Here is a 272670-nt window from a genome sequence, read left to right as displayed (position 1 = left end):
TGGGGGGGGGGGGGGGGGAAGGAGGGGGGTGGCTTCCATGACATTTATCTTAAATGTGCTGTTGTAATTATAAAATTATTTCCCCCCTTTTTATTAGTAATTAGTAATTACTCTTGGTAACTATTTAAATGACACTAGGAAAGACAGAATTCAACTTTGTTAGTTCTGCAATACCTAACTTTTGTCTTTTTATTTTTCCTCAATTATGAGTATATTATAAATAACACCAGCTGGCCAGCAACATGCTCTCACGGGTTATGATGTCATTCAAATCCCTCAACTGTGTTAGTGGCTTGCAATGTGCTCCAAGCCAGCTGTTTTTCTATTTATAATGTATGCTTGCATTTCAATACTTAGCTATTGAAAATAAACTTGTGATGCTGTTTTATAGATATAATTTGTACTTGTAACCCTTTGGGTTTGGAAGATGACATTCAAAAGTAGAGAATTAAACAAGGCTGCAGCTCCAGAGACCAAATACAAACGGTGCATGATTTGCATAAAAGATGTTTCATATCATTGCATGTTGTTCCTCTCTCCTTCCACTCAAGTGAGAGTTGCATGCTGAGGTGCTAGCTGTACTTTATTATTGAAAATAGCAATTGAGATCATAATGGCCCAGGTCAATTTGCAGTTTTCCAATCCACCTTGAACTATATGGTGCTTGTCAGGCAGAAAGGACACATTTAGTTATTTGCATCCTCTATGAGTGGCTAATACTCTGCTCTGTGCAGTTTTAAACAGTGTATGGTTAACTAAGCTGAGTGATCTTTGGAAGGGATTTCTTCTAATGTAGCAGAATGGCAGAATCAAATTTACTTTGAGGTAAATTTGCTTAGTTCAGGTGATACCAATATTTCAAGTATTCTGATACATATTTGTACTGCAGGTACTGTATGTTAATATTCTGGTCTGTTTTATTCTTCTCTCTGCTTTTCAGAATTTAGTGGCACCATTCTACGCATAGCTTGACGTAGCCTGCTGCAATTTGTAGCACATGTATCACTTATTTCACCAGCCTAATAGAAGAATGTGGGAAGACATGTTATCAAAGCTCTGATATTCTTTATTTTTTACTTTTACAGTACTACAGATGGGTGCACATACTTCTGCCTTTTTCTTCCTAAACAACAGAAGGAATCCACTCATTCATTACTTCCCCACTGCCTGAGCTTCAAACCTTCGTTTCACTCCCCTGCTTTCTCTCTCCTAGGTTTCGCCAGGACTCTCCTGGTCATGACAGCAGCATGCAGTAAATGCAATTTTGGGCTTTCATGGTAGCCAGAGAATCGGGGTGTCTCTACACAATTGCTAATCCTGTTTCTTTCCATGGAGCCATTCTGAACTCCTACCCTCATTCCATCTAACCAGCCTAAGTTTCTGATGCTCTTCACTTCTTTCTTTTGGTTCTCATTTTAAAGTGGTATTTTATTTTTTTTTATTTTTAAGTGAAAAGGCAGGGAAAAAAATAGATTCAAGAGAGGTTTTTGGTAGTAAGTTTTAGATTTACTGTTAGTGCAGTGCTCTTCTTCACTTACAAATAATGCTGTTTTTCTTCTAGAAATTTAAACATCCTTCAGGACATATTGATCTGGGGTTCACTGCTTTCCTAAAATGTAGCTTCTGTTCTGATGAAAATATTCTAGTCAGTATAGCAGTCTGTTTACTAATGAGGATTTGTTCATTTCTCCCTTGTTAAATATAATTGTTTTACTATATAAACCTTTTAGAATAAAGTACTGTATGATTATTACTTTATGATTGAGTCCTTATGCAATTACATACATTCCCTTTAACAAAATGCACCTGTAAACTACAGAGTTTATGTTATTTATAAAAATACTCACAAAAGATGTCCAGGTCAGACAAAATTATTTAATTGACATGTGTACGGCTATTCTACATTAAAAGGCAATCAGCAGATACATTTTTGTTTGGCTTCTCAAGTATCACCTGCAGTGATACCATGGCCACAAAGATATATGAAATGTGTGAGAGAGATAATCAGAAATTTAGAAATTTATGTGTTCTGATCCTCATCTTTTGCACTTTAACACTCCTATGATATCACTAACGTGCTGTAATGCTGTAGAGCTCTTGGATTGTTTTTTCTGCAGAGAACTCAATAGAAGAAAGCAAAACTACAAGTAATCAATTATCCTAATTAATATATTATCCCTCCTTAAATCCTTCCTCAGAGGTAGAAATGTTGTCACAATGCCTGAAAAAAATCTGAACTATGGTAAGGCAACCGGTATGCCATCCTCTTGCATCCTTCTATATTAGATGACTCTTACCTATGTGCAGTTATTTGTTATCTGGAACTGTTATTTCTTTTCTTACATGGGATTATAAGTTTTCTGGAACCAAGATAGAACCATTATAAAAGATATCACCTGAGAGGGTGATAGGGCTGAGAGCATGGTGGAAGGCAGGATGCAAGAAGACAGCAAGTGGCTGGTGAACAGCTGTTCTTCATTATATGAAAATAACAGAGACAAGATTGACTTTTATTACGTTGTTTTAAGGACAGCCGTCCTGCATAGAACATACACAGATGCAGTAAGATTCATGCAGTGTGAAGAGATGATTGAGCTATATTGAATACCATGGGTAATGTGTCGCCCCTCCTCTCCACTCCCCACCAAAAAGCAGAAGAGCCTTTTGAAGGAATGATGTCTTATTTGTCTTCCCTTATCTTACTGACTAGTTACTGAATCCAGTTCACTGGGCTAATGGGAACTTTATTTTTTGTGTCTTTTTTTTTTTTTAGGTCCCAACCATGATATTAGACATGAAAGGCATTATTAATTTGCCTAAATCTAGGCATCTAGTGTCATTTTTAGTGCTAAGGCATATCTTGCATTGCTCCTAGCTTCTACTGCAGAGTGATACTTCTTTCCCATAAGTCTCTATGTCCTAGCTGCTGACCTCATATAGATTTCTTATATACTTTAGGGCATTTCTAATGGCCTTCAGCACCTGCAGGTAACTGAACCCCACCATAAGGCCTTCTTTTGGCATGCTAACCTGGGATTATCGTAAGTACAGCCATTGGCCTGAGTATTACTTTTGGCTTCTTCATAAATAGAGATACTCTGTCATGTACTGTTTTTGGGATCCATTGATGAAGAGGTTTTGGAAGTGGAAAACACTACAGTTCTCATTGAATTTCAGTATGGTCTGAGTCTGTATCTTCCTTATTCTTCTTTGCTTAGCCTCCAGCTTAAGCTCTTTGGGTTTTGAGCTGTCTCTTTTTATTTGCTTCATAAATCATCTTGCTTGCTTTTGGAGAAGATAAAATGTTGTTTACAATGTTAGTATTATTTCCTGAAGCACACAAATGATTGTTTAGCTCTTATGGTCTCTCGTGAAAGATTTGTAAAAAAAATTGTGTTTAGTATTGGAGAAGTTTGGCTTTCTTTTCTAGGAAACAACTTTGGAGAAAGGGATGAAAGAGAATATTTTATTAATACAGAATGTTGTGTTGAAGTTAGTGATAAGTCAAGTATATGGTAGAAAATTCCTTTCATCAAGGGAAAAGTTAGGAAATCAAGACAGAAATCATTTTACTAATTCATTTGAGCTAATGAACTGTTTAAAAAAGCCCCAAACACCTTTTCTCATGGTGGCCTAAATAACATCATCACTAAATGGGAAACAAAGAACAAATTTGATGGGGAAGATGAGGGCATGCAATCTGAACTGTCGTTACAGTAATAATAATGACTGTCATTATTGAAAAGACACCAAGGCGAGCACAGTACCATGAAAAGCAGTTTCTCACTTGGGCAAAACTGGGAAAGTGCAAGTTTCATGATTAAAGGAGAATCAAGTAAATCAAAAACCTTTCACACTTGCTGATCAGGAAAAACATGAGTGTTTCAAGAGCAGGATGGAGGTGTGAGAACCTCAGTCCAGAATTACTACTTATAGGTATCAGTGGTAGAAACAATCAGTGTTAATAACTGGTCAGAATAAATCCAGGGACTTGTAAAGTGGAAGTAGCGAGTACTTCACAATGTGTGGAGTAAAGAATAATAGCTTTGCTAAGATCACAAGAAGGCAAGGACTTTATTGCTTGCAACTAGGATGCAGAGAAAGCATGTGGTTAGAATGCCGCGATTAATATAATGAAGTACTGTCTTATTTTAATTTATGGTGTAAGTTAAAGTGGCTACCATTTTGAATATCCTTGTATCAGTATGAGGTTTTTTCCATAGGTTTTAGAAACAACTGCTGCTAAAAATAGTACAGAGCCAAATACTGATCTGATTTTCCTACTCAAATGAAATATACATCAACTACGGGATATTTTTTCACAATTTAAATACTTCCTTTTTGGAAGAATTATAGTATATTATGGAAATTACTTATCAATTATTGTTAATTAACATGGCATGAGATGACATGTACTTATGACTGGTGTAAAAAAATACAAAATATGAAAAGTAATATTAATTAAAACTATTAATTAAAAGCTCAGACAAAATGTGTTTCAACATTTTTGAAAGCTTTTTTTTCAGTTTTTTTAATTTCTGTTTTGTGGGAAATTTTGAAATAGTTTGTTCTGATTCAGAATAATCAGAATACCAGAATTTTCCATTAAACTGGAAATTCCCAGCTTCAGCTGTCTGTAGCCTTGCTCTCCCTTTCTTAATGTTAAGCACTGAACAGATCATCTTTGCTCCAAAAAGTTACTTTCTTTCTTATTCCTAAAGACAGCAAAAGGTCAGAATTAACAAAAAAGAAAACTGAGAATTATGACTGCATAACCTCTGTGCTTGCATGCAGAGAAAAAAGGCAAAACAAGTGGGAACGGTGATAGGCTGGCATTTGCATATATGCATATAACTTTCTGGTGGATTAAGGGTGATTTCCAAGAGTCATTTAAATATCTGTATCACAGGAAGAAAAATGCATGGCCTTAGATATTCCTTTTATTTCCTAAACTTTTACTTCCAAATTTAGATGAAATGCAGAGACACATTAATTTTTTCCTGAGTCTTCTCAAGGGTTAATTCGTGATCATAGTTCTTTATAAAATATGGTCTAGCAGATATATTTAATGGTGTTTTGTTTTTTTCCATAAATTAGATCCATGAATGCTAATGTCTATGTGTGACTTCTTTTTTGTTTGTTTACTGTCTCAGAAAGAACTGTACAAGAGAACAAACTGAAAAGTGTGAATTTTATCACAAGCAGGTTGCATATTTCAATACAAAGCAAACAGCATGAGCACATGGCAAAAAAGCCTACATATTTTATCTTGACCTGAAGAGTTTTTGCATGAGTTACAATAAGGAATATTTTCTGAAGTCTGTACTTATGAACAAACACTATTTGAAGATGAAACAAGATGTGTCTAAACAAAAATAACATCTGCTTAGTCCATTTTTAATTTCTTTAATTCGCGATTAATCTGGCTGTTGCTGCATCACTTAGGACTCTTGCTTCTGAGTTCATTTCTCTTCACTTCTGTGTTTTACTACACAGAAGGGGCTTATCTCATAAAATTTATACAGTCTTGTGTGTACTATAGCCAGAAAGTTCTGCACCTTCAAAGACTAAGCGCCCTCATTGACATTTTAATTCCTGTTTTCTTCAGATAGAAGTTACAGACACATCGGTCATCTCTACTCTGGCCTATTAGTTACAGTGATACTTCAGTTTATTTTGATCAAAATATTAAAAGCCAATGAAAAAAATAACCCAAACCCATAAACAGCCTCACCTAATTATAATTTTTAGATTTTGGTCAACTATGCTTTCATTAAGAAACTACTGATTAATTCATTTAACTACTAAACTACTAAAAAGAACTCACAGAATGACAAAGTTGCCACAAATAAAAGCTATATTGATTGTTTTATGAGTGCTAATCTGTAATAAAGGCTTAACCAGTGTCATTTAAAGCTCAGACCTCAGTCTACACTAGTAGCCCTAGGATATATCAACAGTTCTTCAACCGTCATCTTGAATGTTATTGTCTGATCAAATGACTAAATCAGAATTTCTTTCCCTCTTTTCATCTCAAAATATGAAGTATGTTAGAATATAGCAGAATGAGGCTCTGCATTTAGCAAAATAGGAGTGAATCTCTCTTAACTCATGCATGGATTCAGTGGTTCTGAACAATATCTGCTTAGTAAGCTTGATGTATTTTTCACCCTTTATTTTAATCCATGTTGCCTTTGATAACACTTTGTCATTTGATATGTTTTTAGGTTTTCTGAAAGGTGATGGCAGCTTAGGCCATTGAGACTGATCTTGCAAATGTGTGATTTCTGATTTCAGGGCATCCTGTATGTGAATACATTAAAATAAACAAAAATGCATCCTTGATCTGTAACAGATCTTAAATACAATTGTGTTGAACTTGGCTTTTATTATCATTTCTACCTCTGAATTACTGTATTACTTTGAGCCAGTCAAGCCATTTCTCCAATCATTTCCATATTTTCCTGTCTGTGAAACAGGAATAATAGTTCTGAAATGTTTTGTAATGTACTTTGAGACTCATAGAGGGAAAGCAGAGGAAGCCACGTTATGTATTTTTTGGAAAACATCATCGTGGCTAAAAAACACCTCTGTATGTTTATAGGAAGTGACAAGTTACTGTGTTAGCCCTGCGCATATTATGTCTGTCATGTTCCAAAAGTGTTAAGCATAGCTGGAAGAATTCCCAACAGATGCTTCCTTTTACTTACTTTCTTATTTTTTCTTTTACACCATTCACAAGTGTTCTTGTCGAAGACCTTCTTTGCAAAACTGTGTCTGGAATGATTGTTCTTTATACGATGCTAATATTAAAGTTAGATAAAAGTTTATGCTTCATTGCTGTTAAGAAAGAGATGCTGTTATTTAAACTTATGTGTTTCAATGTGTTTCAGTAAACTGAAAACAGTGAAGTATAACTGGAAAGGGAATTTCATTCCATGAAGTGGCAGACACCAATGGCTAGCTATGTATTACTTGGGATGTATAAGGAACAATTTAATAAATAAACCTTATTCTAAATATGTACACATGGCTGATTTATAGAATAGGGTTCTGAATCTACAAGCAGACTCGTTAGTATGAAACTTTTCCAATCTGTGAACCTGCCTGTAGGCTGAGCCATGACCCTGTGCAGAAAAAATATCTGCTGGCAAAGGGGTTACTCTCTGGGTTGCTTACAGTGGTAATGAGCATCTGCAGCGCTGACTTCACTTCTTTTGGTGCTAATAGGTGATTAACATTTAACATTGGTAAGATCAATTTGAATCTTACTTACCCTTTCCGTAACAGTTTAACCTCTTTTCCTTCAGTGTTATGTAGAAGATCAAGTCTTGTTAAAAAAATAAAATAAAACATCATGAATAGGAAAGGTTTTATTGCATGAAAAAACACTGGAACAAAACATGCTTTATCTTTGCTAAAGGGGCACGTTCTGTAGGAAGTATCATGCATTAGAAGTTTAGATGATGTAAAGAAATAAGAGTCTTAAGACAAATTATTTCATTGTTTAGAATTTTAGCTTTTCTCACAAAAGATTAAGAAAAGGAAAATACATTTACTTCATATTCTGTGTTATCTGTTTAAACAGGACTTTCCTGTTTCTGTGTCTACTTTTACAGCTATCACATCTTTAGTTTGCTAAATCTTTATTTTTCTTGTATGGTTTTTGTTACATCAAATACTTTCTAGATCAAAATTATTGCGTCTAGAGAAAAATGTTACTGTTTAAAATCTCTCTTTTTTTATGGGCAACAGCATCATCATTATGATAATGAACTAAATATTGGTGCAGTTTTGAGATTCTTCCAAACATCATCATTGTTTCAAAATACCCCTTTAAGATTTAAAATGTGTAGCAGGCTGTGTAGCAGATTTTATCAGTGGAACAAAAATCTTCACTTATTGTTTGATTTAAAAGGTTTCTCTTTCTTTATCACTTTCTATCACTATCTTTTGACAGAAAAGAAAGCATACATACAAACATTGTATCTACCTACACTTTGCAATGCTTGTAGAGGTTTTTTTAATACTTATCTGTCATTTGGTGAATGATTCAGACTTTTTAACAGATTTTTCACAGACTTTTCTTTAATGTTTCTATTATCATTAATACTTGATCTATATGCTACTGGGTCATTCAGAAACACAAGTCTGAGCCAGATCAGCTGTGAACACAAGATCACATTTCAGCTGAACAAGGCAGAGAAGAATTCAGCATTGATGTGGGTTTTATGCTGATTGCAGAAGGAGACATGGTACTTTATTCTTCATAACATTAGAGGGGTGCAGGCAATTGTTATGTGAGCTGGCATAAAGACTGCAGGTACAAAATTAACCTGTCAAAACTTGAGCAAATTTTAACAGGCACAGTGAGTTTTGTTTGAAGCTTTGTGTCATGTGTGCTTGGAATATTTTTATATAGTATTAGAAGCCCTAAAACTGAGTGTACTAATCTCACTGAACCATGGGCTCTAGCACGATGGAAACATACTGGGTTGGAATCTGTTGCTTTTTTTTTTTTTTTTTTTTTTTTTTAATTTTAAAGATTGTCTTTGAATCATTTTGTAGAACAATACAGTGCTCTGATAGGCATGTCAGGTTTCTGTTTCATTCTAATCTTTACTGATAATTTTTGTCTTGCCTTCTTTTCTTATTTTATGAACATATATTGTTTATATGGAAACAAAAGGATGCTAGGGACTTTTTTTGTCTACTTTTTGTTGTGATATGCTACGTGATTCTAGTCATATTGAAATGTAAACACTGTTTTGTTCTTCACTGGAACAACATTTGTCTGTTTTGCCTGTATTTCTTCCATCAGAAGAATCTATAACTTTACTACTATGTAAAAATAACATTCCCTCCTCTCTAAATTAAAAAAAAGAAAGGGATTTTATGGTTGAAAAATCAAGCACATGATATGAAAACACCCAACAATATACAGTTGCACCTGAACCTTTTCATCAGATGAATAAGGAATTCTTCAGGTGAAGTACTCTGTGGTCATGTAATTGCAATTTAATAAATGGACGGACTCAAGTCTACATGAGTGGCCACATGTTGGGCGTTTCCAAGACCACTTTCCAGTCTTGCAAAGCATCCATCTGAGTAGCAAACATGTCGTTTCTTGGGCTTTGAGCATGAGACTCACTCCTTTTGCTCATACTTCTCCTGCCACAAAAGTGGTATCTCATTGCCATTTAGTAAAATTATTATTGCTTTTCTGTGGCTGCACATAGCATGTAGTGCCCAAAGACAGGGAAAACAGCCTGTATTGTTGCGTTTAGTGCAGTACTTACCGGCTATGTTGTTTTGGGAGGCTGCGTCTACACTTCACAGGGCAGGCAACCTAGGCACCACCTTTCTTTGGAAATTACAGCAAAGAAGAGTGCATGCATAGGTCTTGACTCAAGTCTTTGGATGTGGATAGGATGTTCACCTTTACTAGGGAACTTAGAAGTCCTTCTTAATTTCACTGTCCATAGGTAGTCACAGGAACCTCTTTGACTAAATATTGCCTGGGAAACAGCCTCCTGTAATTTTAATGTGGCTTAGTCTTCCTGGAGGCAATCGTTATGTGACCTTGTGTGTAAGATCTGACATGATCTAGTTGCATTGTGTACTAATTATTTGTACTTACTAACTACTACTGTCAGGCTGTCAGGTGAGTTGGGAAATCTAGAACAATCTTCATTTCAAACACATGAAACTCTTTCGTAGCTCAGCAGCCATGTGGCCTTTGGCTATCACACTGCTGTGTATGACAAACTAACCAAGGTATTCTCATCGTTTAGTTGGGAAGCTCTGTCGAGAAGGCCTGTCTGATACAAGAAATGGCTTAGTTGATACTGTTATTCCCATGAAGGTGTGACGGCATACACTGATGCCAAAAGAGAAGGTTTTAGCAGATGTTAGTGATAGGTCCTAGGTTCCCGCTTTTTTCCTTGCAGTTACAGATGTTTGTTTTTCCTTCCTTCCTGTCTTGCACTGATACACCATGCTGTGCATAGTGAAAAGAAAAGCTGTCATGTTACATGGGAACTGTAACGTTCTTATAGACCCTTCACTGTAACATTCTTATAGACCCTTCAAGACACATACTGGTTATGAACATTACTTAATTTATTTCAAAACTAATTAAGTTTATATTTCATTTAGATCATTAGATCATGTGTAATTCCTTTTTAAAGACAGTGTTTAAATAACAGGTGAGACAATGGTTTGATAAAAAGAAAAAAACCTATGTTTTTGTCTCTTCCATCCAAAATGATGGGTGGCTTCCTTACCACCTACAGAACTGTAAACATGTTTACATTTACATGCTTAAATATTGTTCAGTGTGATATGGGTAGTGAAATCTGTCCTCAAAATAGCTGCTGGGACTAGTAAGTAATCCTAGTATTAATGAAAATGTTCTCAAAATCATGTTTTACAATACGGTATTTTAAATATGCATTATGTGAACACTTCTGGTTTGAGTTGATTCATGTGTTATAAGAACCAGCTGAAGTTCATGATGTAACCATGTTAACACTTTTTAATAGCTTTTTGAGAACACAACACAATTGTGTTAATGATAATCAGTTAAAGACTCTATTTGTTCCAGATGTTGCTTTCCTAGGCAAAAGAAAAGATTTTTAAAAATGTATTTTCTTCTATGCCCCTGTTTAATATCAGTTACTCAGAAACGTCCTAATGTACACCTAATCTCTTTCTTCAGATAACATACTAGCAAGCCATAGCTTGAGTTGGATACGTGAATACAATTGTGAAAGAAACAGAGATACCTAGACAAGCATTTTCTTTTTCTGGCATGGGCCTTTAGTTCCCAGTGCCCTAAAGTCCCACACCACAAAATCACTATAACTGGCATGGCTGGCAACTTCTTCTCTCATTGTCAAATAGATCTTTTACAGTAAATTTGTAGGAACTCTGAAACTGAGCTAATACCAAAAGTATCAAAAGGAAAAAAGAAAGCAAACCACACACAGATTCAAGCATGACATTAAATGACTGGCTTTTGATAAACCATAAGATTAAGTGATTTATATTAACAAAAAAAGAAGACAAAAACCAAAAAAAGCATTCATTTATTAGTTGCTTATATTTGAAAGGTTCCTCCAAGAGAAATTTGACATTTGGTGCCTCATAAGCAACATCAATATGTTTTACTAGACTTATGTTAGATAGACATGTCCAGGCTTGTTCATAATGTTAACTAAACATTGATCTTAAGGGTTATAACTTCAGGAAAGAAAGGAATCAGGATCTGGGGAGGTGGCAAAACATTACACATATATCTATATGTTGTGGTAACAGCTGGAAAATATCTTTAGTCATTACAATAGGCTGTAAGAAATACCTCCTTTTAGGACTTTTCCCCCCCTAAATAAATTAGGAAAAGGTATAATGGCTCAGAAACTCTCCTGCACTAGGACAAGCTCAAGGAAAGAGGGAAGATATTTATAGCTCCTGGATTGCTACATTTATGTAGATCCAGAGGATCTTCACAATAAGGATATCTCAGGCAGAGGACCTGTACAAGACCACAATGAATATCCCATGATTTTCAGCCACAGTATTCATGTTCACAGGATGTCCTTGGGGTACAGTCTCTTTCAGCACCTCTTGTAAAGGATACTTGCTTTCTTCTTCGCTCTACACTGCAAACACCCTGTGGCCCATCATGCTGCTGTTCATAAGGGAGCTTTCTCACTGTTCCTCTTCAACATTGCCATTGATCTTTGTGTGACTGCATGTTCTGATTAGTCATGACTAGCAAGGTTGGAGAGGACTGAGGAAGGAAGCAGGAAGCTCTAAGGAAGTAGGTGAACCTACTGCCCAGAGGTAAAGCAACACTCTTCTGCTCTCTGCATATGCGGTTACTGTATCTTGAGGGCTGTGCCCTTTTGAAAAGTCCTTCTTCTAGTCAAATCACAGTGTGCCTTTGCAGCATCAAGAACATAACAGTTTTAGTCAACGGTGTCTTGTTCAATCTGGGCATGCATTATGAGCATCCTTGGTACTATCATATGATAAGACTATGAGGAATTTAGCTACATGAAACAGCTGCCATGTAACTGCTGAGTTTTCCTCTGGTTGGCTCAAAACACGAAGGCATTGCCTATGGATCAGGTGGACTGGCAGTGTAGAGACTGCTATAAGGATCACTCAGGACTATAGAGTTCTTCAAAATGCCTGCAGGGAGCGCGTGGACTGTCACTGTTTATTCCAGTGCAGTAAAGACCTTGACCTTGGTAGATACTGCTCTTGCAAGGTAAGGGAAATACATCATCTGTATCAACATATATTGACCATTGGACCAAAATAATAGCCTTTTTGTAAACAGCAAAACCATTTTTTTTTTTTGGTTAAGTGTAAAAGTCACTTCTGTTTTCCAATTTAAGCAGGTTTGATTAGCCTTACAGGGAGAAAGAGAGTCTTAAAAAGCAGTGAAACCTGAAAGACAGATTTTTTTTCTCTATTGTTAAACAAAAACACCTCCCTACAAAAGGCAGAAAATGTTTTTTGACAGTGCAGTCAGAATCTGCATAAAAAGGCTACCTATATTAATCACAGTCAGATTAAGCATTGACTTTTTGCAGAAGCACTGTGACACATTCATGCCCTTGATGGGCTGCCTTATTCTGATGCTTTCATGGTGTTAATGAATTTTTGCAGTCTGATCAGGGAAAACCAGAAAATTTAATACAAGTCATGTAGTGACAAGTTTGTTTCAAAGTATTTAAGAAAAAAAAACATCCCCTAACAGCAACATGTGTTTGTGGAAGAACAATGGGAAAAAGGGGAGTGCCATTAGCTTTCTCTGTTATACAGACTGTTGAAATCTCCACTGACTATTCATCAAAAAATGTCTGTTATCACTGTTCCTGTATATGATTGCAAACAGAACATCCTGCCTTACAAAAAAACCAACCAAAATCAAGAGTCAAGAGGATCCCCTGCTCCATGTCTGTCAATAATCCTTTGGAACACCTGCACCTAGGAGTCAATTTTACCGCCCAGTATTGAGGATATTCTGGATGCCTCCTCTGTATTCTTCTCTTGGTTATGTGGGTAAAATCACTTGCCTGGACTCCCCAGTGCTGTACAGGTGTAGAAGTGCAGTAAACAGACAGGTGAGCTGAGCTGGAGTAGTGCTGCTCTGTGTTTAATCCTATTAACGGTGGCCAGTTCAGTCTGTGCTGACTGTTTATTTTTGCTGAATGGTGATCCTGCCTACCAAGGCAGTCCTTGTGCCTTAGAGGGAAAGGGAACGTGGTCATATAGATAGGAGAGGTGTTCCACTGCCTTTATTTGCATCCTCATGACTGTAGACCTGGGTATCTGCCTCGTCACATTTCCTCTCTCAGGGTATGATGTAGTCCACTTCCTCTTGCTTCTCCCAGAGGTCATGATCACACCCTTCTCCCAGTGGTGAACATCTTGTATCCAAGGGAAAAAATGCCTGCCTTATGAGTTTGGTCGGTTCAACAGGGTTTTGGAAGCAACATATCTTGTGCAGAAGTACAGGGGTTAAGCAGTCTGATATGAGATTGGAGCAGAAAAGGCTATGCTCTGTTAGGCATGATGTTTTGGAATACTAGGGTGGGCTGGCAGGAGTGCAGACCATCTAAGCCGTGTAAAGAATTCAGAGCATGCTGGAGGAGAGCTCTCTTAAGGTTTATTTCTTGACATGAAAACTGCAATGCTCTCAGTTTCCCATAAAGGAGATTCAAAGTGCTAGACAATGTGAGCAGTCGGAGAATCTGGTCTTGAGTGTGCTGCTGAAACTGTAACAAGACAAACTGTAACTGCAACGCAGCAGTTGACTCGTTCTGGCCATAGCCCTGGCATGGCTGTTTTAACATGTGCCAAGCTGATTATAGTCTGCAGGAGACTATGTGCCAACTGAGAATTGCTGGAAGGCAGGCCAACATCAAAACAGTTAGAGGGTAAACTGCTTGTTGACTTTGTGAGTGACTTCTGGGAAGAGGGGCAGCCTCTGGCAGCCTCTGAAATTGCTGCCTCTGAAATGGAAGTGAGTAGTGTCCTCTCAGAAATGCAGTTTGAGGTGGTTATGAGAAAAAATAACCCTTGTGTCTTTTTGAGACATGAGCTGTGGGAAAGATAGAGTGAGTTCATGGACTTAGTGTGGGGGAAGGGAGTGAAGAAACTTGCTGGTTTTGTTAGGAAATTAGTTAGTTTTGCCTTGCTCACTCCAGTTCAATCCAGAGGATTAGGGTCCTATATGAGCCAATGAAGTCAGGATGGTTTGGAGTACATTGCCCTTATTGGCCACAAAAGCCAAAAAGGGAAGGTATTTAAGTCCACCCCTTTAAATAAAAATGGATACATAACATGCAGATACCCCTGGACTTTATTCTTTCTGCTGATAATAGGTTGACCAACACCCCTCTGATCATTATCATTCTTCTTAATAGAGACTGAAATTCATAAGCCATAGCTGTATTTCTTGGCTTTGGTCTGTGCTTAAAAGCTTTACAGATGGAGCAGGAGTTGATAGGTAAACTTGTGGCACTGAAGTCAAGGCACTTATTAATGATAAAATGCATTTAGTTTATTAAATCAATCTCTAAGCATTTTTACTTCTGCCCTCAATTCCCTGTATCATTATGACCAAAAGGAGCTGTAGTGTCTGCATGTTTTTAAAATAAACAGAAAAATCCTTGATGGTGCTGGACTAGATGTTCCTGATAACACGTTGCCAACAGAGAAGTTCTCATCCTTGAAGAAAGTTTTTCAAGTGGTCATGACACTCTCAATCACGTAAGCCTTTCTTCAGAACAGACATTCGGTGCCCTCAAATGACTCCAGACTTGGCTCAGAAGCAGGCTGACACAAAAGGGCTAATTAACACACACATTTTCATGTGGAGGAATCTGGTTTCCAAACAGATTTTTACCAGTAATATAGCTGACGAGCTGAATCTGCTAGGGCTGTTTCTTCCGTCCAATTTGAATGAAAATGAAAACAAAGGATAGGACAGACATTTCATTCCAGTGACGATACAGATATGATTAATTCCTTTGAGCCCAACTTCTGTCGTGCTATATTTCTTCTTAAAAGAAGCAAGGCAAATAATATCAGAGGAAATAAATTAAAATATAGATAAATGTTACATGTTCTATGTACATATCCACAGGAAATGTAGGTATGTGCATTTCTGAAGTACATATGTACTTATGGAGAAGAGGCAGAAAGGGGGTGGAAAGACAGTCCTACACTATAGCACTGGACTAGAATCATGAAGACAACCCTCCCTTTTTCACTTCTGCTATTGACTTCATATCCTGTAATTCCCTTATAATGACTGAAGTAGTGTAGCCCTGCTCTGCACAAAGGTTTTAAGGCAGCATGTACCTCTGTCCAGACAATTGTGACAGAACAGTGAGACAAAAGCAGCGAATTTGGTAGAACCTAGAAATCAAACACCACCACCTCTACTCCCTCACACTCCCCAACACTGGTTGGTTAGGAGAAGATGCCCTTAATGTACAAGGGCCTCAGATTCTCCTGCTTTCATAAGTTACCTGTTCTACCTGGATTGATTCTGAACCAATTATTATTTTACTGTCATCGTTATAGGAAATTATATATGCCTGTCTACCCACCATCACAACAACTACCGAGTGTTGATAGCTAATTGCTCCAGACTAATCCACTGCATGTACCCTTGTATCTGGCAGGGTATTGTAGTGGCTGCTAGCAAAGGGCTCTGAAGATAAAAACAGATTTACAAACGTTTTAGTGTATCACAAGGAGTCCATTGTAACATTGTACTCTTTGGATTAACATTAAAGAAATGATTTTTTGTCAGTTTATCAAAGGAAAATTAAAGTTCCTTAGACATCAGTTACACTGAATCTGAGCCTTTAATCATACTGACAAGAAAAGATAGAGAATTTGAGCTAAAGAATGTGTTCATAGCCTTAATGTTGGATGGCTGGTATTTAACTCTGTGTAAGCTACTGATTTTTACAGGGAAGTTTTATCTCACTGAAGATATCTACTTCTGTATCATTTAAGTTTAAAATATTCTATTCCACATAGGTCTACATGTTTATCCCATGTGGTAGACTGGCTTTTTTTCACTCCAAAGGCTATTAGATAAATTGCTAGAAATGGTTCATTCAGAAATCAGTTTGGTTTGCATCCAGAAATACAAGGAACTCAAGCAGAAGTCCTGATTCTCAGTGATACTGCCCGATCAGTCTTTAGTTCATGTGAAACACTATTTGCAGCATTACCAAACATTAATGTACTGAAAGCTGTTATAAATGGGTACTGGACCAACTCCCAGAAAAACCTTTAGGAAATGCTTAATGAAAAAAAGTGCTGACATGAAACTTCTCTTTAAGAAAGTAAGAGAATGCTAAGTGAAAATCACATGCAAACAGAAGGTGATCTGGTCAGTATATGAGTTACTGTACAGTTATTTGGGATTAGAGGCTTTTCCACATCCGACCATTAGAAAAATGAACGAACAAGTTAAAGTTCTAGAAAGAAAGCCTCCTGCACAAACAGCTGGGGGTAATTATAAGACCATGACCAAGCCATCAACAGTGTAGGTGTTACTTTCAGTTTGGAGCCAAAGGGAAAAGGAGGCAGTTAAAGATATGCTCTGGGGAGAAGGAGTAGAAAAGAGCTGTGAATATAATAACATAAAGGGCCACCTTAAAAAAAGTCATAGGAGTAAGTAGAGTGCATACAAGGAATAGAAAATATACATGTTCAAAAGAAAAGCACAGTTTTAGAAGCAGAAAAGTGTAGAAATAGCTTGAAAGTTGTCAAAAGTCAAGCTTAATCAGATGTTACAAATAAAACCCCACAAAGCCTAAATAAAATGCTTATCTGATTTTCTCTTCTACTTTTCCTATAGTGGGATTATGGCACCTGTTTTCTGTCTTGCTATATAATTTTCTGTTTTCTCCTTCTATAAATTTTGCAGTGCAGCAAGTATTTTGTAGTTCTCATGTGTTGTGTGCTCTTCTTCAGTTTTATTAATGTGTACTTCTGTAGGTGTTTTGCCTCCTTTAGCTTAATTTCTCCTTTTCATTGCTGTCTACTAAATGCAACCACGTTGAGTATCTGGGGTAGAGAACTTCAGGTAGAAGGTGGTATACAAGAGATTTTTCTTGGAAAAGGTTTGCTTCTAATTAAACAATATTTTTGCTATGAGGGATGTCCAGCCATTGGATGCCATGAGATAATCTGTCCCAGGTGTTGTGGTTTAACCCCAGCCGGCAGCCAGGCACCAAGCAGTCACTCACTCACTCCCCCTCACCCGGAGGGATAGGGAGGAGAATCAGAAAAGAATGTAAAACTTGAGGGTTGAGATAAAAAAAATTCAACAGGTAAAGCAAAAGCCATGCATGCAAGCAAAGCAAAACAAGGAATTCATTCACCACTTCCCATGGGCAGGCAGGTGTTCAGCCATCCCCAGGAAAGCAGGGCTCCGTCATTGTAACAGTTACACAGGAAGACAGATGCCATAATGCCAAATGTCCCCACCTTCCTCCTTCTTCCCCCAGTTTATATACTCAGCCTGACATCATATGGTATGGAATAACTCTTTGGCTAGTTCAGGTCAGCTGTCCTGGCTGTGTCCCCTCCCAATTTCCCGTGCCCCTCCAGCCCTCTCGCTGGCAGGGCCCGAGAAACCAAAAAGTCCTTGGCTTGGTATGAACGTTACCCAGAATCAACTAAAACCATCAGTGTGCTATCAACATTGTTCTCACACCAAATCCAAAACACAGCGCTGCACCAGCTACTAAGACAAAAATTGACTCTATCCCAGCTGAAACCAGGACACCAGGAAAAGTACTCCCTTAGCATTAAGACTCTGAATCCCAAAGCCTAACGGGAGGCAGATTTGTGTGGTATGACCACTGAAGAAGTGATAGCTGAAATCTTGTGAGATAAAGGGGAAATACTGAGATGTGGGATCAGTGTTGTAATTAGCCTAGGAGGAATGACAGCAAGGATTGTGGTTTTATGTTGCTTTAAAATAGTATGGTGTGTCTTCAGTGTCTTGCTGAAGTATTAATCAAAACTAAAAAGAAAGAAAAATAACCAGCAAATTAATTAAGTTCACATACTTCATGTAACAGTGCAGGTATTCACTGGAAGCCTAATAGCTACATTTTGTACTGATACAGTCACGCATTTAACATTTCTCCTGGTCTTAACAGAATAGGGTTATAGTCAGTATCATTAAATAGCTAAGAGGACTAGAACTGATCCTCTTTAAGCTTCCATTCATATATTGGCCTACAGTTCGGCAGTGATGTAAGGTGTAGAAAGAGGTTTATCAGTTTTTCTGATTGAGAAAGAGTAATTTTTCAGTATGAACCCTTAAAAATGTAAGCAAGACTGACAAGTTCCAAGCCCTGGAGGAACTATGAGATGAAATTCAGTCTCATTCAAATCCAAAGAAAATAATGATGAAAGGAGGTCAATATGCATCTGTACCAAAAAATGGGTAATGAGAATGAAAGAGGTTAAGACCTGTCACTAAGAAGTCTTATCTGAAACACCTGGTGCAAGCAGACCTGTAGTTTTGTTACAGCTTGACTAAAGCACAGCTAAATTTTAGCTGATTTCAAATTTACAGACTTTCTAATATGTTGTCTGCTCTCAAGATAGTTAATTTTTTCCCCCTTTCATAAACTGATGACCTGTTCAGATTGTGGAACATGCTTTTTACCTTTGGAACTACAGTTTAATGCTCTGGAATTCTGATTTATGATTTGAACAACACTAGGAGGCATCAGGTATAGGTTTGAGCATTTTTAAATGTATGTTCTTGTGGAAAGCACCATACAAACACCACAAAAGCTTTTGACAAATCTTGAAGGCTGTTGAAAGAACTTGTTGAGTCATATGGAACAAAAAAAAAAAAAGAATGTGTAACTTTAACTTGCGTTGGTGTGGACTGAGCATGTATTCCTCTGTTTGGGAGGTGTCAAGTTGAGCATGCTATCTAACCACAGCCCTTTATAGTGGCTGAGGTCTAAACTTGACCCAAGTGCATGTTTAGCCAGATGTCATTTGCGATTACAGGAATTTGGACTGACTTTCAGCTAAACCACAAACCTGGATGAATGGATGTTGTTCCAGATGCATTATCTCATAATCCTAAAGAAAATAAGATCTCAGATGAAAGGACTATAGAACTTTCCTTTGTATGGGCTTTTGAAAGCCAAGGCTAATCCCTAGATCATTGAAAAGGTTTAACCTACCACTGTGTGAAATTTTAGCCAAACAGAACTTAAGAGCTTTAATACTTTTAGAATCCTCTCAAATTAGTAAGGGAATATCCAAAATTAATTGAACTGGTTCAATGATCTTGAAATGTATAACTATTTCTCACCTTTAAATGCTCTAGTATATTATTATGTGTTTGTGAGCTTACATTGTGCTAACATCTTGATCATGTATGGAATACTCTTCATTGTAGGGAACTTTTTACACGTAATGTTATCCAGAAAGATCACAGAGATACTATAGTTCAATAATACCTTGATGTAAAGACTTGTATTGAATATCTGGAGGAAAAGGAACTAGCAGAAAGAAAGTGAATCTTTTTAGGAGGTGTATTTTATCTCAAATCAATAAATAACCACTGCACGTGTCTGAGTGACATATATAATGAATACTGGCACTCTCAATCTTACTCTTCTGTGCTACAGAAGGCAATCCAGGATACTAGTTGAGTTACTAACTTTTAGCTAATTCAATATCTTGGGTGACACCTCCTCCTCTACAAAATATTCTTGAAGACAAAAATAAGCAGGGCTTTCAAATAGCAGTGAAAGCTGCTTCTGCACAGCTGAAGGTCCAATATTGTCAGTGCTACTCTACCACCCTTGATTTCATATCAGGTTCTGGTGTGTTAACATGCTATAGTCTGTCAGTTGAACTGTGGCAAATATAAGTGGGTCTTCTTAGCCAGTTGCATGAGCAAAAATGAGTCTCAGTTTAAGTTGTTTTCTTTGTGGACTGAGCTAAGTCACATGTTGTATGATAGTTTGTCAAGCAACTTGTGTGTCTGAGTCCTTATTGAGAGATATTCTAAATATTCTAAAAAGCTTTATGCGTGGTAGAACTTACAAAGCAAGATGTTTCATATGCAGATACAATAACTAACAAAATCAGTCCCATTTTTTAATGATGCGACATTTTACTAAATTGCTGGAATCACAGAATTTAAACAGGCAAATTAATATATATGTCCCTAAAAGACTATGAGTATGATTGTTGGTTTCCTTGGTGTCACCAGAGAGATTAATGGTTTTGAACTCCATTTGTGGAAGCAGCCAGAAAATGAACAGATACAGAGCTATGGGAAACAGTGACATGGAATAAATATGCAGGAACTGAAAATTAGTTATGTTGAAGATATTACTCTTAATAACTCAGAAAAATATTTGGCTCTGCTCACAGTACATATATCTTTGAGATGTCTGTATTAGCCTAATGATGAAGCATTAGTAAGCTTCTTCTAGGTAGCTAATTAATACAGGTTTGTGTCAAAAAAGAATTATATTCTTTCAGTTTGGGATTTGACACCTTGTTGTATGTTTTAGAGTGTGAGAAAGAACTGTACTTTTGATGCCAAATGGCAGTCTCCAGTAATGGCCAGCATTGTCATAATGAAGATCACAGATCTGAAGAGTTCCTCGTTCCAACTATACTCTTTCAGGATGAGAAGTGAGAGTCTACTAACATGATAAAAAAATATTTGATTACCTTTTTAACATTTAACCTGCAGCAGCGAAGTTGGCCTTATCACCTGTTGACCTTTTACATAGCTAATCCTTTCCTACCATGGACACTTAAAAAAATAAAAGGCACCTATTTAGTGAAATTAACTTGCTTTTGCTTTTGTTTTATGATTTATTTGAACTCAGGTGATACTTTTATCATCTTGGGAAGAATAGGGAGAATAAGTAATTACTGGCATTCTGAGGATGGCTAGTGAGAATCATCTGAAGTGGATTTAAATTTTTTACCTGTGCAACATAAAGCAGGAAACATCTCTGTCACCCACTTCAAGGTTTGTTTTCCATGGATGCATACCAATTAGCTACAGGAATGCTTTGATAGTGTTTTCTAAATGTGTTGTGATACTGCTGAGGAAATTGTCATTTAGGAGTGCTGAGGTAGCTGGCCAATGTCATTGAAGGATGCTTGAAAAAAATCTTTGAAAAGTCATGGCAGTTGGGCAAGATTCCTAAGGACTGGCAGACGGCAAAGACACTCCTGTTTTCAAGAAAGACAAAAAGAAAGGGTAGATGATATAATTTATTTTTACTTTAGTAAGGCTTTCAACACTGTCTTCCATAATATCTGCATTGAAAAACTGATATTTTGACAGTTTTGACAACAGACAGTGAGGTGGAGAAGACTGGCTGAACTGCTGGGATCAAAGTGTAGGAGCATGAAGTCCTGCTGGAGGGTAACCACTGTGTCCTTCAGGACTGGATACTGGAGTTGATACTCCAGTTTAACATCTTCACTTAAAATCTGGATAAAGGGGCAGAGTGCACATACAGCAAGTTTGTGGATGATGCAAAATTAATATAGCTGATACACAAATGGGTGGTGCTGCCTTTCAGAGAGTCCTTGACAGTCTGGAGAAGTGGGTCAACAGGAAAGTCATGATTTGTAACAAAGGGAGATGTAAAGTCCTTCACCTGGGAAGGAATAACCTCACTCACCAGCACAAACTGGAGACCAGCCAGCTGGAAATCAGCTTTGCAGAACAGACCTGGTGACCTGGGGATCCTGGTGCGCAATTGGACCGTGAGCTGAGAATGTGCCCTTACGGCAAAGCAGCTCTACAGTGTCCTGGGCTATATTAAGCAAAGCATTGCCAGCAGTTGGAGGGAGGTGACCCTTTCCCTTTTTCCACTGCAGTTCTGGACTCCTCCATATACAAAAAACACACTGGAGTGAGTCCAGTGAAGGGCATGAAGATGATTTAGGGACTGGAGCATCTGACATGTGGATGAGAGACAGAAAGCTAGGATTTTTAAGCCTGGAGAAGGGAATGCTTAGGGAGATCTTCTCAAAGTGGTAAGGGGGAGAGGGAATAAAGAAGATGAAGCAAGATTCTTCTCAGTAATATCCTGTGAAAGGGTAAGAAGCAAAGAAGCAAACTGAAACACAGTATATTCAGATTAAGCGTTAAAAAAAAAAGACTTTTACAGTGAGAGTGTTCAAAAGTTGGAAGAGGTTGTCCACAGAGATTGTGGAGTCTCTATCCTAGCAGATATTAAAAACCTGAATGGATATATTATTAAGCAACCTGCTTTAGTTGACCCTGCTTAGACCAGAGGGGTGGTGGAAGAAGGGAGAGCAGCTGATCTTGTTAGAGGATTGATAGACAATATCCAGAGGTCCCTTCCAACTCCAACAATTTCATGATTCTGTGAAATGACACTGTCCACACACTATGTAGACCAGTATGTCTGCATAAAATGTCACAACTTACATGACCAAAACAATCAGAAAATGTGTCTGGCAAGGCAAAATGTTGTTTTATGAACCACAGTATATGAGAATTTAGCCTCAACCTTTTTCCTGGGGTTGTGAGGAATTGGTTGGGTATACAGGTAGCAGCAGAGAAGTATGGTTAGGGTAGGTGGTTGGACAAAGCCTGTTTTGTTTCCTTTTCTACCCCTTAAGAAGGTTTTGGCAGTTGTCTTGGCATTCAGTTGTTTATAGGAAACAACACACAGGGTCTGTAAAGCATAAGTCTGAAACTCTTGAGCATTCCTCACAGTCCTACAGGCAAAGTAGACCACATATGTTGACTAAAAAATAAAGAAGATGTTTAGTATTTGTCTTCATAGATAAGATTTCTGCTAAAGTAAATCTCCCATTCCCTGTGACATACCTAACAAGGTATGTCAAAAATTGAGAAGAGCTACATTTCTAGTTCTCAGTATTGACTTGTTGGGGACAACATATCTATTTCTTGTATGGATACAAATGCTGGAAAAAGCATACTGTTATTACTAACTTGGCTCAAGTCACAATTATGATGTTCAAAACTAGACAGTACTTCTACAAATATCTTGCTTTTTTTACTGTCTGAAGTTTTATATGCTTTAACTTTCAGCAGTAAATGTGTCACTCATCCAGAAGCTTCACCCAGAAGTTGTAGTTGGCACACACTCCATTATACCAAATAATACTAAATAATGAAGAAGAATGGAGACTGATTATTAATGCAAAATGACTTGAATAAGCGAATGAATAGAATGACAAAAATAGATTAAATAATTGAGTCTCAGAAAGGATGTTAAAATGTACGTCTTACATAAATCAAAAATGAAGTGTGTACGACACAGAATGAGTCATCCTGTGAATAAGGGGAAGATGAATTCAAATGTTATTTGCCAGTAGTAATAGATGGTACCACTCTGGTTCTGTCAATCTGCTAAATAATAAAGATGGACCTAATACAGGAAGTCAGTAGGAGTTTTGCTTGGCTAAGGAATGTAGCATAGAGCACTAGGAAAGTAATGAATTTAAATAAGAAATATCTATTGTGTTGGCTTGCGTTCTAAATTTGCCTCTAGTGAATTTAATAACAAAATACTTATCAGCATCACTGGGAACAGGGAAGAAACCCCTCTCCTCTGATACAAATTAATTCCTTTTTTAGCATCAAACTAAAATGTAAGGTAACCTGCAAATAGCCTATAACATGTTATTTTTGCTCAAAATAGTAAGAGCTTTAACAGACCTTTTTTAGTAATGTCCATCAGTGAAGGACAACGTAGGAATGTTGTTCATTTTAGAGGCAGAATAAATTTAAATTTTTATCATATACCACAGTACATATGAAAGAAATAGCAAATCTATAGAAGAGACTTTTGTAAGAATTAACATACAGATGATACCACATTATCAAATTCGAGTTGTATTATTACGTTCCTCAGTGACTATGGATAAGATATCACAGATAAGACATGAAAGTTTCTATTGTTTTTAATGGTGTCTAGATTGGGTCCATTTTTAAAAGCCTTCCTCTTTCCTGTACATACTAGGGTGAAAAAAAATATGATAATGACTGTTATTTCATTATGCTTACAAATCTGAATTCTTAAATTTTATTTTGCCACTGATAAGGGGGGGGGGGGGGGCGGGCAGAAATAGTGGCATAGTTTTAGTGCACTGAGAGTGGAAAAAAGAGTAGAGAACTAAAAAGAGACTCAAAAGACAGAGGGGAAATAAACTTGGCAAAAAAGTCTTGAAGTGCAGGAAGGTCAGAACAGGAGAGAAAGCTTGGAGGAGACAGATGTGCTTGGGAACAAAAAGGGCAAATGCAGTTTCTGGAGTAGAGCGAAGCCTTGGACTCTAAAAGCAGAACAAAACAATCAAGAAGGAGACTTTGGGGAGCAAAGAAAGCAATCACACCTTGGAAAGAAAAAGAGAAAGAAACTGGGAAGAGGGCCTGAAAGAGGAGAGCAGAGGAGAGTTGAGAAATGAGGTTTTGGGAGAAGAGATAGGGCTTTGTTAGGATGGAGTTAAGCAAAAAATATTGCTAAAGGCTCCAACTCTGAAATGTCAGCCAAGGTGGCTGTCTGTAAATCTCTGGGTTTATTTATTTGTCTTGCCACAATATATAAAGGAATTTATTTAGTTAGTGAAACGCATTTTTATTGCATTCTTCAGAGCCTATTCTCCCTTCAGTGTACATGCTAATGGGAAATTGTTGAATAAATGGAGGGAGAACAGATGTCTCTGAGTAGTTTTCCATTGACAATTTTTTCTTAATACTTAGAATTTTTAAGAATATGCAAACTTTTATAAAAGTCCACATAGAATGTGCCTAATTCATGCAGGCTAGAAATGCAGAAATTCATACCTAATTGTGAAATATAGAGGGCTCATATACAGCTAGATGATATAACTCTGAATCACTTAATCACTAACATGGTCAGATTGTCAGTGACGTTACTCCAACAGAAAGTACTCCCCTACGTGAAAAACAATAGTACACTGTACTCCCAAAGACTATCTTGGACAGTGAATTAAACAGTCTGAGTGATTAATGGATTCGGAGAAAACTGGAATAGATTAATCAGTCTTTGATTATAGTGTGTTCAGAGGAGTAAAGAAGTTATGCAGAAAAAAAAAAAAAAAAGGAGTTCTGCTAACAGTATAGTTCTTCTGTTGACAGCTATGAATTTTTGTAGAATTTGTCCAGTTATACATATTCAATCAGATGCATCACATTAGGAAAAAAGCCTGCTTCCTTTGTTAGTAAGAGTTAGTATGTCACTCTTCAGGTGGGATACCTGAAAGCAGCAGAAGGCCTTGAGAAGTAATACACTGTTCTTCATATAAAGATGAGGAGGAAATAATGTGTTTAAAAACTTCTTTCATTATTTTCCTTTTTTCACTGTGAATCAGCACAGTGCTTAGAAAAGTTTCCTCCTTTGTTTAATCTGATTTTTGGCTTGCATCACCATGCTGCAGCCTGAGCTAAGCCAAAACAACCTAAACCCCAATGAATCTGTAGTATCTCATCTACTAATACCCATATTTATTTCACTAGTTTCATAGTTAGCTAACTACGCAAGAATGTTGTTTGTACCTGCTGGCAAATCTATAGTTCATATGTTTTGAAAACAAAAATGAGGAAAGCAAAATGTCTTCACAGCAACTACCAAAATATGATTTTTCTTCTAATATGATGTGACAATTGTTGTTAAATTTTGGACAGGGATATTAGTAATCAAATTTTAAAATCCTTGTTGTACTTAGGAAACACTCATTGTTTGGGACCACCTCCTAACCGTGTTGTCTCATTCTGTTCAGTAAAAATACACTCACACATGCTATATACACACACACATATATATATATATGTATATAAAGTTATTTCCTTCTTTTAGTGTTGACACTGACACACACACACATATATCTGTGTAAAAAGAAGCAGCAGGGTGTGTTACAAAGCTTCTTATAGTTTGAGGTGATGTAGGTAAAGAAGATAAAACATACCCCAAAAACAGAAGAATGGTTCTCTGCCACGTCATTGATTGGAGGAAAGGGCAGACTTAGATGCACTAGATAGAGGAATTGCCAGGTTACATGTGTTGAACTAGCTGCCATGAACACAGTTATTTCTGGCATCTTGTAAGAAACCCACTGGTGATTGGTACATGGAGGGGTAACATCCATATCAAAAAGATGGAAACTTTGTCTGTTTGGAGTCTATTTGAATGCTGACAATTGTAAAGAGTGTCCTTGTCAGGGGTCACAACCCACGATGAAGAGAGTCCTGAACTATTAATTGAAATCTTGGCTACAGGAAAGATTTTTTTCATTATTTTGACTAGTCTCAGAAAAAGTGGGTACAAACCTTGTTTTGAATTGCAGCACGTTGGGGTACCCGTCTGAAAACCAGACCCAGAAACTTAGACGTGGTGTGCTTGAGAGTAATCGATGCACAAGAGGCCTGTATCACAAGACTTGCCTTGCAATTGACCTCTGTGAGGCTTCATCCACAGCCTCCCATAGGGATCTGAGTGAATACTAGACCTCCTGCAGGTCAGAGAGTTCCGCCAACTTGCATCAAGTTTACATTAAAACAAGAAAGGAAAAATAAATTCTCAAACCTTTCAAATGGAGAAATATTTTTTTGAATTAAGATTTATTACTTGGTTTCATAATCTGTTACTTGACAGCGGCTGGCTATACAAAGTGTGGAGTCTATTGAATTAGTTTATATAACAGATGGTTCTGTTTTCAAATTTACTCCAAATGTTCAGATCCTTTAGTAAATTAATATTTCCCATCTGATAATATCCCATGGGCTCAGCTTTAATCTTTGGTCTTTCAACAACAAAACAAAACAAAATAACAACAAAAAAAAGAGTTAAGGCAGGCCACTGGGAATCATTGACACTTGATTTGAAAATGACAGCCTGGGGAGTGACAAGACTAGCGTAAAATGCATAAGCAATGGCAATAAGAGTATTGTACTGAGGTTTAAGCTAAAATCACAATGTATGAAGTGTTGCAGTTTACTTCTCAGAATAATTTTATGGGAAGGTTTCAAAACCTGTTCCATGTGTTAGACAGGTGTGTATGTTTCTTCACTATCCAAAAGTTCCACTTGAGTAACAACTGGTCTTGAAAGTGCATAAAGAAAGCAAGACCAGGCCAATAAATTCACTAATCCTCATGAAAGCTCTGTAAAATGGGTGAGATCATCAGTGTAGCACAACACCTTATTGCAGTGTATTAATTGCAATAAATAGTTCATCTGATGTGGTTTTGGATCATTGGAAGAAAAAAAAAGATAACTTCTAAAGACCTGCAGACAGTAGCCTGTGTTGACTGTTTCTTGTTCAGTAGACAGAGATGCTCTATATCCGCATGTTAACCTTATATCAACCTTCAACAATTTTCTTTCTTTCCCTAACTGAAATCTGAAAAATAACTTACTAATGGATATTAAGAAAATAGGAACTGAAAACAGTGAAGTTCTTGTTTTAACATGAATTTTCCCTCTGTACATATACATGTGATATGATACCAGTTTCAATTACATAATAGCACTTTTAATTAGACAGCCACATCCAGCTTTTCCTACAGAACTCCAACCTTATTAATGGCTATGACAAATGGTGCTCATTGAAGATTGGTCTTTATTCAGTAGTTCTTCACAGTCTCATTTTTCAATATATGACCCTATGCATTATGTATCATGTGCCATCCAAACCCTGTCCTGAATATAGAACTTTTATTCTGTATGGAAATATTTCTAATGGGCTCTTGCATTAGCACCAATGGATTAGTTTAAAAGGAATATGTGACCGTAAGACAGGATTCCAGAACCCTGGAGTTATGTGACCAGACTCTGTATGTGATGTAAAGAGAGAGTAAAGATATTTCAGAGGGCTATGCAGATTGATTGTCAAGTTGAGTAAACCACTGTCCAGGGATGACACGTAGAGGATTATTGAAAGCAAAAGTGCAGTTTAAGTCTTTCCACCATGGAAAGTTAAGAACCTTACTCAAGTATACAGGAAGGCATATCCTTGGACTTTGGACAAAAGCCCTATCCCTCACTCTTGGTGGGGTATCTAAGTTCTTGCTTTCAGTAAAGAGTAGGGAATATTGTTATTTCCAAATTTAACTAGAGGAAGAGGAGGCAGCAAAGGCATTGGTGGTACTGTTGCAGTGATGTTGGTGATGCAATAGTTTACTAATAAAGCTTTCACTTGACACATCAGAAATCCAGGTTTAGTTAATGTCCATCTCTCTCTGACAGAAGAATCAAATGTGTGCTCAACAGCCATTCAACTGCCCAAAAAAACATTCAAGTTTTACTTGATTAGACAAGAAAGAGGCCAAGGTGAACCACGATTCTTTAGTTTAATGGCTAGAACATGCAGTTGAGAATGGGAGAGCAAATGAGTGAGCAACTGGTGGCTAAGATAGGGAATATCTATTTTGGGGTTTTCCTAATAAGGAATCCTTTAAAAATATGAAAAACCTGCAGTGGAAAGCAAGGTTTTCTAATCCAGCCCTGCAGTTGCCTGGAGCCTAACAACTTGTCCAGAAAGTTTATATGCATTGTCCTTTCATGTTGTGGCACAGTCCCAAAAGGAACCAGTATTTCTACCCTCCCTTCCTTGCATTACCCAGAAGTCAATTGTGTGGGAGCTCTGAGTATGGCTCACCTCAGAAGAAGGGGGAAATTGAGTCTGTACCTCCTACATCCCTAAGAAATGCCATACTGACTAGACTATTACCTAACAAAAGGCACCACCTTCTTGGCCAGTTAGATTTTGACAGAAATCAGTGGGAGTAAGCCTTTTAGTAGACATAGATGAAAGTTTATAGATTCAAGTCAGGCTGAGAAAAGCATTTATATTGAATAAGCCCTGTATTACAGTGACATACCTCTCCGTGAATACGCAGAAGCAGAATTGTAGATACTTGTTACACTAGGAGGTATTTGAGACTCTTATGGAGATGAAGTATTTTCAAAATTGGGTGGAAATGGAAATGGATGTTAAAGAATCTCAGAATTAGAAGTATGCTCTGCTTTAAATTTACATGAAGACCTACTGTCATTATTCCTTTCAACCTGTCCATAGCACTTCAAAAATATTAATGATTTTATTTTAGTGGCAGTACTGAGACTATCATCACACACAGAACTGTGACAGATTGTAGCTAAACCAATGAAAGAACATAAGGTGGCCAGTCTGACACAGATGAGTTGACATTATAAGAACAGTCTAAGTGAAGAGTAGAGCTCATCTTGAAACCTCTTTGGTCTCACTGATCTCAGTTACAGCAGTAAGAGCTCAGCATACTTGCTGTGTGGTTTTACACTGAACAACAAACAGCAACCACCTTGTCCACAAAATTTCAGATAAATATTCTGAAATGCTGAGACTTGCCCAGCAGCACCTAAGAGCTGCACAGGAGCTGAGACAGAATCCACTTAACCAAGGAAGCTTTAGCTTCTCTAGCCTTGAGGACATCCCTTTGCCTTCTGAATGTTCCAGTCTCAATGTTACGCTCTATGGCAAGATTCTGGTAGCTCTCATTCACCAGCCAGCCTTGAGCACCATGTGCGACATAAGGCCTGGCTTCACTTGGAAGAACTGTATCGTCATGGCCTTTGATTGTATCCATGTATGTATGTACAAGGGAGGCACATCACAGCTTCATAAAGAAATTTACGTTACAGTAACAAACCAGGAACAAAAATTACACTAAAAATCCAGTGATCTTTCAATCCTGTGAAATACGGTGGATCCTCACGCAAGTCATCAGTGGGTCTGGGTTCGTGAAATGCCTAACACAGCTGTTTAACACTTGAGCTAACGAAGTAATTTGTAGTAGCAGAAGGCTTTTATTTTCCACTAGGGGGGAATGGATACACATACTTTGCTGGTGAGTTTAACAAATCTTTGCAAGCTCATGAAGAAATTATGAGGTTTGGGGGTAGTAGGTTAACTCGTCCTAAAGAAAAGATTAAGAAAGTCTTAGCCTGGAAATTTAAATACACCCCAAGAATGACGCCTAGTTTCCTTTTATCTGTGTCTGGATTTCTGAGAGTTTTGGGATATGCTCAGGTCAAACATTTTCCTGAAACTAAGATGGGGAAAAATTGAAAAAGCAGGACTTTAGGAACACCAATTATTACAAGACGCATGATAAAAGTGTCTGTGTAGGTGAAATACAGTAACATATTTGGTGACTGAAAGCAGAGTCATCAGTTCAAAAGCACTGAGCTGCCTCCACCACAGACCTCAGTTCCTGTGCTACACACACGGCTCAAAGTCTCCTGGTGCTGCCCTTATTCCATTCACTACAGTCAATAGCAGCTTACCTGACAAAGAGTCCCAGTGCTTTCTACATTAAATTTCTGTGAAGCAAAGGTGACAGGACCTGACATTGCTGAAAAAACTTCCCAAAATCTCTAACAGTGTGAAGACCCTAGTTCTGGGATCTTTGACTGCCAAAGCTGGGAGGGCTTTTGAGTTTGGGTCTCAGCCAGGCCCTCAGTCCTGTGATGTACTGAGGGCCTTCAGCTCCCTAACAGCCTTGGCTATGGATGCTCTTCTGACTGTGTCACCTTGGGCCTCAATTACTGCTCTCAGTTTTTATTTTCCCTACCCCTGTTCATTCTTCCATTAATGCTGGTTCTCCTCCTTTTCCCTCCCTTGTGGCAATGGATTTTCATTCACTGTGGGCCTCTCCAGCTCCCACTGAATTCAACGAGTGCTTTGCCATTGACTTCCGTGGGAAAAAGATCTGGCCTTTCCTATTCTTTCTCTCTCTTCACCCACCCACAGCTGTCATCTATCTATTCTTCTGCTGCTTCTCTATTTTCTTTTTTAATTCTCTGTCCAATATTATAAATTTTTTCATATTTCTCTGGCCTCTTTACATAATGTAATCTGAACCTTTTGCAATTTAACCTCCCTAACATTTCACACACCCATTTCCACATCCCTCTTTCATTTTGTTTCTTTTCCAACTTTTGGCTTTCTTATTTTAACCTCTCTGACTGAAATAGGAAACAGAAAAATAAACGAAAGTACTAAGAACTTCATACAGTAGCTGGGTGAGGTGGTGGTTTAGATTCATCAAAGGGTATTCGTTTTTCAAATTTTAATAGCCTAGATAAGAATCTTGTTCATTATTCATCTGTGTTAGAATTGTAATGAAATGCTGCAGTGGGGGGAATTAAATTTCTAGACAGATGCTTCATAAATAAAGAAGCATTTCATAAATATCAAATTATGCCACTATCTTAGCATGTTCTCTGTCATTACAGAAATGTAATAATTATCTCTGATTATTCATTATAATTTAAGAATGGATAATGAGTAGAAAATGTATGCGTGAAGGAGGGAGACACCTGTAGCACTGAGGTTTTACCTTTTCTCTTATATATGTGAGTTTGGGGGGGGTGTTGGAGCATTAATTCAGCACTCATATCAGGAGGGAAAATTAATAAGTGGTTAAGTAGTATCTGTTCAACAGTGCATTTAACTGTATGTTTCACTAACTGCTGAATAGTACCTTTACCTTGCAAGAGGCTTTCTGCAAGAGGCTTTCTCCTTGAACAGTACTCTGTTCACACATGCACTTTCATAGATATGGACAACATGAAAACTTATTTTGTTGGTTTAAAATATATTTTATGAACAGAATTAAATAATTATATTTCCCAGTATTCTTTAGTATTCCAGACAGAAATAATCTATTCATTGCCTAAATAGGTTCATGACAGGCAACAGCAATACGAAATTCTCGCTTTCTTTCATGCCAAAGTACCTCCTTTTTACCCAAAGGGCTACTTAGAGGAATGAGAGGTGAGACAACTAGCCAAGGTAAAGTCATTTGGTGAAATTTCTACAGAAAAGGGTCCCAGTCATGGTGGTGGCTGTTGACCTGTAGTACTCGTCACAAGTATTTGACAGACATTCCTTAACTTATTTGATAAAGGAAGGTGAACTGCTCATGGGGTGCTCTATAGTGAATAATATATTTCTGTTACGACCTACCTAATCTAGATTAGAGCTGTGGTCAAATTTAAGAGACATGTGGACAGGTAATAAGTCTGTGAGTAGTAGTGAAAGTTCATTTCAACAGAGGAAGAAGTTTCCAGTGTGATGGTTGTAATTTCTTAGGATTCCAGGGAGTATGGTGCAAGGCCTAAAGGGAAGGTAAAAGAATAAGAGAAAAGCATGGCATAGGGAAAATTTCTTTTTTCATAAATGAAGGGGTAATAGAATACGCTGACATATCTTCAGTAGCTCAGCTGAGCTAGCACAAGTAGCACAGGTGACAAAAAGGAAAGAATAAGAAGAAAGAAAACATGAGGCACATGACTCCTGGACTTGGTGTTCTAGAAAATCAGGTTTGAAGAATCTTCAGGAGAGCATCTAATCATGCTCTTTACAACCGTGAAGGAAATGCCATCTTGGAGGTGCTCTGAATGGCAGATGAAACATGAAGCAGTCTTGTGATTGCTTGTTTCAGAGCCCTGCTGTGATTAGGCACAAAGGAATTTTTTAATGGAAGCGAGACATGAACTAAGGAGGGTTGAGAAAAACTGCGTTTTAGTTCAGTATTCATTTCCTCAGCAGATTTCACTATCCCCAACTTATTCCTAACATAATATTTCCAATCATTTATGTCTTTTACATTGATTACACTTTTATTTCATAAGAAAATGTCTTATTCCTTGTCCATATCATATCTAGAATGTAATGAGATCTTTTATAGTTTAATAATAGGGTTGTTTCAGAAGAACAGGCTGCAAGCCGTACTGTATGCTGTAAGATACCATATGAAATCTGTATGCATACAGTATTTTATTACCACATAATCAGATAGGAAACTTAGGCTATTCATCATTAAGCTATTTGGGAAGTAAATAGAGAGATAAGAAATTATTTTCTGCAAAGTGCCATAACAGTTACATATTACCAAAGTGTTTACAGTAAGGTCCATTTTGTGAACTGAAGAGAGTTTCCAGTTATGCATCACCTGCATGCAATATTCCTATATCATATTTGCATATAACTATAGCAGTAGACTTATATTGTATTAACGTTAACATTTTGTGTGTGCACAGGTGTGCTTAGTTATTGTATAACTCCACATCATGTGGCAAAGTCCAGTCAACGCTCTCTTGTGGATTTAAATGCAAATCAAGTAGTTCTGGCATTTAATTTTTATTAATCACAAAGTACTGTAAACTTTCTCAGACTCTGATCTTTTCACCCTAAGCTTATTTGATCTTCATCCAAGTAACCAGCATGATTCAGTATTCTCCCAGGATATAATATTATAGTTTGCAAAGTGATTGTTAAATGCATTAATAATTTCAATGGGATCATTAATAACACCTCGTCAGTGACCTGGCTCGGATAATAACTTTCTTGTGACTTGCATGAAGTAATTTCTTTTCTTTTGGGGGGTGGCGTGGGTTTTCTTTTTTAAAAACCTTTTCCAGAGGTTTTTAGATGTCTTTCAGTTGTTTTCCAGTGACTGAAATAGCTTTCAACTGCAGTATGTCTTGAGGTTTATGCATTCATTTCTACGAAAATGTGATAATTGGTTAACCAACCATTCCTCTGTAGTTGGCCTGATTGCTTAACCTAACAACTCCACCAATATTTTTTGTAAATAACAGTAATGAGATGTATTTTTTGTGATAAAGTCCTGTTGTTACAGACTGTTAAGGCAGCAAGTGTCTATTGACACAAGTCATATAAATCTATTAAAACAGTATGGCAAAGAGACCTCTTCTGGACTGAAAATTAATATGGCAGAATTTCAGTTTATGAAAGCAATATATCATCATTTCTAGTATTTTCATGTCAGGATAGTCATGACTGCAAAGGGTAATTCTCTGGCTATTGGCATACAATTAAGAGCCCCAAAACGCATTGTAACTTGGAGATAGACATTAATCATCTTTGTCTCCCTATTTACCCCTGTCAGTTTGATGGATCGCTGTCTTGCAGCATTCATCTTGCAGATCACCATATCCTCCTGCAACGATAGCAAGCTATCTCTGTATATCTGTGCATTCCCTGTATTGCTCTCTCCTGTTTTCCAAGTGGAGAATAAAGAAAGTCCAACTATTTGTTGGCCCTGCAAAGAGATTGACACTGTTCGAGCAAGGATCATTCTTCTTTTTGCTTTATCTACATTGGTAATGTGTAGTGGTATGATGGTACCAAGGGCCAAGGTGACATTTTTTTATGAAAGAAAGTAGGTTAAGAAAAAAAATCAGTTGTGGAAACAACAATATAGCCTGCTAAAACTATGAGGGGGAATTCTTTTCCAAACATTGATGTAACTCATTAGCAACCAGTTCATAAATAGTTGCCTCTGTGCATTGTCTGGTGTGAGAACGCCAGTTTTCACTGTCATAAGAAAACAAGAGAGTCTTTAGTTAGATCTGCTCATAACTGTCCTCCAATGAAACATTCTGGCTGCTCTTCTTTTCTATCTCCTTTCATGTGGTACATCCAGTGTTGTTTGTATACCTGATAAGCAAGATTTATTGTGTATTACCAGCTGCAGTCCCACCTTTGACTCTTTTGCACATATATTGAAAGATTAGAATAGGGTCCATAGCAGCAGACTAGAATGTTTACTACGGCTGGACAATGAACAAGGTAGCTACACTAATGTGAAGCTAATTACATTTACATGACCATTCATTTTGCTGCATGTCTTCTGTTTTTCTAGACCTACAAATTTTAATAACATTTTTCAGACTCATATTATTACTATCTGACTTTTGGGAGATTATCGTAAACTTGGAGCTATTATTCTTCAGTCCATTCCCTAGGTCAGGTTAGAGTCACCTGTAGGAATCTCCATCTTCAGTCAGCAACTAGTGGCTGTAACTGAGCTGGTTGTAACAGCCAGGAAATGCAGGCATTCGTACAGTGACTGTGTCATTGTACGCATTGGCATAAGCACAATGTAAGTAAGGAAATGTTGCACTTACCCGCTTCTCTTACCTTTCCCAGAAGAGAAAAAAAGCCCACCATTGCCTAGTTTGGTGGTTCCTTTGCCCTTCTGAAACATTCTAGTGAAGCAAGGCCTAAACACAACAGAGGGGACCCCAGATTGCTACAGACAGAATTTTCCAACAAACTCCAGCTAGGGCAATGATTAGTAGAGAGAAAAGGAGTCTATTCAATCTGCCCTTGTGTTGTGCAGTCCCTATAGGTGTTGTTGATTAACAAGATACTAAACAAGGTGCTAATTGTGCATTGTAGCTTCAGTCCTGTGAAGTCCCATGTCCTACAACTTCAATTCTTCCTCCTGTGCAGGCAGACTGGGTAAGTGCTCATCTCCTGTCTTATATGAGAGTCTGAAACTTAGGTTGTTAGCATTACAGAATCATAGAAATTAAAGATGGAAAAATTTTATTAGATCATCTACAGTAGTTCGTCATCTTGCCAATACAAGCATTTTACTATAGAACAATCACTCCTTGCCCAAAGCCGCAGAGAGAATCAGTGTCAGAGCCAGGATTAAAACTCAAGGAGTTTCTGGCTTCCTGTCCTCTACTCAGACGGCAAAAGCATACTGCAGAAAAACTAGATTGTACAAACATTAACAAAAAACAGCAGGGATGATTTGATTAATTCAGATTCCTTGCTAAAAGGCCTGTAGTGGTTTTGATTAGCCCTTGGGCCCTCATCAGGCTTATAGGGGTGTGTGTGGTAAATTTCCTTTTACCAATATATTACCTAGAAGATCTAGAACTGATAGGTGTTCTTGAGAAACATGCAATTAAAACACTACTTCAAGCAAATCCCTATGAATATCTGGATCAGCATCTTTATGATAAATAGGTCAGACTTAATCCTGTAAGCTCTTGAAGGCAGGGGCTGTGTTTTCAATATCTCCATACAGTGCCTTACTGGATGCTCTATGCAGTACTGTGATATAAATTAATAATAATTAGTATTTATTTATTGAACATAGGAGCTAATTTTAGAAGCTATTTCTGAGGTGTAGCTTCACTTGTTCATAAGCAATGACACCATGATAGTTCTATGTGCTTAGCCCACAGGGCTATTTGTATCAGTTGGTTTTGTATCTCATATATATTTGCGAGCATGAGTATTACATGGGATGGGCTTATTAGTTTTATTGTTGCATAGCACTTGGTATATGTATTTCTATAGATGCTCATGTAGCACCTATAGAAAGTACACTTAAAAACTCAATATTTGCTGCACAGCTTGGTTTCCACTTCAACACCAGAATTTTCATACGTAGGTTTCTACAGTAAACGTATTATTATTGGGACTGGAAACACTGCTTAATAGTACAGTTTTCAGATGTGTCTCATTATAAAATCTCGTTTTCAGTAGCTAAACTTTAACTATTTAAGGAAACTTTTTAGTGATATATATCTACCTCAGACAGGATTTTTTAGAGAAAATTTTACTGTGAATAATCCAGTTATTTCTAATAAACCAAGAAAAAATATTGCAACTATTTTAGTGAGAAGATTTGAACCCCTGTGTTTTGGAGCAGGGATATAAAATTTGTCACCAGGTGATCTTTATGTTGGATGTCTGTTTTCTTCCTGTTTTGGACAAAAATTCCAGGATGTTATGAGTTGTTCTGGCAGCAGTTTTTTCTCCACTTAACTTGTTCTTACTTAAAAATGAAGCTTTCCACTGATCTCATTCTGTTTACTGTTGAACACCAAGGTTTTTACCTCTTCAGTGCTCTTTTGGTCCTTCCCCAGCTGTCAGATGACTTCTCAGACACAAACAAATGACATTCAGTGTTGAGTTTTACATTGCATTTTAGCAGGAATCTGAGAATATGTCATTACACGCTGTGGCAATGCAAAAGATAATGGCAATTAGCTCTCTGCATGTAGCTAAGGTTGTGCTTTCACAATCACTTCAAGATGATCTAAGTAGATGCTTCTGCCAAAAGTGGTGACTTCACCTATCCCTAGACAATGGTGGCATATTCCTGCTTCTTGACTTTTAGAGAACTAATCCAGATAAAGAATACTAACTTTTTGGCTAAATTAGCTTGCTCATGCTGTAGCTATGCAGATGCTAGCACAGGCCTGAGAGTAAGACTGCTTGCCTGTGGCAGCGACAGGGAATGCTAGTTCATGTAGTCAGCAGCTGAAAATTATCTTCAACTCATTACTAGCAGTCAAGTCCTCTTCACCTTTCCATTGACTATACATAATCCTTGAATTCAGCCAACAGTTAGTACAGAGATTAATTGATAAGACATGGCTGGTAAACATCAACAACTTTTGAATATGTCACTAGCAAACCTTGTCTGCTGCTTGAAAATTATTAGGGATCGTCACAGGGATTTTGTTTTATGCCTGTACTTCTTTTATTGAATTCCAGACCACCAATTTGCACATGTAATTTGGCCATGAAGGATGGAATTCATTTTGCTTAAATTTAGATGTCTATAATGCAAACTTTGAAAAGTGAGCTGACCATCTAGGCTCCCTTCAATTGTCAATGAAATATTATTGGGACTTCTAGATTGGGACTGTTTCAATAATCTGCCTTTAGAAGGATTAATAATGCTCTAAAAATGCTCTACCTGGCTCTATTGATTAAATAAAAAAATTAACCCTCTGCAGATGAATAGTCATGTGACAACATATACACTGTTAAATGAGATGAATCCAATCAAAAAGTCTGTCTAACCTGGTAAACTCAAGGACTGGTTAGGCAACGTGATTTGGTCAGAGAGAGACTGGGATTGGTTGGCAAACCCATGATGCAGCTAGGAATGAAGGGGACTGAAGGCAAGAACAAGTAAAAACAGTCAACTATCAGCTCCCTTCCTCTTCTAGATGGTAGTGGTCTGTGCCAAGAAGCAAGATGTATCAGCCCTACTCATGATTCAATGATTTATGTGGGTATCTAAATAGTGTAACTTGATGGATGTTGCCAATTTCCTACTTTGCTGTTATAAAAACATAGACATTTATTCAAAGTCAAGAACTCGAAAGAATTACCATTAAGTTCATCCATAGAGGGTCATCAGCCATGCTACATTCACCGTGAGATGGAGATCTCAGGTGGGAGTTTACACTGCTCCTATTCAACATCATCATATTTCCCTGAATTTAAAGATTGTACATGCCTATGTAAAAAAACAAAACCAGACATGCCTGAAAGAATGAAATCAGTAACCTCTCCCCACATTCCAAGAGGAAGAAAAAACAAACAAGTAAGAACATAAAAGTCAGTCAAGCATGCTGTTATACTGCTACATGCAAATAACTTGAAAGGATTTAAACAAATAGAAAGTATTTTTTAGAAAAAAACAAAACTTTAGAAAAAAATAATCCTTGCGAAATGTAAACAACTGTTTCTAAAAGCTTTATAAGTATTTTTGTTTGGGTTTAAACTAAATCTGACATCTAACTGTGTACAGTAATATTGTCATGCTTTGTTTGGTGTTATGTATTATGGACCAACTGAATCAGAGATCTATCTACATAAGAAAAATTAGACAAATTTTAAGTATTCATTGAACTGAGGTGAAAGCAGTAATGTTAACTTACAGTTCAATTAAATTGTGTTTTAAATATAAAAAGTAGAAATATATTAACTGCAGTTGAGTAATATGTAAGAAATAAACAGCTAACTTTCCAGCTGGCATTTACAACCTTTGGCATGTAACAGCAACTTAGTGAGATTTAAGTGGGTAGGTTAAGCACTATGCATAGGAGCATGAATCAGGAGAACAACTTCAGTGTATGAGAACAGGGGATGGTCCCAATGAAAAGCACATCTGTAAATTTCATATACTGTAAATTCCCTGGCTCCAGTTGCAGATCATGCATTGTTTCTAAACAGCTCTGAGATTCTTCCCTGTGTCAGTGCAAAGCATTGTTAAAGTTTAATGCTACTTCTGTGCTGCTCAGTTTTTTAATTTTCTTGGCGCACCACTGAGGAAGAGGAATGCTTAAGGCTGAAAATGAATAACTTTAATTAGAGTAGGGCCTTCTATTACTGGGCCAAATTCTGAGTCCTTCAGCTGAGCAGAACTCCCACTAATTTCAGAGGAACTTTTGTTCTACTGACTGCATAACTTGAATCATTGTCCCATGTTACCCTCTGGTAGCTTAGTTAGTCTCATGGCAAGATACACAGGAAAAGCCATCTTAATCCTGAGGAGCTGAGTCTAAAAATGGGTCACTAAGAGCTCTCTTCTGAAAGAGTTTTTATGTCCTAGCTTTCAGCTTGGTGTAATATTCTCAACTGCTCAGAGTACCTCTTTTATAGTAGTTAAGGGTTTGTTTTTGAGTTACTACTACTGCATTCTGGTAGAGCAAAAGTGAAATTCTTGACTGTTTTTCAGTAAAAAATCTAGTTGGAAATAACTTGCATATTCTTGCAAGATGATTGCTTTTGCTAATGCAGCTAACTACCTCAAATTCTCTATAACTTCAGATGAGCAAGCCACTGGGGAATTTTGTTCCATTGCACTCAAGGATGGTTGCATTTCAGTGATGGATAAAGGAGGGGCTTCTCCTTCCACTTCTATATATATGACCATCAGTAAACAATATGGTCTGGAATACTTGTGGAAGATAGGAATAGTGCTGCAAAAACAGGGCTTTAAAAAATATTTTCTAAGGCTTTTAACTGGCTGCATGAATTGTTACTTTTCTCAAAGCAGAAGTACCTTATGGGAGAACTATTATTAGCATTTTTATTGCTTAAGGAACCTGTTATTAAAAGAATGTAAAGGAGAAAAACAGCCAGCTCCTTGTCAAATGTCAGCTTTTGTGACAGTAAGGGTAAGATTTTCAGAAGTCCTCAAATTTATTTTATACTACATCTTTTCAAATCAGTGGGAAAAGTTGTATTGACTTTGGTGGAATTTAGACCAGAGTGAAAAAAACCATTAGAAACTTCAGAAATAATTAGAAAAATAATTAGAAAAGTTGCTTTTTCTTCTGTTGGTCTTATATACTGACATTTATGGAAATTTCTCCATTCTGTATTTCATTGCATTGTGATTGAGGTTATCACAATCTTATTTTAAATTTATCTCAATAACTTTAGTGTTAAGCCCCTTTTGATGGATTTAGGAAAAATGGTTTAAGATATTTCTTTTTCAGTCAATGATTTAAAGTGGTGAATAACTTCACCAGAACACTTGTAAGTAACTTGCTTTTACCTTCATAATCCAGAACAGGTACCTTATTTTTATTCTCAATTTGTCAAGCTTCAATTTCTGGCTAGTAGTTCTCGATGTTTATCTTTTTTTAATTTAAAAATCACTATTGAAAGTCTCCTCATTTAATTACTAATAAGCTATTATCAGGTCACACAGTTGGCTTCTCTTGGGTAAGTTAACTAGACTAAGCCTTTCTGTTCTGTCATTTTACAACTAGTTTTCCACACCATGATTCATTCTTATTTTGCTTTCCCGAGCCCTGTGCAATTTTTTAATATCTTTTTTTAAGTGTGGGCATTAGGATTACACACACTATTCCAGTAATGGCCTCACTGGTGAGAATCATGTGTAAAAATCACTGCAAAATACATTATTCAGATACTATTGCGATAGGGGCCAGATAGTAACTAGCTACCCTGAGAGATATAAAAGCTGTAATAACATTCCATTTCAACTTTTTCTTTGGTTTTGGTTCCTGTGGTTCTATGCACTCACCATGTTCATTTTACTTTGTGTCTTGGTTGTTCCAAAACTGTAAAGTGAAACTCATCTCAGCCCACAGTTCTTCCCCTTCTGCCCCCTCAATTTTGTGCTGAAACTATGCAAAAATGTGCATCTTTGTTATTTTTATTTAAACACAAAAATATCTTGGCGCAACTGTGCTGAAAACTGGGTCATGACTTGTTCAGAATATTTGTAGCCCTTTCAAGGAATATCAGTTCTACTTAGAGCTTGTAATGAAATCCAAATTTAACACTTTCAGGTGGTAGGTGTGAACACTGTCCGGAGTTAAATGACTATGTTTTTTAATGATTCAGAATATGCTACTGTAAGTTAATTCCTGTTCATTTTCTTCTGGTGAGTTACTGATTGAAGCTAAAAGTTAAAATATTTTCATAGTTGGAAGGTAAGTGGCAGATTGAATGTAGTTCATTTGAATTAAGTTTACTGAATGTGGAAGTGGCTCCATGGGGAATTAAACTGAGGTCTGTTTATCAATAACATTTGTCATTGTGATTTCCTCAAAATAGTGCCTTATACAAATTGAGTTTAGCATGGTGAGTCTGAGGACCCACAACAAAGTCACATGAGCTGAACAAGAAATAATGCATCAGCAGAGCAATAGTTACAGCATAGGAGGATGTTTTCTGCTCAGAGCAAATATAGGGTCATCCAGCATGAACATTAGGGCACTTGGTTGAATTATAGAAGCTCATATATATATATATATATATACATATATATACATATATATATACATATGATTATAGAAGCTGTAATATACTCATAAACTAATGAAATATGGATTATTTGCAAGGATGCGGGAATTACTCAGTATTTGCTAGAATGATTCAAAGGCTGGTCAAACCTAAGTGGAAATGCTGAATATTTCTCAGCTTATGATAGCAAACATACAAAAGCTTTGAGTGTTCCAGAAAATAGTGACCCTTCTCTTCAGCATGCATAACATAAGCAAAGCTAAATAAAATGTGCATATGCGTCTCTGTTTCTCTTTCATCTCAACTTCAACTCAAAGTCATGCAAGTCATACTCTTCTTGGGTACCAGAGAAAAACTTCAGCTCACTTCTGTGGCTAATTTTCTTTTAGTTACTTCTTGAACTCATCTTTTAATCTGTTATTGCTTCATAAGTGTCCTTTTTGTTGAATCTCACCACTTTCATCAAATGATCGCATATTCTCTATTAGAGATTACTACAAGTTATCAACCCACTTTGTTGCATCTGTGTTTTGGTTGCTATCTGCAGTGTATTCAAATACTAGTCACGGTGATCACCTACCCGCTTACTCAGTCCAGACCCGTATACATGACACGTTAGCCCACTGATCATATGACTCCCAGCAAACGTCTCCAGAAGAAATTAACTCTCTGAAGTCCATGAACACAGATCACAAAGTTAATCAGGTAAAGGGAAGCAACAATTCTGCTATTAATACTTAATGCAAAGATCTAGTTTATTCGTCATATAATCTTCCACTCCATGAGAAGGCTTTGTCAGCTCTAGCTTAACTGGCAAACCCTACCCAGCACAGATGAATGCCAGATTTTGTGCTAACCCTTGTAAACCAAAACCATCATGTTTCATGTAGATCTTTTCATATCTGCTATAATACCTAAACAAAATGGGGTGAGTTGAGGACAAAGTTGCAGCCCTAACTCTGAATTTCCTAGCTTTTGCGGGCTTAAGTCATACCCTTAATGTTATTTGAAAGTATTTTTCTGTGGTTTAATATATACTATAACTTGTTCTTTTGTGACAACTAGATTTATACTGGCTTCATCCCTAATACCACTGGAAACTGGAAGCAGGTCATAGTGTGAGCCTGTCTTCCAAATATTTGAAACAGAAAGTCACCATTCTGCTCTCATTGCTCTTGTTCTCCAATAAAAGTTCAGTGTTCTGTATTAATTAGAATGATACCTCTTATGTCAATACCACATCTAACTTGCAGACTATTTGTCCTCCTGAATGTTAAAGGTGAACAAATGAACAAAAATCTCTTTGTACTTTTTCTCCTTTCTTTTTTATTCATATGGAAAGACCTGGTTTTAATGAAAAAAGGGATTGTTTTTTTACAGTAGAAATTATTTTCTTGTCTTTTAATTTGATTTTCCTTGGCTTATTCCATAGTTGTTTTATTCTATGTTTGAATTTTTTAATGCTACAGGCTGCATTTGCATTGACAAGAGTCTACCTATCTCTACCTATAAGTAACCTATCTCTACCTATAAGTATTGTCTGTTATGTCTTCATATTAAAACCATAGGCCTTAGTTATCTGAGTAACATTATATCACATAGCAAAATAAGTTCGTGTTTACATGTGAATGTTGACATAAAATCTGGGTTGAAGTTCTGCTTCCTAATGACCGCTCAGGTCACAGACCTGAACCCTGTTGCTGGAAGTCAAAGCACTTCCAGCAGAATTCTTTGCCTCCCACACATGTAGGTGAGTTTTTAATTAAAATAATAATAATAATAATCCTGTTGTTCTTGTCACACCGATCCTGTGTAGGATTGTCTGCCTGCAGAACAACATATGTACTGAATCCATAAGCTTCTTTCATGAGGAGAAAGATGCTGGACCTTCTGCATGGATAGAATGCAGCTTCATGAGAATCAAAGGAGTAGAGCCATCCATGGGAGAAAATGAGTGAGGGGAACAGGGGAAAGACGACTGGAGAGGGAAGAGATCTTGGAGTCCATGGGTACTACTTGCATCCCTATACAAGCAGAGAACAAGAAGTTCCAAACCCACCACTTCACCCCACCGCTATGCCATACACTGCTTTTCTCTCAGGGAGATATTTTTATGGTCATTTAAATGCAACATGAGTGAGGGCTGTCACTGAAACTGCAAGCTCTCCCTTCCCAGCCTTGTCAATGTTCCTGTCCTGTCACTTCCCCTTCACAGGCATTAGGGAGGGACCATTTGTTCAGTAAGCCAGCTCAGGAACTGTCTGCAGATGGACCCTTTTTTGCCACCTTTTTTGCTATCTTTTTCCGTGCCAGCTTGAGTTGGGCTAAAAATGTGTGGAACTTCAACCTCTGTTCTGCTGACACAGCTATATGGGTGGCCTTTTTTTTGTTTGTTTCAGTGATCTGTTTACAATGCAACACCATAAACAGTTGAGATAAGAATGAGGGGGAAGCAGACAGGAACACTGTAATTCTACTTTACCACTGAATGAACTGTAACATTCACATTCATACAGCATTCATTCATACAGCATGCACATAGCCACAGAGGGAAGATGGATAAAAGGAAGTATTCCAGAGACAGAGAGATCAGAAAAATCTTGAACAGCTAATCTGCTTTCTGTTTGACTAAAAAAACCCTTTGCTGAAGTGACTTCTGTAACTCAAAAGCTTTTGTTGTATATCCAGAAAGTCAATAAACATTGACTTTTTTTAGGAAAGGCAGCTGTTGTTGGCAATTCACTTAGTTCCTTATCTTTTCATAAAGTTAGCATTTCAAAGTATATTGAGACAAGAGATTTTAGGAGCTGTGATTTTCAGTCCTGTTCTCAGAAGATCTGGAAGGCCTTACCCCCCTGCCAGCCACTGGCTAAAAGGGTTTGCTCAGAACACTTGTAAGGTCTGTATTTGCAGAAGAAATCCCTTTTAGACAGATCTGGATCTCAGCTCAATACTGTCTCATTTAATTAAGGAGCATGTATGAAATCATTTTTGTAGCCGTCTTAAGGTTTTTCCCGCCATTAAAATAAACTGGTATGAAACCCCTCTTTCTTTGTTGTTTGATGTAACTTCCACTTGGCAGAACATCTCTAATAAGGGGAAGAAACAATACCTTTTTGCTCTTGAAAGTCAGAGTTGTGATATGTTAGTTGTGGATATGATAGCAGGGATTTGGCAGATTGTTATTTTTTTGTCGTTTTATTGGACACCGTTTTTTCTCACCTATTCTGAGGCGCATGTACTTACCCCTTTTATCACTTCCTTGTACCTTTCTGACAATGCAAAGAAATCAAGCTGTTTTGCTTAATATGGGGGAATTCCAAATACATGTGAAGCTGCCATAGTGAACCACATGTTGCCAGACCCATTTCTTCCACCTTTTCTTCCTTTTTGGTGGCTAGCAGAAGTGTGCACAGGGCTCTGGCAATCCCAAACTGAGAAAATAGCTTCCTCATAACATTGGTGCAAGCTACATTAAACTTAAGTGTTTCTTCCATACAGTTTTTCTGAGAACAATAAAAGTTCACAAAACTCTGAATCTGCCAAAAATAAGGTGACGTCCTGGTAAAGGGGACATCTGCCTAAATTCTCAAAGTTGGAAGACCACACCAAAATGTCTGTGGTGATATTGTGGCAGATAAACAGTAGTAAGGTCGTTCTCTTGCTGCTTGTCCAGGAGACAAATCATCTTTTTATTATTGTCAAAGGTATTAAAATGTATATGTGCATCTCGCTTCCATTCTTTTGGGGTGGACTGTAAGTAGCAAAATTTATTTGTGCTTGCTACCTCAGAATACAATCTGAGAACAGTAAGAAGTTTCCAGGCTTTCATGTATGGAAATAACAGATGAGTCAATGGGTGTTCTCCGTGCTAGCTGCTTCCAGAGCTACTTTCTCCATGTCAGCAGCATTGCCTTATAACGTTTCTAAAGGCCGCCTAGTATCCATAGCCACCACTGATTTAACTGGAGCTTTGGGTACTCAGTACCCCTGAAATTACCCCTGAAACTGGGCATGTGGCTTCCATGATGCTTCAGGAAAGGCAGTCACACAAAAACAGTTTAGGGAAATTAACATCTGGCATTTGGGTTAATGTAAGATTTGCTCAAGGTGACAATTCCTGGTAAAAATTTACACTAGAGAGGAAAAATAAAAAAAAAAAAAAAAGAAAAAAAAAAAGAAAAAAAAAAGAAAACCTGACTTACTCATAGTGTAATAACACTGTGCTTTTAAAATGCTTTTAACCACAAACAGTTTGGAACAACCAACTGCAATCTATTAAGTTTCACCTCACAGGGATTTTACTTTTTCCTCAAGGCTTTCTTGTATGTTATATAAGTATTTTTAGGAAATTCACAGTTCTTTCTGAATTTAAAAGAAATATCAACTTTATGGGGGGAAACCAACAAATATCCATAGCTTTTAAGATAGAAAGAAGAATAATTTACTATAGGGCACATCAGCAGTGAAAAATCTCTACTGATGTGCTTTATAATAAATTATTTTTCTTTGTCCTTCTGGGAGTTATTTCACTTTAACTTCAGGGTCAAATTCAGCCTAATTTATACAAATGCCATTATGTAGAATACTGAAGCTTTTATTGCATTTCTTGCTTTGGAATGAGTAAAGTAAGCAAAAGTTGCCTTAGAATGTATATCTATTCAGAACAAGAATTTTTTTCAGTATCTAGCTTATATAGGAGAGATTTTTATATATAATATACATTTATCCTTCTCAAATTATAACCACAGCAATTCTTTCTTTATCCACATTGACCTTTCAAGAGTTCCAGTGAGAACTGAAACTTGTTCCTCTCAATGGTTGATAAATTGATACGAAAAATTGAATTAAATTCTTATTGAAGTACCATGCCCACATATTTTTCCATCTCAGTTTTAGGATGTGGTTATTTTTTTCTTATGTGCATAGGCTATGTTTTTTGGATAACCTGTTTGGGAAGTCAACAAGCAATGAAATCTAACAAGTAAACCCTACTTTCCATGGATTTACTGGGCTAGCCCATTATCTGCTATTCTACTTTACATTAAATATTTTATGAAGAAGGCTTATTTCACATTGTATCAGACTATGTTAGGATAGCAGATCTTGTTTCTAGGAATAGAAGCATGCTTAATGGCTAGAAGTGTTCTATAATACTTTTTAGAAGCTGATTAAAGACAATTAGTGTTTGCTTTGGGACTGTAATGATTTTATGCCTTATTAAAGGATTCACCTAGTATTCTTCATCTTCCCATCATTCCTTTCTTGGTTATGCAGGACACAGACAGCTGAATCATTCACAACATGAAATTTATGAACCAAATTTCAGCATGGTTGCTGTCAAAACAATATTCGGTTGTGTCAGAAGATGGGGATGTGATGGTGAAGACTGGGCCTTTCCTCACATGAGGGACATAGTGTTTCAGGTAACAAGTCTGAGATGACAGGAACGAAGGAAGAGAAGGGCTTCTTGGTGAACAAAGTGCTAATAGTATAGTAGCTGGGAGTAGAGTCAGTAGGAACAGGAGAAAGATCTAGCTTGGAAACTTCTGATTTTGTTATCTAAATCAGAACAAAACTGTCTTCAGCTTGGACCTGGTGGTTAACTGGTGGAAGATTTTAAAGAAAATATAAGTAGTGGAAAAGCAATACTTGGGAGCATCTCTGCCTACTTGTTTTGCCAGAAGAATACCATTAGACTTGGTTTCTATGTCATGAAAACTTTGATAGGATATAATTTGCAATGATGGGCATAGTGCTAAGTGTATAATTTGGGGATGTTCTAGGATCTGTCTCTTTTAAAGCTGCCTGCAAATATTGTTTTATAAACTGTATAACTGAACAATAATCATCAGTGTCACATAAATGGAAGCCTAGCTCTTCTCCCACTTCAAAAAACTGAAATTGTTAATCTGATGCAGAATGGTCAAATGTCATCTGTACTACACATGCCATTTGAAAACGAAGTGCATTGAGTTTTAGAAATAAATTAGTAACTCAGTCCTCACACAAAACTCTCCTGAACTCAATAGAAATGCTCTGCATAACAAAGTGAATGGATCTTAAGCCTCCAACCTTCCCATCTGCTTTTCTAGGGATAAATTCAGACAGAGGTCTGTATGCCTAATACAGAGTCTACAATCCATGAGGAATTAACATCTTACATAGCATTCTAAACTCTCCTGATTAAAGCTGATGCATATTTTTCTGGGAAAAAACACAAGTATATTTTCAAATTAATTCTCACTACTACTGTAGTTTAGTATATTAATAAAGTAATGTTATTAAATTCTTCTAGTAATGAAGATCGTCTACAGTATGACATCATCTTGTGGTTTATGGAGCTTGGCATACTGAATACTAAAGCCAAAAAACATAATTTGGAAGCGTGGCACGTGCAGATCATCATATTAATGCTGTAAAGCTTATCAAATATCTCTAAGAAATTTCCAGGAACTATCTTCCTGTGTAAAAAAGGTGGTAAAGGAACATTTTCTGCTGATACTAAGGTTACTGGGGAAAGGGAAAAGTTCATGGACTCAGGGAGACTGTCAGGGTGATTAACCTTAGTTGCTAAAGGTGATTCATAGACTTTTTTCTCTGAGAAATAACCCATACTGATCTGATTAGACTAAAGAGGTCTGGCAGATCATGATCTTAAAAATGTCTGTACCAGCTCTTATGGATGAAAAGCTGACATTGTATATGTCAGATTATGAGAAAGGTCTGCAGCAGACAAAGAGACAGGTGAAAAGATCTGAAATAATTTAATCAGGCTCTCCAATACTTCTATATGGGTTTCTCATGTGGAAGATGATTGCCTGCCTGATAAACTAGATCTGCATAGTAGTTTTTCATTGCTTTCTGAATTGTTTTCTCTGAACCTTTTATTGTCCTAAGTAGGTCATAACTAGCACTGTTACAGATGACTTTGCACTTATTAGTCCTGACATTGTCCCAGCAAGAACATGGATAGAAGTTCCTCCCTAAAGTCAGAATTGCAGAGATCACCTCAAAGACTCACAGCCTCAATCTCCTCCTGGGTGGAGGGAAAATAAAGAGCTCCTTTCCAAAAATTTGTGTCATTTCAAGGTTTTAAGATTAAATAGGATCACTGAAAGAGACACAACAGATTAGAGGTGCATTAAACTCAGGAACTGTAACAGAAACACTCCAGGACACACCGATCCATGAGGATTTTGTGAAGAGGAAAGACAAAAGAAAGGTTAGATGGATCTTTGGTGTGCTGAATGTGCCTCACAGTTTTTATAGGATAATATAACTGAACTGTGCTTAACTCAATTTAAGATTTTACTTTGTGGTTGACCTTTTCCAGATTAATGACACAGCTTCAGTGGTAGGATGCAGGAGGCATGCCAGTTACAGTGACTAAATAAAAACATTAAGAAAAACTATATATATTGTTGCCTAGCAGAGAACCAAAACATTTTTTCCTGAAAGCCACATTAACTTGTTTTCCAGGTCTGAAAAATGTCTGTGCATTAGACATCAATAGAAAGGAACTGGGAGAGGTGATTTGTAGTAGTTGTGCTTTGGATGGTGATGATAATTATTATAATACCCCCAAATATTTTGTATATGAAAATAAATACTGAATTTGAAAAATAGTGCCAGACCATTAAGGTCAAATTCCAGTTAGATATTTTAAAATGTGCTTCGTTTTACTGACTTTAAATACTGTCTCTTTAAGATCTTTCTACCAATTTCCAGATGTTACCTCAAATCTGATATGGATAAATGAAGACTCTTAATCTTTTCCCTGTTAATCCCTTTTACCTTCTTTCTAATCAGTATGAATAATGCTAATCTGTTTACTCAGTCCCAGAACCCAGGCATAACCTTTGGATTGGGCTTTATTCCAGATCTTCACATCCAGGCTCTTCATGTGTCTTTGCCATCAGAGATCTGTTCTGGGCTGGGATAAATCTGTCTCTGAACATGCTGGTTTGTGTACCCTAACTATATATAGACAACAAAAGCAAGTAGTTTGGATTAGGTAAATTTTTAGCAGGCCACAGCTGGATAAGGTGAATCCCCATATAAGATGATGAGGGCTTGGATCAAGGATTTAGCAACGTGGAAGAATATAAAAGGTGGAATATGAAAGATGATCTGGAGAAGGGACTTTCAGGCATAACATCGTTTTGAGACATTTAGACAAAAAAGTTGTTTTCATTCTCTCTGGACTTGATAAGAGCTGCTGCTTTCCTTTTTTTCTGAAGAAAAGCAGATCCATGAAGTTTGTTCTCTTCAGAACAGAATTAAGATACATGTGTTGGAAGAATACTACTAAAAAGGAGTTGCCCAAAGTGTGAGTATGCAAACAACAATGAGCTTTGAAGATGGCAATGAAAACTGCAGTGTTTACACTAGACAAGTAATGGGCTCAGTAAATAAAACCCCAGTCAGAGGATCCTGTTAACTTTTGCTAGCAGAAGGAATGGCTGAATGCGGCAGTTCATATGCTTTTCAGTCCCTGATGACTTGGGGCTGTAGGAGTAGGCTACCACCCATGAAGATTATGCTGTGTTCATGGCCTAGTATGCAGACTTATTTTCATATGAACTGGAGAATTGCTTTTGAATCAATAAATTTTGTAAAGCAGCAGGGCATTTCCTTCTTTTTGGTGACAGTGGAAGTTAATAATCTGTCAATGCAAATGTTTCATTTTCAAAATACAATGTTATTAGACATATGAACTGTGACGATTTTTGTTTATCATTGTCTATGACATACAAAGCCTGCAACTGTGTGTGTAGAGGGGGAGAAAGGCCTCTAATTTGCTGATATTTTGTATTTTAAATGCTCTCTTATATTTCTGTGAAAAGAGCAGGACTTTTAATAATAACTTTTTTTCCTTTTTTTGGAAAATGATCAAAATAGAAACTTAAAACTAAGCAGGAAGTAATCAGTTGAGCTATCCTCTCATTTCTTTGAAACTTCATCCCAAGATCAGCTATCCTTTCCTGAAGATCTTCAAGGAGCTTTCTTCTTTTCTTTCTATTTAAAATTGGGTGACTGCTCTGTCTTCTCCAAAAACCTGATGGTAAGCATACTAGCAATAGTGGCACACTTACCAGACTGAAGATACAGTTGCTTCTGTACCTTATGGAGGTGTCTCTAGAATGCCTCCATACAAGCAATATATCTAGCTTTACAAATATATCCAGTGTACATCCATGTACGTTGCAACTGTTGGTGTTGTGATTCCTTCTCAAGTGGAACTTCTTCTGCTCTAAAATCACTCCATCAATACAAGCAGAGGGTTGTAGGCTGATAGAGCCAGAGACTTCAATTTCTTCAACACCAGGCCTATGCATATGAGGTACTGATTTGCATTTGAGGATTATTTTTTGGTTTGCTTATTTGGACTCTAATTACTATTAAAATGGATTTTTATTTATTTGAAAAAGGGCTATGAATATTAATAGGATATTTAGATTACCTAAACGAATGTAATTTCTTCATGCAGGCAAGGCACATAAATGTATTCCATGTTTCCAGAGAGTTTTCTGCTTCTCTGGCAATTAGAAATACCAAGTTCTCATCTGCCCCTTTCAAACTTACTGACCTCCATCACATTGTGATAAAAAACCCCAACAAACTGCATGAAATCTATTTTTTTTCCTTTCTGACTGAATATTCAAACAAGCCGTGTTGTCCAGATATCTAAAATCTCCATGTGGTTACTGAAAAGGTTAATTCCATTTCAGAAAGACTGGAGTTAATAGATTTCATAGGCATTACTTAAGTAAAATTACCACCTAAGTGAAATGGGAAAACATCACATGAAAAACAAACAAATCTGTCTTGTAAAAAGATGTTTTAAGCCCAAATGAAACAAGAATATCATTGAGTCTAGTTAAAAATTGAGGTGAAAAATTGGAAGAAATTTGCAGGGAACTTTGCCATTTTGTTTTACAGAAAATGAATGGATGTGTTCCCATTTCTGTGGAAATTTTGGAGCTACCTCACATAATTTATAATTGATTTTCCACTAAACTGTTGAAAAATCTTTTTTTGCTTCTGCTGTTAAAGTGCAGCACCAGCAAAAATCTGCAGAACATCTTGGCAAATTCTTCAGAAATTAACTCTACCTCAAAAACCTGAAAGTATGATGTCTTTTTGCTTTTTTTTTTTTTATTTGAAAAAGAGAATACCATGAACGTGTGGAATACATTAGTTCCATAATTCAGTAAAAGGCCATAGTACTGTAGTTATAGCAGTACATTTTAGCAGAACATTTCATATGACACTTTGAAGTAAATTTTATACTTTTTAGATTTGAAATATAATAGTGACTTTTATAGCTCTTGGTCCTAATCTATGACTTAGACGCCACACACCAAGTGTCAAACATGCAGTCAGTTTGCTGTTTTCTAGATTTCTAAAAGTCTGGGTATTAGAACTTCTTAAAGAATCATCTCATGGGTTTTATTACTGTATAATGAGTCTTTCAACTGTGAATTGCTGACTGAATTTTCTGTACTAATGAAAATGTTTTGTTACCTGGAGAGCAGTTAAAGAAATCAGAAGTTTCATTTACTGTGTGAAAACTTTGCCCACAACTAGAATGCAGTACAAAGAGCCATTAGAATTAACCTTAATTGACAAGTTCACCAGAAATCAAGGAGAAACAGTTGTAATTTCCTTTAAAGTGTAGTTCTATCTGCACTGTTTTGAGGTGTCATTTCCGATATAGACAGGAGTGAGATGTACATTTTTACTGCACATACTGTAGCTGTGCTGTGGAGGAAGAGGTCTACAGCTAAAGCTGAAGGTCCTTTGGAATGAAATGCACATTTTGCTGCTAATGTCAGTGGGGCCAGCATTTTGCCCTTAAGTTCCATAAAAATCAACCTGGAACCATTCCCAATGCACTACACTGGTTTTTCAAAACTATATCCACAATATCTTTTGCAAAATTACTCAGTAGGCTCTAGGAACAGCTAAAATGAAAGGGTTTCACTTGCTTTCTCAAGCTACAGGCAGTAAGCTACTGTTTGTCTGCTAAAGCCCTTGAGAATGTGGTCTAGTATAGCTACAGTATTAGTTCTGGTCATAGCACTGATACGAAAAAAACCATGTAAGATTAGTTTCACTGCTAGTAGTCTTAAATTTATACTTGCACTGGTGAGATTTTCACATACTCTTCAAAAAAGATTTCTGCCAGTATTTTCTCTCATTGTAGATCCATTAAATAGCTTGAAAAGTACTGGTTAAGAGTCAGGTATACACCTTTGTTTCTCATCTCCTAACAGCTAATACTAGATTATGCATATTACATTGCTAAGACCTAGTTTTGCTCATGTTTATTTTCAAAATGCCCATTTCCATCTCTGTCTTGTTAAAGATCCAAAACTGCATATTGTCATGTTTTCTGATTTGGAAACCTTCAAGCACATACTAGAATATTAACTGAAAATTCTCAACTGAAATCCTAATTACCTGACAATATCTTTACCACATGACATCCAAGCCAAAGTTGACAACCTTCTACATCTAAACGCTTAAAGCATATGGATTATAGCCAGTTTCATACTTCAAACAGAATATTACTGGTTTAGAGATAATCTAGAATGAGGAAGTTGATTCCTGCCTTCAAAACTGATTATTTAGTATTATTTAATTTGAGAAAAAAAAATCTACTTGATCTTTGACATACAATTTATGGTTTTCTTCCTTGCAATGGTCTTCTACACCAGGTGTATCTGTTATGCATGCTTTTGTTCACTTTTGGTCAAGATTACTCATTTGCTTAAGCTCTAAACACATGTTCATATGATGCAGATCAACTGAGCTTCACTGTATTCAATGTAACACCTGTCTGTGAGACACTAAATGGACAGTATGAAATCAGACTTCTTTAACTATCTATTCTCATATTATTTCAAGTTTCAAACTAATTGTCAGAGAAGCATCCATGCTCTAGAATCTGATTTAATGATTCAAGGTTTCTATGCTCATATATTTTTGCTACAGTATAATTTGGCTGTGAAGCTTCTCATGCTGGTATTTATGTGTGACATGGCTCTGTTTACTAAATCCACACCAGAAGCTTACTTGATTTACATGACATATTTATAATTACTGAGGATGTTAATTTAACTTCTTTAAATTTGCTGAGTTTCAAGGCTTGATAGATACCATAAAAAGAGTCCTTTTAGTTTATTAATTTATTAATTCTGTAATAATCAGATGCTACTTCATAATTAAATTGGTTTATATGTTCACAAAAGCAAAATTGTATAGGAAATTAGTAGCAAAAGAAATCTTAGCCCTCTCCCCTCTATTTAAAAGAGAAAATTTTATCAATTTTCAAGGTAGTATATCCCAAAGGAAATTTGCTATGTAACTTGTAATCCCTCTCAAAAAAAGCTCTTCATTCAGTTTCAAAATAATAGCCAAAGATTATTCTATAGCTTCTGAAGACTAATTCAATGCATAGAAAAATAAAATAATACAAGTACCTTACTAAAAGCTGAATATTAGTGTTATTTTCACATTTTTATTAGTTCTTTTTAGTTATGCCATTTTAAACTGATTCAAGAGAGGTAATTTGGATGCAAATTTCTTTGTGTAATTTGTGTTGGGTTTTTTGCTTTTTAAGAAAGAGAAACTTTATAACATAATGAATTATATCCTGGAGGAGACCTTTGACTCAGATAAATACACAGGTTGGGAGTAGGAGAGTGCACTTAAATATAGGACTTAAGAGTATATGACCTGATTCTCTGCTGTTTTAAATGTGTCTCTGAACAGATGCAAATTGGTGAAAATAATCCTGGTTGTAAAAGTGGTAACATCAGCTAACCCACGTTTTTGTTGGTTTTTTTTTTTCTTTATAAAACCCTTTGGTAGGTGCCAAAGAAAGGTTAAATGCTCCGTACAAAATTATTTTCCCTTCTTATCTCTCATATTTTCATCTGCTGTGTTGTCCCTAAGGTGTACTATGTCATTCTAATTCAAATGGCTGGTTTTTCTTCTCATTCTAATTTCACTTTGCTTTCACCTTTGTTACTCTTTTCTGCCACAAAATGTGAAAACACTTTCTATCCTTTCAGAGTCAGTGATTTTCTTTGACCTAAATTTATACCCAAGATACTACAAGCAATGAGGTGAAACAAATATCAAATAATACAATGTTAAGTTCTGCACCATGATTTGAGACCTGGAAGGAAAATTATTTGTGTTCTGTACAGCATCAGAGAAATTATTTTTACTTAGTCATGTGCAGCAGAAATTTGGAGTACAGATAGCTTAAAATCTTTTGACATCTTAGAGACATTATATGCAAGAAAATTCTGACATTTTCTATTATAAGATGCTTTTTAAAATTGTTTATAAGTTTTCTAAAATTAAACTGCTCATGTTGGAATTTCCTTGTCTGACTGGAGCTGGTTTTGCTCATTTTAAGTTTCAGTTTCTTAGAAGATAAGTTTTACACGTTGTCTTACACTTGTTGCCATGACAGTGATCACAAGTCTATACTTTCAAGCAGGGACTTGTTACGTGTGAGAACTGTTTGGGTTTTAGGCATGGACCATTTACTTGTCCTTGAAAATGTGTTCAGTTTTATCCAACATGTAATTCTTTGAATAGTCTTGATTTACACATCCTCAAGTGTTAATGAAACTTCACACAGTTTCATTAACAGATTTTCACACACATTTATTGAACGTTTCCTGTGTTTTAGGCATGCCTTGTCTGTTCAGAGAGCCAATGGACAAATAAAGCTCTTTGAAACATTTTCAGTATCATTGAGGAAATTGTTCAAACTGATTCCCTATGCAGTTGTTTCCGGAACACTACTTGAAGAACACTGTCTACACCATGCAAAATTTCAGTGGTTCCCATGCTAGCTTGAAAGGACTGGCTATATCTGCCTTGCATAGGGCAAATATGGCTATTCTTGCCTCTACACAGGGTTGACCTGCACTACTTTTGATCCTGGGTTAGGTAGTTACAGTTTCCATATCGCTGCATTTTCCTCCCTTACCTGTTTTTATTGTATCCATAGCCTATCTGTATTCTCCATAATCTTGCTCTTGCTCCTGAGACATCATGGAGAAGGTAAAGAGGAGGAAGGATGTACAAGAAAGAACAGAGGCTAGGGGTGTACTGCTGGAATCCTGGAGGTGTAGAGAGAAGAGCAGCACAGGGAGGGCAGGGAGGTGTGCTGAGCAGAGAAGTCTCCGGAGATTGGGAGAGAAGGACCTGCATATACAAAAACAAATGTCTTAGACACTCTAGTCCTTGCATTCTATGTTGTCTGTTAAGCAGGTATGGAAACCCTTAGCAGACTGTATCTCTTGACATTCATCAATGTCAGGCTCAGAGAGAGGGCGATATGCTTTCTACAACAGAGCAACTGTATCAGTGGACAAGGTAAGACCTACAGATGTCATCTATCTAGACCTCTGTAAGGCCTTTGATATGGTCAATGACAACATTGTTGCTGCTAAATTGGAGAGATACGGGTTTGGTGGCTAGACTGTTAGACGGATGAGGAATTGGCTGGATGGACATGTCCAAAAAGTTATATTGGCTCACTGTCCACATGGAAACCAGTAACAAGTGGTGTCCCTCAGGAATCTGTACTGGGACCAATACTATTTAATATCTTCATCACTGACATAGTGGGATTGAGTGCATTCTCAGCAAGTTTGCAGACAACATTAAGCTGAGTGATGCAGTTGATTGGCTAAAGGAAAGGGATATCATCCAGAGGAACTTCACAGGCTTGAGGAGTAGGCCTGTGTAAACCTCATGAAGTTCAACAAGGCCAAGTGAAAGGTCCCACACCTGGGCTGGGGCAATCCCCACTATCAGTACAGACATGCTGATGAATGGTTTGAAAGCAGCCCTGCAAAGAGGGACTTGGATCTACTAGTAGATGAAAAACTGGACACGAGCCAGCAATGTACACTTGCAGCACAGAAAGCCAATTGTATCCTAGGTTGCATCAAAAAACACGTGGCCAGCATGTCAAGGGAAGGGATTTTCCCCCTCTACTCTGCTCCTGTGAGACCCCAGCTGGAGTACTGCATCCAGCTCTGGAGTCCCCTGTACAAGAAAGACATGGACTTTCTAGAGAGAGTCCACAGGAGGGCCACAAAAATTGTTAGGGAGGCTAGACCATCTCTTCTATGAAGAAAGGCTGAAAGAGTTGGGTTTGTTCAACTTGGAGAAGAGAAGGCTCCAAGGACACCATATTGCATCTTTTCAATATGTAAAGGGTCTTGTAAGAAAGATGAAGAAAGAATTGTTAACAAGGTCTGTAGTGACAGGACAAGGGGCAATGGTTTTAAACTGATAGATTTAGATTGGACATAAGGAAGAAATTTTTTACAATGAGGGTAATAAGACACTGGAACAGGTGGCCAAAGAAGTTGTGGGTGCCCCATCATTGGAAGTGTTCAACATCAGGTTGGATGGAGCTTTGAGCAGTCTGTTAGTGAAGATGTCCCTGGGAGGTTGGACTAGACTATCTTCTAAGATCTTTTCCAACCCAAACCATTTTAGATTTCTCTAATTATAAGTTTCTACTCCTGCTATTTGTTGTGTTAGCTCAGGTTTTAAAGGACTGTGTTGTGATTCTAAAAGCTGTGATTCAGATGAAGACCAACAGACTATTTCAGGTCAGACCTCTAGTTTTTAAGATGAATTTCAGGAAATTGCACTAAAAATACTGTAAGAGTGTTGGAGTTTCAAAGTCAAGTACTTCAAAGCTGTGCCAAAACTGAAAATTTTGAAGTTCTTTTTCCAGTAGACCTGTTTATATATATTACAATGATGCTTTTTTACCTGTGCTTTTGAGTGCTAAACACTTTTCTTCATTCCACTGGTAAGGCAAAGTTGTTAATAAATGGCCAGACAAAAGCTGGATATTTTGACTACTAGAAAGGATGGATTAAACAAGATCAGGTTCTGTGTACTCAGAGAAGCAGCAATCTAGATTTTTGCAATGAGCACATTACCTCTCTCTGTCTGACAAATAACAGGGAAATAATTCTTTATATTGCCATTCAAATGATCACCTTCCAGTTTCAGTGTCAACTTCTTCAAATGAACAGGGCAACCTATACTTTTCAGAGCTATTGTTTCACAATCGACTTATCCTCCAGAAGAAAAATAATATAATAGGCATTTTACTTACCTATTTTGCTAGCTATGAGAACTAGTGAGAAACTATGAGCTAGCTATGAGAAACTGTGGTTCTGGATTACAACTATAGAAGTAGAGAGTGTAGAAAATCCAGAACGTGATAGATTGTAGACTGCATAAATTACCTGTTTTAGCAAGTATGCATTGCTATACAAATAGATTAGCAAAGCAAAGCACTTTGTGCTGAGGATCCAACATACATACTATCCACATTTCCAAGATCTCACTTTGCACAAGACTTAGCAAGGTTCCCTGGACCATAACCATGTAATCTGAAAAAGAGCAATCTGAAAACTAGACCTTCACTGACTTTCTGTTCTTGCACCTTATGGAGGGCATTGATAGGATGCACATTCCATTCTGGTGCCCAGCCCAGGACAGCTAAACTTCTACAAAATGGCAATGTTTTGAATTAACTGGGTGGGGGGAAAAAAAAACAGTTGAAAAACTGCTGCACACCAAGTGGTGCTTTCTTACCAGGAAAGCAAGAGAGGAGAGGAGCATTGCTTACCCTTCATTTCACTGGCACATAGTAGGGGAGAAGGGGGTGTTAGGGCAGGGAAGTGGGATAAAGCTAGTATTGGTTTTGCATGACTTTGTGTAAGGCTTTATGAAAGACAGATGCACAGAGCCATCTGATTACTCCCTGTGGGGTGGAAAGGTACCCTCAGAAAGGAAACTTTTTGCCCCTACTGAAACAAGAGCTTCTCTACTTCTGTTCCCCTTTTTTTTCAGTACTTCAGTGAAATGATTTATCTGTCCTGTGCTTATGCTTTTGGCTGAAGCACCTATTCCTGGAGCTGCTTCTCCCTTCCAGCCTAATGATGGGCTATTAACACCCCATGTCTTGCATACCCGTCCTTAAAGGTCCTCACAGCTGGACCTCCTCAGTCCCAGCAACTACCTCCATCCTCCCACTCACAATGCATTCAGCAGCCAAGCTCTCTGCATGCCTATCCCCATGCAAAGTCAGAGAGGGACCACTGTTCAACAGCCCATGGCCCAGGCATGTAGCTTTAAGCAACAGCCAAAAATCTGAGTGGGAGGAACACCTGCAGCTCAACAGAAATGGGTCAGCAAAAGTGTTCAAACAATTTTTTTATTCCCTGAGATGGCCAACATGACCCATACCTTGTCAGGAGATGAAGAGAGAGGGAGATTGGTGGGGGGTGGGGGATGGGTGGGGAGGTATGAGTAAATAGGAAAAAGAAAAGGAAGTAGGGAAACCAGTATGCCCACAACACAGAAATTCCTTAGTAAGATTGTATGGTCTGCTAAGGACTGAAAATACCCTGAAAATGCCAGTGTAGCAGTTCTTACACATCCATGATTATTGGGAAGACTAGAAAGGACTCAGAAGATGCCCTGCTGTGTCAAGCCTGGTGACATGCCTTGCTCCCCTGAGACAATTTGGATGCCTAAGGAGGGGGTTATGAGTACTGAGGACCGACAGCATTCATTTTGGAGGGACGGAGATCCCATGTCAGGGTTCAGCTGACCTTTCTCCTCTGGTGTCTCCTGTAGCTGACTCAGTCATTGTAGCCAAGGAGCAGGGTTTTGGAGGAGCACCAAAGGTATCACAAGAGCCACTGCACACACAATTTCTTCAAAGCTTCCTGCTCTCAAGCCTATGGGCAAGTGTGCTGCAGTCTGTTCTCTAGGTGGCCAGAGAACTGCTGTGGGATGTGCTTGATTCTGTCTCTTATTCCCACCATTCTCAGCACCCTCAGGTCTTAAATACTGCATCAGGCCTCTGAGGTTAAACTTCTGTGACTGCCTCCTGCCTGCACCAGTGAGGAGGTAAGGCACCAGGGAGGCAGATGGGGCTCCCAGTAGGAGCTCTTCTTCAGCAGTGGAGTCTGAGGCACTAAGAAAAACAAGTCTTAGTCCTTGATTCAATGTGAAGATAGAACACAGCTCTCTGTTGCCTTTAGCCCTTCCCTATGCCAGCAGCAGGTTCTAAAGCTTGTGACCTGCTCTGTTTAGGAAGGGTCATGGTCTTTGGACAGACATCTTGGGCACTGCATTAGCATAGCATGTTCTATATGTGACTTTTTCAGTCACTGAGACAGAAAAAAGGCATCCATGCAGGGTGAGGAATGGCTTCTGACATCACCGGTTGCTGAATGCAAGATAACTCTCACAGCTCTAATTGAGTTGTGTGCAAAGGCATTAAAGTCCCTGCAGAGAAATAAAAAAGCACAAGACTGTAGCACAAATTGGGTTGGTGGGGACCTCAGGAGGTTATCCAGTTCAACCTCCTGCTGAAATCAGGGTCAGATATGAGATCAAACTCAGGGGTTTAATCTCCATTGCTGATCTAAGATCAATGCCTTCGTTCTACCAGAAAAGTTTTAGTATCCTTTCCTTCCACTGCAAGAACAGTGTGAAGAAGCTGTACCCTTCCCCAGACTGGAATCCCAGCCACTGGCACAGGGTGTTGTTGATGCCAGCTGTGGCAAGGAGCAGGCTTTTCCAGATGTTGATCTTTCTTTGCAGGGCTGTTTTGCAGCGTCTGGTGGTAGGGCTCCTGGACCGGTGTGAAAGGCTGCACTGTTATCTAGAGTATCCTATGTGAAGATCTTGCAAGACAGGGTGGGAGATGTTCAACTACATGTCAGGCTCAGGGGAGTGCTTCCAACCAGAAGAGGTCAAGATTTCCATAACAGAGGGATGTCGTTGTACCATCTCCAAGATCTCTTTGTTACCCTGCCTTCAGGAAAATGCCAGTCTTCTTCATTAACTTAATTGAGCATTGGTCACCAGTTCTCTAAGACCCAGAAGCAGTTGTACAGTTAGCCGTAATCCTGCTGCTGGAGAAACATTTGGACTTCTAGTGCAGGCTGACAGGTGTCATGTTCTTGGAGGCTTAGGTGACACCTTGAAGGGTTTTCTGAAAAGCTTTCCCTTGCCATTAGGGAAAATAGTATTTGAAAATGTGGTGGGAAGGAAAGAGAAGGTAATAAAAAGAGTCTAAGTACAGAAACAAAAACAGCAAGTTCAGGTAAAAAAGAAGGGATACTGAGGCAGGAGAAAGATTGGATAGATTAAGTGCAGTTGCAGAGTCTTGAGAGCTGGTGTACAACAGCAACATAAAAGCCAGAGATGTATTTTGTCATTTTATATTGTATGAGAAGTGTTCCAGAGTGTTAGAACACAACAGTAAGAAAGCATTGTATTATTTATTGTATGTGTGGTTGATACAATCTGAAGAACATTACAGTAATGCAGTCTCCTCATCAACAGTTGCTGTGCATTGGTGGGTAGTCACCTGGACCAGAGTTTCTGACTTGGCTCCACAATCAGAACTGATACCTGGTAAGCTGAGACGAGTGTGGTACTTGCTTCAGATGCCACAATAGGACTCTAGTATAGATGTATATAGGATACTTGTCTGTCCATCCCTGAGGTCTGTTGTTTGATCTGATTTACTATCAGTTTTTATCTTCCCTTTCAGGTGGATGTTTAGATTATTGGAATTTACCATTACATTTTCTAAGAAGCAATGGTAGAAAGAAAATGACAGCTGATTTAATTGTTTAATGAGAAATATCTGTGCTTGTATTATTTAATTACTGGAGTCACAATTTCTTTCTGAAAGAGTCTCAGTTTCTTTTTTCAAAACAAGCTAATTGTCTTTACTATGTAATACTAAGATGTAGATTTCAGATTTTTGTTTTAATGAAGCTGTTTTCATCAGCACCATTGTAAAGTTTGTAAGGTTTTTTTGCTTATTGTTGTAGCATTTCATGAGGTTCTTTCTGGTTTTGTTTTATTTTTCATTTGATTTTATCTTCTAAGGCAAAGTCATTAATTTCTTTAGTGCCACCCTTCAGGTGTCTGCTGTTCACATTTTGCACCTTACACACCTTCAAAACAGAATCATAGAATCATTTAGGTTGGAAAAGACCTTTGAGATTATCAAGTCCAACTGTTAACCCAGGACTGCCAAGTCTACCACTAAGACATGTCCGTATGCACAACATCTACATTTTTTTTAAACACCTCCAGGGATGGTGATTTCATTACCTCCCTGGGAAGCCTGTTCCAATGCTTGACCACCATTCCAATGAAGAAATTTTTCCTAATATCCAATCTAAGTCTCCCCTGGTGGTTTTAAACTTGAGGCCATTTCCTCTTGTGTTGCTGCCTATTATCTGGGAGAAGAGACTGACACCCATCTCACTACAACCTCCTTTCAGGCTGTTGTAGAGAACAATAGGGTCCCCCCTGAGTCTCCTCCTCTCTAGACTAAAAACCCCAGCACCCTCAGGTGCTCCTCATAACACTTGGGCTCCAGACCCTTCACCAGTTCCATTGCCCTTCACTGGACATGCTCCAGCACCTCAGTGTCCCTCTTGAAGTGAGCGGCCCAAAAATGGACACAGTATTCAAGGTGCGGCCTCACCAGTGCCAAGTACAGGGGGGAAATCTCTTCCCTAGTCCTGCTGGCCACACTGGAAATGATACAAGCCAGCATGCTATTGGCCTTCTTGGCCACCTGGGCACACTGCTGGCTCGTGTTCAGCCAGCTGTCAACCAGCACCCTCAGGTATTTTTCGGCCAGGCAGCTTTCCAGCCACTGTTCCCCAAGCCTGTAGCACTGTGTGGGGTTGTTCTGACCCCAGTGCAGGACCCAGCACTCCTCCTTGCTGAACCTCATATGACTGGCCTCAGCTCATTGGTCCCACCTGTCCCAATCCCTCTGCAGAGCCTTCCTGCCCTCAAGCCAATCAACACTCCCCCACAACTTGGGGTCATCTGCAAACTTATTGAGGATGCATTCAATCACCTCATTCAGACAGTCAATAAAGATATTAAACAGAACTGGCCCCAACACCGAGCCCTGGGGAACACCACTTGTGATCAGCCACCAGCTGGATGTAACTCCATTTACTACCGCTCTCTGGGCTCGGCCAGCCAGCCAGCCAGCCAGCTTTTTACACAGTGTAAAGTACAATGGTCCAAACCAGTGTAGTCAGTATTTTGCCTCAGTAAAATTAACTCTTTTGCTCAGGATGATGAAGATATACTACAAGATTCTCTCTATGACTATGTTGACAATTTTTCAATGTTCTGGAATCTGTCTAGTGCTCTTTAGTGTTTGCCAGAAAATTATTTTAGTAACTTAAAGGTTTCCTCAGCTAATTTATTTAAGACTCTTGAACTTAAGATATCTGAGTCTGTGGGTTTCTAAATATTTAATTGTCAGAGACTACCTCGCATCCTCCTTTGTTACTCATGGCTAATTTTTTGATCTACCAGTAATACCTTAAGAAGTAGATACATAACTTGGTTCATTACAAATGCCACTGGAATACCTAGTGAGCATTTCTGCTTTTCCTTCATCACACTTCACCGTCTCGTTGTCTAAATCTAGCTATTGATATAATAAAGTCACTGAATTTACTGCTTCTGGAATGTTTTTAAAATGCCTTACTATTTAAAATTTTTTGATTTATGGTAACTTATTCATTCAACTTACTGACCTCATTACCCACATATTTTTATTTGTAGTTTATAACCATCTTAATTTCATGGGGTTTTTTAATGCCTCTCCATGTATGTATGCACTACATGTATGCATGCACATGTACTATATGCTTGTGTATTTATATAGGTGTAAATACACAATTTCTGTCATTGCTTTCACCATGAAAGATCTTCTTGGCTCAAGTATCTTTTTTTGAATCTAAGGAATCTTGGCTTCTTGGGCATCCAGCAAGATGTTCCTTAAAAATTCCCAGTTGTTTTAGCACTTCTTCAGTTAAATGCATGTTCCCAACTCTAATCTCAGCTGTTCTTCTAAGTTTCAAAAACTGCAGGTTTTAAAAGATCCAACAAGAAATATTTCAGGTTGGTGACATATCTTGTTTGCATTAAATAAATCAAACCTTATTTCACTAGGCATTTTTTCAGTTTTTCAATTTTTATAAAAGCCATTAACTGTTCCTTTTTTGTCATAATGAGGTCCATTATGGTGAGTAATTGATAATGGACATTACTGAGTTACTTGATATCCCATGCAGGATTTCTGTGTTAAGAAAAAATCCATTATTTTTAGAAATTTCTGAAGTTGTATTACTGGCAGTGTAGACTGAGAAAATGATCTGCAGGATGAAAGACACAGTAACAGAATTTTTCTTTCTGCTCTTAATAACCAGATTTTTGTAGTGGAAGTTTGTCCTATATTTTTGTGAAATGTGGTGGTCTGTTACAGATACCTCCTAGTATGATTTTGTTTGTTTAACTAATTAATACTTTAACCACAAATGCTGGGGAGTCCTGTCAGTCATCTATGACTTTCTGATCATGTAACAGGATATTGGATGCAAAATATCACCACCATCTGACCTGCTTTTCCACTGTAACTTTCATGGAACATATTAGACTTGAAATGCAATCCTCCGAAACCCATAGGATATACCCCATCAAGTTTCTCTATTACTAATCACATAATTTCTTGTCTCCTACATGGCCACTTTGAACTACTCTTATTGACTCTCCAGACTCCACATGATAGCATTCATAATACCTCTCAGCATACTTATTTGCTTTTTGGTTTGTCATAAAAAATTATGCTTTTAGTTGGCTTATGTGCTTGGATATGTATGTCTTATTCTGTTATCATGATTCTCCCCTTTCATGTAGTTTGAGAAGATTAAGTCTTCCTGACTACATCTGTCAACCAGAACACTGGTACATATTTTGCTGAGATGAAGGCCACAAACCCATGTGATCTTTTATTTCCCTAGAGGTTACCTTGCTGTTTTATTGAACCACAATCATCCCTTACTTCACCCACTACTCCTGCTATGTTATCTTCTCTCTGCTTTTCAATCTTACTTGAAAAATAGCTTAACATTTCTAAGTTATTGGATGGGTTAGTTTTTTCAGCTTTTCTCAGCTCCCTGTTTGATGAATGTTGTTAGTGGCTGAAAATCATCTGAAAAAAATAAATATCCCTAGCTTCAAAGCTTTTTAATTGCCTTTAGTGTTTCCTGTTGGATGGGAGAAATGATCCTGCTGTCTGTGGTGTATTGTGGAATATATCTTAGGCACATGCCCAGGATGCTGCTGGGACCCTTCTGAGTATCCTGATTTGAGCTGAACATCATGCCTCTGAATTTTCCTCTGCAAAAGTAATAGATTCGTTCTTACTGGCTGTTCTTTTCTGATGTCTTACTCAGTATCATGCAGTTATTTGATACTTCCAGCTGGGACAATAGACTCTAGAGACTCTTAAAACTGGGAGGGAGAAGAGACTAACTTGACTTAGTCACTTGTCATTGGAAGACTGGAAGATCCGTGACATTGACCCAGCTGATCCACTGGGGAATCCCACATGTGCATAGTATATGAACTTCAACATCATGGACTTCTTCCCCATTTTGGCTACCAGGCTGAACCTCATGCAGAGTTTAAATCATTTTTCTTCACAAGTCAGGACACAGATAATACTAGATTTGGTGTTGGTCATAGAAAATGATGGCTTCATTTTTGTTGCTATAGCAAACCCACATATATACAGCAAAGATTATAAACACTGCTCTGCAAATTCTGATGGAAGTTCTGCTACTAAATCTCCTATTTATACTTTGCAGTATCTATATTAGCTAGCTTTTATTCATCATTTAAGTCAGCCCCATTCTGTGTCAAGAATTGTCAGCGAAATTCAAACACAGATGAAGATCGCACACCTCAGGCGATATGCATGAAAATCAATTCCTGTGATTGTTCATAAAAGATCCAAACAGGAGGGTTTTACTGGGCCATACATTCAGCTCTTTCCTCTCATGACGACATACTGCTTAAACTCTACCTTTGGTCTCTCCCTGTTTGCTGCCCTGGCTGCTCTACAGCCTGGTTCCGCTCCTTGTTGTGGAAGCATTTTGAAATCATTATGCTTTTGTTTTCTGCGAGGCAAGGTTTATAGGGAAGGTAATGTCCTTTATTAGACCGTTTGGTTCATTTGGAAAAAATGGACATCTTTGCAGGGTCAGAGTTTCTTCATTACACTTGTTTTCTGCCTGCTTGGTTTTTCCATTTCTGAGAGCTCTGCTTAGAGAAAGCAGGCCTGCTCATTTCATCTTTTTCAATAACTACATTTTCTTCCAGTGTAATAGAGAGAACACATGTACTTGTGTTCTTTTCTGGAGACTTGTGTGCTTGTTTTTCCAAAATCCAAAATAAAAATAATAAAAACAATTTTAGGCCAAACATCTGTATTTTGGCCCTGGTATATGGAAACCTCACTCCCTCCAGGTTTTTTGGACAAAGCATGTACTGATACAATCAACTTCTTTTTTCTTAAAGGAAAAGTAAAAATCTGCTTTACCAGTTACATAAGAGGCATAGAAACACCCTATAGAGAATAACAAGATATATGTATTAATTTTAAAATGACAAATAGAAACATTCCAAATATTTGCAGATTATTTGTTCTGCTGCTTACCCCCCAAGTAAAGGAAAAACAATCTGTGATGAGTAAGAGACTGTAGGTTGTGAATATTTTTAAGGTCCAATGCAGTCCTGAATTCCAGACCCATGCAACTTCTCAGATGTCTAGCAGAGTTTATGTAAGTTTTGACTGAGTTAAATACCAATATATTTTTGCTTGACAGCATGACCTGTACATAGTGGGCAAAGAGTTCTTACACTCTTCTAGTAATTCCTTTCTCACTCTGTTTACTTCTCCCTGAAATGACCGTGACCTTCTGCCAGATTTTCTTGAAGGTTATGCTAATCTTTATTGGCAAGAGAAACAGTAGCTGGAGCAAAAAAGTGAAAGAGAATGCCACATGAGAATGAACAGCATGCAGAGCGTGAGAAGTTTCTGCAATAGCTGGAACTGGAGCCGCTTTGTCAGCATGCAGTCCCTGGAGCAGTAAGTGGGGATGTACATGCTGAAATATCCTAGAATGAAATCTTAATTAATTTTCTGGTACTCAAAAAGGCATTTGGGATAAATCCTTTGCCATGGTAGATGGGTGTACCTCAGGTACTTTCTATGAAGTTTTGCGCATTTCACCCAGCCCTTCATTTGACTCCAAATCTCATTTATTTTGTGTTTAAATCCAAATGAATGTGTATATTTGTTTGTGTGAACAAATGGAGGAAGATCTCCATATCCATGTCCCTTTTTCTTGAGAATTCTGTGTATAATCTTTCACATGTAAATGGCAAATGTGTTTATGTGCAGGGTCAAAATAACTTCTCTTAAAACTTTCTGACCCAATATCAAATAACTGCAGTTTAAAATGAGGCAAAAATTAAATTACCTCATGTCAGATTCATGCTGATGAATATATTTAACAAGATGGGAGTAGTCTCATGGAGTGAGGGGAAGGGGTTAATGCCACTCTCTTTAAGGAGCTGGAATTGCTGCTGCTTCCTAGTAGATCCCCAACATTGCACTTTAAGCCACTTCAGGTTCTTGAACATTGCAACATCTGTAGTGTGGTTCAGGGCCAAAATGCAAACAGTTATGTCACATCTACTTTACAAGATGGAACGTGGTTTAACCAAGTTGAGGGACAGGCATGCTGTAACGAGGCCCCACAATATGTTTGTTTTTGTTGAGCTGATGAACCCTAAATTAGTACCAGATGTCAGTACTAGACCTGCTGTATAGGGAACACAACAGGGAACTAGCAATTATGGTGGAGCCACTGTGAGGCCATATTCAAGTTTGCATTCTGTTTTACACTTACAGTGATCACTCAGTCTTTTCCTGTTATGGTAAAACACCATATTTCTCTTTCTAGTGTTGATCCATATGTGTATCCACTATGGGATGACAAAGTGACTTTTGCTCTCAAGCCAAGGTACTTTTTGCCTTTGGAGTGCCCAAACAGCACACATATGCCCTATTTCTATTTGTGCTTTGCACTGGGGTCATGAAGTGTGGTGCGAGTTCTTTCTTGATTTGCTTCAACTGCCTTTGGCTTGAGATGTAGCTCTGTTCTCATCACAGGCTGCAATGTTTTTGGCCTTGTGATCATTTTTCTGTCATTTTGCTTGTTAGTTTGTTCATTAGTTACTTAGCAATTTTCTTTGTTTCCCTGGACTTCTTTTGTTGCCAAGAACTTCCCTCTTGGCAAATAGGAAGAAGAGGAGATTTTTGGTTTGAGTTAAGCCACGTGGCTTCCAATAGCCTTTTAGTTTTCTACCTCAGAACAGTTTAGTCCCCTATCCCACATGCTGTTTTCTCCATGACAAAGTCTTCTCACTTGCATCTCCCATGACATGTGTTGAGGGCATGTCCTCATGAATCCTTATTGTCAGGAAGACTATTCCTTATTGTCAGGAAGAATCCCTTATTCTGGAGATTCTGCTACCTCCAAGTCCTTCACTTCCCTAGCTAGAAAAGATCTTGAGTGTGGTCTCTTGATCTCAAATGGAAAGCTGCAAGGACAACTTCAGACACCAGTGGGACAATTCAGAGGGAAAGGACTACATGCTTGGAGGGTCTGTTTTATCATTAATATCTGAGTAGTTTTCCTTTGGTACAAAAGAGCACATGGGGAGTTCAAGGAAGATAATTCAATCCCAAGTCTTCAAATAAATGTCTCTTGTTTCTTCCTTGCTTTTTAACTTCCATGACTTAGTGGTCCCTCAGGCTACATCTATAGTAGTATACTGTAAAGGGACATGATTTAGGATTTGACTACCATTCTCTTACAGTCCACAGTGCTTAGTTATTAAAACCTTTGCACAGTTTTTATGCATGCCAACTAGTACTCTCCAAAGGAGTACTCAGTTTAATAAGGGCCAGGGAGCGTTCCTAGAAAACAATATGGATAGGACCACCTTGTTTTGGGTAGGTATAGATCATAGCTATGAGGGCACAAGTTTTCTCCTGAGAACATGCACTTGTTCCAAAGAATGGCCCCTGGGGTGTTTTATTTGCTAATGCAGCTGTAGCCGTGTTGGTCCTGAAAAGGTTCAGATGTCTATTTGTATGAATAACTCAATCCAGATATATGGCAGTGGTCTCCTGTGATGAAGCAAAATCATCAGAAACAGCAGGAAGCCTTTGGTATTGACACACTGCGGTAAAAATTGTATCTTCTGGCACTGTTCATCCAACTGCTTAGAACCTTTTGGTCTCTCCATGACTGCACAGAGACCTGTTGTCATTCAGAGACAGGTCTCCACATTGTTTTACCCACTGGCAATCATTGTCCTGGTGACATATAATCATTTCACAGGATCAGGAAAACTTATTTTGTTAGAACCAGATTTTATTCCTCTCTTCACTCTTCTCACTGTAATTGAAAAGATTCTTAGGCTATTGTCCCCACACACTGCATAAGTCTTCATTAGCACTGGGACCTCCATCACTACCTACCATCAGTCTTTTCTGATTCCTCCTTGAACTCACTCCTTGAGTGAGGAACAAGTCCTCCTAGAATATTCACAACCACATCATTAAAGCTGACTCAGCCCCTCAGAATTGATAAAAAGTGCTTTTTGCATCTAAGATTCCGAGGAGAGAGACACTTATACTCAGTTGCCTGGGCTCAGGGTCCGCTGATATGTGTCTTCAGACCTTAGCAGCCTAGTCTTTTCCACAGGCAGGCAAACTCAGGGGTAGGTTGTCCATGTCAGGGTTCTGGGTTTGTGAACACAGCCTTGCAATCTGTTAATCATCTTTTCCAGCTCGAGTGAAACTTGAGTGCAAGGTCATTTAGAGATAAGTGCCATCTAATGAACTACACTGGTCTGAATATATGAACTTCATTTCCTCTAGATGAGTCTGTAGTCTCTCCTGACATCTAAGAAATTATTTAAAGTGGTTCCAGAAACTCATAAGGTGGTCCAGGCTTTTTTTGATCATAATGGAGGAGTAGAAGGTTGTATTCTGCTTTAAACTCATTCATTCCATTTTTTTTTACAGTCAAACATAATATATCTGTGAAGACTTACAGCTCTTTAATCCATGAGTAAAATCTGAACAGTTTGAGAAGCTTCAAAAAATGGATCAATGAATGTCTGAAAGAATCAATTCAAAATTGTTCTTCAGTATGTCACATTCAGAAATGCATGCTTTTCCAGGACCCTCTGCCTTACCATTTCAAAAGTAAAAGACTTGTATGGAATGAAATTGTGATAGATTTGCTGAGGTTACAATGTATTTTTTCTCTTTCTTAATCAACAAAGTTTTATTTTTCAGAAGCAATTTTATCTATGCTACAGTAAGCTAATGGTAAAAACATTCTGCTCAACTTCTGTCCTCTGATTCAATTTCAAGAGACAAGAAGGGAAATCTTAAAAAAAAAAAAAACACAAACCCTAGTAATACATTACTTTAGTTGCTATTCCCTGTATCCTTCAGGATAAACCCCAGATTTTTCCTGGTTGGAGATAAAAGCAATGAGGGAGTTCACAACTTATGCAAAGAAAATATTGGTTATTGAACATCATGTTTAGGTAGGAGACAATTCTAAAGATGTGCCAGCAGGCAAATCACTTGCCCTGCTTGTGGAGACAAAGTATTGATGAATTTTAGGGAAGGCAGCCCTGAACAAGCAAAATTGGCTGTGCTATCAGGGAGATGTGCCTCTGTTTGTGAAACAAAGCTGTGTGCTACTGATAGCCTTACCTTTCCATGTTTTTCTTTTCTGTTTTGCATTAAATGTGTTACATGAGTAACTGTAACACCCTTATAATGTGGTATGGTGACACATTAATCTAAGGGAGCTATGGAAACAGATACTGCCTCAGAAGGGAAGGAGGTTCACCTTCAACGTAAGAGATGTTAATTTGAAGAACATTCTGTAGATTTTCAGTGAATGATGAATATTGTTCATGACTACTCTGAAAATAAGACATTTCTACCAAGATTTGAAGGATCCTGTTCTAGGTCCATGTTTTTATAAGAGTTTTAGCATGCAAAGGAGGCAAAGAACTGCAGGTAACCGTGCCTGGCATGCCAGAGCCTGGTCTGCACAGAGGTATTGTGCAAGGAGCTTGCCAAATGCTGATTCCATGGAAATTGGTCATTAGTCCAGGTTAATGGAAGGCTTTTACAGGGTTAGAGAAAAACAGGCATAACACCAGTGCTGGTGAAATACATGGTGTGACTCATCCTGAGCAAATGCTTCCCAACTGAGGGATTAAAGAGTGGGATTTCTGACACTTCTGCTAATTAAATGAGGGCGAGGGTATTCTGAATATTGATTTATTGGATGATGTTCCAGTTGATAACCATGCAGATGAATGAGATAAGGCAGGGGTCCTCAAACTATGGACCATGGGCTGGATATGGACCCCCAGGGTCCTCTATCTGGCCCCCGGTATTTACAGACACACACACCCCCACCCCCAACCCACACCCACACCCCCCTCCACCAGGGGTTGGGGGGGGGAAACCAAGCAGCTGCAGATGACTGCCTGCCACTGCATCCACGCATCGGCCCCCTGGTTAAAAAGTTTGAGGACCCCTGAGATAAGGGAATAGGGGAGATACAGCCTTGCACGATATCTCTTGAAAAACCCATGGCACAGTTATAATACACAGTAAAGTAAAATTAGTCCTGGAGCTGTTAAAGGTTTAAAGCGCATATAACACTTAACAGCTCACTTAAATTTTCACTTGTCTGTGAGAGAGAAAAGAAGAAACTCCCAAAATAGGTTGTAGTTAGTGTCTCAGATGTTTTTTGCTTTGGTTACTGTAAGCTTCTCCTGTCTGGCCCCACAGTTCCTCTGTTATCTCCCTCACATCTGTCCTAAACGTTTCTGCTAAAGTCATATTTGTTTCCTCCCACACACTAACACTCCATTGATTTCCTGTCACTTGCCATGACAAATTCAAGCTGTTCATCTTTACCTACAAGGCCCTTACTGTGTGCCCCCACCTATATATCCAGTTTAATTTCCTCCGACTCCCCCGTCCCACACCCCTTATCCGGAAGTGACCTCAGTTCACAGGATTTGTGGCCCACAAAAGAAAAGGCAGGAGTAAGACTGTTTTTAATCAAAGGCCTGGTTTCCATAGCAAGTCATACCTGACTAACTGCAAGTACACTTTTAGGCCAATATAATCACAGCAGGGTGGCTTTCTTTTGGGGTATTACTTTTATTGTTGTTTATGCTTATAATACATACATTAGTTGGCATTGTCGTGTGGAAGCTAATCTGATAAAATGATTTTGAGAGCCAATATGGCTGTTAAGAGTTGAAAGGAAAATAATTTTCTTCCATTGTACATTTTTAAGATTTCAAAAAACCAGAAAAATCCTGTCTTCCCATTGGAACAGAGCTCTCAGCATTGCTAGAAATGACAAAATACTGCACCAGTAACACAGCAGCGAGGCATGATAAGGAGTTTCATTCCTTGTGAATGAAACAGAAGGAAGTCTTGATCCTGGATATTTCCCAATTTCTCCACTTTGCCTACTTATGAAGTTTTTTATTGGTCTGTGATCTGGATGGAAGCTGCCGCTTCCTCTATCTCTTGCTCAGTTCCTCTTCCTAACTTCCCAGTATGTCTTTTCTACTTTTCGTCTTTTTGCTTATTGCCTTTTTAGGCATGATATAGAAGAGATGGGCATCCAGAGCAGTATAAAGGCAAAACTGGTGTAAAGAAGAGCTTTGTGAGGTACACTTTACTAACTGCAACTGTGTTCATTTTGCCCAGAGATCTGTTTAAATGTAGCAATCTAATTACCCTGTATCCCATCTCTGCATGTCCCTGTAGACAGCTACACCTGATCTTTGCTATGTCCTAATATGCAGTATGTTGTCTTCTGCCATTGTAGATGTGTCTTTGTATCTAGTTAATTCAGGATAACAACTAACTTCTAAAATCACTCAAACTTTCTCATTTCCCTAGCACTTTTCCCACAGTGAAATCTGATTACACGGGAGATAGGGGCACTGGCCTTTTTTCTTCTGTCTACACTGAAACAGAAGGCTACACCTACCTATACATACACAGGTAATACTTCAGCTCCTAGTAACTCCCTCTTTAACTTTATGTACCTAGTCACATCACCTAAATGTTTGTATGCAGGTTTTATGTTTAACACCTGTTGATTCTTTCTTTTTCTCATTGACCAGAAGTTACACATTTGGGAAGGCTTTTCTTGTTTAGAGAACCTAGAGTCAAACAATGGCTGAGTAAATTTGACACTGTTTTTCTTAGAAAACTCCTGCAAAATGTGTTACAAGGTGGGACTAAGTGTCTTGACTGCTGTCATGCTACTGATGATGGCATAGGTGTGACTGTAAGTATAGAGCTCGCTTGAAATAAACCAAATGAAGGGAGAAGCCAAAAACACACTGCATCCTGCAAGTGTGTGCATGTTTGTATGGTGGTTAGGGTGGTTTTCTTCTGATTTTGTTTGCTTTGAGACTGAAGGTGAAAACAAGTTGCCCTGTCTTTTATTAAAGACAGAACAGGTCAAATTCACCCACAGTGTAAATGTGCTTTGGCTTCCTACTTCTTCCCACCTGAGCTAGCAGTGACTGTTTTTCCAGCACATTTATTCCAGTATCAGCAGAGATAAAGCAAGCTGAGGAAGAAGGGGTGGGGGTTACACTAGAGGCCAAGGGCAGGGAGCTTTTCGTGCAGCCTCTCATTGTAGTTTAGGATTTTTCAAAGCTGCACATGTTGAGTAATATCTGCCAATAAACACAGCTCAGTGGGTGAGAAATCTGTCTGCCTCTTGCTGAGGATTAGAAGAGAAAAGACACCAAATGAGCAGTTTCTTCACATGTGGGTCATGCCCCTCACTGGGGTACTTGCCCCTGACCTAATTCTGTTCCACTTTGTCTCCCTCATTCCCTCCTGTCTTCCTTCCCTCTTCTACTCCTCCACTGCTGCACTACTGGTGGTCTGGTGCATGCTGCACAGATGTTTTCCCCATGCTATTATAAGATTATTTTTCAAGTGGCTTCTTGGAACAGATGTTCCAGTGTGTGCACTCTCCTTCCCTTGGCTGAAAGTGCTCTGCACAAAGAGCAGATTGCATTGCTGCTCTCCTTTTGATCTAAAGAGCAAGTGTGAGAAAAAAAAGCTCACAAATGATGCTGGTTTTCATTTCAGGCTGCTTGGCAATGGTGCACCTGGGTGTGTGTCTCCTTCTTCTTTTCTCCCCCATCACTAGTGCTGCTTGCAGATGTTTTTTTCTGTGCCTTTCTTCTTCAGCCCATTTTTTTCCCTCTGTGACCCAATACTTTACTCCCACTGCTTTTAAATTTTCTTTCATCTAACACTCCGGTATGCATGCTTCCAAAATAATTCTCTACCCATTGCCAGCACCTCATCTTCATCTTCTCCTTCCTTTGGCAATCCCTGGACTGTTAGGATGGATAATTCTCATGTGTTTGGGTACGAGGCGTGTCCCCTTTTTAATCTTTTCATTTTGATTTCAGATTCATTGCTTAGTTTCTCCTTCATTGCCCCAGTGAATTCACCTGAATATTGCTGCTTCAACTTTTTAATTTTATTTCTCCCTTTGGGTCAGGGACATTTCAGAGAGTCAGAGGTCTTATGACATCAAGGGAGCATCTTTTTCAAGTGCCACTTAATTTATGGATACAACAAAAGCATGACACAAGGAGGTTGTGAAACGTATGCTATATTTCACGATCCTCTATCTAGGCTTAACCAACTGAAACTCATCTTTTGGGATTAAAAAAATTTAAAAAATCTTTATTTGCTCACATCCAGTCTTTCAGATAAATGGTATATCAGCTTTAATTCTGGGTGTTGGCTTTCCTTAGAAATTCAACTTACATGAATGCTGTCTTTAGGGAGAAAAATAAATATTGCAAATCTTTTCTGAGCCAATAAGGTAGAATTTGGGATTGGGTTCCTAGCCCAATATTAATCAGCTTCAGTTGATTCAGGATGATTTACATCAGTGGAGAATTTGGTTTGGATATGTGTTCTAAAAAATCTGCCCATTGTTATTCTTGTTTTGGTATGTCCAGCACTGTATGTACCCATTACTTTTGTTATAATGTCCTCTTATGGAAAAGTCCTGCAGAATTTATTGAGGAATGATAACCTTGTATAAGATTGTATAGGATTCTCTAACAGGGAAACTATTTCATTGCATTCACAGTCTGTCCTAGATTCCTCCAGAAATGTAAATCCTCTTTGCTGATTTATAGACTTGCAGGGAAATTTCTCTAGAACTCAATGGGGTTAAACTTATTAAATATCATACCGTCCCAGGGATGATTTAAACCACAGTTATAACCTTATGAACTCTTTCCTTCTCTAGCTTCTCTTGTAAGATTGTTCTATGGCATTGTGTTGCAGTGTGTATCAGCAAATCAGCAACAGATAAATAAACAAACAAACAAATAAATAAATAGGGTGATATATGCTGCGGCAGCGCTTTCCATCCACTAAACTACTTCCACCTGTGAGCTGAGGCTGCAAGCACAGCTTTAGTTGTGGTGCACTGCTTTCAAACCAAAAATACCTGTAAATCTGACCTATGGTTATAAATTCACCTACAATCCAAATAATCCATTACAGGTAAATGACTCTATTTCCATTCACATTTGAGACCAGTCTACCACACATCCTCTGGAAACTCAGAAAACTGGCCTTTCAGTGCTATTGCTGGCAGCTTACTTCTTGCTGGCCTTGCATTCTGCACTGAAGTATTAGAAAGCTGTCTTAGTCACCTCAGCATTGTTGGTATCTAAAAGGGTAGTGGAAGGGAGAATGTAAAGAGAACCAACTGGTTTAATGATGATTGTCAACAAGCTTATGAAAGAGGATCATATGATATAAAGCACATGATAGTAGGAAAGCAGATTCTCATATTACAGGAAATCCTATTTCCTGACCTTTGTATGTGATGGGTGTAGCAGGTGACATTGTAAACATAGTCACATCCAGTGTGAACCCAAAGTTTGCAAAAAAACAATAATCTATATTTTCACTCAAAAAGTTAATTTAAAATAGGCTGAAAAACAACCCCATGCTGGCCATTTAGGACGTTTCTTCTGTCCGAAGGCCAGACCCACATGTCATTCTGGACAAACTTTTTTGCTTTCTTGTTAAAATTCTTTGTTGGCAGAGATGCCATAGGCTTACCAGCCTATTCCAGTGTTCAACCATTCCTTCCGTCCATATAGTTTTTCAAGTGCTGAATGACATTTGTGGTATGGTTGCCATTGTACAAGCAGCTGCAGTAGGCTTTCTTCAAAAACTCACTGTAGGAATTTCTAGACTATGTCTGCTGGGCTTCTTTAAACCTCTGATTTAGGTGTAACCTGTTATCTTAAACCCTGGGGCAGCAGGCAGGGTGTTGCTTTGGTTTGATTTTTTTTCATCTAGATTACCAGAGAGGATATGATAAGATGGTTTTATTTTCTTTTTTATAAATACATATTTATATAATTATGTCAAATAAAAGGGGGGGTGTGGTGTGGTGTTAGTTCTTGCTTTGCCTTTTAGCAGACCTAAAAATAAAACCTGTGGATTTATTATTTTTAAAGTATGAAAAAACTCAGTGTCACTGACACTAATCTCTAGCTGACAATGTTCTCTGTGAGGATGGTATTTTAGCTGCCTTTCTGTTTATTCTTCTTCAAAAGGATTTGGAGTGCTAAAGAGGGTCTTTTGGCAGAGCCTGCTGTTTAAACTATACCTTTCATGAAGGTGGAATCACAGATGGCTGATGAAGACCTGCCTCTGCATTGAATATCATCCTTGCTTTAGGGTCCAAGGAAGAGGTAATCTTAAAATACTTTTGACGTGAACTGATCTGTGTAGACAGAAAAATGCAAAGAAACAAGATTCCACTTGCAGTGGACCTGTGCAGAGGTAAGCAGGCATGAACCAGCAAGACTCAAAAGCTGCACAGCCCCTGCAGAGCTGCTTCAAGATTTGCTACCACTTCTAATGATAATTTAGACAAAATAATAATCTAACCTGTAACAATTGGTGGTTAACTGGATTTGAATGAGCTGTCAACAGTCTTATGACTTTATTCTGCCTGTGCAGTTTGCTTTTAGTACATAGATTGTCAAAGTTTTATGATACGCTTCTATATATCTCCCTTTAGGAGTCCTTTACAGGATAAATTGCATTTCTCTGCCTCCAGATGTGACCACCTCAAAATTTCCTGTGAGAGGCAGTGCTAACAGAGCTAGGGTAAAAGAAGTCGTGAGAAGGTGTCTTTCCCAGTGCATTCAGCTAATTAATGAATGACAGGACAAAGGAGTGGTAGTTCTTGGGTGCAAAAATGGATAGCATAGATCCCAAATGATTGAAACTCACCACTTGAAGAAAGCCTAAAAGTGGCAAAATCCTCTATCTTCTACCCTCCTGACATTTAACAATGTAGGAAAACAACAACAAAGTAAAAAGTCAAGAAAACATTATTATTCACAATAGACTGCTTTCAGTAACTTGAACTAATTTTGTGTATTAACAGTCATACTTGATCAGAGTACTTTGAAAGAAGATTGCAAACCTTGTCTTATTTTACCTGAGAAGGGAGAAGGGACAAACTCATCATAACTAAGGAAAAAAGAAGTATTGTCATAACTTGGAGTTTTGAACTCCAGTCTCTAAAGTGAACTGAATAGTCCTCCATGGGAGACTTGTATTTACCTCTGATTTGCATCAGGGCCTCTGTGTCATGGCTTCTGTCACAGATACACCTAAAAATACACAGGCACCTTGGACCTCAATCCCACAATTTACAGGCTGTGGGTGAGGTGGAGTTCCAAGGACTTGTTCATCTTCCATGGTGACAGATTTGTGCTCTTGGACTGAGATCTCTGTACTGTGTCTTTCTGAGGCATAAAATTACTTGTTTTCCTCTGACCAGCATTGTGACACTTACAATGTTCCTGAAGGGCACAAAAAAGAACATTTGCTGTTACCACCAATTGTCTTTTCTGTTTTTTCCTTTTATTCTACAATTGCCTTTTTATTCTGTTGTGCATGTTTTATAATATTTACACCTTGTCATGGTTCAGAGCTTCCATACAGTTACGGTCTTAACAGAGGCCTGAAAGAGTAACTCACAATTGGCCTGACATAACATCCCTGTGTATCTTTTTTGATTTCCACCCTATCTGTCCACAGCTTCCTAGGCCTCCCCAGGCAATCTCTTTCTGCATTGTGTAATGGGCTTGTTTGAGATGACCTTACAAATCTTACAAATACAGTTGTTAATTTTGACTTGTAATTACAACTAACTATAAAATAAACCCAAAAATAGTAAAAAATCCCACACCAAACATTGCAATGATAAACTAAGAATAAATACCATGTTCCAGAAAGTTTTTCTGTCCAGCAGGTCTGAACACTCCTTTTCCTTCACAGATCAGGCTGGACATTAATGTCCTCAGTTTCCCACAGGCTTTGGGATACCAGATTTTTGTCACACTCGTCTCCAAACATTCTTCCTATCCCCATTCTTTTCCTCACTTCTGCATAGCTCTGGACATACCTTTCCCTTTTCCAAGCAAGCTCTGATCTGGTATCAGTGCTGATGCTAAGCTTGCTGGAACTGTATTGTCCCTGGAAGTCTGATGGTGTGATGTAAAACTACCTTGTAGGAATGATAGGGTTAAAAAGCATTGTGGGGTGCACAGGTAAGTATTCTGTGGTCAGGGATAAGGCACATCTAATATACAGGATGGTCTTGTGTCATTATATCTTATATGTCGTTCTACAGGGCCAATTATAGGTAGTTCTGCAATCACCAGATGGGAGATAATTTTAATCACAAACCTTACTCTCTAAGCTTCTGTGTCCCTTCTCCCTGGACAAAGATGTGACAATTGATTAATATTAAACCATATGTTGTTTCTTTAACTGATAAATGGAAAACACATTATTGGTTAACAGCTCGGTTTGGAAACAGTTGTTTAGTCATGATCGTGTAACAAAATGGGAGGAAACCCAAGTGGCAGCATAGAGCGTTAAGGTTGAGGCTGGTAACAACTGCAGTCATTCAGCAAGGCAAGGCTGTCAGAACTTACGAAGAGATGAGAACAGGGCTGTTTGATTTGGAAGTCAGGATTTAAGCCACATTTTTTGATTGCACAATTGAACTTAACTCTTAACTAACAAGTAGACTTAGCATTTGAAGTTGCAAAGTCCATCTGTTCAGAGTCATCACGCAGGAACTTTTCCTCCTGGCTGGGAAGTCTTACAGAGCAGGCTTGTTTTGCCACTGCAGTGCAGTTGATTTCAGAGAAGGCTTAAATGACATTGCAGAAGTCTTCCTTTCTAAGGGACAGCCAAAACTTCCTTGGCTCACCTGCCAGCTCTGTTCTGACTCTTGTGTGTCACACATCTGTCTGCTCACACCACACTGTTGGATGACTACTGAGTTTATGGGAATATTTGTGACCACTCTTAATTGAGATGAAGGCTATGACTCCAGCAGCCAACAGCAGGCAAACATCAGCTGTCTAAAAGATATGAGCGTGCTCTTTTATAAAAATGCATTATAGTTTCTGGCACTTGCTAGATGGCTGAGCTCAAGTGTTGGAGAATGTGAGGGTGGGACATTATGACTCAGCTGTTTTCTGTATTGCATTCATTAATATCTTGTATATTTTCCTGCAAGGACAGTTATAAATAGTTTTGTAGTGATCAGATGGGAAACAGTAAGCACAGCCCTTACTCAGCACCACTGGGGAAAAAGCTTTCCATCATCCGTCCCCAGCTTGCTTTCTCTGACACCTTTGTTGCTCCCTAACCACTTTTACTACTGGGATAGTAGCCCCAGCCCGCATGCTGGTGGTGCCGGGACTCCTCACCTAATAGGGTGAACAGGAAGGCAAAGAACTGTGAGGAATGCAATGAACCCAGCTCTGCCCCCACCTCCACATGCCAGCTAGATTAGATGGCTATGGGTCTGATTCAGGGTGCTCTGAAGTCCATGCAAATATTTGTGTTGATTTCGGTGGCTTTGGTTCAGCACCTGTGTACACAGATAAAAGTAAGCTTTCTTTCCCGAAGAGGGACAAAGTCATGTTTTCCTTTCATAGAGAGAAGTGCTGATACCATCTTCTCTGCTCTGCTCCTGGGACGGTCCATCTAGACGTTGTTGTGCATCCTGCTCCATTGTTAGAGTTCTAGCTGATCCCTAGAAATTCTTCCTCATGTATACACCTCCATTCTTGTTATAAGACAAAGGGACCATGCATAATGTTTTCTGCTTCATAGTTTTGAATGTTAAAGGGGTAATCTAAGACCAGAAACATTTTGTGGAATGTGTCCATTCCAAGAAAGGAAAAATTCAAGAAAAATTTAAGGAAAACTTTATTACCCGCAGCAGCTATATGTCAGTGTGAGTGGCAGTAGACCTTAATTCTTTAAAAGTGCATTCTACTTGTGCTACCATTGAATTTCTGACTTTTCTTTAAAGCCTTTGTACCCAAAGTTGTGTGATTTAATTGATTTTTTTTTTCTTTTCTTGGAAGAATATAGATAAGGAACTCACAAGCAAATAAATACTAAGGCTACTGTCCAGGTAAGTTTACTGTTTCACAAGTCATTTAAGTTCATGTCCCTGCATCTCTCTGACAGTGTGCATCCTCCCCTAACGTGATGTAGAATGTAGTTATTTACAATAATTATGTGTATTGCACGTTCTAGACATCAGCATCAGTGCAAAAAAAAGTGTAATAACATCAAGCCCCAGGGGTTTGCATGATTAAAAAAAAAAACAAAACAAAAAAAGATTTTATAGCCCATGTTTTGTCAGTTTGATTGCTGTTGAGGTAATTGTCTGTGTTTAATCCACCTTCTTCACTTTAATTCTGTGATTTCACAGTCTTCTCAAATTTTGAGAAAGTCCCTTATTATGAAATGCTGCTTTGAAACTTGGACCACAAAAAATTTCTTTTATATGCTGTCAAGGTAATAATGAAATAGAAATTAAAAAGATTATGGCAGTAATTCCGTGGGATTGAAAACTCCTCCATGTTGTTGTTTTTCATCTGAAAGGAAAAGATGGCAGTTTTTTTCTTTTGAAATGCAAAAGAATTCAGTTATTCTACCCCTGGAATATGTTTCTTTTGATCTTTTATGATTAATCTCTAGAAGATGACTCTGGCTAAAATGCTTCTAAATAAAAAACTTGTAGGTTTGGAGAAAATGTACGGTAATGGGGTTTTGAGAACTCCTGCGATGCTTTCATAAGTGACAGTATTTCGACAAAAGCTAAGGTTCTGTGTTCTGGTCAATAGTACAAAATTTTCCAACTCTTTATGGAATGCCAGCCCTATCCGGGGCAAAGTCCTTCTAACTGGTTGCCTGCCTGGGAGAGCACTCAGGAAGGTCTGCTGGAAGAAAGAGGCAAAGGTCTTTGCACCTCCCCTTAACAAGAAGGAAATGGGAAGACCACAACATGCGGGAATATCTCCATGTATTCCCATTCTCTCTTAGTCTGAGCGATAAAATTGTTTTTTTGCTTCGCTACTTAACTAGTCCTCCTGAAAACATCTGAAGCTGCTTTTCATTAAGCAAAAAGGAAGAAAGAACCCAGAGAGAATTGCTTCCTAAGCTCTTGTAGTAGCAGTGAAGGATTTCAGGAGGTGATGAAGGTGGGCATGTTCGTATGCAAATCACATGAAATTAGGGAGATGCTGGCAACAGGACTGACTGTGCAGCAATGACATATGTGGAGGTCAGAGAACTGTGGAGAGTCAAAGATCACAGAAATTTAAAGAAGCATGTGGGATAGTGAACAGCATCACTTTGGAAGCCAGGAGGGTAGGTTAATCACAGAGAGGGGAACGAGTGTATGTGAGGAATGAGATTTCTTGACCCAAAGGCCAAAATCCTGCGTAACCACAGGAGAAACATGAAGGGTGTTTGGCTAAATAATGAATGAATACTTGGAGAAGGAGACCAGATAAACTTGTGAGATATGCCCTTGATCAGAGCAGAAATTGGTCCCATGTGATTTCTGCCAGGTTTCTGGAACAGTCAGGGCAGAAACTGCTGACAGATGTCCTTGCTCTTCAGCTCTCTACAGGCAACTCTTTACAATCCCCAGACCTTTGTGAACCACTTTCAAGGCCATTTCTGGCACTGTCCAGAATCCATGAGAGGTACTAAGGGTGAGGGTAAAAGTATCTGCTGAGCACAGGAAAGGGACTGGACCAAAAGACTGAAAGACCACTTCAGAGTTAATTGTTGGGTGGGTTTTGGTGGGCTTTTTTTTATTATTTTGCATGTTAGAGCACAAGTAAGGGTTAGACTTGGAGAGGCTTCTCTTTATTTTCTGTGTGTTCTCAAGGACAGTTAGCTGTCCTCAAGTTAGCTGAGGACCCAGCAAGCCCAATTTGTAAGCTCCTTAATAGTTCCAGAGAATTCTCAGACAGACCAGGAGAAACAATTTCACTGTATTAAGTACCTGGTGTAATTCTCCCCTTTTTCAGCCTGGACTCTGTGTTCCTCACGCTGGTAAACTCTGCTGCTTCTGGTCCAAGTCTTGTGATTGCCTCTAAGGAAAGGCTGGTTGAAGCCCAGACATATGGTAGGGAGTGGGCAGAGAGCACAGCAGACAGCAATGGCTCCAAGGTCTCACAAGGTAGCATGTAGTTGACATATTACACTTAAGTATGGAGAAGGAGTTCATTTTGGCTGATGTTGTCTAGCTACCACAGGTGTAATCAAGCCACAGAGAAGTAAGAAAGGCAGAGTGAAGAGGTATAAGCAAAGCAGCCCAATGATTTTGGTGCCACCTCTGTAGGACTAAATGAAACCAGCAGCATGTGTTTGTGATCTAGTAGGAGACTAGGCTAATAACAGCATTATTGACCCCATTCCTGGACTGAACTTTGGTTTGAGGGGGTACCAAGTGTCAGGTTCTGCTTGTCAGAAATTCTAAAGCGAGGGCTCAAGAAATGCTTCGTTGGGAGTCCATCAAAGTTCTGTGTGTTGCCCTCAGAGCTTACATATGTACCTGTCTTCTTCACAGAGCGAAAGCATGAGCCTCTATGGCCAAACTTGCCTTGTCCACTGGAGAGAGTTGCTCTTTGAAACATCCTGATGGTTCTAAGTTGAGTCAAACCTTTGATATAAGGCAGAGTTGGAGGTTTTAAAGTTGGAGAGGTGCAAATATATCAGGGGAAAAAAAAAAAAAAAAAAAAAGGCAGTCAGTTGTGCATAAAAGGTTTGAGACTATCCCTAAGACTACCTGTCAGTGAAAAAATTAAATAAACTTGGCCCCTTTTGAGGTGCACTACAGGCCTGCACTGTGAGGATAGACGGGGCATTTTAGCCAAATACTTTAACAAGAGCAGTGCTTGGGAACACTACTTTAACAGTGTAGATGTGACCAAAGGGGAATTCATGGTGACTGCCAGAATCACAGTGCTTTCTAAAGGAGTGATTTTCTAGAGGGGAACAGCATATTACTGTGACAAAATACTTGTACTGCCTTATCCAACTGTCTTAGCTCACAATCTATGCATGTAAGAGACAAAAATAGGAGATGTTAGAAATAATGTAAAGTGTCTAGCATATGACAAAAAAAGATCATAATGATCATGGGAAATGAAAGTGAGATATGACTTTATCTGATTATGAAATTACATAGTGGAAGGAGGGTTACACTACTAACCTACTATGTTCAGTGGGCTGTTAATGATGGACAGCTTAAGAGGATGGAAAAACTTAAGAGGCATGGCTGTAAATCTGGTTCAGGAGGAACACTGAAGATCAGCTAAATGTCACAGAGTCCTGATCTGTCTGGAGTTTTTGGGGATAAGTCGGAGCTGGACTGTGCACAGGTCCAGCAGCCTTGCAGACAAATAAAGATGTTCAGGTCGTCACGGGTATGACAGGACCAAAATGTCACTCTTGACTCTCTTGCAAGTGACCAACAAAGGGAGGGCTTGCAGTTCTGGTTACCTCTCACCTCTGCTGCCAGAGTTGCCTGAACATGCTTGCAAAATTATATTGTGCCCCAATAAGGCTACAGCAACTGTCTACCTTCCTAGTGCTACTTTGGTACCAGCTGGTCTCTGCTTTTTGTACCCACTCATCCTTGCCCCCTGCTTCTCTAAGAAAGACACTAGTGCTGCATATAAAGTAACTGTGTGTTCAAAATAAGAAACCATAGCCTTTTTTAATATGTTCTTTAGGAAGATGAATTATCCATAAAAAGACAAGCACATTTATTTTAAATAAAATGTCTGCCAAGGTGACATTTGCCAGTTTCTGGTACGATGGGGTTATTTTTGAGTGTGGAACTTTTCTCCCAGAAATGTAGAACTTTGGATTATTTTTTTGAGAAACAAGAGTCAGATATTGAACAGATACTCCAGAATGTAGAAGTCTTCTTAAAGCCTGGTTTGGATGATGGAGTAAGAATGGACAACATGGGCTCTTCTAAAAAGTATGCCCTAAATCAAAAGCGAGGAATTAGAATTTCCATTCACATTGAAGAATTCCTTCTTATAAGTCCAGTCTTTCAGCAGGGTCTGGACAGGCTCATCCTTGCAGACTCTTTCAGATGTACTCTGATAGTAGAAAGAATAGAATGAGGAATTGGTCCTTTAATACAACACGACACAGTTTACAAGGCCAGCTACAATTTCACATGTCCAAGGTAGGTAGGTAAAGGCCAAATAAATACCTGGAATAATTACTCAGCAGGGAGGGTTTTGCAGGGAGTGGGGGGAAAATAATTCTGGCAGTAGTCTCAGATAAGGAAGATGTGGGCAACCAAGCCATGATTCTTTCAAGCATCAGATTATTGCTTTGCAGAATGTTCACAGTAAATCACTCCTTCCATCAATGCATATAGGGATATTAAGGGTTATAAAATTCATTTAAGAATTAAGAAAGTAGCTCAAAATGAGGCTCCAACAGTAGTCTGAAATGATTAAATGAGCCAGACCAAAGTCTTAAGACTGGGAAAATAAGAATTAGGAGAAAGAATTGAGATGAACGGACAGTATTTAAAAGCACAGATTCTAGAAGACCTGTGATGAAAATTAAACTCGGGAAATATTTCATACTTCAAGAACACAGAATTACAGATCCTGCTAAGGTAAGATAGATTTGAGTCTTTGGTAGGACATTATTGCTTGGAATTATCTTTTCTCACCTCCCTTAAGATTCTGTGTTTGAGTGAGTTATTCCTAGCACTTATTTGGAATCTAAGGTCTGGAAATTCTTCTTTGCTAAAGAGATTTTTCTGGGGAAAAAATTTGCTATGTTGCTATCTTAGTTTAATTTTTTAATGTTCTGCCTGTCATTGTGATGTTTAAATACCATATGCAAAATAAAAAAAAAAATCAAGGCAAACAGATGACATGGAACTAGTGAATATACCTGAAAAATGATGCCTTTATGTAAGCAAAACTCTATTTTAAAGAAAGCAATATAATAATTAAAACAAGAATGAAAATAATACATCTGTAATTTCACTATTTTTCATGTTGAAACTTAAAACATTTTAGACATTGGACAGATATGTAGGAAAATACAGTCTTTATTTTACACTGTGATATCTGTGAATGGTTTTTCTCACGAGTAACTTATTTCAATGTGTAAGACCCCAGTTCTGCAAACACTTCAGTATGCAGCTTAGACCATTTTGTTTAGGAGGGGCACCAACCTAAATGAGTTGCATATTTATGGTCAAATTTCCAAAAAGGGATACAAAAGTTAAAGCTACTCACATATATAATAGGTTCAGTGTAAGTGCTCAAATATGGACAGATATTTATGAGTAAGAATTTTCAGAAGAGTGTTATTAGATCTGAATCTTATTTTAGATTCTGGTCCAGTTTATTACTTTCTGTCCAGAACTAAATGCATGTTTTAGATCTTAGGTCCAAATCTTGCAAATACTTAATGCATGTTTAATTTCACTGTATCTGAAAAAGTTTTAATGTACGTTAATATTAGCAGGATAAGGTTCTCTAGGAAAGGGTGAAAACCTGACTTTCTCATTGAATTCCCATTGGTATCAGCAGAGTCAAGATTTGCACTGGTATCCATGATATATGAGCTTTCATAAACCATAAGGAATACACATATGTTTTTAAATTTTCTTTTTGGACTTCCAGACCACTTTCTTATAATCTTGTATTCTGTTTCAGACTTTGCTTTTTTGGCATATTTCTACTCTAAAACCAAGATGCAAAAAGTTTATAGAAAGTAATAACTATCTGATTTGTTCTCTGAATGAACATAATAATGGGTCAGTAATCAGAGAAAGAGTACTGTGCTTCGTGTTGTGTAAAGGGGATACATCTGTGCATTTTAGCTGACACATCCCTAACAGATACCCAGATTGCTAATAGCCACAGCTGATTGCAATGCTAGGTCTGAATAAAGAAAATTAAGACGGGCTACCTCAAGATATGCTGGGAAGATGGAATTTCTAGGAGGGTTGCCATGGTTAAATTTGTGATTTTGCTCTAACCTCAGTAATGAAGGAGTTATAACTTCATGACATCTTGAAATGTAGAATTATGGAAAAATTCAGGAAATGGGCTTCTTGCTCAAAGTACAGCCAGCTCTGAGATCAGACCAGGTTGCTCAGAGCTTTATCCAGTCTGGTCTTCAAAACCTCCAACCTCCCTAGGTAACCTGGTCCATTCCTTCACTGTCCTGATATGGAACACTTCTGTGATGAAGTAGGAACTGCTGAGCAGAGTTTACGTGCCTTCTTGGAGCATGCAAGGGAGCAAGAGAAAATGGCTTTTGCACATGAAAGTTTCAAGAACCAGGGTGAGAAGCGTCCCTGGAAGAATACAGAGGAAAGAGAGGTGAGTCTCGATCTGTTTCTGTGCATCCTGTTTCTATGGGTGATCAGAGCTTGGATGTGGAGCAGCTGTAGGGTGCAATGGACGTGATTATTCTCTGCTGGGATGTGATTATTCTCTGCTGTGGTATATCTGCTTTCTTCAAAATAGTGTTTTGTGATACTAACAGTACCTGGAGAGTCAATTTTGAAATAGTGCAATTGAAATATCAAATAATTAACAGAAAGGTTAGTGGTTACTTAGTATCAAAACTGCAAAGCTATTCTTATGCAGCAAAGATAATAGGCAAAAATCATGCTAACGTAGTAAGGTTAAATGGACATCACTCAGGTTTTAAAATAGTGGAAAAGAAATTTGAATGCAATTCTGATAACCAGCAGGTGTTTAGCAGATCTACTGAATAGGACATAAATAGTCTTAAAAATGTGTCATTTAATGGTGAGCAATGTACTAAGGATGTAATCAACAACAATACAGATCCCAGTTTTCTGCCAAAACTCATGTGCAGAACAAACAATCCTTTCAGTGCCTTGTGGAAGAAAGTAAAAGTGTTAGTAGAACTAGAATGCACTGAATGGAGTTAGATGCTAGCTGACTGAAGTGATGGTATGGCCACCATACACGTGCATAGAATGAGGCAAAGATATCAAGGTATCTCTTAGCCTTTGAGAATAGATGTGAAGGCCAAATCTAGATTTTATTATTACTACTATTTTATTTTTTAATGTTTCGGGTTTTTTTCTCCAGCCTATGGTTTTGGCATTGTGAGTTAGTCTTCTCCTTGGGCAGATAAATTCAAGTGTTTTCACTGCAGGGTTCCATTGACACATAAGATGTACCAAAATCTCTTGGACTGGAAATAATGATTGATGATGTGCTTACTTGAGACAGAAATTATTAAGTGTTATAAAAATCTATGGAATGTATGCCAAGCAAAAAAAGCTTTACATTGAGTGAGAACTAATATCCGATTGGGATGAGTAAGGCTGGTTGTTTAGGAAACCTACTATGATTTGTGTGTCATGATAAAGGAGTTTGACTGAATATAAGTAAGGTAATTGAACAAGTGGAAAGACTTCAAAAGAAAAAGGCCACCCTGAGATTCACAGAATCACTACAGTTTCTAAGCAAACCTATTCCCTGATTTATCAAAAATATTCCAATGAGTGTATTGCTAGTGGGTAATAGCAAATGCTGCTGTGATTACAAGGGGAAAGGCTTGGGAAAATACCACAGAGGACCTGAAACTAATGTTTCTTAGTTTAACAAAACCCCAATTTGATATAAGTTTGTGTGAATTAGAGTGCCGTTCTGAAAGAGGACAATCTGGGGGCATATCCTTTCAACACACAGATTGAGCCGCAACAGAACTATATTCAGATTGGGAAATACAACTGCTGGTTATTGGATTGACTTATGAGTGGTTTCATGAATATGTTTGTAAATCACTCGAGGTAAAAACAAGCCATATACCACAGGAATCTATATCATAGAAACCACTGTACAAATAGCCCTTTTACCCTCGGAAAGTGTCCATGAAAATGAAAAAAAACTTTAATTTGAAATCCTGGCTTGAAAAGGGCATGATTAGAATACCCATGATTAGGAGAGGAAACAAGAAGTGGTCTATGAGGGCTCTTTTCAGGGAGATCCTTTGCAAAAATCTGTGCTTAGAAAAGGTGTTGGATGTGTAATGGAACATGGTGATATGGGGAAGGTGTCACTAGGTAGTATCAAAATGTCTCTGCGCTGACTGTTGGAAAAGTGCTAACAGAATTTTAAATAATCTTCTGCTTCTTAAGGCTCACAATGTGCAGCTTGCTTTACTCCAAGGACCTGAGCACATTATCAAGGTTTAAGCATTAACATGTTTCTAAGAAACAGAATGCTGGAAAACAAACAAGAAGTTGAAACAATAGGAAGATCATGCTCACTTTTGTCTGAATTTGATTCATTATTTTTATGGGCTATGTTTTAATGAAAAAGGTCTTGTTTAAATTTAAATTGCTGTATGTTACATTTCATAAAGCAACCATTTATAAATTTGTAGTATAACCCTCCTTCCCCCACGTACAGGATTCCAGATGAATTAATAACCAATTGTGTTCAGCAGTCCATAAATTTCTACTCTTTTTCAGCCAACCTCTTATGAACATTTGCATGGGTTAGCAGAAATAGTTTGGTTATGAGAATATATTCTGGAGAGTTTAATAAATTTATTCACATGGAGCATTATTGCAAAACATATCCTACATCTCACTGTACAAAGATGATGTTAGAGACTTAGGGGAAGAAGAACAAAAGTTTCTGTGCCAGAATGTAATGGGTTTCTTGAACTGAAGGTGGTTAGCCGTGGTTAGCCAAAAGAACTATACATCAAGAATGACGAATAGGGCAGAAAACTTACTCCAAGAATGTACAATAGTTACCGTTAGTGTGTCTGAGAATATTTCAAGCAAAGCAATGGGACTTCTGCTAGGGAATAAGTTGATGTTCTTAACAATGCCCTTTCTTATAAGTACTCATGATGGTGAATGCTCTCAGAAGAGAACATCAGGAGTCACTGGCTTTCTGTTTCTTGAGAACAAATGTAAAGAAGCCAATGCAGCCATTAGAAATGGAAAGCCACAGGAACAGTAAGTATGAACCTCCAGCAGTGCTTCCACTTTGAGTTGGTCAGGCAGATTCATGAGCTTCAGAATGCATAGTGACACTGTGATGGTAAACATGGAGGATCAGAGGTGAATTTTGCTAATAGAGATCCAAAAGGCATCAGTACAGTCTGCTTACGGGTGTGGGGAATTCTGAGAGTTTACCCTGTCTTCTCTTCTATAGCTATTGATTTGTGGTTTACTAATTGCTTGAATTAATCTGTGTTAGTTGTTGGTTTTGGTCGAAACATTTGCTTCTCTTATCTAATTTTCTGAGATTAAAAATATCTGGAGGGTAAGGAGGTATAATTTAGCTACTAAATCCTGTGGTTGGGTCTTTTATGACCCAACCCATATCCGATGGTTAATGCCAGGAAATACCAGCACTCCTTTGTGTTACATTACAATGTGTAACATGCTGAATGAATATTGTCTTTCATTAAATGAAACAATCTTTCAGCAGCTCTTCAAATAAGTCATATCATCAGTAATATTTTGTTCCACAGTAAAGGCAGAGATGCTCATTTGCAGTTCAGAATCATCGTCCAGCTTCTAAGCCATAATAGTAGGGCTTTTTTAATGGGTAATCTGTTTTGCTCCAATATTACTGGTGCCCACTGGCAGAGGACTACTGGTGTCACATAACCCTAAGGAGTTGTTCGTAGTCCCTCTGGCACATCACACACCTTTTCAATGAAGCAATGTATGTATTTGGAAAAAAACCAACCACTTTTAACTCTTCAGTGGTGTTCTGCCTGTGCTGCTTCTTAGATTCAAACAACTTTGCCTAGAATTATTTTAAAATATTTTTCCAGATATATTAGGACAAAATTATGCTTATATCATATTCCTGTATTATTGATCAGTATTCTTAATATTATGAGACAGCCGTAGTCTTTTCCAATAAACTTGTTCTTTAGAGTGTATCTAAGCGATCTACTGCAGAACTTTCCTTCTTTCTGAGTGTACATACGTTCATCTGTGTTGAAAACCTTTAATATATATATATTAAAGTGTATATAATATACTTTAAAGTGTAAACCTGACATTATAGTAAAGAACAGTAGCAATTGTATATCTAGAAAATCAGAAAGTACTTTCTGTTTGTAAATAAAAATGACAGAAGCAGTTTCTCCTTTGCAGATATGGGAAAGAAAAGTAAAATCTGGTCCTGACGGATTCAGAAAGGTTAAAGTGTAGTATTTTACCTTTATCAATGGTGTAGCAGTATTTGTAACAACTGTAATGGTGAAAACAGTGTCTTTAACAGGGACAATAAACTTTCTGAGGGAAGGTTGATTTAGTTTTCAGATAAATGGGAAAACGATGTACTCTATCACTAAACTAAATTGTGGCATGCTACAGCAACACAGATTTCAGCCTTCAGTCATCAATGGAAATTTTCTTATCTCAGTTAAGAAATAAAGGTAAGCTAAACCATATTTATTTGTCTGCCAATTCTGAGATGTTTAGGAAAAAAATGGAAATTCTGCATGCAGTCTGAGATGAACATTATAAGTTATTTTGGGAGCTAGTGAGATAAACCTGACTGTATTTTGTAAGTACTACTGCATCAGGTCAGACAAAATCTATCTGTCCCAGTCTTCTTTCCCCAGCAGATGACACGTACTTAGGGGAAGCATATAAAAAGGTAGTTCACAGACAGATACTTCCACTGGTATAACTCCCTGAGACAGAAGCTTACAAGCCCAGACACTGCTTCTCTGTATTTAATGGCATTTGATTTATTTGCCTTTTATATATCAAAACCCTTCATGAGCCCATGTATGCAATTATTTTTTGTAAATCCTGCAGCAAGGAGTTCCATAGTTAAATTGCACCTTATTAATTACTGTACTTATTTTCATTTACTTCATTTGGTTACTTAACACTATTTTGATGACCCCCCTGGGGTGCTTGTTTTTTTTATTTTTTTTTAATTATGAACAGTGACATTCATGACTTTATGGAATGCCTTACATATATTTAGCTTTCATTTTGTGTCTTTTTTATTTGTGTCTTTTTTTTTTCTTTTTTTTAAGGCCGAAGAGCTCTAGGCTGCTTTCTCCTTAAACATAGGCTACCCCAAACTTCTGATCCATCTTGTCATCTTTTTTTTGTACTGTTTCTAGTTTTGGCATATTCTCTTTGAGAAGCCACCAGAACTATACTCGCATGGTGGCTTCATGGTGTTTTCTGTTTCGTTTTTTTGACAGCAGATGCTTAGGGAAGTACATTAGAGAAAGTTATCATGAAGAACTGCCCTATTCCCCCAGTAACTAGAGTTTAGCTGGTAGCAGAATAGCTCTTTTGTCAGTTAGAAATGTCTACTGCAAAGACTAACTGCAATTCTCTTATCTGATTTACTGTGTGGGCCTGCATTTTTTCAGAGCAAAAATGGTTGGGTGTAGAAAGGAGGAAAAGATCAGGAACTCCTTAATTTAGAGGAAGGAAGCAGTGTGAAACTCTGGCCTAAAAAGCAAAAATGCAGTCTGGATTAGAATTGTAGAAGTTGATACTATTAATATCTATCTCTCTCTTTTTCTTCTTTCTTCCTTTCTTCTTTCTTCCTTTCTTCTTTCTTCCTTTCTTCTTTCTTCCTTTCTTCTTTCTTCCTTTCTTCTTTCTTCCTTTCTTCTTTCTTCCTTTCTTCTTTCTTCCTTTCTTCTTTCTTCCTTTCTTCTTTCTTCCTTTCTTCTTTCTTCCTTTCTTCTTTCTTCCTTTCTTCTTTCTTCCTTTCTTCTTTCTTCCTTTCTTCTTTCTTCCTTTCTTCTTTCTTCCTTTCTTCTTTCTTCCTTTCTTCTTTCTTCCTTTCTTCTTTCTTCCTTTCTTCTTTCTTCCTTTCTTCTTTCTTCCTTTCTTCTTTCTTCCTTTCTTCTTTCTTCCTTTCTTCTTTCTTCCTTTCTTCTTTCTTCCTTTCTTCTTTCTTCCTTTCTTCTTTCTTCCTTTCTTCTTTCTTCCTTTCTTCTTTCTTCCTTTCTTCTTTCTTCCTTTCTTCTTTCTTCCTTTCTTCTTTCTTCCTTTCTTCTTTCTTCCTTTCTTTCTTTTTTTTTTAATAGCTACTTGGGGCTGGAGGGGGGAGGTTCAGTGGTTGAACCCAAAATAAATAAGTACTTGCGGTCAGCCCAAAATCAAATTTTTGTGTGAATTGAAATAAAGTCATTGCCAGTAGAAATGTTCAAACCCATATGGAGCAAATGCAGTTTCTAGGGTCTGATCTCTACAGGAGAGGCTCTCAACAAATATTCACCTTTTGCAGCATATGCTTTCATGACCCATTATAACCCCACATCCTGTTGCTGTGAATAGGAATAAAGGCTTTGCTATACGTGTTTTCATTTTTCCCTGTTTCTGAAAGAAATGAGATGTTGTTTAACAGCAAATCTAATTTGGATGTGATTACTACTGTTGAGAGAATAAGTGCTGGCTGGCTGGGTAGGAAGCCAAGAAAGGTTTCTAGCCACAAGCAAAGAAAACAACAAGATGGGACTCAGGAACTCCATTCCCTTGCCAAAAAGGTAACACCAAGTTTGAGGGACGATCTCTCTTGCAGGCATAGAGAAAAGACATTTGCATAATGGGTACAGGAGTATGCCACTGATGAATTACAGTCCCAAAAGTCCTGTAAGCAAGTGGGAAGAGGTCATAAGCCTATGGCATTTGTAATGAAAAGACAGACAGGAAAGGCACAGGACTGTTGTTATTTCTTTAAGCTTTTGTTTACCTGCAAAAGAATCAGGGGCTTGTAATTCCTTTCTGAGGGAGAAGATTCAGATGCTTTGCTCCATTCACTAGGACAGTCTTGGCTGTCATTGGTCTGGAGTAACTGGGAAAAAGGGCCTCCCCCACCCCCACTGGTACTGCAACTGTATCTAACTCTGAGCAAAAATATCCTAGGATGAGAAAAGTAAGTAACCATACAGTAACTATGTGGTTGGGGGGAAGAGAATGAGGAAATCAGGGTATAGGTTTACCTCCTCACCCCTGCATCCTGGTGATAGAGGACCACATGTGTAAACTAGCAGACTCTAAGCCAGCAAGCTATAACATTTTAGGCACTGATAAGTAAAATATTTAACTCCACCCTGAAATTCCTCTGATTGCACACAGACCCCAGATTCCCAGGTTCCTTAGAAATTTTCTTTGGCAAAAATTTTAATGGCAGTGGAGAACAAGTGCAAGACAAAGTGAATGTAATGGAAGACTGCCAAAAATTAGTGTCCAGCATATGCAGTCAATACGTTGTATAACCTCCATGATTCCAAAAGTTATGTTTCACTTTAGATACAACGGGCTTGCTCTGAGTCAGTTATAATCTCTTCTGCATTGCTTACGCCTCCATTGCATGCTTGTATCGCTACAGTGGCAAACTACAGTTTGTGCTAAGCCAAAAGCTAACTGTTGCTTTACGTGCCTGGAGTAGTAGCATGACAGAGAAATATCCCTCAGTTAAGTTGAAATAGAGGATGTTCAGTAGCTCACTGTGGGACTGTGTTACTTATAAAATAGCAGGCATTACTTACAACAAAAAATGTGATTGCCTGTGCGCATCCATTAACTTATAAAGGTTATGAAGAACTTGCGATTGAAATTATTTAAATAGTTCAGTTGGAAATACTTTTCCTTTAGAAGATTCAGCCAGAAGTGAAAAATGGATGTATTTTTAAATTTAAATTAAAAAAAAACCAAACAAAAAACCACTAAAAAATCCCCTACAGAAAGCAAATATCCTTGCAAAAAGTTGTTTTTTTGGTTTTTGTTTTTTCTTGCCAAATTCCCAACTTTCTATCACATAGTTCCAACAAAAATTTTTCAGACAGCCCTAAGAACAAAAAAGATCAAATGAAATCTGTGAAGTGGTCTTAAAACTGAAAGGAGGAGTAAAATCCTACAAAGAAAGAAATTTTAAGCTGTTTGGACCACAAAGGAATATTTGAGGAGTGTACTAAGACTTGTCTGTGTCTTGTTAATTTGCCCTGAAACTGCTAAAGAGCTAATGAAGCAAAAGTTCAACTTGAATAGTTTAATCTAGAGCTGACTGAAAAAATACTTGGAGTAAAACATTTCCATATAAAATGGCTTTTTTCCAAAACCAGAACTTTCAGGAAAAGCTTTCAGTTTCTTTTAAATTCCTATACTTTTATTAGAACCAAATATTTTGCTCTTCTATTCCTCTCTTTTTTGGTTTCTGGTGGGGGTTTTTGTTTGGTTTTTTTTCCTCCCTACACTCTACTTTCTTTTGCCAATGAATGCAATGTAAAGACTGATGTCTAGAGACTCTTCACTCCCAAAATTTTCTGAAAGTTTTTCTTGTTGCTGTGGTTGTTCTTCATTTGTGATCTTCCAAAACATTCAACTCTGGAAATGTTGAAGAGTAACAAAAGGGTGAAAAAATGTGTATTTATTTGTAACCCTGCAACTTTTTCAAAGTAAAGAAAGCTTTGAAAAGTTGCAGGATACCAGATTTTCTGCTGAATAAAATCAGTTGTGTTCACAGGAAAATAGAAATTTAATTTAAAATTTGACAAAACCCTCATACTTCAAACCATATATGAAATAGCAGTATCAATATCTTCTGTAAATTTATTTTTTTTTCCAGAGCCATAGTTTTCAGTGTCAGAAAGGACTGTCAGATTATCCAGTCTTCCTGTAGATTGTAGGCCATAAGATGTCACCGGTTATTCCTGTTTGAGCTTAGTAACTGTTCCCAATTAACATGGTGCTTCTGGGATTGCTAATTGGCCTCCATCTTGTTCATAAACATTCTGAGGTTGGCAGGTGCTGTTGGCAACCATTTGACTTGCCTAATAATCTTGCCATTGGCCAGCAAAGACTGGAGAGGTATAGGCATGCTACATATTTCCCTCAAATCTTACAATGCATCCACAGTAATGGCCAAATTTCAGTATAGACGTGCCTGGGCTCCTTCAGAAACAGTTAGCTTTGATAACAGGATTTGTGGCCTCAAAACAGACCCAAGGACCTGGAGAAATGCTTAGGCATTTGGTCGGCACCGAACTCCAGCCTACTGCAGATGAACTCCTGCCTAAGACATCTCAGCTCTTTCTGTACTTACTGTTCTTACTGCTGAACAGAGATTTCTTTAGGTACAAGCCTAAATATTTTACTGACTCTAAACCTTAGTTAATGTAAAATATCAGTCAGAGGATTAATTGAGATTCTGAGAAAACAATAAAATGGGATAATCTACGGACTGAATGCAGATGAACATGGATGCTAATAGCAAGGTCACACTGATTGAGACATCTGAAGCAGACCCCCAAAGAGGGCGAGTAAATTACCACTGGAGCTTCCTGAGTGGAAGTAGGTGTCAGGCTGTGAATGTGCCAGGATCTCACTGAAATCTCACTACAAATTTCAAGCTTTGCCAAGTTTTCCAACCTGCCAGTTGGCAAGCAACAACTGCAGGACACCATTGCTATGGTCGCACCATGATGAAACCCACTGACTTTGGTGGAAGCATTCTCCTCTGTTTCCCTTGGCTGTGAAAGACTTTGGTGTTCACCATTACTGTTGATTTTATTAGAGAATGGATAGCGGAAAGCCTGAGAGAAGAGTCAAGAAGCACCGAGACAAGACAATGGAATGGGGATATGATTATGAAATTGACAAGAAAGGGTCTTGTGGTATCCTGAATTTTAAGGAATAGGTGCAGGAAAAGTATGTCAAGAGGAGGCAGCAAGTAACTGTGAGACTAGGAAGAAGTCCAAGAATGATACTAGACTTTAAACAATATGTGATCAAGATTAAAAGTTAAAGGAAGAAAACAATTCAAAGGAGCAAGAGAATCAAACAGAAGAGCTTTTTGTAGTTGTGAGGAAGGAGGAAAAACATGTAGGAGAGGAGAATTTAAAGTAGAGAAACATAACATAGGAAAGCGAAGTAATGATTTGAGAAATGTGTGTCAAATTTGATTCAGAAATAATAGCTTTGAGTAGGTGTGAAGGGAAGAAAAAAGATCACAGAGGAAGCATCAGGGGATACAGAAAACACGTGGGGATGAAAAAAAAAGTCAGGAGCTTAGAGAAATATAACAAAGAATTGTGAGAAGGAATATTTTGGGGTAAAAGGAAAGCTAATGCTGGCATGCAAAGGAGCCATTCTTCCCCTCACACACGCACCCCTTATTTCTTCTCTGCTGTTTGTTTATATCCCACTGAGGGCAGTGGGATCTTTCTATCTCTATCAATGCTGTTGAACCTCTAGCTTTACTGGTTTGATAGCCATACCTATCACTGGAAGATTTGATATGCAGAAACTAGAAGAATATGACTGAACACACTGTCAACCACATGTGCTTAGCTAACAGCACAGGAATCAAGCCTAGACTGACTCTAGCAAATTAAGCAATGCCAGGGAATGTTCCTGAGAGTTGAAGACCACTTTTCTCTATTAAATTGTTAGCATGGATGCTGGCAACACTCTGACCCAGGTCAGATAGCACTCTCCTAGACAATTCCCAAGTATGGCTCAGGAGTTAGTGCATGCCAAGGGCAGTTCCCAGTAGGCAGTTTGGATGCACTCACCCCACTTTGGCAGGTAAGGGAAGTGAATGGGACTGAGGCAGCCTGTTCTCTGCCAGATGTACTGTTGGCCAGGGAACATTCCTTAGTACATTTCGTTTACTAGCATGGATGCAGCCAAGGGGTGCATTGTTTCCTCTCTTGAAAAGAAAGGATGCAGCTACTCCTTAGCTTAGAACAAGACCAGCTTTCTTTAGATAGGAAAAGGTAAAGTGTTAGAAAGCTGCTGGAAGAACAGCCCCGAGTCTCTGAACGGGAAGATGCAAGATACACACAGAACAGCAGAGGCACGTCCAGGCAATGGAAGAATAAAAGACTGAAATTAGAAGTGTCTATATAATCTCTGGGAGTGGGGGGTAGGGGACCTAAACAAGACAGAGCTGTATCTGGATGTGCTGAAATCATTGTCTGCCATGCTGAGAAGTATTAGTGCTGCATTTGTACAGGTGATAACATACGGGGTCTTGTCCATGTCAATGCTTATAGGCACTAGGGCAGAATATTATACATGGGAGTGAGCAGCGTTACTTGTTTAGCATCTTCTCTAATGGCTATGGTACATGGAAGTACATGTAGTGCTATATAGGCAGTACACACAGTCTTGAAGCAACATGAATCTAGTGTGAAATGTGCAAATGCTGAACCTGCAAATTGGCAGATGATCTCATGGAGAGACCTGGAAGTTAGGTACAACTAGATCTGCAAGTAAGTACACAGCTTTCAGGTCTCTCCTCGCCTCCTGTGAGCATTAGTTAATGCCTACAACATATTGAAGATTCAAGGTGCTTTATAAACTTAAAAAAATCATTTTCTTTTACTGACTTATGTCAGTTGTGACTTTGTGCCTACATCTGACCAGTCAGCTGAAATAGCATACTGCGTAAAACTAACCTTTAAATGTGAATACTGTGTCAATGAATACAGCCTTCTGTTGTGGGAGAAGTGTTGTTCTTCTGTGTTAGCAAGCAGAGTCTACAGGAAGATTCTGAACTTTTGTGGGACGTTGGAGCACAGTGCTGTGATCTTGTCAAATTAAATCCTCTGGACTTGAATTCCGAATCTCTTTCCATTCAGGTCAAGTACACATGCTTTTCCCTTATTATTGTCATCTGCATGACAGAAACACCTAGACACCCGCCCTGAGATCAGCTCCTGCCAATTCTAGATACTGTATGGTGTAGTCTAGATACTGTACTGTATAGTCCAAATGGCTATGACAAAAAAAAGGGTTATATAAATGCCTTCAGGTGGAAGATCAAGAGCTACAATGCAAGCAGATTAAGATGAAATCCTGGCGTCATGTCAATAAGAGTTTTGTCATTCATTTCCATGTGACCTGGATTTGTTCCCTGGCTGACTTGTCCGAAACTATAGGGGAAGTCTGCATCAGAGACAGGAATTGAACTCTGAGTCCCTGTCTGGTGACATACCCCTTTCTGCCAAAGGGTGGGATGATTTAGGTATGCTCCTAGCATGGCACTTTCAACAAAATGCGTGGAAGCTGTGCGCATCGGAGGCTTACAGGCTTGGGCCATTCAGCCCTTGTACATCCTTTCCCTTCACCTCTTTGTAGAACCTCTGAATTCTGACTGTGAGAGACGAGTAAACTCAGCAGGTTCACAAAGAAGGCATGTATGAACCTTTTGCAGCTCGAGTTTAGGGTTGGAAGGAATCCAAAACCTCAAAAGGAAATTCAGCTGAAATGACCAACTTTTGCCTGGTTTGGGGTCAAACCCTAGTGAAAACAACACTTCAGATGGTTTCTATATAAAAAAACATTAAGCCACCCAGGTTTGTAGAAAACCACCTCAAATTTTCTTACTGTACAGCCAGGTTCAGAAAGAAGGTATGGAAAATTGGGTAATACTGCTCAAGTTCCAGGTTGATGGCAAAGGTTCAAAATATTTTAAACTTGCTCTCTGCTAGGTTCATTTCACTTCTAAAGCTTGGCATAAATCCGGCAGCCACCTAAAATGGTGTAGTACCAAGATACTTACCAGACATTTGTAGTGTCTTCTACAAACCATTTGCTAAGCTGACTTTTTTTTTTTTTTTTTTTTTGGCACTTACATTTAAAATTCCTTCCTCAGGTACCTGTGTTGATCCTTTCAGAAAACTCATGACTTACAGTGTTCCTTGGATTTTTATTCTCGAAAATATAATTCCAGACATGTGCATCCCTGCAAAGGAGAAATTAAATGTTGTCCAAAAGTTCTCCTTCACAGGCCACTAGCCTGTGCCTGTAAAAAGACAAAGCTATAGAAATGCAGTAAATCAGTCATTCTAGTAGAGCTGGAGCTCATGAAATTTTGTTCTTGCAACAGTTGACAGCTTCAGCTTCAGTATTCTATGAGGTCCTTATTTTCTTGGTGAAATGTGAGACAATAAGCCTTTCTGTGGACTAAAAATGTGCTTACTGAAACTTGATAGTGTTAGATAAAGATCTGCAAACAATTATATGTCAGCCATTTAAGCACAGCAAGACCCCTGGAAAAGAACAAATTTACCTCTTGACAGAAAAGGGTCCTGGTTCAAATCTCACTGAAGGTACGTGCACTGCTTCATAGAATGTGAGTACTCTGCTTAGGTCCAAACTAGATAGTCACTAGCTTGTAATTAAGACAAGTTAAAATAATTACTATGGTTTTTATAAAGTCTTTCTTCTTGGGAAACTATACTAATGGTGACACTTCAATGAAGTATTCAAATTTCGGAATTTGAATTCACTAAATATGATTGCAAGCTCCTTTCTGAATGTAAATTTGTATGCCAGACATGCTTGAAGAATTCTGCATAGTACTAGTAGTCCTAGTACCTCTGGTTCTTGTGCTGCCTGTTATCCATAATGAGCTAAAAGCTACGTGTCATGGCATTTGAGCAATGTTCTTATCACAAATGTGAATCAGGATAGTATCTTTAGTCCAGGAATAAAACACAAAAGCAGATAACAGGGAGATGAAAAGTAACTTCTGCACAAGGCAATACATTAGTCACTCCATGTGTATTTTCAGTAGTCTTCTGGTTGTCCTTAGTATACTCTGAATCAAGAACAAGGTTTTCCTGGGAAAAGCAATATGGTGTTTTCAGTTTTACTCAGTTTAAAGCCTGCTAAAGTTAACAGTAGCAGTTACATTAGATGAATATCATTCCCTTTTATAATGATGGGAAACAAAATTATGGTGGAGGAGAAAGAAATAAGGAGGATATAAATTGTAAGTGAACTAGGTGACATCTAAACCGTAAAAGAAGAGGGCCCATCTTAGATTGTTTTACTTAAGATTTGTATTGTGTTTGCTGTCAGATAATACAGTAGCTGATGGGGGGGAATTACCTGCAATCAGATCCTACAAATATTACAAAAGAGGAATTTTGTCCAACCTATGAAAGTGATAAGTGCTTTGATAAAAGAACTTCTGATTTCATTTCAGTGCTACCATCTGGTGGGCAAAATGCAGACAGCAAAAACCACATTGTTATAACGCTGGAACATTCTGATACAGTGAGTTTTTGTTTTATTTTGTGAAGGAAACATAAGATATTAAAACAACTTGAACATCTGGTTTGGGGATAAAGTCATTTTGCAGTGTTGCTGCCAAACCTCAGGGCCAAGCGCAAAGAGAACAACCTTCCCTTCCAGCCTCTCCATAACGCGTAACACCAAACTGTAAAATTTCATGTCCAACACAAATGAAGAACAAAATACACAGGAGCTATAGCTGTACACATCTAGAGAAATTCACCTGTTAGCTTGAAAGCCAGGGAACTGTATGAGATTAAAGCTGCAGAATTTTAAAAGCCAACAGCAGGGAAGTGGAATCATGTTTATTTTAGTATGGGTAAGTTAAAGTCAAAGTTACATCAGGCATTCTAAGGAAAAGAAGTGGAAAGGACAATCACTAGGAAATCTTTGTAATTAGCTATTGAAAGGCTCTGCTAAGATGCCGTAATGAAGACCAGTGCTGCTTTCTTTGGTACACTTAGAACTTACAATGTGAAGGTGGAAACAAGGGTCAGATTCGATGTTCTACATCTACTGCCTGAACTTTTGCAATCTGGAAGAAGAGGGACTAATTGTTCCAATTTTGTATTACTTTCAAATTAATCTGGCCCCAAACCTCAAACATTTATGCAAACTTCTTGCCTGTTAAAATGTATGTAACTGTCACAACCACATGACTCTAATTTTTAGAAAACCTTGGGAGAGATTTTACTGAAAACACTTATTCAGGATGGAAGTTCTGGCGTCGGTAACCATAGTGTGGCTGAGATTTTACCCCTGGCATTCTTCATCTTTCCTATACTGTCTTTTCTCAGATGTAAATAAGAACTAACCACTGACATTTCAAATGCTTCCAGTCCCTACTCAAATGCTCTCTTTGGCCATCTGCCTGCACCCAGTAATGAACTGTCTTTTAAAATGTGATTGAAGTTGTATTATACCATCTGGGATCACTGTGACCTTTAACCTGGCATAAATCTATGAAAATGAAACCCAGCTTAGCAAAATTTAATCAATAATGGTTTTCTTGGAGCAGGTGTGAATACACCATTACCGGTCTCTGAGACCGATACATTAAATCCTTTGATTTAACTCGGCAGACTTTATATAATAATCATCTGTGTTTCAGTGCTGATATTGGTATTTTTTGAGTCTTGGGTAATGTAAATCTTCTACTGCAGAAGGTCAGCCAGTAGGTGACTTAATGTCTCTAAGAACTTCCACTAATGAGTACAACAGTAATTCATGATAATTTCAACCTTGGTAATAAGGTTCACAGAGATCTGGTCAAGCATTCCAAAACTCCAGCTTCATCAGGAAATCTGTACTGCGGTTGAACGAGAATAAATAACCTTTTTCTGAGATTTGTCTCATATATTGCTCTTCTGAGTTCCTGCTGGCCTGTCGACTAGAACAAATATCCATTCTTCCAGTATAGATTAAAGTGACTTCTATTTTTCCTAGTACAGTCTTGGCCCTTGACTTACAAGTGATAGTGATCAGATGCAAGAAAGACTGAGATGAGTTACCATGTTCTATGTAAAGAAATGGAAACCATTTTCGGGCTTCTGACACATTATGTTCCTGAGGTTTCTGAGATTTGAGCAAATCTACACATTTTACATTGAAAAGGTGAACAAATATTAGAAATTCTCAGATTTTAATGCCAGAAGAGCAGAAAGAACAACTGCTGTTCATTTGATTTTATTTCCTACTGCAAATATTTCAAATGCATATGGAAGTTTGGGGGGTGTTTTGGTTTGCTTTTTTTTTTTCTTTCTCTTCCCCCCCCGCCAAGTGTATTATCATTATTTGTGGAAAGATCTCTTTTTGCAGTACCCCAGAAATTCAGCATTTGCTCCTATGAAGACCTTCTATACATAGGAAATTACACATGCTGGGTCAGAGATGCTGCTTCTCTGAGCCAGCATGTGTCAAAAAATACACAGTTCTGCATTTTTTGAGTGGTAATACTGATTTGATTGGAGCAACTTTTGCCACATCTGAGCTTGAAAGAACCTTGGTGTCTATCTGTGAGTTTGATACTGTATGCTTTCCCTGGGCTTAAACGGTTAACTGGGCATCTCTTGTCAGAGACAGGCTACTGGTCTAGGCAGTGCTTATGTGAGCCTGCACAGGTGTTCTTGTGGTTTTTAGCATGCTTATGTGACAGCCAGTTACCTAGGAGGCAATTTTTTTTTTTTTTCCTTTATGGCAAAATCACTTCAAAACCCCAGAGCCCAAAAGAGGAGCTGTTGCAATCCTGTATGGCATGGTCCTCCCGCTGTGTGGGAAGCGTGGCTGTCTGTGTCCCTGGACTGAGACCTTAGAGGAATCTGGGGGCCAGGAGCAGCTGCCTCATGCCAGAGGCCATATCCTGACTCCATGGTACAGCTCTCAGTTCCAGCTGCATTCAAAGTTTACCATATGCCCTAACTCCCATAGGGATGGAGTATTCTCTGTGTGAGAGACAAATGATTTTGGCTCCCCCTTATACTGAACTATACTGATTTCATATCTTTCCCCTCTCATTTCAAGCCCTTCCTGTATAACATCAGCCATAAATTATTTCCTATACATTCCTTTATTTAACATATTTCTTCTTTTTGATTGCTATGGTAGCTTTTAGAAGGAGATCCAGTTCTAATTTGAAGACTTGATCTGATCAGTTTTTCTTCCCCTCCTCAGCATTCAGTGACCCTACTACATACATGTGTATGTATTTATTTATTCCTTGGCTTTGAGATATGATAGTGCATGGCCAGGAAAAAGATGTAAATAACATGCCCAAAAGAAAAGCAAAGATTCCTTACTTGGGGTTTAGTGCCTTTTGAAGAAAAATTGGTTTTGACATTTTTCACAATTTCTGGCTTGCTCCTCGTGGTAGTTTACAATAACCATTGTGAGCTGAGTATTCCTTATAGACCAGGACTAGAAACAACATCTCTTTGTCACAATGAGATTCTGGTAGTACCATAGGAACAACATTCCTTTGACGTGATCCACGAGATCTGCTAGATTTTCTCTTCCATCATACCATTTTTTCTGATGACCCACACAGATGGGTACACGAAAGTTGTCTTGAGCTCTGGTCTTCTCTAGGCAGCACGATTGTCACCATTGCAATGACCTGCTACTTTATGAAGCTATTCTCACCTTCATAATTTTCTTCATTGCAGACCACAGTAATATCAGTCTTTCTGCCAGTATCCGTGTCATTAAGTATACTCACAGGTATTCCAAAAATAAGCAGAGGCACTTGCCTCCTCCACAGGGAGTTCAAGCTGATTTTTAAACTGAGAGTAGCAAAGATGGAGTCCTGCAAAGACCGTGTATTTTTTGATACATCTAGCAATACTAGATTTGAAAGGCAATTTCCCGTATTTAATATTTTAGCGTGCTGAGTGGTGAAGTAATGGCTATTTTCAATAACAGCACTTTTTTTTTTCCAGTGGAAGCTCATTCTCTTTTCATACAGCAGCTGCTTCCTACAGGATGACTTTAAGGGTGCACACATTACAAAGAGGTAGTGAAAGTGACAATGGCTGGATGTGCGTCAAGTATGTTGGAAGAGAACCCTATTGGCCCTCAAAGTGCCTGGGATGGGTGGCATGGGATCAGAAGGTGCACAATGGCACTCCTGTTGGAACTAAAGCTGCTAGAGTCCATCTGCTCTGGGCTTTTGTTATTAATCTGTGCATTAGTAATAATTTCATATATATTCTGCCAATTCCTTAGGCTTGTCTGGTCGTAGGGTTCCTTCCGCCAGATTTTTCGGCCTGTCTTCTGGAGCCTTTCTCTGGGGGATCACTCCCACCTCCTTTATGTCAGAACGGATAACAAGTCACTTATCTCAGTGAGCCAGCAAAGTTTATACATTTCCCAGCAGGCTTCACTTTGGATAACAAGGCAGGTTGTCTCTGGCAAGGACTAGTGGCTTGTGATACAGTCCTTTTAAAAGCTTTTGGTAAAATGGGGTTTACAGTGATACCAGCTATTGAGAATTTGATTTCTCTGGTGCTGTTAATAGGTTTTTTTTCTCCTTCAGCTTTTTGTCTCTTAGGAATAGTATCCAGTCATTTTATGAACTTATGAATGCTTTCATTATCCTTTTGTAGCCAGCAATGATGTCTGGCACTAGAACATTTGATTACAGACAGCAGAAAAGAAAGTGAAAATGTAACCTCCCTATAGAAATTATAGAGATTTCAGGGGAGAAGATGTATTGAATATACAGATTAGAGGAGAACCTTCCTGTGCAACTGGCTGGCTTCCCAGTCTATTGCTATTGGTGCAGTATATAATAAATGGCGCTATATCACCATTTACCTTCTTTCTGCTGATTTTTTTAACAGTACCAGAGCATAATGAGTTAAATTCTTGGATTTCTGCACTAACATTTTCAGAACCCAGTAGACTCTAGTGAAATTCCTTCTTTTTTTTTTTCTTTTCTATAGCATCAAGCTACAGACAAGCATTTCACCAGACCTATGGAACATATTGTAATAACTTTCTTGAGCTTGCCATTACACTTCAACTCTACAGATGAGGGGGAAAAGGGCATTTTTTTAAAAGACTGTGTCCACTAATCCCAGTCTTGGGGCAGAATTGGTTATGACTGTTGACATTTTCAAATGTGGGACTCCCAGATTCTAAGAGTTGCTCCATGCCTTGCTATCTGTAATAGGACAAGGAAAACACAAGAGTTTCATGCTCATTTTGTTAAAGCATCATTCTCATAAGCCCAAAACTGTCAGTGGTATGTAGGCTGAGTATATTCCTATGGAAGTAGGTGATTATGGTTGCGCGTTGTCAGTAGGAACTAAACCATGGCATTTTACACACTTCTAGCTAGAACCTGTTTTACAGCAAGAGAAAAAGTTCAGGTTTTTGATTCATGGGAAAGGTAATTAATAGTTTGGGGCAAACCTCAAAAGAATGCCCTCAGATTAAACTAATCCTGTTCTTTGGGAGATTTAAAAGCTAATCTCTCCTGATCAAATTTGTGCTTAAGGGGTGGCATGAGAACAAATTTTCCCTGTACCACTTCCTGATAGTTATCAAGCTTGGAGAAAATTTCCCATCTTTCCTAATTTATTTAAAAGATGCAGATAATCCCAGTGAAATCAGAGGGTCTCCTGGCCTCCTTAACCATGTATACAGGAGCAGGGCCTTGTGCATTAAAATCCAGTTGAAGCACAGAAGTTCACATTATGTAGAGGACTAAAGAAAAACAAATATCATGTCACACACACAAAAAAAAAGTTAATTTCACGGACCTCTCACATAAAGTTTCACTGGCATTTCAGTTAGGTCTTGCCACTCAAGGATCCTGAGAGAGCACATTTGCATGTCATATTTATATGGGTTTCTGTTAAGGCTAATAATTACACACAGGCCTCCTGGCACTGCATTTGCAATCACACATACCCTTCCCTGTGCCTCTCTATGCTGAAATCAGTTAAAGTCTAAGTCTGGGACAAACCACATTGCCTTCTTTTAAATGTCAACACGATAGTTTGATTATTCATTTGTCACTGGTAGTTTATTCAGAACAGTGGAAATCTTTTTTTTTTTTTTTTTTCCTTTGGAAGTTCCTAATTGATTGGAATAAAAAGAAAGCATTATGTAGTGTTACATACGATCTTGTTTATTTGGCAGAGTTCTTCCTTAGCTGCAGCACCATTCCTTGCTCTACAGGTAGTGTGTGGCCTAAATGAAACCTTCACATCAGAGACCCTACAGAAGATGAACTTCTGATCTGTGCTTCATGCCTCAGGCCAATCTCTTTTAGAAGGTTTAATTAAAAATACATTGAGTGGGTGAAAGGTGCTTCTGACTTCGCTGGACTTGGGATCAGGAAGATAATTATATAATATTTATATAATATAAAATCCTTTTATATACCTATGTTTGTAGATATAGTGTCTTCATTTGTAACGTAGGAATACTCAACAAGTCACAGGCATCTGTAACACAGACAGTAGACAAAACTACAAGCAAGCAACTAAACTAAAAAAAAAAAAAAAAGAACCATAGACAATAAATTTCCATAAAGGCAAGATAAAGTTCAAAGAGAAAGCTAGACTCAGACATTCAGTTATAACAGAGATTTATGACTGTATTGGAGAAATATTTAAATATGACAGTTCCCATGTTTATGAGCAAAATAACAAGTTCCCATGCAGCTAAATAAAATGCATCTTAATACCCTTATGCTAGTCTCTGTTTATATGAGTTTATACTAGTATTCAGACTGATGATAAGGGTTTGCTACTGCAAATAACTGAAGATTGATCCAGATGTCGGTGTTGGTTCTTAAAGGAGTAGAAAGCAGTGTTTGTACTGAAGTATTGAAAGCAGTGAAGCTGCTGTTGATGGTTTCTTATCTTTGGTATTACATTTTATAATGTGTGGTAGGGATGAAAGCAGTGCACAGAATGGGTGAATGATATTTCAGTAGTTGGTATGGAGCGGTTATTAGGAAACAAATTTTATACTGGATGGTGGATAATCTTAAAGCATCCAGCCTATCTTCGATCCTTATGTAGATTCTATATCCTTATTAAAAATCTGATTCTCCCTTTGTCTTTTGTGTTGTTATAGGGAAAAACTTAGTGGCTTTGCTGTTAAGACTTGCTTTTTTATCATATCTGGGGAAAAAAAATTGTTGTTTTATTGCGTGAATGTGATGGAATGTAATCCCTTTGACTCTACTACGGATTACAGGATAGTGTAGGGCAAAAACTGCTCACTTGTAGTGCACAGAAGGACAGCTGCTACTCAGAGTGTAACCTCCTGGGAACTGTGGAAGCTAGGGGCACCATTCAGTTCAATAACCAGTTTGTGCTGCTACATCAGATTTGCATGGGAGAAATAGCAGTAGCAACTAGAGGAGACCATGAAGACTGAGAGTAGGGAATGCAAGGAGAGAAGCACCAAAGCTCCACTCATTTTTCCAAAAGTTTGAAACCTTCTAATTTCTAGCCTAAATTTAGTCCTAGCCAATTTACAACTACTAATACTGTTATTGTCTTTAGATTTTCAAAGTTCTTCTCTGTATCTACTTTTATACCTTCCCTTATGTCTGCTGAACTTACAGTCCCTGGGACATCCAGCAGCCTTTCTTTTCCTAGACTGAACAACCCACTGGTTTAAGTCCCCTTCTGAGGCAGGCTCTGATCAGCTGTGTGGCCATTCTCTGTACCTGCTTCATTTTCAATACATGTTTGTTGCACATGGGTGGTCAGAATTGTATTGTTCTCATAATGGAGGCTTGCCAAAGCTTTTAGCAATGACATTAATACTTCCCTTTCTTTAGCAAGACATGCCAGAGTCATAGCTGTCATCTTCTTTGTGGCTGCATCTTGTTAATGACTAATCATCAACCCTTTCCCTCTTCTGCCCTGTTAGAGCTGTCCTAATAAAATCTGTAGCTGTGCACTGAAACTAACAAGAGGGATTTTGTTGCAAGGCTATGCTTGGATATTGCCATTAAAATTTCAAATAAGAAGTTCCTTCTGTTTGCATTTTTCAGGCAAAATTCACTGCTCACTCTGACCTCAGTAGCCAAAAGATTATTTTAACAGGTGTGGTATTTATGGGTAAAGAGTCAAACAAATGAGGTTGGTTGTGTGGTTGTTTTTTCCCTGTTTTTTATCCTTTCCTGTGATTATGACAAAAGATCCAGGGAATAAGAAGGGTAGAGTCAGCCTATGCCAGATTGTCCCACTTGATTTGGAGAGCAGAAAGGATTCACCAGCTGAGTAGCAGGACCACGTTATTTAGCTGATCTACATCTTCCTCACAACCATTTGACTCTGTGACTAGCAAACTACAGAATGCTCTGGTGGCAGGTCCTCACCTCGTGCCATGGTGCCACTTGGCAACTGTGCGCATGGTCACAGCAGGTGCCTGCTCAGCCCTGCCTGCTTCCCATCACACCCGCCTGCAGGAGCTGCCTGGGCCAGGCATCAGTGCTGGTCTTAAGGAATGCACAAAAACTCTCAGGCATGGTGGAATAGAAAAGCAAAACAGTAGTGGTCTCCTCTTTCTCTCACTAGCACACACCTTGATGTCCCCTGCTATCCCAAATCACCATCTGCTCCCTAATGGACCCCAATGCCCATCTCTCAAATATGCAGCTCCAGAATGCCTATGCAACTGCAGGGATCATAGATTGGTTTGGATTGGAAGGGACCTTTGAAGGTCATCTAGTCCAATCCCCCTGATGTGGACCATGTGTTGATTCAACTCGGCTCTGGGAAACATGTTTAAATCGGTCCGTGTTGTTCTGTATGTTGCAGACGCAACCATTCACCGTAAACCAACGTTTGGGACATTTGAGTAATTGCTGCAAACTTTTACTGATAGCTCCATTGGAACGGTGCCACCAGTATTTGGTTCCTGGTTGATATAATGCCCTGAGACTGTTTCCTTGTATTTGCAGGGAAGAAGTATCCATGTTACTTGCAAGGATTCTGGAGACAGTGATGCTTCACAAGGAAGACAGAGTCAGTGGAAAGAAAGACTGGATCTTTTGCTAGTTTCTAAAGACACCCTCCTCTCTCCCTTAACCTCAGAACAACTGCAGACATTTCTAGAGTGCACCCCAGTCTGCCTGTGTCTATCCTTCTCCAATGAAAGTACAGGGAAGCAAGAGGAAAGATCAGGCCAGAATATCTAACAGCCCACTAATCTGGCCCAGAGGGTAGCAGAGGACAGGCAAGAACAGCACCTACTTGCCCCTGCCTTTGCCTAACTCTTCGCTGGTTAGAGGATTTTAAGAAGCCTGGATAATCCTCTGCCCCTACTTCCAGTGTTAGGAGCTTAACATTCAGAAAATAAGCCATAGCTAATGTCCTCAAAATGGATCAGGTGGAATCTATTAGGATTCACCAGAACTTCATTAGGAATAGAGTTTATCTCTTCAGAGCCTATTGATATATTAACGCTGCTACTACTACTACTATAAGCATCAATAATCGTAAATATCACAGCTTATACAGTATCTGAACGACACCTAAGGATGATATAAAATTTTGTGTATGTTTTGTATAACACTTCATTCAATATTTAATCTACTGCATGTCCACTTTTTCTTGGACATTTGTTGTTGATGGTTATCTTGCCACTGTAGCCCAAGTTGTTCTTCGAGGCATGATTCTCTGCCTTCCTCTCATGATTAATTTGTTTTGCTTTCCAGCTTTTTTCCCTGTGGGTGGAAAATTCAGCCATCAGCAACAACTGACTCTTTTGCTTTTAAGACACAGGGTGCTCTTTTGTGGTAAGACTACTGTGTTTGTGCAAAAGTAGCTTTACTGCTATGCTCACACACTATGATCAGACATGATCCTAAAGCATTTGACCAAGTCCCTAGGTGGTTTCTCTGTCACTGTCAGGTCCTTGTGTCACACTGCTCATAGCTCCTAAGGGGCTGTTTCCCTAGCTGAGAAGCAAAAAGAGTATAAGGTCTTTTCCAAGGCAGGGAGGTGAGCGGAGTGCTACAATATTCTCAAAATGCCATCCTTTATATTATTAGAGAAATCTTCCCAAAGGCTGTGAAGCCAGGTGTGAGGTGTGTTTGTGTCACTGGCCTGCTGCATGGTAGTCTGGCTGGAGCTGGCAGGCTGGCCTGGACCAGAAGTGTATTCCGAGAGGCAGGCAATTCAGAAACTCAGGAGCCACTTCTCTGTGTGCTGGCCACAGTTCCTGCTTCCCCTGCCAATATGCTTATGGTTTGGCATTTGCAGACACACCACAGCTGTCCAGTTGATAAACTGACACACTCTGGGTGGCCCTCATCTCTTGAGATTTTACAACTGCTGTTTGCTCCACCAGACATGAATTGAAGTCTTCCAAACTCTCCCACAGAGACTTTCCTGGTACTCTGGTGTCAAGTTCAGAACAAGAATCCAGAGCAGACCTTTTATTCCTAATAACACTTGTTTTCTTATACTGCTGCTCTCCTTTGTCCAGCTGGTGCCGGCAATGAACCCACACTTCTGTTCACTGGTTTGCCCTGCTCAGCAGTAGTCAGGAGTTATTTTACGGTATCCCTCCAGTCCAGTAGCCCTCTACCCTTGAAGGAGGAAAGGCTGTGTGTGCTCTACAGTCAAACTCAGGATTCCAAATCAAATGTACTGCTGCGCATATACATTTATAAGATCCTTGTACCTCTTCCTGGTGTTTCCTGCATGTTTGTTGTGCAGGTTGAAGAAACATCTATCACCCACTTATGTGCAGTAGAACACTGAAAAACACAATATCCCTAGTAGAGATGTTGAGAAATGCAACTGCTGGGTAAATTGTGTAGTAGCTTATAGTGACTGGTATGTGTCTTGGATCTCTTGTGCAATTCTTGATTTACTCACACATACTCCTGGAATATGTAGCTACTGCACCTAGGAGAAAAGGAGAAAAAAGATGTAACACCCATAGAAGGTGCTGTTTTAAGCACAAGGAACTGAAAGTTTCAGCTTTTAGTGGCCACCATCAAAATCTTGTCAGTATCTTTCTTTTCTAGCTTCCACATCACAGCATTCAGGTAGCAATGAAAACAGATTTACAGATAACTCTAATTTCATGCCAAATTGATACCATAGTAGAGCAACTGTTCGATTGTGGACAGAAGGAGAGGTATTCATTTCCATTTGCTTCTGCAGTAGATTCATTGAAATGTGTTCACTCAGCTGTGTGCATATATGCTGATGTAATCAAGCCAGGTGCATGCATAGGATTTTCTAACAGGAGGTGGAGATGAGTCTGGATCATGTAAAGAGGAGATGGAGAGCTGTGCAGGATGTTTAAAGGTCACAAGGATGCTTAACATTTTGTACTAGACACATGAGGAGGGAAAATAGCACAGGAGCACAGAGTTGTTAATACACTGAATAGCAAGAGGGGCACGAGTTAGGCATTTAACAGTCCTGAGTTCCAGATCATGTATGCTGCAAGGGAGAGGGGAGGAGACTGAACCTCTGTGCGTTCAGATTAGAAAAGACTAGGGAACCTGGGCTACTTATAGGAAAGGCAGAGAATGGAGTAAGGACTAGCGGGAACATTTTAGAAAAGACTAGGGAACCTGGGCTACTTATAGGAAAGGCAGAGAATGGAGTAAGGACTAGCAGGAACATTTTACTGTCCCACTTGAAATCAACCAGACTTTTTAGTGGGCAAATGTTTGCTTCCAGCAAAACAGACCCAGAAGTAGCTCTCATAAAATGTGTAAGGTTTTTTTCAGTCAACCGAATACTGCATTCTAGTTCAGTCTGTCATTTTTCAAGGGAATGTGGTTTTTCTTTGCCTTCTCATGAGCAGAGAGAGATATGAGACAAAGTTGTACAGGACACACTGATAAACAAGGCTGAGCTTGCAGAGAAAGCTTTCCAGCTTGATTTTTGCCACCAGAGACTCGTATACCATTGAACTTCCTAGATAGCCTCTCAGATTGTATAAGTGAAAAAGACATTACATAAACTGCCAACATTTTTCTCTTTTTCACTTTGAGAACCACCCTTGTGGGATAGTTATAAGGAATTTAGTAGGGTTGGCTCTAATAAGTTCTTGCAGATAGTACTCTAAAAATACAGACAGAAGAGGAAGCAATGCTCTTTTTTTCTGTTGGTTGTTTTTTTTTTAACAGTTACCAAATTTTACAAAAGGGATACAATTCTTTTAAACTTTGTATATGATATTGTGGAAAACCTTTCAATTTTCACTGCATTCTATTACACTTTCAGCATAGAGGAGGTGCTGTCAGGTATTTCCAGTGGAAGTATGTGCTTTCTCACCAAAACCTAGTTGGATTATGTGCTTAATCCTCAACCCACCTGTGACCTGATAACTATAGGGCGCTTCAGTTTTCCCTTCTTAACAACAGTCCACCACTTTGACAGGGTAAAAGAAATGACATATTGCTGCAGCCCCAGGAAACCTGCTTGTCCAACTGTAGGTTCACTGATAAAGCAGTTGAACAAGGAAGTCATGTGTCTTCATGTTGGCCATCAAGAGTAACCATCAAAAATTATTATCACCTTTGACCACCCAAGCAATAACTCCCTATGTTCACCCTTTCTTCTAGATGACAGCTGCAGTCTCTTAATATTGACTTCTCATTAATGTCTCCAGTTCAGATCCCAATGGAAATAGTCTGAGATAGGGGAAATCCTTTTTTTGTCTAGTTTCAGTAAAAGTTTCATAACACATGAATACTTGCATGAAATCCAAATCCAGTTAAATTAGTTGCCAGGTTATATGGAGGTCTGAGATCAATTTCTCCCAAAGAAGTGGAGTTTGACATACCAAGTAATGGGCATGAAAAGCACCACCCTCATTTGTTTCCATCTAGAAGCTGCCACGCTAGTGCCTGCCACTGACCTTCATGGAGGATGCAGGGCAGTGCACAGCCTCCCACAGAGCTCTGCCACCAGGTCACATAGGAAAGCCCTGGCTCTCACCTGTGCCACGTCAGGTCCCTCTCTTGCTCGCCCATGGGGTTGCTCAAAATCAACTGAATTATGCAATGAAAGCTGATTGAGGTCTCTTTTGGTAAATCCAGCATTACAGGCCTTTGCATAATAATTCCAGGACCAGTCTTTCTCTCCATCTTTCAAAAAATTTGATAGCAAAAGATTATGACATCTCTTTAGAGTGACTTTTCCAGATCAGTGACCATTCCCTATGAAGGTTTCATCTGTCACTGAATGTTTACAATGACTTCAGAAACAATTTCTTCTATCCCTTTATACCTACACCAGTTTGGTATTGCCCCTTCCAAGGTCAAATCTATAGTAGCATTCATTTTCATGAGAATCACTATCTATAGTAGCATTCATTTTCCTGAGAATCACTAGTAATCTCTTAAAAAAAAATGACCTCATAAATTACAATCTTTGTCAAAGTCATTTGGAGGAGAACAGTACCATAGCCACACACACACACACACACTCTGCAGCTGGGGAAAAAAGGCTTTCCTCAGCACTCTTCTTCATGTGTAATTTTTATAGCCAAAAACTAGAGTGGGAAAGGAAAAGATAACATCTGAGTTGGGATGACCAAAGTACATAGAGAGAACAATTTAGTCTCTTAAAACAATGCAAGAAGTTAGATTCCAGTAGTAATTCAAGTGAAGGCAGGGGGCTGGGCCACGAGCCAAACATCTATGCAGTCCCAGTGACCCAAGCTATCACATGAGATACACCTCACTTCTTTATTTGCTTGTTTATTCTGAATGACTACAAGGGCACTTGATGTGATAAAACGTGGACAATGTCCTGAGTTCAGCTGGAGGGAGTTAGGATATTATCTTTCTGGAGCTTCTCTCTGCAGTAATGATGATACCCGTTTTGGGGTTAATTTTCTGTTGAATAAGCATGTCAGGTTTTAAGGCACTGGTCCAGACTGTAAACAAGTCAGTCTCTTTGGAGCCTGCTTTGGCAGCTCTGCTGAGGTTACTATTTGTATTACAATATTTGCTAACCTATTCTTCATAAAGGCAGGTATGTTTCTGTGAAAAGGAGAAGCAATGTTGACATCTGTCTTCTTGCCAGCAGCAGCAATCATGTTACCTTGTTATGTCAGATAGCCCTCCCCCATGCTGTGATGCACTAAATAAGGGACTGCTGAAATTCTGGCCCAGGGCTGATTACATTTCTGCTCCACACACAACTCTGAGTAGCTATACAAAAGGCAGGAGCAGCTCGGTCCCACCATTCCAGTGGCACTGAGACCAAAAGAAACTTTACTGCTGAGAGAAATCAGTGATAGAAAGCTCTGGAATGTAAATTTTAGATGAGGTAAAGGTTTTCACATATGGCTGACAAGTAATTTAAAGCACTAAGGAGAGTTCAAGAGGGAGTTAAGTGGTCCATGTAGATATACAGATACTAGAATAATTTGGATGCATTTAGGATGCAGGATAGACAAAGAATTCATCTCATCCCCAAGCTGTTTGGAGCTGTGACTGTGTTTTGGTTCTCAGCTTGTACAAAGTTTTCTATAGTGAGACTGGCCCCAACTATAATAGATCATTGTAATAGCTCTGTTCATATTACGAGGTTGGGGAGTGGAAACCAAACAATCTAAACAATGTAAGACCACCACAATTACTTCTAATGTTTTTATAGGTTACCCATAAACTTGTGGGCACTTTTCAGACTAGAAAAAGGCATAGACTTGGACTTAGATCTTATAGCCCAAGGCTCTAGTCCAGTGCGTGCTCCTTGCACTTTCAAAACTCCCATTGACTGCAGTAGTAGATCTAGGATAACATTTAGGAAGTTCAGGATTATTATTTGTGCTGCAAGATTAAATGAGGTGTTTGCAAGAAGAAAAAGGACTAGCTTCTGGTGGACAGAAGGTTGCTGTCCCTTTTCTGAAGGCATAGGAGGTTTTAGCTGGTTGGGGTTCTGATCATTAGTGATAACTTTGCTTTCCTGTTTTCCATTTCTTTGCATTTGATTATGCAGTTCAAACTCTGACGAGGAGATGTTAGAAATAATTGATGTTGTACACACAAATAAGGAGTTAATTCATGCAATCTATTGCCTCATTCTCAAATGATGGGAGAATTACCCCTATAAGGCAGAGAATGTTTTCTTTGAAATAGGTAAGATTTTTCAAAACATCTAGGGCTGGCCTCATGCTGCTCCCACCAAAGCTGAAGGTTAAAGCTTCCATTCGCTTCAATAAGAGCAAAAGTAGATACACAATGAGCACATTGGGGACCTGTCAGGCAATTAGGACTAAACATGCCTCTGGCCAGATCCTGAAGTGATTTATCAACTCATGAAAATAGATGTGCATTCACTTTACTCAGTGTAGCTGCATCAGTTTATATCTGACCCTGTGTTCTGGGAATTCCAAGTGACAATATTGATATATTGGCAGTATAGCTATGGTGGGGTAAGTGTATAGGCCAGATCAGCTTTGCGGGAAGAGGTGGTACGCTTGTTACTCCAGCTTATATTGTTTGAAAACCAGAAAACCTTCAGGGCATACAAAACCTTTTTTCCATTTCATACCTGAAGGTTGGCCCGTATTTGTGAAGGCATGCTTGCTTTTTTCTGATGGTATTAGGTGGACTGGTGGAAGATACTATATTTTTCTGCAAACGTAGATACAGAGATTTCTTCAAGACATGACTCCGTTGCAGCTCTTTCTCAGGTATCCACCTAGCACAAAGCTGTCTCTTTCTTTTCACTCACTATTCACTTTTGCTAATTTCTGCACTTTTTCTTCTCTTCTTCCTACTTCTGCCCATTCCCACCCTTTATGGTTCCTTTACTGTAATCATCATGCTGAACTCCTATTTAACTTTTTCCCTTATTTGGTGGTATGGATAGGCTTGCTCCACAAAAGACAAAGCAATTCCACAGTATCTTTATTATTGTGTTTTGACATTTTTCGATGCTCATGTAATTATAGGCTGGGTTACTTTGATATGGACCTGATCCAACATCTGAGTATTTGATTGGTTTGCACACTGTCAGTGTTAAAAATTACTCTTCTCTTTTAAAGTGACAAACTTCCCTTATTTTTCCCATCTTGTTTTCATTAGCTTTTCTTGACAGTAGGTCATGTTAGGTGCTTTGCCATGTCTGCTGCTGCTGTCATCTCCTAATGTCAAAGCTGACTTTTACAGACACTGTTGTTCCTATCTTTGAGCTTTCAGAGCAAGGTTTGTATGTGGGGTAGATTTTGTTTTTTCTCTCTCTGTCTTCATTGCTGTCTCTGCTTCTTGTCTTCTTGGTTTGCCTTTGGCTTTTGTCTTTCTGGTTTTTTGGCTCAGCTGTTCAGTAGCAGAGGCAAAGTTATTGTTAGTGCTGACTGAGAGAAAATACAAGATGGAGAGATGCTTCTTTCTTCCACAGTTTAGTATGATGAAAGATCTTCCATAATGAGCCTGACTTTGAGTCCCACGCTGACTTTTTCAAGCTGAAATTAATCCACCTGAAATTGTACAGGCAAAATTCTATGTCAGACTATAAGCTTTCAGCAAAACGACTGATATTAGCCAAAACATTTGGGAGATAGGAAGATACTTCAGAAAGCGGGGTGATCTCACTTTTTGGATAATTTCCTAATGTTTATTTTAAAGAAATGTCATGACTCAAAACTATCTCAACCAAGAAACTCCATATTTGGGTTACTTTGTTGTCCCTGGCAAGGATAGGTGCTTTGGACTCAGTCTGGAAGGTGTGGGGGGGTTATAATTTAGATATTAGTAACAATGTCTACTTACATTAAAAACACATTGGTTTTCTAAATACCACATTCTGGCTTGTGCATTGCTTATTAACCACATACCAACAGCCTTTGTGCTCTTTAAGCAGTATGCAGTAATATACACTCTTTAGGAAGCACATAGCCAAAGGCTACCAGATGCCTGAACAGTTGCTATTATATCCATCAAGCAGGATGTTAAGAAGCACTCAGTTTGAAGCATCTTCTGATCTCCACAGGAGTTTCTACAGTCTCTGTCAACTTCATGGGCATTCTTGGGATTGTGCTGACTGAGAAGACCCCTCAGTGCCTCTCTGGGCATATCCCAAAAGTGAGGTCTCAATGCACCCTGCTTCTAGCCTACTGCTTGATTGTGAGTAGCTCCCTGCGCTAACTATGGCTTTTAGGCAAGCACTTACATGTTTCTCCTAAGCCCCAGAATGCTGAAATGTGGCAGTTCCCTGTCTAGAATTAAGTCCAAGGAAAAAGCAGTAGTTAAAAGGGTAGGTGGGGATGTGGAAGTGCTTGTGGATAAAAGGGTAATCCTGAGGTGATGTCATTACCTGGACTCCTCAGTTACTGGCAAATAAACATACAAGAAGTGCAGAATTAGGGTAAACTGCCCCGAACATCTTGATAGAGAGAATGACTTTGCTATGCCTGAATCTTAGTACATTCAAAGGCAACTCGGTCTGCCATGTAAGCTCTGCACAGCCTCTAAACACTCTGGTCCATAATTCCTGGAGTCCCAAGTCTCGGTTTTGGGGTGTTCTGCTCTTAATCAAAACTGATGTAGGTCAGGCAAGTACTTTATTAACTGGCATTACTGTGGCACATACTAGGACATCTGAAGAGTGAACTTAGATTCCACCGAGACATCAAGGCAGCAGACTTGGCCTCCGGCTGCAGATGAGTGCCAGCAGGGAGAGTCTGGTCATGGGAGCAGGGAATTCAGCAGAGGCTGCAAAACTCTCCCAAGATGGGCAAAGTAGCCCTTACCAAGCTCCTTGCTGGCACAATGAGACAGCTACCAGTGCGCAAGCAAGGCAGCTTAGGTTAGGTAAGTTTACATTACAAAACCATTCTGTCTGCCATGTAGAGAAATGCTAAAACATTTTGAAATTCCTTAATAGCAGTACCTTTATTCAGAATGAGTCTGGGATATTGTACCACCTAGAAAAACCATAGTCCAGACTTATTCAGAGTTTAAATACAGTAATTAAATCAAACTAGTGAAATCAAATCCAGTTCTAAAAAAGGAGACCAGCACACTAAGGTACTAAGGTACCACTTTGAATGCTTCTCTTTCGAACATCCCAGTTGTCATGGGGAAAGTAGTGAACCTGGATATGAAATGCTGCTTCTGAAATCCTCCTCGGAGCAGTGAACTGAGGAAGGTAAGTCTTCTTATCATGAAATGCATGTATATGCTATTTTGGACCCAAAACTTCTTTTCCACTCTGGAGGAACAAGAAACAAATTTATTAAACTAGAGAAATGGGCAATAGGTACATCTTCAGTAAAGACCTTGTGTACTTCAGTGGTTAGATTTGGGGTAAGTTGTCCAGGCCAAAGGTAAATTGAGCTAATAAATTTAGGTGGACCTTCTAAGAAGCACTAACTACCTTTTACCTTTGGGAGTGTGAATTTTTTGACAGGTTAAGATTTTCTAGAGCACAGAATATATCTTTCCTCTGTGTTTGCTGTCTCTTTCAGGAAACATCAGAAACATTTTAGGGATAAAGGGTCATTTTCTAGAGAACAGTTTGGTAAAACAAGGGGTCTCTAGCCAAATATGACAATAGTCAACATAGTTCCTTGTGTACTTCACAGTTAAGAAATCTTACTCAAAGTTCAAAGGACCGGATCAAATTCCTCTTGGATTTCCTGTGATAATCTCAGTTGGATCATCTGCTCTTACATGTTAGAGCTCAGCGATGTCTGACTCTGTTAAGGAAAAATGACATTTATTAGGCATAACTTTCTTTTACAAACCTTCCTCATCTGGCTGGGACAACGCACGCTATTCAAAGGGCTGTCTTGCAGCTGATGAAAATTTTGTACAGAGAACCAAAAAAATAATATCAGATGGGAAAGAATGAACTGTGTTAACCCTTTATCTTAAAAAAAATGGTGATTTTGGACTTGTCTTCTCTCTCTCCCCATATGTTGGAGTCCATTTAACGTATACTGCAATTTCAGGTTTTGTTAGCAATGGTTAAATTCATTCTGCTTTGCATTGCTGCAGGACGTGGTTTGAAACACTCATACGTTACCCAGATTCCTTACCAGCATGCTCAGGAGCAGTTGCACAGAATGATCATTTTCAGCACCTGTGTGCCAGTCTAAAGGTCCAAAAGGAGGTTCAGGACAAGTAATCTGGTTGACCTTAAGGGTCAGAGTCCTTGGATATAGACTTGTATTTCAAGAGATGCAATTTGTGGGTATTGAAGGATAGAACACAAATCAAATGGAACGATACTTCTTTTGGGCAGACGAGTTATTCCTTGCATTTGCTAGTCATATCTTTATCAGCATCCCTCATTAGCTATTTTTTAAGGGCATATATACTTGGAAAGGATGCTTATATGTTTCTTGTGTTAAAATATAATTAGGCAAGTACTAAATGTTCAGCTAATAGAGATCATCCTAGCTCCACTGATATCAAGTTAATTCAACTCGGCATCTGTTCTGGTCTATATGAAGCCATTGCAAGTTTTACTGTTGAATTTAGAGGACCAGATTTCACTCACTCTTAAATATTTAAAGGACGGTATTTAGGAATTGTGACCTGGGGTGAGTGCTTTGAACACATGTAATAAAGGGAATAAGTTTGTGATGTGTTGTACTATGTGGTGAGAATGCATACATTGTGATTTTGTTTGGTTTAGTCTATTTTTATAGAGTACTTGAGGAGAAATCCATAAATTTGAGTAGTTTAGTCAACTAGCTAAGCAAATGTAGTGACCTTTTTCAAGCCAGAGCTTCTATTTATTTCTAATGCAGAAGTTCTCTTGTAGATTTACCTATATGACAGAGGCAAGGTTCCTAATTCTGTCTATTAGCAGATGTGGATTTTGCTTGAGCAAGGTTAAGTGACTGATAATGATCTATGTCATGACTCAAGCACAAGCATGGAAGAAAGTTTGTGCTGGCTTCCCTGAAAGAATGCCTTTGCTGGTTTTTATAGGCTTCATCCAAAACCCAATAAGAGAACTCTTCAGCGCCGTTAGTGAGGCAGAAGCATTTCCAAGAAAAAGGAAAATTTGAAAATCTGCATTTTCAGCAGTGACTAGTATTGGCTATTCCTCAGTTTCAAAGTTCACAAGCAGAGAAATCAAAGCAAAATTTGGAAGGAAATCCAAATGAAACGGGGCCCCAGTTTCAGGTTGTTGGTACTTTCAGCTTTTCAGACTCCTCTTCTGAAGTGTATCCAGTCAGGCAACTGAATCGCTAGTCATTTTAGAACTCTCGGGCTCATTCTTTTCTTTTTCCTCATCTTTTTCTCTTTTCCTCTTCTCTTTTCTATTAAGGTCAAATCCTGCTTCTCCTGATGCCAATAATAAAACTCCCATTGATTTCAACATGAGCAGGAAATATGCAGTTTGCTATTTACCACAACCACCACAATGAATCTCTGGGAAGAATTCATTTATATTCATTCCAACGATGCCATGAAAAATGGGGTTTTGCTATTTTATCACATCCAAACTGTTGCTCTAACTCTAACATCCTAGCTGTTGCTAACAAGTCAGTGATGATTTGTAAACCAACAATTTATGGTAACCACATTCCATCCCCATTATGATGTGTGGTTTGGAAATGGAAAAGTAATCAAGACCTCCTGTTAAGAGACTTTATTTCAGTTGAATTTTTCTGTAAATAAAATAATTTTGAAAGGATCATTGCTATATGTTTCTAACTCTAAATTGTTCATTTGATCTAGGCCTCATCTATGATCCATATTCCTGCCAGGCTCTGTCAGGAGTGTGAGATCCCCAACAGTGGCATGAACTTACTGGCAAAACTGTTTCCATCAATGTAAGTGTTTTCACTCAACTGGATAGTTTCACTAGACTGCAACAGCAGTTCCATTTCTTGGAGACAGCTATGTCCATTCCTTGGAATACTTCATCATACTTTATCAGTACACTATAAGGGTACTCTGACATAAATAATGGCCTCCTACTACAGTTACAGTAACAGATTAAAAATTATAGTCAGACCCATGGTATGTAGTAATGCCCTTGGGAACTAAGAGCCTGCGTAGTTTGTGCAACACTTTGTCTTGGTTGTAAGGATTGTGGGCAGTCACTATGACACTAAGGAAGACTTTCCAGCACTTTGAAGGGAGACCACCTAGAATTACTGGTAAATAGACTCAAACAACAGAATTCTGTTCCAGTACTAGATTCTGGTACCAACTAGGTTTAAAACCTTCTTTTGATCTCTTTGACACTAATACCCGGTCTTTTCAACCCTATGTAAGAAGCCTAGCTGCCTGGGTTTGAGGTTAGAGACACTTCGGCAACCTGCTGAAGGAGATCTCAAATTAGGCAGTCAAGAGAGTGCCCTAGTTAATCAGCACTAATTATGATGTGATATGAAGATAGAGACCACACTAAATAGGAGATGAAGCCCTCTTCCTACCCCTTCCACTCCAGCAAAAACCGCTGATTATTTTACATATCCCAGGACTGAGCACAATCCAGTGAGGGTAGGATATCAGCTCAAAGGGTTTGTATGAATGCTCTGATTTTCTGTTGAACAAAAGACTGACTACTAAAAATCACCCTCAAACTGAATTATTTTGAGACCTAAGAGTATGAATAGGTTTTGAACATGTATGAATCCTCATGAGGTGTTCATTAACCTGGCTATACTGTAATAATGTTATGAAAAATTAACTAATATTTTGTTGTTAAGTAACTTTCTAAGTAGTGATCTCCATAACATTAACGTGAAATACATATATTTTAAAGGACAATTTACCTCATTTGGTACAACAGACTGAAAAATAAGACACAAATCCTGGCAAGAGAGGTCTTTCAGCATGGGGGACTACAACCACAGGTCCATGATAAAATGTATTCATGGGCTTAACTCCAGTTTAATGTGTTCTTTCCCACTCCTGACCCTCTGCTGCAAGCTTGATGCCTTCTCACTAGTGCCAGCACAGCTGTTCCTGAGCCTGTGTTGTGAACTAGAGCTCTGAAATCTGGTTGAAAAAAGTCAGTATGTTTCAGGGAGACAATAATGTTGAAGTAGTTTCCTGATCTGTCATAGTCATGCTGCCAGGTGTGGTGGACAGCAAGGAGCAGTGGAAAGTGGGACAAGGTTGTAGATGGGAGTGTCTGAAGCCAGTAGTACTGTTGCCAAAGGCAAAACTATAACCTAAACTAGCTTTAGAAAAGAGCCTAAATATTTCACTAAGGAGATAACCACGATATGGTCGTACAAGCTGCTAGATAAGGGTTGTGGTGGACCTTGAAAGGCTGAGTTCTACCACACCACACCCTGCAGCCAGCCAGCCACGCAAGTGTGATGTTAGGGGCCACTGCCGCTCAGGCAGTTTCATCCCCTGTGAGCAGCCTTTGATGGCATCTAGCCCCAGCAGTTCTAGAAGCAGATAAAAATCTCAAAACTGGTCTACATGATTTTATCCCTACCACTCATTCTTTCCAAACAGTCCTTTAGGGCGTGGAACAGATTTCTGTATCTCTTCTTTATTTTCACAGATGTTTACTACCCCTGTCTATATGGCTTTGGCCTAATATACCACGCTGTTCTTTCATTAGAAAGTTAACGAAAGGAAGAAGATTGTCAACACCTGTCCATCAGTAGGAGCCTGTCAGGTAACGGGGCCAAAGCCGAGCCAGCCGGCAGGTTTACCGTACTGCTAATGCTGCGCTACCACCTTGTGGACAGAAGGCAAATAGCACAGCGCTGCCGGGCACGCAGGTGCAGGGTCCGCGGGAAATCAACAGCCCAGCTGGGGAAGGTGGCCGCGGGCAGCCTAGCGGACAGGGCAGCGTCGTCTCAGTCCTCCAGGCTGAGCCAGCTCAGGATCTGGGCAGCCAACAGAAGCCAAATGGATTGTGGGAAAATCTGCTGGAGCTCTGGAGTGTGATAGCAGGTGAAGGGTACCCCTTAAAAGGGATATGACAGGCTGATTCTCCTCTAGGATACAGAGAGAAATAAGCAGGAATAAATCATCTTCCTATTATACTAGAGACACCGATGCCTTTATACAGGCAACTCCTAACTGTAGTCCTCAGAGCGACTTGCAGCTTCCTTGACTGTCTTCTTCCTGCTAGCTCAACTGGCAAGCCCTTTGACAGTATATTACCTTGGAGTCCCAACTCCTCCATGTTCTTCTCTCCACATCCTGGGATTACAGCAGCTCTCTTGCATTTCAGTGCTTTGATTCAGGAGGAATAGAAATCAGAACACCACTTAAAAGATCAGTTACTGAACTTGTTATTCTTAAGGATATTTATCGGTAGCCTCTTCATCCCATCAGGATGAAGTGCCCTATGACACTAAACAGATTCCAAGAGAAGAAGGTGTATTCAAAACCTTATCTTCCTTTTCCCTAAAACCAAAAGAATCCTTCTGCAGGTCTGAAACTCTGCACGATCAGGACGCTGTCTTGTGTGCCTCCTCACACGTGAACTACATAAGGATTTGAAACAAGTGTTACTCAGGTATCTCAATTACAAGGCAATGATGATTGGCACGGTCTGATTTGGGTCTTACATGGCTGAAGGCAAAAGCTTTCAGGGGACTGATCCTCCTGTTAGTCAATAGGCTAGACATCCAGATTTATGCTGATGCCAAATTCTCTCTGTGGTCTCATGTGACACAAAATCAAACTGAGGCTTTTCACATCCATAAAACATGTCCAAAACCCCTAGTTTATTTCATAATACAGAAAAGCCTTCCTCAATTGCTCTTTTATTATAGTAGTTCTCTTATTGTGGTAAATTAGGTGTCCACTGGAGCAAGCACGTGAACCTGGGCCTCTAACATGACTACAGATTGGCTTAATGATAAGCAGCAGAATTTTCTCTGCTTTCCTTCTGTCTCACCTCCCCCACCCTCTACATTTTCTTAAGACAGTTTGGTCACTTTTTCCAGGATCTCCTCTTCCAAGCTCAAGAATGGTCCATCCTGGCATGCAGGAAGCCAAGGAAAGATGGCAGGAGGCCTGCCTGGATGAAACAAGGAGCTCTAGACAAATCTCAAACATAAAAAAGAAACATGAGAGAAACATGGAATTAGTTTCAGATCTCCTGTAAAGGAAGACACTTTCTATCATAGATGAGGTTAGGAAAACCAAAGCCCAACTGGAGCTGAATCTGGTAAGGGATATAAAGGGCAAGAGGGAGGGCTTGTACAAGTATATCTGCAGCAAAAATGGGGGAAATGTAGGCATGCTGCTGAATGGGGTCATGTCAACTGAAAAGGAACTTGGCAGAAAGGTCTGTTGGCCTGGGGGTACTGGTGGACAACAAGATGACTATAAGCCAGGAGTCTGCACTTGAGGCTAAGATGGCCAACAGCATCCTGGGCTGCATTAGGAAGACCATTGCAGCAGATGGAGGAAGGCAATCCTTTCTTTCTGCACAGCACTGGTGAAACCACATCTGGAGTGCTGTAACCAGCACAAGCCATGAGCATACTGGGGCAAGTCTAATGAAGAGCCATGAAGATTATTTAGGGACTGGAGCACGTGACACACAGAGAGATGCTGAGAAAGCTGGGACTGTTCAGCCTGGAAAAGAGAAGGCTCAGCGGGATCTTATCAAAGTGTGTATGAATACCTGATGGGGACAGCAAAGAAGGTAGAGACAGACTCTTCTCAGCAGTATCCCACGAAAGGCCAAGAGGCAATGGGCACAAATTCATATACAGGAAATTCCATTTAAACATGAAAAGCTTTTTTTACTGTGAGTGGTCAAATGCTAGAACAGGCTGCCCAGAGAGCTTGTGGAGTCTCTGTCCTTGGAGATATTCAAAGCCTGACTGGACACAATACTGAGCAACCTGGTCTAGTTGTCCCTGCTCTGAGTAGGATGTTGGACCAGACAATCTCCAGAAGCTCCTTCCAACCTCTACGATTCTGTTCAGTAACATGTTCATTATTCCAGACGCAGTTCTGATGGGAGCAATGCTCCTGTGTACAACTTCTCATTCTCTTTTTGGCAGAGAGAGGAAAAACATTTCTATCTTTAGATTCTGTTTTCAGGATAAGATTCATCCCACAGGTATTGTGGGATATGAGCGAGTCCTCGTGCTCTTTTCAGCACTTTCTGTGCCCCACTTCTCCTGTTGCCCAAAAAAAGCTTATTGAAGCATTGCAGCTCCCTTCTGCCCCCAGCTTCTGTTTTACAGGGGATGGGAAAGACCAAAGTTTTTGTTTGGTTGGTTGCTTTTTTGGTGTGGCAAAAGCACAGGATAAGCTTAGGATATGAGGGACAGTAAGTGCACTGCAGGTGCTCTTCCACTCCAGCTCTGTGGAAGAGTGGTCTTTTAATTCAGGATTAGATCCCTCACCCCTTGCTCTGCCTCAAGCACAGCAAAAAAGCTACACAAGACTACCATGAATCTAGGATTCTCTCCTATTTATGCTCACCTGCTGTCCTTTTGCTCCACTTTTCCACTGATCCATACTGTGAAACAGCAGAGCTGCCACAGAGAAATGGATTGTGTACCAAAGACCTGAATCTTAAAGATGTGTTAACTTAATCTACCAAGATCTTGCTAGTGAAAAATTTTCATGTCATGCTGAAAATAACAACTTCTTTACTGAGGATGGAAGTCTGGTAATGTGACAAATGCTGAATCTGTTTCTCTGGAGAGAAATTGCTAGCAGAAGACTCTGTGATAGCATTGTAGGAGGAATTCAGAGCAAAACAGTTTTTGCCGGGTTTTGTTGGTGCCCTCAGCTATGGGAGTACATTCTTCCTCACTTCTATGAGTTGGGTTGCTTACATAAAAAATTACTTCCCCTTGCTCCATGTTTCCTAAATTATGTAATTTATCTTACCCTGCCTTACACACAAATATAAACAGGATTCCGTCATCTCAAAACTGATACATTAAAAAGCGCAAAACCTGAAATTCCTTTTGTCAATTCTCAGGCAACACAGTGGGCCATGTAGCATAGCCTAAGACAGCTTTTCTGAAACTGGTGGTGTAACACCATTTTAATTTCAGCTTATCAGATTTAAGCCATCAGTGGGAATCATACTGGACCCAACAGTCCTCTGTAACAACTTTGGCTTCTTAAGCACCTAAAGGCTTAGTAAACTGCTGGAATGTGAAGAATGATTTGCAGAAATTAATCAGGAAACTCTTTGTACGGCACATCTTTGCTATTCAAGGAGTAGTGTGACATGTTCTCTACTTTTCTGCGTAGATATCACTGCTTCTTTGCTTTGTGTTTTCAGTCTGGTTCCTAGACAAAGAGAGATGTCAAGGCAATAGGAAAGTAAATTTTCTCCACCCAGATCTGAGTTTTTTATCTATCTTTGACTCCATTTAACCAAGTAAGATAACAATGCAGAAACTAATGATGTATCACAAAATGCTGAGAAAATATGCTTGAATGGTTTGCCCACAACCAAAGAGGCAATATCATAAAGCCATTACCACATTAGTGATGCTGTGGCTTTATTACCAAATTGTGTATGTACTTGATAACACTATTGGATGATACATTTGTAATAGAAAGCCCATTGTGGTAACCTTTGACTTGTTTCTTGCCCGGGGATAAAGATTTGTAATTGGAAGAAAGTTACAACAAGCAACAGTGACTAGCAAGTTTCATTTACGAAACTCCTTCCTCCTCAGGCTCCCTGCAGCTAACACAATATTTCATAAAGGGGGCTAAAATTCAGATTTGGTTACAAAGCCTGCCTTTGTAGGACACTAGAGACACAAGGATTGAGTGAAATCATTTTGTTTACTCAGATTTAAACCAAGAAATATGAACTAATGCAAGAGTCAGAACCAAATTGAAATGTCTGAAGTACAAGACTTAAACACTACAAAATTCATATCATCATCCAACACACATTCCATTTCTAACCCATCAGTTTTGGGATTCATTCAGGAAATACTTAAAAACAGGCCTTTTTTTTTTTTTATGGGTTCTATTGAGAATGTTTCTAACACTCTTGTAAAAAACATAATTATGATCATCTGTGTCATCTTGTGAGATGTTCTTGAAAGACAGCATTTGTTAATTAACAAATTAATAGATATTTTCCTTCTATGAGTTTGTTTTAATTGTCTATTTATATCAGAGTATTTAAAATGTACCAGTCTACCACTTCAAGGAATCTTTCTATAATACTGATAGTTGGGGTTTTTTTCTCTGCCAGTAAATATAAGAGGAAAGTACCAAATGCAGCGCAGTGATATAACTGTAAATGAATCCTTTATTCTGACTTCTACATTTTAGCTATTAGCCTGCTCAAGAGAAATTTTGCTGTTGATTCAGAGTCTGTAAGTGGGATCAGTCAAACTGGCTTCATTAAAGTCAACAGCAAATCCTGCCTAATATTGCATGCCATGCTCAAACACCACAACTTCAGCGACAGCTGAAATAGGCCACATAATTGTAAATGGTATCCAAAATCATTACAAAGCTGCCAGGTCACATACTGAAATTCCAGACTGGAGGATTTTTCTACTTACTGTACCTGTACATAGCAGGTGTTAAGTGTTATGTTTTAAATTTAGTAGTTCGTATTTGAATCTATCATGAGTAATTTTGTGAAAGGCATACCTTGAAAACTAACACTAATGGTTGTGGATGAGACTAGAGATTCGGTTTGGATACACCAAGTGGTAGCTGTCATCTCTTCTACCAGAATGTAACCATTTTGCCAGGTCTTAATTGCCTTCAACAATAGGCCGGGTTTAAGTTTAAGAGGGTTCATTTGTTGCTCAAGTTCCGCTCAAACTCTGGGAAAATAATATTAATCTTTCTCATGTTCAGTGAGTTAATTTTCCCCATTTCCAAACACAAGTCAAAGGGATCAATAAAAAATATTTTAAATAAAAGGAAAAAAAGACTACTTTTGACAAAACAGTTAAGCAGGGTAAGAGACAACACCTAGCATACAACTACAGCAATAACAATTTTAGTCTTCTGCTGGAGGAGCAGTGCTTGGCCAGTTGCTTGCTTTTGTCTCCTAAGGTTGCCTTCACTCAAAATTTGGGACTCTTGTGTCTTGCAGGGCAGCAAGGCCTCATCATCTTCAGCTTTTCCACACACAATGTAAAAAACTCTTTCCTGAAACTCCTTTTCTACTTTCTAACAGCTGTACCCTATGCTGAAAGTAAATGCCCAAGATAAGGTTAACACTCCCCAGGCACAGTTAAAAAAAACTTAACTGACCTTAACTCCTTCCTACACTCTTGCAGGCACAAACTTTCCTCCTTTATGCTAAAAACCCTTCCTTTCCAACAGAAATGTTTCTCTAATATAATGAAACAGCATACGCAAAATAAACATGCTTTAGACCTATCTACCAGTCCTTTCCATTCCTTGTCCCTTTGCTCTGCCAGTTGTCAGCCAGACTCCTTTTCTAGTCTGACTTTCTTTCCCTGAGGAATTCTTGTGGTGGGAGAGAGTGCCAGAGATTTTCTTTCACTTTGGGCCTCAGCCACCAGCGTTACCCAAAGTTAATGTATATTTAATACGATACAGCCAGTAACCCTTTCTGCCAACCTCTGATCATGTGCCAGCTGAAGAGTGCTGCGAAGTAACGTCCTCTAACTAAATCTCAAAGCCCAAGTATAAACTCCTGATTAGTGGTGGGTGAGATTACTAGGGATGTATGCATATACCCCTCTGTTTCTTTGCCAGCTGGAATTTCTCCATGCTGTAGGATATCTACGGAAGCAGGCTCCAGAAAACCTTCTGGTTTTGCAGTACATGTGCAAGGCAAAGCTACCAAAGGGTTTTTCCTGGTAACTTCATTTCCTGCCTCAAGCCGTCATGTAACACTTCTGTGCCTGGTTAATTGATGGTCATGATGTAATGGGTAAGTTATGGCATTTCAGCGATGGGTGTAAGGCAATCTTCATGTGTGTAGTTGAAAAGGAACAATTTCATGGTTTAGGTTTCTTCAGGAATACACTATCATTTCCACAGAAGTTTGCTTTTTTTTTGTTTGCTTCTTCCTTCATGGACCACCAGAGACAAAGATGACTGAGAGTAAAGCAGTTTCCATTCTTGGAAGATCTTTCTCCCACCCCCCTGTATTTCTTTAACTGGTTAAGTAAGGTTTAGGTTCACCAGGTAGTATAAAGGTCAAAATGTTAAGGGAACCAAAGAGAAGTGATTGAGAAGGTCTTTCTGAGGATGACAGCTCTGCCTTGTAATACAATACTATTTCTCCTGGGAGTGGGTGGGAGGCCTGCCTAAATTTCCTCTTCCTGTCCTGCCAAATTCCCCAAATTGCATAACTGTGTATTCTCCTTACACAGTGGTACCCTTGGCATCCCTAGTGAATCTGCAGGGAAGTAGTGAAGCAGCTGGAGGCTTGAAGGTTAACCAAAATTGGTAGAGGACAGACTTGGTTAGCCAAAAAACAAAACAAACCCAAACCCACAAACTGAATTTACTAACTCTCCCATGTATAACAGAACACAATACACATTTAATAATATACACTATTTTGCTCTAAATGCACTCCATCTAGGAAAAATAAGTTTATCGGGATAAGCGAAGGACCCTTGGGGAGTTCATCAGTTCAGTTTCAAGTCACAAGATGTGTTTTACTTGGCTTTGGAGCCTTCTTGTGCAAGATTAATGTGAAACTGCTGAAATGCAAACTGACAAAAAGACATATTTTTACCAATTGGTGCTTTTTCCTCTGTGCCATTATTTTCATTGGGAGGCCCCATCACTGCCTTCCCCATCACCCCTGCCTTAGACTGACAGGAGTATGAGGTACTTCTTGGCTTCTGTGAGGAAATGAAAGAATGACTGTTTGAAGAGCAGCATGACCAGTGTACCTCATAAGGATGTAATCCTGAAGGCTTTTGCTTTGTCACTGGACTGAATCAGATGGGAAGAATTTGGACCTCCTTAGCAGGGAGTGTCAAACGTGGTTATCCTGGGGTAGGTTTTGCCTGAGTAAGGAGGGAAAGATTTGCCTCCTTTGGAAAAATATTTATGTTTCTTAAAAGTTCAAGTAGCCAAATTCATTACTTTTGAAGCTTTGCTAAGCTTCACTGGAGCCTACTGTAGCCATGTAAGCTGGCTGATTGTCATTAAGACAATAAAAAAGCAAGCACACCCGCAGAGATTTTGATAAACCTGCTCTTACTGTCTGCATACAGCACCTTAAATAGGCTCAGGGCTGTCGCTGGGATTGCTCAAGAGATTGGGTACTACTCAACGTGTGTAAGGGTGGGAGAATCTGGCTCCAAGTGGTTTCTTTTTCTCTCCTTGCTACAGGAACTGGAAAAGACAAGGGTGTGTGGGCGGGCCTGGAGTCCCTCCAAGGAAAGTGTGAGGCCTTGGGCAAAACAAATCCATCAGGTCTCTCATTTCTTCCAAGTATAGGTCTGTTCTGAGCAATAGCCAAACTCAAGTCTAAACTCCACATTCAACTGTTTCACGGGGAATACGTGAAAAAGGCCCTATGGCCTACAGAGTCCATCTATAGAAAATATTTTGATAGCTCATCTGCTCTGGCATTATCTTCCACTTAAAAAGAAAGAAAAAGAAAACACACAAAACTGAAGCACATGGTTCAATTTTCACTGTAAAACAACTGATTGATGAAAATAATACTTCTGAAAACAATCTGTTGTGAGCTATCAAGGATCTTTGCCTGTGCACCAATTGGCAGGAAGCAGACAGATAAATTATTACAATATGTAACAAAACAAACTGGTCTGAAGAGAAATGGTATTTGTGTGTGTGTATGAGCAGGATAAGTAGAATTAAATCCATAAAAGTATGCTAAGAGATCATCCTCCATCGCAGCAGAAATATACTGGAAGGAAAGAAAGTTGCTTCAGCTCTGTCCCTGTCTGAATCTCTAGGAGAACAGGGTTTATGATATGCAAGTGTTCTCCTGAAGAAGAACAGATGAATCCTGGACTTAAATGAAAAATAAAAAAAGAACTTGGGATGTTCCTGCTCTTGAGAGGTAGGGGTCTTATAGCCATTTTTGTCAAGATGCTTCCAAATTTTTCAGGCATCACCACATCTTAATAAAATGGAGAAGTTGCAGTAACTCCCCAGATCTTGAATACTCTATTACCGCCCGTGGGGAAATTTTCTGAAGTGCTTATAGACATGAAGATTTAAGAGGCAAAATCCCATTAACTTTCTATAAGACAGTTTCTTTATAGCCCGGCATGTGAACAAACTACAGTGAGATAAGCTCTGTATGAAGTAACAGCATGTGAATTGTTGTGTTGTGACTTTCCGTGTTCATGCTCCTATCTCACAGTGACCTTACAGCTGAAGCAGAGATGGTGACTCCTTTTCCATCAAGAGCCAAACCACATCACATTTGCCTCAGAGCTCAGACCATGTACCCTGGCAGCTGGTGGATAGCAGTGGACAAGCCTGCTGTCTGCCACGTGATAAATATACTTCTGAAAAGATAAGTAGAGCTTCTAAATTGTGCAGGATAAATCTTCCTTGATATTTGTGGGTCACTGTCACCCAGCCTGAGCCATCAGATCCACACTGACCCGTTCATGCCATACCTGTAACCCGCATCAACCTTGTCTGTTTCCACTGACGCTAAGAGGAGAGGGAATCTTTCCAGGCATGAGCCCCATCTTCTTTTCCTGAACTAGGCCCTACTTGTGGATAGTAGAGGAGGGAAGTGGACACACAAAGCATGAAAGTCTGGAAAAGGCAATTCTGGGAAATGTGACCTGCAGGGTGTAGTTAAATTTCAGACACTTATCAGAGAGGGACTGGAGACGGAGTCAAGATGAGTTGGAGCATGTATCTGATATTGTTCCCATAGTAAGGCTTATATGGGTGCTAGTAGTTGATCTTAGGTTTTACAATAGATGTTCCATAGATGTGGCCTTTTGGTTATTACTGCAATCATCATGACTTCAACAAGAAAAAAAGATTTTTAAAGGTCTCCAGAAGTATCCAAATCCCATTAAAATTCAGTGACACTCTTTCTTAAAGGCTTCTTTGAAAATCCTTCCTTACACCTCTACTTCCTCCCCAGAATCCAAATGTCCTTTTCAGATTAAGCATCCTTATATGTGACAGAGCCAGAGTATCATGGACTTATTATTTTCTGCTGTTTTTAGCCAAGGGACAAATATTCTGCAATCTAAACATGACAGGAAATTTTTTTGCCATATTTGAAGGCTGCTGAATGTGGTGAGTGGCTAAAAAATAAATAGTGAGCAGAAGTAAAGGGTTCCTCTTACAAACTCTTGCATTTGCACATTGTAAGGGAACCATTCATAGCCTGTGAGCACAATAGCTGATAGTAATTGCTAGCAGAAATTAGCTAGCTGCAGGGACTGCTAACTGTAGGCAGCTAGCCAACCTAAAAGATTGTGATCATGTCATTTAAGTAAGCAGCAAGTAAAAGAGTGTGTGGCTGAAGAATTACTGTGCTACTTTGTGACAGATAACTTGACAAGGTGACAGGTGAATAAAAAAAAAGAAAAAAGCCTGTAAGAGTCCAATAGTAACAGATAAATACACTCCAAACAGCTGTAGCTCATTTCACCTACCAAAATTGGAGTAATTTGGTCTTGTTTGTCATTGAAACATACTCAATAGGAACTCATTAATGTGGCTAAGTCAGCAGCCTAAATTACAGTAAAAAGATTAGCTTAACAGAGCTGTTTTGTGGGTTACAGATTTTCACATGCAACTACAAATTCATCACTAAACCTTGAAGTGCTGGAACCATCTACAAGTATCTCTATGCCAGGTAAGATGTACTGCTGTAGTTTTAAGAGAGGTTTTCAAGGACCAGGCAAAGGTTTTTCAGTTCCTCTTTCATTTGACAGAGTGTCCTCTTGACTTTCTGAGGTGTGTTCATAACCTCTACGCTGCTGGTGAAAGGGTCATAGTGCAGAGAAAAAGGTTTCTTGATCTTCATCGCATAGTTTCTGTGGGGGAAGAAGACAGAGCTGCTGGTTCAGAAGCCATTTCCCTAAGGGTAACACCTGCAGGACCTAACTCCTCAGTACGTAGGCATGGACTTACTGGGGAGCAGAGGCTGCTGTGACACCTCCTCACTGTTACTCCTTAACACTGCCTGGAGCAGTATATCCTCCCCATGGCTGAACTACTTGCAGCCCAAAAGATCTGCAGTGCCTGCTTTTCAGCGTGGCTGGCTCAGACCCGTCTGTGCTCTCACAGCTCTACGTTAACACAATTCAGAGTTATTACAACCACAAGCTGAGGAATGCAGGAACACAGCCCGTCTGCCGCCTTCACTTCCAAGAAATTACCTGGAGTAGCTCTTTCTGCGTAAAATTCTAAAAATCTGATGCTACTAGGCATCCTGGGCTATTTTGCTGTCTCTATTAAAAGAAAAATCACAATTGCTTGCCATTTTTGGCAATGTTTCCATTAAGAAAATGCTGGTAGGAACCCCCTGTACTGATGTTGCCTTATGTTTTCTGTTCTGACAGATTCTTGTGCCTTCAGTTATTTTGAGCAGCTTTGGCTGCACCACTATCTTGACAAAATGTATGAAAAACCTTCAAGTCTGAGAGTGGTGTATTCCTTGTCCTTGTAAGTTCTGTTCAGGTTTGCCTGAGTCAAATGCTCTTGAAAGTCCTCTCTCTTCTGCCAGTATGTTCTCAACCACATTTTTATACACATTAATAGTTTAATGTGAACCTCCAGGTTTAAGATGAGGCACCTAATTTGCCATGCTATAACCCCAGCAGACAGTGCTGCTGGGGAAGAGATGGAGGGGAGTAGGGAAGAAATCTGGACCAGGTTCTCTTCCTGTAATAAATTCCTCATTTCAGCTCCTACATGCTCCTCAGTAGCTTCACAACCAGCCTCCTGCATCCAGCCAGAATAAGTCATGTTGTTCTAACTGTTGATGAATGCCAGAATTTAAACCCTACTCTAGTTAAAAAAAAAATATATATATTTACTGTATAACATAACACAGTCAAAGAAATACATTTAGAAACACCTCAAGCTAATTTGAGGTAATGTTATTTAGGTTGCAGTCAGCTACTTTGTAGAAATTAGATTGCCTGTGAATGCTGATTCTGCATTCTTGTGCAGATATAATCAGAGGAGAAAGGCAATCTTGTTTTTAAGCCCCCTGCTGATCCATGTTAATTCCTGAGTCTGCTATAAAATTTCCATGTGACCTTGGGTAAATCAGTTCTTCATGACATCCTATTTGTATGGACTAGCACATAGGCACCCCAACTGTGGGACTGCGCTCTACTCTTACTCAGTTACAGTTACAGAATTTACTTCAGAAGTTCCTAAAAAGAGGCATTGCTAAGATGAAGCATGAGACAGGGCATAATAATACATAGTTATGATTTTCTATGAAGCTTTTCAGAGATAAACAATCTCATGTTTAACTTTGTTGTAAAAAAAGCCACTGTGCAGAGGAAGTTGTGCTGTGAGATAGCCTGGTGTGGTTACTGCAGTAGTGGTAGATGTATTTGAGATTAGGATATAAGCCAGTGTGCCCCCCTCAATGAAAATATCCACAAACACTTTACTTACTGAAGCTTGGCCTTGGCATCTTCGAAATTTTCTGCTACGAAATAGACAGGCTGGAAGGCTTGATCCTGATAGGGGTGAACTGCAGTCACTTCTGGATCAAAAGGCTTGTACTCTGGCTTGTTTGATAAAGCGTACTTTGTAATGAGAACAACAAAGGTTAGAGCAGGTGAACGAACATAGCAAGAATTAGTGCCTAATGGGCTGTGAAATGCTCTTTGTGGAACACTTAAAGGTAATATCAAGTCCTATTCTTTCACAGGTGAAAGATGCTTTCATAATTAGCAGTTAATAAAAAAAATAATATTTTTTAAAAGAAGAAAAAAGAAGAAAGAAAGATGTATGTCCTGTATTACAGTGATGTGCAATTGGGTACCATAGTTACATTCTCAGACAGGGAGGGGAAAGTCTATGCCACCCCCTAAAATCTGAATATGTAGAAGGATAAAACAACATCCCCCTGCTTTTTTCAGCTAGTATGATAGAAGATTCACAGTCCTGTGCAACACTGTTTCAAAGTCTCCAGCCCATGTCACAAATCTTACATTTCCTGCTGCATTGAAGGACAGGATGCTCCTGGTATTTTCTGCACAGCTTTCATGCCAGTTAAGAAACCTGAAAGCTTCCCTGAAACCCAAGATGTAAGTGTGTGCTATAGTCTGTGTGCACGTGTTTGTGTTTTGGGCCTGCAGAGGTTACGCTGTATGTTCTTCTACATTGTCCCTTCAGGCAGACAGGAGGATTATGGACGACACTTATGTCCACACTGCAGTCCGTAGGCACATCTACTTTGCTTACGCATACTGGAGACCACCTTTCAGCCAGCCAGCAGCAGAGCTGGTGACAATGCAATTGCGTAGGTATGGGTGTTGGTTGTTTAGTACCTGCAGAGGGCCCTGGGAAGGCAGCACAGCTCAAGCTAAAAGTGAGTTCCTGTACCATCTGTCTGCCCCTGAAACCCAAGTGAGATCGTTCCAAGCTAGCTCAGCTCCAGTAATGCTAGAACAGCACTGTGGATGTGCCTAAAAGCTGGTTTGGCCTCCACTTGGCCAGGTTGGTGAGTGCCATGGCCACTTTGGTCAAGTGTCCTGGGTACAAACAAAAAGGAAAAGGCAGCTCATTCCAGTCAATGTCAAGACCTTTCTTTCCACCTTCAGCCTGGGCAGTGGGCCCCATCCACCTAGGGACAGTCTTTTAGTAAGCACCTCTTCATGGAGATCTGCCGGTTTGTCTTTCTCTCTTCTTGCCCCAGCCTTCAGAAGGCTCCCTTCGCTATTTTTTCATCCAAATGCCAACTCCTACGATACTTGTATATAACTAGTAAGAGTGGGTGACACTGCACAAGACTTTCAGCAAAATCTGCTATCCAGAAAAATTCAGATAGTAACCTTAACCATGTTTTTAGGTATTTCACTGAACTGAGCCTGAACTCTCCATCACTGGAGGCCTGCCTTAACCAGTAGGCCAATTTGCTGCGGAACTTGTGCAGAAATTAACACAGGACTTAAGAAAAAAAAAAAAAAAAACAACCAAAAAAAACCGAACTAGAATATAAAATGGTAAAAGATGATGTTCTTTCTGTTCTTCATTTTCAGTGTGTAACTGAAGAATAAACCTTGGCGAGCACTCATACAGTCCAAGATGGATGGTATACACAAACATGAGGCTGCTCTTATAATCTTAGAAGCTCTGGGGACTAATGGGAAAAGATTTCAGAAACTCAAGACCTGACAGGGGTCCTGCTATGCTGTCAGTGTTGAAGCAGAATTGAAATCCCACTGATTTCAGTGGAAGTTCAGCTCAAAACCGGATGGCCTTAAAGGCCTCTACAAGTTAAGTACTTGTGCTGCAAGAAAAGCATATGTAGCACAGAGTGCTGCCAGGAGTGTGGTATGAACCATAAGATTTTACAGTATGTAGGACAGAGTCCAGCTGAGTGTTAACAGGAGAAGCATTTTGGATAATGTAGAACAGCTGACAGAATATAGCGAAATAAACAGTGCAATACTGAGAGCTGTTGGGGAGGAATTCTTACAGTTCAGAGGAGGCAAGGCTGGCCAGCAGTCAGACCCATTACAACTGTTCAGTTTAGATTTGGGTATGGTTATGCTGTCCTTCCCGATACCTAGCTGCTGTCACTAAAGGATTTGTTGGATAACATGGATTTGAGCGCAAGTCTTATGCCAAGGGTGTCTAGCTCTAATTTCCATCCTCTGCCTTTCTCCAAAGCCATGACCTGAGTTTGGGCAGGATCAACTCATCCACAGAAAATAACTGCCTGAATCTGAGTTCAAACTGGTCAGAGTGGGTGCTGTGGAGAAGAGGAAAACATTTTGAAGATTTCATAGTCAGGATTGGTTCCCTGGGTTACAATCACACACCCACAGAGAGTCAGTGCAGGCTGCAGTTCAGGAATGTTCCCAGGCTCCTTACTGATGCTAAGTTCTCACATAACACTAGCTGGACATACTGCTGCTCACTCTCTCCAGCTGGTTATCTTCTCATAGCCAACCACCTAGCCTTAGTAACTCATGCCTCTATTGCCGCCTCAGTGACCAAATCATCCTGTTACTACTGGTTCAGAAGCCTTCAGTGATGAGGAAACCTCTCCTTTGTGCAGGTCGCTGCAGCATGTCTCCTCCATCACATGAGCTGCCGTGAGTCTGCCTGTACCGAATATACCCATCAGCTAAATTATAGTCAAGTTTGGGGCCTCCATGCAGAAGCTCACAACTGGGCCCATACTGAGAAGACTGGCAGATAATTATCAGGATGGACAACAGCTTTCTCCCAAGCAGTAGCAAAACTTACCTAGAGCTTTCTTAAAAGCCAGTCTAAGACTGCAAAATGAGCTTTACAAGAAACTGAAGGCTATCATGAGCCTCACTATTTTCCACTCTGTCTTCCTCTTAACAAAACTGCCTAGATATTGCTGTATTTCTAAAAAAAAACATTCTATGAAATAGACACTGCACTACACATATTTCCTCTCCTGAGCTGCAAAAGAAACAGTTGGTATACATTTTCAAGTTGCTAGCAGGTGCTTAGACATAGGATCTCAGCACTTTACTCACATTGCCACTGTCTATACTGAAGTTAGAATTGGATGCTTATGCATATGAGAATGATTACACAGAAACATTTCTGTATTTCAGTTTTGTTCCAAATAAAAATCTGTGACATAAAAGCCATAAAAGGAAACTTCAAAACTTCAGGCCATGGATATAAATAATTTGCGTACAAGAAGTTTCAGGTGCTCCAGGTGAAGTGCACAGAGCCCACTAAGTCCAAAAAGTTACATGCTGCTGAACTTGCAGGGTTGGCACAGGGATTGTACAGGGCACACAGCAGCATTACTGCTGAACTACTTGCCCATCTTCAAACTGTCTTAGGCATTACATGCAAGATGGACACAGTTTTGGAAGGGGGCTAATCCTTCATTACTTATTGAATATCAATGCTATCGCAACTGTAATTTCAGTAATGTGAAGGATGAAGATCTAGGTGGACCCAGCCATATCAAAAGTTTCTCCAGCAGCATTACCCAACCACTGATGATAATAAAATGACAAAAAAATGACAAGAATCTGCCATTTATCAACTCAAGGACAGTTACTACCTCTATTGTCAACTTTAGAGGTAGGAAATTTGAGATGCAGTTATATATTTTGTATATACTGTTGCTTTATACAGCACAGCTTTGTGAACAAGCAGTTCTTGCCTACTACTTTAATCAAAAGCAGAAGAGCTTGTTGGTGTCTGGTGAGGAAAAGGGTAGAAGGAGAGGAGGGAGAGCACAAATCTGGTACACTCAACCCCAGCCACCAAAACTGAGCACTTCTTATGCAAATTTTAACTTCATCTGTGTCAAAATTAAACAGAAAAAGGAGGTAACATCATGTAGATAGATTCTGTGGTGCATATTACTAGGAAAGCTACACAAGCATCAGAGACATGATTACTTCTGCCCTTTAGTACCCTGTTTAACATGTAAATGCACTTGATCTAAAAATATAAAGTATTCAGGCAGGCAGAGCAGAATAAATGTTGCCTTGAACTGTGCTTTAATATTGGACCTTTTTGGTTTTACCAAGAAAATAAAACCAATCCAAGGTTTCCTGTCTAAGTTTTGAACTTATCATAGAACAGACACGTAAACCAAATGCATTGGGCTTGAGCCTGATTTGTAGAAGAGCTCATTTATCTGCTGTTTCAAACCTGTGCATTTCACTGTTCTACAGACGAGTGCCGTGATGCTACTAGCACACTTCTGCTCATGTTCATGGGCAGTCAGGCTCAAGATCAGGCTGCTATGTAGAAACGGAAAGCACATTTATTTCTCTAGGGGGCTAATGAGCATGCAGATCTCAGCTTATCAGGAAAGAAAGCTCTGCAAATGCTTGAAAAGAGCTTTTTCTGTTTTCCTTTGGCTCTTACTAATTCCAAAAAATCACCAAGTATCTGCACAACCTGAAGCAATTGAGTTCTACTGATACCAATTTAGGGCTTTTGCACATAGAAACTGATCATCTGCTTCCGTGCTCGGCAGAACTGAGGAGAAATTAGTATCTCCCCATCAGCTTTGTCCAAAGGAGGGGAAACCCATAAGCTTTCTGTAAAGGTGTACAGTCACTCTTTTCACAGTTAATCTGTCCAGGCAGAGCAGTATCAAACCCATGTACACAGAATTCCATCTACATAAAACCTGAGATGGGATTAATTTTGAAATGTATTTAGGAATAATAAATACTAAAGCACTTTCTTTTAAATAACTGTCCATGTTATTTACAGCTTCTTTGCACTTTATTTGGTCCAATCAGTCAGTGCATTTCAGATTCATATATGCATGTATGTCAATGGCATGGATGAAGTAGCAGCGTTCATAACAGGCATAATATTGCCCTCTAGTGAGTAATTCAGAAAGGTACAGAGTTTTATGTTAATTCAGAAAGGTACAGAGTTTTGTGTTAAAGTCAACTGTATTACTACTGGCCAGGAGTAGTAAGAAGCAAATCTAATACTTTATAGGATGATTGCTGTCATTGCATTTCATTTCTTTAGGTGGAAGAAACACACAATCCTACAGCAGTTTTTTCCTTCCTCAGTAGTTTCTGGGAAGATAGAATTAATTCCTTCGCAAAAGAAAAGCAATATTTTAAAGCACATTGTTTCATGTGAGGAAACAATATTTTGCTTTTACCAGAGAGTTCAGAAAACTGTAATATAGAAATCTTTCAATACCATGTTTGACACATACCGTAAGCTCCCCGTAAGATGAAAGCAGTCCTGCCCCATAAGCTTTGATCAATCCGTTTTGCTTGCAGAGACCAAACTCCACAGTGAACCAATAAAGCTGGTAATAAGAGCAACTTGTGAAAAACAGTCTCCACAGGGAGTTCATTATTAAGCTTCTAATTTTTCCTTTAGTTTTCTTTTATCCTTATTCCTTAATGTCTTTGTATCTTCCATTTTTATAGTTGTAAAGTTTAAGGAATTTATTTTTTCTCTCAACAAATTATATTATTTCTTTCAACAAAACACACATAAGTTATAACACACTTTTCTAAAACTTGCCATCTTTCCCATTCTCACTCAAAAAAAAAAAGGAAAAAAAATTGCTAATGATAATTACATGGGTAAATAAAGTCACAAAGTCCTATCCTCTTCTTTCTTTGGGAGATGTTACAAACTGCCCTGCAACATCTTAGCCCTGAGCTTCATTATAGTCAGTGGAAGCTGACAGATTTCAACCCATAATCCCTAGAAGGACAGGTAGGCCCCCACAGAGGGTTCAGGACACTAGGAAGGGTACTTGGAAGGGCAGTTTCCCTCCTCCTTTGTGTGATAGCATTCAGAAGAATTGAGTAATCATCCCTTAGCAGCAATGTACCCTTTAAGATTATTCCAATTACATCTTTATCATGCTCCAACAGAAAGAAAAAAAGAAAAAAGAAAAAAAAAATGCATCTCCCTGAGCTTTTCTTGCCATAAAGCATGCATAGGACCACACTTCCTTTACCTGCTGAACATTGGTGGGATAAAAGTGACCTGTGGCTCTGCCAACCTATTAGCCCTTCCCTACGATAACATCTAAGGAAATGGACAGTGGAGGACCAATTCTGGACACAGCCCGACCCCTAAGCAGCTGAAAAGATGCTGTGAAAAAGGAAAAAAATGGAAAACATGAGGCATTTCAAGAATATGGCTTTGTGTCACAACTTTTCAAGGCTCCTCTAGGGATGCATTGCACTCTGCTGCCTCATACACAGGGCTGGACCTTGGCTTCACTTTAGCCAGAAGTACTGCATTCTCAGCACCCTTCTCAAAGAACTGCAGGCAGTTTGTAAAATAATGTGAAACTGTTATTCTGTCTATTCTGCCTGCTACTTTCTTTCTATTTCTTTCTCTTTCACACGTCTTATAATTGTGATGACTTGGTTTTAGCCTGCAAATTTACCACTACAGAAACAGCATGCCAGGATCTTTCCTTCTGCAGAATCCTGAGCTGCTTTATCTACAAATCAGCTAATAATTCTGCACTCTTATTGTGCTAATAATCTTGATTCTTATTTCACAGTGAAAATTCTTTTGAGTATCTTCTCATTTTGCAGAAGATCTTTTTGACTGGAGAATGAGACATTGGAGAAGGAGTAATTCTTTTTAGTGTTTCCTTAGTTACCCTATATTTGGCTTTTAATGAGGTTCTTTCAGCTGTCACTGTTTTAACAGGGTACAAGACACAGTACTAGTGGCACTCTGTGGATGACATGAACATGGGCAATTTCCCATCTCTTGTGCATGGATCCACCTGCTTAAAAGTCGTCCAGGGACTGAATAAAACAATGGCATTTCGAAGTTTGTCTTACAAATGTTACAGACCATAGCAACAAACAAAGTTAAGATTCTTTAAATTAACTTTTAGTTAACTTAAATGATGTCTTATCATCTAAGCTAGTTACCTACTTTCTCTTTATAGTGAACAGAGAATGACAGGGACTTCCAGAGAGAAAAAATAATTTGTTAGACAGCTATGTCAGGATAGTGAATATGTTGCAGGTTCTTCTCTATCTTCACTTTCTAGTGAAGGAACCTAAACAGTAAGCCCTCAATTAGATGTCTAACTTTTAAGCAGTTGAAGACTGAGATGTTAATCCAGAGTGCTTACTGTCCAGAGTACTTGAATGGCAGTTACAAAATTCTGTTCTTACAGACCCCGAACTTCAGTTAGCCCTTTCAAAAAGGTACCCTTATTCTACATCCCCAAACCCTAGATGACACAATGACAATTTCAGATATGAGACCCATCATACCTCTAATCTTAACCCTATTTCTAATCTAGTCCTAGCAAGTCCAGCATCAGGGAGGGATGCTTGCAGAGGAATTGGCCTTCACCCAATCTCACCAAGGCCAGGGTAACAATGCAAAATGGCTTTCTGGGACTCACAACTGTTTAACCCTTACAAAGGCATTCTTAATCTTACTCTAGCCTCTCTAGAACCAGAGAGGGGAAACTGCAGAGGAAATGTGGACATGTCACTGCCTCTTCCCACACAGTCCACTCACATCACTCAGCCCAGGACCTGGATGATGGTACATAAAAATCAGTACTAGTACCTTTTGTTCTCTGAACTCTAAAAATACTGTTAGTCTATTTGGTCCTGACCCAAGGATGGATATGTGCAGATAGATTTTAGGTGAGCCATCATCTCCTTCACACAGTGCCTCGTTCCACTTCACCATGAGTGGGGCTGTGGGCTGGGTAAGAAATTTCAGAAGTAACAATCTTCTATCCACCCTCTCTCATGAATGAGCCTCCCCTAGCTGGGTGATGGTAAGGTTCCTTTCCTTCCCTGAAAAATTCATCAAGACTGGGAAATGGTTGTCATTATCAGAAAAAAAAAAAAAATATCAGTCTCCAGCCCACTCAGAACAAGGTAAGATGGCAGCAAGGGACTGCATGAGTTCTTTTGGCAGCCTAGTGTCTCAGAACAAAATGACAATACCTGCTCTCAAATTGCTTTTAAGTGTTCACCTATTTGTGAGATTAATGAATAAAGGGTGAATCACATTGTGATAGTTCCCTGCACCTTGTGTAGAAGAAAATGCAGGAATAATATTGGGTACCCAGTCTATTAGATGAATGTAGAAATCGAGTTTGGACTTTCCTGTGGCTAAAATTGTAGAAACTTGGCTTCAGTAATACTTTCTTATAGAAGCAAAAAGTATAAATACTTCTTCAGGTGAAATCACACAGTTCTGGGCTCCCCAAGAGGGACTCCAGCCCCTGCTCCAGCACCTCCCTAACCTCTGGATGAGAGGAGACACTCCTGCTAATGCCCCCTTTTTTCCAGCTAACCTGAGACGCTGGAGAAGAGCTTTCCCTGCACAGTAAGGGATATGCAGAGAATCGTTTGGATTTTGCCTCTGATATTAAACTGCCATCTGTACTTACTGTGGCCAGTTTCTCAATCTCCGCTTCAGATGATCCAAGAGAAGCCAGTCCAATATCCTAAAGCAAGTAAGCAAGCAGGCAGTGTTACACTTGTGTGATTATTCAACCCAAGGGAGAGAAAGAGGGGAAGGGGGAGGACCACATAATTTCTAGCATGAATAGCATGAACTATTCATTGTTTTTGTCACCCAAAATGACCTTCCATGGCTTCCAGGATGCCTACCTCTCCCTGGCCCCCAGCTACATACCACTGGGAGCCACATTAGATGAGGGTTTAATCCTCAGCGTTCTCTGTGTAAAGTTAACCATCTCTTGGCTTAATGCTGTACTATCCCTGGCAGACCTTTGCAGGGAGGCATGAGAAGGATGGACAGCAAGGTGGGTTTTATCTTTACCTTTCTGTCTCTCACTCTCTTTCTGACAGACCCATGCAGGATGGATTCTGTTTGCTCTCTTCTGTGCTCCCTGTCAATTTTTCTTTTCACAATAGGAGTCTGTAGATGTCTCTTCATAACTACCATGGGAGCCATATCATAGAGCAAACAAAATTAGAGCATTTTCACCATTCATAGTCTCATGTTGAATGGAATGGAAAAGAATTTTCATGGGATGAATTTCAACTGTGAAAATGTTTTGTAAAAAAAAGTAGGGAAATGTGAAAATTAATTTAATGTGAGCCCATGTTGTGTAGTCTGTGTTATAGACAGGGAAAAGGGGAAAGCTGAAAGTCTTGAAATTGCTGTAATCTCTTATTTCTCATGTGTCTTCAGTTCTAGTATTGAACTGAAGAGGTTTCTTCCAGAATAAATTATAGACCACTAGGATATTTTAAGTACTACTCATCTGAATCTAAAAGTAGCCAATATTTGTGACCAAAATGGAAACCGGCATGTATCCAAGTTGATACAACTGAAAACCACATGATATGAGGTGAACTGGCATTCTTTTTAAGGTATTCTGACAGGGACCTAACATCATGTAACCCCTGTGCCCTTATTGCCACTTTCCACACTGGCCACTGATTGATAAGCCTGGAATATGAGTTATCTTCTTCCCTCTGCTATGGTTTTGAGGCACATTCATAGTTCTGAAGTCTTTAATTATGTGAGGTCATTGAGTTCATTTGGGTCTGACACTGACTGCTCATACCAAATAGCCTCTTATTACACAAAGAAGCCCTGTTTGCTTTCTGGAGCCTCCTTACCAGCGTGAGCAATGCTGTGAGAATCTGGTAAGTTGTAAAAGGAAAAACAACTCTAATGAATGACATGGTGATGGACACAATTAAAGTATCGTGTGAGATAAAAATGTACATCCAGAGACAGAACCAGCCTGGGGGCTGGATGGCTGCTGCTGGTTAGGTTCATGTGGCGCAGGACAGAAAGCCAGGGGAACAGCGTAGTCAGTACAACCCAAACATGCAGCACCGCAGAGGCTCCACTGGCATCCTTCTGCAGACTGACGCAGCCCTCCCACAGAGAAGTCCCACAAGCACTGCCTGCCCTTCCTTTTACACAATGTCCATTGCTACCACTCTCTTGGAGTAAACGTCTCCTGGAACACTGCTAGCCCACCATCCCTGGAGGTTGCGACTCAGGCACAATCAAGACTTAAAATACCGTTTTAAGCGCAGTGAGCTGCATGCCTTTGATGCACATCTAGCCCACTAACCAGAGTGGCCAGTTAAACAGTCAGAACAAGCTTCTTACCTGTGAGAACTGGGCAAACTCCTTGTCAGCTAGCATGGGAACATGACCCAGTAACTCATGGCAGCAGTCTCTGGAAAACAAGGGACTTTCATGTTTAATAAAGGTTGCTTTTCTTGCCCTACATGTATTTCCCATGAAGGGCTTTAGCTGATAGACCTCCAAGCGTGAGGGCTGCTCCACAGTAGCTGCCTCCATACCTGGCTCTGCAGGGAGCCTTCCCTACTGCTGCAGAAGGCCAGCTGCCCCCCTCTATGCTGGCTGTTGTCTCACTTGGGATGGCACGGGCACTGGTCTCCTATGTCACAACATCTTTGAAAGGCCTCTGTTTTGTCCCAGCATACAACAAAAGCATCTGTGCAGACTTGTAATTTCTCATGAAATGTAATTGCTGCTGTCTGGCCAGCACTTACTGGGAGACTTTCACAGCAGGGAATCAAACCCCAGCAGATGGTAACTGAATGCAGGATGAAAAGATGAAACCAGATATTCTCCAGTCTTTTCCTACCCCAGACGACTTTGCAAGAGAGACAGAGGCCCACACCCTCTCATGCATGACTGCCCCCTCTAATTCTGCAGCTACCAGTTTCTCAAATTGTTTCATTCTGTGGACTACTGGATAAAGCTCCAGCGCCATACCCAAGAGAACATCCCAAACACATTCAGAAGCATGGGACTGTGCCAAGGCATCAAACTTACGGTTCTGGGGAATGCATAGGAGAAGAGAAATGCCTTATATACTGTGTGCTTTGGAAGACACGAAATGCCAGGCTGGCAAGGAAGTCACGAGCGGACAGCAGACCTGCAGCTGGTCTCAGCTGGAAACCTGTTCTCTCTGCAAAAGGAAGTGAGGCCAAATTTAGGCATTTCTGGGGTTAACTAGATGGCACACTTAGGTAATTAGGTAATTGGTTAATTACAGGTAAGCCCTTTCAGAGGACCTTTCCAGCTCTGTTGCAGGAGCTCCCTCCACCTAAGTACAGTAGCAACATCCTGGCTTATCATTGTTTACATGACCTTGTACTGCTGTGGATCCAATTACTGCACCATCACAGCACCTAGCCATTCATCCTACACATCTTCACACAGCAATGATATGAGTTATGGGAATACTGCCTACCCCAGTTTACAATTTTAGCACATTTACACACATTATCTACTATGTCTTGCATGTCAGTGATGTGTCTGAGGTCACATAATGATCCTTATGATCAAGCAGGGGACAGAACCTGCATTTTCAGTCCTGGCTTGTCTATGAATTCTGGGGTTATCTCTTGCATTTCCTGTACAGCATATGTAAAAGAAAACCAGGAGTTAGATAAGGGATACACCCCACCCCTACCCTTGTCTGAGAGCACCTGGCTGTTCCCTGATGCTAGATTACTGCTTAGCCCCCTCCTGCAGACTTTCTTATTCCCCGCACTGAAACCCCCAGTACTTAGTACTGCTGAAGACAGAAACAGGTGCGCTGAATGTCTGCTCCAGTCTAGCTGGTTCTTCTGTTCCTCAGTAGGCCTACTTCAACATACCCTAGGGTATGTTCAAATTCATTTCCCTTTGTCAGTGCATGCTCCGCATGTGTAAACTATCTCAGCACTGGCAAAACCTGCTATCAATTCTATCTTTCTGCCTGGACTTCATTAGAATGGGAACATGCAGGAGAAAGAGCAAACAGGTCCTATCAGAGGTAAGGGTGCTGGAATTTGGCCCTTAACCATTTACACATCAGAACTTCCATCAGTGCTTTCACATATTTTTCTGTTCTGTTTTTCTTTCTTTTTTTCACCATTATGTTTGCCTAGAACTAACTATAGAGCTTCCCAGTGATGTGACCATACATGTTTTGCTTTGAATATATCTATAGAACAGGACAGAAAAATTAAATACTTTTGCACCATGTTTTCAACTCGTGCAATCAGTGTTACCCCAGGACCCGCTGCATTACTACAAAAGGTCTGTGAGAGACAACTAACAAAATAACCAGTCCTATGGTCAGTAGAATACAAAATCTACATTTCCATGGGAAACACGTTGGTGGCCTGCAAAGCTAAGAAAATTGAAAATCACTGCTTTAAAGGAGAGCCAGTGATAATCCTTTTGAAGTCCTATATTCAAAATCTGTGTTGCATTCTCAGCTCCCATAAATGACATTTCATCTTCTTTAAAGTATAAAACTACATTTAAAAAAAAAATCAGAAATTGCTTTATTCTCCCTTCTCTATCCATATTCTATTGTGTCATGAGGCCTGGAAGCTAATTTATTTTATGTAAACAAACAACAAAATCCCACCCAGAAACCAGGCCATTTATAAGATTTGTTTTGGTTTGGTTTTTAGTGTTTCTTCCAACATTTTCTTGTCTTTCTCTTTTGGCTATTAGCACTTTTCTCATTTAAAAAAGAGCGAGAAAGAGAAGAAAAGAGGGGGGTGGGGGAAGGCTTCACTGGAAGAATTGGAACTGACAAAACATTTGAAGCTGTACAGGGCAAAAAAAGAATGGACAGCAAGGAATGATTCTACCTGACAATGTGAGGAACTAAGTGATTAGTCTAGATTACAGGGGTTCTCAAACTTTTTAAACAGGGGGCCGGTGCACAGATGAAGTGGCAGGCAGTCATCTGCGGCTGCTTGGTTTTCCCCCCCCAACCCCCGGCGGGGGTGGGGGGGCATAGTTTGAGGACCCCTGGTCTAGAAGATCTAGAAGATACCATTTGCCATGGTTATCTTCTATTGCTCCACTGAATTCAAAGGCAATAGGTACAGAACTGCCTCAAAGCTGAAGAGAAATCAAATGTATCGAGATTATTTCTTTATGTTGAGGAAGCAGGGTGTTTGGGGGAATAGGGAGACCATCAGCTATGTCTCCTTGGGCACTGGCCAGGAGCTGGCACAAGGGCACTCCCTTGCTGCTGCAGCCATACTAAGACAACCCAGAGGAATGTGAAAATCTCAGAATCTGGTCATCTCTGGGCTAAATTCTGAGTCTGAGTGAAGTGAAAACTGCACCAGCTGAAAAATATATCAGACGAGAACCAAGCCCTAAGTAACTCAGTTTTGGAACGACTATGAAAAAGTCTAGGGCAATTTATATTGCTTTAGCATCCATGTTGGAGGAGCAGAGGGGAAAATGGAAATTACAGCTCAAGTTCCCTGAGATGCCCTTTTAAATATAGGCCAGTGAAGCAGACAGTCTGCTGATGGAACAGACTTGGCCATCTGCCTTGAAAAGACATAGGGAAAAGTTTTCTGCTGAAGGTAGTATCTGCAAAATCTGAACTTCTATTTTGTTACTGCACAATAAAACCAGCAATCAGTAGAGAACTGGGGGTGTGGCTGATTGGACATGCTGCCCAAAGATCTCTGAAATCAAAATTAGTTAAAGGGAAGGTCTTGAGCAGTTGACCTAAAGTGATCTGTAAGTCTTAATTCTTGGCCTAAAAAACTCATGTATACAGGCCTGTGCATTGTAGTGTAAGCTTGCTTGAGTTCACTGCTGTAATTTCTTCCAGCTGTGGAGGACAATGAATGCCTAAATCCAAACATCTTTCCTAGAAAGAAAGATATGCCTAGGTTCATCTAGTTAACTGTTTAGAAAACCATTTACTAAATGGTCACATGGTTAACCATTTAAATTCCCTTTAAGTAATTATAAAGTACTTATGATGTAGAATTCATTTCTGTTCAAACCAGCTTCACTAGCAGGCCAGCTAACACTAGACAGATCTTGTAGTTCAACTTGTATTGAAGTCAAAAAGAATTGCTTGCTTGAGTTCACAGATACTGCTGAGCAAAAGAGAAGGTGGAAGTTTATCTGGCTGTGTGTGCTGGTTATAACATGATCACTTTCTCTCCAGAAGATTCCTCTCTTTCTCTCTCTCCATCCCTACAGTTTATTATATTCAAAGCTGTGCCAGGAGAGGTTTAGACTGGATATCAGGAAGCTTTTCTTCACCAAGAAGGTGATCAGACACTGGAACCAGCCTCCTAGAGAGGTGGTCGATGCCCCAAGCCTTTCAGTGTTTAAGAGGCATTTGGACAATGCCCTTAATAACATACTTCAGCTTTTGGTCAGCCCTGTATTGGTCGGGCAGTTGGACTAGATGATCGTTGTAGGTCCCTTCCAACTGAAATAGTCTGGTCTGTTCTTTTCCTGATCTATGCTATATAAAGACTTATCATCACACATGCTAAAGAATGGTCCAGTCCATAGAGGCACTATTTAGCAAAGGTACATGCTGGGATTTGTGTCCTAAATGAGATAGTGGCACAGTCTGGGGCTCACCCAAAACTAAGCAGTGACAGGACGAACTGCACTATGCATCTCCACATAGGCTGTAGTTGAAACACATCCACTATAGAATTTTGGGACACACATCACAGCCTATAGTTTGATTGAGGTTTGGTTGGCTGAGCACTGCACGCCTGTAACACAGGAAAGAGCCTAAGTACACAATTGATTGATGATTTGTGAGGAGCAAAAATTCTGGCTTTATTGATGCTAGTGGTAAAAGATACTCAAATAATAAATCAGAAGAACTCTTTATGAATCATACCCCTCACCCAGTGGCTGCTTGGCATGAGGCTGCCTTTAACACAGATTTTACAGACCTTGCAGATGCTTCTGACTCAGTCTGAGTTTGTTACAAAGGGACCTTTGTATAATAATGTCAATCTTCATACTATTATTCTATAAGGAATTCTGCATAATGAAATGACCCTTATTAGAGGGAATCATTGAAGATAAGTAAGACATTAGTTCAAAGCCCCATATAATGGGACTAAAATAGCTTACTCTTAATTGTGTCTAGCTGTAAACACAGTTCTTTTGAACAAACTTTGTTCCATCTATGCATCATCTTTTAAAAAGCCTGTAGGCTAAACTAATCCAGGTTTTCTCTACAGTTTAAAGGGGGTAGGACTAGCTTTCCTGAAAGCCATTCTTTCCAGTTCCCTTAGACACCCATTCCAGGATGGAATAAAATGCCTCTGAAGTGCCTGAACTCATACCCAGTCAGAACAGTTCAGACAATTAGATTGCAGTAGACATCCAGTGTTTATAGCAGATGAGTTGAAACTCACTGTGAACATCTTCCCAACTATTATTAGCAGAATTTTCAGAATTACTATTTTTACTGCCCTTTTTTTTATATTTTTTTTTTAATTTTTTTTTTATTGCTTAGGACAATCTGTATGGCATGGAGAAAATTTAGAACCAGAGCCTACAAAAGATGTGAGCAGGGCCAGACTCCAGGCAATCAAATCCTGTCAACCAACATAAGTAGTATAAAGAGTATTATGACAGGACATTCTTACATTATCCTAGATTCTTCCACTTTGAAATCACCTGTTCATTTAAAGAATACAAATATCTGTGATAATCAAATCAGCATCACATGATTTCTGGCACTCCCTGCTGTCAGTTACCATGTAAATGCCATAAGGTGAAATCAACTACTTCATGGGAAAAAATATTTATCAGCCCAGTTTCTATAGGAGGGAAGTAAGATGGATAGTTAATAGAAGAGAAAATAGATCAGAAACTGTATAATGCATGCACAGAAAAATTCCTGCAGCTGGAGGTGATGGTGCGCATGAGAGATGCTTTCCATATGCCACCCCTCCATTCCCTTACACTAAAGAAAGATACAATAAAAACTTTATCATCAAACAGCATAATCTTCCCTAAAAATGTCATTGTCTTAGAAAACTTCAGCAACAGAAAGCTTATTCAAACTTACTAGTGTCACCTACTGATACATGGAGCAGGTTATTTAATTTCCTTAATATTGTATTTAAATTCAATTTGTTTGAAGTTAAGCCATACTTTTTATTATTTATTTCATTATAGTCATCAACTGCCCTCCTCTCACTGGCACATCTCCTTGTCACTGGGAAGGAGCAAGGAGGCATTAAGGACCACCTATCTTTAGTCATTCTTGATAACAGTAGGAAATCATCTGGTTGACATAAAGTGCGTGGCCTTGGGAATCTGTGCAGCCTGTGGCCTCATAAAAATAATGCAGGACCCTTCCATAAAAATAATGCAGGTCCCCTTGCTAGTCAGCCCCCAGGTAACAGCAGTTAGGTCAGCCTAGCGCTATTATGTGTCCTTTCATCTAAGGCTATATCTTCATGCGTTTACAGACTAGCACCACAGCCTTTCTGCTATCCTGTCAGCCACACGGTAGGTACCAAACTTTAGTGGGACCACTAAAGAAAGAAGCAGCACTGTTTCAAGGCTGACAGACTAGCAGGACCTCCTGAGGATCATTCCCTCTATCACATATTGCCATCCTGTCTCAGGCATCAGAAAAAAAAGGGACTTGAGAGGTATGTACCTGTACTTGGGTTTGGGACTTAGAAGCAGCATAGCTATAGAAGCATTAAATACAGACAAACCCACAGAACACCTGCATGTGGAAATCTTGCTGGGTAGTGTACTGCAGCAGCTGTACTGCCACTAGTATTGGAGTTAGCTAGTCAGTGCTACACCAACTGCAGCCACTCACAGAAGAAACATAAACTTACAGTTCGGTCCCTAGATATGCCTGGTATTAATGCCCTGTGTTACAGCTCATCTTGCACAAGGGAACTCTACAGCTAATCAGCTCTGCTCATCAGCTTGGGTCCTACAAGATGGTTTGTGTGTGTACGTGTTGTACAAACATGTCCGGGAAACGCTAGAATAAACTGTGGTTCATAATAACTGACCTTTTAAAAATCTGGAGACGTCCTGAAGCTGAGGTATGTTATCCTCTTGGTAGCCACAGTGTTTCTCCAGCTGCTGGAAAGCATCCAGGTACTGTGTACAAGCATGAGTAGGGTAAAGGCTTCTCAGCTTCCTGTAGACTTCCCTCCTGAAAAGCAAAAAGCCATATAGCATGACCCACCTCAATAAAGCAGTAGTTATCTGCCCTATCTACACATCTACAGAGAGACATAAACCCCCAGCACAGGCAACCTAAAAACCTGAACTCAGGACACCTGGTGCTTGGAAGCTGGTGCCTGGGTAGTGGAGGAAAGCATAAGGGGCGTTGTTTCATTTTTCCTTCAGAAGGTGGGTTCTGTTCAGCAAATCTGTTTTATCCCTTCCTACACCCTCCTTTAATGTACCAAGACTCTAATCCTGATTCAGAATTGCTTAGGTGTAAGGGTGTTGGAGGTGCCAGAGAAATCCCAGGGAGAAAGCTACAGCTGTGGCCCTCTCTATGTTGTGCAGTTTAAGGATGGAATGAGCCAGGTATTCACTCCCTCTCTATGTTGGGGTACAACTTGAAATACTCGTCCCTCCACCTCCATGCTGAAGCCTCCCTCACTTATATTTGGCTCTTACAAACCTCCTACTAAAAAAGTACGTTTTCTGATACTGAAGAGTAATATCTGGACAGGCAAAGGGGTTTATACTGTTGCACTTCAAAATGCCTGGCATGGGCCATGTATTTGAAAGACATGCCAACTTCTTGAAACATTTATCCCATTGTACAAAAAGAGACCAGCTGAAGAAAAGAATATATATAACCAGGTTCAGACACGGGCTTCAAGCTTCTCCTAAACTTGATGGTGCTTGGATTTAGAGCTGTGGTTTGTAATATATTTAGCTGTTGCAAAATAAGTAAGTGGTAATAGGATGGCAAAGAACCTTATAGAAATGGCTATTTTTGTTCAGACATGGCCCTAGGGTGTTAAAAATTTTATAAACATTGTTTTATGAAAATTGAGATCATTCTTGGAAATGCTGGCTACGGAAAATGACCTTTTGTTGTTTTTGTATTGTTGTTTGTTGGGGGTTTTTTTTGTGATGCTATTGTTGCTATGGAGGTGATAGCCAGTCCCTGGTAATGGCTCTCTTCATTTGTATGAATGTCTTACACAGTGTGGGAGTAATGAACCAGAATGAAGGGGGTGAGAAAAACCTTAGGAGGAAAAAAAAAACCTAAAAGAACAGAAGGAAGCAGTGGCTGCTGTCACTATTGCAAAAGCCGCAGGAGACTGGGCCATTTCCATAGAAGAATTAGGAAAAAATGAGGAGGACTAGAGTTCAAGTGTTGTCCTGGCTTATTTCCCCAAAGAATACTACTGACTTCAGTGGGATTGCATAGGATCTGAACCAGTACACAGCTCATCCCCTGACGGGAGTCTAGAGAGAGCAGGCTTGTTTACACTTTTGTACATATAGTCTCTTATCAAAGTATCATTCTACTGTGTGTCCTAACATTGATGGCCACAGAAACATAGGCAATGTCTGAGACTAGTGATGAATTACCCAAAACTAAGAGTCCCTCCTCTTTAAGTACCGCTAAGGCAATCATCTCAGTTCACTCCAAGATCAATAATAGATCAGCAGATATTTCCAGACAACAATTTATCTTGCCTTAACGTAGTGCCTCAAATAGGTATAATGTCTCACTGTATGAAGGTGCTATCACTGAAAGGACCATTAAGCTGCTACTTGGTGGTACTTCAGTCCAGAGATGGAAAGAAAGACTGCTGAAAGCATGGTCAATAGAATACTCTAGAAAGGTGCCTCACAATGAATGATGGAGCCAGCTACTTGAAAGATTTTAAAGGCAATGACCTTATTTGACATAAATATCCTTCTTTTGGAAAGAAAGTGGCACTATTCAGCTTTATTATGAAGATGTGGCAGGTGCATCCCCATAATTTTCTCCTAGATTCTCCCTTTTTCTTATGTAGCTTTTATGCATAAGACATCTTTTATAACTCCTTAATTTCAGGGCCTTCCAAGAAGCCTGCTTCAAAACAGAAACTCAGATCATCTGTACCCTCTGTTTTCTGAAAGTCATATTTCTTCACTTGATTAGTTTTCATTTTTATAACCATGTTGCTACAAACTGAAGGCATCCAACAACTCTTCCGAGTGAACACCAAGGGAATTTAGTCTGTGCTGCAAATTTCCTGTTCCAGTGCACAGCGCTCAATTAAGTTGTGCTGCAATGCAGCTGACTTCAGGGCACAGCCCCAGGGGGCTGTGATAGCCATTGGGACATCTGATTTTGGAAACAGCTTTACATAACAAGGCAACCTGGGTTGCTGGGGCTGGCTCTTTGGGGAAATGGGCAGACACTGCTTTAAAGGTCTATTCTGTTACCACAGTGGGACTAATTCTAGGTGGAGAAAGGCTGGAATGACGGAGGTTGGCAACAAAAGAGAAAAACAGGAAAGAACACAAAATTAAATTTGCTTAAATATGACATTCCCACACACCATCCCATGCCAAGATTGTTGGCTGGTGGTAGCGATCATGAGCATGACACCAGCCATCAATCTTCAACAATTGAAAGATGCTATAAAAACCTCTTTGAGCTTAATAAAAATGTGACTGCCTGGATGAGCTGGATGCAAGGTTTCTATGTGATTGTGGGTAACACCCCTCAAGCTTTCTATGGCACAGTAGATTTTATTTAAAATAAAATAATCACTTGAAAAGATGGGATGGCCTTGTGGTTCTGGCATGAGACACCTAGTGTATGGATTTAATTCCTGGCATTGATATAAATTTTATGTATAATGTTGGGAAAATCACTTAAGCTCTAGCTTTTTCAGTTCCACAGTTATAAAATGTGGTCATCATTCTTCCTTTTTCCCACCTTTAGGCTGTCTTTCCACTTCAATTGTAAACTTTTCTGATCAAAGACTCTCTTATTATGTGCACATGTAGCACCTTGCACAATCCTGCGACTCTGCTTTTAATTGGGACAATTTGACATATTTATGTTTGTATTATCATACAAATGTGTAATGATTGCTGCTTACTGCAATTTGTTAAAGTTACTGGGAGAAAGTGGAAACAGAGATATGTGAAATAAGAACTCTGCTTTCTTTCAAATTGGTCACATACTTCACATAAAGTCTGCAAACATACTTTGAATTGAATTAATTTTGTTTGTTTGGGTTTGGGTTTGGCATTTGGTGGTTTTTTGTTTGGGTTTTGGTTTGGGGTTTTCTTGTGCTGAAAATCTTCAGGAGAAGCAAAGCCCCAGTGAAGAAATGCTACACTCTGATATCATATGATATCAAAGGCCTTTTTACAGTGTAAATAATGTATCCTAGAAGGGCACTCCAAAATTCCCTTTGCCTTCAGTTTGAGAGAATGATGCCTATACATGTTAATAGCAATGAATACTTGCAGAATAAGCAAGGCTGGTCTGTCCTATTAGCCACATCCTGTGACTGAGCTCTCATCCTGCGAGTGGGCATTTTCTCCTGGTAACAGATTTGGAAAGGCGGTATTTCTGTCACCACCATAGCTATGGTTAATTAGAGGTCAGTTAGAAGCTACACTGTAAGCTCCAGGTGTTTTCTGGCTTCTGATATCTGGGTGGGTATGTCAGGCAAGGAGATGGTTCGGAAAATGCATTTTGCTCTAGGAATTGAATAGTTAAAACGAGCCCTGAGAATGGCTTTCTGCAAAACAAATGATCAAAAGGTGACACTTAACCAAGGAGTAAAATTTGAGATGGATAAATATGGTTTTAAAATGTACTAACTGTGTCACATTGCCAGTCTTTCCTGGTACTGCAGTGGAATGGCCCAGAGGTCGGATTGTATAAGTAACAAACTCACCACGTTGCAGTCTCCTGCGCAGTGTACTCAATGCAAGGCAAAGGGTCTCCTCTGTAATGGAGAGAGGAAATAATGTATATGTCTAAAGCAGGTTTCAAGTTCAGTTTCCAAGTATTATTTTCTTTGCCTGCACCATGAATATTTGCTGTAAGGAAGACTGAAACAGCAAAATAGTACATAATTAACAACTTATTTGTCTTGGTAGGTCCTAATGGGTGCATTTTCTCCTCTGTTCCAGTGTGAGGAGGAAACAGAGGGATATGGTAAGAAAGGGAGCCATGTTCTGCTTTACAGAAGAAAGAAGAAGCCTTCAGGCTTACCCTTACCTCTGCTGAAGGCAATCTAGCAACCCAAACACAGTGTGCACCTGGAAAGTCCCTCCCTGGAGGATGTGATCAGCACAGTATCATCGCAGAGAAGCATTCATAAACTCATCAGCAGAAAACTACCCAGGCATACACTGCGTGGCCACCACCAACTTCTGTGATGGGTGCTCTTCTCTCCTCTTCCTCACTGCTGCTTCTTCAGTAGCTCTGAGTCAGTTCAATGTCTGCTTTTGTGCTTTGTGCTACACTAGCTGTGATAGATGGTGGTGGTAAGAAAACTATACTCAAATAGAAATCTCCCAAGACTTGGGAGATTTCACCAGTTCTTGGATACCAAGAGGCTGACAGTCCATAACCAGTTCTACCTATACATCTGATTGACTGTCAGACAGCGGTGTGATTCTGGTGAAGTTTTACATGTAAAAGAAGAACATTTTCAGTATCACTGACATGAGACCTAAGAGATTTTTAGGTTTTTAGGTAGCTAATGTACACAGCTAGAGAAATTTTGTCAAACAAATAACAAAAATAGTAAATTGCTTTTCTCTGTCAAAAATGTTCCTGAACATTGTTCCTTATAGTTCCTTGGAACAGATTAGCCCCAGCTCAGGAGCTAGTCCTAAAAGGCACTTCAGAATTGAAATAAAAGAGTTATACTGAGAAATCACCTCTGGGAGGTTTAGATTGGATATTAGGAAAAAAGGAACAAGGTTGGTCAAGCATTGGAACAGGCTGCCCAGGGAGGTGGTGGTTGTTAAAACACATGTAGATGTGATGCTTAGGGATATAGTTTAGTGGTAGACTTGGCAGTCCTGGGTTAACAGCTGGACTTGATGATCTTAAAGGTCTTTTCCAACCTAAATGTTTCTATGATTCTAAAATACAGTACTGAAAGAGATGTGAATGCAAACCTAAGATTTTTATCTTAAGGTGTATTTTCTGTGTTATGGGAGAAGTCAATTTCATATGGAATGAGAGCTTCTGTGGCTGAATTCTGTTTTCTAAAAGACATCCCCATTGATACATTGACAAAAGATTAAGTCCCTGGTGTTTCTTTCACATAAAGATGTCTGGAAGCACATGTGGACCGCTGGAGTCTCTCTTCAGCAGCCTTGTACTTACATTCTGTAATTAAAGGCAAGGTCAGCAAAGAACGCCCTCCGTTTCTTATACTCCAGGTCAGCATAACCCTGAGTTAGAAAATAATTCAAAAAAAGTTTAATGTTAAGAGGGATTTGTAGGCATATTTATTTCATTCAGAAATAATAATAAGCATTCAGAAAACATAGGCCTCAAATAGCTTTTCTCTGAAGCAATGAATCTTAACCCTTATGAACCAGGTAAGCCAAAGTCTGCAATTAGTTACATTCATGACATTTTGATGAAAAACTGGGGCCTGTGACCAGAAAGGAAAGTAACATGGCTTGGTAGGAAGGTTTTGGAGTTGTTCATAAACGCTACATCACAGACCATTACACTTACTGTCAAATCTAAATGCAAATCACATTAAAAATTGAATTGAAATAGGGGTTTCACTTCTACTGGGGATGAGCTGAATCTATGAATTATTTCTTTCCTGTGCTAAGCGAAGGTTGCAATATTAGGGCTCTGATGGACATGATGGTACCAAGCCTAGTACCATCTCACCAGAGAAATTATGCTGCAGCTGCACAATAGCCTGTGCTTTGGGCAAAGAAGGGGTCCTCAATGGCTAGAAATCATTAGAGCCACCACTGAATCTGCAGACAGTACAGGCTTTCAGCTCAGTGCCCCCTTACCCCTTTATTACCATGTTATGATGAAGACAGATGCAATGCTATCTGTTTAAAAGGGGCAGTTTACTTATTAACTCCTGGAGTTTTGTTTTTGCCCCCTCAGTGCTTACTAGAAGTTGAGCTTCAAGCCGGCTTCTCCAGCTATTAAATACGAATAGAGATGTGGAATCAAATTCCTTTGAATTTTACATCATTCATAATAGGAATAAAATCCAAAATTTGGCACTGTATTACTAATATAACTCATAAACAGTGTTGATCAGCATCACTGTACAAATATTTATTATTCTAAAATATTCAGAATTTACTGGAACCACTTTGCATACTATGAGCCAAATTTCTCCCTTAGGTTTATTCACATAATTTTCAGTGTAGCAATAATACCAGTAATACTGCAGTTAATGACTATTGTGTGCGTGAATCTGAAGAAAGAACTGGATCCTGAGAGCATGTTTATTTTTGTCATGTGTTAGGGATAATTACGTTCATTCAGATGTTACCCTTGCTTGTCAGTAGCTGTAACAAGTCCATGCAAAACATGTGGGAAAGCCATTGGGCCTTTCATTGATCTATCATTGATGCTGTGACCTGCCAGTTTTGTCCCTGCTGTTGCCAGTTCTGAGCAGCAGAAGCTTCCCTGGGGGACCACTACAGCCAGTGCCAGGCTGCCCCAGAGACTGGCATTGTAGTGTCATCAGTTTGCTTTTCTGGCCATTAAAGACATAGTAAAGAACAAAGTGAAGCTGTTGAGATGGACAGCCCAAACTGTCTATTTGGTAGTAAATGTATATGCAAAATCTTTGCTGAGCTACCTTTACATCAGCATATTTGGTACTTTCCTCCAACCTGCCCATTTTTAAGCCATGCTCAGCAGCACAGTAAATGAGCTCACGTTGTGCTCCCTCCTGCTGCAGACAAATGCTTTTCAGTGCCCGAGCTAACTTGTTTCAAGCTAGTTTAGGTATTTCTGAATTGCACTGCATTCTCCAGTTAGATTTATCCCCACTCAGCACTTTGGGAACTGTGCAACACCGGTACTTTCATCCTCTTCAGTGCTCACATCTTCTGTTTGGCCAAGTAGGAAGGAAACTTAGTTCAGGTCGAAGAATTCCCAATGTGCATTCATTTATCCCATGAGGAAGAGCCTCAGAGCTAGCTCAGGAAAATTATAAATACTTGGACTGTTTCTATCAGAAAGAGATGAGGAAGAATGAAAGATGTCCTGGTCAAAGAGGATATGAAGCTCTCCTAGAGCATTACAGTTTAATAAGCGATTCTCAAAAATAGAAGATGGGCTTGGAAAGTTTTTTTCATACCACACAGAACTGTACATAGCTAATAATGCTAACACTCCGTAGGTTAATAAAAAGGTCTAAATAGAATTCATTTAGAGAAGGGAATGACAAAATCTTGTGGATTCTGTTGACACCCATCCAAATCTTCCTTGCATTTTTCAGTGCAAAGTCTATGCTTTTTTTTCCTTTTCATGCATCACTTGTATATGGTGTTTGGCAGAACATTTCACAACAATTCTGCAGCTTACCTTGTCAATCAGCAAATGGCCCTTTGGAGTCCCTTTTTTGTCTGTACCTAACTCTTATCTCATCTAGACTAAAGTTGGAAAATTTTGATGAGAAACAAGTGTTCGTTTGTTCCCAGTACTTTGCCTTGCTATCATCATTATTAAAGCACATTTTTCCCCTTCCTTCTCTTAGAGTTTCTGCTTATGGCAAGACTAAAAGCACACACACAAAACTGTTATGAGTAAAGCCCTTTCTGCAGCCCACTCCTAACCAAGACCTACTGCCTGAATCCAAGGGAAGGCCCATCATAAACATTCTAACAATATTTTGCAGAGTAGTATCAATAAATACTGCCAAAATCCTGGCTCCAAGGATCTTGTGAGAAGTCAGATGTTAAGTTAGGTTTATAACCTTTCCAACTTGCTTCGTATTTAAACTTTAGATGCTTACCTCAACTGAAATTGCTAGACCTTTTGAGCTTCTCTGGCCACATTCAAAACACAGTTCAGGTATTATATCCATTAATCAGTGCTGCCATGTATTTCTCTTATATTCTGTCTAGATGATTTTAGCAAGTTTAAGCACAATACTCCCCTCTGTGGGATCTGAGGATTTGGTATTTACTAGTGACTAGCTCTTTGCCACTTGTCCTCATTACCATCCTCTGTACATCAGTACTTGAATGAGACTGCTGGCATATGCAAAATTAAGAATGTAGGTATGGAATATCTGAAAGGTCAAAACATGGAAAACACAAACAGCAAGTCTGAGGAACTTGACTCTTATGTGGACCAGCTAGTAAAAGTGGGCATACTTCAAATATATCGCGGTGAAATAATAAAAGATTTTTTTTAACTAAACAATGACATGTAAACTTATGCTAAAGAATATGTTGCATAGAAATTACTTCACCATGTGTCTGATGTTAATCATAAGTAACTTGGTGAATCAGGGCCCATAAACTTTTTTCAGTATTATGTGTTCTGCAGTCCCTAATTCCACTGAAGATCAGCCTTTATCTAGCCCTTTATTTTTTCAGTCTTTTCCTGAGTATTTCTTTCCTCCTGAAATTTTCCTTACAAAAATTTCTCTACAGAGGTTTTGTGTTTAAAAAAATCGAATAATGGTGACACGAAACTTACAGGGTGACCATGGTCCAAACTGGGATCATACTTAGTGATCAGATGGTGACACCTGTCCAGATCTTGGATTTTTCTGGGGAACCAGGGCACTGGAGAGAAAGCAGCAAGATTTAAACGAGAGAGGATCAAATCACTTTTAAAAGGCACAGAAAATAAAACCTGTGCTGAAGATTACAAGCTTTCTTTTCATCATTATCTAAGAATATTCATATCTACATGTCACCATACGTCAGTAGTTGACTTCATTTGCCAACCAAAGTGGCAGACTGGATGAAAAGTAATCTGAAATTTATTTGCAATGATAATCTCTGAGTTTTAATTAGTAGAAACAATTTTTAAAGGCATAAACATTTCCTTTAGGCCAAATGAAATACTCTGTTTGACACAGCACAACAAATTTATTTCTGCATTTTGGATTTAAGAAAATATTTTAATCTTGTCTAAAAAAATAGTCAAGTTTTCATACCTTTAAGAGTGAAAACAACATTTTAAAAGAAAACATGAAATTTATAGAAACAAAACAGGCCAACAAGTATCCTGACTTCAAGTTTTTTCCTTGTGGTTCTTTTTTTTTTTTTTTTTCAGCAAAACTATTCTAGCATTAGCTGAATTTCCAAAGTTTCCTTCCCCTGAAGTGAGGACCTTTTCCAGCGACTGAAATAATGTGTGCTTATTTTAAGTGCCAGCATTTATAACCAATGAATTAAAGAAATACTGGAAAAAGACAAAGTTGGTACTGCTTTTGAAGGTCAGACTGATGCTGTAATCAGATTTAGTGTCTTATAGCTCAGAAAAGGTCTGTTTGGGGTCACCTTAATCTCATACTTCACAAGAAACCAGGCATCTCTCTACTGAATGGCAAATTTAGCTTTAGCTCTATTACATTATATCCAGACACAGCCAGTTCACAAAGGTACAAAGCTACAAATACACACTGGTGTTGGGAAATCCCAGTTCTTTCATGCAGTTATTGCCAATTCTGTGATAAGAAGGAAGAAATACTAGTCTGGTAGATGTCTTATGTCCACCCAGAATTTTTTGCTGAGCCTTTTTCTTTGGCGGCATCAGTGGTTCTGGTTTATCAATATGGTGATAGGTGCTTTACATATATAAATATAAATATGGACCCTCAGCCTTCTCATCTACCAGGGGCACCGCTAGTATCTTCAGAATTGTATTAAAGGTGTCTAACAGCTTGTTATATTCACCCATCCCCTACCTGCCTGTAAACAGGAAAAATAGTGGCAAATTCACTTCCCATCCTGGTGACTGGTAGGGATGGTGGCTGAAATACAGCACAGGCTGTGGACTAGCCACTTGCATCACTTTGCCAAATGAAATACTGTTCCCAAAGTGCAACTTTTGAAGCTGCACAGCCTCTGAACAAGCTTTTCATGTGCCAGATGTCTGATGCTCTGTCACTCCAGATTTGGCAGTGGGTCTGTTCTCTACGAGAAGCTCATCCCTTAGTTCTCCCAGCCTGCCCACTACCTGCAGGCTTTCTGCTGACCCTCTCTCCCTCTTGCACTCTGGAAGCTTCTTACAGCCTGTTGCATTTAGCTTTCAGTGAGGGAGCAATCTACCTCCAGAGAGTCCTACTGCACCCAGACAGCAGTACCCAGGGCACCATAAACAGACAGCTACTGCTTCTTTTAAGAAAACAAATGCAATACACTACAAGCAAATGAAACATTCAGACCCTCTGCTATATCATCACGTTCCCATCGAGTGTATGTGCTTGCCCTGGAGCAGCCAGTTCTCTGCACAGCTCTCAGCTCTAAGCACACAATCTTCCTGTCACTGAGGAGTTTCCAGTTTCTCCTCAGCATCTTGTTTTGCTGCTCTATCTTTCTTATCTCCCTTTTTGCTGGAATGCTTTTCTCACCTCAGTTCCACTGGCTATGGTGAAGTGCCTCTCTGTCCACACCAATGGAAATGGTCCCAATTCAGAGAAAACTGTCATGCAGTGAAGAAAACTAAATGCACGCTCACCTGCTTTTTAGACAAATTAAATCACTATTACAAAGCTAATGCTAAAAAAGTTAATCCAAAAAGAAACAGAACTCTTACCTTTCTCTTCTCTGCTAGTTTTCACGTCCTCTGTCACTCTTTTTAAGGAAGTGATAAGGATACTAACATCAGCACTGTGAACTTCACATTCAATGAAAATGTCAAAATAATCAGTAGCATTCTTAGGTTTTTTGGCTCGTCTGGTTTCAAAGTGATGGATCTGAGTTTCAAACATCTGCAAGAGCCAGAGGTTCATATGATGAAGCTTCTCCAAAAGCTGGAAATCCACATAAGTCTAGATACACTTCTACAATGTCTTTAAAAGGTAACTACAAGAGGTATTAACAAGAAGTGCATGCTAAGCAATGAAGCCTAATAATGCCCAGTTTATAAAGTGCTAAAAAAACACAGGCAGAGCTAAAGATTCAACACTGTAGAAGTAGGTAGAGATAAATGGAGATGAAAGATGAGATACTGTTGACTGTAGTCTGTACAGAAATAATAAATGAGTGGATGGCTAACTTAAAACCCTGGCAGAATGAAAGCAGATCTAGTGATATATAACACCACCATAATCACAAAATAATCGCAAACAATTAAAAATAAGTAATTAATAAAATACTTTTCTTCTGAGTTATTAATTTTCACAGGTGAGAGTAAGCACCTGGTAGGGATACTTCAAATGCCCAGAATATATAATGCCAGTATGGTTTACAGCTCTTGTATTCTCTATATCCGCTGCCAAATATGCAGAGAAAATTCATTGGCTTCTAACATCCCCACAATCCGAGTGCTTGAAATGCCTGCCTCTTGTTTAGTTGTGGCTGGCCACCACACCTGCTAGAAAGAAATAATAGATTGGGCTCTAAACAGCCCTTACATTAAATGATGGTTCTTCTAAATGACTGTGCCCAGCTGCTCCCTCCCTCCAAAGCACTCTCCTCCACCTGGGAAGGCCAGCCAAGCTCTCTGAGCAGCTGTAGCAAAACAGGGACAATAAGAAATGGGGGAAGGCAGGTGGAGGCATATGTCAGGCAGGGAGCAGGAGAAGGGTGAGAGAGGGGGAGATGCACAGCGGGGAGCGGGAGAGGTGAAGGCAATAGGGACAGAAGAGAGGGCTGCATGGAGGAGGAGAATGGTGAGATCTGTACCTCAAAGACTTTGGCTGCCTTAGAGAGCTCAGTTTTGCTCACATTGCAGAGGGTGAGGGTCAGGATGAGAGTGGCTCTGCCATCCTCCCTGTTGGAGTCCGGGCTGTCTCGCTTGTTCAATGGCTCTGTGCCATGCATCTCCTTCTCTTCCTTTGGCCTGAGATCACCACTGAGTCAGTCTTCATTGGAAGACAGAGGAGTGGATTGCAGTTCCCAGATGCTGAGCAGAAACTGCTTGAGGATGTGAGTGCTTGTCCTGCAGCAATGGCCAGGGGATGTGGTAGGACTGGAGATGTGTCTGTGCGGGTAGTGAGATCAGAGCTGTGAGGCAGCAGCAGAGCAAGCTGGTTACTGCTGTGTTAGGTGTAGGGACATTTATGTTGGCCATGCCAGGCACATCAAGGGAAACAGCCTGCGTAGGATCTGCGCAAGAGCCCAAAAGAACCCTCCTCCTCTGGGTAACTTCAAAGCATGGCCCTCCTGCTCTGTTTGAAGGTGTCTGCAAGCTGTTCAACCCTGGAGACGGGCTCCTTTATGGAGCCTGATCTCCATTTACATCTTCCAGTCTGGACTGCCCTGTAGAGCATCTGAAATTCCCCTTCCTTCCCATCTCTTACCTCACTGGCCCCCTCTCTGCATTGACCATGCCCCCAGAGAACCAAAGGGGGTCTCCCTGCACACCCCAGTCCGATCCAAGCCGTGTCCCCTCTGCAGAGACACAACCATGGGAGTGTCAGAGAGACCTGAGCAGAGACAAAGTTCATTGCCTACTTCTAAGCTTTTCCTGACCACAGGATCTGCTCAGCCCTAGCCCTACAGGAGCCGAGTTTGCCTCCAGGCTAAGTTCCTCTGTTGGAACTTGGTTTTGTCATGATTTTATCTCCAGGAAGTAGGAGTGTCTCAAAAAGCCCAGGGTCACATCTCGCTCATAGGTGGCAGGGCAAGCTCAAGGGAGATTCAGCTCTGCTCCTGCCAGGGCATGGCATCCCTTGACGTCCACAAACATGTTTCTGGGTATGAGCACCCATATCTACATAGCCCAAGTTACAGTGTGTGGAGCCCCTGTGAAAGCCATCTCGCAGGTCCACAGAGAAGACCACCTCTCTGCCCTCCCTTCACAGATAGAGCTGTTTCTGATGTGCCTCTTAACTGGTCCTGGCTGGGTCACACACCCCAGTGCTATATTGCTCTTGCCTTCTTCCTGGCCAGGGAAGATAAAGATAATGTAACCAAATTTTGTTCCCCAGAGACCACAACAGCACTGTGGTTCCCCTGAGCCCAAGACAGAGCACTGAGGAGGTCTCGATTTGCCCATCTATTTCCTGGATGAGACAGACAAACCCAAGGTGAATTTTGGACCACGGTGCCCAGGAAGCCGGTCTTGGCATCCTGAGGAGCATGGGCCCATCCGGACCTCGAGCACCAAGGGCTTTGCAGGCCGCAGTGAGTGCCAGCCCCAGAGGAGCTGTTCCGCAGCTGGGCCCAGCCTGAGCCCAGGCCAAGGTGCCGCGGGGTCCGGCACCATCTGCGGGTGGGGCAGGGTGGGGCAGGGTGGGGCAGGGTGGGGTGGGACAGGGCAGGGTGGGGCAGGGTGGGGCGGGACAGGGCAGGGTGGGGCGGGACAGGGCAGGGTGGGGCAGGACGGGGCAGGGTGGGGCAGGGCAGGCCCCTGTTCACAGCCTGAACGCAGCCTGGCTCTGGGCTGCTGCACCCTCCGCTCCGCGCGCTACCCCACGCCCCCCAGCCCTGGCCCGGCTGATGTCCCAGGGGGCTCCAGGAGGGCAGGGGACCACTTCAGAGGTGGCTGAATTGCAGCTGCAAACTGAACGGGACAGGGGGATAAGAAGCGGGGTTTAAGGGGGAGCAAGGCTCTTCCCACTGTCACGTTCCCCCAGCAGTGGTGGTGGGGCTGGGCACAGGAGAACAAGCTGAGCTGAGCCTGGCTATCTGAGTCCAGATTGGGCCTTTACTGTGAAGGCTGGGTGCGTGCATCCCCACGTCCAGGCCACATGCATGGCACAAACAACAAATGGCACAAGTTCTTCTACTACAGCTACATGTGGGCATGTAGGTGAAAGCCCCAGGGCTCAAAATGCATGTTTAAGGCACTGGTCACAAATAATGGAAGAGCACGGACATCAGGCTCCTACAGCTGTTTTCATGCTTTAGTGTTAGAGTCCCATCTCTATATGTTCCTACAGCACCAATTGTTCTGTGTAGGAATGGAGGTTTCTCTTTAGACCCAGACTGGGCTCCTCAGCCAGTGTGATAGCTGAAGCAGCATAGGCAGAGCTTACAGTGCAGCTTTAAGCCCTGGCTCTCCAAGTGGTGAAATCTCCTTGCCTATCCAGTGGACACTGCAATACCACCTTGAATCCATGCTTGGGACAGGCCCAGGAAGGTCTCACCCATGATTTAAGTCAGCTCTGCTAAGACGTCCCAAAGTCCTGCTTTCAGCGCTTTTGGGGACATCTAGGAGTACAAAAGGAGAGGTCTCAGTCTGGGTGCTGCAATTCAAAGGGCTATGCAAGGACTGGAGCAGAGTGTGTCATCCTTTCCCATGGGGACAGGCAGCTTCTCCCTGCAGAATTTGAGGCTCTCCCACCCCAAGAGTAAGCTCACCCCCTCTTGTGGAGTCCCTGGGGTGGGTGATTTAGGCAGACATGGATGATCACCACAACCAACCTGGCCAATTTTTGACCTGTTACCATTGCAGATATCTCCACCCTGTGTGAGTACAGTACTATTCATTTGAGATGGATATGACATTAATATTTCTGTTTATTTAGGTTAATTTAAATGGTTTCAGTTGAACATCAAAAAAGTCTTCTCTGCCAACTGCTAGCATGGTTTGAAATAGCAAAGAAACAGGCTTTTAAAGAATGCACTCCTGTGGAGTCCTCCTGTGCTTCACTCCTCTTTCAATAATTTCTGCATCCTCTGGGGAATAAAGCGTCCCTTCTCCAAGGCTGATGTCAGTTCTAGGCATCTTAAGACACCCAGAGGAGACCACCTCCCTGTGTAACCTGTGCGGACAAGCCCTCCCTCCACACCATCACTGACCCTGGCCAAGGTCACTGAAAAGGAAAAGGATCTCATGAAAGAGCTTCTTTGATCACCTGAAACAGAGCTGGAGATGGGGACACTGATCATAGTGGGGTAGAAGAGAGGAAGGTTACTTAAAAGAGTAGCTTGGGATAGGTTAGTCAGAGTAACATACAAAGACATATAGAGTATGCAAAGGTAGAACAAGCAAGGCTTTGCTGATCGTTTCTAGGTAATTACACACATCAAGAATATGGGGATTTTTTTCATTACTTTGCCTGGATGAGTGATAGTCAACCAACTCGAGAGAGCCTTTTTTGATTTAGAACACATCTCAAATGGGCATTCCCTCTTACCTGGGGGAATTTAATTCTGACTGACTCGTGCAGTTACCTTACAAAGAGGAGTTGCACTGGCCAGATAGTGCAAAAAACATTTTTCTACACAACTTTCATTTTATTTAAGCATGGAAATAAGTCACCCATTAAGAAGTACTATTTAAAATTCAACTTATTTGTGCTATTTAATGTATATATGCACAAGCTAATTTGTTCTGCAAGAAAATCTACTTTTGATATGTTTTCTCTTCTTTTAAAATACTAAGAATTTAACTTTTTCTCATCTCTTGATGAAAAGCTTGCTGAACAGCTATGTTATGCTGCTTTGGCTGGAGATACTGCTTATTTAAACTTCCATTAAGGGACACAGAATCACACATGTGACATCAACACTAACCATTCCACTTGTACATAAAAGACAACTGTGAATCATGGGTTCTCAGTATCATTATAGATCTACTGCTGCTGTCACTCATAACGAGCCAGAAACAAAGGAGCTTGGAAAGCTGTCTGAGGATTGGTTTGAAAGACTTCACGCTTGGGATGAATTTGTCTCTTTGTGGTACACAGTTACCTCATGTGTCCTATTATATTAAGAGAGAAAAATATGGGCTACTTTCACACTGAAAATACATGCCAAGCAGGATTGAAAGATACACACAGGCATTGTCATGAGAAAAAAAAAGGAAGAAAAAAGATACAGAAATCAAAAAAGCTTACTTCAAAGCACCAAAATGATACCATTTTGCATAAGTATATGTCTATTGAGAAGGGTTCCGGCTGGTATCCTTAGACTAATGTTATGGGCCATATAAATATAATGGAAACAGCTGTACTTTCTATCTTCCTAAAGGATGATGCTTACATTAAAGCTCCATTGATTTTCAAACTATAAATACAAGAGTAGTACAATATCAGGCGTGAGACCCATGGACTTTCAAATCCTTCTCCACCTTTGGATCTTCTAACAGAAATGTGACTCCTGAATCATGTTAGTATCATGATGCAGAATTGTTTCAAGGTGGAAATAGTGTTCTGATTTGCTTTGCTCCATTCTGCTCTAATGGACAAGTGCTGATCTCCTTCCTCCTTCAACTAGTGAGCTACAGGGAGGCATTACACAATGTGGACCAGTCCAAGAGGGCATTTAACTACTTTGAGTGGAAGTTATTGGATAAAACACAGAAATAGCTTCTTGAACAGCAAAGCTCTTCTACATGGCTAAGCCGTTGGGTTAAGTTGGAATCACCCTTGTTTCCATTTGCTCCCTCAGTCAAGCTATAGTCCAGAAAGAATAAAACTGCTTTCATTGAAAAATTAAGATTAAAGCTCAAGTGGGAGAAGGAAGAAGACTCCAAAAAGTGTCAGGAGCTGTCTTGAAAGATATCATGTTTGGATTTGAATGCACTCAGACTGGGACACAGCTAACCCAGGTCTCCCATAGCTTTCATGCGGGCTCTAGACACAGATAGACACAGTGAGTTAGGAGTTGGAAGGCTTTGATCTCTTCAGCTGCCTTGTAAGAAGCACTTCGCCATTTCCAAGGTGTTGGTACCCACCTTCTGGATTGTGAATCCAGAAAGTTTGGAGATACTTTGTAGCAGTGCTGAATAAAGCACTCTCAGAGAAGGATACAGGCAACACAAGGTAGCTTTCACACATCAACCTTCCACAGTAAGTAGCTGAGTACGTCTTAAGAGAGGTCTCCGCCTTCTGTGAGCTGACTGATCCTGAATCAGCTCTGAACCCGTGAGGTTACACAATATTACAGCCAGCACGGCTCTGAGACTGGACTAATAAGGCCTTGATGCCTTTTTAATGCACCTGCATGGTTCCTTGCTTGCACAAATTACTGACAAACTGACCTCACATACAACTGCAAAAAGCCACACAGACTTGCCTTTAGGTAACTCTCCGTTGAAGGGGCTTTTTTGCGGGTACTGTATTAGACACAGACTCCATGCTCTGGGTAAGCAGCCTCAGTGCCTTGCTTAGGGACTCCACTCTGCAGACCAATGACACATCACAGCATAAAGCATTCTTGGTTCGCACAAACCTTTTTGGGATTGGTACTTGTGCCAAGTACAGTATATTTCTATATGGCGATAACTCTGTTAATAAGGCTGCAGCACACTTTCTGTCTTTTCTGCTAGCATGTGTGCTTTGGATCAATGGTGACATCACATTTTTAGGAAAAAAAATGTATTGCAGGATAGAAGTGATTGTGTATAAAATAGAGGTACAGAGGTCCAAGGAGTATACGTAGACCCCCTGAAAGGTGTAGAGTTTGGGATTCCATGGGAACCTTGCACAAATATGAGGGACTGAGGGGAGAATGACTGTGAGAGAAAGCAAAGTAGATGAGTCTTCATAATCATGCCATCCTGTCCCTGGGCCCAGAGTAGTAATGCAACCTCACAGCTGCCGCAGACTATAGCTCTGCATGGTGAAGATCTCCCCCTTCTGCTAACCTTTGGCACAAGAGATATGGAGGCTTTCCCCAGATTCCTAGAAATAAGGTCATTTTTATGTATTAGTGAGAAAAAATGGATTAGTGTCTGAAGGCCAAAATAGTCAAGGGTCACCTGAAGGCATGTATTTCTCTGCTAATCTACAGTAATTAAGATATATAACATAAGCATTTATGCAGTACACAGGAAGATAAAAGACTGAGGCTAGATGAAAACACATTTGCACATGGCAGCTTCTAATCAGCAGCCAGTGATTAGCAAGCTACAGCAAATCCTCATTTTATCTTCTGGAGGGCATTGCAAAGGATCCCCATCTCACCTGCAAAGGAAATAATCAGAGCAGTTAATTCTACAGCCAACCCATTTCTAACACTCTAGTATATATTACCCCTTATATCCATCCCCTGAAAGAATAAGGTCAGCAAAGAAGTGCTGGGCTGGACACATTTATTAGGGTCCTATTGGAGTAATATCTGCAGAGTCAGCTCTTTACCTTCATCACCCATACACAAGGAAGGCTCACAGGATTGGGGGTGCTGGCTCTCAGCAGGCTAGCAAATGTTAGGGGGAAAATGTATCAGGGAAAAGACCAGAGTGGCAAAAGGAAATTTTATTAAAACCAAACTTTTCCTTTTCTTCCTTACTGAGAACAGCTACAGCCACACATCAGAATCCATCCCAAGGCCTTGTGGCCATTCCTAGCACCTCCACTAAAACTGGATATTTCAGGTGCAACAAATTACAGTCAAATTTTGAAACTTGGCTAGAATTAGGAAGAAGTTTTTGCACCAGAAAGGACATGTGTGCTGCTTTAACTTGGTCAGGCTCAGAGTATTAAATGCAACCAGACAAAATCTGCTTTGTGATTGCTATTTCTGATCCAAGTTTTGAGGAATTCAAGGTAACAAATCTGTAGTTCCTTACTGTTGATAGTGTCAGCTAAGTTCTTCAGCTGCTTTGCATTGTCCAAGACTTCAATCCTCTGGGTGTAGGGATTGTACCGAACAGAGAAAGGACGAGGGATTGTTTGAGCAAATTTCCTGAGGCAAAAATACAAAAAGCACATACAAACTCAGAAAGCTCCTTTTTTCAGTAACTCACTATTTTCTTGGTGTGTGCATTTGTTGATGAGGGGAATAAGAAAATCTGTGAGAGGAAACAACTGAAATTCCTGCTCAGTGATCTGAGACCTACAGCATTCAGTAATGTTCTTGAATCTGCATTTGTCCTTAACAACTTTGGTTTTTTTACCTAACAGGAATAATTATGCTATTGGCATGGCAACATTCTTCCTGGTACAGGACAACTATGTAGTTATTTGGATTTGCCAAACTTGAAAACCTCATTGTCCTTTCAGTAATGCAAAATATAGAAATACTGATCCAAGTCTGCAATTTCTGGGAAAATAAGGTCAAGTACCTATGTCATCCTGGCATACCAAGGAGCAAGAAGAGTGTTAATTTCTGACATTGTTGGTAGTAGCTTCCACATCATTGCAAAGACAGGACATAGTCAATGGAGTAAAGCAGTATTCTTGCCACTCCTTATTTGCAGCCTTCCCTGCTACAAAATAGTTAATTCCATGGCAGAAGCATTCATACTTCGTTATCTTGGGAAAACATTAATTTGCATAACCAGAGAACTGTGGAAAGGAGAGCTCTGAATGGAATGAGATGGTCAGAGCTATTATTCTAGCTCCTTGTAGACTCCAGCAGGATACTGGGTTATATATCTGCTTCAGATTACCGAAGTTATTGCTGAAAGAAGAAGGAAAGCATGCAGGAGCTGATTATGGAAGCCCCAATATACAGGCTGTGATTTAGCATGGTAAATCCCATATGCCCAGAACAGTGGAATATGCCGGATGCTACCTCCACATTGCTTCTTCACTTTAGTCCTAATTATTATCAGCTAAGGCCATTACCTTTATCTCAAACAGAGTTCCGTGTGAGCAGATCAGAAGGTGTGACAGTGGAAAAAAATTATGTTAGCTATGATGAAAATATTTAGTGGCATCAGTCCAATTTTCCTAAGGGGAGAGATGCACGTTAGAAGACAGTCTTCCTAAATCCCAGCTGAAGGTAAGATCCTAATTAGAAGATGAATGCCTTAAGCTGAAATGTTTTGGGTCAACCTCAGAATAATTTTTCAGGGAGGTTTTCTATTACACACAAACTCATGTGTTCAGGTGCAAGCCACGAACACAGGCACTGGACCAATCCCCAGACCTCTATTTCAATTTAACCACTTTTCTAATTTGGTCACTGAAACAAATAAAAGAAGCTCCAAGATAGTTTGTCTAGAGTAAGGCAGCAGCTTCCGCTTTCTCAAGGAACTTGCTACTCAGAGAAGTATACAGAGAAGATGGAAACTGCGTGCAGGATATTAATAGCACAAACCAGAAGAGAAAGCCATCTTTCTCAGGTATTACCCCACAGAAAAGGGCAGAAGGAGATGCTGCAGGCTTATGATGATTGAGGAAGCAGCAGAGGAGGTAGCTAGGAAGACTGTGGAGCTGAGAAGCCTGGAGCAGCAGAGTATCTTGGGTCTCAGCATGTGTTTATCTGTGAATGGGGGAGAGAGAGAGAGAAGAGACTGCAGGTCTGGGACAAGTCATCTCCAAGTGAAAAACTTGTTAAAGTGTGAACTAAAGCTAACCCCTAGTGGCTTGACTAACATCCAGAAATATGATGGTGTTTAGAATAGAAATATTGTTGTGAGGTGGAACCCAAGCTGAACCCCAAACACAGTCTGAGTCATTCTTGTTTCAAGAACCAGAACTGAACCTGGACCATTATTTCGAAGTCTTGTTGAACTGGAACTGAATCTGTATTTGAGTCACAGATGACTGCAAGATTTACTGCGTAACCCCATAGTCTTGTAAACACACTGGTGGTAACAAGCTGGAGGCTCTGTGTTAAGCTAACCACACAGGCCTCAGGGTTGGTGTTATTAGGCTTGCTTGGAGTTTTGTTTAGCTGTAATAACAATTGTCTTATGGACATGTAGCTATTACCTAATTTGTTTTAGTTTTGCTTAATTCTGAATAATTGTGTGCTATAATGCCTATCATCAGTAACTTTATATAGGCAGGAACAGCAAGCAGTCGTGCCATATATAGCAAAGTCTGATCCTGAAGTAGTGATGCAGCATAAAGGAATACCAGCATGGGCTGACGACAGAGGCCTTAAAGGCGTGAGCATAGGATGATGTTGGTAGTCTCTGGGTTATCAACAATTCCCCGCTGGTCAGTTACTTACAGTAAAGCAAACTTAGGAGCTGAGAAGAAAAAAACTGGTTTAGAGGAAACAAAGAGAAAAAGTAACATAAATAGTTAAGTCAGAAGTAACACAGATTTGCAGACAATGTAGAAAAAGCAAAATGTAAAGCATGTTAAAAAACATTAAAATGGCCCTGAGGAAACCTTGGGCTGAAGAAGAAAAAAGGAGGCATCAACACCATTCACCTCCTCACAAAAAGGAGGAACTTCACTCATTCATGTTCATGAGATGAACATCACAGTCCTGCTCTGAAGACCTCAAGATGATGATTATTTGACAATTCCAGCCCTCACAAGACTGAAACTGACACAAAAGAAAGTGTAAGGGTGAGCATAACTTCAGAGGAAAAGAAATAGATACCAGGAGGGGTATTTGTACTAGAACTTTTAACTATAGTATTGTTGAAGAGATTTGTTTTGCATTAACTAAATAGCTTTGACCCTTAGTGTTAGTATCTTTGCAATTCAACCAATAATAATTTTCTGTTGCATTTTGGTTATACAGATCAAACGCTCAATTAGACTAACCACAAATTCTTGGCTTCATGCATAAAGTATGTTCCCCTTAATGCCCATAACAAGATTTTGAGTGTAACAGCTGCTTAGTCTCTTCAAGCATTGCACAACTCTTTCTAATGCCTCTCAAACTATTACAGTCAACCCAAGATCTGTTGTGGCAATCAAATCCACTGTATTGGCAATGGACAAGAAATTGGGTCTTTGGTGGAATGACTGGATTACCTTAACTTTTCTTTTGCATCTTTAAAACTTTCAGCAACATAGTAGACAGGCTGGAACTCAGTAACAGGGTACTTCTGCACAGCAGTCTTCTCCAGGACAAGAGGCTGAATCTCAGGCTTACTTGATAAACTATACTATGAGCAAAAAGGTAAGAAATTTATTTCAGTTTAAAAGTGCTTGAATTTGCTGTGAAAGAAATATAGAGCTACTGAATCCCACACAGTTTCAGACCGGAAGAAGTTGCTCCTGTGGAATACGTTGACAATGTCACTTACTAGGAAAGAAGCAGGTATGAGTTCTCTGTGTACTTATATACTGACACATGTATTAGAGCTCTTCAATGAATTACCACATTTCATGCTATTAGTATGCAAGAAGTAGGAAACAAAATAAGAATCTGAAGATATTCAGAAGAAAACATTGTGTGATTATAAACATCTTTGAAATGTTTTTATAGAACACACCTGCAGCTCCCCAAACGAAGACAGCAGCCCTGCACCATACGCCTTGAGGGAATCACCTTCCTTACATAGTCCAAATTCCACTGTAAACCAATAAACCTAGCAAGAAAGTTAGACAGAAATATGATTCCTTGATCAAAAAGAGAAGGTGCACATCATTGATTTGAATACATTTAGCATTTCCATTTCTACTTAAAATGTTGCCATGTGTCAAATATCAACTGTATAAATACAATAAATGTCCCCACAGAATGAAATTCTTCTCCTGAAAGGGGCACAGTGCTAGACTCATGGTGCCTGCAAATCAGTTCAGCTCCCTGACAAACACAGTTGTGGTTTATTGTGCTTACATTTTTCAGCAGAGCAGAGACAATAAAATTATAGCAATAAAATTTCATTTTTTGTGGCCAAGCCAGTTGAAGTTTGAACCTTAATTGATAGAAGTTTGTGTCCCATTTCACACAGAGGGCATCTAGCTGCAGTAGCAAGGGGAAATGGGTGGTTAGTGCAATATTGAAGGAAGATGGTGTGTGGCCCAGCTTGACTTCTTGGTCTATCGTTTTGATGGGAAACCTGCTCTGGCTCAGAAGAACTACCTCATCTATCAGAAGCAGCAAAGGTGACGGAATGCTTTTCCCAGGTGAGTTGGCAGTGGGGACACTAATCTCATAGGCATATATCCTTTTTTTTTATTTCAAGTTTACAACTCTGGGTCTCAGTAGTCTCAGAGTAGGATTCAGGTGAGCCACACTGACTGCAAAGGACATTATCTGCCTGGCAGCATGGAAGAGAAGAGGCACTTGCAGGTAGAACAGCTGCTGAAGCTGCCTCCTGAAATTTCCTGCAGGCATGTAGTCACATGTAATCTCTTCTTGCCCAATATGTTTGTGCTGGAGGAAATCTTGTCTGGGCTTCTGTGTTTAATCACAACTGCCACTTTGAATAAGGGGTGCCAAAGCTTTTTTCCTTCAATGCAACTGTTTCAGGGTGGGGTTTTCCAACCATGGACTTCACTATGTTCCCATTCAACTCTATGGGAGTTCTATCAGTGACTTCAGTGGCAGCAGAATTAAGACAACACAGGGTGCTTCTGAAAATTGAGCCCTCATTTATTAAATTACCGTAGCGAGTTTCTCGATGAAATCATCTGGAGCTCCCAAAGATGCCAGTCCAATTTCCTGTAACAATAAACCATTATTCTTCAAGCTGTTTATTGCAGACATTCTTAGTGTCTCGTCTTATGTAATTTCTCACATTTTAAATGTTACCATCACTTACTACCACACACAAATGTTTACAGGACATGTTCCTATCGTGCAACATCAATTTTAAACCAGAAATCTCTCCAGAAATGAACAAAGGGTCTTGTCCAAATGTCATTTACAAGGCATGATCCTTTGTGCCTGGTACAAAGCCACTGAGGTCAAATAAAATTTTCCTCTTGTTTTGACAGGCTTTTGATCAAGTCTACAATGCACATCTGAGAGAATGACATGGTCAAAAGGAAGTAAATCAATCACACTCACACACCTTAAATATTTCTCTTTGTTTTGATGAGCCCTGATTGCAGGAGTTTTCCTGGAGCCTTGAATGTGTTATTTTTTCTGAATGACAGGCCATGACTTGAAAGAGCTTATTCATAACTTGGGAGCTAATGGAGACTTTCCTGGGAAGCATGCAATAGCTGGATTCAGAAGACAGCCACACAGACTGTATATAGGCAGGTTCCTTTTTTGGTTTACTTCAGTGAGGACTGCACAGTGCAAAAATCAGTGCCACACACACACATACCAAAAGCATGGGAGCAGCCATCACCATGTCAAATCCTAAGAAGCCAAGGTGCAGTAGGGCTTATCTTGAAGGAAACCCGTTCTGCGAAAGGGCAGAGGGCAATACTGAGTGCTTACTAACTACGAGAAGCCAACTTTTGTCTTTTGAGCAGGATGTTACATCAAGTCCATTTTCCCTTCCTTCTTTCCTTCCTCCCTCCCTTCCTTCCTCTGTCCTTCCATCCTTTCACTCTTCTGTCCTCTATCCTTTCTTTCTTTGTCTCTCTTTTTCTTTCTCTTCTTGTCTTTATTATCCCTTCTTTCCTTTTTCCTTTTTGTCTTTCTGCTTTCTTTCTTTCTGTCTGTTTGTCAGTCTGTCTTTCTCTCTTTATGACTTCTTCTCTTTGTGTCTTTTCATGTTTTCTGGTAAGATGCAGCCAGAAGTTTACTCCTTCACTAAGGTTTGGCTTCTTTTCCAGAGACATTAGCACTACCAAAGCAAAAGCTCATCTCCAGCCTTCTCACATGTTTGCAGCTGGGACAGTTCCTCACTTTACTCAGCCTCTTCTGTGGCTTCAATAAAAACAAAAAAATATCCCCACTTTCTCTAACATTTGGTCTGCATGGTGGGACAATAATTCATCTGACTCATGAGCCGTTTAACTTTGCTCAGAAGGATCAACATTTACAAAAAGTGTTATAGATGATGGCTTCACAAAGGACTTGCCTGTAAAAAACAACTCCACCAACACAGATATTTGGAGTTTGAGTGTATGAGTTCACTGAAGTGATCTGTGTCAACATTTCAAACAATAAATAAATCAGCCTCGTCCACTCTTAAACAGTATGCTAAAAGGTAAATCCACCCCACCCCTCATAGCCCTTGGTTCATCCTCTATATTAGTCTCTGGTGTGTTCAATTATATAAACAGTATAACCACTGAGTAACCTACCTGGGAAAACTGAGCAAAACTGGGATCGGCAAACAGAGGTACATGTCCTAGCAGCTCATGACAAATATCACTGCAGGAAAACATGACATCTTTAATAACTTTATTTTAGGAGATTCATTAATTCATCCTTTCATTTCACTATTTCATTTCATTTAATTATTTCATTTCACTTCATTATTTCATTGCATTTCATTTCATGATTTCATTGCATTTCATTTCATCATTTTTTTTCATTCTTTCATTTTATTTTCATTCTTTCATTATATCATTTCAGTATTTCATTCTTTCATTCTTTCATACAATGCTGGGTGAACACCTAGAGTCAGCACAGCTGCTTGTACCAGCAAATAAAGCTCAAGACTCACAGGAAAACATTTTTCTCTAAAATTATTGTAATGGAAATGCTTGCACACTCCAGGGTTTTCAGTGCTTTTATCAACATACATCCCTCAGAGGAAGGATGATACATTATTTGTTTTTCCTTATGGAAGAAAACCATCCATTCAACTGCAGGCCCAGCTCAGGAATGCCGAGAAAGAAATCACTCCACTGAAGAGAACATGGACTTTTCCATCTTAAAGACAAGAAATCTCTTTAGATGAAGCTCAGGCTACTCAAACAAGTCACCATGGTGTCAACATGTACCTCAAGAGCTCAACTCCAGTCCCTGTTATGGCCCAGAGCCTCCCACTGACAGGTGGAACTTGCTTTTCATCAGGTAGGACTATTTTCATCACAAGCTGAAGTTGGTGGCAGGAGAGGCATGTCTGGGGAAGAACTCACCTAGGGACTGCTAGATTTTTCAAAGACAGAGAAGCGATTTGGTGAGATGGAAAAGGGACAAGATGATCCCAGGAGGGCCGGGTCTGTGAAAGACATTTCAGCCTGGCTTTGTGCAGAATGAGAATGGGGCAAGCAGAAGCAGGGAGGAAAACCAGAAGAATGAGGGATAGAAAAATGAAGGGGGAAAAGGAGGTTGTGGGAATGGGTAGGAAGAAAAGAAATGGTAAGGGAGGGGAGGAAGAATTGCAACAATATGAAGCAGAGGAAGAAAACTGTTTTGAAAACGTCAAGAGGAAAAGGGCAATGGACAGGGACAGAGAGAAACATTATAGCATAAACAGAAAAAGAGAAGGAATCAATGATCTGGGCTTCCTCTATCTTACTGCCAGAAGCTTGCTTGCAACATGTTGAGTCATTCCTGCACTAGATTCCACACCACTATTTGGGTGCTAATAGCTAAGCTAAATGCCTTTGCACACTGCTCTCTTGCATCCCCACCACCATGCAAACATGCCTTCAGTAGCAGAACTGTCTCATCCGCCCCATGAGAACTTGCAGATGAGGATGTATCTCATTAAAAAGAATAGAAATCTTCCGAAAATGTTTTCAGAAGACAGCAGTCGTGTGGCTGCTCTCCATTAGCTCTGTTCCCAGGAGTGCTCCCCACATGGCTATTATCAGTTGGGCTGACCCTGCTGTTAGTCTGCTTCAGCTTTACACGTTTTCTATGCCAAAGTACTTACGGCTCTGGTGTGTACATGGGTTTGGATGCATGGCGAATATACTGTGTAGAGTGGAATACTCTGAATGCCAGCCCAGCCAAGAAATCCCGAGAGGAGAGTAAGCCTGCAACGGGACGCAGGCGAAATCCAGTGCAGGCTGAAGGGACAAAAAAATATCATCTTAAAAACAGCTAGTGTGCTAGATTTATCCTTATCCTGACTCCTCACAGTGGAAACATTTGTTAATTATTTTCTATGCTCTCATGTTAAACAGAATTGAATTGTGAAAGAGCAGGGAATTTTCTACCCATGTATACCATTACAGTATCTGAGCATCTGTACCATTGTACACCCAGAAGTTTTAGAAGGGGTACTATAGGGAGTCTGTGATAAAGCAGGGACTGCTTTTCCATTTCTGGAAGCACCACCCCCACTGACAGCTGAGGCCTTTCCTTTGGTCTGGTTCTTTTATATGCTTCAAACTTACTCTGCAAAAATTTTGAAATATCTTCAAGCTGGGGAATGTTGTCCTCCCGGTAGCCACAGTACTTCTCCAGCAGTGGGAATACATGGTTGTGCTCATAACAAGCATGAGTTGGATAAAGACTCTTCAGCTCCCTGAAGACAGTGCCCCATGTTTTCTTTTCTTCTTCTGTGTAGGTGACTCGAGGAATAGGTTGGCCACTGGGAAGAAAATGGATACCCTCCATAGGAGCAACAGAGGAAATGTCCTATGCCACCATCGTCACATTTGGGAACTTCACATGGGCTGGCTAGGAGCTACTGGTGCAGGTGGGGAGATGCCTTTGGTCTGATATGCAGGTGCAAAAGGAGCATCACTTGCTCCTAAGCATAGGCTGGGAAGGACTTTACTGACCTCAACTGAGATACTCGACTTTAGACAACTCTTTGCATCATTGTGGTAAAAATAAATTAATGAATATTTGCCTTATCAAGATGTTCTTCTAAAAATATTTGCTGGCTGTTGGTTTCAATTTGTTTGTATTTCTAGATATGGAGCAGCTGTTGTATTTCTTGCTCTAATACACTTTACATTAATTGTTTTTGTTACAACAGGGAAACCATCAGCTCCAGAAAATTGTTTCTTGGAAGAGCAGAGAAATTCTTATCTGTGCTTTATACTGTAACAGATGCAGATTCCAGCCACTTTGACTTTTTATAATGCCATGAATAATTTTGAGTCAAATCCCACCCTCAGGCCTCCATGTGCTTATATCATGTTGAAGCTAGCAGGAATTAGACAACCACAAGCAATGTAGTTTGGCCTCCCATGAATAGTCAATTCCTTAGCAATAATGATAGGGCCATAGGTGAATCCAGCAGCTTTGAAAAATCAAAGGGTTGTAAGTAACTTAATAGGGTTAACATCACTGCTGGAATAATGCTGGAGCTTTCCAAGCCCCAGAGATCCATTGTCAAACTCTTGATGACACCTCACCATCTCCCACTCCCTTGTTTTTCCCTTGAGCCTCAGGGCAGCTCCTCCGGAGCACTATCTTTTTCTGTCTCTCTGTATCAGCCCTCCTTGATCTGTGGAGCTTTAAACATCACGTTGAATTATTAGGATTGCTGGGGAATAGGTCCTATAGCACTCCTAAGTAATCCTGAACCACCTTCCAGGGCTACAGGGGGAAGCTATGACTTAAAAACCTTTCAAGTTTCAATTAAAAAATTCCAATGATCAACAGGGCCAGAAGCAAAGGAAGGCAAAGGGAAAAGGCAAGCTAAAAGCAAAGAGAAGTCAACAAAATTAAAAATCCAACAAAAACAATGGGTAAATGTATTGGGAGAGAAAGCAAAAGAGCAAAGGCAAAGCAGAGAAGCAAACAGCAGGAGGAAAGAGAACAAAATAGGTGCAAAAGGAGGGACACAGTAGTGGATGAAATTGATTACAGGAAGAATGTAAGACAAGCAACGACAGGACCATCTCACCTTTGTAGCTGGGTAGCACATTCATAAGCTAAGCACCTTTGCCTTTTCAGATATTCCCATGAAGCCTGATAACTTTGGTTGTTCTGCTGCCCAGTTCTCTGCCTTTCTGCCCCCCCGTGCTGGAGACACCCCCTTGACCTCTCCTCCAAACTGTAGACTCTGAAAGGCATGTCCACCAGGTGTAGCACCCAGGGCAAAGACACCACAGGTCCATCTGGGCCTTCCTGAATCAACACCCAAAGTCACAAAAACCACATGCCTTCTCGCCAGAAGCCCCAGAAGACCAAACATGGGCTTTCACAGCCTACTTATGTCTCTGTTACTGAAAGACCTAATCAGAAAGTCCAAGAATTTTGCGTAAAGGGTGCTTTTGGGACATAAGTCCACGTCTGTGTAGGATCTGTTTCTAATGTGTCTGAGGATCTGGATAGCAGGCTAAATATTAATTACATCTCATAATATAATGGTTTCAGTTTGACTGTTGGGGAGAGTGAGTGGTTAACATGGTTTTTGTTTTATTTCTATATAGGATTTGGTGAAAGCCTGCAAACTAGAGACCAGAATTTGCTATCCATTATGCAGGAAAGAAAATCTTCTGTGGGATACCTAAAAATGGACATTAGATCCATCCACATCTGGCCACAAAGTTTTAACCAAATTTTCTAGCTATAAACTGGACTCCTAACATTTTTCACCTGAATTTTTTCACTTCCCATCCGTTCAATTTTGTCTCTCATTTTGTGATTAGACTATTAGCTCTTTGGCTCAGGGACTCTCTTTTCATCACAATCCTTTGCAAAGTGAAGCCCTAAATGTACAACATATGTTACTTTATCCTTTGCAATCACAATTTTTACCAGTCTCAGCAAGAATCAGGCCCAGTAGAACTGATATAAATGTGTGAGTGGCTCTGGGAACAGAATTTTATCTACTCCAGATCTGATCATTGAAAGCAATCAAGCAAGCCTATTCTAACTGAATTTATTTTTCTTGGGAAATGAGAGCCCAAATTGCTGATTGCAGCTGGGTCAGACATGATAAAAGTAGAGTATCAGGCTCTGGATTAGCATCAGAACCATAAGTTATTCATTATTTTAATAGTGTATGCAGCTCCTGCTTTAATGTAAATGATAGGCACTAATCCCCTAGCTCTGATTTAATGGGGAGAATGCCAGAAGAGGCTTTATTCAATGCTCAGGTCTTTGTAGTAACAACAGAGTCTGCTGCTCAATTAGACAACAAAGCCACGGAAGAGGGGTGTTGTGCGGAAAGGAGGGAGGCGATGTTCTCTTCTGAACGTGTGCCTGGAACAATTTACTTTTGTTTTACTGTGATTTGGGGATAAATGCATGAACAGGAAGATTTAATCACATGGCAGAGAAAAGCCAACAGCAAGAGGATGCTTGTGGAAAAACAAAGATTGCCAGCAGGGTGAGAGCCCTAGGAAGAGGGCAGAAGATGTGGGCTTGCTTTCTGCCCACACACTGAGCACTCACTGTCTGTAGTTGTAGGCGATATCTGCAAACTCCTTCCTCCGGGCCCGGTACACAGGGTCTTTGAACCCCTGGAGAGAAACAGCAATAGTCAGTCCGTGCACAGGTGGTGAACAGGCTTCCTCTCACTGAACACCCTCAGGCACGGGTGGTGCAGTCTAAGAAGTGCAAGAGGGTGAATGGGGAAGTTGTCTCCATCCTGCCAGGCTCCATTCTAACAGGGCACCGCTCCTTCCCAGTCTGCAGGGCCACCAGAGCAGCCATTCAGCCACAGCCTCCCAGCACCTCGTGTCCGCCAAGTCCTTTCATTTTCTCATTTCTGCTTGCCACAATAAAGGGAAACATTCTTATTTGCAGCACCAACAAGGTGCTTCTGCAAGAGCAATACACTAAATTAACAGCACTCAGATAACTGTGTCCTGGTTTCTCATGAAGCTTGTTGCAGTTCATGGTACAGCTGGGCTGATTTAGAGGAGCAGAGTTAAAACATGTTCAAAACACACTCATCGACTCAGTCAGACTTTTTAGGTGGATTTTCAGCATGAACTTACGCTTAAAGGTGCCCATTTTCAAACTGCTACAACAGTAGGAACTTAGCAGGCCAAAAGCCCCATTTGCACTACAAATTCAACCATTTGAATGGATTTGATTACTACAGGGAATGTCTAATAGACCTTTTAGTTGGGAGCTTGACCTTTGCAGCTAATTACTAATAAAACCAGGGACAAGAAATATAATCTCTAAATCTTCATCTCGTATAACTATTCTCCTATCCCAGTGTGCCTGCTATTTAGACTAAAAGTTCCTCAGGGCTAGGAGTGCCTTCACCACCTGCAGTAGAGAAGTGTCCTTCCAAGCTAGGACACACTTCTGCAGGGCAAATAGCAACAACGCACTGAGCACTGCAGCAGTTCATGAATGCATCTCTTAGGGGTACACAGCACAACTGGACTGGGGCCATGAAACACAACCAAGTAGAGGAGGCAGCTGAAGTGAGATGGAGATCTAAGAGTGTAAGTCAAAAAAAGGCAGCCAGTGGCCTCTTTTGGCCAGAAGCACTGTCCAAGGTTAACCTGGCATACAGGTATTTGTGATAAAATCCTATATCACTTAACTGCTAAAAACATGGGCTCCTTTAATTTCTCTTTTTCTGCGCTCTGTGTACTGTCACACCTATTTACCCTAGCAGCTGGGTTTCCTTTTCAAGGCATAAACTGCTCACTAACTAATTCTAGGAACTGGAGCAGAGATGCTTCATTCCTTTTAATAGCTTTTTTTGTTTGTTTGTTTCTTGTTTCAAATACAATCTTGGTCTATTCCCACATGACACACAAGGGGGCCGTTGACTCAGTGTATCTCCTTTCATTCTGCCTTTCAAATGACCACACTGAACATCATGAATCATTGTACATGATACATAACACATCTTGAATTAAGCAATAGGTAGTGAATGACTAATCACCCCATTTCAATTAAACTAATAGCAGCAATTTTTGTTGTGCTGCATGTAATTTATTTATAATCACCCTATCTCAATTAAACTAATAGCAGCAATTTCTGTTGCACTGCATGGAACTCACTGTGTTTTGACAAATGAAAATAAGTTGTTGTTTGCTTGGAGAGGGAATAGAGGCAGAAAGTATTCTTGTATCTGGAAGAGCTGAAAAAACACTGAATAATTTTTTTTTTATCAGCTAAGCCAATGAAGCTTTCTGACCCTACCATTTAAACCACAAACTTTTTGAAACAAGGACCTTTTCTTTTGTTATGTTTCACCATACAAGAATCATGTCAGATTTAGCAACCGCATAACAAGACACTAAGCTCAGTAGTGTGTATGTAATCAAGGATCAAAAAAACAGTCTTCCTGTCTCCAGGCTATGATATGTTCCTTCTGTAATTTTTGTAATTTGTAATTCACAAAACAAGTCTGAAGTCACCACATCAGAGCCACCTGGGAAAACTAGAGGTGTCTTTGTGGTGGCACTGTGCTTTGATGACTGCTATGACTTCTAAGGTCTCCTAATATTTGCTCAAATCAAAGCAACCTTTGGTCCGATTTACTTCATAACCTGAGATAGGGCTGATTCTAACCCTAGAAATGTGGTACTCTTCCTGTCCTATACCATCTGAGACAGTCTACTAGATCTGTCTTAAAGCAGTTCAAATGTAAATGAAAGAAACACCTGTCCCAATAACTGGAAACATGTTGAAAAAAATAAAGATCTGTTTCTTACAGGATGATCAGCATCCAATTCTGCTCCATAGCTTAGGATCTGATTGGCAAACCTGTCCAGCTCCTGGATACTTCTTGGGAACCATGGCACTGCAAAACAGAAGAGAAACAGAGACTGGTATGCTGCTTCGTTATTTGGTTTGGGGCTGCCTTCTGATCTTTCCATCTTTTCATCATAAATATAAATAAACATACGCAACGGACTAAGTTCTTCGGCAGCAATGGCCTTTCCCTGTAGTAGGAGGCAAGAGCAAACCCTGCAAGATATCTTGAATTTGTGGCTGTTTTGCACTGTTGGAAGAATACAGAGCATCAGAACTGTCTAGCCCTTAGCGCAGACCTGGCTTGTAATGTTTATGATTTTCTGTTTATTATTCTGGTCTCTTGGCTTACCAAAATGCAGGGATTTTTCTAGAGTATCTTTCCTTTTACGGTAGGTGGAATCAGCCATTTCAAAGGAACACCAAGAAACCCCACAAGAATGATACAGGATTATTTGACCCTCTGGAAATCTCTTTCTAAGACCTCCTTGATGGCCTCACTTAAGCTAGGATGCTGAAATAAAATTATAAACGGCACCTAATACCTCAGGCTAGCATTGTTTACTGCAGTCTTTACACAATAATGCATTCATTTAATTAATATTCTGGTTCTGGTTCTCTATTGCCTTGTGACTCACATACTGTACACACTGCCTACAGTGCAGTCAGAATATGAAATGGGGCCACACTGACTACAAAGCATATAATGCCTGTGTGGCCCTCCCTTTATAGAAGGATATAAGTTGGAGGGCAAGGAAGAATAACAGGTCTTTCCCAATTCAGTGTGTTCAGGGAGGGGAAAGCAGAAGGCAAGTGTCTTCATGCCAACTGCACAACGAGGAGAGGCTCTTTGCAGCTCATGAGGTACATGGAACAGTCATCCCAGGGCAGACCTCCTTCCTGGAGCCACAAGTGTACTCACCCAGTGGTCCAGGCAGTCCCTGCCACGTGTCCCCTCAACAGCACGAGACCTGGCACACACATGCAATGGCTGTCCTAGGCTGCAGCCCCCTCTTCCATCTCCTCCAGGAGGATCCAGTTGGATACCAAGCCAGAGACCCTCTTGGCAGGCACAACTGGGCCTGGCCACCCCAGGTCTCTGCAACACTGAGAGAGGGAAGCTCAGTGGAGGGAGCACAGGGAACGTGGAGCCTTTCCAGTCTCTTGCCTAGGTACCACTGGCAGCTGGGCACATCTTGGAAGCTGCCAGTGCTACTAGGTTCAGCTTGCTTGGGTTTCCTTTCTGTTGCCCCATTCTTACATTTTCGGCCCTTTGACCCTAGCTGCCTGACCTTTTTCTTTTTCCCTTCCCTTCTGCCTGAGTCAGAGGCTATAGACATGAATTTAGTAGCCTGTGATGAACTTCTCACAAATACAAGTGCTCTTTGAGCCCGTGCACACATCTGCCTCCAGGAAACTCCGCAGCACTGAGCTCCATCATTTCTTTACATCTGATATGGAAAATTACTCCCTTGTGTTTTAAGCTTGATTATTTCATTTCATGTTAATTAGTTCCTGCATACAAAGATCCTTTGCTGTTACTCCCCTTCTCCAGGCCACCTAGGATTTTATAGCTCCGTGTCAGAGCCTCCATCTATTGTCCATCTTCCTGGCTGAGGCTTTGCCTGTGCATTTCAGACACAGAAACCATGGGCTATCTTTGAGCACTCTCATCACTTGTCTGCACCCCTTCCAGTTCTGCCATACTTTTTGTAAGGAAAGGTCACAAGACCTCCACCTAAGGTTTTATCCCATGCCTAGGCCATGCAATTATAACCCACATGGTCCCCACACTAAGCACAAGTCAGCAATGTGGACTTCAAGGCTAATACTACCCAAAGGTCTGCTGGTCCAAGCCCAGGGCCTCTCAGCAGTCTCTATGAATAAAATGTTTGCAGTTCATTTAGTGATTTTCTTGCAGAAATGGCCGTCGCTTGCTCAGTCAGTGCTTGGAAAATGGCTCATTCCCCTGCATGGCTCTGCTCAGCTGGGAGCACTGCCACTCAGCCATACCTCCCCATTTGATTTTGGGTTTTGTGCCAAGTGAACCTGATCCCCAGCCGGCAGCTGCTGCATGAGCTCCCTGCAGTGCCTTGCTGATGGAGTTCATCCCCAGACTGATGGACCACCTACAGGATAAGAGGATCACTCTGTCTCCAGGACTATTCAGCCTGGCTTTCTGCTGAGCCTAACACCATGAAGGGCACTTGTGGTGCTGGGCGCCTGCGAGGCACCTGCACAGAGGGGCCAGAGCAAAACCAGCAGCTTTACAGGCGCACTTTGGGTGGCCGCGGCTCAGCCCCCCAGTTCCAGCAGACTGGCTCCACCCAACGCTCCCGCTGGAAGCCCTCAGATTTTTTTCGGGCAGGCCAGGGGGAGCAGGCAGCTGGTGGCTGCCGGCCGGGACAGGTCCCGGGCTGCAGAGCCCCGGCCCGGCGGCTCTGCCTCCCCCTCCTCCCGCCTGGCAGGAGGGGGCTCTGGTCGCCCGGCTTTCCCAGCTGCGCACCCTCCTGCTCTGCCCTAAAACACTGACCTGAACAAGTCACTAGGTGGCAGCAGCAGTCCCAGGAAGACCTTCCCGGAATGACTTTTTTTGCTGGGCGTGCTGCTAGCTCCCTGTTTTCTCTAGAGATACTCTCCCCTCGCTGTTTGCAACCTTGCTGCACCTCCAACCCCTTGAGTTCAACTAGTCAGAGAGGGTGTAGGAAAAGGTGTGTGTGAGTCTTGGAGAGGAGCCGCTGCTCACTTGCCCCACGTGGAGGCTGAGCACACCCAGCCATCTTGCCCCTATTTTCCAGATGGGCAGCTGGGCACCGGGTTTATCTTCCAGCTCTGCCACTGAGCTTTGTGTGATGGTGGGGGAATTGCTTCACAGTTTTGTGCCTCAAACTCCCCAGTATCAGCTTGTGGTGAGGCACACTGATAAAAATGGTTTTTTGATTAGGCACCGGAAAAAAAGGTGTCTTGGCAGCCCCACAGCAAAGGATTTGTCAGTGTTAGAATGAATAACAGCTATTCTCAGGGACGCACCGTGACCTGAAGGGTCCAGACTGTGCAGACAGATTGGCAAGGGCTGAAGTCCACAGTGGATTTCAGCAGTGATATTTGTAGGGCTTTGCTGTCCTGAATCAGAAAAGTCTAGGCGGGCAGGATTTCAATCATCACAACTTCAGGAGGAGCTAAATCAGATATATAATAGGGACTTACTTTCATTAAATACATGTTATTGTCAAGATCCCCAAAGCATTTAGTGCAGAGCTCATGATAAGCTCTGGGACAGACCAGGGCTGATGCAGTATCAGTCCCGGGCATGGAGATGGGTGGCTTGCTTTTCCCCTGCACAGGAGCAGCTCCGTATCTTCTAGGCATGCAGCCCCTATGGGTACCTGACCCATTTTCAGCAGATCTGTGCCCTCCTCCCAGGTCCCCCCAGACACCAATAGTGGCTGAGAGGGAAGCTCTGAGCTCGCAGATGTGGATGAAAGGAGCAGACTGTGAAAGGAAAATCATAAGGATGCTTAGTGCCGTTTGCACCAGCACAGCTGACGTTAAGTCAGGTCCTGGAAAGTCCTGAGCCTTCTCAGCTCTCATGGAAACAAGACTCAAAGGTCCTGAGCACAGCCCCAGGGCAGGCACTGCACCAGGTCCATACAGCCCTCGCACCAAGGATCAGGGTGCAAAAGGGCTACTGGGTCTTCTGCCTAGCTGTGGTATGTCAGAAGGCTGTCCCCAGCCCTCCTAGCAACTATTTAAAAGATAAAATCAAATTACCCCCTGGCTGAATCTATCCCATATTTTGTTTGCAACATCCTCCTCCAGCTTGTTCGCCAGACTCGCTGTCTGCCTGCACGGCCATTAATGAATCGCCAGGGCAAGCTGCTGCAACACTGGGCCTCTGTGAAGGTCTGAGGAGCAAACGTGGGCTGATTAGTAATAAATATTGATTTGTCTGTAAGTGAAACAGCAGCATTTATGGGATCATGCTGGACACCCAAGTGGTGACCAAATTACCGTGGGGTCAAACGCTTAGCAGAATGCTAATAAGCCATTTATATGAGAAGCAGCAAAGCAGGGGCAGTGAGGACTTCTGCAGACCTCCTCCATTCGGACCATTGTGAGGAGGGTCAAAGACAGGTCTATGCAATTTATAGCAGTTCAAGGCCCAGGTTTAGTCCTTTTTTAAACAGTCCCAAATGCTTTGGCCAGCCTCAGGGTTTAGCAAACAAGGCCCCTACAGAACCTCAGCTCCCAGCCTGTCTCAGAAATGCAATAAATTGTCTGCATTTCCCTAATGCTGCAACAAAATAATATTTGATTCTTTTTATTCATGGGCTCCAAGTGGACTGCAGATACCCAGCTTGTTTCCAAAAAGAACCATGAAGAGATGCACTGTGGTTTCACAACAAATTTTCCCATCTCTACAAAGGGCTTTCAGCCCAGTGATTGCTAGCCCATCTCATCTGAAGCTCTAAAACTGCCTTTGGATTTAAAGCATTTTGCTGACCTGCTGTCAGCTAAAATTACACTGCTGATCCAAATCTGGTGTTCGTAACTATTTGGGTGTGTCAAAGGGAAACCAAAATTACATTTTGCATTTAACTGAGGAAAGACTCTAAAAGCAGGTAGTGACCAGACAAAACAAACAAACAAAACAAAAAAGAACAAAAAAAAGAAGAAGAAAAAGAAGCCATTCATTTATCCCTCACCAATAAAGCACATACACACGTGTTTAACACTGAATGGTACAGAAGGGCAGAATACAGAAATTTCCTCTGACTGTCCACAAAGCAGTGCCCCAAGAATAGCACTGATGCATCCTACAGGAAACTGAGCAAAATAGAGGTTTTTTTCTCAAAGCATGAACATGAGCAAAGTGAACCCTTAGCAAGGAAGGGCTGAGAGCATCTTTAGGCAGCAATGAAAGTTATTGTTCCCATGGCAGCCCAGACTACCTCCAGGAGAAAACCTTCCCAGCTTTTACCTGCACACTGAGAAGAGTGTGACAATGTCCTTATAAACCATATATCTGAGAATTTTTGCTCCCTGAGGGCATATTGCTCTAGTTCTGTGTTCTAGGAATAAAATTTCACAGAACTGCATCTGAAGATTATGACCAGACTTGCCTGGAGGATACATTTAGAAAGGCAAACTGACCTAAAAGGCACTGCAAGGCCTGTTATTTGTTAGTGCCATCACTGATAAAGGACAGAATCTTACTCGGGCTGCTCCCATTTCACTCTGCCCTTGTAGCTGCCTCAGCCCAGAATTTTCCACCCGCAGTTCATCCCCTAAGTAGGGCTTGTTTGACCTTTCAAAATATGGCTCCTTTGGGATTTCATTTTGACTGAACGCTTACTACTCATGAGAGAAGCTGAAATTAAAAAAGAAAAGAAAAAAAGGAAAGGGCAAAAAGAAAAATAAATCTTCCTCTCTTTTCTTGGCAATAAGTTGCTCCCACTTTATACTATTTCTGAATTACTGAAACTAACAAACACACAAAAGTTATCCTCTCGGACAGAAGGGGATCAAACCTCTTTCTGCAGCACTGACAGGATAATCTAGCTCAAAAACCCTTTGATCAACACAGTAACATTCAATGAAATCCTAATCCTGCAGCTGACCATGGGGGTTTTGACTTCTGTGAGGTCAGAATTTCATTCATGAGCCCTTCTTGGATGATACTGAGAGCTGTATCTCTATCCAACTCCAGCCTATGCTTATACACAACTTTATTATAAAGTTTATTAATAACTCCTTAGTAATGATTAGAAAAGCAAAGGTAACAGCAAGCCTTGCTAGCTTTCTCCTGGAAATAAAAAGCCCCCAAAAGAGAAGCTCTTTGATTTGACGTGATCATAAATCACCTAATCAACCTTTTGTCCCTTCATCTCATGAATGGAGAGAACTGACTCCAAAGAGTATCTGCCTTCTTCTTTTTCATTTTCAAATGTAATGTCATGGGTAGGACACAAAGGAAATGGTAAAAGGATTACCAGCACTGATCTCAGGAAGGTATTCATGTCCTTTTATGTTGTTCCTAGGGAGGAAGAGGAAGATCCAGACCTAAAGTATTTAAAGTCTGAAATCCTATTAAAATCACATCTGTTATCTGAAGAGGCATTTAAGTTTGTCTCAGACTGGATGCTAGGCAGCCACCACTGTACTGAGCAGCCTCAATTCCAGCAAATCTCTGAGAATTAGGAGCATGGACAACTCAAAAAAATCTTGCCTTATTTCCCTCCAAAGGCAGAATTACATTCTTACAGAAATGAAGAGTTATTCCTGCTCCCACCAAAGTGGGTGGCAGAGTCTTTCTAGCTTCAATAACAGGACTGAGAGGCACCAGCAATCCCAAAAAGCAAAGAAACAGATGGATGGTATTGTGCTTACATGTACTTGTGTGACGGAGAGTGAAGACCAGCGGGGACAGTCACCCCATGAGATTTTTCCTCCTTTCAGCCCAGATGTGCAAGGGTGCCTTAAGGACAGGACTGCAGCAGGCAGGGCCCACAACAGCAAAGTCAGGAAGCAAATCCAGGGGCATGCCAGCCCTGGGGAATGCAGGAGGGCAATCCATCCCTCTGCCCCACTAGGATGCCATCACTCCATACCAGGCCTTGCACAGGACTGGGCTCTTGTCACCTCTGCTATGCCACAAGTTTTGTGCCAGAGTGATTTATGAGGTCCCAGAGACATATGACAAGGGGGAAGGCACTGTGAGAGCACTTCACCATCACTTTTTGTTTTGTTACGCTATCCTTTACCATCAGTTCCTACCTAAGTAAGGAGAACCTGGAAAGCAGTTGGACTTTGTGTGAAGGATCCATCAAATAAACAGCAAGGGAACAGCAACTGGTTTAATAAGTCGTTAATTAATTTCTCACCAGAGCAGTAGACTCCTTATAGCTCATCACTACATTTAAGTTTTATCTAATTTACTGGAGACGCTCCAGAGAAAAGCAACAAGACAGCCACAAGCCCAGAAACCAGGCATCCTGAGAAGGGAAGTCTGAGGCTGGGCACCATACTGTCACCACAGACTTAAAAGGCTGATCTAAAGAGGAAGAGTATCTTCTGTTCCCAGTGTCCAAGGCAGGCAGGGGGAGAATTCATCAGCTCTCAGTGAGGCTGGTCAGAACAGGGCAGCCCCTCAGTGCAGAGCCATGGAGCCTGGGATATCTCCACTGCTCAGGGCAGATGGTAATTTAGCTGGTCCTGCCTTTTGCCAGGGGACAGACCACATAACCCCTTGCAGGACTTTCCTCTCCATCTCCTGATTTAGTATTTTACATCTGTTTCTAAGATGCCTTGTCACGATCGTGATATACTCACCTGCCAGTGCGGGCTTTACGTGGACTGACTCTGAACGGACTCACTATGCAAGTCTGGATGGGTCCACAGGGTCTGTGTATCACTTAAAAGTTAAAATAGAGCTTCTTTTCACCTGAGAGTTCTCTGGGAGAAGTGCTCAAGATAGGGCAGTCCCCTAGCTGGGACAAACGGTGCACAGGCATTGTAATTGTTCCCAGGACACCCTCTTGGTGACCTCCCTAGGGACTCCAGGGAGCCATCCCTCCTTAGGAAGGTGAAAGGCAAGTCTTCAATAGATGACATTTTTCCACAAAATGGTATTGTAGAGGCCTGACTATACTGGGTACTGAACAGACACAGATTTATTGTGGGGACAGGGTGGGAGGGAAAAGGAGACAGATCAAGGCCTGGATTTCTCGGGGGAATTGATCTACAAGCCAAGTACATGCATGCAGCTGAAGATTCTTCTGAAACTGCTTGCCCTTTTAAATTGTTATCCAATTTATGTGGGGGTTTTTAATCAGGGCAGACAGTAACTAGACAGATGCAGTGCATCCCACATGGAGATACTGTCTCTCTTCTTCCAAGTTCCTATGTGGGCAGAGAACATAAAAAAAGGGTAAAAGTGTACAAGCTCTGCAGCAGCTTTCAGTGCTTACTGGTCCAGCAGCTTTGGGAGGGTAGTCAGGGATTTAGGGAACATGTCATTGGGTTTGATAAACTTACCTATCTGCATTAAACATGGTGATATGTGTCCCACTTGCACCCCTGTTGTTCCTTCACGTTACACGTGTATCAAGAATAAAAATTGCCACCCTGCATGACTTTCCAAAAGCTGTATATATAAATGCTGCCTATTATTTTAAAACAGAGCAGAGACTGGGAGCAGAAAATAAATGTACCTACAATTTTCTGCACCATTGCTTAGGGATTTACAAGTTGAGCCCTTAGCCTGTAACTCTAATCATCTTTTGATCCCTGTTAACTTCTGCAGATAGTGTAACAAGCTACTGCAACAAGGCTGTCTTTAGGAGACTGTGAGTGCTGCCAGCTAACCAGGCAGGTGACAACGTAACACCGTAACACCAGTTCCCAGAAGACCTAGTCAGAAGCATGGCAAAAGACAGAGCATGGCAGTTTACACTGAGAGAAAGTCTCCAAATGCAAAAGCTTACAACATAGGCAGAATAGGCAGAGGGAGGAAAATGCAGCCATACAGATCCAAGAGGAACTCCTTTGCTACAGGAGAAAGAAGTAACTTAAGTATGTGATGTAAATATTCCTTATCAACGTTATCCTTGTCAACGTATCCTTACCAGTGTCCTTCTTCTTTGTTCGTGAAAGCTCGTGGACTGTTGCCCCAATATCATTTCTCAAGGACTTGATGATCTTGTCCAGCGCTGGGACATTCTTGCCTTCCAAGTTAATGAAGAATTCATACTCATCTTTGTTGAGACGGGAAGGTCGGGATTCAATGTGGGTCAGGTTTATATCTTTTTCCTATGAGAGAGATTTTGGTCCCACAGGGTTTAGAGGAAGAAATATGACATAAAGACTAGCTTAAATTCATGTGTCGTTCGTTTACCCATACTATGCAATCCAAATAACTCAAAAGTAGAGAATTGCCTATGGTGGCCACTGGACTGAGGACTTTGATAGCAGGGAGAGAGACAAAAAGGAAGAAAGGATGCGACATTCATCCTCGTACAGAACACCAGCGTAAAGACTATGCACCACACAAGCCTTTGAAAAAGGTGGACAGCAGAATACAAGTTGTAAACAGGCTTTGTATTGTAAATCGTGAGTCCAGTACCACAAGTACATAACGGGAGCTTCTCTGTGTGGACAAGAACATTTCCCCAGGATCTACATGGGAAGTAGGTGTTCCACCTGCAGAGAACCCTCTCAGGAGAAAGTGAATGCTGTATTTATGAACATCTTGAAAGGAGGTTGGAAAAGCAAGCAGCTGGCCACCCTGTGAGATAAGATTCTGCCAAGCTACTGCACAGTCTCCAGGGCTGTAAGCAGGTATTGGGCAGAGATCCAATGGGAAACGTGAATCTACACCAAAAGGGCAGCTCAGGTTTGTGAAAATAAAAACATGGGTATTTTAAATCACAAGATCACAGAGCTGCTGAGGTTGAATGGGGCCTCCGGAGATCACCTAGCCCAACAGCCTGCTCAAGCAGGGTCTGCTGGAGCAGATTGCTCAGGACAGTGTCTAGTCAAGTTTTGAGTATCCCCACAGATGGAGACTCCACAACCTCTCTGGGCAACTGCTGCAGAGTCTGGTCACTCTCACAGCAAAGGAGTTTTTTCTTTAGCACAGAAATTTAAATTCCGTCTCACCAAGGATCTTCACTCAGTAGCAGCAGTGCCTCCTAGGTCTGAAGGAAGGGATCATTGGCAACTATGGTCGTGATGACTATGGCCAGTGGGTACCTGAACTCAGACACGCCACCATGCCAATGTGTAAAGCCACAAGTAGCTAAAAATGCTATTTTTCCAGTTACTTAAACACAAGTCCATGAAAATCTACCTCAGTTTAGCTGAACTCAAATATTTTCTTGAGCATTGTAACATAGAGGAACGAAGGCAGTGGGTTGACTAGCATTGATAATATGCAGCTGTGGCCTTCTTAATACCTTCTTTTAGTGATTCCAGCTTTTGAGGCCATACAAAAGACAGCCAGGGTTGGCTTGAAATAGCCAACACTTCCACCGTCTGTTCCTTATGGCTGCTATAAAGGAAAGAAAGATCAGGCACTAATCTGGCAAAACTAAGATTTGGGCTCCATGTCCAACCATCACAGAATTCATGTGAAACTTTCACCAGCTCTTTTCATCTGACACACAAAGAGCATTGTTGGGCCCTCAGAGCTTAGAGAAGTCCCAGACCAAAGGAACATGCCAATTAGAGTGGTTGCATTGGCAGGTATTGCCAGCATGCCACTTCCTCCAGTCTTTTTACCATCTGAGACTACCCTGTCTTTAGGGCAAACACATACGTTGGTGCAATATCCGAGCAATTGGGCTCTATATTTGCCTTTCCTCCACACTGAAAGAACTTGCATTCAGGTCTCTGGAATAACTTCTTGTTATCTTTGGGACAAAGCCACTGCATGCCTTCCTAGCATCCTCACATAAGCACAAAAAAAAATCCTACTCTTCACCACCTTGCCTCTCCTTAACTGTCCCTACATACTGGCTGTTGCAACAGTCAAACTAGTAGGCTGCAGCAGGCTTTTACCATTGGGTCAAGTTCTACTGTCCATGCTGTTTCTTCTTCATCCAGAGGCCAGACCACACTGCTCCTCCTCCATCCAGCCACCTCTTTCACCATCCTCAGGGCTATTTAACTACTTAGCAGAAACGAGCTACAGCTGCACATCATCCATGTCAATCAACCCACTGCCTTCCAGGCAAGGCCACAGCTGCATAATATCAATTCTAATCAACCCACTGCCTTCATTCCTCTACACTATAATTTGATATGAAAATATTACCTTTTTTTCTTTTTTTGAGAAAAACCTTTTAAACAGATTTCAGTTGTTGATGGTGACTTTACCACCTGACATTCCTGTCAGGCTCATACTGGAGCTGTGGCCATGGCACACCATGACCAGGTCTGTGGTCCTCAGGAGATGGGAGGAATAGACAAACCCCTGGAGGAAAATTGGGCCTGAAGCAAAACTGCAGAAAAGTCAGAGGAGCTGACACACAGTGTTCAGCAGCCCTGGAGAAGCTTTTGATTTGCTGCTTTCAGGCTTAAGACCCCAAACTACATGGGGTAAAATGATGGTTCTGCTGGTGTGAGTGTCAAACCGGCTGCTGCAGTGGGGTCAGGTTTTCATCCATGACAAAACACCATGAGGATCTACTTGTGACCTACAGGGGAAAAAGAGGGAGTCTTTTCTTCTGTACCTCCCTCTAGTTTGAGCTTCTCAAGCCCTTTAAGGTTTTCTTTGCTCCTCTCGGTGCTTGCGCAGTGCAAGGGGGCATCTGGCCATCAGCCGCAAAGGCCTCATTCACTCTACCACAATGGGCAGTTTATTTCTTGGTAGGAAGCAGAATGCATGTCATTCCCCTGTTTCCTGAGTGCCGCACGCTACAGATGAACTCAAATTGTTTGGCTAGATACCAATACAATAAGTTGAAAAGGTCAAAAGCGCATTCACCAACTGCTGCTCTTGAAAGATACTGTCCTCACAGGGCTGTCTGGGGGAGAGAATGGCCGCCACTGTCCTGGGCCCCAAGGACAATTTGTTTTAGGCCTCCAAAGCCCCATTTCACAAACAGACCACACATTGTACCCTCCGCTCGGTGAGGCGCTGGGAGGTGGGGCAGCCTGGAGCTGCCAGTTCAGTTGACTCGGGCTGGGAGGTTTTTGACAGGCAGCAGGCGCAGGGGGCTGCCAGCCCCTTTTGGCCCTGTCACCGAGAGCAGTGTGGTGACATGGGGCTGGCACCTGGAGCCCAGGGCCCTGCGGCTGCTCTGCGTAGCCACTTGCAGAGGCGGAGAGTGGCTGTTAAACCTCCCCTGTCAAAGGCTCAGCTCAGGCATGCTTAGGTGCTGCTTTACTTGCACCTTGCACTGGTATGTTGGGGTGTTGTACCCTTTCTTTGTGTAGATTCACCCCAGGAAATGGGGTCCTGGGCCCTGACTGGGCTTTCTACATCTTGCAGAGGCTGCGATAACAGGACATCTCTTCAGTGGCCATTATCCCCTGCTTCCCTCCCCCACCCACAAGTCTTCATCCCTGCCCCAGCATCCCTCTCCTGGAGATGCCAGACTTGTCTGCGAGATCACACAGGTACCTCAACCATATCCTTTTTTTTTTTTTTTTTTGGCCAGTTGACTTTCATGCTGTAACAGCTCTCCAACCTGGCTTAGTAAGCAGCTGCACAAACAGCACTGCCCAGAAATGGCAGGAACGATGGGCTGGGAACCAAGAGACAGGCTGCAGGGAGGGCACGACATGCTTAAGGCAGTGGGAGCAGCAATGCCTCCCAAAGCATTGCCACAATCTAAGAGAAAATAGGAAGGGGAAAAGAAAAAAGAAGATAGGGAGAAAGAAGCTTGTGGAGAGAGTCACCTCCTTTCTTAGACCTGAGATAAGCAGAACAGCTTCTCACAGAGTGTGAAGCTGGTTTACTGTTTCTTTGAGGGGTGGCTGTGGCTCAGCAACACGCAAGAGCCAAGCTGTTGCCTCTTTGTGCCAAAGCTTCAGGACCTCACAGCAGAGAAGCTGAAGGGAGAACCCTTCTGGTGACTGTTTTCAAAGCAAGAATTCAGCAGCATACATCCACCTCCTGGAGAAACATGCTCTCATATGCTGTGTCTTGCTACTAAGTCCCTGATTTCAAAATATTTACAGTGGCTGTTACTGGAGTTGCTTTACAAATCTCTATTTCATTCTAGTCCGACTGCTCCATCTAGTGTCTAATCTTCATAGTGTCACATTGTTCAAAACTTTTTTGTATCCTCAGTATTGCCAGCTCTTGCAATTGCATCAGGTTTCTCACAGCGGTCAATGCTTTATTTAAAGCTCAAAGTTCTCAAGAAAAACGGTTACCTGAGAAAGGAAACCAGGGGCTTTGGGGGGTTAATTGTTTAATTTGAGCAGTTTTCAATCCCCCTTTTTTAGTAGAGATTGAAATCTTGACAATGTATGCTCTCAAAAGACAGCTAACAAAAGTTCTGTATTTTTTTCAATGGGACTTCATGATTTCTGAGCTATTTTTTATCGATAGAACCTAACTCCTAAACTAACTGGTTTTGGAATGTCTGGGCTGTCAGATGTTTGAGGCTGGGTACACACTTGAACATTGGTCTCTTCTGCCTTCCCTATTTTACAGCTGGTAGGAATCAGCTGAGCCCGTGGCTTGAGTTTAAACATGCCTTTGCTGAATTCATCCCATTATCCGTTGCAGTTGCAAAGAACTTGCAGCAGGTTGGTGCTTCCCTACTTCTCCTCAGGTTTATGACCTGCAGAGACGTTGAGTCTCTCCTATGTGGACACATCCTATCATACAACTACATATCTTCTGGTCTCCTTCTGTGTTGGTAGAGGAGGGGTAGCTGTTCACCCTGCATTTATTTCAAAGCAGCGTACTAGACCACTTCTAATATACTTCTTAGCAAGTATTAACAATTCAGGATGGATTTTGCCTTGAGGACTAAGGGTAGCATTAGTTGTAATACCTGATGGAGATCACAGGGGTACAGTAGTGCCATATCCCTTGAAGTCAGCAGAAGTCACTCTGAATTTCTTGGGTTTTTTCTTAAAACCTCCACTTCTGGGGGTGAAAGACCTCAGCTTCCGTTATTTGAATATTCAAGTTAACTGTATCTCTATCACTCCCATTAGAGAAAGAAGTCTCCAGACATGTTCTCAGAGCTCAAAAAACAAGTTAGAACTAGGTCCATTTTGTGTACATCATGATTTTTGAATGACAGGGGTTAGAGATACAGGTATCGGTTTACAACTGAGGCAATGACGGACACAGGAGACGATTGCCCACCTCCCTGCCTGCCTTACTGCACAGTGCTGGATCCCAGCCTTCGCTTGCTCACAGAGGCCGTGAAGCAGCTCCAGCCTCTTCTCCAGGTTATTCCAGTTATGCCATCCTGACTGGGCATCTTCTGCACTGCAGCTGCCCCACACAGCAGGATCAAACCAGCCTGGTGTTACACTATGTTGGCAGTCTTGTAGACATCACTGCCAAGAGAATTTAGTCCCCTCGGAGACTTTAATGGCCTGATCATTGGAAAAGTTGTGTTTTCATAGCTGCAAGGGGGAGCTTTCAGTGGGGATAGATACGTTCTGGGACTGTTATGGGCTACTACTTCCCGTGGCATTCATATGCCCTTCTGTTTACATGTTACTAAATACTCCTGTATATGGCTGGTAAAATTAAGTACAGCTGTGAAATCCATCTGCAGCTTGTTTTCGTGACTGTTGTTGTTAAGTAAGTTTGGCTTCACCAGGAGATCCCACATTGCTACCAGATGAAGAACTATTACAGTGCTGCTAATCAATCTTTAGTGAGAACTTGTGTTCTCCCAACTTGAAATACACAAGGATTTACTTGCACATTCCTGACACACACACACACAAAAAAAAAAAAAAGTGACATGTTCTTTTTGCCATGGGCTAGTTGAGGGCTTCCTGAAGGAGAATGCTTTCAGAAACACAAGTAGAAACCCAGTGCCCCATTTTCGCAGGTTGGGGGAAATTAGGATGTTACGGCGACGTCGTCAGCCATGGTTTCCTAAGGTAAAGGCAGAGGCAGTCATCTGGTTCAGCTTTACTGTCCAAGGGCCTGCTTCTCAGCTGAAGACAGACCTTCCTCATCTTCTCCTTCACATATGCTAGGGTATTCCTCACATGACAAGCTCACCGAGGCAAAGGGACCCAGAGCTGGCCTCTGCCAGCAAACAGCTCCAGAGGAAAGCTGGCGCTGGAGTATCCCCTGGGTCCATCACTCTGCACTTCTCCTCCAACCTCGAATTTTAGTACAAAGCATTCAGCACAATCTAGCCACAAAACATGGAGCGGGACAAAGCAAAAAGCATATGTGACAACATGTTGCACTGTGCAAGCACCTAGCGAGAGGGCATGTCTCTCTTTAAACTCATGTTGGTTTACTAGATCAAGGAGTCCTGCTCTCCTGGCCCTGGAAAGAGGAGAGCTCAGACCAAGGACATGGACTTGGGACAGTGAGTTCAGGTATAGTAAAATGATTGCAGCTGTGCATATCCATACTATGATGACAAAAACAAGTCTCTTGGCAGAGGCATGCCTGGGCGGTTCACCTATCGCTGCAGGCACCTCCAACACACCCCCTGGCCAAAGTGACTGCTCGCTTCTCCTCATTTGGAAACAACCCAAAACACTGCAGAGCCAATACCTTCCCAAGGGACAAAAAGATAACAGTTACTTTGAACTTCTGTTGAATAAAGTAAGCTCCTAAACAGAAAAAGAGCACAGTCATTTTGGCTGGCTCTGGAAATGCAGGGTCTCATGTAGCACAGCCTGTTACTCCCATCCAGACCTCCCATGGAGCAGCAATTTGGTCCCACAGAGCAGTAACTTACTCTGGAAGCCAGAGTACTACTCAGTGCAAATTGATGGGATTGTTTTTGAGCTAGAACCCTACACACTATAAGTAAGCCACTGATGCTGGACCTTGTACTGAAGTCCTGCTCTGTATTTGAGAAGGTCGCAACAGTGAAGAGAAGATGGAAGGCTCCTCTCTGAGAATGATTTGAGCAAACTTGTAATATATACCAACTTTATGTTTGCCATATACTGCAGCTGATAGGTCTCCTACTACTTGTAAATCCATCAGGAAAAGAACTTCAGAGGAGATTATTCACAAATTCATGTGGAAAAATTTCAATCATAACTGAGTGCTATCCTTTTTACATATTGAAAAGTTTAGTTCTGATATTTGTAATGATGAATTTAACTTTGGAAATGACAGCATTTGAGGGGGGGACAAATTTTTTTCCCCACTTTTTTTGTTTCAGAATGTACTTTGCTGTTGTTTAAAAAAAGTGATGCCTGTTTCAATAGGCTTCTATCACTACAGAGAAAAATAAACATTCCCATCAAGTGTAACACTTGGGTTAACCCAAAATGTTCTGCTTTGCTTCTTTGGTTTTGATAAAAAACTTGGAAGATTTCTGTCTTTTTCTGACCTGAACTTACACTCTGTAACTTTTTTATGTGTCCAGTGAATCAAAAACCCCCACAATTCCACAATGACTATTCTGTCTTCTTGATTTTAAGCATGATATTTTACATATGTGTAATGTTCTCTCTCAGACCAAGGTATTTACTCGAGTTTTGGCTTCCCAGCTATCATCTTCTGTAATAGCATGAGACAAGCAAACAGCATATGCCTGCACCAAGCACTGCCTTAGTGTACAGTGGGTCCTATTAAAATGAAGTTGGCGTAAAGACTCTGCTGGTGGGTTTATGCTGTCTCTACAGCCACCCTCAAGCCTGCAGTCAGGACAGAGGTGTTGCCCAAGCAGAACTCATAAGGAAGCTGTACGCTTACTAGAACAGATAAAGATTATGGACAAATAGGCTTTTCAAGAGCAAAAAAATTTGGTTTGATAAGCAGAAATTGAATCTTTACCACGTTCCAATAAACACACAGAGCAGCTAGTGTGGAAGCAAAATGGATTCATTTTTAACAACCTGCTTATTGCTGGGCATAATTGAGCTGCCATTACATTACAATACATGTCAGAGCATGATTATGGCCCTGCAGAAACTGCCTTTCCACAGGGAAGGTGGAGAAGGGACTGCAGAGACTGTAATGTCAGCAGTGGCATAAGGCACCCTGAGTACAGAGCAGTCCAGAAAGGGCAGATAGATGCAGCCAGGCAAGGATTTGCAAAACAGAGCAGGGACAAGAGCCAGGGGTCAGAAGAGCTTAAGAGCCTGCTGAGGTCTGGTGTTTGGGGGTGTATTCCTGAGTGCTGCTTATTTTTGTGTGAAGCTGGGAAAGAACTCTCCTCCTACCCGAAGTGGACATTGAACCCTTCCATAGACATAGTATGGGTTTGCTTTTAGAGGCAGAAATGCTTTCAGCTTAAAGAGTCATGTAGCTTTTCTTTAAATATGTGCCTGTCCTTCTGAGGGTCCAGTCCTTCTTCCATACAGACTGCTTGCTCTTTTTGGACATTGTGCACTGGCCCATCACTGAAATGTATTAGAATATAAACCAAAAGTAAACATAAGAAAAAAGTGAATATAATCAAGTACATTTTAGACATAAAGACAGCAGATAGAAGGAGCTGAGTACATAAAGGAGACTGCTCAGAAAAAAAGCCTTCAAGCTACACAGGAAAAACAGCAGTTGTCACTGTAGCCACATATCTGTGTGCAACTGGGACATGAACAGAAAAGAGTTTGGGTCTTGGAGCAAAAAACAAATATGCAAGCATGCAGCACTCTGACAACTGCATGAGCAACCCTGAGGGATATCTGAGTAGGACAAACATTAATGTTTCCCCAAAACACATTGAAATCCTCTTAAACTTGGTGTCTCAGTTACAGGATGTAATTCTGTGCCGTGAGCTCTCTCTTGGTAGCTACTGGCTTGTGCACTCACCTACCTGGATATGCGGCTCTCCTACCTTCAGTCCATCCTGGCCCACAGTGGGGACTTCATTTATCATGAATGTCATCATGAATTACTCAGTTCATCTGTGCTGAGTTTGGCCACTACTTCCCTCCCTAGGAAGTCTGCTTCCTAGGTGAGTCTAGATTACATCTGGACTGGGGAGCAGCTGTAGTGCTTGGTGAATGAGCAGTCCTGGACCTCCTGTTATCCAGATGCAGGGTGAGGCTGGAGCACAGCGCAGCTCCCTTTGGGCTCTTGTTTCCCATGGAGATCAAACCATGTTGGGGGGTAATTCCTAGCCAAGTTTCACCCCAGGACAGAAGTAGGGTGTGGGCAGGATGTGAATCTGGGAGTGAGGAACTGCTCTGCCCAGGCACAGACACAAGAGTGACTGAATAGCCCTCCCGGAGTAACAGAATTTTTTTTCTCCAGTTCTTAAAGCAAGGAAGGGATGAATCTCCCCAGGTCCACACAGACACCTCCTTTACAGAAAGGCAGCCTGGCTGCTGATGGCATCATGAGATCTCTCCTTTCTTTAGGCTTCCCTTCAATTCCCTATTTCTCAGTCTGACTCTTGCTTCCACGTTTTCTTCCCTGTTTTGAGAGAGGATTTATTTTCAAGACTTTCACATTTTCAGCTCGCTCACCCCTCCTCCTCTCCCCTTCATCTCCAGCATAGTTTTATAGGTTGGCTAGAGAGGCAAAAACCTCAAAGCCAGTGCTGGAGGCACCGTCCCTTGATCACTCCAAAGCACAAGCTGGGAGGAGGAAAGGGTTGAGCTGTGCTCTCTGCCTGCATTCCCACATGCAACTGCCCAGAGAGACCCCAACAGCCTGGGCATCCCCCAGCCTCATCAAGGATCAGAGGGGCTCCAAACACCCCAAGGTCTGGCCCTCATGGGAGTTGACAGCTGCAGGGCTGTTCCACTCCAGGGAACAATCTGATCATATTTTGTGGTTTTTGTGTTTTTCTTTTTCCTATTTCATGTGGTTGTGTGAGGCAATAATGGCCAGAGCAGCTGTCCCCACATCTCCTCCCTGTGCCGCCCCTCTGAGACAAACTTAGTGCATTTCCCTGGGTCAGTACCAAGCCAGCAACAGAAACCCTGGGGACAAGCTGAGAGGTCTCCCTGCCCAGAGAAGCCCACCAACAGAGAGTCTGAACTAACTCCTGTAGGTAACCTGCATCTCTCAGTTGATTTTATTGAGCAGTAAGGGGTACAAGAAGAAAAATTCCTCATGAGGTCTTCCTCCTTGTCCCCACTCTTCACCTACATATCACCACCTTCCCCATCTCTGCTGCAGATGTCACTGAGCACAAAGTCTGTGTCTCTGAGGCACCATGGTTATGGGCCAGGTGGGGAAAGGTGGAGGTTATCGCATCATGCATGTGTGTGTCCTACACCACTTTACACGGGGCAAAGTCCTTTGTGCTGAGTTAGAACAGCCCAAGGTCTGCTCTGGTTTACACACCCCAACACTCATGAATTCACTAGTGACAGCTCTAAGGAACTGAAGCTGCAGGTCAGGCTTGTACTATTACATCCCTTTCCTCCAGACACCCATCCATTTCCCTACTACATTGCCGACAGCATGCAAAACTGATATAAGTACACCTACGCCAGGTCCCTTGTCAAGCCTTCGTGCTGGGGGAGACCGCATGTTTGCACAGAAAGAATTGGCTTCATTGAGAGGAGAAACCACCCAGCCACCAGTGCAGACATGGGCCAGCTAAGCCCCATCCCCTCATTTGCCGTCAGGGTAACTGGAGAAAACCATGACTGAGCCTGTCTAGTTTAGGTACCTGCTTTCAGGTAATAAAAGTCACATCCAAGAAGTGGCGGTTACTCTCCTTCCTATACTAGTTCCCCTGCAGATTTTCCTTTACAGCTGATAGCAACTTGGTTAGTAAACAGCAACATATTTAACCAGAAAATATCAACAGACTCCCTAATTCACTTACAAACATGCACGCCACTGACATACAGACATTTTGCAGGACTGCATTACAGTGGTCAGTTCACAGATTTAAACTAGCTCTGCTGCCGTTGGTATGAATTTCCCTTCATCTTAATGAATCAAATATGTCCTGTAACTCATAACCATTTTTCATTTGTAGTAATAGCACACAAACTTTTCATTTCCTAGTCAGTTCAATTTACTAATGGAAAGTATGCAGGCCACAACTTTTTACAGCGTTCTATAGAAAAAGCTGCTTTCAGGCACAACTATTATATGATGATGTTCTAAAAAAGAAAAAAAAACATGTCACAAACCCAATATAACAGCGTATTTACTTGGGAGCATAGAGTACCCAGTTGTTTGTGTTGCAACACAACCACCCTGAATTGCAAGGATTTTGTGCTTTTTAAACAGGATCCACGACATCTGGGAAATATTTCTGCAAGAATGAATAGGCACACAATGTCCTGAAAGGTAAAAAGGTCCTTGCTTTCCCAAAAGTTTTTCAAATTAGTCAACAAATTGCTGAGTCCCTTTTTGGTGTAAATAAAGTGCTGTCATTTTGATGCTGTTGTGTAGGTACCCTCCAACCCCTCTGCAGAAGTACCACTGGTAGGAGATGGTGGGCTTATTTGTATCAGATTTACTGAGGTGTACAGGGGCTAAGAGGGTGATAGCTGCCCCCAACAGAAATGTTTCATGCAACATGTGCACTATGAGTCACATAGCTTATGCAGGTTATATTTGCCTTTCTATACATTATACACATATACATCTACATACTCAGATGTCAGTCTCAGGTTATGGCCCAACTCACTTCTACCTCTCACTTGAGCAGTTACAGTGGAGTATTTCCTTCCTAAATGGAGAAAATGCATTTTTTTTCCACCTCATATCAGTTAAAAGTAGAGGTTTTAATTTAAAAGTTTGAAAACAAATTTTAACTATAGAAGACTACTTCTGCTCCAAGACTTTAAAGGATTTTAATCCCAGAAAAGAAATGCGTGCTGCTTTCCCCCATTATGGCAATGAAATTGAATCACAAACATGACCACAAATACCCTAAGCAAATGTTGCTGCAGTGCAAAACTGTAAAGACCTGGTCACATCTCCTGAAGGAAAATATTTACCTCAAATGTGCGCAGAACTTTAGCCAATGCCCCAACTTCTTCTTTCAGAGAGAAAATCAAAGAAATCACACCATTTTTATTTGAGGACTCTTCAATGTACATAGATTCCTGAAAGAAAAGAAAGCAAACAACAAAAAAATTTACATTCACCATAGGAGTCAGTTTTGCTTTGCTCTACTTACCTTTTACAAGGCATCAGCCATGTAAAGAGAGTATAAAGTTGCTTTAAGTAGGAATCAAGGCAACTGTTGCTGTCAGAAATCAGAGTAGGGTAGTCAAAAAGGACATGACAATGGTCTAGTATCATCTCTGCCTTGCTTCACCTCTCAAGTGTATCAGGCTCAGGGGTGACTGGAAACATTTCTGCACTTCGGTTTCAGCTGCAGTGCAAAGACCTTCCCTCAGGCTTCTCTTCATTAACACTCAGGATTAAGCAGAGCTGTGTAGATGAGCTCTGTGCAGAGATGCAGGTGAGGATCTGTTTCCCTTCAGTTCTGCTTGTACCTTCCAGGTAGCCCCAGGTAAGGTGGTATTCATAAAAGGGATATGAAAGTTGGTGTAAAAACAAAATAATACCACAGCAAACGAACAAACCCACCCCACAAATTTAAAAAAAAAAAGGGGGGGGAGGGGTGGGAATATTGGAGCAAACATTTAGATCTTCCCTAAATCCCACAGTGAGTAAAGACTCAGAGCAAGATGTGTTTTCATTTCTGTTTGTTCCCTTTCTCTTATTGATTTTCTGCCCTGCAAATTCCAGAAGGCATTTTCCAGTATTCCCAAGCAAGAAGAATGGTTATTTTAATTATTTTCATGGTTCTCATTACCAGAATGTAATTCTTAGTATGTGTCAGTACATGTGTTTCTTTTCACAAAACGCCTGTTAAGTAGGGAAGAGCTATTTCACCACTTCAGAAACAGGAAACAGCCCTGGAGTGGGGCCAGATTTTCAAAATTATCTGGGTACCTGACGCAGCACTTACATGCTTGCTGAGATTTCCAGAATCATTTAAATGTTCTGATGTCAGAGTAAATTTGATGCACAACCATCACAAACTTTTGGAAGTCACATTAATGCCTTATTTTCTGGGTTTTTTTTAACATCTACTGGCCTCGGGCAAATTGCTCCTGGTTGGTGTTTCACAGATCACACCAGACATCTGCAACACAGTCAGGTACGAGTCCAGGGTCAAAACTTGACTCAAGGTATCCATTCATTTTTTCTTCATGAAGATCTGTATTTTTAGTCAGAGCCTGTCCTCATTACAGTTATTGCTTAACTTAACATACAAGTCAAAGTCGCTGATCCCAAATATTGTCCTTAAAAAGACAGCCTTTGTAGCAGATAAATTAATAAGCAAATGCAGCTGCCCTGAAGCCATAAAGTTCTTGGTGGAATTACATTTTCTGAAGCAGCATTATAAGGAACTGCCACCTTCTGCAAGATAAATAATTGCCAATTCTTCAGGCTGTCTTTGGGATCCTGCTAACCTCAGAAGAGACTAACACCAGATTTTTCTATCTGGCTTTATTACTAGAGGTTGCAAAAGTTATCCAAATGTTTTCCACCTTTATAGGGAACCCCTAGCGCAAGCTGTAGTAGAGGTACTGTGGTTTTGGGGTGGGGTTTTTTTTGGTGGTTTTTTTTTTCCACCAGTGGAACTAATGACTGTGCTACTTCCCACAACATCTCTGTACCTCCCAAATCCTCACACAGCCCAAAAGCCAGCCCAGCTCTTATATGGTGGAGACCAATAAGAAAAGCAGTCAGGAGCCATGTGGCAGCTGGTGTAAATTAAACCCATTCACACCTCAAGCAACCACAAGGGAAAACAATGACAGCAGCCTGTCAAAAGGCAAACCAAATGTTAGTAGTCCAGACATTTTATGGTAGTGTAACCCAAACTGTTATTTGCAATACCATCCATGCATTGCTTTGCCCTTCTGTTTTCCCCCACCACAACCAAAACTAATCTCAAGGACAGAACTGTGCTACATCAAGGTCTGCCTGACAGACTGAGAATTTGGTTTTCATGGTCTGCACTGAAACTGATTTAAAAGTCATGCAGTTATGTATTTAAAATACTCTTGCCAAGGCATGTTGTGAGGACCAACTTCTATGGCAGGTTGACTTGAATCTGCATGACAAAGGAAGAATTTGTGGTTTGGAGACCTGCAGGGGATATAATGCATGGTTCAAGTCCTGCAAGGTAATTCTAATGTTAATTGATCTCTTTATACCATGAGATTACCCCAAATTACTTACAAACCTACTTTCCAACCCCAATAGATTCTTACTGGTCACTAGCCTTGATGTGTTGACATCAGCCACTTTTGATCTGTCCTCACTCATTTTCCCACTCTTGTAAATTGATTTTTGTTGGTGCTTAAAAGTAAGACGCAGTGCAGTAGGGAGTAGGCACTAATCCTGCAAACCGAGCGATACTTGCTTAACTTCTTGTACATCTGCATATGTACTCAGTTCACTGGAACATCTCTGTATAAATTTCAGTTCATGCCTGAGTCTGTCCGCAGAGATGACAGCTTTCATTGCAAGGGGAAAGAAGAGCGAAATGATTGTTTTCCTGGTACCCAGTCCTCAGCAGTATATATGAAGGCAATATGCATCAATACACACTGGAGACAATATACATCAACATATACACTGGAGATAATATCACATCATCACAATACACATCAACATACACACAACCACTCACATTTGTTGCTGAGCTTTTTCTAGTACCTGTGCATAGTTCTGTTGATCACAGTTTATTCATTCTGAATTCTAATTCTAATTACTTGGTTTGCAACACAGAGAGGAATTGCAACACTGAGGTAGTTCTACTGTTCTGTTACTACGGTGATTCTGATTAAGAGTTGAACAAATTGTTTCATTGTCATTGAAACATTGCCTATATGATATGTATATGTGATTTACAAATGTGGTGTGAAATAAATTAAGCTCTAATTTTCTTCCAAGTCTTTTTTTTTTTTTTTCCCCAGAAGGTAGAATAATAACCAGTTAATGAATATGAACATCCATCCCTGGATCTAGTACAATATTAAAGATAGATTATGTATAGGTACAAAGATGGGTTTACCTGAGCACAATGCAAATCTGCATCTTTAACCACTTCACACACAGACTGATATTGCCTTTCTGACACATGTGACAGTATTGGAGGTCAATAACACAGACCTGTCAGACTTCTAATCCACTCCTCAGCTGGTTAGATAAAGCCCTGGAGAGTGAATTCCAGCACTATTGAAGCCAGAGTAAGATCTTCTTGCAGTTTCAGTGAGAGAAAAATTTAACCTCTGTGTTGTAAATTCCAGATTTATAAGGTACACAAAATAGTAGGGGGAAAAAAAAAAGGACTTGGGGAGGTATTTCAAATGAAGTAAGATTTCTAAGTTACTTCTGAAAATAGAACTAGTTTCCAGGACAGATTTCTTAAGGCATTTAGATGCTCAGCTCCCATAGATGTCATTAGGAGCAAGCAATTACACAACTTGCAAAAGTAGCAAGGTGAGACCCTAGAGAATTGTTGTGGGAGTTCAGCCTCAGCACACAAAGCAGTAGGAAACCAGGCTTTCTCTGCTGCTCCGCTCTTAGAAAGGCCTGCAGTACCTGAAGCTCATTTTTGCACATCTTCTGCAGCTTGTCTCTGGCTTCATCAGCATCGCATAGGACAGGTACATACAGAATTTGGTCCTAATAATTAACCATTCTGGCCTCAGGTTACATCATTTGCCCCTGCAGTAAGTACAGTGCCTGTAATCAAAAGGCACGGGCTCCAGGACTTTCCTGTATTTCCCAAAGCAAAGGTTACGAAGTCAGTCAGTAAACATTAAAAAAGATGGATGTCAGAGCTCCAGAATTTAACAAACAGCTCCCCCAGAAGAGTACATTAAGTTCAGCTGCCTTCCCTTAACAGAAGGAAGACAGCTTGCTTTTATCACATAGGTTTAACACCTCTGATTAGCTGCTGGTCTTTGCTGCTGCTGCTGCTGCTGCTGCCGCTGCTACCCTTTGCCATATACGCAAGGATACTGTTGCAGTGTTAATTTCATTCTCACTGCACTTTTGTAAGCACAATTAATAACAGAGAAGTATGCTGTCTGCCAAGAGGGAGAACGGCAGCACCTAGGCACCACAAAGCACTGAGACAGGCATGTTTCCTCCCATCCTGGGTTACACAGCCTCTCAGAGAGTGGGGGACAAGATCGGCAAGCGTGGCGGAGGGCAGGAGGGAGGCAGCAAGCACAGACCCCATCACTTACCTGGAAAGGGTCGCCATTTGTTTTGCAGTGCTGTGCATCCATGTTGCGGAGACAGTGACACCCACGCAGGGAGGACCCTTCACTGCTGCAGGTGAAGCCTTCTGACCCTACTAGAGTGGCCAGAGCACTGTGCAAAGCTATTTAAAGTGGAGCAAGTGAGGCAAAGCCATCCCCTTCCCCCCCTTCCCCAGCTCCCTCCCCTGGACACCCTGCCAAGGGGGCGTTCTCCCTACACGCCCCCACCCACGCCTGGCACATGGACGAGCCGCTCCACACTAGCCAGCCCCTGCGGATCCCACCCCAGCACACAGTGGCTCACCAACATATTGTTTCTATCTGCGCCCAACGTAGATGAGCAGCATGCTTTGAATTAACAGCCTTCCTCCTCCTGATCAACACCAGCCGCTGTTTTCATTTTTGCACGTCAACATGTCGTCTTCAGCTCAGCCTCCCCCCTTGTCCATTCCCATCGCTGGATGCCTGTTCAGCGTCAGGTGGGTTTTGCCTCAGGGCTCACTCCACGTGACCAGAGATCAGATGTTCCCTAGGATCTGATCTGATCTTTGGATGCCAAACACAAGCCAGTGAAGGCTGTGGCACAGCCTTTTGCCTTCAATAGGGCCTTTTGGGCTGCATCCAAGAGGTCAGAGAGCAGGTGACATCTCTCCACACACCAAACATTGGAGAGAGAGACCCAGTGTAAAGGAAGTGTGAGACAGGAGTTAGCTACGTGAACCTCACACCGTGATATGAGTCTGGACATGGAGAAAGGGAAGAAGGTAAAGGAAGAAAAGGAGCAGGGAAGAATAAATCCGAGCTAGAGGGCAGGAGGATGCAAAAGAACTACAGAAGATGTATGTGTGCTTGTATATTGTGTCAGCTATGGAGAGCTACAAGGGAAACAGGGTGGGGGACATACAAGATTTCGGAAAGGGTTGGTAAAGGATTGGTATAAAAGAGCTCAGATTCAGTTTAGAAAGAGTCACCAAAGGGTTTGAGGGAATAAAGGAAAGCTGTAGCCCAATACTAGAGGGCAGGTGGGAAAAAAAATGGTCAAGTATCTATCTTGCTATGTGGAAAGATGAAGTCTACTGCGATAAACTACGTCAAGGCAAGTAATCTTGCTAAATTTTTGTGATTATGATAAATTCTGTGAAATAGAGAAAACATTTCTTTATAGTTATTTTAGCCTTGAGGGAAGCTCTACTGCCTGCACCAGTGCAAACTCAGATTGGTAGATATTAACAAAGACTTACTATGAATTACTGGTACACATGAAATCCAATTGCTGCTAAATCTGATCAGACTTATAGTAGGGAGACTGAGTTGGAACCACTTTCAGGGATCTCAGCCTGAACCCATGTTCAACCCATGACTGTGGAGTCCAGCTCACTGAAATTATCAACTGTATACTGTGCATCTGAAGTAACTCGGTGCTTTGGGCACAAATACAGAACTTTTTTGGAAGAGTTGCTTATTTGTGCATCCGGTGGCTGCACACAAGGGTAGAAAGTTATTTTCTGAAGTGATTGGCAAGCTGGTAGTACAAGCTGGCAGGTCAAGGTAGGCAGCCAAATGCAATGCACACATAACACACTGGGCCCTGCTGACACTATGGCAGCAGGTCAGGGCAAGGAGACATGGAGCAGTAGCGGAAAAGGAAATTAAGCTTAGTAATAGCAGAATAAAAACTAGTGGCTTTGAATGGCTCAGCCAATAAGTTCACTACTGTAGGCAGTATTTTGTGCTCTATGTTTGTGCAGCACCAGGCACAGCCCTATCCATGATAGGGACATTAAAGGCCACATTGCAAAAACAACCAGGGAGATAATGTTGGTGACATCACTGATTATAGTTCTGTGCAGGACAAGACAGCGACAATAAAGTCTCCACAGCTACTGGTCTTATTTACTTTCCCCATACACCATGCCTCTCTACCTGGTATATTTTTCAACTAGATTTTAGATAATTTAAATATATGCTACAGCTGGCCAAAATAACAGTGGCATCAAAAAGTATTTTTTCTGTCATTTGTTTGTGCCTTCCTCTTTCTTTTTTCCTTTTCTTTTCTTTAACCTTTGATCTATCTCTTTTCCTTCTCTGGCTTTTACAAGCATTAGCATTTTTTTTCCTTTCTTCCATCCCTTTCCTTATGCGTTACACCCTCTGTTCACTCTATCCTGACAGTAATGGCAAGGCAAAGTGAAGTATTGGGTATGCAAAATGTTGCTCATGCCAAATCCTCGTAATTATCTACCTCCTCCTGCCCCCTGCTTTTCTCATTAATATTGCAACTTTCTCTCTTACTCTTATTTGCTACATAATGTAATAATATCACCAGTGTATTGCCAGCTGTTCGCTGTTTCATCAGCTAGGGCTGTCAGAAGTTGCCTGGTAGCACTGGCTGGGGGAAGTAAAGCTCCTCCTTGCCAAGTGGAATTCCCAAATTCTCTTGTACTAGAGCAAAGCTGTTTGTGTCTATGTGTGTGTGTCTGTCCAGTGCCATTACAATATGAACACACAATTGCATCAGTACTGGTTACCTTGGACCATTTCAGAGTCAAAACTGCCGGAGCTTCCCAGTCCTCTTCAAAGTACTAGTTCAGCATACCAGGCACGGGTTTGTCCCTCTGCAGTGACATTGATAACTGGAATTTCCTACTCGGGTTTCAAGTTGCCCCATGTGAGTTGTTCCCCAGCCCCTGAGTGAGCACCTGAACTTTGGGTCTACTAGTCCTGCTCTGAGCTCTGGTTGCAGGACTGCGCAGCCCCACTGCTTTCAACCATATGCTGGTATGCACTAATGTCCCATGTTGCCTCCATCTAAAAACGCCTTTTCGCCCTCAGAAACACACACGCATGCACCACAGATCCATTCCTGGCTGTGCTGCTCAGCCACAGCTAAGAGGGCTCTTTGCACTGAAAGTTGGCAGGTTCCCCTGGCCGGCGTGATGCAAGTTCAAAGGGCCACGGACTTTGGCTGCATTTCAGGCTGCTCTTTCCTGCCCCTGCCTTCAGCCAGTATTTGCAGAGCTGCAGCTTCTGGTTTGGGCAGGGATGCCCCTTCCCGTGCAAGGACACTGTGACTCCCCTTGGCCTGCAGCTCCCTCCCTTCCCTGCTGGTTCGGGGTGTCCCGGTGGATTTGAGAGAGCAGTAAGCAACCGAGGGAGCATTCCTAGTAAAACCAGGAGCTCCCGAAAATTTCTCAGATGAGGATTCATGAGTAGCTCGGGGTGTAGGGGTGTGGATGCGTACGGCATAGGGGGGTCCCCCTTATCCCTATTGTGTATGGATTTACCAGAGGTCTCCGGGTGCTGCAGGCACCCCCCATCCCGTCCCCAGAGGGTTTCCCCCGCCTCCTGCCCTCCGCAGCGCGGCGTGCCCGGGAGGTGGCACTGTGTCCTCACGGCAGCGCCCGCCGAAGCCAGGAGCTGGGCAGGGGGAACACCCGGCTGCCCCCGCCGCCTGCCCCGGGGGGGGTCCGCCTCCCAGGCTGCGGGCAGGTATCACCCAAGCCCCTCGCCCACCCCTCCTGCCAGAGGACTGCGGCTTCGGAGGCGCCGGGAAAACACCATCCCCCAAGCCTCCGAAATGCAGCTCTCCGAAAAGTGGCGGGGGGCAGCCCGGTGTGATTTATCCCCCGGGGCTGTGACGGACGCGGGACGCGTGGCCGCACAATGGGGCCACCCGGCGGGGCCGGCGGGCGAAGGGCCCCGCTCCGCGGGCGCGCAGGGCCGGGGGCGCCGCGCACGCCGGTGCCGGTGGGCGGCAGCGCCCGGCGGGGCCCGGGGCAGCGGAGGGGCGAGCGGGCCGGGGCTGGGCCGGGGGGCGACTGCCGCGGCTGCTGCTTTTTTTCTCTTCCCCCCTCCCCCCACCCCTTTTTTGCAGCCCTATATGCAAACTGTCACTTTAGGTTAGCACAAGGCCTGATGTAGCTCATTAGCATGAGCTGTATCTAATATGCTTAAACCCTCTAATTATTTATTATGCCCTAATTGGCAGCCCACGAAATGTCTGCAAAGTGATGAGTGTTCATCCCAAGACGCCGTTCGAGAAGAATTCAGCAGTGTCGCTGGTCAAACGTCATTTTTAATTCTTCATTGGGGCACAGGCTTTATTCCTCTTCGGGGACGGCACAACGGTAGCAGAACTCGTCCCACTCGCTGTCCCGGGAACTAGCCTCCCGCCACCCTGGGCGGGACGGGCAACAATTATTCACGAACACGGTTTAAACGCTCAAAGTCTTTCTTTCTGTAAAGGGACGCTTAGGAAGAGATGTTAAAGTTTATCAAGTACGCCAAAGTGTAGGCAGATGCTCCTTGAAAATTACTTACCCGAAGGAACAGCCATCAGGGGAAAATCGCTTTCTGAAAGTAGCAAAGTTTGGAAAATTATGTTCACAAAGAAACTGTTTCAAAATAAGTTTACCTCTCTGAGGTCGCCTGTCGCCCCCCCAGCCCCACCCCCCCTTGCCTTTTTTCTTTTTTTTCTCTTCCGAGTCTGTATTATGTTTCTTCAGGTTGCGCCAACTATTTATTTATCTTTATTCTTTCTCTCTTTCTTTTCATTCATTATCCTCTCTCTCCCCCCCCATCGCCCCCCTTTTTTTTTTTTTATTTTCCTTCCTTGTGTGTGTGGCTTCTCGGTCTGATCTGTAGCTTGTTACCACCCACTGCACGCTCTCTCCTGCAGCCGAGGTGTTTCTATACAAACTTCAGCGTCCAGTTGTCATATTAATTATTACACTGAGTAATGACTGAAATAGTCAAAATAAGGGGAGACTCAAGAGAGCTTTTTCTTGCTGCTCAAAGATTCAGCAAAGAAGCCTTGCAACAAAGCACTAATTGGTCCCCAGAAATACTCTGACAAGGCATGGAAGATAGGTTTCATAAAGCCCAGCAATTGTGAAGGGGGAAAAGATCCTTGAATAGACCCCACGCTTCTTTTCTAAACTCTCTTGCTGAGCAAAAAATGGACTGCTTCTTGAATACTGGACTGATCTTGAATGCTATACCCAGCAGAGAAAAAAATGCACCATTTATTGTAAGTTTTTTTTCCAGCTATTCATGTGTTCTATGTGGAGAATAAGCTGGTTTTGTTTACCATGAAAGACCTTTTACTTTATTTTCACTCTTGGGGGGGGGAAGCTGGAAAAGGGAGGGGGAGGGCGAGGGGAGGGAGAGAAACACATGTGCCCAAATCCAGACGAGCTGCCTACTGTAACAAAATGGAGTGTAACAAATCCTACAGAAGTCCCGAATGTATCGATTCTTTGAAGATCTATATAGATTAACGACTTTCGTTCTGCTTTTCCAAGACAGCATTTAATCATAACGTAAATGGCCTTTAAAAAAAGAAAAGGGGTGGGGCTGGGGGGGGGAAGGCATACCAAAGTTGGGTTTTTTTTGAAAAAAAAAAAAAAAAAAGGCAAGGACTTCAAAAGACCTCATGAGTGTGGCTACAATTTAGGCACACAAAAAAGCCACTATAAAATAATGACAGTTCAAGATTTAAAAAAAAAAAAGGGGGGGGGGGGGGGAGAAAAAAGAAAAAAACCCAATGAAAAGGGCAAGGGCTATTTATCATTATGTTAGAATTAAGAATTTCGAAGTGCAGGTGCAGGGCTGTGCATACAAGTGGGTGGAGGCAGGGGACCTTGAAACAGTATTTATTATCTATAAATCTGGCAGCCCCAGGCCCCTTACCCTGAGCAGCGAGCAGACAGGGGAACTGGCAAGATTGGCATTACCTCGGAGAATGCAAGGGGTGAGTTTGTTCCCCAGCAGCAGTGGATGGCAAGGGAGGTGCTGGGCTCTGCCCTCCCTCCTCACCCCCCAACCACCACCCCCCCCCCCGGGTGCCGGAGCCAGGGAAGCCAAGCCGGGACAGAGCCACGGAGGCAAAATTACATGCAAGTTACACTTGGTGACCTCTGGGCCTCACGTCTTTTGCCTTTTTAAAAGCCCTCTGAGACTGGAAAAGGAAGAACCCAGAAACTCCAGCCTCATTTTGCCATTTTGCAGAAAAAGGGAAGGAATTTCCACATCAGTTCTGGTAGTGTGCTGCTCCAGAAGAATTACTCTGTTTAAATACATATATAGTTTACAGGACTGCAATTATTTTGGTATTACTGTTGCTGCTTCCCAAAGCACCAGGATGCGAATCACAGGGCTGGTTCGTTACTGTTCTTTCACCCCAGCAATGTCACAACATGGAGCTGATGATGCAACAACTATTTTCAGTGCAGAGAATTCTGACATCAGAAAAGGGATGTTGAATAAACCATTCAGAAGACTTGGAACTGAAGAGGGAGAGCTCCCTATACAGAAAATAAGCACAAATGTTTTATCCTGCTTGGGTCTGGCTGTCCTGCCCAAGAGACAAGGCAATCATTTAGTATGTTTCACATGTGATGAGACAATAGGCTAAAAATCAGAAAGAAACTCAGTGACCACTGAAGAGGGACCTGAAATAAATGTGACAGAGGTTAGACCAGACAGAACTGCTTCACCTTTTTCATCATGTGCATTAAAAGCTGCCATGTTAAAAATTGCTAAAAGACTAGTTAGCAGGTGCACATTAAGGCTCTGCCATATGACGATGCTGCTTATCACTGTTCAAACTCATGTGTCCAGCCAGGGTCAGGGATCCAGTGGCAGATGAGAAGTGATCTCTACAGCTCCAGGCTGCAGTAATTGAGGCCAGCAGCAAAGCAGGGCCTGTTTTTGCACTCACTTCCCCTGAAACCTGAACAGGAACGGTGCAGGTCCCCTCTTCCCATGCTTTAGTGCTTGTGCGAGCACCAAGGATGAATGCTGATTGCCAGGGACTTCCTAGAGCCATAATGTCGCCCACGGCAAGACTGTCATACTGCGGCTCTGCTTCTTTTTAGGGAGTTAGAGAGCACACACACATGAGTTTTCAGAGTGGAAAAGTGTAGAGAGAAGTGGAGATCAGACAGAGCTGAAGGCAGAAAATGTGTTAAAGCTTGCACAGCTACATGGCTATGTGAAATGTAGGGGGGGCAGGGTGAGAAGGCCATGCCAGGGTCCCCACTGCTGCTCATGCCAAGAGCAGGACCACCAGCACGCCCCAGTGCTGAGCCTGGCCATGTCTCCCAGGCTGCCCATGCCCTGGCAGCTCCAAGGGTCGGTGTGACCACCAAGCCACACCAGCCTGAAGCTCTCAGCACCTCAGCACTGCTTTTCCACATTTGGCCCTGAGCCACAAGTGAGGATTCACCTGGCAGCAGCGATCACTTCCCCCGCATCGGTGCCCTGCTTCTGCTTTGCAGGGTAGCATGGGAGGCAGCAGGGGCTCGGCGAGTTCCCTGGGGACCAGCAAGCAGGCTGCATGACCTGGGGAATGGGCTCTGGCAGCGGAGGAAGAGCTGGCCCCACACCTGCTTGCTCTGCTTAGCACACCCAGGCTTTACGTTGTCCTCTAAAACAGACCTGCTCCCCGCCGGTGTCGGTGGCCGTACCGCAATGCTCTGACCTGCCACTTTGGAAGCAGCCAAGAGAGATTCAGCCTTTCCCTCCAGACAGGCTCGTCCCCTGGCACTCCGCATGTCAAAGGGGTGCCACAAGTGACCTCTGCCGAGGCTCCGCACGCTGCTGCTCCGAGCAGCGCTCCCCCGAGCACCCGCGCCGGCTCCCCGCGCAGTCCCGCGCTAACAGCGCCGTCAGGCCGCCCGCGGGGCCGGCACGCGCGGCTCCGGCCGCTGGGGGGGAGCGGGCCCGGGGAAGCGGGCCCCGGGCGGCGGGTCGCGGACACGCAGGGAACTCGGGCTCGCAGCACGCGGTGAGCAGAGGACGCTGTACGGGGCATCCCAGTGCTTCCCAGGGGACGAGGACGAAATGGCCCCGTCGCCGTGCCGCACACGACGAAGTTTCCCTTCCCGGCTGCCAGCGCACATGCACACCCGCACCCCGGCGCTGGCAAAGGGCGCTTCCCCCGTGGGCACGCACCGGCCTGGTGGCCCCGGCCCCGCGCCGGCACCTGCCGCGCCGCGGCTATCCCCTCTGAATCCCGGCAGGTGCCGCCAAGGCCGCCCCCGGCCCCGCGAGCGCCCCGGCGGCAGCCGGAGCAAAGGAAGCCCCGCACCTCCCGGGGCTGCCCGCATCCGCCCGCACCCCGGCTCCGCCGGCAGCCTCCCGTCCCCCGTCCCCCGCCCGCCGCAACGGCTTCCCGACGCGCACCCCACCTCCGCGGGGAGCGGGAGGACACGGCAGCAAGCGGCGCCCGGGCACCCCCTTCCCCGGGCAGGGCCACCCCCTCTCCCTTCCGCCCGCACCCCACACCGAGCCGCGACACCCACCCCCCCCAGCCCCCTCCCCGCGGCGGCCCACGCGCGCCGCCTCCAGCCCCGTCGGGCCGCGCCCGCCGCCGCCGCCCCGCGCGGCGCCCCGGCGCGGGTGTTTGCTCAGGGCCGGGAGCGCGGCACGCGCCGGGCGCACGCACTTGCAACAACAAACCCGCGAGGGGTGGGGGCGGCGGGCCGGGGGCGGGGGCGCGGGGGGCCGGCGGAGGGGGGCGGGGGGAGGCGGGGCCGCGCGGCGGTCAGCGCGTGTGCGCCGGGGCCGGCGGGGGGGGTGCGGGGGGGTGTGCGTGTGCGTGTGTGCGTGCGGGGGGCGCGGGGGGCGGCTGTGTGCGCGCCCGCGCCCCCCTCCCCCGCCACCCCCCGCCGCTGAAAAGGCGGCGGCGCTGCGCGACCCGCGGCCGGCAAAGCCCGGGAGCGTGGACGGCGCAAGGTGCAGAGTGTGTGTGTGCGTGTGGGAGCGCGGGGGGAGAGAGTGCGTGCGTGTGTGTGTGTGCGTGTGTGTGTCTGTAGGAGACGGGGGGGGCGAGCCCCGTCCGCCCCTTATAAGAGACACAATCCCCAGCCACTTTTTTGCAAAAGGGGCTTTGCAAAGCAGCCTGCGCACACGCGAGCGCCACGAGCCTCCCCGCGGCCGCCGCACGGAGGGCGAGAGGGAGGGGGGCGGGCAGCGCCGCCCGCCATCCCCGGCCGCCCGCCCGCTCCGCCGCCCGCTCCCGCTGGTCGCCGCTGCCGCTCCTCCCTGCCCGCCGCCTCTCGCGCTCTCTCTCTCTCCCTCTCTCTCAAGCGAGCGCGGCAAAATAATTTTTTTACCTCCTTTCCAGTTTTGTTTCGGGTGGTGGGGGGACGGGCACCGGCCGCCGCTCGGGCGCCCCCGCCTCGCAGGACGCCCCCGCGCCCATGGCCAGCGGCAGCCCCGCCAGGATGGCCAGCGGCGCCGGGCAGCCGCCCTTCCTGCAGCCGGCGTGCTTCTTCGCCGCCGCGGTGGCCGCCGCCGCCGCCGCCCCGCCGGGGCCGCCGCCCGGGGCGCCGCCGCCGCAGCTGAGCCCGGCGGGCGGGCACCCCTCGCCGGGCGGGAAGCCCTCGGCGCCGCGGGCCGCCAAGCGGCAGCGCTCGGCCTCGCCGGAGCTGATGCGCTGCAAGCGGCGGCTCAACTTCAGCGGCTTCGGGTACAGCCTGCCGCAGCAGCAGCCGGCGGCCGTGGCGCGGCGCAACGAGCGGGAGCGCAACCGGGTGAAGCTGGTGAACCTGGGCTTCGCCACCCTGCGGGAGCACGTCCCCAACGGGGCCGCCAACAAGAAGATGAGCAAAGTGGAGACGCTCCGCTCCGCCGTCGAGTACATCCGCGCCCTGCAGCAGCTGCTCGACGAGCACGACGCCGTCAGCGCCGCCTTCCAGGCCGGCGTCCTCTCGCCCACCATCTCGCCCAGCTACTCCCACGACATGAACTCCATGGCGGGCTCCCCCGTCTCCTCCTACTCCTCCGACGAGGGCTCCTACGACCCGCTCAGCCCCGAGGAGCAGGAGCTGCTCGACTTCACCAGCTGGTTCTGAACGCTGGCGGCCCGCGCGGCAGGTGGGTACGCGCCCGCGGAGGGCCGGGGCGGGGGGGGCGGACGGACACGGGGCGGCGTGGGGTGCAGCCGCGCGGGGGGACCGCAGCCGGGGTGTCCCCGCAGCCGGGGTGTCCCCGCAGCCGGGGGCCGCGCGTCCCGCGGTACTTACGAGCGGCTCCGGCAGCCGGGCGCGGCGCTGCTCCCGGCGCGGCTCTGATCTGCTCTCTCTTTTATTGTTACAGGACAGTTGCAAAAGGGAAAAAAAACAAAGCAAAACACAAATATATCACAGACAGAAAGACAGACACAAATCCACTCAGAAAAAGAACCTGTTGCGTTTCCCTCTCCGCCGCCGTCGGAGGGCGGTGCGGCCACGTCTCCCGGCGGGCGGGCACAGCGCTGCGCGCCGCGGGGGCGGTCGGGGCGGCCGCCCCCAGCCCCGGAGCCCGGCCGGCCCTTGCACTGCGCCGCGCCGCCCAGGACTGCGCCCCGGCGGAGCGGGTGGCCGCGGGGGAGCCGAGGGGGCCCCGGCCGGGCCGCCTCCGCCCCGGGCCGCGGGGGAGGGCGGGCGCTGCGCTCCTCGGCCTGCGGAGGAGCCCTTCCTCGGGCCCGGCAGGCAGGCATCCCCCCTCCGCACCCCGCCGCCGCCGCGGCCCTTCAGAGACTGGCGGCCGTCGCTCTGTGGACAAAGTCGGTTCCCCGGTGTGTGTGGAGGTGTTGAAATTCAGCTACGCTGTACTCAAAGAAGACCCCGGAGCCCCGTCTCCCCCGCTCCCCGCGCATCGCCCTCCCCTTGCTCCGAGTTTGTCCTCCCGTTTCCATCATAGAATGCTTCCAATCTTTTTTGTGAATTTTTTTATTATAAGAAAATCTATTTGTATCTACCCTAACCAATTTGGGGATATATTAAGCTATTTTTGTACATAAGAGAGAGAGATTTATAGAGGTTTTGTACAAATGGTTTAAAATGTGTATATCTTGACACTTTTTTTAATATGTAATGCTTATTACCTCTTCATGTTTAGACTTGTAGTCGACGTTACCTTACAACTGCCATTTTTGTATGTGGTTTTGTAAAGGACTTGGATTTCCTCCAGATGTACTTTAGCACCAACGTGTCTTACTTTATAGAAACTTTGTTAATGTATTAATAATGTTATTAAACAATGTTCAAAGTGAACAAAGTTTATGCAGCTATTGTCCAAACGCAAAATGGTAGCCATTTGTTTTTATATGCTGCCTTTTGGAGAAAAAAAAAAAGAAAAAAAACCAACCCCACAAAAAACACAAGCAAGCAAACAAAAAAAAACCCCTGTGCCATTGCCTTTTCTTACTGTTTTATTACAAACTTACAAAGGTCCTGTATAACCCTGTTTTATACAAACTAGTTTCGTAATAAAACTTTTTTAAATTGAAATGATCGGCTGCCTACTGCATGCAATTTTTTTTTCTGTCTGCCATTGACAACGATGAATGTAAGGATAAAATGTTAAATGATGTTATGCCGAAGCTAAGATGCATATGAAGTGTTTGTATCTGATGGATGTAACATATATATCTTTATCTATCTCTATATAAATATGCAAAGATTTAGTGGTATCACCATTGTTTTCTTGCCCTTCTGTGTTGCAAATGTGTATCCAAATCAAAAGGCAGGGGATGATTAATGATTGCATTGTGCTTCCTGAAATCACTGCACATTAAAGAATTCCCCCCAAAAGCCCAAGTCCCAAAAAGAGAGGGCGCTCCATCCCGCCTTTCGGCGGTGTGACCCTGGCCTCGGCGGCTGTGACCCGACGGGGCAGGAAAACACAGGGGAAGGCGCCGCCGCTCCCGGGCACGCAGCGCTGCCTCTGCGGGGCGAGCGGCCGGGGAAATACAACCGGCGGGGGAAGACGGGAAGCGGGAGGCGAAGTGAGATACAATTAAATAAATAAATAAAGTAGCAGAAATGTGTGGCAGCTTAGCGACACTGGTCTTTCTAAGCTTGTTATTCTACCCAAATAGCGTGATCTGCCTGTAAAAGTACCCAATTACCAAGACTCAAAAAGAAATTGGACGTCCCCCCCCGCTTTTTTTTTTTTTTTTTTTTTGGCTAGCCTGCTTGTTGTTAGTTAGCAAGGACGTGACCAGAATTCGCCTTCTCCTTTTCGCCTGGCTCCTACATCGCTTGCAAATTCAGTTTGCGTGCACCAAGCCAAGCGGAAAGCAAAGCGCAAAATGCATCTTACAAAAAAAAAAAAAAAAAAAAAAACCAACAAAGACGGGGGAGAGCCAGTGCATCGTAGGGAGTTAAAAAAATCTAGCCCGCTCCGCTACAAATGTGCCATAGAGTTGCGAGGGATGCGCTGTCTTTAAAAAAAAAAAAAAAAAAAAAAAAAAAAAAAAAAAAAAAAGGAGGATGGAAAAACTTTGGTGAAGCACCCCGGAATTTCGTCTGTGTGTGTATGTATGTGCAGCTATATATATGCACACACGCATATGCATACATGGACCTATATTCGTATGCATATCAATGTATAGTCCTTTCTGCATTGCTTTAGAAGTGTACACACATGTGCCCCTTCGCCTCCTCCCCCCACGCCCTGAAATGATCAATATGTGATTTAATCGGCGGGGGGGGGGGGAGACACACGGGACACACTGGGGTCACGCAATCCCTCATTACTTCAGCACAAACACTTATTGTTTTAACCGCTCGTGGAACTACTGTTTAGTTATGAAAATAATAACCGTTATATGCCTCCATCCGCTCTGCCTTTACAGCATCTCCTTTCTTATTTACCCACTTTTGCGAGTGTACAGATAAGGTATGCAAAGAAAGTGTAGCGAGTAATTTATAGCTATGAATATAACATTAGGATAATGTTTCATTCTGTTACAAAGGCGAAATTTCTCTTCCTTGTGTAGACAGGTGTTCTTTTTTGCTCATTTCTGAATAGTAAATATCCAGACTCATTAAACTAAAGGCAAAGTTACGCTGTTGTTCGCTACAATGTATAAGGCAGGCTCAGAAATTCACCACCTCCTCCCTCCCTCTTCCCCTCAGCCCCCTCCCGAAGGAAAGAAAGAAAGAAAGAAAACACACACACACAATTTTACTGAAGATAGGGAAAGGGCAAAGCAGGATTGGGGTAAATCTCATTACATCTGCTCTAATCGCTTAGCAACACAAAGCCTTTTCTTGTATTAGCGCGGAGAGCCTTTCAGCGCTGCCTGACAGACAGTATTCAGTTAGCATTAGTAAACTCCATAAATCAGGGACTTCTTTGGGCGCAGTGTAAGTTTTAGAACTACTCAGGGCTGGGGGGGACGCGCAAGCGGGGCGGGGGGTGTGGGCTGCAGATGGAGGTTGCTGGGTCACGGTCTTATTAATTTATTTACCTATTTATGTGTTTATCATAATGCTGGAATAGCGTCCCGTTGGCAAATGTCTCTCCCCCCGCCCACGACCCCAAGTCAAGCCCCTCGGGCAGCGACGGGGAAGCACGGTGAGACCCCCCCGCCGCCGCGCTGGGCCGCGGGGACGGGCAGCGCTGCCACTCACCCCCCTTCCCCGACGTGCGAGGTCTGCGCCCGCGGAGTCGGGGGGCATCCCCGCGGCGTGGGCTTTGCCCTTGCTCCCTCTCCCCACCCCCACCCCCACCGCTGCCCCCTCCCCACAGGACCCTCTGCTGCCCAGACTTTCTTCCGCGCACGGGAGAAGAGCCGGCCCCGCGCGGCCTCCGCGCCCCCCCCCGCGCTCAGGTAACAGCGGAGGGGGAAGTGCCGATCCGCACCCAGCCGAGCAAGCGCCGGGCTTTGGGGACCCTGGGGCGCTTTCCGCTTTTTCAAAACACTTTTTCCTCATCTTGCTCCTCTTTCTTGACTTTTTTTTTTTTTTTTTTTTTTTTTTTATGTTTGGTCCCTCTCCTTTCCTCCCCCCTTCTTCCTTTTATTCGCCCCCCCCCCCCCTCCCCGCGGCGCAGGTCCTGCCTTTTGTGTGCGGACTCCCAGGGGCACAGGGGGGCCGCGGGGGCCGGGCAGGCAGCGGGCAGCGCTGCCCCCGCGCGTGTCACGCCTCAGCCTTTATCCCGGCGGCGGCGGCGCGGCGGGGGCCCGCGGGGCTGGGGGCGGTGTACGCCCGCCGCAGCTGCCGCCCGCCCCGCGCCCGCTCCCGCTCCGCGCCCGCTCTCGCTCCGCGCCCTAGGGCCGGGCTGCGGGGGGCGGGCAGCATGCCCGGGGAGGGGAGCGGGCACCTGCCCAAGGTCGGGCGGGCGCGGCCGCGGCCGGGGGGACGCCCTGGCTCGGCGCTGCGCACAGCTCCATAACGCAGCGCGTATTACTCAGTGCATTCAGGGATTAGCTCGCCTTGAAGTGTAGGGGGGATTCTGTGTGTGTGCCCCCCTCGTCTCTTGGAAAGGGGAGTGGGGCAAACACCACCCTCACCACCACCACCACCACCCCCGGCCGCCAGCCCGGCCCGGCCCGGCGCACTGCAACTTCTTGCTCCCAAGCGAGTTCGCTTTTAGCGTGTCAGCCCGCACAATGCAGGGCTAATTCCTGCTGCAAAAGGCAAGTGGTGAGGAATCAATCGCAGGCTTTATGCAATCAAAAGGGATGATGGGTTTGGGGTTGGGTTGTTGTTTTTTTTTTTTTGTGTGGTTGTTTTTTTTTTTTTTTTTAAAGTTGCCTGCCCCAGACTGAATTTCTCCTGCTCCTTACCCTCGTCCTGTTAATAATCCCATGCAGGCGATTGCAGACCGAGGTAAAGCTATCATTTGTATGCGGCTGAAGATTAATTTCCCCCATGTACCAACTCAACGGCATAGTTATCTCTTTAACAGGGAAAACAGTTTGGCTCCATTGTCGGGTTGCCAAGACCGCCTTTTGAGAAAGGGAGCCCGGCTAGCCTCTGATCAAACTCAAAGGTTAGTTAAAAGACAAAAACAGCTGAAAATCTTCATGAATAATGCTGTTTCCCCGAGCCCAGTGTAGTGCAAGCGCACATTTCAATGCCAGAGCATTTTGTTATGCTGCTCGCCTAAGTCAGAATTTCACAGAAAAGGCAGAGAAGAAAAGCTCCAACAATTAGAGGGGGCCTGTCAGAAAACATTAACGCCTTCCTCGCCCAGCCTGTCAAGCGTGCTGGAAATAAAAAACTGGCATAGCGAATCGCACCTCCACCCTCCGGAGCTGCGGGAGGGGAGAGGGAGGGGGGTAGGGACAGAGAAGCGGGGGGGTGAGGGGGTGGGGGGCGGGGGGAGAGAGAGAGAGAGACAAATGGACAAGCCCAGGCACTTAACAGTCCCTCTCAGCTTGGCAGTTCATCCAAAAGCTGGAAAAAGAAGGGGAAAGGACCTGCAGCTGGATTTTCTCTATATTCACTCCTGTTTCACGCTCCAGAACGATATTTTCTCTCAGGACCATCAGGTGCACTCACATTGTCTCTGCATCTTCAACACTTTCCTGCATCAGTCCCGTAAAGCACACATGAGGTGCCTGGTGAAACAGCAGCATGGCAGAGCTCTTACCACTTTTTGCTTTCTGCTCCCTCTAGAGTCCCGCTTCTAAGTTTCCATGCCTGTGGCCATGTGGACATCCAGTGTGGCTGACCCACAGCTGAGCTGAAGCACCTCGTGTCAGAGAGCTGTGCTCATGTATAGCACCAGAGCTATCTCACCCCTTAGATTTTGTTAGGAAAACATATTTCAAAGGTACAGCTTTAACTACCCAGACTCACTACCCACTTGCTCAAGTCCTTTTCTGGGGTGAAAACCTATTGAACAAGGACACCAAATTACTTAAAGCCTCACTTTCCCTGCCTGTAATTGAACATCTAGGCTTTGACTTTCCTGGCCAAAGCATGGATTTTTCTGAAGCATTTAAATTACAAGAGAGATCTGCTCCTTCTCTTACTGTATGAAAAACTTCAGACCATCACTTAAATCCTTTTTTTTCTCTCTCCCCTTGTTGCCTTCATTGTCCCGTTGCAAATATATGTATATGTCAATATGTGATAAAGGCCAGATCAGTACTGTGCAACTTCTACAGCCAGCCTTTTGTCAGGGGTGGGGGATGGGAATGGGGGTGAGAAGCAGGGGAAAGTACTGCTGTGAATTGTAGTATTCACGTGTGGGTTGAAAAAATGAAAATCCAGCAAAATATGAAGTGACTGAAGAAAAGGAGTATCTCCAAATCTCATCTGAGGTGTTCTAGGGGGTTATATCAGTAAAGAGACACAGCGACACAGCTCAGATGATGTGTGAAAGAAAGATAAGTCATACTTTGCTCATGGTTAGAGCGCTGTGTAATTCCTATGTATCCTGTGGGGAAGAAGCTCTGACCTTGGGGACAGGAGCCCCAGCTCTCCATCCCATGCACACTCTGGAGCAGCACAGTGCATCCAGGCAATATGATGCTTGCTGGCCCCCTTCTGAAAGGGCAGGTGTTTCCTGCAGTTTTGGAGCCAGATGTGTTCCCAGAAGGATGTAAGCAAAGGAAGAGCCCTACTGAGAGCTGGTACTTTCATTGACTCTGACACTTTTGTCCTGGTCCCTCCTCAGTAGGAGAGGGGAGAAGTTTCATGAGGTCCCTTTCCTCCCTCTATCTGGCTACCTGGTACTTACTATACTAATGGCAGAGGGAAAAGTTAGGTAAAAAAGCAGAGGCAGGCAACTAAAGGAAAGCTGCTTTTTTTTGGTGACAAGGCATTAGCAAGCTAGATTCATTGCTGGCTATGATTTGGTCCTGTCTCAATCTATTTTAGCCTGAGATTCACAAAGGCTAAACAGGGACCATAAGTAGGTCCTCACAGGTCCCTGGGGATATGCAGCATTGGGAGAACATGAGAAAGCTGGCCAAACAGAGGGGGCTGCTGATCCAGACTCTGCTCTTGTGCAAAGTGCTGTGGGAAAAGCCAGCATATATTAATAGTCTGCCTTATTTTTCTGGTGGACAGAGAATCCATGTTTCTTTTCATCCCATTGTGAACAGGATTCAATCTTGTTTGTGTTCTTCATCCACCACCCCAGAAAGTGTTTGTTGTGTCTTTTTCCCAGAAAAGCTTCACCCCCCTTAAAACATCAGAGCAAACATCTGTATGTTGTCCTATATGTTACTTGGAAGCTGCCTGGGAGCAAAATTCCTTCGTAAATGTCACCCACCAGGCCTTGTGTTTCAACCCGCTCTTAGACCCTGTAAACAACAGCAGCAGTCAAGTTGTCCAGGTTTTCTGCAGGTCACTCCTACTTTGCAGCAAGACGTTGCTTTCTTGCTTTCTGCTTTTAGAAACTCCCAATAGCACTGGGGAAGGAAAGGTAAAAATCACACAAACCCCTATAACCAGCCCCAGTGGTGTAGTCCAGACCTTTTCAGTAGGGGTGGAGTTGTCTTCTGAAATGGAGCCCAAACTCATTTGGTCCAATTTCACAGAAGCAGATCACAGAAAGAGCACATGTTCCCCTTTTGGGATGGGGTCTCCTCCTCCCTTCCCCCAGACACACCACTCTCTTGCTTGGTCTCCCCTCCTGCTGCTGGTTGGAGCTGTGAGCTATTTTAATTTGCACTTGCTGCACTGGCAGGGCTATATTACTCTGGAACAGGAAAGGAAAAGCCCCATATTAGTAAAGTGTGAAATGCAGTTTTGACTGAAAAGGGAAGCCATTTCGACAGGATTATACCGTGACAGTGCAGATTAAAACCCTGCCATATGGCATAAGATAGGCTTGCTTTTACTTTCAGGTAACAACACATTGTTAATTAAGTGGCGATGACATTTCTAAATGAAAAAAAAAAAAAAAAAAGAAGAAGAAAAGAAAAAAAAGCCACCTGTATGTGAAATAAAGACAGTCAAGTGAAGGGAAGACATTAATCGGTGTTAGTAACACTGGAAATCAGCCCTCAGTGCTAATAATACTGGAAATCAGCCTTCTTTTATCACTATGGTTAATTTAAATAGGAGGGGGAATTTGTTTGATTTGTTATTGAGTAAACAACAATTCACATGTGCACTCAGAGAAGGGAACACAGTGCTCCTGAAAGGTGCCCGACTGACAGCACGGGAGAGCAAAGTCCTGTATCACATCCAGGACAAACATGGCCCAGGCAATAGTGCAGAGAAGTTCCCCACCCTTCTTTGCCAAGGGCCTGCAAGAGGGTGGCGGAGAGTTTCCCTCAACAAGGCAGGAGGCCAGCCTGCCTGCTTTAGTGTTGGTTACAGGTAAGCACATGCCTAAATGCCTCACTGTACTGGAGACCTTTGCTTTTGCATCTCTGAGGGTATGCCAGCAAACGATGGTATAACCCAGGGGTCCTCAAACTATGGCCTGCGGGCTGGATACGGCCCCCCAGGGTCCTCAATCTGGCCCCCAGTATTTAAAGAACCCCCCCACCCCCCCCTGCCGGGGGTTGGGGGGGGGAAACCAAGCAGCCGCAGATGACTGCCTGCCACTGCATCTGCACGCCGGCCCCCTGGTTAAAATGTTTGAGAACCGCTGGTATAACCAGACGACTCCAAACCTACAGTCCCTCCTACATGCACTACTGTGTCACTGTGGGACTGCAATGGCTTTAAGACAATAAATGGGATAATATCAGGCTGTTGGTCTACAAGCAAAGGGTCACTGGTAATTAATAACCAACCCTTTGGACCTTTCAGATGAAGGATGTTCTTCAAAGACCTGAGACTTTTACTTCAAGCTTCTAAGCAATGTCTGTGTATATTCTTCTACACCATTACAAACTGCATTTGGAGCTGCTGACCCAAAAGGCTGAAGAACAGGCAGTAGGGCACACTTTGCTTCACCCTGTTTTAACTGTCAGAGCAAACCACATTTTAAGCTACTGTAATGCACATCGTGTTAGTTTGCCCGGCTCTGAACCCTGATCTAGCAAGGACACTTACAGATACACAACTGTATCTCTTCCATCTCTCACTGGCTGTGTTGCCACTCAGATGAAATCCGATGTTTCATGTGGTCCTCGCAGATTTTGCATGCTCGATGATTTGAAGTTGGAATTAAGCAGCCAGGTAAGGTTTTAAACAGATTTATGTCCATGGATGAGCCTGAAAAGCCTGACAGCACTTTATACTTTCTGCTTTCAAATATTTGCTGCCTTCTCCTCCACCTCTTTGGCCTCCTGTTTCTTACATCTGGGGCTGTGGCAGCTCAAGAGTCACACCTTGAGCCATCTTTCAGGGTAAGTACCATTTGTATACCTCTTCATGCAGGTAGCCTCACATCCCTCACCAGCATGGTATATCAAGAACAAGTGTGGGGTGAAAGGACACCTGCAAACTGAGGAGGAAGCACAGACATAACATTCAGAAGCATCTTGTTGCAAATACTACCCATCTGAATCCCAGATTCCCCTAGTCTTCACCAAAGGTTTTTGTTCTGCCTCTTAGGGACCTGCTGGTGAGGATGGTGGCCAACTTCTCCTGCCTCTGAGGTGAGCAAGCCTGTAGGAGATGGGTAAAAATGCTGGCAATTTCTCCCAGCTGTGCAGAAAGGGGGATGATATGGGCCTGCAGTACCACAGGATGGGGTACTGGGTGCTGTGGCAGAAAGTCACGGTACTAATGAAAGGGAGAGGCTCCCTACCAAGCAGCTGTGCCATGTACTGCTGTGCAGGACCAGCCTTGCTCGTGAGCGAAATGGGAGCATGTAGAAAGAACAATGCTGGCCAGACACCCCCAAGACCCAGGCAGTGCCAGCCCGAGGACATGATGCTGTAGCAGCAAGCAGCATGCCGGGGCTCCTGCGGCTCCCTCCCCTTGTGTTCACTCATACATCACAAGAGAGATGTGTGGGTGCAAGTGGCTTGTAGATGAGGCTGGTGGGAGTGTGAGACACGTACAGGAGGATGATGGCTTTATCATCATTCACCTACCTGGTCTCTTTTTGAACCCAGATATATTTTCACCTTCTACAACACCCTGTGGCAATCACCATGAAAAGATTATGATGTACAGGCAAACAGAAATAAAATAGCTGCTGGCAGAAGCAGTGAGCAAACCTCCTTCCCTCCTCCCCTGCTCCTAAGTTTCTTGTCAGGAGACCACTGCAGCCACAGTAGCAGGAGATGAGGACAATGACAGGTCCACAAGGGGCACTCCACTCAGTCTGGGCTGTCCCTTGGCTTCTCTTTATGGCCAAATCCCATCATCTTGGCACATCACTTTTAGTTACCACTACTCCTTGCTCTCTGTGTGGGGAACTGCTACTGACCAACAGAGCATTTATAAATAGAACAATGTTTAATTAACATAACAGTAGGACAGACTTGTTGAAATACTTCCCAGACAGCAGGCAAGAGTCCTGACAAGGAGACTATTATGAGAATTTTAATGAATCCTTCAAGAGTGGGGTGGCCTCCATACACCTACATTGCAATGACTAATTTTGTTTGTGAAAATTGTATTCGTAAATGATACAGAGTAACAATAACTTTGGAGACCAGCGAATTGAATAAAGTCACTGGGTGACTATGTGAAATACTGCCTACAGGACAGAGCAGAGTGCTTACCAAATGCAGTGCAGTCATGGGTCCAAGTGCCCACAAGCTCCCGTCAAATGTAGTTTGCATAAGGCAGGCAAAGAAGCAATTAAATAACCCAAACAAGGATCTAGCTGTGCCAGATGCCACCACAGCATGAAAAGAAGCAAGGCTGCACAACTGCTTCTGTGAGACACAACCAGGAGCATGTGCCTTATTAACACCACTGTTAAATGCATGCCTGCTAGCTGCTGCTGCTGTAATTGAGACAACACGCACATATCCTTGCCATCTCCCTATCTAAGAAAACAGGAAATTAAAACTGGCTACTTCAGTGATGAACCTGTGTAAGGTTCCCACCTACCATACAGCAGCCTACTTCTAACAGGGACGTGTGAAATGTGAATCGAGGGGCACTGAAAGGGCAAGGTTTACAATGTCAGTGCATTTCCTTGTGCCTGCCTCCTCCTAGCTCTCTAAACTATTCTGTATCCTCTAGCGGAGACATTGCACACCATCGGTAATGCAGTGACCATAACCACTAGGTATTAATGAGCTCAGAAGTTCAGAAACAGCCTCTTATTCTTCAAGATCTTAAACAACGAAGCTCCCAGGAAGACAGGTTTATTCTTGAATTTGCCAGGACAGCTGTCCATTGCTGTACTGTATGGACAGTAGCCAGCAAGGGACTCTGCAGACCCTGTTCTTCTGACTCCACCATCATTATACATCTGAGGTTCTTTCTCTCAGAAGATCTAGATACTAATGGAAAGATTCAGATATGTATTATCTAGGCAGGAAACCTGGGCACAGCTAGTTTTCTTCCCCAGTTTTGCCATTTTCTCTCCCTTACAGGCATGCCACATTTTTTCCCTGGAGTATGGCGAATTAGGTAAATGCACATTGATTATTGAAATATGGTGCACTGCACTTCAAACAAAATGGTGCTGCAAGGTTAGATTTGCATGGAAGTGTGTGCTAGAATAGTCTAACTATGCATAAGCATAGTCAAACACAGGTTTTGGTGCATTACTTCACACATTCAGGAGCAAAATCATCTCTAATTCATTGGGTTAGATGATGACATACACAGAGCTGATTCAGAAAGCCGACAAAATTATTGCTGAAAACTTTGGTAACACATAAGGATTTCACTGAACTAGAATGAAACTTTGCAAACTGCTTGCCATAAGCCTTGGTTCGCCAAGGCAAAGAGATGAGGAAGGAAAGAGTATGTCCTCTTTACTGCTATGGATGCTGCTACACTCGTAGGTGAAGGTTGTGAAAGCATGGATTATTCCTATCCACATGCATCAGTTTCTTGTTGAATTCTTCCTTTTGCATGATATGGAATCTTGCCTGTCAGATTAATGCAGTGCTTCACCCCCAAACAAAAGTGCTGGCCTCCAACAAATCCATCTACAGCACACCTAGCTCCATCGGTGGGCATATTGTAAAAGGTAATGAGTTTGACGCTCCTCTTAGCTCCAGCTGCTGTAGCAGCATGTAATGAGCCCTGCTCTGTGGACTCCGGCTCTCACACTAAAACACCATTGAGAAGTGAGACAGTGTGCCAGTGAATTTAATTTACTGCTTAGCATCAACTGGCCCCAGATGATGGAAGGTCATCTGGGTGGTGGGTCAAGTGGTGTAAAGAGCTCCAAATCTCCTTTCTGCCCAAGGGCGCGGAGCTGGTGAGCCCACTGCAAGCAGGCACAGACCCAATGGGGGCACATCAACTGAGCAGGCTCCACAGGCAGATTCCTTCAGAGCATCTGCTCTCCCAGATGAGGAACCCCTCCCATTGACTTTATCCCATCAGCATTTTCACAGCAATTTAGAGAAAATCCAGTGCAATAGGCCATGTTCCTTGGAGGAGTTAGTCTGCCATTGTAGGTGCTTCTTTTCTGGTGGAGTAACTTTCTTACCTCCATAACAGCACATCACACTGTATTTTTGTTTTGAGGTTTCAAGGATTTTTAGATCACAAAAGACTGTCATATCATTTCAAGGAAGAGAAGCTGGAGGGAGGGTCTGAGTTGTCCAGAAAGGGCCAATACCAGAGGTTGATGGAAAAAAATAAGAAAAGGGGAGCACATGGTGATACTACCTTCAATGACATGCAGAGCCAAAGGCAGTGACATAGTATTCAGTTGCTCCCAGGGACTTTTTTCTGCCATGGACTTGTATAAATACATTGTAAGTGGCACTAAGGCTTTGGGTGCATTTTAAACTAAGCCTGATCAACGAGGAATCTTAAAAGGTTAATTTGTTGTATTCAACCTAATGGTCAGACCTGCCTCTGCTGACAGAGACTAACTAGTCATCCCATGATCCAGGGGATTATGCTCCTGGGAGAGCAGGACTGAGACACACCTACCTAGCAGGGTAAGAGTGCTCTTTCCCATTGGGAAGATGGGTAATGCCCTTCAGGGATATCCCAGCCTGAAACCCAGAGTTGTGACTGTCCAGTAAGAAACAGCACAGCCAGATCCAGGCCTCTGAAAAATGGAAAGCTGCTAGCTGGGGATGGCGTCCTGGGGCACAATGTGCTCCAGGCAATTTCTGCAGCTGCTCTTCAAAGACACAATCATTGAATGCAGTGAGACCACCTGAGGAGTAGGAAACCTTCCCGGGAGAGTAACATAGGCAGAATCAGACCCCCAGGGAGTGAAATATGAGCCTTTAAAAAATTACCTCACTGTGTGGTGGCAGGCTTCTAGCTGGTTTGTGTGCCTGGATGCTTGCTCACATGTGTCTACAGCAAAATGCGTGCTCTTGGTTCGGTGCAATCCACACGTGCACACATTCCTTCCCCACTTACAGCACACCAGGGACTTGGTAGAGCCCATAGACACACGTGTGGTATGCAGGGGCCCAAAGACAGAGCTGCACAGCTACGTCCATGTGGGCAGGCTGTGCAGCACAAAGCCAGGTACCATCACTTTTCCCGCATACTGGTACGGCATGGGCTGAGCGCGTGTTTATGCCCCAAATGTCTGTCTTGCTTTAGATATTGCCACCTCTTCCAACACAAAGACCTGTTTGTGAGGCTGCAATCCTTTTCTGCGGGAATGACAGGTGGGAACAGAGGTCTGATATAAATATACTCTGATGCGCAGTGGGTTGTGAGTGGGATCTCGTCTAATCTTCCACCCTGAACAAACAATTTTACTTTGCGCGAAACTTTCTCTAAAAGAGAATGGGCTCAATTAAGAAAACCACAACAACACAACTTTTAAAAAATACCGTCGTTATTGTTCGTGTGGGTTTTGGGTGGGCTGTGGAAATTGATTTACGAGTCAACCACTTTTCTCTTTTCTTGCCATCTCTCGCTTGAGTGGTTTGTAGGCCTTGGCCCTTTCTTTCACTCAAGGAGAATAAGGTTGTCTATGGAAGAGGTCAGCATTTCAAATTGGTGGAGTTCAACTGCACAAATGACATAGAACTGACAAGAAAAGACAGGGGGTTTGGAGGTCATAGACTGCATAGGTCCTGGTTGGGGTTTTTTCTTTGTGATGGGACCTGGCACCAAAATGAATTAAATAACAGGCTTAAGGACTATTGAGGGAGGGCTGAATGCAAATCAAAGATAAGTAGAAGTTTTCTTTCCTAAAAGGGGAATAATTTTTTTCCTTACCTCCCCCTTTCCATATCTGCACAGGCAAGGTCTGCATGTTAAACATGATTTAGCAGGCATTATTCTGGAGCCTTTTCATCAGGTTTCTGCAGTGATTGCCTATCTTGGCCTATGATTAATGATCTGCTGTGCAATTTGGAGGCTATAATGACTCAACAATCCACACACAAACTATATAGTCGCATTCCTTTTGCAGATTTGCCAAGCTGTTACCAAGGGGCCCACAACCAAGCAGGATTGTTAGAGAGATAGCTAAACATTTCTGCAAATGCCATTCTGCCCTTATCTTGCTGAGAAGTGCGTTGGGCAGCAGGTTCATTTACAAAATTCAAAGCCTAGATTTCAGTGGTTCGTTTAAAAAAACAAATATTCTGGTCTGAAATAATCATTAAAAAGGCTGGTAAGAAAAGATCCCGGTTTATGGTCTCTCAGTGATTATACAGACAAAATACTTTCTTTGTTTCCAAATTTTGAATCTGATTAATTGAGGCCTAATGCTATTAATGCAGTTTGAAAGAGAAAAGTTAATCTTTGGAAACCCATGCCATAAACAAAATCTGAAAATCTAAGCAGATTTTGAAGCAAAAGCTTTGTCTTCCATTTCAGTTTCTATGCAGGAGTAGGTTATGAGGATTTCTCTATAGATTTCAACTGGGTCTTTATCCAGTTAAACTCTGTAGAATAATGACTTTATAAACTTTTTTTGTTCAAAACATGGGTCCTGATGACAGTCATCTTGGAAAATCCATAGCTCCCATTTGTGAGGTTGTTTTCAATAAAAGTAAATGCAAACAGGAAAAGCAAGGGCAGGGCTACAGGTGGAGTCCATCTTTCAGAAAGACATTGGTTATCTTCTGAAAAATAATTACAGAATAGCCTGTATATGTTCCTGTTTCCATTATTAATTGTTACATGTGACCCGAATAATTCAGTCATAACCAAAAGAGTTCTGATATTAGTCCATTGCAGTCATATTCACTTTAATGATTCATCCAGTTTTAGTTTCCTTTGTGTCTGGCTTGAGGGGATGGGAACTGAAAGGGCATATAGCAGATCCAGTCTGTACCATCACACTACTGTTACCATCATTATTATTATCATGGAAGTGCCTGGAAGCTTTAAACAAGGGTGGGGCTCCACTGTGCTAATGTTGAAGCTTTGTAATAACATGGTACCCTCATGATGAAAGGTATCTCTTAGTCCTGTACATAAAGCGCTGAGACCCTGATTTTGGAAAGCCTTCATGGTTCCAGATTTAAGTACAAGTGTAAGCACTTCTCTGCATACAGGCTTAAGCAAATACATCACACTTCAGTCTATGTCCAGCATGAAGACCGAGATATCTCCAGGCTGTTTAGGAAGAAGACCTTTCTTCCGATCCCACTATAGGCAACAGCAACCTACTCCAACTCTGGCTTCAGAGCCCAATGTGTTAGAGAGTGCCTGTTTAAAGAAACATTTCTACCGCTAAACACAAATAGGAAATATACAATATGCAACTTGAAGGCTTAGGGCTGTCACAGTTTCCTGCTGATGGGGGAGAAGGAGTAAGAAACCTCCGATTATGGACACACTCAAGCAAAGCAGTGTTTTCCCTCCCCTCTCCATACATGGGTTTTCACCTTTAACACCAAGAGCCAACCCACAGCGATGTACCATGGAGGTCCTATTATTTAGTAGGTTTTTAATTAATCTTTGCCTCAAATACATGCATAAATAAATTCAGATGTAAGCACACTGCTGTACAGCCATGATAGTGTTGCTGTGCATTTAAGTCTATTAATCTATGAATGGTTGCGTAGCTGACACTGCCTTCAGGGCAAAGGGGTGGACTAGATGGGGGTCAACAACCTTTCCATGGTGCTCTGTTAGCCTGTGGTTATCAGCCCCAAAGCAGAGGTTACACAGGACAGCCAGAGCTCATCAGTAGCTGCAAGATACTGCCTCTCAGAGAGACAAAAACCTGCTGCTGCAGTGGGATCATTGACCTCTGTGAAACAACTGCTCCTCCTGACTCAGGCAGCGAAGCAAAGGCAGCAGCGGGGAGCCCTTAAACCTCTGAGGTTCCACTCTCAGGATGCCATGGCCTCTAGCTCCCAGACTTGCCTGTGCCTCTGAAAATCAGTACCTGTCCCCTCAGGTGGGTTCTGTATCCAAATGGCTCTCCTTTTCTTTGACCTCCACAAAGGTTAGAAAGCAGCAAAAGTACACACTTACCGCACAACAAAGAAAGGACCAGAGCAGGTCTAGTCAGAGGAAATAGTTTGTCTGGGAGCCCACAGGTGATTCTGAAAAGAATGAGAAAGTCAACAAACAATGAACACTAATTTAAAAGCACTTTTCTAACTTGAAAGTGAACAGAGCTTGCTCTTCACTTCTGCATCCACACATATAGTAACTTGGAAGGGAGCAAAACAAGGATCCCCACTGGCATCAGACCTCCACCACCCATGTGGAAAACAGCACTGAGGGACACAAAGTTTCCACAACAGCTATGTCCTTAGCTTTTCTACTGGAACCAGCTGTTTCAAATGTGGGACATGTTTTCTGTCAGGCAGCCAACTGCCTGCTAGGCAACGTGGTGAGGTCAACTTTATTTCACGCTGGTCATCGCCTCTCAGTGCCTTGTGTTTAGTGACCTTAGTTTGAACTGCTGCTGAACTGGACCAAGATTTTCAGAGGTCATAAGTGAGTCTGAAGACTATGGTGTCTGGATATGCAAGAGGGAATGTTTCAGGAGATTCATTTTCTTGAAGAATGTCTTCAGTGCTTTCAGCAAGCCAAGCTCCTTCAAGGTATCTCTCCCTGAACACTCAGAACTACTGGTCAGGTTTTGAAAAACTCTTTCACAAATTTTGTAATATTCCCAGTTATCTGAGTGAGTCAGCTTCATACCTGACATGAACGACGTACATCCACAAAATGAACTGGAATATGGATGAGAAGATTAATTGTCCATCAGGTTTCTTAACACACCACCTTGGACCCAGCTAGAACCAGGATTTTTGAAGATTTTCAAGATTTTGGCATTTTCCTTTCTGACTCAGAAAAAGGAGCACAAACAGGATCATGTGGCAGAGAAGTAATTTAGACACTTTCAACCTTCAGAGAAGTTTCGGCTGAGGTGTGGCTCAAGTATTGCCATTGATTATTGACAGGAACAGGGCAGGCTTTCTTTCCTCTGATTTCTCATCCCAAGGCATTTCATACACTGTAAGTTCCCAGGTGATGCTCGTGTACCTACGTTTGTGTGCACTGCTCAGTATGCAACAACGAGGATGGACAATAAAGGAAATACAGAAAAAATCTGTCATTCTCTTTGAAACTGGGCGACTTGGCAGTATGAAAGAGACAGAAACTATGTTTATTTGGACATGTCATACTGAGGTCACCATCAGTTTGCATACATATTATGTTTAACTGGTAGACACAGTTTACTTTCCAAGGATGACTTGCATATGAACACAAGAGGAATAAGAATCACTCCAGCTTCACTCTTGGCAACTTTTTCTAGTCCAGGTGTTCCAAGAGGAGAGACTCTGGTCTTGAGTGATGGCTTAGCACTCTTGGAGGTCCAGAGTTCAAGTGCTGGGATAAAAGTTTTAAGGAAGTTAGAGATTTTTGCCTGTGGCTGCAAGGCACATACTAACGTGTTTTGAAATCTGAGAATGACTTAAGTCAGACCTCCCCTTTGAAGAGAGAGAAAGTAAGCTTAGGTAAAAGTATTGTAGCTTCAAGAATGTGGATAAGCATGTAATTATCTACAAGGCAATGAGAAGAGAAAACTATGATTTTCATCATAAGCTGAAAAATCTGCCCCAGAATCATCCAGAACTACTTCAAGCACTGGCATATACATTGATGACTATTTACCAAACTAACACACAGCGAATATCCGAGCTAGTAGATCATTTCTTTGAAATAAGTGTAACAATCGTGCTGTCTGCTGGCAAACAGCGGCTGACGGTTGCAAACACCTTTTTCGTGGGTTATTTTGGAAGTCACAAATATACAGTTTGAGGCAGGCAAACAGGGATGATCACAGCTACTTCTAAGGAAACGTGTCCACAGGAGAACAGTTGGCCCAGAGTTGTATCTCTCTTCACTTGGGAAACACAGTTTTTGCCCAGCTTACAGAATCATCTTTAGGATGCATGTCAGCCAGTTGCAAAGACAGGAGTTAGTAGTTAGCCCTTGTAAATAAATAGTAAGTATTAGAGTGATCAGTCCCTCTATAGGGAATCCTTTTTTCCATGCCTATTTTTAAGTTATATTTGAGCACCATTATATGTCAAAGATAGGTAAAATGGGGTCATAGGGCTAAAACAGCTAAGAACCTTGGAAAGACTTTGCAAGGAATAGGATTGCCCTTTTTCTGCACTGCCTGTGGTCATGCAGAAGCACAATGGTGTATGTTCCAGAAATTAAAATCTTGGCCTTTAATATATTTTATTCTGCTTGCTAACTAAATACAGGGTGAGACTGGCATCTCTGTCAGGTCTTGTATACTCTGTTGGTTTTAACAGGAACTACAGGGCTGACTTTCTACAGATCAAGCTGCTAGTTTTCACTGTATTTGCTTTAAGTCGAGCACTGTAATCCAGAGATTAATAGAATAAAATAGCAAGAGGTAAGACAAAGTATTTTTCAAAGCTAAGAACAGTTGTGTTATGAGGGCTGGACCAAAAACCTGAGCTTCAGATTACCTAGTTAAGGGATCAGAATCACAAAAGGGGTTAATATCTGCTCCTCCAGATGTGAACTTCATTAGTTTAATCTAAAACATCTTAAGAGATAATAATACACGTAATTTCAATTACAACAATTATTTAAACAGCCCTAATCCTGCACTTCATGAAACCATTTACATTCACTCTAATGTCAAACTCTGCAGGGGAATATGTTAACACAGGAAATGTAGCATCTTCTAATTACAGTACTTCCATAAAACAGAAACAAAACTGAGTTTTGAAGGCTGTGCTGAGAGCAGGGACTATTCCATGGCAGACGGGAATGTAGAAGCCCAGAGCCAGTTGCAGACAGATGGGTATACCATATTTTACTTCTCTGTGGAGACACTGACACACGTGCCTGGGAAAAGACATATTATCACAAAACATGCATATAATTTTGGAGTAAGAACACACTCTTGTTGAATGAATAATTGTCATAGTTATAGGTCATAGAAGAGAATTCCTGGGTTTTTATATGCTCTGATCTTCCCACCAGCCCAACACAGCTCATTAGAGGGTCGCAGCCCAAAATCATATGCAGAATGAGTAGCATCTACACAGTATTTTCAGTTTCTCAGTCAGAACAAGAGAAGAAACTCTGACCTCTGCCATCTACCGCAGAAAGAGAACAGCAAACCGCAGCATGGCATTTCCCTGTCAGTCAGACCTGAGGCTATCTGAAAGCCCCAGTTTCACTCTTGAGGCTTTGCTTCAGCAAAGACACACGTGGTGCTCATGCTGTGGGCAGCTGCCTCAGGTTGGCCACCTGCATGGCTCTGTGCAGCTCAGCTCCTGGGGCCACTGCGGCAGCTTAGTGGTTACAGCTAAGAAACAAGTCCCCAAGCCAGGATGTCACACTGATGTCCTGAAGCTATAAAGGACATGTCAGGAAAACTGGTATGAATTTGCAGATAGGAAAAGTTGAGATTATCCTTCCAGATATGGTGCTGATGCTGCATCAATATGTTGTCCTCCATGGCAGTGGAAATGCACCCACTGTAAGCATGGACATATGGGTGGGCAGCTCAGAGATGTTCACGTCCCATTTAAATTCAATGTAAGCTGGGTACCACACTGCTTCAGCTGTCTTTCTAAAACCTGACCTTACCTTACATTTTCTTGTTATATGATAAGATTCTCCCAACAGTGACAATAACATTAATGCTTTGTAGCAGTAACAAGCAAGTAATATGATGCTAGTAGGCAAATGCACCAGTTTATACTAGAACCCTTTGTATGACATACCACACAAAGAGCAAAGACTATTTCTATCAAGGGAGACTTGCCATAAAGTTTTTCTGTCATCTTGTTACACTCAGTCATACAAATGTATATGCATCTTTTTAGAGATGCAGCAGCTTAATTCCCTCTTTGAACTTGACTGGACCACTGGCTTTCTGTAGCTCACGAGCTGGCTGCAGAAATGCAAGCATGGAAATATGTCCCTCTTGAAATAAATACACACATGTGCACTTGTGTATTCAAACTTAGCATCCACCACAAGTGATTACGTCACCCATTCAATAATATATCTTAGTGGTGCTGTGTCTATGCTGTGCAGGTATGTTACTACCCCCCTCCCCAACTCTACACCCCTCTTGGTAAATGGGCCATTTGCTGGCAGACAACACATGAAGTATGGCAGTTCTAGTGAGGGCTCTGGCACACACAAAGAGATCAAAATCTGTCTTAAAATAATGGAGCGATCTTTTGTGAAAAAAGATTCCAAGTGTAGCAAAGGCTCATCCATCTAATAAACGCCCCCCAACCCACCTGCCAGTAGAAAGGCTTGGTAGTGCAGGGGACAGGCTGGGAGAGGGTGATGGGGAGGGATTTTTTTTTTATCCAAATTGCAATTGTTTGGAGTGCTGATGCAAGGTAAATGACAAGAAATCGAAAAACACCCCCAACACACATATTTCAACTATAGCAAGTGCTTGGGATTATTTTTTTCCCCCTTCTGTGTCTGTTTGAAGGTATTCTCCCAAGTTGACAAGCACGTGTTTTGGAGCCCATTGAAAAGTTTCTGCCATAAATAGAGGAGGCAGCTTGGCTTAAGTGTTGCTAAGGAATACCTGGCAACAGGCAACAATAGTCCTTTTAGAGAGCCCAGGGCAAACAGTGACCGTGGTAATGGGGTGGGCTTAAGGGAGGCTCCTGCCCAAAGCCCCTCCACTCACACTGTGCCTCCAGCCCTGGGCTGTGTTCCGGAAATTCCCCACACAAAGCCCCCCATTCAATGGGAGGTGGGCCCGTTCGTGTGCTTTTCTGGCAGGGAGGGGGGCCTGCAGAGGGAGGGGCCCTTCTTGCCAAAAAAAAAACCCAAACCAAAAAACCCAAGAAAAAAACCCCAAACTTTCTTTTTTTTTTTTTTTTTTACAAAGGCTAAGAGAAGCCCAGAAAGTGCTAAGTTTGTAAAAGAAGCTGAAAAGGTTCAGAAAGAAGCATAATGGGGCCAGGGAATGCCCTGTGAATTTTGAACAGAGAGCAGAAAAGAGATCCTAAAAAGCAATTAGTGATGCTGCTTGTCGCTGAAGAGGGAGCTTGAAGGAGGTGGGAAGGCGCAAAAGGAAGAGGGCAACTCCAATCACTTAGTAAAGTATGAGGGAAAGAGAGGGGGGCAGGCACAGGGACAGAGAGACTGGCGCCTTTGGGAATTTTTATAGTAAAAGTGGATAGAGGGACACAGCGAGGGCAGTGTCTGAGGAGCACCTGGAGCCGAAGGCACATGCCAAGCTGAGTCTTGGCTTCACCTCCCCTGCTCATTTCTGCAAAACTGGGGAAGCAGCAGGGCCAGGCTGCTGTCTCAGCCAGCCCAACACGCCACAGACCTCAGCCCCTCACCCATCCCCACAAGGAGAGCCCCTCAGCCAAAGCATCTCTGCCTGCTGGAGGACGGAGAGGGGGACATTTCTGAGAGACCTCTGGTCAGTCTTTCTCTCCTTCCTGCACTTCAATCCATTTCCAGAGCCGTGCACAGATGCCTGTTTAGCCATACGTTCCCTGTGCAAAATAAAAATAACGCTGTCTGCTCATTAGCTGGGAGTTGTTAGAAAGAAAAAAAAAAAGAAGGAAAAAAAGGGCTGTCTGAACAGGGCTGAATAGCTATAACGTTAATGGGTTGTCAGAAGTCTGCTGGCAGCGGGGTGAGGGCAGCCAATCCCCCTCTAGTCTTTTGTCCTAGACATTGTTTAGGATCAGTGGTAGCTCATTAGGTCGGGACAGTAATATTTCTAACGATCCTGTGGGGCTGAGGCTTCAGACTGTGTCTTCAGCTGTTTTCCTGATGTCAGTCTGATTCACAGGGAGGTATTTATCTCAACAGAGGTGCTTTGGTGGAAAGCATTATTTACCTTTCATACCCTGATTACTAACCTACAACAAAAGTTGCAGCTGGAAGGGTAAGAGGGGAAGCTGAAAGTCCTGCCTGCATGAACCAAGGTGTGTTACACTGAAAGCCAAGCTGGAAAAGCCAAGTAGATGGGGCCTTGGCCTACAATTTGGCCCTCCAGTTTGCCTCCTTGTATTTCAGATTTCATCTGTAAAGTAAGGATAATCATCCATTTTACATTCTGGGGGTGGTGGAGAATAAAATATTAGAGTGTGAGGTTCCCAGGCAATGGGCCTGATAAGTAGCTAAAATTAATACCTTTCCTGCATTCAGGGGTCCTAGAAAGGCTGGGCTTTGCTGTTGTTGTTTTGTTGGTTTTTTTCTGGTTTCTAACAAAAAACCTCCTGAATTAAATTATAAACCAGAATAGATTTTTTAGTCATTTATAATTTCCCTTACATCTTATACTTATTTTCAGGCTAGCAACAGGAATTCCTTGAGGAAGGGAACAAAGTTAAATCCCCACCTCCCCTCAGGCACCTCCACCCCTGAAATACCGGGTGCAGGCATGGGGCTGAGCAGATCCTGTTCACTGAGATAGGACAAATCTCCAGCCCTGGTCATATGTGCTGTCTGACAGTGTCACAAATCCAAAATGACATATTAGTAAAGTGATGAAACTAAAGGATAATTGATCATATGCTAGATTTTGTTGTAATTAGGCAACACATTATACATCCGCTTGACAGTCTTGCCTATCACAGAGAGCAAAGTACATTGTCATTCTCTGCCCTCTCCAAGACTTTACTTTAGTAAAGGTCTGAGATTTTCTAAGGAAACTCTGAGAGCTCCATGCAGCTGGCCTACATCCCTATTAAAAACCAGCCAAACCAACAAATAATAATGAAATGGTTTCCTTATTTATTTTGTGTTAGAAAACAGAGTGGACAATGAACTGCTTTGAAACAAAGGGGCCAGAACTACTCGTCCCTTTCACTCCAGTAAGAGGATCGTAGGTATGCAAAGGTCAGCATGCAGACACAGAGAGGTTCAAACCAAGAGCACAAGGCAATGAGAATGACATCCCCAGATCCACAGTGAATGCAAAGCTTACCAGCAGCTGCCTCTGTGGTGCTCCAGCTCTGGCCAGAGCTGGAGCAGCAGCTGTGGGTATCCTGCAGACCAAAATAGTTCCCCGGTGGCTCTGTCACATTCCCTATGCTAAGATCCTGGGAAAGGGTTTGGTGCCCTACAGGACACCATCAAAACCCATGGAGAGACACACAGAAAAAGGCTTATGACTTCTCCACTGTTGCTTAGCTGTGATTGTGTTTGGGTAACTCTGCTACTTGTGGCAAGTTGTAAGTGAATACCATGAATTACGAGCTCTCCATGAACAACACTCCCACCACCCCAAGGAGGGATGGAATTTCAGACCCAAATTACTATATTCTTACAATGGAAGGCATATTGTGTTGTCAGTGAAATGCCTACTAGGCAAAAGGTTATTCTTCACAGGTTACCTAATTATAAGGGAGTGTGGGCATCAAGAGGTACCTGCTACCAGCAGCACACAGCAGAATGAGGAGGCCACATCTCTGTTGAACAGATCCAGGAATGGATTTCTGGCTGATAGCAGAAGAAATTCTGTCTAGAGATGAAGCAGTAGGACACATCTCGTCATCTGTGAGATAGGTTTTGCTGAACACCTTTGCCTGGCTCCCTTTGTTGGCTGGTTTCTCTGGTACCCCAGAAACAGTTTAAATATTCAGTCCCACACCTGGGCTGCAACTGACACCGGCGTCTGTGCCTGTATTGAGAAAAATAAAACAATCTTGGCAGGATATAGCAAAAAGAGTGGGTTTTTTTCAGCAAGTTGTTAAATAACCAGCAGCACTTTTGTTATGTGACTGAAACTCTACAACAACTAATGGAACAAGTTCAGCATCAAGCAGAGAAAAAATGATCACCAGAATGACCCAAAGGTTTCTGAAATATTGCTATCTGTTTTAAAAGAGTCTGTATGGTATTTCTAACAGGGCAAGTAGGTGGATATGAAGGCAATAGTAATGCACAGTTTCCTCTGGCTTGTACTGACTTCTCTGTCTTGTGCAGGGTTTAAAAACTACAGGCCTGTACAGAACTCCTGAGAGTTGCACTGAGAGTTTGATTCTGTGTTTAATGACAAGATATAAAAATGATACAATATTAATAGTAGTGCTGATTGTTTTTGGCTGCTACAGAGCTGCCATTATGACAAACAAAGACTTTTTTTGGTGCTGTTTACAATTTTAACAACATACAATTTTGTCATGTTATATATGCTTTTGAGTGTGACAATGGTGTTAATCCACTGCTAAAAAATTATGTGTTTGAAGTGTTATTAAAATGCCTACTCACTGAAAGAATCTTTTATTACTTAACCAGCTTTCCGTGTGAGCAAACACATGTTTGTGCATAGATGGGAGCCCATATACTCACAAACATGCACACTTGCACATCTCTCTGCCCACACATGCATACAGTCAAGCCCACACAAATACGTATAAATGTACTTACATTCAGACATGCAGGCACATATAAACATGCACACATACAGATAACCACTCACCCACAAGCCCACAGGCATAATTGTACACAAGCGTGCACATATACACATGCACACCTAGACACACCCACACATGCATGCACACGCATACATCCTCGCACACACAGACGACCAAATGTACACGCACACATATAAACAAGTACACCTTGGAGCATGCACCAAACCACATGCACCTCTATGGGGGGGTCACGCACTTGCATGTACACAATACACACTTGAACGCACACACATACAGATGCACCCCTGTGAGTGTGCACCATATAAGCACCCACTCATACTTGCAGTCAAGCACATACCTGCACAGACACGTGCAGACTCATGCTGGCACACATGCATACACACGCATACACACCCACCCACATGCACACCCACCCACACGCGCACACACCCACGCACACATGCACACCCCCCCACAGATCTCCCGCCCCCGCCGCGTACCCCGCAGGCCGGCGCCCCGCGCCGCGGCCGGGCAGCACCACGGACAGCGCCCGCCCCGCGGCCCGCGCCCCCACCCCCGCCGCCCGGCGCGCCTGCAGCCTGCTCGAAAAGCACGGCAATAACTGCCGGGAAAGAGGCAAAGTCACTCTGGAAACACCTCGGTTTCCCAGCAAAATGCAAGACCTTAAATCCCTGCCGAGTCCCTTTTGTTTCAAGTAGAATATCTTTAGAATCACCTGGCTTAAACACTGAGGAAATATGCCTACCTGGAAACCAGTCTTACAACTACATCATCAAGAACAGCTTTATTTGCATGCTGCAACGCTGGGCAGCAAAGGCATGGGTGTTTTCCCTATAACAGTAATGCTTTCTCATTCACATCTTCAATAACTTGTGTCCAGCATAGCAATACGAGCCGTAACAATAGCCCATCCCCTCATGCCCCAGCACAAAGCCACAAGATAACATCTTTCTCACCCAGTGAAGGCTTAAAAAACAATGGCCTGGTTGAGATGATACTCTCAGCTTTCAGGTGAATGAGGTTATAGATCTTGCTGGACATGTGATGGTGGAAGAACATTTAGTGTTATCTGGACTCAGCAGCTGAAGTTCACCAAGTGTTAATGCCTCCACAAAAGAGGCTGTTTCAGCAGCACGGTTAAGTGAGCTGAGCTTTCTGGTGATGGCTAGAAAAGCATATTCATATGCATTAGAACAGGGGTTCTCAAACTATGGCCTGCGGGCCGGATACAACCCCCCAGGGTCTTCAATCCACCCCCCTGTATTTACAGACCCCCCCTGCCCCAGCTCCCCCCCCCCCCCCTCCCCGCCAGGGGTTGGGGGGGGGAACCAAGCAGCCGCAGATGACTGCCTGCCACTTCATCTGCGTGCCAGCCCCCTGGTTAAAAAGTTTGAGGACCCCTGCGTTAAAAGGATGACATGGAGTCTCTGTGTAGAAATTAGCTCCATGACTGACAGGCAGGTCTGACAGATATCAGGAGATTGAGCGTAACTGGCTGTATGCTATGTCAATATTGCATTTGTCTACATGTAGTGCAAGGTCCCCAGATTTCAGGTGCAAAGTTTAATCTAACATCTTTAACATCAGGGATTCAGTCAATAAATGTATTGCTCAACTATGCAGACACTGTTTTTTATGTCAACACCACCTTTCCTGGTATCAGAAGCAATAAATTTTGGATGCTATGCATTAGTATTCACCCAGCCAACCCTTGAGCCTTGTATGACAATAGCTGTAGGACTAAATATGCAGCTGAACTGTGATTCTCAGATACTGTGTCTGGTCATTCCTCTGGAATTTTTTAAATATGTCAAAGAGAAAGAGTGTTCTGGGTCTCTCAGTGCATTTTTTCCAATGGCCATGAGACCCTTAGTGGTGCTCTGTGGTGTTCTGCCATCCATGAGCACTTCCAGAAACTCTTGAATCAGCAACGCTTATGGGAAGTAAGGGTGCATATGTGCCAGATACAACCCCTTCACAGCTCTGAGAGATCTGACAGTTTAAACAGGTACAAGACAGGAGAAAGGAGGTGTTGCAGCCACCCTTTTATAGCAAGTAAACTGCCCGTCCCCCAAGGCAGTTTGAAATAGGGGCAGAGGCCATGGGAGCACAGTGCCCACAGGGGATGTACCTCTGCATGGAAGAGCACCCTGCCATGCAGACACACTTGCAGCAGGATCAGCAGCTTTATCAGCCTGTCACACACACAGGCTTTTCCTCTCAGCCAGCAGTATTTGCCTGGGCTCAGCACATGCACAGCCTCAGACTAGCAAGTTCAGAGCCAACAGGGTGTATTTTCACTGAACTCTCTTACAATACAGCCATGATCTCTCTCACCCTGTCTGAGGCTTAGCCAAGCATGCAGAGTATAAGACCTTTCACTGTCCCTCCCCTTTCTTGCTTTCTGGTTGTTTTTTGAGGTCCAGTTTGAAATGGGGAAAGACACTTTATTTGCTCCTATAATTTATCACCAATTCTAACATTCTAGATTTCCTTGCAATAATCCTCCATGACAAACACAGTAGCAGATAGGCACTGACTTTATTACTGCATTTTAGTTTTCAGACTTGTGGCTATCACCTAACATTTTGGTCTAATTCATGACATCCCCACAGGGGCTGAATTCAGGCACTACAGAACTAGGCAGAAAGCGATGCAGTGTGTGCTTGGGAAGCCCAAGCTGGCCTTTACCTAGGAGAGGAAACAAGTTTGCAGTAGCCCAATCCCTTTAACAGCTTATCGCCTTCTCTCTGCCGCAGCAGAGGAGGGTATGGTGCATTCAGGACACCAGCCCCTGCCTGCTGATGCAGAGCCACCTTTGACTAGTACAGGGTTAGGACTTTCAGCAGAAATGTGAGAAACTGGAGGGGCAGATCTCTGCTTTTGTATTATTGGAAAGGAGAGTTGAACACACATCTCCCACAGGTGAAGGAGAAGATGCTCAAACAAATGTGGAGGCTAGCATCTCTCCACTCTGGTAAATAGGTAGGTAGTGACACAGCTTGATGTGTCCAACAAATGAGTATAGATCCTATGCAGCCTGGTGAGCAGGGCACTCAGTTTGAACCTCTTAGCTGGGACTAAGCATCCTGAATATTACAGCATGAAGAGTGGAAAAAACCTTGATTCAAGCCAATCTATTCCTACTTAGATAAATCAATGACAACTAAAACATTATAACCGCAAAAAAAAAAAGTCATTTCCTGACTGGTGCTAACTGGCCTGCAGTGTAGGTACTGTATGCAAGGTAAAATTCAACACCATATCAAGAGAGGCTAAAGCCCACAGCCAGTCATCACTTTGTAAATAAATTTCTGTTTTGAAGAAGTTATGTAATTCCTGAATACAGATCCTGCAGTGAACTCCAGAAGGGGACTTAACCCTTTCTCTAAAGGGCGGATGGGCTGTTTTGATTTGTAGAGCTCACTGAAAGGAAAATATTGAGACCAAAAAAAATATGAAGGCCTTAAAAGACAAATTATCATCTCCCAGCCCAAATCATCAGTTAAAAAACTGGCCACAAAAGGAATAATCATAGAAAAGCATTTTCAAAACAATAGTGAAAGGTGAATCCTTTCAGAATCAACGTCCAGTAAAGAAGTAGAAATATTGTCTCCCAAGGCAAGATAGAAAGTGACTACATGAAAGAGAGAAAATGCAGTTTTAGGTAGAGTCATCTGAAATTAATCTGAAAAGAAAACCAGATCAAGTTGCTGTGTTTATATTGCATGGAAAAGCATTTGCCACACTAGCTGTGATAGACAATCTTGTCCTTGATTTTAAGTAGCCACAAGGATACAGATCACAGAAACAGCAGTCAGCTTACAGTCTGTCTCAATTAGGAAAAAGCTGTCTTTGCCCAGGCAGACAAGTCAACGTAGCTTTTTTTTCTTTCAACTGCTAGATGAATAAATCCTTTCCAATTAGGACAGTTACACTCTGAAGTAACTAATACTTGCAGAAAGAAGTATAGGGGCAGGTTTAATCTTTCTGTTTTTTGCTGTGAAGCAAGTTCTGCAAAGATGGGTTTTTTATTGCAGGCTCACCACTTATTGAGAAATTATGTCCTTTCCCTTTGATGCTGATGGCTGAAGATGTGTCTTTGTTTGTTTGTTTGGTTGGTTTTTTTGTTTAACCTTCTCTTCAATGCCGGTTTAGAAAGTCACCTTATTTGTCCAAGCAAAGTTTCTCTGTCACTGCAATTCACCTGCAGTGATATCTGTTCAATGGTGACCCATAACTATGGGACAAAAATTCGGTCTCTTATTCTTCCAAAAGATAGCTCTTAGTAGCACTGAAGGAGAAACTGAGGAACCCCATGTTTTGGGGAATAGCAAACCATTCAAGAAACAAGTCAGAAATCATTGTTAGGCTTAGATATGAAGGATATAGCACAGTCTTTACTGAAAGAAATAGAAGTGCTTGCTGAAAACTGATCTTAAAATTTTCATGAGCAGTTTTTGGCACTGTTACCAAGTTTCAGGAAATTTTCCTTGCCAAAAATGTACGCTCCTTTTCTATATATTTTTTCAAATTTTCATAGCTTTTTTCACAACAGACCATTAGTGAATTGGAGATTCAAAACCATGCATGACAGTCAGGGATGCTGTCCATCTCCTCTGAGAAGGAATTGTGTCTTCACTCTGGTCCCCTCCCCTGACTTTACCACACAGAATCTACTCCTTGTTGGAGTTTCTTTTGGCTTATGTCAGTCTCTAAGAAGACGACTCTGAGTCCCCATCCCTTGTAGTGCTGGCTATTTCCTGTGTGAGGTCTTTGAGTAATTAATGTCTAAAAAGCCTGTCACTGTGTTAGAACTGTAAATACACACACCACGTCAGAAACATCCTTTCAGTACACTCTGCTAAGCTTCAACAAAACTCTTGATTTTGGAAACACTGGAAAGGACGTTGTAAATCACCACCTTTGAAGGCATAAACTAATGCCTGCCTTTTCCTAAGTACACTTGTAAAGCTGCACACAGACATTTTCCAGCACTTTGAACAATTCAGTCTCCCGGTAAGACGAAAAAAATGGTTTGCTTAAACACCTGTATGGAAAGTGATATCTAATCTTTTATGTTCACTATTGGAGAGTGCTCAGGTCAATCAAGTCAATAGAAAGCAGTGGTAACTCTTATTTTCTATTTTATTTTACAGTCAAGGTTGAGTATTTGTTTTTGAAAGATTGGAGGTGTTCGTTGGCAGTACCAGGGAACCAGACTGTTTTTATCTGCATGCTTGTCGCGAGGAGGAGGCAGGTGCAAAGTAAGCTTTCTAACACCGTTGGCAGCAATAATCCCTACCTGAGCATCAGCTGGCCACCTGCTCTTCAGACACAGAGATAATTCAGGCTCTGAGTTAGCATAGTTCTAAGTCTCTGCTAAGTAAATATTCATAAATTACTCAAATTACAGTAACATCAGTGGGTACGTCAATATATCAATATTTGATCACTGACAGTGATTCCTTCTGGATTCACCCCAAGGCACGTAGTCCAACCTGAAATGGCCTAACCTGTTGTAGTGCACCTGTGGTTTATAGAGGACCTATTCCAAGCCCTGCTCAAGATGGGATACAACTTTCCAATAACCTTCATGCCACCAACTACTCAGCTTATTATTAAAGCTCAGGCATCCTGAAAGCTGATGAATGTTGTGCTTATATTTCAGTCAGTAGTAAAAATCCAAAAGTTTTCATGCAGAGCTTGGGCCTAAATTTGCAGTGGGATTTATCATATTTGTGGGAAATTACTTTCCCTTGCTTAGTGACACATCCATCCTAAAATATGCAGTGTGAGGCAACTGCCAAGAGGCACAACAGACAGGAAAACACAGGGAAGTGCAGAAGCAAGTTGTTGGGAGGCAGTGCAACTACTTGTATGAGGAAGGGTGGGGGGCAATAGTCACAGATGAGGCTTGCCCTTATTCTTCTCTTATCTAAATTGATTTATTGATTCCCTCAAAATTACAACTGTCTACGTGGAAAACATTTCCACGAGCCAGGACCACAACATTCCTTGCTCCTCAGTCCTGATACAATGCCATTTCTCCCTACTGATTGAAATACCAGGCTTTAGCCCCCTGAGACTCTTTAAAGCTGTACATTACAGAGATGCCACAAAACACACCTAGAAAACCACCTGTGGCAGGGGAGCCCTGCAGAAACAGAGCTCCATGCTTAACGTACTGGTTTGTTGTCTTACAGAGGAATATACCTACATACCATAGAAAGACTTGCCAGCTAAAGTACTGCTTACATCACCTCTCACCTGCAGGGCAGCCACCTCTGGACTAAGGGCAGGTGGGAATGGATGAGCAGTGCTGGGGCTTAAGCTTAGCTGTAAGGGTTGGAGGAAGGTGTATGGAGGAAGGTGTGTGAAGGAAGAAATACTCAGTAAATGCCTCATTAGCACACAATTAGGAAGCCAGGGAAGTCATTTGAGGCTAATTTTGCAACTATGCCAGGTGAAAATGAAATAAAGGCATTGGCTTCCCTAAGTTTGCAAGGGGCAACTTTGACCATCATGTGATGCTTGTGCTAAAAAGTGAGAGTGTAATTGCACTGGCTATTGCTGACTCCTTAAACGGACCCTTCAACAAGCCCTGCTAAAATCTCATTAAAAAAAAACAAACAAAAAAACCCAAACAAAAACCAACCAAACAAAAAAACCCTAGTTCAAACCATCAGATGGCAAAAAACAGTTGGTTTGGATTTTTTTTTTTCCCCTCACAGGAAACTTTGCTAAGATTCACAGCCTACTCTAGGAATTACAGAGGTAGAGCAGAGAGTTACCAGTGCCACATTTAACCAGAGCTGTTGGCTTTTTCTTTGGCATAGATGGATCCTGATATGATCTGGGATGGGCTGCAGGTCTCACTGTCACCATAGTCATAGTGCATGTAGGTAAGGACTGGAGAGGTTAGATTAAATGGGGGAGAAAACTGAGGGGGAAAATGAAGCTGTTTGGTGGAAACTAATGAGAGGAATGTACTGCTGGTGACAGATGAACTTGCATTAAATTGTGACACTTTTTCATACTCTTACAGCAGATTGTGAAAGATTATTAAGTTTTAAGTGTACTTTTAATTTTAAAAAATAATCAAAGCATTATTTACTCCACACCACCCTTTCAAACAAGGGGGAAAAAATTAAACATTTTTAAAAATAAAAGTCAGTGACTGTACTGGTGACGGGGCTATAAGATCTTTTGCTGTTACTATTCTTCATTACCCTTAGCCCCTTCAAACCTCACAAAAATATTAACGATATCGTAACAAGCCCATTTGAAATGCTTCATCAAGAAAACAAAGCCAGGGTCTCATGTTTTCTAGGAGCCCTAGAAACTAGAGTTTGTTAAGTTTGTAAATGTTGGACAACACACCAGGTGTCTCCATGAGCCTCTCCAGCTTACTGACACTGTGTGTTCCTTTTGCCAGGGCTTGTCTTTCATTTTTTACATACATGATACCTCTTCAAAACAAGAGCTGCTGATGGATGACTGAGTATATGCAGGCAATAAAAGTACAGTAAACTGCAGCCACACTGTAACTTACATAATTTCTTGATCAGGAATGAGGTCAAGACTGTTTTAGCATACTCAGGAAGAAGAAGAAAAAAGGAAAACAGCATGCACCAAACAACTCTGTTCTCTCAATGAAGCAGGTACAGTTACTTCATACTGGATGTATTTCAACACAACATAGCAGCTTTCCACAAAGTGGTTTAGATGAAATTTCCAGGTGACTTGTTGTATTTAAATACTGCCTGCCTAGGATTTAAATAAAGAGCTTATATATTAATTAGAAACTAATCCTCTCAATTGGAAGGTATTAACTGTTTCTAAATTGCACACATAAGGGTTACTCAGATTTTGATTCAGTTACATGCTTTTAAACTCGTCAACCATTCATAGTCTAATATGCTATAAATACAGTTTGCAACAGTGCAATGAAATATTGATTCAACTGTTTTGACCTTTCATTGATTGGTATAACATGTAATGAAGTCAACGTACACTTTTCCTCGGAGCAAGCAAGTAGCTCATTGCTAGCACACCAGCCTAGGTACATATTTATAGCATAAGCCTAGGAGAATTGTTTTATGCAGTAATACATGCTCCAATTATCTCTTTGCTGGTTTCTGATTATAGTTTAGTCAAAGACACTCAATACTGTGCAAGTAAGACCTGAATATAGATTGCCAGTCTCTTCACTGGCCAAGCACATTAATTTCACCAGCTGAGAACCAGACTCAGGTGCTTCGTGTTATACTGATAGAAAAATCCCTGTAAAAGGACCTGGTGGCAGAAAGCACAGGAGGTGTTAGGTGCACCTGATACCTGCAGTGCAAAACTCCCACTGAAAGCAGAGCAAAGCTTCCTTAAATCCACAGGGATATTTAGTAGCTCTAAAGTTGTTAGAACCCCAGTATCGGCCTTCTCCATAAGACAACAGCCTTGTCTGACTCCTGCAAGGGATGCTCTGCTCTTCTTAGCTTTGACCCCATTAGGTAAACCACGTTTCTTTTGTGGCCAGCTAGCTGAAACAAGATGTTTTTTCTCTCAGTCTAGCTCACACCATTCGAAAGAGCTAAACAGATTCTCAAAATGTTTGTGATCAGATTGAATAGGCCAAATTAATCCTTTGTGCTTTCAGCCTGTTTTTCATTAATTAGTGGAAACCCAACCTGACAATACTCAATATCACAGTCACCAGACTAAGAGTGCATTGCCGAGATAAATAGAGAAGGAAGATGTCAGTTCCTGGCATTATCACCCTGCTGTACAATACCTTTTTGTTTGTTTGTATATATGATAGTGACAGATAATACTTCTGCCCCTCCCCAAGCCTAGGATATTTCCATGAAGACATGTAAATACATGTTCTGTACAGACCAAGAACAACTGCAGTTGTCCAGCTTTTTTGGAAGTCCCTGTAGTCTTGTACAAGGTGCAAGATTTTGGTGCCTTCGTAGACATGTTTAATTCCTTCATGTATATTCACCCAAAAGTACAAGTGCACAGTACCCTTTTTCTAGTGGCACTTTCTCCTCTCTCAAAATGTGCATTCACACAAGTCAGCGTTATCTCAGATCTCAGCCTCTGTCAGATGAGCTCCTGCTCTCAACAAAAGCTGCCAATTAGTTTTGGTTCCTCACAACCTTTGAGCTACTACCATAATGGCTTTTGTCAGAAAACATTACCTCAGAAGACTTTTATAGGTTCTGGTTTCCTATCCACTCATGCCAGGTCAGTTTGTGACTTTGTCCTAAAATCCCCCAGCGGGTTGGCAGTGGATCCAAAGGACGAGGGGCAAGCAGGTTAGGAAATCTGGGACACCCAGCTGCCAGATACATTGTAGTGCCCTTCTCACAGCTCCCTCATTGTTACAACACAAACTAGTAGGCTGCAACAAAGCTTTACCAGTGGTCAGATTCTACTGTCTGTGCTGTACCTCCTTCCTCCAGAAGCCAGACCACACTGCTCCACCTCTGTCCAACCCCCTTTCCCACACTCCTCAGGGCTATTTAACCACTTAGCGGAAGGAGCTACAGCTGCACATCATCCATGTCAATCAACCCACTGCTTCTGAGGCAAGGCCACAGCTGCATACCATCAATGCCAATAAACCCACTGCCTTCATTCCTCTACAATTCCCCCTTTTTGTTTTTAACCAAAAAAGCTGTGTCTATCATCTATTGTAGGGCCCTTGGCAGGATATGTGGAAAGGCTGTTCAGGTTGAGTTAAGAAGGCACAAAGCTACATCTGATTCAGGCTCCACATCAGGGTCACCCAGGTATTCTGACTCCCCTCTCAAGGGTTCTGTGGAACAGTTGGTATCTGATGCCTTCTATAATTCCTCTACAATTCCTCCCTCGCCCCCCCCCCCCCCTTTTTTTTTTCCCTCCTTCTTAACATTTCAATACCTTATGTTTTTAACAATCATCACAACCTATTTACAAAAACTTTTTGTACAGTCCAGACAACTTGTCCCTGAACTCTTTTTTTCTTCTTAACATTTCATGCCTTATGTATTTAACAATCATCACAACTTTTTCACAAATAAACTTCTCATACAGTCCAGACAATTTGTCCCTGAACTCATACACATATCCCTTCTTCCATTTTATCTTGGGCTTTTCAGCTTCTGGGGGCTGATCACCTTTCTTCTCATCTGCTTTCTTGACATCTAGGATTTTATTTTCTTCAGAGGGGGGTTCTGATGAACTTACAGTACCTCGTCCTTTTACCTCTTGGGTCACACCAGACAGTAACCTGAATGAGCTTTCAACAGCAGCAGATCTAGAATACAGCATTAATATATTACTCTGTGTTCCAGCAAGCTTCTCAACATCCTTGTGGTCGCTCATTTCTTCTACAACTGGAGACACCTTCAATGAGCACATAAACACTGGCAAGAATACCATCAGGCCGAGCAGCAGCAGCAGCAGCAACAGTGGGAGCCACCCACGGCACCGTGCTGCTCCCGCGCCTTCCCCCAGCACAGCTATCACTGCTGTCGAGCCGGACCTGCTCTGGACCCACCGCTGCTGCTACATCTGGCTGTGTACTCTGCCGCTATTGCCTGTTACCCTCAGTCTCTTAACTCCACGGCAGTCAGGCTTCCTTCTCTTTGATCCCAACGGCTCACCCTTACCGGTGTCTGATCCAGATCCCCAGGCTCTTCCCACCTATCTCAACATGATCCGTATCGCAGGCTATCCCTGCCCGTCTCTGCTACATCGGGCACTGCCATCACTGTTCAAAACTTCAAACATCCCCCAGCACAGCCATCACTGCTGTCACCACCCATTACACCCAGTCTCATAATCTGAAAGTCCTGAGGTTGAGCCTCACATGGGGCACCAATTGTCGCAGCACAAATGAACTAGTAGACTGCAACAAGACTTTTACCAGTGGTCAGATTCTACTGTCTGTGCTGTACCTCCTTCCTCCAGAGGCCAGACCACACTGCTCCTCCTCCATCCAACCCCCTTTCCCACACTCCTCAGGGCTATTTAATCACTGTCAACCAACCCGCTGCCTCTGCGGCAATGCCAATCAACCCACTGCCTTTATTCCTCTACACCTTGTGTCCTTCACTTCTCCCTCCTGCAATCAACTGCCCTTAAAACTGCTCCAGCGCTGTGTGAACAGGAGTCGATGTCATACAGATATGATTGATGGAAAACACGGAGGTTATTATTATTTAGCAGTTTCTGCTCAGCTTTGGCTGGTTCTAAACTTGCAATTTCCATTTATCACATCAGGTTTTTGTGAGGCCATCTTGGTGCAAGTCATAGCTCACGCCCAGTGTGGTGGAAGGGGGTAGGGCCATTTTCATTCCTTTAATACAGAGGGCAGCCAAGGGTGAGATGATCCCTCTGCACTAGACAGATCAGTCACAGGATTGCTGTAATTTATTCTTTGGTGATGCAAACTGCCCACGCCAGGATGTGGTGGGATAAAAGGTCTGTATCTGCCCACAGAGAAAACTCAACATCCTGCTCCCACTGAAGGGGTGCCCAGCCTTCACCATTCAAATTTCAGGTAATATAAAAAAATAACTTTATGTCTCTCTGGGCGTATAGAGGAGTGTGTGTGGTGGGGGAGGAAGGCAGCATTTTTTTTATTTTTTGGAAAAGTGCTAGTAGCAAATTTTGCAGAGCATAAAGAAAAGTTATAGGAAGAGGCTTCTGAGGACCAATGACAGGAGAGAAAGAAATTACATGAGCAAGAACCATGGAATTTCCTTGCATCTACAGGAGAGAAAAATGAAGGGACAGGGGCTACAGCACTTCCAGCAAGATATTTTGACCACCAACTCTATACCAGTTCACACAGGAGGATGACAAGGGCATAGTAGCAGGGTTTTAGGAAGGATAAGCAAGCCCTTCACCTACAAACCACACTTCTTCTGGAATGCAGTGGAGGGTTCCCCATCCTCCTGTCTGACACAAAGTCCTACATCTCTTGTCTCCAGCGTGCAGTGCAGCAAAATGTGACAGCTTATGACAGTCACATACTCTGAGTAATTAAAAGCCCTCTAGATAAAGTCTTCTTTGCTATTGCCCACCATGTAAGAGAGCTTTAAAGGTACCTGCTGAGTACACAGGAGAATTCAGGGTATAGTAGCCTGAAGGCAGTAGAAGAAGGTAGCTAAGGAAGAACATCTTTTCTTTCCCACATATTTCCATGGCTGAGCTAGTCTGAGAATATCTTCTGTATACTGCAGCATGCAGATCTATGCTTAGAAAGAGTTGGAAATTGTGACAGCATCTGGACAATAAGTTACAAAGAGAGGGTTAACGAATTGCTAAGGTGTCAGAGTTTCAAAGGGACCTCAATCCAGCTGCTAAATTCCCACCTGCAAATGTGCAGAGTGGGGCTGGGGGTGGGTGTGCACCACTCTGCCTTTGCAAATGAACAAACCATTTGTTTAAGCAAATCCACTTGCCCTGTATCCCAGCTACTTAATTTATGAGCAAAGATTTCTGGCTGACAGTTTCAGAGGATGTCACCTCTGAACTTGAGGTCCGGTGGTTGCCATCATGTTCTCCTGATCCTGTGCTGAAGGAGCATGTTGACAGAATGGTACACCTTGTATCATACTTCTTTACTCACTGTCCTTGCTGCCAAGCTGATTGACTCATACAAAACCAAAGGAGGAAGCTGAGCTTGCTTTGAGAAATGGCTAAGCAAGGGGAGCTGACGCATGGGTACACACTGGAATGTCCCCCTGCTTCCCTACCAGCTCTAGCCTTGTGTGCCAGCAGGGAACTGAAACCGATGAGACCATTAAGCTCAAAAAGAGCATGGGATCTCATAGCTAAGTAGGGACAAGCTTAGGCAATACTTGAGCTGACCTATCCCCCATGCAGAGTTCAGTTCCTCCAAAATAAGGTTGAGGGTCACTGATGAAGCTGGTTGAGGAAGCTGGCATTGCAGGTGCAGTGTGCTCTTTGAGATGGATAAAAGAAAAAGGAGAAAAAATAATTGCATTTCACTTGTCATTTTTGATGTACAGTCTCCTGCTGCAAATTTGTAAGAATACATAAAGAGGGCGGGCGCTGTGGGTAAGTGTAATAAACTGGGGTAGAGTGCTTTTATCTATATCAGAAAACTCTTTCTGGAAAGCAAATGTAACCTGCTAGTGAGAGTATGAATACCTTGTTAGGTCAGGGGGTGAGCACATTCTCTCAACATCCTCATCACTCTTTGATTTATGCCTTTGGAGCCTGGTATGGGGTAATACGGTGTTGGAGACTACTTTAAGAGAAAGACTGTCCCATTGAGCTGCTACTGTAACCCCATTGACCCCTAGTCTCCTTTATCCTGCTGCTTTCAGGGCCCTCAGCCACCTCACTGTGCTTTCATTACTCCCTTCACAGTGCATTTCTTATGACATTATTATTTTCAGGGGGGTGTCTACCAGTTGCAAGTTCCAGGCCATGATGCCCACAGCCAGAGGACAGCAGCTACCAGTGCTGAGTGCCCCGCGGCACAGCCTGGCAGCTCTCAGGGGAGCCAGGCACACCCATTACCTGTGTAAGCAGCACCAGGTATCACCATCCCACATGAGGACAATGGCCAAATTGCTGGTGCCTCAGGCCCATGGTCCAACACCATCACAGCTAGTCATGTGCAGGTGGGATAAGCTCTCATTTGGCTCATCCCCCTAAGGCTTGAGCAGAGACCTCAGCTCCAACCAGCTGTGAGAGGTAAAGAGGATGATGATGAGACTATCTTTTTCTAGATTTTGTCCTTTTTAAAATAAACATACTGGAAAAAAAAAAAAATTAAATTACTCCAAGAAAAAAATACTCACAACTTTCAAGTGAGGAATAGTTACTAAAAACCGCAACCCAACAAACAAAAGAAAAAACAACAAAACAAAGCTAAACCCAGCCTGTCTCCTTTGTAACTCTTCTCCCTTGCTATGGAAGAATGAAAACTTTGCTTCACTGATAGGTTTGAAAACCGAACCTCTATGGGTTTGCAGGGTATTCCCTGCACACAGTGAACAAAGAGCAGGCTGTAGTTCCAAGCAGACCACAGAAATGATAAACAGAGCTGTCGGTCTGTCAGCAAGACTCACATGTGCGGCGGCACATCACAGCTGTGTGGCTCCCCATTGCAATACCTCCACCACCCTTCCCAGCAGCTGGGATGCCTTACATTTTGTGCTACACAAGCCAGCTTGACAGGCAGCACTTTTCCCATTCTGTTTACTTCCTTGCACCTCAAAAATAAGTTTCTCTTTTCAAAGGATCCAGTTCTCCATTAGCCGTGTTTTCCTGAGCTCTCACATTACTTCTGGATACAATTCTGCTTACTAACGTGGCAAGTGCTGTACTTTACACACCAAACTTATTCCTGTCATACAGCACTTTCATATAGCACAATTTACCTGAATTTTTTACATGCTGCATAAGGCGCAGATCTCAGCTTTCTTGACCAAGCATGCTGGTTTGGCTGGGATAGAGTTAATTTTCTTCACAGTAGCTGGTATGGGGCGATGGTTTGGACTTGAGCTGAAAACTGTGTTGATGACACAGGGATGTTTTCATTACTGCTGAGCAGTGCTCACACAGAGCCAAGGTCTTTTCTGCCCCTCACCCCACCCCACCAGTGAGCAGGCTGGGGGGGCACAGAAAGTTGGGAGGGGGCACAGATGGGACAGCCGACCCCAACTAGCCAAAGGGATATTCTATACCATATGGCATCATGCTCAGCATATACAGCTGGGGGAAGAAGGAAGGGGGGGGGGGGGGGGGCGGCATTTAGAGTGATGGCATTTGTCTTCCCAAGTAACTGTTATGTGTGATGGAGCCCTGCTTTCCTGGGGATGGCTGAACACCTGCCTGCCCATGGGAAGCGGTCAATGAATTCCTTGCTTTGCTTTGCTTGCACATGCAGCTTTTGCTTTACCTGTTAAACTGTCTTTATCTCAACGCATGACTTTTCTCACTTTTACTCTTCCAGTTCTCTCCCCCATCTCACTGGCGGGAGTGAGCAAGTGACTGCATGGTACTTAGTTGCCAGCTGGGGTTAAACCATGGCACCAAATGATCTTTATTTATTTAGGAGAAATTCTCCATGCTCTGAATGGGTCATTATGTGGTCAATGTGTCTGAACCTCTATTACAAATTAAGTGTTTAAAAGCTGGGGGGTTTTTTTGCTTCTGAAAAGCTTCTCTACAGGGTCTTTACTCTCCCAGCTTTATATGATCAGTCTTATATACACAATAATCCAAAGTCTAGGTTGTGTGAGCCCAACTCATTGCTGATGGAAAACTGGGGTCATCTATAGAGAACCGCTGATTTGTATCCCCTAGCAATCTGGCTTACACAAGATGAGATAAAATGGTGTTTTTTAAAGATATTGCAGAAAAGACTGGGCATTAAATTCTCAGGCTGACAACAAACTCCATTTTGCTGTCATTCTTCTCACTGAAACATCCTCATAAGACATGACGCCCCACAAGAGGTCAAAGGAAGGAGGCAGTGTCCCAGCAGACCAGCAGGAGACCTGCATCTGCATGTTTCTTATCTCCATCTAGACCCTCTGTTGTTAACAGTACAGCTAAGATCAGGTTTCAGGATTTATTCCAGTAAGAAACATTCATCTGGCTCTCCTAGCCAAGCAGCCAAGGTCAAAAAATTAAGAGACCTGGAGCCAGCTTACCCATGCATCGCTTCCTAGGGAAGGGGTTAAAAAGGAGGAATGCAGAACCTCACCATATCCATATCCATGCATCAAACTTCAGGCGAACCAGCAAGGCAGAAATACCTCGCTTGGTCAGTTCTGCTGTCAGTCATATTTAATGAAGGGCTGCCTTATATGAGACACCTCAGCTGATCCCAGCTGCTGTAGTGTCACACAGGAGCTACAAAATCTCATGCAGAGCTTGAACTTTAGGAACACGAAACATTCACCTACCGGAAACTGTCCTGAGAACCATGCAACTGGACTTACCCTGTATTTTCAAATTAAATACTTCCTTGTTAGGCAATACAGACCCTGACAAAGCAAGCTGAGTTTACTGACTTTTTTACTAACAATAGTAAAAATAAGTTTGTTTTGATAATACCAAAATGTGTTATTTCATTAAAATTGTTCCAAAGCATAAAGAAGTGCTATCTATTCACATGCATCCACAGAAATTACAAAGTTACTCATAGGAAATGAATTTCTGATTTTTGAGTTCCTCTAAACCAAGACTTGATCTCAGATGTCCCCTCTTGGTTATGTTATGACACAGACAAAATGAAATAACAATGTTCAGTTACTGTCATCAAGTCAACACCACCACTATAAATTCAGATAGAAACCAAACCTGATTCACCACAAAGTCTACTGTGTGTTATCTCAGGGCTCTTTCTGGGACAGGAAAGTGTCAATCCTTCACAACCCTGGCTGGAGCATGTCAGCTGAAGAAGTAGGATCAAAACGACAATCAGGAAGGTGATGGGTCTTGCTGGGCTGACAGACAGGGTATGCATGTGGAGTGAGCACATACATGTGTACTCTGTTGCCCCTAAACTCCCTGCTGTCCCTTTTCTTGTGAGCCAGCAGGGCACTGAGCCCACTGAGAGGACTGACTTGTGCAATTTCAATGCCCTTTAGTGATGCACAAGAACAGAGCTGACAGGAGAGCAGAGGGGATGGGGCATCCCGAGGCTTCTGTTTATTCGCATTGCTGTGAAGCCCATGATTTGTCCACACCACGTGATTCAGGGACCAGCAATTTTAGATTTTGTACTGACAATTCTTTACAGCAAGTCTTCTCAGGAGGTTTCTTTTCAGGGACTACCACACTCTAATCACAAAGCAAAGCCATACGTGCCTTCAAGGTCTTGCTTAGAATCATAGAAAGCCCACTAATGGGGCATTAGTCAGGGAAGACAACAATATGCCATCCCAGACCTGTCCCACCTCCCCCATTAGCCACTCACACAGAACTTCTGTGACTTTCTGCCATTGTGAGGAGCAAGACAGTAATAACAAGCCTATAGTTACCTGGAAGCTTCCCTTAAATGCAGGGCAATCAATAAGCAAAAATACATCCTTGTTCTCAGTGACAGCCAACAGACAGAGGTAACACAGAAATCTGCGAGATGGGCCACTTTCCCCCAGTGACCCAAATCCCCGAAGTCCTGCTGCCTCCCACCACAAAATGTTCTCAAAGCTACCATGCGAAAGAGCGCTTCCCATGAGGAAGACCCAGATGCTCCCTTCTCTCCCTCCCCAAATTCCCCTAGATGTCCACATCCAAATCATTAACCCTTAACAGCTATGTTTGTGATAATTTACAGTAAATACTGAAACACACCTCTTGATACACAGCATCTCATATTGAAAAGTGGCACCACCAACTTTCTCCTAGTTTAATCTTGCAAAAGAACTGTGCAAAAGTACATTGTTATTTTCTGAGATGAAGAGATTAGGAAATGTCCACATGGCTCTAATGTACGCAAATAAATCAACATACAAAGATAGATTAAAAAAGGCAACACCAAAAAGAATAACAAGGACCATGTGCTTAGGTTGGCTGTTTTGCTTGTAAAGACATTTTTAACTTCATTTAGTAGTGCCTCCCTCTCTCTTTCTGAATACACATGTGCAGGACGTTCAAAGAGAAGTCCTGGTTAGCAAGATCCAGTTTGCAGAGGGAGCTATTGGCAAGCAGATTTCAGAGATCACATTCCTCTTATGAGTCACTTTGTTTGCTGCAAAATTATTCCAGTGAAAAGATTTTTTTTTTTTTTGAGGTGAAGCACAGTTAAGGTTGACCTCCTTTGCTCAAATTAAAACAGGAGTGAAATGAAGAATCTGACTCATTCCTCTAATTTTACAGGCTCAATAGTAATCTAACTATGCTATTCATTTAGAGAAACCATTAATTTTGCTATGTGGCTGAAACTAGAAGGCCTCAGCTTTCTTTCTCTCACTTCCCCCCCACCCCCCCTTTTTTTTTTTTCTCTTTGTCTGTGCACCTGTTTGCACCACTTTACCATCCCATTTGAAAAACTTTGGGTAATCCTCTGGCACTAACCCTGACGTGATAATACTTCTGTTATTCAGCAGCATAATTACAAAGGACAACACAGATAAAACATATCTTTCACTTCTGCTGTGAATATGCCAGTTTTGCCAGTCTTCAAGGTGAATGATTTCTAAAACTTTCTGTATTTAATGTTCATCTAAATTCTTCACACAATGAAACTTCCAACGCCTCAGGGAAAAATAGTTACTTTTGACGCATCAAAGTGAACAGTAATGGTCAAAACTTTTACAGCAGCTCTCTTAGCAGCAGCACCTTCTTTAAAACACTATGAACCTTACTGAGCAGACCTTCTCAGAGGCAGCTTGGTATTAGATCTTGCTTTGACAAGGGGCAGCTACAGCAGAGGGAAGCGAGATGCTTGGGCCAGGTAGCAAGCCAGTGGCGAAGGCAGAAACAAAATCTTTAGCTGCTGTATCATAATCCTTTGGGCCTGGACAGCATCCCTAAAATTTACCAGTCAGGTGGTGTTTGCTTTCTTTCAGTATTTTTGGGAAAAAATTAATTAACTAATCTTCAATCTTAAGAAAGGTTGCTAACCACTAAATGTGTGGAAAGATCAACAAGAAAACGAAGTGCTGCCTAGTTCCTGATTAGGGAAAGGGAAAGGCAGCATCTTCACCTTCCTTTTCCCTTCTTTGTCGTTCCACAGGGAAGGCCAAGCTTTGCTCTGTTTAGTGTCTCATAGCAGGTTGGGACTCACTGGGAGTGGTATCAAGGGGGAAGAGCCCTGGTGACTTGGGTGTCTCTTCACGAACTTCAGCCTGGCAGCCACTCCTGTAAAACTCACAGGAGCGTTTGCCAGAGTGTCTTATGTGGGTGCAATGGCTGAAAGATGAACCAAGGAGACACCTCATTCAAAGGGTAGGTGATAAGGAGCTCATGGGGGGCTACAAAACAGGGTGAATTACCCCATGCTCTCTTTTCAATAGCAAAGTTTAGAACCAGTTTTCCTCCACCACATTCATATCACCACAGGATACACAAATGTTCTCTTGTGTTCCTCTGGCATGTTGTTTTATTTTTCTCAGACTGCTGAGCTGTTTGGGGCAGGACAGCTATTCCAGACCCATGCTTAGCTCTGGGCCCACGGCTAGACATGGTCATTATATAGTGGTGACAACAGTAGCAAATTTGCCATGCAAAAGGAATGCCTTCTGTCTCTTTGGTGGGGAATTTGAAAACATTGCACTCTCGTGCTTTAAGAGCACCTGGCAGCAGCTCAAATCAGAGTCCTATCTCGTGCCCTAAAACCTTCCCGGCTGAATCACAAATTAGCACATGTCCTCAGTGAATCTTTCAAATATTTTTCAATTCTTCTGGCACCTTTTCCCAGCCATAACAACATTACCATAACATTTTACCTGGTTTTACTTCTACCCAAACATAGGCCAATGCTTGTCATCCATGCCTGGGCCTCCCTCAAATCTGGGAGCTGACAAAAGTGCAATTTCCAGAAGCACCAACTAGAGCTAATGAAACTGAGACTGAGAACCAAGGTTAACCAGTAGAGCTTCTTGACCCCTGACTGTCTCACTTACCAACTTCATGGGCATACTGTACCAAAAGGGTGACAAGAAGGGTCACAGAGAGTCCTCAGGGACAGTGGTTTCAGGACAGGAATCAGCCCATTGCCGTCTCCTGTGATCTCAGAGACAGAAGGCTAAAGATAGTGATCAGTGCCTAGAAGCAAGTCAACCATGTCATGTGGTCCCAGTCAGCAAGAAGAACTTCATGTACTCTCAAGATCATCTCCCAAACTGCTAGACATTACCCTGTCCCCCAGAGAGACTGAATAAGGTCTAAGGAAAAGTAGGACATCTTCAGCCGATTCTTCACAAACTTCTCAACAATCTTTTTAGCCAAAATATGAAAACTGTTATACAGGAACAAGAGTTAGCCACAATGTCAGTAAAAGGTAAGACAAAACAGAAAGATAAACCTCTCCAGCTATGGGCTTTGCTCTTCCCAGCATCTCATATTGTTCTGTAACAACATCTAACCTAAATTGAACTATATGCAATGGAGAACAGATTTCTATACATTCTTTATAATACTTACAGAAAGGCAATGATCATTTCCAATTCTTGTTATTTTCTGCCTGAGGAGACACGGTTTTTCCTCACAATGGCAGCTTTTTGGCACCATCTGGTTTATCCAAGATGTCCAAAGTTCAGATCAAATCTGCTGATCAAGAGTTTGTGGGTGATAGGTATATATCTATTTAAAAAAACCCCTATTTTTCTTCCCATACAGCTACAGCACAGTATTTAAAGCATGCTTATGAGCCTTTCAGTCAATGCTGATATAGCAGTTCCACCCCTGGATGGTGACACCTTCTCTGAATCAAACAGTTATCAGTCCTGTGTACACATCACTAGCTGAGGGTTCAAAAGGTAGAAGAGCAAAAACTTTGTGGAGATGACAAGAAGCCTTATCTGAGTCATTACACGCAGAAGACGAAGAGGATGGCTGGGGGTCATTCAGTGAATGCTGAAAACAAAAAATCTTCACACAGTAGTCTTGAGTAATCTCCAGGGTGCTCCCCTAGAGCTCTCTGAGGTAACTCAAATGTCATTAGTTGACCAGGATAGACAGTGTGTAAGACCGTGTTGAAGTCAGAGTCTGGAGTGACTGGCCCTACTCATAACAGAAAAAATGTTCCTTTGTCCCACCCTCACATTGACCATGGGATTGAGAATGAGTTTCAATGTCTGAATTAAGGCAGAAACTATGTTTGAGGCTTAGTGTCCATGAAACCTTGATCAAAAAAATTATCCTGAAGGGAACATAAATAGCCTGTGTTCATGTCAATTCAGTGAGGAACCTTCCAAGGTCAAGCAAGAATAACATCTTCTGAGTAAAGAGGCAAAAGAGAAACTTAATGAATTTTCTGTACACAGGCTCCTCAGGTGAAGGACATCAGTTATTTTGTGGATGGGCATATTTTCAAAGTTTCGATTTAATTAGGATAATTTTCTAACAGTTTGGCTGCTCATCAGAATCTTGTCAGGATAGAAATTGGGCAAAAATCCTTCTAGAACAGACCTGATTGTGAAAGATCTTTCATTCCATGGTCCTAGCCAGCTGGAAACACTGTGAATAGCCTCTTCAATGATATTTCAGTCTCTTGCTTTTGGACCCAGCTGAAACCAGGAAGTGCAGTGAAACCATTAATACCATTAAAAGACAGAGAGGGAGAAAGATTAACCAGATTTTGGCTAACTTCCAAAACTCTGCATTTCAGTTTGGGGCAAAGGTTCAGGCTGGTTTTCCCATATCAGTTCATCCACCTTAGTTATTTCCTGCTCTGACATGGTATAAAGTGTATTTGCTTGTTTTTCACTGCCTCATATAGCAACTGCTGCTCATATTCCTTATACATCAGGCAGTGTGTGTGCAAAAACAGCAAGAGGACTGAAATCATGGCAAGACTCCACAGCTAATTTGGGATCAGAGATAGTGGGCGGGAGAAGCTGATTCCAGCTGCAAGGGGTTATATGGAAATATCCCTCTCCATTTTTCAAAGTCCTGTCCCATGTAGCACTGTTGTTCATTAATTTGAAATTATAATATGTATTATTGATCACAAATGAATGGAGAAATTCATTGCATAGGTCTGCTGGGGGAAAAAACCAATAAAAAAGGAAAAGCACAAGGCCCTTTAGTTTTTGTTCTGGTTGTTAATGGGGAGAGGGGTGAGGAGGGGTCCCTTCCCTCTCACCCAGTCCTGTGTGCTGTGAGTCAGGCACATGGTAGGAGTCAGCAGCAACAAGGAAGAAGGGCTGCTTACCCCTTAGCCTCTTGTGTTTTAAGACAGCTATTAGAATTACTATTGAGCACAAATTTAAGTACTGTCCTGAGCAGGGACTGGTGTCTGCTCCTAAGCTTAGAAACAAATCCTTTTCAGGTGTGGAGTGGCTCCTGCACAGACAGAGTATCTTCAGCACACAGCCTCAACTGCAGCGTGGGGCACTGCTGCAATATTTGAAATTTTTATAGGATAGTCTGAATGGGATAAACTGACTACACTAGAGCCCAAAGGGCTCCTGTGGAAGTGGAGCCACAGATGCTGAATTTACCACATGCCACTGCTGAAATGATTCAGAGTGGACAGACGCAGCCAGAATAGACCAAGGCAACATCAACAAAAATAGCAGGTAGAAAGCAGCATATGATTTTTCAGAAATTATTTTCAGACAAATATATTTACTTCTCCTTCTAGGGAGGTGTGGGGGGGTGTGTGTGGGGAAAGCAAGCTGCACGTCCTTTAGAAACAGTGCTGGTATTATTCACACTGCCAACCAAACCACTTAAGCTACAGAACCTTTGCAGTACCACAAGTGTAATACAAAAAACAACCAAAACCCACTTACTTCCTTTTTTCCCCCCTGAGTATTGACATTCTTGTGCAGTATTAGGAGAGCTAATTTAGCTTCCAGTTCTAAGAATTTTTGAATCTATAGCCAGTAATTATTTGCATTCAGGGGTACAAAAGAGGAAAACAAAGCTCACAAATTCTAGCACATTCATGTGGGATTGGGAGTTGAATTAGGATCCTCACACCCCATTGAATTATCGGCCCCCCTATTAGAGCCTTATTAAAATGGTAATGATTATAATGCCAGTCATAGGCAGGCTGTCGCACCTGTCAAAAAAAATACCCCGATTATCCTGTTCATTCAACTGTCTGGCACTCGAATCCATGTCTCAGGTTTACTATTCTGTGAAGTTTTTCTTTCTTTTTTTTTCCCCCTCCTTTTTACGAAGAAAAAGAAAAGATACAAGAACAAACACTTCCACAAAGGTGATAAAAAAACCCCCTCTAACTTAACATGTCTACTACCCATGTGGTGTTACGGTATCTAGGACAGCAATCTGAAGAAATAGATACTATTTCACTGGATTTCTCTATAGTGAGGAAGAATACAGAGGGCTACACTAAATTCTCTTTATAAAAAGGAACACTGTTTTTTAAGAACGAAAAGAACAACTGTCCTTCCTCTTTCCACACATATACACACCACTTCTACACACAGCCAGGATTACTCAGAGCAGTAAAGTCTTTCTTCATACACTAAATAAACACCTCGGATGGTTTAAAGGGACAGACCTCAAAAGACCAACATTAGTCTTCGTCCACAGGCTTTGCTACAGAAGAAACTGTATTCATCCATTTTCTCCTTTAACATCAGTGAAAACATAATTCAAACTATGCAGCACAAATCTAGGGTCTAATCCTGAACATACATTCAGTAAAAGGGCACTGAGGTTCGGAGACCTCAGCCAGCTTCCAATTTTAAATCTTACAGGGACTATTCCAGTTGCTCTTCTTAATAGCAAGAGCAACAATAATTTTAATAATAATTAAAAGACACATTCTTTGCTTTCCCCAAAGTAGAAACAGTGCAGAAGGGTTCCTGAGAATTTTAACTGATAATCAAGTGGAGAGAAGATTAAATGTTTTCCATCCTATTCAAAAGATGCCTTTCCCCTTTCCTCTACCTCAGTTGTATGAGTTTGTCAAATACCACAATATAAAAGAATGTCAGTGGAAGAGCGTTTAGGAGTTGAATGCCTTCAATAGCATCTGAGACAGATGCTGTGTCACTAAGTGCCTGGCACCCTTTTGGGAAGTGGAAAGACCAACAAAAGACTGGTTGGGTTCTGTTTGTTTTGGTTTGTTCCAGAAAAACATTTTTGATGAAACATAAAAAAAAGCTAGGGTTTTCTTAACATTGGGAAGAAACATGTAAGAACTGCACTTAGCAGGCGTCAGCTCCTGAGTGCATGAAGCACGAGATTTGATCCTGTTTTCACTGGAGTAACTAGGAAAAATTCCCTTTATTTCAGAAGTTCACCTATTAACTTGCCTAATAATTCCCACTCTAAGACAGGAATTGTAGCTACACTTGGTAGAAACAGCCACTAAATGTCATCATTATTTAAGCCATTCATTGTGTTTCTAAATATAATTTTTCTGAGCCCACACCAGCTCAAAGAATATTTGTTAAGGTGAAAGCGAACAAATTTGAAAGGATGTTAGAGTGAAAAACAAGAAGTGACCATAGAATTGAGGCCAATAAATAAGTGAGCAAACAGTGTACAGCTGCTTGCTATCATCTCCTCAGTCTAAATACATACATTTTTATTTTGGGGCCTGATGCTCCTCAATATTCTGTTTTCTACTTTTTAAGTTTATAAATACTTAACAGGAGGGATGGATGCTGCTTATTTAGTGCCTGTAAAGGAAGCACTTTGCCTTAAAGAGGACTTAGGGTTCTTTAATGATGCAATGATTCCTTTTTTTAAACCTCCAGTTATCTCTGTGCGAGTAGAGCCGGGCCAAGCCTGAGCACTTTCAGAAATCCTGTCTATAAATAACCACAATCCCTTAGTGCCCGCATGATCAGAGACATCTGAATAATGTGACTGAACAGTGAGAAATACGAGCCTACACATTTGCATTCTCCACTCCTAAATTCAGGGGGCAACCAGAAGGCTGAAGCAGCCTTTGGATCAAATTCAAGCAGCTTGAAGGTCACTTGATGTTTTGCAAAGGGTTAGGGATGCTCTGAGACCATATCGCTAACTTCATGGCACATGCTGCCCTGACTCTACTACCTAGCCTCTCTTTCTTGCCTTAATTTGCCTCTGCCAGCTCAGAGCTCACTCCCCTCTGCCCTGCCCTTCCCCATCTCCTTATTGTCTGGAGTGCTGGAATGAAGATCTTCACACCTTCATGCTGTCCTCAGGAGAGCTGCAGCACTCAAACTGATGGCAGGAAGCTGCAAGCTCCTGAGGAAACAAAAGAAGCTATAGAGGCTGGGGAGACTGGGACAGAATGGACACAGGTGCTGCCTGACTGTATTTCTGCAGGTGGCACATTGCTTAGACTTGGTGAGGAACAGCTGAGGCAGTTGGACCACAAGCCATTTCCCACTGTCTTAGTGCACCTCATCTCAGATGCTTCAATCAAACAGCTGCAACAAAATTCAGCAAACTAGCTTCTGAAAGCATTACCAAGAGAAAACCAGAACTGCTAAAACTCTACCATAGCAATGGCAACAAACAGCCCCGCTGAGAAGGGTCTCGAGATCATTTCACCAACAGCTCACTTGACCATTATTTGTCTGCAAGTGTTCAGAATGTGAATATTTGAGATGCTCCGGGCTGCATGCTACTGTTTTAGGCATTTTCTTGCTTAAATTTCACCAACACTCACATGTTTCTGTGGCTTTTCATTTTGAGTGAATGAGTGTTGCCACCCTTGTTGATGTGGTAGCTGAGAGAAACTATCCATTCTTTCAAAGAAATCCTCAACCAAAAACAGACCACCTACCCATTATTAACCAGGGTTAACAGTTAAAAATGTATGAAGGGAATCACATGAATGGAAAGCAGTATGCATGTTTTATTAGTTTGAACAACAAGGGAATAGATGGATGAAAGATAAGGTAATGATTTGTGACAGGGGTACAAAATTTGATTTCAACAATTAAATTACCCTTCTAAGAGATCCCCAAGGAAATCTATTAAAATACCATCTTCCCCTATCCCCAAAGTATACAAAAGCTGCCTAGTAACTGTCCAGTATCACTTCCTTTGTGACATGTTGGATGATTCCCAAGACAAAAACCATATGCTGTCCAATGAATGGTAGAGCAATCAACAAGGAAAGGCTATTCTTTAAGCTACTTGCCCTAAAAGAGAGGGAGAGAGAGGGAGAGAGGAACTTGGAGCTATGCAACAAAGTTTGCACTAAAAACATAGGGTTTGTTTTTGCTCACTTAGTTTTTCACTGTATAATCAGAATTACTCCCAAATCAGAGAAAGCAAGATCGCATCCCTAGAAAGTGTAAAGGGAATTGCACTTTTGAGGCCATAAAAGCTTTGCACCAAAGGCAATCTGACATGTTCAGAGAAGCATTCAGCAGTGAAAACTGGGCTGGCTTATGCTTGACCACCATTCAATCCTTTTACCAGTTCCCTGGGACTGGTACTGAAGCCTGAGCTTTCCCTCTTACCACCACTCTTTAGCTGTCTTACACTGTTGTTGTACTTAAGGTTACCCCTACTGCGTAAATATTGCTGTTTAAACCCAGAAGTTCCAGATGAGAAGCATGGAACAAAAGAAGGCAGAATGAACTTCATCATCATAACAGAGGTAAGGGAGAATTTTGACTCAACCTAGACATAACTTTTGGGCCTAAAAATAACACTTGCAGCCAAATATGGAATGCAGAGCAAGACATGGAGCAGCATAGGACTTAGGTTCTTACATATTTATGTCATATCTCAGGTACCCAATTTACTTACTTACCACTGAATAATGTATCTGCTGATGATAAAATAAGAAGCCATGGTGCAGATGTGGCATTTTGAAATACCAGCGTGGTATCTGATACTAGAAATCAGTAACATGTACTGATATGGTCAGTATCAGGGACAAAGCCTGCCCCCAGCCAGTTGCTCAATATAGTTCAGAATACTTCCCAACATGCTATTTTTTATGTCTTCTATGCTTTCATTCTAAATTATATCAAAAAACCAACTTCCAGCATCAATTCTAGATAGTGAAATGTTTTACGTTCAGATGTGATTTTGGAAACTATGACTAAAAAACATTTTTTAATGCAAAACCCCTGCTTTGGGAGGCAAGCATGACTCTCAGTTTACTGCTTTGCCCACCTGCATGTCCCAAATCCACAAATTTAGGCATTCACATAACTTTCACTGTATTTCTCTTTCAGAATAACCAAAACTCATCACAATATGTGGAACTTTAAGCAAATGAGCAGTTTAAGTAGATGCATATAGTTAAGTCTTGGTAGGACCTAGACTTGAGAGGAGATCTGGTATCCAGCTGTAGAGGGTTACATGAAGCTCAGAAGAGAGCTCTGTGAAGAGCACTAGAATGATTTACCTACCCAGCCTGGAACATTTTCAATTCCACGGCTTTCCAGCCCATGTAGCTAATCAACAATCTCACAAAACTGCTGCAAAATTCAACAGCAACATTTTTATATACCGTGATTCCCCTTCTCTTTGGGAAAACTTCCAACTTTTAAAAAAACTGAAGAAATTTCAGAGGCTGCTATCTGTACATTTTCCAGATAGAGTTTCCCCCTCTATATTATTACTTATGATCCTGAAGCCAAACCCCCAGATCTGAAAAACTGCCCAATTGCTTCTTCAGTCTGACCCCAAGTCTAGTTAGTATTCCATCCTGAATATGCTGCTGTGACTGTGAAAAGAGGCAGTTACCTCTTTCATAGGCTGCTGGGGGTGGGGGCGGTGGGGTGGGGAAGAAAGGAAAAAAGAAGTATTCTGTCCTTGAAAAGCCTGAAGCGATGCATAGCACTATGGCTTTGGTAAGAGTTACTGGGGCAAGTACCTGAAAACATTTTGAGGCCAAAACCCCATCTGATTTACCAAAGTCAGGATTTTGCTTCATTGCTCCACAAGACACACCTGCACTTAAGTTCTGCAAAGCTGCTGCCTAACCCCAGGGACAGGTGGGGTCCCTGTGACAGTATTTCTAAGGATCCCTAAAGATGTTGTGTTGAATACGGGTATCCCCATTTAAGTCCTGGGGGCTGAAACGCACTTAGATTACACCTAAACCTGCTGAAATTCCTTGTGATGTTCTTCTGCTTACCTTGTCTACAAGACTTGACAATCAGTGTTCCCTGTGCCCATCTACCAGATCAGCCACACACAAAATGCACCAAGGGAATATTTCTACCCTGTATGGTTCTCTGCTTAGCTATTGTGGTTTCCACTCCTGCCTGCCTTTGTCTCTTCCACCTTACACAGCTTCAGCACCTAACGTGAGTCTGTGGAAGCCCCTGGGTGATGAAAACTCTGGGGCCTTGAAGGTGCAAGGTGCAGTTTATGGACGTAGCCGTGAGACTTTCACTCAACAAATGCCTGTATGGGGGCCTACTGCAGCTGGGACTTTAACTTTATGGCATGTCTTGTACTGTGATTCATAAAGGTTTTACTGCTGGTGGTGACTCACTCAGCAGATACATGTAGCAGTTACCAGGACAACTGGAACTCAAGGTTTTCCTGCGAAAGTTTGACTCCTCACAGTTGTATATACCACATGTGAATGAAATCAGTGGGATTATTCCAGCCTAGCTGCAAATTAAGATCAGATCAGGCTCATTAGTTTATAACCAAATTGTAAACAGCACCAAAGCATACTGCAGGCTGTTGTTTTGCTTTGAGTATTCCTGCTTTACACCACAGGAGGCAAGAAGAAACACCTGCCCTGCTGCAGTATCAGTTGGGTGTAACTACCAAAATCAAGAGAGACAAACAATAGATAACCAGGAATTACACACAGGCTGCTTTCCAGAGTTAGTGCTTTATGATTTCGGCAGGCCTTAATGTGATAACAGGAAACCCAATATTTACAAAATTAGTGGTTTGTGACTGTTTTTGAAGGGCAATGATCACAAAAAACATGACCTAGAAATGTTCACAGTGTTCTCTGTTACCTTTGATGACGGAGACTGCTGTAGCTCTACACCCAACACTTCTGCTAAGAAATGTGTTTGATAGGTGTGCAATACTTCTTGGTACTTTTATAACAGCCTGGGCCACATAGTGGATACTGTGCTGTTGGGAAAAAACAGTAGAGCAGTTAAAGAATTATTTTTTTCATTCTGATTATTCTAACAGGCAAAAAGAGAACTCTCTAGTCAATATACAGTGGACAGTGGAACAGGAAACCATTTCTAGGTGTTTCTACTGAAAAGCATCTTTTGCTATGATTGTGATTTCTGACAAACTTAATCTTCCAGTGACAGAAAAAAAAAATAAAAATCACCTTTACTTTTCTTATGAATACTTTTTGTTCCCTTGTAAATTCCTGGCTTGCTAAAATGACCAGGAGGAGACTGTAGGATGCTCACAGGGATTTCCAAATGATCCTAAAATCAAATCCTTTTGACTGAGCGTATTGGGTCTGGCTAAGCCCCATAGCAGCCCATGCTGTACTTGTATTGGTAGCTAGAAAGGTGGTGATAACACACCAGTGTTTTGGTTACTGCTGAGCAGTGCTCGCATAGCGTCAAGGCATCAACCTTCCCCCTCCCCCACTCCGCTGTAGGCTGGGCCTGGGCAAGATCTTGGGGGTAGACACAGCCAGGACAGCTGACCCAAAGTGACCAATGGTATATTCCATACCATATGATGTCTGCTCAGATATAAAAGCTAAGAGAAAGGAGGAGGAAGGGGGAAGTATTTGTTATTTATGACATTTGTCTTCTGGAGCAATTGCTACACGTACTGAAGCCCTGCTTCCCAGGAAGTGGCCAAACATCACCTGCTGATGGGAAATAGAGAAAAACATCTTTTGTTTTCCTTCACTTCCATGTGCACTACTTTTGCTGTTGCTTCATTAAACTGTTTTTATCTTGAAAGACAAATCGGGTTTTTTTCCAACTTGTGTTCTTTCCCCCTGTTCTGCTGAGGACAGGAGTGATAGAGCAGGTTGGTGGGCACTTGGCATCCAGCCAAGGTCAACCCACCTGACTGGGATTCAGCCTTTAGTCCTTACTCAGGCAAAATATGAAGACGTGTAGGTGTGACACTTAGGGGGATATGGTTTAGTGGTGGACTTGGCAGTTAGTTAGGTGTATGGTTGGACTCGATGATCTCAAAGGTCTTTTCCAACCTAAATGAATCTATGATTTTATAAAATCAACATAATATAAACTCCATAAAACAGCACACAGTAAGGAAGGGGTGGAAGTGTCCAGCAAGCTCTCTGCCATGTGCTGAGCAAACATCTGATGGCACTGTTATGCACTGTGGTTACAGTACACTCTTTCCACATCACCCAAAGTAGAGAATTTGGAGGATGCTTTGGGTGTATTGAGCACATCCACACAGTAGCCAGTACACAATAAAGGAATGTCTGCTTTGCCTAGCATTCAAGCAGGCATAATTCAGCCCAGTCACTCCAGATGTAGGGAAAAACATGACACTGTAAAAGTGATACACCAAAATAAACTGGAACACACACACTCTAGCTTTGCTTCTTATCTCTGACCCTTGTGGTGTGACTCTGGTAAAGTCACTACATCTTCAGATCACAGGTTTCCGGGTGTA

At 41.7% G+C, this 272670-nt stretch overlaps 3 protein-coding genes and 2 long non-coding RNA genes across 11 annotated transcripts; 2 read left to right on the top strand and 3 right to left on the bottom strand.

The window, feature by feature from the left end:
- The first annotated feature begins 80091 nt into the window (after positions 1-80091).
- LOC130150608 (uncharacterized) lies at positions 80092-138819 on the top strand. The gene is made up of 5 exons (XR_008822294.1): positions 80092-80143; positions 86225-86408; positions 120270-132282; positions 132992-133094; positions 134534-138819. It is a non-coding gene; the product is annotated as an uncharacterized LOC130150608 (long non-coding RNA).
- On the bottom strand, positions 115465-164241 carry LOC130150599 (tyrosine 3-monooxygenase-like). Of its 5 annotated transcripts, XR_008822291.1 has the most exons (13): positions 162729-164241; positions 161638-161812; positions 159568-159656; positions 156250-156317; positions 154802-154852; positions 150929-151074; positions 144918-145053; positions 144222-144291; positions 142513-142569; positions 139318-139413; positions 134064-134197; positions 118171-118270; positions 115465-117783 (listed from the first exon to the last, which is right to left on the bottom strand). XR_008822291.1 is itself a non-coding variant. In XM_056341721.1 (12 exons), the coding sequence occupies exons 1-12, from the start codon at positions 162864-162866 to the stop codon at positions 118255-118257; spliced, it is 1176 nt and encodes a 391-aa protein (XP_056197696.1). In that variant the 5' UTR covers positions 162867-164241; the 3' UTR covers positions 115465-118254. The 5 variants fall into 5 exon arrangements, 3 of the variants coding, with proteins under 3 accessions (XP_056197696.1, XP_056197697.1, XP_056197695.1); XR_008822292.1 differs by lacking the exon at positions 134064-134197; XM_056341721.1 differs by having other exon boundaries at positions 115465-118270.
- A 1250-nt stretch (positions 164242-165491) lies between these two features.
- On the bottom strand, positions 165492-208336 carry PAH (phenylalanine hydroxylase). Of its 3 annotated transcripts, none has more exons than XM_056341717.1 (14): positions 208168-208336; positions 207849-207985; positions 203562-203669; positions 191642-191825; positions 182975-183063; positions 180741-180808; positions 177779-177975; positions 177313-177448; positions 175787-175856; positions 174186-174242; positions 173068-173163; positions 172604-172737; positions 169507-169622; positions 165492-168901 (listed from the first exon to the last, which is right to left on the bottom strand). In XM_056341717.1, the coding sequence occupies exons 2-14, from the start codon at positions 207888-207890 to the stop codon at positions 168858-168860; spliced, it is 1341 nt and encodes a 446-aa protein (XP_056197692.1). In that variant the 5' UTR covers positions 207891-207985; positions 208168-208336; the 3' UTR covers positions 165492-168857. The 3 variants fall into 3 exon arrangements, with proteins under 3 accessions (XP_056197692.1, XP_056197693.1, XP_056197694.1); XM_056341718.1 differs by having other exon boundaries at positions 207849-207975; XM_056341719.1 differs by lacking the exon at positions 207849-207985.
- On the bottom strand, positions 188338-191635 carry LOC130150607 (uncharacterized). The gene is made up of 2 exons (XR_008822293.1): positions 191343-191635; positions 188338-191310 (listed from the first exon to the last, which is right to left on the bottom strand). It is a non-coding gene; the product is annotated as an uncharacterized LOC130150607 (long non-coding RNA).
- An 8620-nt stretch (positions 208337-216956) lies between the features above and the next one.
- On the top strand, positions 216957-218086 carry ASCL1 (achaete-scute family bHLH transcription factor 1). Its single transcript, XM_056342042.1, has 2 exons — positions 216957-217745; positions 217968-218086. The coding sequence occupies exon 1, from the start codon at positions 217070-217072 to the stop codon at positions 217721-217723; it is 654 nt and encodes a 217-aa protein (XP_056198017.1). The 5' UTR covers positions 216957-217069; the 3' UTR covers positions 217724-217745; positions 217968-218086.
- Positions 218087-272670: the final 54584 nt, after the last annotated feature.

The sequence above is a fragment of the Falco biarmicus genome, chromosome 5 (assembly GCF_023638135.1).
Source record: "Falco biarmicus isolate bFalBia1 chromosome 5, bFalBia1.pri, whole genome shotgun sequence".
NCBI lineage: Eukaryota > Metazoa > Chordata > Aves > Falconiformes > Falconidae > Falco > Falco biarmicus.
This window is presented reverse-complemented; position numbering and strand designations above follow the sequence as displayed.

Coding starts and splice junctions, on each gene's coding strand:
- LOC130150599 (XM_056341720.1), bottom strand. CDS start 162,866: ATGCATGGCACAGAGCCATTGAACAAGCGAGACAGCCCGGACTCCAAC. Junction 154,853..156,249: donor CTTGCCTTTAATTACAGAAT/GTAAGTACAAGG, acceptor TCTCCATTACAG/AGGAGACCCTTTGCCTTGCA. Junction 145,054..150,928: donor CGTCTCCAGATTTTTAAAAG/GTCAGTTATTAT, acceptor TTCCTTTTGCAG/AGAGAACAGGTTTCCAGCTG.
- PAH (XM_056341717.1), bottom strand. CDS start 207,890: ATGGATGCACAGCACTGCAAAACAAATGGCGACCCTTTCCAG. Junction 177,976..180,740: donor ATCGCCTACAACTACAGACA/GTGAGTGCTCAG, acceptor TTTTCTTCCCAG/TGGCCAACCTATTCCTCGAG. Junction 168,902..169,506: donor CTTAGCTGACACTATCAACA/GTAAGGAACTAC, acceptor TTTCCTTTGCAG/GTGAGATGGGGATCCTTTGC.
- ASCL1 (XM_056342042.1), top strand. CDS start 217,070: ATGGCCAGCGGCAGCCCCGCCAGGATGGCCAGCGGCGCCGGGCAGCCG.